This window comes from Melanerpes formicivorus, unplaced genomic scaffold (assembly GCF_026170545.1).
Source record: "Melanerpes formicivorus ecotype bairdi unplaced genomic scaffold, bMelFor1.0.p_v2 SCAF_18, whole genome shotgun sequence".
In the NCBI taxonomy this organism is placed as follows: domain Eukaryota; kingdom Metazoa; phylum Chordata; class Aves; order Piciformes; family Picidae; genus Melanerpes; species Melanerpes formicivorus.
The window spans coordinates 8298998-8576410 of NW_027142370.1; the positions used below are offsets into that span (position 1 = coordinate 8298998).

General features: G+C 41.7%; 3 protein-coding genes and 3 long non-coding RNA genes across 14 annotated transcripts; 4 read left to right on the plus strand and 2 right to left on the minus strand.

Annotated features, from left to right (window-relative positions):
* Positions 1-1378: 1378 nt before the first annotated feature.
* On the minus strand, positions 1379-164025 carry PPP2R2C (protein phosphatase 2 regulatory subunit Bgamma). 7 transcript variants are annotated; one of them, XM_068149521.1, is made up of 10 exons: positions 163995-164025; positions 163714-163794; positions 50074-50171; positions 49301-49466; positions 45975-46087; positions 44142-44319; positions 28073-28237; positions 15996-16165; positions 11368-11459; positions 1379-4239 (listed from the first exon to the last, which is right to left on the minus strand). In XM_068149521.1, exons 1-10 carry the CDS (start codon positions 164008-164010, stop codon positions 3948-3950), a joined length of 1371 nt encoding a protein of 456 aa, XP_068005622.1. In that variant the 5' UTR covers positions 164011-164025; the 3' UTR covers positions 1379-3947. The 7 variants fall into 7 exon arrangements, with proteins under 7 accessions (XP_068005622.1, XP_068005628.1, XP_068005624.1 ...); XM_068149527.1 differs by lacking the exons at positions 163714-163794; positions 163995-164025 and adding exons at positions 99786-99872; positions 115714-116277; XM_068149523.1 differs by lacking the exons at positions 163714-163794; positions 163995-164025 and adding exons at positions 99786-99877; positions 115714-116276.
* On the plus strand, positions 116016-132361 carry LOC137446669 (uncharacterized). 2 transcript variants are annotated; one of them, XR_010988690.1, is made up of 3 exons: positions 116016-116395; positions 117349-117570; positions 131993-132361. It is a non-coding gene; the product is annotated as an uncharacterized lncRNA (long non-coding RNA). The 2 variants fall into 2 exon arrangements; XR_010988691.1 differs by lacking the exon at positions 131993-132361 and adding an exon at positions 127734-127968.
* A 4220-nt stretch (positions 164026-168245) lies between the features above and the next one.
* On the plus strand, positions 168246-195579 carry MAN2B2 (mannosidase alpha class 2B member 2). 2 transcript variants are annotated; one of them, XM_068149528.1, is made up of 19 exons: positions 168246-168414; positions 170700-170846; positions 174344-174449; positions 178520-178692; positions 179941-180056; positions 180387-180564; positions 182709-182907; positions 185899-186089; positions 187299-187485; positions 188896-189029; positions 189629-189885; positions 190302-190493; positions 191440-191692; positions 191792-191902; positions 192010-192202; positions 192839-192991; positions 193358-193470; positions 194256-194373; positions 195246-195579. In XM_068149528.1, exons 1-19 carry the CDS (start codon positions 168283-168285, stop codon positions 195329-195331), a joined length of 3039 nt encoding a protein of 1012 aa, XP_068005629.1. In that variant the 5' UTR covers positions 168246-168282; the 3' UTR covers positions 195332-195579. The 2 variants fall into 2 exon arrangements, with proteins under 2 accessions (XP_068005629.1, XP_068005631.1); XM_068149530.1 differs by lacking the exons at positions 168246-168414; positions 170700-170846 and adding an exon at positions 171705-171905.
* Positions 195580-207651: 12072 nt separating this feature from the next.
* Positions 207652-214243, plus strand: LOC137446761 (uncharacterized). The gene is made up of 3 exons (XR_010988709.1): positions 207652-207905; positions 211223-211536; positions 214185-214243. It is a non-coding gene; the product is annotated as an uncharacterized lncRNA (long non-coding RNA).
* Positions 214244-215840: 1597 nt separating this feature from the next.
* On the plus strand, positions 215841-220866 carry S100P (S100 calcium binding protein P). The gene is made up of 2 exons (XM_068149717.1): positions 215841-216056; positions 220578-220866. The coding sequence occupies exons 1-2, from the start codon at positions 215919-215921 to the stop codon at positions 220725-220727; spliced, it is 288 nt and encodes a 95-aa protein (XP_068005818.1). The 5' UTR covers positions 215841-215918; the 3' UTR covers positions 220728-220866.
* Positions 220867-245804: 24938 nt separating this feature from the next.
* On the minus strand, positions 245805-249497 carry LOC137446762 (uncharacterized). The gene is made up of 3 exons (XR_010988710.1): positions 249421-249497; positions 247600-247756; positions 245805-245888 (listed from the first exon to the last, which is right to left on the minus strand). It is a non-coding gene; the product is annotated as an uncharacterized lncRNA (long non-coding RNA).
* Positions 249498-277413: the final 27916 nt, after the last annotated feature.

Sequence of the window (277413 nt, forward strand, 5' to 3'; positions counted from 1 at the left end):
TAGACTTAATGCAATTTGCTGGGAGGACTGCAAATGGAAAAGGATTACTGTTGGGAGTGGGAGGAAATTGATGGTAATAATGTTACTGAAAATTGGACATAGAAGGCAAATAAGCCTTATACTTGTTCTCTTATCAGGGATTAATAACCACAACCTTGGAAGGCTCCAAAGGACTTAACTCTGCCTGAAAGTGAGATGACACGCTGCCTGCAGACAGAAGTAGGTGGCTCATGCCAAGAGCCTCCCCCTCCCAACCGTCAAGGGTTAAATTGCTGTATGCAGCTACTAAGTATGCATGTGAAAATTTCAAAAGCATTGAATGTTTGCCATCTGGCTCCTGCTCCTATTGGGATGGCAAGGGAAACTGGAAAGGTAAATAGTGTATTGCTTGATGTGTTGATTTTCAGCTGAGCTCTCTCTCTCTTCAGTGCCTAGTCCTATTTGTCCATCTAAGTGAGTGGGATTGACTGTGTTGTCCCAAAAAAAAAGGGGAGGAAAAAAATAGCCTGTAAGCTCTGGGAGAGCTGTGCAAAGAAACACACTGCCTAATCTAACAGCTGAGGCAAATCTATTCTGGTCTGCATCCAGAAAAAGGACTTAGCCTTTCAGTCTCCAACGCGTGCGCTGAGGGCCAGGCGGCTTCCCACAGCCTGGGGCTCATGCAGAGCAGGCAGGCAGGGTTAGCTGCCTTGCACTGAGATGCAGACACAGACCCAGGATCTGGGGCGAGCATCCCGATGATCAAGGAGGGTCAGGATGGGAAGTGAATGCTTTCCTGGCTTCAAATGTGTATCCTACTCAGGTTTGGTCTTAAAAATTATCTTTAATATTCTCTTGGTGTAGAGACTGAAAGAGAACAGTGAAGGAAAGAGGGATTCCCCCTCTTGTGTGTCACCTGGGCCAATGCCTGTCTCATTTGGGAAGCCAGGCCTGGACACATCCCAGACGTGCCCTCACGGTCTGCTGCACTGGAAGTCCTCCAACCTGGCTGTGATGATACTAATGCCTTTTTTCTTACCCTGTGTGTGTGTGTCCCTTCACATTGTGCATGCCTCTTATTCCATCTGTAGGAGACTGAAACTCAACTCTCCTACAGATGCAAAACCCAGTTCCAGCTCTGCTGTAAGCATCTGTGCACACTCTTCATCACACTCAGCCCCCAGGTCAGTCCCTCTCACAGCACTGTGTTTACTTCTCCGCCTGCTGCAACACTTCAGGGTCATGTAGTAGCTTGTCCTGTGACTCCCAGACCCTGTGACTCTTTCTGCCTTCTAAAAGGAGATAAACAACACTTTCATGTCTAGCACAAAAATAAGCTGTGCCTTGAAGTCATCTCTTCATGCCTTTTTGGTTGTAGTTTTATTGAAAAAAGCTGGTATTAACATATTTATAGTTTTATTCAACAACAGTTAGCTAGTTTGTGCAACACAAGGAATGCAGCCATGAACAACAGCTTTCAAAACAATCAGATTTACCAACTTTACCATCACTTACTCTACACCACTGAAAGCTCAAACTAAAAAATAAAAGGGGGGTGGGGGGGAAGGAAAAGAAAGTTGGAAACGTTCACAATGATGATGCTAACTTTCCATACATTCATGAAACCAGGAAACCTCTCTGTAGTAGTGATGTCAAAGACAGGATGGGGTATTGGTCTTTGAAAGCTTTCTATCTCTTTCCTCTAGAACCACTTCATGGTGTTTTGGTTGGGTATTTACTTAGGTTTTTATCAAGCTCCAAAGATGTATTTCTTTCTTTCATTTCAACATGTTCTTTTCTTTTTGGTACCCAAAGCTGTAACAGAGTAAGGTACTTCAGATGGAAAAAAAACCAAACCAAAAAGAAATGGTTGCATTAAGGTCTGCTTTTATAATAAGTTATCTATAGAATCTTACTTGAGAATGGTAAAAGCTAAATCTATGTTGTACAGTACTCCTAGGTGTAGTTGCCAATATGAGCTGATAGCCTTCTTTTTGCTTCACTCTTGAGCTGCAAAAGGTTAATGGAGGAGGCCAAAAGTCAAAGAAATTGTCTGACACCCTTGAAGCAGTAGTTTGGCATTGACAAGTGTTCTATACAATTTACCACATTCTTAAACCTTTTTACAAGGAACAAAAGAGAAAAGGGAGGGGGGGAAAAAAGGAGGGAAGAAGAAAACCAGTTTAGTTAAATGTCCCTAGAATAAATATGTACAGGTACTGTCCATGCCTGCTGCAGCACACTGGTTTATAAACAGACATTCCTCCTTGCCTTGAAAATGAACCTACATGTTTCATACCCTGTGTGTTTGGTGTGGCTGGAACCTGATGCACATGCGTTTGTGCTTCTACACACAAAATACACAGCATTGAGCTAGAAAACCTCGAGAGATTTCAGGTGTTGTGTTGTCATAGAAAAGCTGTAGACTTGGGGCTTTTTTTTAGTTCTTGTAAGAAGGTTTTCACCGACTCTTTCCCCCAAACTGAAATACAAAAGCATGCAGATCCCTTCGTTGGTACATTCTCCACTTACCGAAGATCAGTGCATAGAGGCTTAGAGAGGTTGGGTTTGTTTCTAAGGAGTTTTAATATGGGCAGATTAACAGGTCATCAGGGTTGTGCTCTTTTACTCAGTGGTTTGAGGAGAGGTCCTTTGGGACATTGTTTTTTTGCCAGACCTTTAGGGATGCAGCAGAGCTTTCTTCTCCTGGATTAAGAGGTCTCCCTGCCCACTGCATCATTCCTCAGTGCATGTGCTTCCCCTTTCCACTAACATCTCTCATGATTTTTCTAACAGTATCTGTGTGGAAGGTGATTTTGGGTGGAGTTTTTGATTCATTTTTTTTCCCCTGGTTCTCCAGGAACAGTTTTGTCTGCCAGCAGTGGGCTCACTTAAAAGCATTACAATTCACTGAGCAGTGCTGCACCTCAAGGCGCATCTCTCCTCTCATAGTCAGACAGCCCATGGCACTGCCTGTGTCCCCCAGAGGCCAGGATTCAAATAACCATGCTGCGACCAACAAACCAGGCACATTCTGCAGTGTCTATAGTGATGTAACTTTGTTCCCACTGAAGTCAGCCACTGCCTTCAAGGACAGCACTTCTAGCCAAGGTTTCCATAACTCTAGCCCCCAAGGACAGATTTGTGTGTTAACTGCCAGGCTGTGTCTGACCAGCCAGTCCCTTTGGAGGAGCAGTAACAAGTGTTCTTTTATAGCCTGCCACTGGATGAAGGTGCTAGGTAATGTTTTAAGCAGGGCAAAGAGGTCTGTGGAGACTAAACTTCTCAAAAGAGGCTGTCTGAGCAACTACACCAGTCTGCCACTTACTCACTTGGGAAGCTGAACACAACCTAAGGGAATAAAGAAAGGACAAGAGGGTGTTGGAAAGAAGGGAATGGGATGGGTGAGACAGAGCTGTTTTTCATCAGCAGGGATTCTGCTTCCAGTGACAATTATCATGAGGCCCCTCCAGTGTGCCAAGTGCTTGACCAGGATGTGGCTGTTCATTCACTCAGGCCTGGCTTAGCTGAAAGACCTGAAAAAAAATACTGAAAAAACCCAATCAAGAGATTGAGGCAAAAGGCTCTAACAATGTGGTAAATGATGTGGACTGCAAAAGCAGGCAGGGCACCAGAACAGCATGGTCCTGTCAACCACTGAGACCCTCCAAAGGACTGAGGGGAGAATCCTCAGCCCTCCCTCAGGAGTGCTCCCCAGGTGAATAAATACCCCTCTGTGTTTAAAGGAACCGATACAGACCACAGTGCTGGATTTGCAGTCGTGCCTTTTACTCATACAGTTGCAGTGATGGAAAATAGTTGGCTTGCCACCAGTAATGATACAGGCTGAGGGATGAAAGGATGCAACCTACAAATCCCACCACAGAAGCCCACAATTTTTGTGAAGATCACATCCTTCTACAACTCTCAAGAGGCTGGTCTGGAAAGAGAGAGGGCTATTGATAACTCTAGTGCATTTCTGAGTTCACTTTATCCTGAAATATGTACAGATTGTTTGTCGCTGCTATAGCAATGATGTTCTCGGTCGGGTGCCACGCTGTGTGCAAGATCTTCTTAGTAAAGTCCAAACTGTCAACACTGATGTCATCTTTCCTCCGCTTGCCCCCGACGCAGACTCTCCGGGGCTTAAGAATAGCTCGCGGCTTGCTGCTCTCCCGCGAGGCCTCCAAGGTCACGTCCCGCTTGGTGTTCCGATCAAACATCCGGAAGAAGTTGTTGTATGCACCTGTCATTATCACACTGCGGAGAGAAAGGAAGACAGAGGGAACAAAGGCAGTCAAACAGCAGCTTGGGGGGGGGTCTACTGACAGCACTGGGGACAGCTTCTGGTTTCAGCGTGGAAAGAATGTAAAGCAAGATTGTTCCCAGTACTCCCTGGAGTGAAGCGATCTTCTATCCAGGTCTACCCCTTCCCTAGCCTATGAAAATTACAATTACCCTACAACTCACATCCTGAGGTATGTTGCCCAGGGAGGCTGTGGATGCCTCCTTCCTGGGAGTGTTCAAAGCCAGGTTGAATCAGGCCTTGAGCAACCAAGCCTAGCTGAGAGGCATCCCTGCCCATGGCAGACAGGTTGGAAGAGATCATATCTAAGGTCCCTTCCAACCTAAACTGTTACTAGAATAAACCTTTATTAGAATAAACCAAACCAGGTAGGAAGAGACCTTCAGGATCATCGTGTCCAACCCATCAACCAATCCAACCCACTCTATGTATAAATGTCAGGATCCTGACATGCATAAGGAGATCAACTTCACTTGATAAAAGTAATATATTTTAATAAGCTATTTTTAATTGCCCTCCACTTTTTTCCCCTGAGTATTTGAGGTTCATATATTTCAGCATGTTTTTCTTTATCCAGAGCTTCACCTTTCTGATAGCTGAGATTTACCATGACTGCAGAAGCAGTCTTTAAGGGTAAGATTCAGTATATAGTTAGGTGCCATGGTTTAGTTGATTAGATAGTGTTAGATGATAAGTTGGACTCGATGATCTCAAAGGTCTTTTCCAACCTGGCTAATTCTAGTCTAGTCTCTATATTTTAATGAAGAAAGGTGTTTTGAAGGGTTCTGAAAAATCACACTGACTTAGTACAAGCAAAATCTTTCCAGAAGAAACCCTTTCCCTTCTGAAGCCATAAACCTTTCCAGTCTAGACACCAATAAAAAGCAAAACATATCTACAATGCTTAAAAAAACCCAACACTGGTGAACTGTGTTCTGTCATCCCTTGTATGGAGTTTGAACGAAGCTGCATGTCAGGATGCATTTCTGGGCCTGGGAGAAAGGGACAGAAACCATACCTCAATCTGTAATAAAAATTACCCCATTAATCAGCTTGTAGTTTGAAATAATGGATTGCCAGTTGCTTCATTCCACCAGTCCCTAGGGGAGGATATTTTGTCACTAACTTTAATGAATTCAGGATTTCATCCATGGCCCTCGGGTTATTGGATTAGCATAATCATGGGTTTCAGAGCCTCATGTGAAAGCTCATCCCCTGTGAACTTTTTCCATGTGTGCAGCTGCTCTGCTCTCAGGTCTGTCCCAAATGGGGTGTTTGCTCTGAAATCCCACTCTGGAAAGGAATGCACCTGCACTGTCAGGTGTCCACAGGAAAAGCTGTACAGTTTTGTAACTCCAGCATTCAGGAACTGTTTGCCTTTCTAGTACAGTCCAACAGAGAGTGTTTCACATGCTTTGAATTTAAGAAACCAACCTCCATCTCCAGTGCCAGCTGCTGTGGCACTTTGCTGCTGTTTCCCACCTGGGAGGACTCTGCAAGGAGCAACGTACTGGCCAGGAGAGCACAGCATACACAGCCCTGGGAGAATTCAAAGGCACAAACTACACTCTCCACCCTACAGATGCTCACTAGCTGATTAGATTAGATGCTTCTGGATTCAGGAGCTGTCTCACACTATGAGCACAGCCTCCAGCCAGTGCTGCCTTGATCTCATTTGGGGCTACTGCAACACAAATGAGTAATCTATTGAAAACCACACAGACAGGAGCTGTGCAGTGAACTGCTTTTGCACTGCAGCTACTGCCTGGCAGCAGCTCCACTCACTTCAGAGCCACTGCAGGGTCACAAGAGTAGGTGAGCTGGATTGGTGTGCTGTGAATCACTGGCAGGACTGCCAGCTCCACCCTGCTGCTATGTTTGCTGATGGCATACTGGAGTCTGATAACAGCTGATTCCACAAAGAGCTTTTTGTAGCTCCTGAAGTGCTAAAGGAAACTGCTGCAAATCAGACAGGGGTGGCATAGAGACACAGCATGCACTGCTCTCAGCAACAGCTCACCTACAGCTTGTCGAGGTGACAGCACAGGCACTCGTCCACACATAGTTGCGGCCAGCCCTGGCAGGGAGCTGCCTCGCTGCTCTGCAGCCTCAGTATCTGGGTTGCCTGCAGTGAGGTTTCTCCTACCATCCCCACCCACAAAGGCCTGGCACTGTCCTGCTTAGCAAGGCAGCAGCTAACAAGCTCACAAGCTAAAGAAACAAAAGACTCAGTGTGACAGCTTGATAAAACACATCCCAGAAGCTGCAGAAAGCCTATTGATCAAGATTAGTGCCCATTTCAGAAATTGAATCAACAGCAGTAAATCTAACATTTCATTCCTTCCAAATCACCACGTCTTGTCATTACAGCTCCTGCTGTAATGGTTATTCACAACATGAGCAAGTGGAGGTTATTTCATATCCCAGCACTAACATGCTCAATTGGTGATGCAAACAAGCCAGCACAATACTGTGGGATTCTTCCCCTCAGGCAAGATTTTGAAACTGGTTCATAATGCAGGGGGCAGCCTGTGCCATGGGCTGCAGAGCTGGGGTTCCCAGGGGGATGAGGAGCATCCCTTCTGATGAAGGCAGGAGCTGCCAGGGGAGCAATTTCCATGCAGGCCGAGCTACCAGCGCACAGGGAGGTGTTAGTCAAGGATGCTATTTTAGGAGGTCTTGCTTGCAGTAAACCTGCCTTCACAGTCCATTTGCTTTTTAATTCCTTGAAGCCTGGCTTGTTTTTTCAAAGTCTGCTTTCTTCAGTTGGATTTACTGCAGTTATTTTATTTTTTGTTAACATATGTAGATGCCTACTTTTTATGCTGACCCTGTTTTTCTGCAGTTTAATGGCTCAGTAAAAAAATAGCATTATGTAAATGAGAAAGTGCCCATTCTTGTTCAAGGTCACATACACAGATGGATTATAACCTTACCTGCTGCTTAAAATAACAATAAAAGAGAGTGAGGACTGGATGTAACCTGCAATTTATCCCAGCTCAGGAAAATACAATGTACAGTAATGAAATGCATGTGAGAAGGGGAAATTTTCTATATCAATTAGAATAAAAATTGCAGCTGAGCACAGGAAGAGGCTGTTCTGTCTTGTCAGGCATATTGGGGAATTTTCCAGCTGTGAAGCATCTGACTTCCCATCACAAGAACTTCTTTAAACCTCTTAGGGAGTATGCTGATGGAAAAAACCTTGAGATACTGGGTGCTGGCTGGGACAAGACTGGTGATGAGAACAGGATCACAGTATGTTAGGAGTTGGAAGGGACCTCTTGGGATCCCCAAGTCTTTCCAAGATAGTATTTGACATGCCAAGCCTTGAGAACAAAATGACATCTTGTAGCTCCCCAGCATGGAGTGTGCTGCCAGACAGGAACAGACTACTGAGATCTCATCCACCAGGACCTGCCACTTCTGCCCAGTTGGAGCGAAGGCTGGCGGATACTCAGTGGGATGAATGACAGTTGGGTAGGAAAGGCTTGACTGAACATCTGTTTGTGACTTCACTCATCTTTATCACTTATCAAGAAGTCTCCCTGGAAGAGCTCCCATACACCCATTCATCTGAAATCTTAAAACCCCCTGAACATTAAGATATTCACTTACCACCATCTAGAATTGTTAGGTTATTATTTATCCTGCACTACCTCTTTAACTCACACACAGTCGCAGAAACGCTCGTTTTGGAGGTGAAACAGAAATAACAAAATGATTTTGGTTGACAGGGGGAAGAAAATGGTATCTGATGGGTCATTATTTCAGGACCTGACTTCAGAAGCAAATGGAAGAACTAAATTAAATCGCCGTATAAATAGAGCTCACATAGTCTACAGAGCCACGTAATGATGTATATACAATAAAGATGGCATGATTTTAATGTAATATACTCAACTACAGATAATGCCTGCTCATCTGGTTGAATTAGTGCAAGACCCCTGCTTGACTCCCTCACCTGACCACTGCAGTTGCCAAAGTACACAGTGATTAATGTGTCCTTCAGCAAATGAGATCGGCTCTGTCTGATTGTATTAGTTCCTGTTCATTGGAGTAACTGAGCATCAATCACGTTCTAATCAGAGCTCACATACATTGATTTATTATTTTTTTTGTAAACAGCCTTGCCATCAGCTTCTCTCACAGTCTAGATTAACTCCCTGGTAATTACAAAAATGAATAAAATTTTCACCTACGTGTTGTTTCACTTCCCTTTTTGACTGACCCATCCTGTCGCTTTAAATTGGCGTCATAGCTTTAAAGTCTGTGAAACATGAATAGGGACAAGGGGGAATGGTTTGAAGCTGAGGGAGAGCAGGTTTAGACTAGATCTTGGGAAGAAGTTCTTCAGTACAAGGGTGGTGAGACTCTGGAAGAGGCTGCCCAGGGAGGTTGTGAATGCTCCCTCCCTGGGGGTGTTGAAGGCCAGGTTGGATGAGGCCTTGAGCAGCAAAGTCTAGTGGAGAGATGTCCCTGCCCATGGTACTGCAGTTAAAATGCCTGTCTACAACCACCTGAAGGGAGGCTGTAAGCCAGGCGGGGGCTGGTCTCTTCTCCCAGGCAACCAGCACAAGAACAAGAGGACACAGTCTCAAGCTGTGCCAGGGGAGGTTTAGACTGGATGTTAGAAAGAAATTCTTCATAGAAAGAGTGATTTGCTATTGGAATGGGCTGCCTGGGGAGGTGGTGGAGTCACCATCACTGGAGGTGTTTAGGAGGAGACTTGATGGGGTGCTTGGTGCCATGGTTTAGTAGATTAGATGGTGTTGGGTGATGAGTTGGACACGATCATCTCAAAGGTGTTTTCCAACCTGGTCTGGTCTAGTCTATCCTATCCTATCCTATCCTATTCTATTCTATTCTATTCTATTCTATTCTATTCTATTCTATTCTATTCTATTCTATTCTATTGTTATGCATAGATATGAATTATATATATACTGTGTTGGTACTGCAGCATCTCTTAAGACAACCACTGTTCACAGGCCTTGCTTACCTTTAGCAGTCCTTTCTAAGAAAACACATACCAGCAGGAGCAAAATAAGCGACATTAGTGTTTAAATGAATGGCTCTTTAAGAGTTGTTGGCATCCAAACATAAATTGTGATCCACAAAACAACCAACACCACCAAAATTCACAAATCTTGTGTAGCAAAACAATACTTGTCATACACATACTTGTCAAGAAGCTCAGAAGGGTGAACGTTCATCAAGAGATGAACATCAGTGCTGATAGGTTTGAGTCTTAAAAAGAAACAACTAAATTAAAGAGCACCCTCCTCTTTCATCAAACATTCCCAGCTACTCTACCCAACAGTTTCTTAGCATCAACAGCAGTGTATTGTGTTTAGTGACAGATCTGGTAATTGGGCACGACTAACAACTCCTCAGTGTCTAGGCAGTACAATAAATGAAGCCCTCATAATCTAATGTTCCCACTTAATAATTACTCACTGCATTGATCTTTCTGATCCGTCAAGTAGGGAGGAAAATATTCCACTCGGTTTAAATTCTGGTATTGCAGGATATTTCAGTTATTACCAGGCAACTATCCAGAGAGTGGTCTCACCCTGCTAATGAGGACAGCAGCACTTCATTTAAATACAGGAGTACAACTCTGGGCCTGGGAACAAGGGTCTGTCCATTCTGTATACCTCCTTGAGATACTTATTAGAAGCAAGTGTAATAGCTTCTCTTTTGCTAAGCTGATCAAAACCTAACTCCTGCCATCCCCTCTCTTTCGAGCAGCTGTCCATTTGCCTAATGACTTCATCCACCTTGGATATGAAGGACAAGAAATGTGTAGTAAGACCCTAACATTATCTCACCACTCCTCCTTTCTCTGTTGGATATCCCAGTCATGCCCTTTCAGGATTTATATCTGTCTATTTCACAGCTGTCCCACACTCTGTTTCATAGTCCTTGCCTAGACCATGGGGCACACCTGCTCCAAATACAGTGAGAGGGACTGCTCTTCTCTTTCCCAAATGAGAGGCTAAGTGAGTTGAAGGCACAGTTCCAGGCTCTCAGCGAGTGCCAAACTTCTGCCTGTTGGCTTCTAGCTCTGCAGAGCCAGCAGTCACTGCATGCCATTCAAATCTGGTTCCTGTGATCTCTTTCATGTGCATTTTGCAGACTGCTAATCCTTCCTACAGTCACCTAGATTATGACTGTCCCTGTCAGTTGTTTCCAACTGATGAAACAAAGGTTTGTGTTTTAAGTAGAATCCTCACCTTGCACTATACTCTTGGATTCCAGCCATCTTTACTGTCCCAGACCTCTCTGCTGCTCAGCTCTTCCTGCACAATATTCCTTCTTTCCAACATGCTGCCATCATTTGCTAACATCATGGCACTAGCACACTGCATCCTCCATCCCTGGAGGTGTTCAAGAGGGGATTGGACATGGCACTTGGTGCCATGGTTTAGTCATGAGGTCTGTGGTGACAGGTTGGACTTGATGATCTTTGAGGTCTCTTCCAACCTTGGTGAGTCTGCGATTCTGTGATTCTGCATCTGCACTCTCTGATTTCTGTCAATATCTCCCATTAAAATATTCAGCAAAATACTGCATCCAAAATAACAACAAGGAGCCCTCCTTCAATTCACACGGAAAGGGACTGCACTGACAGAGGCAGGTATCAAAGAAAACTCATTTGGCAGCAGTTTGCAGAGAATCAGTGAGTGGCTGTGACTGAGTTCCCCCACTCCTCATTTCCAGCAAAGGAACTGAATATCTGAGGCAGCTCATGTGCAAATACAGGATCACACAAGCTTCTTTACTGTGTTGGTGGGGCTGTGAGAGTTAAAATTATTCTTTTTAACTTCTTATAATGCACAGAATTTGAAGGCTTTTCTCCTGCTAGGCATGAGCCAAGATTAACAGTTACACCACATCTAAGGAGGTCAGAGACACAACTGTGCCAACACCCAAACACCTTTTATCCACCTGAACACTGGAGAGATGTAAACTGGGTGGAAAACAACCATGTGCATCATTTCACTTTCTGATGGTTCCCCACAAAATGGGAGCCCTTTTGCTAAATGAAGACAGTGATGGACACAAGGATGGATTACCTGTCTGATCCATTCCATGCACATTCAAACTTGTCAAAGATGCAGTCATTTTCATAGAGGGAACACAACTTGCTCCTAAGGTAATCATGGACCTGTTTCAAAAGAAAGTAACTGCTGTTATTCTTGAAATAAAGCAAAGTATAAAACTGAACAACCACCCCCCCACACACAGACTGTCTGCTTTATCTCCCCAGTTCCCTTTCAAGCTGTTCTGCATAGACTGGGAGCTTTGCAGAAGATACTGTGCTTAAACCCTAAAGATGCTCTCTGTACTTTTCCATAGCCCAATTAAGCAGGCACTACAGAATTATTGCTGCAGGAAGGCATGAAGCATACCTCCCTCAGCAGGCTGCAGACCACCCCTCTTCAACATATTTGTTTCCTGCTTGGATGATTTTCTCAGTGCTAGGCTAATTCCCAAAGACATTTCACCAGCTGATACCCTAGATGTGCTAATTAATGTGCAAGAAATCTAATTTAAATAGTAACAAAAATGTCATATTCCAAGATAAGTGGACTCTCACTTGTAGCAGGAAGAGCTTGGCTCTATTAGAAGAGCCTGTAGTGTATGGTATTACATATATTTGGGTAAGGTATTTTGGAAAGCAAATACAGTACAAGGTTGCACAGGCTGAAAATTAGAACAATCATTTAGCTTGGGGATATCTCCTACTTAGCTGAGACAAACACAGCACTGCAAATTCTGTTACATACTTGAAAAAAAAGTGGGACTAACCAGCAGAAGACTTCTCTCTGCTGCATAAAGGTTATCATAAAGTGACAGATCTCATGCAAACTGTTCCAGACCTTTGCTGGTTTTGATTACTCTTCCTTCTGGATGATTGGTTTCATCCCACAAGGACACCATAACCTAGAAAATCCCTGCCTAGCTGAATTTACCAGAGCACTTTCACTCCTGATCTTTTCTTCAAGCTGTTGTAGAAACTGTAACACAAAGATATGGAGATGGCCTCTTGGAGCAGACATACCAACCTAATAGCCAAGGGGCATCATTTAGCTCTGCCATAGAGAGGCAGTGGTTCTTGTGAGATAAGAGAGTCTGTTCCTGTTCATGGATGCTCAGCATCCTCCCTGGCCTGAGAGCACAAACATTTCTTCTAGTAAGAACTTCTATCAAGACCAAATGAGGCACAATGACCTTTCACTTATTTTATTTTAATACTTTTACTTTGCAGTATCCAATTTGAGAGTATCCTAAGAATATTTGTAAAATAGGATTACTGATGATCATAAATTTTAGTCATGAATCAATTTTCATTGACAAGTGAACACTGGGTTATATATCAACAGATAATGTTTTGTACAGCAAAGAGTAGGCGAATGGTAGCTGCAGATAAAATGGTTCATAATAAAATGCATTTATCCTCAAGGTATTAGGTCAGGACACTTTCAGTATTGATGCAGTTACTTGCACTCTCTGTAATTTAAACTTTTCATTTTCCCTTTACTTAAAACCTTTTCATGTTAGCAGTGAAACTTGTTGCAGAACTGGAGTTCTCTCCTTTATCATCTTTGGGAGCTCCCAATACTTGGAAGAAATAAAAAGGTTGAGTAAGGCAGGAGAAAGAAGGAGATTCTATTTCCTTATTGACTGTCATTTCTAGGTCTTCCTCTTGCAACCATCTCCAGCAGCCATCTGTCATGACCACTGTCATGTATGCACCCTTTGTAGAGTGTGTCCATCTGCACAGCTTGGAGCTCTGCCTTTCTATCAGCTCTGTCAAAAAGCAATTTGCAGTTCCCTTCTCAGATTTCATACAGAGCTCTTCAGGGTCTCAGCTCCTTTTTCTTTACTGACTCTGTCTGCAGACTTGCACTACAGCCTTGGACAGTCACCTTGCTCTGCACATGGTTCTTTTGATTAACCTATTTGACTACATCCAGACCCTCACTACCTGAAAGAAACACTTAAGCAGAATCACTTAATTTTTACCTTGTTTGCATGTTCATCTGCCACTACCAATTGAGGGTAAAATCAGGTTTGTCTTGTCAGTTACATATTGTTCTTAACATGTATGAATAGTACTTGAATCCAAATCAAATTCATTCCTAATTAATTTCAAAAGGCATTCTCCTCTTTTTTCACTGCACTGCTTTAGGTCAGACCTTCATGGAATTATCTCATAATTCCATACTGCAGACTAACACAGCAACACAGCTACACAGGGAGCTATTTCATTGGGATTGAATAGTCACAATCAGGAATTGCACTGGTAAGAGACACATTAGCCCAAATCCCTCTGCATCAGAGCCTGCCCTCAGTGGATCAAGCTATTATCAACTATGAACATGTTCACTGGTTGGCAGCTGGTATGGCTCTGCTGGGGTAATTCAGCTGGCAGCATCAGGATTGTATCATGTCAGGCAGGGCTGCTTTGCAGTGTTCAAGCACTGCCATTTCACTGCTCCACACTCTGCCTTTTTCTTCTTTGGTGAAGCATGAACAGGAGAAGATCATGTTGAACCAATGTCAGCAGGCACTGTGCTTCAGCAAGGCTGCTCTGTGCAGTAACATTTTTTTGGCCACAGCACTGGTAAGAAAAACAACTTGCATAAGGATCTGATTCTTTTGGTGATACTAAAATTGTAACCTGATAATGAAGCAGTACAGTTATAGACTGCTATAATTAGTGGTTATAGACTGCTATATATTGTTAGTTATAATCTCCTGTTGTGACCTTCTCCATCAATCTCACAGCCAGACAATATCTAAGTGGCTACCATGCAGTGGGTGAAATGAGAAATTCAATCTATTAATGAATATCTTTTAAGCTTTTAATGACATGCATGTCAATTATAATAATGTGGATACATAACTGCAAATGTTAGGTTTATTTGTAGCCTCTGGGTGATCCACCAGAAAAATCTTTCTGAGAGACATCCAAGTTTATACATGAGATGTATGTGTGTGAGAAAGGCACCTTTAAGACAAGTTATTTAGAAGTGCAATTCAAACCTCTGAGCTCTGGATTCTCCTTTAGTCTGCTGCAGCACTCAGCAATGCATCTGTGTACTCTTTACAAGGCACTGGATTAACATGGGGAAATGACAGGCAATCCATAGGTTAAAGTCCAGTGGCAAGAACACTATTAAATTTGCAGGAGTTCTGTTAATTTTGCAGGAGCTCTGTTGTTGCAGGTCTTTCATTTTTCTTTCTATAAGCTTCTGATTGCAATAATCAAGTAGTGAAAATTTTATGTTACACTAATTTTTTCCAACCTGAGCATGGAGAAATAGAACTTTTTAATTGGCCCCACTGTGGGGTCTCAGACTGAGTTAAAGGCAACCAGCTTCTTTCACAGCTACCTACATGAGGAAATAAAAGCAGATGTCCAAGTCAAGACAAAGGTTGAGTGGACCAGCTATTCCTCTCCAGGGGCAAGGTTACCTATTCCACTGGCATGAGTATAAAACAGTGTATTACTCAAGATCCCCAAGTCTGGGAGATGATTCTGTTATATAAAACACAGTCTCACCCTTAACTCCCACTCCATTTTGACACCATATCAACATTTCTAACATATTTAGCAATGCTGCCATTTTCAGAGCTAAACCAATTCTGTAGCTTTAAAGGTATAAAAGGCTCAGACTTTCCACACTGAAGAGTATGCACCAAAATGTAAGGGATGTATTGGAAAACACTGGGGCCCACTTAATCTACTGAACACTAACAAATAACCTCTGACATTACTGATGTAAAATTTCAGTTGTTTTGACAAGACATGCTCCCAAGCTCTCACTGCATGACATTTTAAAACCAATCTTAATTATAGTTATATGAATTACTGTGCCCTTCCATACAGACACAGAGAACAAGAGGTCCAGCACAGTCCTAGTTAAGCAGCACAAGCCAGCTGAATGACATTTTTCCTCCTTTGCACGCTCTTCTGTAGGTAGCTCAAGAGCTTTTTCTCATTGCATTTTCATAACAAGCAGTTTCTGTGTCACAGATATATTTTCCTTCTTCAAGGCAGAGCTAAAAATGTAAGCTCAGCCCTCCATTGCCAAGCAGAACAGATGTCAGAGCACAAACTCAGCGCTGGCTGGAGCCACTGGCGTTTTGTCTGGATAATATCACAATGAATTCAGGCAACCAGATGCGTCTGTCTGGCATTCACAAACTGCTGTGTCAGTGGTGATGTCAGGGTTGAACACTGATTGCTTCTAGAACTAGGCACAAGGGAGAAGCAGAGAGATGAAGTTCTCCTTTTATAAAAAAAAGCAAAAGAAAGTTCTGCAACAACAAAGGTGTCAACTCTCAGCAGCCCCAGCGGGAGCAGTATGCTAAGCAACACACAAAATCCTCTTCTCGGTTACTTTTAAATGTTAATAGTGAAATATATCATCTGAAAACAGGTGCCAAATGAAGAGATGATTTCCCTTGTTGGAAACATTGTTTCCTTCAAAAGATCAGGTGGCTGTTACCCCGGGTCCCCAGGTCTTACACTTCCTCACTAATGCTGAAATTGCCCTTTTCCAGCTGCAAAGATTTGAAGCAGCTCTCGTAGCTACCTGCTTCTCAGACTGAGAAATGAGATGGTTAGGAAAACATTCAGGTTTTGAACAGCTTTTATACCACTGCATTGCGAGACACAGGAGATACATACCTGGTATGTTTCTACAGGCTTAGTTTCCATGTTCAGATCCCAAACCTTGACAGTGAGGTAATCCCTTGTGAGCATGTACCTGCCGCTGTGACTGAATTTGACATCTGACACTGAAGAGATAATTTCTGAAAAAAATGATCTGTTACTGGGGTCTTCTGGCTCTTCATAAACTGTTCAAAGGAAAAGAAGCAAGAGAAACATTAGAATTCTAGTTTAAAATGCTGTTGCACAATCTGAACTGCGCGTTTCTTGTGAAACATGTAATTCATCATGCCAAAGAACGTGACAAAGGATTAATTGTATGCCCAGCACTTCATTTATTCTTTTATCTTTATATAAAAATGCAAACTACAAGCTTTAAGTATTACAACAAGTGACTTCATAGCTACGCATTGCATTACTGGGGGAAATGATGTAAATACAGCAGCAAAGTTATTAAACTTATGGTCATCCTTTCTGGGATCCATGTGTCCTGTTTGCTGACACCATCCAAATTCAGGTGTCCCTGCCACCCTGTTAGGTGTACCTATGGTCTCACAAGAGTCTTGGCATCCCTGGGAAGGTTGGTTACTTAAAGCTTGCCATGGTTGCCAGAACCAGCTGGCCAGTCTGCAGGCTATGGTCAAGTCTGAAGGCACCTGAGAGCAAGCACGACAACTTTGAAAAGCGATTGCAAACTGCAATCAGCTCTTCCTGAGACATCAGCAGACCACAGCCAGTGAGCTACCTTGTGGTTACATGAAACACTCAGGCGATGTGCACCTCCTGACAGCTCTGTGCTAGACTGTATGTGCTGGTTAGCTGTTCTGTGTGCTGCACAATCCAATGAGGCAGGGGATCATGAAATATCGTGGACAGTACCTCCATGCAGGGAAATACAGCTCTTGTAGCTAGGAGATCAGTCATCCTTGTTCAGTTCTACATAACAATGATACTGGATGACTCACAGTGAATTGCAGGAACTTGAAACAACTGGTATTAGTGGGCATCTATTGCAAGACCACTCACCAAGTTCTCTTCATCCCTTCCCCAAAGCGCGTGCTAACCCCAGCCCTGCTACCAGGTGCCCAGAGCAACTCTCTGCAGGTATCTGTGTCCCTGTGATCTAAATGACCTCCTATGGTAAGCTTTAGAAGTCTTTGAGTTCTCAGCAAAATCAGTTTGGCTTTGGCACCTATGTCTACAATATTCTTTGAAAACTGGCAATTTAGTGAGTGTCATTTTCAAGTTTCAAAAGCAGGAGAAGAAAAGCTGTGTGATGAGACATGAAAACTTGCTGAAAGCAGAACAACTTTTGACTGTCAGGCAAAACAGGTTTTTTTGTGTAGTCCACTGGAACATTCTCAACTAATTTATCTATGACTATGACTCAGACTGTTGAAAGCAACACGGTTACAGTTTCCATCAGGTGAAATATGGTTCTGCTGGAAGTGAAGGGTGAGTATGTGGGTGAAGCATGTGGGGTAATGCAAAAAATGATGGGCAATTTTCTTTGGGGGTGGGCAGTGGAATGTAGCCAGGCGTGCACATGAGAATAAGGTCTATATTTGAACATGTACCACGCACCTAAATGGTAATGAACCACTTCAGAAAGGGGGGGTGGGGGGGGTGGGGGGGGGGAACTTTTCTTTTCAGACAGACTGTAAACGAACAACTTTAAATAGCTCTTTAAAAATTTGCCTAGACATTCTGCAAAGCAGGTATTTTGTAATTATCCTGTCAGATTTTCAATGGAAGCCTGACGAGCATAAAGCAATTATCATTTCTCATACCTCTTCCCTTTAATCTGTCCAAACTATGTACTCAGTTGGCAGGAATTTCATCCTGCTAATTATGATGTGAAGTTGCTATTAAAACCAGGAAAGAAAGAAAGGAAAAAAACCCAACAACACCCCACCACCACCACATCACACTAACTGAACTACACCTTCATTTATAGCTGAGATGTATTTTCTTGGCTCTGTGTCTCTCATCCAACTGGATACTTTGGACTTTGTTAACTAATGAGATTAAACCATTTCATCCTTTATCTGCACTGTTTATTGCTTTTCTATCCTTACCACAGTAAGTGTTAGAAAGACTTAGATTAGTTAAGGACAGAAACTAATGCAGGCATGACAGCTTTGTACCACTGCAGACAGAGAGAGGTAGAAATTTTAGTAGCAGTAATTCTTTGCAGATAGCATAACCACACCTGGAAAACTGCTGAAGGAAATGAAAAAGCAGCTCCCAGTATCACAGAGAAAGCTTAGCCTGAGATACCAGAACATGATATTGGCCTCAGGAAATGAAGGTGAGTTACAGTGTGTTTGAACCTTAGCTATTTCTGGCTTATCATCAGCATAAGTTTATGCATACACTGCAAAACCTATAGCCTTCAGCTTGGCTAAAACTAGTCAACTGGAGACAACATCAGTGATAGCTTGGACTTCAGCCTCAGCCTCTTCAAGCTGGTAGGAGAAAGCATGCTCCTAGCCCACCATTTGCAACAGCAAGTTTGCCAGCCTGCACTGGAAACACGTTTTCTGTTTGTTTCAGTTCAGGCTCATCTTTTGGAGGCTGTTCTTACACCAGAGGTCAATCAGCACTCAAAACATGAGACTCCACATCTGGCTTACTCTTCTACATCTAAATAAATCTTGTTAGATTGAGATTTGAAATCAGAACTTCCACAGGATCATAGAATGCATTGGGTTGGAAGGGACCTCTAAAGGTCATGTAGTCCTACCTGTGGACTCATTTTTCACTGAGCCTTGGAAAGCATAAACCCCCATGTTCTCATGAAAGGTTTTTCTCCCTGCCTCATTTCTAAAGATGCCCATTTTTTGATGGAGTCACTGCTATTCTTCAGACTCCAGCACCACTGACAGTTATTACTTTGTTTGCTGGGCAGAGCTTTAATCATTGCAGGATGCAAATTCTGGCATATGTCAACTTTAGAAAAATAATATTAATGCTAAAAATGGTTCCTATGGTGGGTGCAGAGTCACAATCCAGTACAGCATACAAAATCCTCTATTCCTCCCCAAATCATGGCAACTAGGAGTCTGCATGATTCTCTATGGCATCTTGGCTGAATTTCCAGTGTTCCTTCCACTTCTCCTTTTCCTCTACCCTTCACTCACAGCACTGTTGCAAGGCAGATGGTTCCAGAATACCAATATGAATAATGTTTTTAAAAACACAAAGAAGAATGATCTATTTAGAAGGAAAACAACAACAGTATCTGAAATGATACAGAGCAGGTGTTAGAGAAGCTCTTTCTCTAAAAAGAAAGTTTATCTGGAGCTACTTTTGATTTTTAATCTGAATTTGAAATTGTATAATGGATTGATGGGATAAAAGAAATGGCAACTGTATTCAGTTAAACAAATCTTTTATTGCTCTTGAAAGAGAGAAACACAGAGTTTAAGCTTTGGCAAAATTCTGTTATGTGCCTGAGCACTTGATGATAACCGCAAGGGTTTTCTGTGAAATATCAGTAGACAAACCAAAGAGAAGCAGAGAGCTACCAAGGGAAAGACTCTTGATGATAACACTGTGTACTCCTTAAGGCATAAAGATATGAAACTTGAACATTTCTTTTACTGCCAACCAAAAGCACAACTACAGATAAAACCAACTTTTTCCTATTACAAAGCCAAATGTATTTAACAGAAAAGCAAGATTAATCATGCTTTCATATGCTGCAGAACATGGGATTATCTGGGGGGGAGGGGGGGAACAAAAACAAAACCAGGGAAAACTTCAAGATGAAAGCTTACCAGCTCCACATATTCCCTAAGAAATGCCATCATTCATAGGATACAATTATAACAAGCCTTAAAAAGTCATTCCCTGTAGCAGAAAAACAAAGCTGCTTCTGAAACAAAGTTCTTTCTACTTACAAATAACAATTGAGGAAAGATTTTCTTTTTCCTAGAGAATACTGTTTACAGCTTGTATGCTGTCCTGGACACTTGTGCTTTCATAGTATTTAAGTGTTATTACTTGGAATGTCTGCACCATGAAATAACTCTTTCTCTCTCCTTCCTTAAACAGCTAATGGGTGAAGAAAACTGTCCAGCTCTTGTTTAAGCGTCATAACTGCAAATGGATAAAGACGGTTTTGGCAAGACTGGAAAAAGAGGCAATGGGGTTAATGAGCAGGGAGAGGACCATAAAGTCCAGAGCCAGCAAAGATGCTGTAACAAGAGAAGGAGCATAATTTCTTTTTTAATTATTATTATCCAACCATGCAAATAGTCTGCAGTTAGGGTGAATTAAGGATTTATTAAAGATAACCTGGGGGTTACACAGGTACACAAACAAGAGCTGCATTTCAACTGGACCTGGAAACACTGGTGATGGATCATACAATAGGACAGGACAGGATAGGATAGGATGGGATAGGATAGGATAGGATAGGACAGGACAGGACAGGACAGGATAGAATAGAATAGAATAGAATAGAATAGAATAGAATAGAATAGAATAGAATAGAATAGAATAGAATAGAATAGAATAGAATAGAATAGAATAGAATAGAATAGAATAGAATAGAATTAACCAGGTTGGAAAAGACCTTGGAGATCATCAAGTCCAATCCATTACCCAACACCACCTAATTAACTAAACCATGGCACTAAGTGCCCCATCCAGTCTCTTCCTGAACACCTCCAGTGATGGTGACTCAACTGCATCACTGGGCAGGTCATTCCAATGGCAAATCACTCTTTCTGTGGGCTTTAAGTTTCATCAACACAGAAAACAGATGCAGTCCCAGGTCAATCAATTTATCTCTAAATTAAAGCTCTCGTTCATTTCTGGTACCAAAGGAAAATGGCTTCAATGCCTGATTAAAATGCAGTGGAAAATGGTACCTTAAAGTGTATGGAATTTCACCCAACTTGACAGAGGAACAAGAACCAACATGCTCTCTTTATAGCTAATAAACACTTTTAAACATTGCCACCATTCCCCAGGAGTGCCCTGATCTGTTCCACCACATCTATTTAATAAAGTGTAATACATAAAGCTACACTATTTCACTGGATTTACACAAAAATGCTAATTATATCCAATTTTTAGGCCATGACACTAGTTACTGTCTTTCAACACAGAAAGCTTTTCTTACATTTCCCCCCACCCCCTGGAATGTCATTTAATTCAAGATGTGCTCAAGTCTTGAGCTATGTGTGCTTCTGGTCTTTTGGTATGGTACAGGTTTGTCTCAAGGAGACACAAAAATGGGCAGTTACAGTAACCAGAAATATCAAATTACTTCCATGCAGGAAATGACCAAATAGACTGGAACTCCTCAGCCTCAGAGAGACTGAGGGGCTTGTACTAAAGAGTGTCATGGAAAGAATGAGTAGAGAATGACAGTTCACTGTCTACTGTCTTTTCCAATCGACAAGTAGGGGTCACCAAGTGAGCCCAGGAAAGGGTAAATACAGAGCAGTTGGTTCTTCATACTATGCCTAATTAAACTACTAAAGGCTTTACTGAAAGACATTGTGAATGGGAAAAACATAGGTTCAAAAGTAGATGAACAAATTCAAGGAATAAACCCCCTCAAACATCCCAGTACTGTTACATGCAATAAATACTTCACTCTCATGAAAGACCCTGAACCCCCAATTTAGTCTGTTTGTATATTTTCTCTTGATGTTGCTACTGCTCACTATCAGAGCCTGAATATTGAGCTAGAAGGACCTCCAATCTGTCCAGATATGCTCATTGTTATGCACTGTTTTAAAGTCTGCTTTAGGATTTCATACAAAAGAGTTCCTCAGTTCATTCTGAGTGAACCACAACAACCTGCAAAGCTTTCTTTTTGATTTGTGGTCTCTTCATGCCTTTTGGCTTCATTGTTATGATAACAGTTTGATTTGCCATTGTTATTTACCCTATCTTCAACTATCTCTGCATATTTCATTGTTTTGTAGTAAGCAAATCCACTCACATGCATTCACCTCCTTCAGAAACTCTCTCACAAGATCAGGATATTCTGCTAATGTGACAATCTTGCCTTCATGTTCTGAACTGATCAATAAGGTTATACACATGTATTTTTGAGTCTACTTCATAAGAAACACAACATACACTTGCTTTCTCAACAACTAACCATGATTATTTAACATTTTGTATTGCCACAGCTTGCAGTTGCTCAAATTGAAAATCAATATCTTATTCTATTTCTATTTTCAAATTGTTTGCATACAATTCAGAGAGCACTCCTCATGCCCTGCTCACTTACACATCATTTTCCTTCTCAGAGTAAAAGCAAATTTCTGAAGCTACCACCACACCACAAGAGTGAAATTCCACCTACCATAAAGCATTCCTTTATCCAATGGCCCAATATTAAAACTAGGCATCTCATCAATACCTCTGGGGAGCATGGCTTTTAAAAGGGGAGCCTCAAATCAATACTTAAGAATCTGTTTTACCATCTGCAGTGAGTTGCTGCAGCTTGTCGCAAGCCACAAGGGACAGTGCATTAGTGCTGAAAGGCAAAGCCAGATCAATAGCTAAAGACCAGTGGGTGGGGAGCTTCACTACAGAGTTGCTTATATTAATGTGACTTGGACAGTGAGTTTGTTAATAAAGAGAAATGATGCTAAAGAGAGCAAGGAAGTGAGCTAAGATCAAGCCCCTTTAAACCTCAGTCTCACGAAGAATTATGTGCATGCTTAATGCCATGTGTTATGAGCAATCCCATGGAGTTAATGGGACATAAAACTACTACTCCTCTACAGCCAAATTCATGCATAAGTCTTTGCAATCTTGATATAGAAGGTTAGGGATAAGGGATGGTTTTTCCCTCAGTGAAACAGGACCTTGAAAGAATAATGGTGGCTTCAAGAGATTCTGAAAAGTAGGAGTTGTTGCTGTTAAAAAATAAAGCAAACAAGAGAGGAATTTTAATAGCCTGAATAATTAAAGCAATCTTACAGCAATTATTTGCTTTATCTGTGTGTGGTTGGGGAAGAGGGGTTAATGAAACACCTCTTCAATCATAAATCATTTAACCATTGCTTCAGGCTTTTTCCTCTTACTATTTGATAGCTAGAAGTATATAAATCAGGGTGGGTTTTTTTCCCCCTCTGATTTAATTTTAACATATCTTGCACAACTTGAGGAAATGCTGTATTGACATAATTGCATTGCTGCAGAAACAGGTTTGAATTTTCATTAGCCATCTTTCAAATGTCTTTACTATGCATTCATCCAAACTGGATGGAATGGAAGCCATGCTAAAAGCAAGCCTTCACCAAATTTCAATGGGACTCCTGCACGAGAAAGGATCCCTTCCAGGATCTAGCTCAGCATGCATGAAATTGTTGTAACAGATCTTTAGTGACAGCCATAATTACAGAATTACCAGGATAGAGGCATATTTTTTTCATTGGGGATATAAAAATCAGCAATGAATGCATGCTTTTGTAGTGCATGCTTACAAAATAAATCCATAATTAGGCTAAGGAGAACAAGCCTTCTTTAAAGCACAGGGTCAGGTCATCATGGAGGTTCAGATAAGTTTCGCTCCTGTCACATGAAACCGTACAGATTTGGCCTGAAGTGGACTTCACTTCCACAGCGGCCTCTCAGTGCACAAAGGAAGACTGGTGGCTGTCTCCCTCTCAGATGATAACCTGACGTGAGACCAGATGCAGAAATGAAAAGCGTGCTTTAGACATAGAGCTGACATAAAAGAAAAACAAGTTGTCTCCTTCCCAGTCATACAATAAGCATCATTCATTTGGAAAGGTCAATATTAATTAGCAAATCCAGCAGGGATGGTCTGTCACAGGCTTTTTTCTTTCCTTCTTTTTTTGGTGCATCTGGTTCTTCTCTGTTGCAAATGAAAGAGAATCCATATTCAGAGCTAGAGGTCTGAAAGCTCTCTCTGAAATTCCAACCTCCTTTAAACAAGGAGTAAATACAATTCATTTAAATAAAAATTTAACATGTTCCAGTAGATTATCCTTGATTTTTGCTTTGGCTGCTTCCACAGGTCTGAATTCTTAGGTTTAAAATCAAAGGTAATTTCAAAAAGACTTGCAGATAATGCAATTGAGTTACATGCCAGATGACAGGAAGAGTGGCACTGACCCTTGGGGAAGGGCTGGCATTTCTTTCATGCCTGGATTTCAAGTGAAAATATGGGAAAGGACTCTCAAAGGAAAAAGAATCCACTCTGATCTTGGGGTAGTGACTTTGGGTCAAAAAACCAACCTCCAAATTCACTCTGCATTGCTCCAAAGACCATTTTACACTTTGAAGATATTGATTATTCATCCCACGGAGCTGGGAAAGCACCAGCTGACATGCTTTGCCCTTTTCAGGGAGGGTCCAGAGAAGATGGCTGTTAGGATTGCCTGTCATCTACAAATGCTTCTTTGGTCAAAGGGAGGTGGGCTCAAAAAGGCTCCTGCTATAGATCCAGGTGTCAGAAGCTTGTGAAGTCCACAAGGAGGATGGGAAGCATGAACATCAGTGACAGAGGCTAACTGCACTATGTAACCTCAAAGTCTGCATTTCAAAGAGCACCACAGCACACAGAGCAATGAACTTAAAACTGCAGCTTCTGTTTCCTTGAAGTATGTTGTTGCGGATTTTGCACATGGGTAATGGATAATTAGAAACAGGGGTTTAGTCTACTAATACAAATTAACACTAAAGAATCCCTTGAAGCAACGCACACTATTTAATTAGATGACAGCTTCTGAAGTATGCAATGACTTTAAGATGTCAAGGCTCTTACACAGAGTATCAATGAGAGTTAAACTCAAGTTTCCATTTTGCCAAACTACAGTTTCCATAGCTTCCATATTATTCAGTTAGTTTCTAAATAGTTTCCATAGCTTCCATATTATTCAGATTAATTCCCTATTTCTTGCAGCTTGAGTCTGACTTTCAGCTCTGTTTTAAATCTTCACCTATAGCCCCACCATGGACTGCAACAACACCTTCCTTATTCCCATCCCTCTAATATTCTAAATAAGCAGGGACATTCATCTCTCTTTTTCACCTCCTCTCCAGAATATTTTGATGGAATTCTCTTCCACTACTTGTGAAGTCTGATAACATGGAGTAGTATTATTTATGTATCTCCCCTATGGTTACAGATTGGTCTTTCCTGGATATCTATTTGTAACAGCCATCTGTTTTACTTCTGATTGCTCACCCAGCACTACATGATCCATTAAAGAGAAGCAGTTTCAGGTAGTCTATTAGAAAAACCAACAATTTTTTGTCACACCTTATCAGTATCTCAATGACCATTTAAAACCCAGCTAGTGACCTGATATTCTTTCAGTGCCTCATGGGTAGACTTGGAGGTCTGAGATCATTTTTCTAAGGGACAAAGGTCTCCATTACAACTCATCCCACAAATTGGCAGCTTGGTAATAAATCTCAGCATAGGCACCAAGAATGAGTAGATGGAAGAAATCTCTTGTCTCTTCCACATCAGAGCCATGAAAGATTTATAAGGGGAAAACTTGCGGTGCTGCTGTCACTAATGCTGAACGGAGAGATTTTGCCACTTAGTTCAGCAAGCCAGAAATCTTCAAGAGCACTGTCATTTATTAACATCCTGTGTTAGTGACTTACATTACAGATATTAGTATGTAATTTATTTACACAGTATGGCGCAGTAACTCTTAGTGACGTTTGTACAAGTGGAAGGGCCCCTCCTCCGAAAGCTGCAACTGACTTTAGCCCAGCTGTAGGGATCTGGGTAATGTGGGGTCGGAAAAAGGAGCAAACTCAAAAGTTACCAGCATACACTCAGCATCCAGATATTTGTAATGAGTTTTACACTGGATCTTTTATCCCAGAAAATACAGAAATCCATTGCAATCTAAAACCAGCACCTGAAATACTGCCCAAATTAAGAAAGTAAGGCTGCATGGCAGAACATGAGGATTTACAGTGACTAGTAAAGTCACTGTAGCTGGGTTGGTTGAGACATGAAGTCAGTTTGGGGGAAAGGTGGAGAGCTGAGCTAGGAGAATAGGGTACTGATCTTGAGTATGCACCATGTGTAGAACAGCTCTAATCAGGAGTCAGATGCATAGTCAAAGAACCAGAGAGACAGCCATGCAAATATCTGTTTTCCCAGACCTGTATTTGTGATATATTCTTCTACATTGCTATGGGTTTTGCAACTTAGAATAGAATCATAGAATGCATCGGGTTGGAAGGGACTCCTGAAGGTCATCTTGTCCAGCCTCCCAGCCCTGCAGTCAGCAGACACATCTTTAACTAGATCAGGTTGCTCAGCAAGTTTGATCTCAAATGCCTCCAGGGATGAGGCCTCCACCACCTCTCTGGACAACCTGTTCTAGTGTTTCACTACTCTCATTGTAAAGAACTTCCTCCTGACGTCCAACCTAAATCTACCCTGCTCTAGTTTAAAACCATTGTCCCTATTTAATTAATTTTGCTTGCTACTGAGAGCTCTGCTCATACCACTTCAACCAGCAGCATGTGGGCCAATTCCTTTTAATGCTTTGGAAGTTCTGCCATTGCTGTACTCATTTTGTATTGTACATGCGTATGGAGGCACACTCAGCTTCTCATTGAGTTTGATTTGAGTTCAGGGCAGCAATGCTACATTAAATGGCTATTTTCTAACTCACAGATCTGGAAAATGGGGTTTAATCAATGACCATTAGACCTTGCTCTCCCTTCTGGCATAAAATGCCTTCTTTCATCCAGAGTTACTGTATCCTTGTTTTAATAAGCCATGATTGGCATTTGGCACTGACTTACACAGAGGCCTTATTAGGAGGAAGAAATGAAAGTATTATGGAACAAGACAATTAAGTGGGACAGGATAACTCACAGCAATGTACCAGACTGTGTCATGCTCACATTTCACTTCATGGTATTGAATTCCCCCTACAAGTACAAGGGTAAAACACTTCTCTGCCTAGGAAATTGTCCTGAAAGGGTATTTTCTGTAATTGGAGACCACATCCTAAGAGCTTCAGAGTGCATGCATTTCTCCTTGCAGCCCAAAGGCCTAGCCATAGGCTCTTCAAGAGTTACTTTAGTTTTAAAAATAGCTTCTGTGCTAAATCTGTGCACCACTTAAGTCTCAAACTTTTGAATATTTTCTTTTCCCCTTCCCACCCCTACTAATAAGATCCACCTACCTTAAAATGTTCAACTAGGAACTGACAAAAAAACTCTTACATGCCCCTGGCATTAAAAGAATTTCTCCTGAATTTCCTTCCCAATGTTTCAATGCTGCAAAAGAAACTGAAGACCCAATGCTGTGAGATGGGAGTGCCCTGGAAGCTCCAGTCCTGAAGGTGGCTAAAGAATAGCCCCCGCAGTTTATTCATTAGGTTCTCAGCTCCTCAAAGGTCACAGACACATGATATAAAGCCTTTGTCTGTGGTTTTCAGTCTCAGAAGGTCAGGAATAAACAGTCTGTTTGCACAAGTGCCCAGCATTGCCAGACTACTGTTTTCTCTAGACTATAAAGAGTTGATAGTAAAACATTATGAACGTGCATTTGCCTTCATCCTTTACTTTGAGAACAAAGACAACCCCATATTTAACATTTTATTTCCTTGTTCTTACATAGGTTTCAGACATGAACTGTCATGAATTGGTGGCTCCAACTCAAAGTCTCACAGGCTACATAAAATCCACTCTAGTACAGATGACACCTTCTACACCAACAATTTTTTCCCCAGTATTACTTACTGTCTATCCAGACATATTATTGCAAAAGTGCATGTGAGCAATGCTGGGCTAAATTTTTGGGAAGAACCTCAATATTTTTTAATCCAGAAATGGATTAAAAACTTTGAAGGCAGTTGAAATGACAAAATTTACTTAAATACTTCCTCCCCACCCCGATATTTCCTTTAGCTGGAGAGCTGTCAGTTCCTTGATCGCTGCAATAAGAACCCACAAGGGTGACCACCACTCACAGACATGACTGCTATGGAGCTCCTATCTAATACTTGTATAAATGAGAAAATCCTCCTCCTTCTGCTGTTCTGTTTTCAGTTATGCCTGTAGGTGAGAAGGCAACACACACAAGGTTCGACAAAACAAGGACTTACGCTTGGAATGTTTGTCACAGAGAGCTGATGCCCTCATGTCGCAGAGTCTCAGGGATCCTTTGCTGCTGCTGTAGACAAAGAGATTGCAGTGGTGGGGATGAAACTCAGAGGCTGTAATCACTTCTGTCAGGTCCTCCATATTGGCTGGCTTTATATCTACAATATCTGAATGGAAGCTTCGTTAAGGAAAATGCTGTGACTCTTACTGCCTTCAGGAAGGAAGGAGGATTATCTAAATGTCCATGCATTGAATGCTTTTAGACAAACACAAACTCATTCATCTTGCAGTAGGAGGATGTCTGGAAATTTCCACACCTGCCCCATCTACACCAAACTCAAAAAGCTGCTAGTCAACAATGGGTTTACAGCAGATATTATTAGTAGGCCAATATTTGTCCATGCTGTGCAGACATCAGTGGAACAGTATTCCAGGGGATTTAGCATTCTCACCTTCAATAAAACTACCAGGGAGCAGGTAACTGTATGTCCTGTAGTGGCTGTTGGAATAACTGCTCTATTCCAGATAATAGTGACTGACAGGGAACAATGTGCAGCTCAGATCTGCTCACTGGCTTTTATGATCATGCAATTTAAGCTCAAAAAGAAATAAATGCAGCTTAAGTTAAAAGCCTCAATCAATAAATGTACTTTTTTTTTCGGCAAAGGCAAAAGTGTCAAACAAGCATTTCCACAAACAGTTTTGTGTGAATATATACTAATACAATATCTTTCTTTCTAAAATTGTGCAGAGTACTGGTTTTGCTATCTGAATACTTGCAGAAGGAGTATCTGGAATGGCATTCTTGGGGTTTTAGGCAAACGATGTTCACTGCTGAAATCCACTCTCAGAACTGTACCCCTGAATCATTTAAGCAGACATACCTGGAACAAAAAATACATCAAAGATCTAGTGTCCCAAGCATAAACCTGTCAGCTGGATCACCAGAGATTATCCACATGAAGTACAGCTCACATTGTGCTTCTCCAGCACATGTATATCCACTCATAAATATTACCTGCCTTGGTGGGCTTAATAACCAGGACCCAATTAGCCTTTACTTGGAGGAGACAGCCAGCCTGTGGAAGATTGCTTATAAAGGAAAGAATGAAAAGGAGGAGTCCCATGAGGGGACTGTAAGAAAGCAGGAGGTGTAGAAGCATAAAATGAAAGAAGGATATATATGTAAAGCAGTACATTTAAATAAGATTGCACATTTTCATATGGCCCTCAGCCATCCACTGTAGATAAGCCATCCAAATGTTAACAAATCCTCTGAACAAGAGGAGGAACAGTTCCCCATTCTGCTGATGAGGCTGTGCGAGAGGCAATAAAGGATTTGCATAAGATCACATGGGAAATGCATGACAGAACAAACCCAGATTCTACTGAGTCCCACTTCAGTGCCCTAAACACAAATCACCTCACTGCCTGGATTCCCCAAACATAAAAATTGAATCAGCTGATGTTCAAAAGTTAAACATCTCAGAGGATAAGATAAATGAGAAAATCTGTTTTACTGATGGCAAGAGAAATCACATATCATGATACTAAGCCTGTTTCTGTTCCCACTGCGCCCACCTCTCAAATGGAACACCTTTAATTGATTTCTTTGGGAATGGGGGTACAGCCTATCACTACCTTTACACTCCCTACTTTGATCTTTCCCCCCCCCCCCCAAAAAAAAGCAGATCTGGGTCACCACATTGAAATTTAACATAACACAAAAGATTCAGAGATAATTATCCTAACGACTTTGTAGAGACAAACACACCACACTGATTTATCCATTTCTTTGTTGAAACAAGTGGTTTAAAATGGAAAGCATCAGCAAAACTAGTAATATCTTCTGACATTTAGTAACAACTGGGCATGAACTAATGTTGCATTTAAGCTGCATTCCCACTTACTTGCACTATCACATTGGCATCTATCTCTAAGAATACCTTGTGACTGATATCAGTGCAATGACTGTTAAGATGTAGCAACATTGATTCAGCCCTTTTAGAAGGCATCCTGGGAAATGAACAAGAAAGGCAAAAATATCCTTTATTTGTAAATAACCTTTATTTGTTATTGGTATTCGGTGAGTCTGTCTCAAGACATATCCTTAAGCAAAAGCAATTGCTTTCAGTGATTGAATTGCTTTGTGGAGTTCAGAGAAATTACAGTAACTCAATACAAGAACTTCAGCTCTCAGCAGAGGGGTGAATAATTGCTGAGTGATGAGAAAGATATAAAATATAAATAGAGTATGTGAAACAGTCATGGGAAGTATCATTTTTCTGGATGCTGAAGACAACACTGATGAATTTCCCCTCATTGCCTGAAATGAATAACCCCATTCTGAATAATGAAATTAAATATTCCATTCTCCTGCCAGAAAAGCAGAAAATACTTGAAACAGACTGCATTTCCAGATGTGATCTAAATCTCCACTGAGAAAGAACCTCATTACCTACTGAGGATCATAGGGAAAAATGCACCATTGAAAATTCATCATTTTGTTAGATTTAGGGAAAAAAAACCCCAGCAACATCACAATAACACTTGTATTGAAGTGAACAATCAAGGGAATAGATGTGGAGGAGAGATTTACCCCAACTGTATTTGTAATAATAGATGGGAAAACAGCCTTTGCTTTGACAACTACAGAACCCAATGTATCAAAAGAAGATGTCACACAAAAGAACAGTTTCCTCCTCTTATGATTTTCCTCCTCTATTTGAAAACAATCAAGTACAGCTTGACATGTGATGTGTGGGAACTGTATGTAAACTAGCACAACATGGTAAGGGCAAGCATCTCCCTTGGGATATTTCTCATTTCTATTTTCCCTTTTCCCCCTTTGTGTCTTACTCTTCCTTTTAAGCTCAACATCACATGGCAGAAAAACATTTTCTAACATTGGACCAGACAATGTGCTTCAGAAACAGGCCCTTTGGTGAACTTGAAGAGCTCAAAGATGGAATCTGGCACAAACTGACTGAATGACAATTCCATTCCTAAAGGGGACAGTATTCTAATGGCACAGATCTGTAGAGTTTCCTGCTATGCTAACGGCTTCCTTTGCAACTGTATCATCTGGAGGGGTGTCTTGAATGGGGCATGGTCCCTCTCCCCCAGTTCACTCACATCTGAAATACCAGTCACATCTGACTCCTGTTGTACCACATGCAATATGGGGCATTTTCAGAGTGTGGACAAAACAGAATAAAAGCCATCTTGGAAAGAAACACCACAGTGTTCACTGGTGGTAGGGCACTAGGATACAGTTCTGATATACTAGAAAAGCTGGTGTTCCTCTGCCTGAAGAGGGTAGGAATTTCCCCTAAGAAAATTAAAAGGACCTTCACACTGCTTTGACTCCCAAGCATGCCTGCCAAGAACGAGGCATTTAGAAAGTTCCTAGATCCTGGTGTTGAGGGAAGACTGAACTGACACCTTGCCAGAGATGAGCTGGAATGCATTGGTGAAAATGCCTTCTTGCTTGCAAAAAATAGAACAGGTCTGTCTCTCTTCACCCAGCTGTTTGCCATTTTATATAACAGGCATCCCCTCCATTGCTTGGCACAGTGAAATGTGATAAGGCTATGAAGAGGCCATCGGATTTTTCTAGATGCTTTCCACAGCAAAAAGGAAATGGAAAGTTTAGTATGCTTGGAGACCATGATGGTGAGAGGTGGTATAACCAGGAGTTAATGTAGGGAAAGGCAACAAAGACACTTGAAGTCAATGTAACCTTTGACTAAGAGTGTCTATGTTGCTTTCCGCAGATTACTAAAGAACAGAGGTTAACACGGGAGTAAGCAGGCAGATGGACCTGATAGGGAGGAGAAAGAAGGCTTTAGGGAATGATCTGAAGGAGGGAAGTAAAACAGTGGGAGAGAAAAGAACATAAGCAAAGGCATGATTATCAACCTGCAGTGATACAGTGTGAGGGATGTGATCTGAGATTCAGTTATATGGCATATTTGGTTCTAATCTGGCATGTTGTGCTGCTGTTGCAAAGCTGATATTAAAACGAGGATGACAGGAGGATGATTTGTTCCTCTGTTTCTGGGCCACTGATCTAACAGAAATATCCTCCTCTGGGAGAAGTCACTTCATAAAGTCCCTTTTAGCACAGGTTACAAAGATGACCCTCACCTTGATCCAAAATTCACATTAAATCAGCTCTTCTCCACTTGATCAACTAGAATACGAATGAACATGCCTGCTTTATGCTCATGCCAAAACACATATAAGGAGAGTGTGGAAAATAAATGGAGTTTGTGATGAGCCAAAAAGGTTCCAGAATGAAATTCCATGTATGATAATAGAAACATAGCAGTCTCCTCAAAACAGATTAAATTCTCTTTGAAGTGAACAGTATGCATAAAAAACCAGCTGCTTTGTCTTCCTGAAACCATCAAGGAATTCTCTAAGAGACTGAATTTCATAGACAACAAACTTGTAACTCAGAAGCTATAGTATATAGAGGACTGAATCTTGTATCATTATTTTGGAATAATTTTTCATATGATTTGAGGGCTCACTGCAAGAAGGAAATAATTGGTACAGTCAGATGAAAGCTACAGAGTGGGGGGGAAATTAACTTAGCTCCCCTTTATGCAACTACAATGGAGGATGGAGGCTTTCTAAAGAAAGCCAGACAGAATTTTCCATACTAACTCCATAAGAAACCTAAAATTCTCATCTTTCTTATTTCAATATGTCCTGATGTGATACTTCCATTTTTACCACTGTGTGGGACTTGGGTATAGCAATTTTTAAGCACTATCACAAAAAACCACCCTTCAGCATATCTCCCCAAATCTGGCTGTTCCCTGTTTTCCACACAGGTTTCTTCCAGCTCCTAATTTTGTCTGCATCTCACACCCACATTCTAACATAGTCCTAGAAAGATTCCCTGACTAGTAGCTGAAATCAATAGCAATTCATAGAAGCTGCCAGGGCTTCAGTTTAGGGTAATTGATTACTGTGGTCCTGCTGAGGCTCTACACTTTTAATATCAGAATTTCTCTGAGTGGTTTCCTCTGTTAGTCATTTAGTGCAGGCTATTTTCATTACAAGGAGGGAACTGTGCTGCTTACAAATCAAGCTCTACCAGTTTTACACTTCCTACGTGGTGGTTTTATCATTCCTATACCATGTGCCAGCTGAGGGAATTAATTCCAAATGGCTGTAGTTTTCTTCCATGTTGCATAGATCAGGAGAGCAGGAACAGAATCTGGCCTTAGTATGTTTGATATCATCATGATGTGATTATGTCAGTCTTAATTATAAAGAAAGAAGCAAGCCCTAACTTTTAAATAATCATCCACTTTATCCTTTCTTCTTCTTTCTTAAAGTGGAAACCCTATGTTTTCACTGCTAAATGACAATTCTACAGCAGGCATGTCAAGGCAGTAAGGACACCATTGAGTAGGGTCCAACTTCTGAATCTCTGGCTTTCAGACTTGTTGTCAGTTTCTGGAATGGATTGTCAATAGGTTAATGGATTTGGCCTTTTCTTCAAATTCCAGTGTTTTACCTTAGGCAGAGAGATGACCCAGTATTTATATTCTAAGTACCTCTAATAGCCATGGTGTCAATGCTTTTTATCACACAGCATTCACCCACTGCTCCACTAAAAGCCTGTGCTGTGTGGGTTATGTTAAAAGCCCAGAGAGTCACAATTATATTGTCTGTACCATTTCAATCCTCTGAACCACAAACCAGAAACTGCTGCACAAGTGTGTGCTCCTTCAAGCTGTTCTGGACTTAATATCTGTTAATGCAAGGTATTGATCCACACTTGAAAATTACTTAGTGGTGCAATTTCAGCTCAATTCCATTTTTAATTTCACAGTCTTTATAACAGTGATGTTTTAGACATCATACTGGAGTTGGGACCTCTGGCAACAGCTTCACACTGGTGGCAATTTGCCCAAAGTACAAATTTAAATGACTTGATTTTGATTGGCACTAAAACAGTTCCACAGAAGGTGTTTAGATGATGCCACTATGATACAAAGGCTTCTGACAGGTTGTTGATGTTTTGGGTTGCTGGGTTGGTTATTTTTTTTGGGGGGGAGGGGGTAGGCAATTGGTATTTTTCGTAAATCTGGAGTATGAAATACAGTAAAGAGTAAAAAGTGCTATGGGCTCTGAACACTATGTGGAAAGCCAAGTTGCAGACAACCGTGTTAGGTGCTGTGCAACCACAAAATAAAGGGATTGCTAATAACATAAGGAATACATACAAAATAGCTTTTGTTGCCTTACATTCAGTAAACATCACAGACTTTGCTGTAGGTGAGTCAAAGAAAGAAAAATCTCCTTGTGTTGTCGCAGCAACATTTGAATAAGTGTTGAAAACACAGAACTGTAAACCTGCACTGCCAGGAAAGAGAGTATTTAAAATGGTGCAAGTCACGTCCAAACTTTCTCATACATAGGTTTGTTCATGCATTGCAACCATTAATTTACTGGGAGAAAAATGAATTTAGATACTGGAATGTTTTAATTTATTTAAGAACCGAACTTTCAGCTTGTTGGTGTCTTTTTAAAGGGAACACCTGCCATTTTCATCTGTAGGCACTAGTCACATACCTGCTTCAGTCACAACCACATGCACATTCAAATTTTCAAAAGCAAAGAAATCATTATCTGCATATACACAGCTGAGAGCAAAATTAAAGTGGATGAGTCAACAGAGGAGGACCTGCCTTCATAAATGCACATCTGCATTTTTCTGTGCACAGTACTCAATCACTAACAGCCTGCAAAGTCATATTTAGTTGATGTATTTGCATATTCACTGAGAAGAATCTACTTGGTTTGCAGAATCCAGTCCCCAGTAGCATAGAGAAATGCAATAAATGTAACTTCCTAAACTCTATCCTTAAGAGTATCCAGGGGTTGTTTCCCACATAACTTGCAGGAAAGGGCAGCATTTTTTTCAATTATTATTTTTTAAAGGAATAACTAACATGCAGTATCATCAAGAAACACCTTCGTGGTAACTATTAAAATCCCATGCAGCTGAGGAAGACCTGCCTATTAAAAGGCAGGCACAGAACTTCCACCTGAAGGGTACAGATTCCTTAGAGAAATTTTCTTTCCCTATATGCAATTCATTCTCCCATACATCTTTCAGAAAACTCCAATGCAGCCATACTTGTACCCCTGTAGAGCAGAATACTTCCATACTTTAATTGAAGTTACAATTTAAGTCACAAAGGACTCATTTTTCTGCAAAATGTAGCTAGTTAGAAGTGTCCTCTAGAGCACAAGGCTCTCCCCTTCCCTGCATGCTTGTTATGGAAGCAGTCAAATAAAACTATCTTCAAAACCTCCCTGTTCTGAAAACCAGGCACTGAAAAATACTAACCCAAACTTACATTCAGAATTCACACTGATATTTCTGACTGCAAATAACTTTGCTCTGCCAAGAAATCCCTGAACATGAGCAACATCGAACTGAAAGCGAGGAATAGACTCAGCTCTCAGGAGAAACTCCACAGGGAAAGTTTGCCATATCATCTAGTTTAAATTATGTAAGACACCCAATTAAAAACCTTTTGGGCAGGACTATTACTAAAGTGCAGTCCTTGCCAGTGGGTATTATAACAAAGAAGAGAGAACTATCTACATTAATGAGAAGGACCCTGACTAGTTCAACAGGAAGAAAAACTTCCATGGTCTCAGGCTTTAACGACTGAAGCAGAACAGAGATGTGGCCTGCAAGATTCACGACAGCTGAGATGACCACAACAGCATCTTCATGGCATCTCTGTCCTTCTGTGTAACACTCTTCAAACTAAAAAATGTTAGCCAATGAGCAAAGCAAATTGTATTTTCTTCTTGTTTTAAAGACCTCTGCAAGAGATTGTGCTTTGCAAGGTTAATTTCAAGTCCAAACTCACTTGGGAATGAGAATAATTAGACTCATTTAAGAGAATTCTCCCCTCTGGCAGAGCCCATTAAATTATTTATACATTATCTTTTTGGATAATTGTACCTAGAACTGTGTAGATGGGGGGTTTTGTCTCACTCCCAATAAATTCATAATATGTGTTTTTCAAGTTGGAAACACCACCTGCACCTGTGACAATAGAGAAAGGCTCAGTTTGAAAACGCTTCAGTGAGAAATTAATCCAGAGGGAAATGGAAGCATGCAATTTAAAAGCCAGCTCAATGACACTATCCTGATTAAAACTCATCAACTGAAGAAATAAAATTAGTAAGACAATAAATCTTGGACTGGATCCTGTTACCCATTTCCACAGGAATAACTTCATTGACTGCAGCCACATTACACTGAAACACAAGTGCTGCTTAGCTGAGTATCAGCTCTGGGATGTGAATCTTTATCTGCAATTTTAGATACTTTGCTAAGGAGTTCAGATTCTGGATAAAACCTGAAAATTCTGATGGAATAAACCAAGTTGAAAAAGGAAAGGAATGTTAGTGCTGACACTAACATTCATTTTAGCAATAAACTTCAGAAGGCTTGAGGTAATATTTTAAAGAGCATTCCTGGTACAAAATAGTAACCTGTTTGCTTCGATTCCAATTAAACTGGGAAGCAATTGGCTCTGTGGAGATCTCTGAAAAAGATAACTGCATCTGTTGTAACATTCTAAGTATCTTCTGCAGTTGTGCTGCCTAGATCACTCTGCAAACACATGAATACAGGGAAATCCCAGTTGTGTTCTTTAAGGTACTACTAGACACTTGTGAGATGGCTTTTAAGGGCTGAGGATTTCATTTTCCTTGCTTTATCATTTGCTGCAACTCTAGCCCATTTCCTTGTTCCCTTTCCTGCAATCACTGTGCAGTTTGAAAAACCAAGAGTATTTTAATGTCTTTGGCTATGTTTTTCCTTACCTCTGAAGCAATGATACAATAGCCATGGGTCTCTACTTGGAGGCAACTGCATTAGAGAAGACAGAGGGGCAGATAAAGAAATCCATTAAAAGGATAACATAATCACATACTTATTCATTCAAGTTGCGTATGGACAGGAGTGATAAGTGAGAAAATTATGTATTCTGATTAACAAATTAATATTTTTATTAAACAATAAATCTGCACTGTAGTAATTATCCCAAGGCTATAGCTAGGCTCAAATCACCTTAAATTAACTTCTTTAAGAACAATTCCAGAAAAAGGAAGAGCCTGGTCTTTGCCAAGAATGCAGAGGCCTCAGCTATAATTAGTTTTTCACAGCCAGGCTCAACTCTTCCAATTTATTTGTCTTTGGAGGATGGCTAGAAGGGAGTATTTCCATAGCTCTATCCCATGCCCTGAAGACACTGGTGTCTGACACTCCAGCCATGTATTTTTTTGCCTTTGCTGCAATGTACATTTCAGCTGTATGGCAGGAAGGTCTCAGACAGTGGTTCAGTGCTAGAATACTGTTTAACTTGCTCTGATATCACTCTTTTGACTCTTCGATGTGGTCTGTCATCCAGTTCTCTCTGACTTGTTCATAGTCAGATTCCTGAGACAGGAGTCAATTTAAGGTGAAGAGAATAGTTAAAATGCAGTTGTTTCTGACAAGAATGATAAAGTATCTCTGGCAAGAAAATACAAAACAAACAAAAAGGCAAAACAAAACAAAAAAGAGGCTGAAACACTTTTGCTATTTTACTCATAGTGTTCAAAGCTTCCTAAATCTAGACTTAAAGTCTCCTAAAAGATGCTGAGACTCTGTATTTCTTGCAAAGAGACCATCCTTGAGGTCACTACAGTACCTACTCCCACAGCCTTGCTGATATAATTATCTATGCTTTGCATTGCAGCAGTTGGTTATAAAGACTGCAGTGCATAGGATAGAATAGAATAGAATAGAATAAACCAGAGACCTTCAAGATCATCGAGTCCAACCTACCATCCAACCCACCTAATCAACTAAACCATGCAACCAAGCACCCTATCAAGTCTCCTCCTGAACACCTCCAATGATGGAAACTCCACCACCTCCCCAGGCAGCCCATTCCAATGGGCAATCACTCTCTCTGTATAGAACTTCTTCCTAATATCCAGCCTAAACCTCCCCTGGAGCAGCTTGAGAATGTGTCCTCTTGTTCTGGTGCTGGCTGCCTGGGAGAAGAGAGGATAACATAAACACTGGTCCTGCTCTGAAAAGGGTAAAAATGATGCTCAATTAAGACATTCAACAACAGATGACCACCACATCTGAAATCATATTGCATCCAAACTGGACGTAGTTTTACCTCAAGAGAAGCAGAACCAATTCAATGCCTGCTGTAGAAGCTGTGTCTATCTGTCTACAAGACAAAGTCATTTAGGTGATCCCAGAAATGCAGCTCTCTCTTGGCACTTTGCACTAGGGACACACAAAGTATTTCTTACAAATGAGTCTGCTGAGAGTTCATTAAAGGCTCCATTTACTATCAGGAGTCTACACAGTTCAGAGAAGATGACAACTCATGTTTAGACATACTTGCCTTTTTCCTAATTTTACTCCTCAACTGACACTAAAAACATTTCTTGTGTGATTTTAATAAGAGAATCCCTACTGTATTCTTCCTAACAGGCAGCAGAAACACACATTAAGGAAGCAGAAAAACACATCAAAGACTCTCCTAGCTACCACATTTCTAAAATCCTTATTCTGCTGCTCACCTGAGGTATTTTGCTTAAAGCTTCAAGTTCTTTACACTACGTTTCACTGGAGTGGTTAGAGGGAACAGGTGCTTGATGCATTGTTTAATCACACACCCACAGAGCCAGCATGGTCCCCAGACTAGCAGTTTGAGAACTCTTTTTTCCTTTCATAGTCTTCTTAATTATTATTTATCTAGCATTACATACCCAATTAGGGGGGACCCCTGCAGAATCTGAAGCAGTTTAAAGAAAAAGCAAGTTTTATTTATCACTGATATCCTGTAACAGTCCTTAACAGCACCATTAAAATGATGGTTGCCTTTTATTCTGGTAAGAGCTGTCCTTCTTTCTCCAGTTTAACATATCTTGAAATATTTTTTACAGTGCATACACAATTCTGACACTGAAACTCTGCCTAGCTTTTCTTGCACACATAGATAAGATGTGGTATGTAGTTAATACTTTAACATAAATAAAGTGGTTACTGTACTTTGTTTGAACCATCACAGTTGGAGGCTTCATGATATAAACATCATATAAATGCAAATAGATGCATTAAAGAGATATTAAAATGGCCAAAAGACATTTCACTCTACATTTCCTTTTGTTTTCAAAAATATTGATTACATTTACTTTAAGTCTTACTTTGATTAACAGAGATTCAGACCTCTTTCTAGCTCTTGGATCTCCTAGGGTGGTGGATAAACTTATCTGGAAATTCAAGCTATTTTAAACCCACCTGACTATAAATCTGTGCTTTGATTTCCCCAGTGGGTTGTATTTTAGATACCATGATTTCTGAGTACAATGAGGAAGTCCTCCCAACAGCCAAAGAAAACACAAAGTGGTTTGTTTTGTTTATTTGTTTGGGGGGGTTTGTTTGGTTTGTGGCTTTTTTTTTCACTTCCATGCAACCAAGGACTTATTCCTGAACAAGAGGGAAATGAAAGGAGAATATCAGAATTCAGGTGGGTCAGCACTTTAGACCTTTATTTAGAATAAACCTTTAGAATAAACCTTTATTTAGAATAAACCAAACCAGGTTGGAAGAGACCTTCAAGATCATCGCGTCCAACCCATTAACCAATCCAACCCACCCAAACAGCTAACCCATGGCACCAAGCACCCCATCAAGTCTCCTCCTGAGAGATGATAAGTAAGCTATATGTACCTCACCTTGATAGTACTAAAGCATTCTTTCTTCTTCAGTAACCACTGCAATCAGATCAAATACTATAATCATACTTGCTTTTCCAACTCAATACTAACTAAAATAGTCCAAAAAGTACTGTATGGAAGAGCCCAGCTCAGGCCACCATTTGCAAACTTTATGTATTTGTTAAGCTTTAAGTCAGAAAGGAAAAAGCATAAGAAGTCTAGTCAAATCTTATACAATTTTCAAAATGCATTGAGAGCCTCCAGTTGACAGCACTCCCGTGTGATCTAAGTGTCAAACTCTTTCTACAGTCAATTCTACTTTTGCTAGAAGGCCAGTCAGTATTCCCTTGTTGGAAAGAACTGGAGAGTACAGAGTGCATTACATCAATCTAGAATCTAATCAGATTGTTGAAAATTGCCTTTTTTTTTCCCCCCCTTCAGTTGTTTACATAGGAGTGTTTTAATTAGAAAAGCAAAGCAATCAATTCTCAATAGGTACACTTTAGAAGAGCTCATCAAACCATGAAAACAGAGTACGCAGTACCACTGCAATCCTCTGCTTCTGACTTGCAGACCTGATTTCAGCTCTGCAGGCATCTTCATTTTCCTTTAAAGGGGAGAGAAAGACAGAGACAACAGGGCACATGGGAGAAGGAGAGATTCTGAGAAGCAAAGATTAAAAGAACACCACAAATTAGAGGAAAAACTACCCAAATGTTGCTAGGAGCAGCTCGGCTAGAATGTGACTCCATGACAAAATACATATCTTTTAAATACATGATGCAGATTGGCAGAATAGCTCTTGATAAAATGGGACATGCTAAAATGTATTAGACAGGGCTCTCAAAATAAAAGGAATAATGTCTGCCGTCTCCCCAAACAGAAAGTGAATGCTTGAGGAAAACAGTGGTGGTGGTGGGGGTGGTGGCAGGTCCTCACACAGAGCACAGAAAACACAGAAAATGCATCCTGGTGCACACAGCTTCTGCACAGTCACCCTGCCTGAGGAATTTTTATAGAAGCAACCTTATTCACTCAAGGGCATAAATTTGCCAGCTTACAGCTCCACAAATGCCAGGAGAATACTGCAGATATACTTTCAGCTTAGTGTTCAAATGCATAGCACTGAGGCAGTGAACAGGAATTTTGTAAGGCTAGCCCTCTTTCCTGGTCTGGGGGCTGCTCCCAGAGCTCTATATATGTCCTGTACATACCACAGAGTGTTGCCACAGATTTGGTCTCCATCACTGTACCACACTATTTTGGTTTTCCTATTGCTTCTCTTTTTGTTGTTTTTGTTTACTTCTTAAGGAAACTAATTTCCCCAAGATATGGTGCCTAACGATCTGACTATCCATGATGCTTCAAATACTGGAATATATTAGACTGTAAGAAGGCCCTATGGTAATTTGCTAATTAGCTTAACCCTTTTGGGAGGGAGAAGAAGGAATTTTTTATTAAAACAGGATAACCCTGGACTATATTGATCTGACTGAGAAATGAGTATTTTAGTCAAGATGAGTCTCAAGATGAGTAAATGCTGGAAATGGTGATGTTGTTTCCATAGCAATGCCATGACAGCCTCTAGAGTGAAATAGTGTGCTACCAGGAAATGAAGGGAGTTCAAGTGCTATGAGCTACATAGTTGTGTGAGCAATCCAAATATATTCTCATAAAGAATATTTAGTACAGCTAGATAGTCCAAAGATTGCTGCTGATGTGAAGTAAGCCTTATCAGTATGCCTCCAGCAGTCCTGTTTTCTCATTCACTACACCCAAGATGACTTATCTAAAGGCTTAAGCTATGAGCAATATTGCTAAGCCATTTCAGACCAAACAATAATAAATACAGCAGAGTTTACTTTGCCTTTTTTTTTTTTCCCAGTGAAGAGTATCTTCCTTAATTAAGGACAGACTTTCGTTCTCCATAACACAACCAAACACATCAAACCTTTTGGTGAAGAAAAGCCTCAGATATGCAATTATTTATCAGCTTACCTTCCCCCTTCCTTTTCTCTCACCTCCTCCTCCTCCTTGCCTCCTCCTGCCCAAATGATACTGAGCAAACCTGCTGGCAAGTAGGAAGCAACGCACAGAAGTCTTGCATATTCTTCATGAAAATGTACACGGTCATAGCATAAAGCTCACTTGTGCTCTTTTTACCCCAGTTAATGTTTATGCTAATACCAAAGCAAACCAGAAAACCACTAATTATATTGTATTTGCCTAAGGCTTTACCTAAGGCAAACACTCTGGTCAAATTCTGCAAAGCTGATTTAGAATGTTTTCCAAAAGGAGACCGGAGGGGAATTAACTCAAGATCTGCATTGCTTTGTCTTTCCATTTTCAGAGAAAATGAGCAATTCCTGGTGATTTTTCAGACTGCTAAAATGGTTGTAACCCAACTGTTCTCAAATCAAATTCTACAAGACAAAGTACCTAACTTGAAAAACAGTCTAGCAGACTACTGCTAATCCATTCCTTCTCCAGAGTTTTCCATGCAATTTGTAAAGATGTTCAAACAGGAGCTGAATGTCCAGCAACTCCAGCACTGTATTTGTTGCCTATGTCATTGTCACATCCAGCCTCTTGGGTAAACAGATTGTAGTTCATTATATGTAGCAGTGCTGCCTCTGAGGGATAGTCAGACAAATACACATCACTGCCAGATCCCTTATTAACAAATGCCACTTCAAACCAAAATGTTTTCTATTTATTGTTTGAAACATGTATTTCAAGGAATCAAGCCTTGCATGTAAAACAGCAAGGTACTTCATTTCCATTTTGCAGCTAGTAAAAAAGATGTGAAGCAAGCATTTTTAAAACAGCCTGAGCCTCCTCCTGCCTGTCCCCCTAAGCGTGCTACAGAAGGCATAAAGCCCTGCAATGCTAATTTATAATTTAAACTGTATCTAGTTGTAATTGCAACCAGCACATACACCAGTTTTACCAGAAGCTCATCTGCTTCCAGGAGACTTTTCCAGAACTGTGTTTTCTGTAAGACAAAAATGCAGTTTCTTTATGGATCAGATGCTGAAATACAGTGCCCCTGCAATTCTACAAGAACTTACACGGCTCTGTGTGGACAGAAAGCAAGCTGTGGGAAGACTGATGAGACAATATGACTTTGGAAACAAATTATGGAGATAATCCCTACAGTCCCCAGGGGAAAAGCACCTGTCACTTGACCATGCAAAAGCAGTTTAAGGACATTAAGAGTTGTTTGATTTAATATAAACGTTTCCTGTGACATTAACAAAGCATGGGTTAAGCTCCACAGATTATCTGACCTCTGAAGGAAGAAATACAAACAATCACCAATGACAGGGAGAACACCTCCTCATGATGGTACTGCCATTTAGGAATTTGTCCCCAGTAGGATAACTTCACTGTGATGTCTAACAGTCCTTCATATAAATCCACATGTTCTGAAATATCATTTGTTTTAATTAAATCACCAAAGGAACACCAAATTGTGAGATGGCCTCATAACCTATTTACCTTCTCACTGATTCCTTTGTATTCTAGAAAACACAGAGGACCACGTTTCTTGGCTACATCTCTTTTTGCTCCTCTCCCAAGTCATCCTGTTACAGTACAAGGGCTCACAAATGACTGGAGTAACCCCACAATACACCTTTCAAGATGATGCTCAATACAGCAATGACTGCATTAATCCCAGACTAAACAACTCACACAAACAGCTCAGCCTTACTCCCAAACTGTGCACATCTCAGGCATTATGGTTCTGGGAAGCACATTGATGGAGAACAGAGGGGATGGTCAGGCTAAGGACTGACTTTCACCAAAACCAAAGTGGAATAGTTAGGGTAAGGACTGACCTCTCAGCAAAACCAAGGTGGAGTAGCCCAGCATAAGACATCTCCAGGAACAGTACAGAGTATCCTAGTTGGGTGGATAGTTATCATTCTGCTACTATCAGTTTCTTATTTTCTTGCCATTGGCTAACTTCAAGATTACACAGGATCACAGGATCACAGGATGTCAGTGGTTGGAAGGGACCCAAAGAGATCATCAGGTCCAACCCCCCTGCCAGAGCTCAGGTCACAGAGGAACACATCCAAATCGTTATTCTTCATATAAAATTCCCTGATTTTTGCAACCTCTTAGCTCTCTCCTATTATATCTGACTATTTTCAGTTACAAATACCTCAGGGATTCTGGTAAGTAAAGGTATATTTTAAAATCTGCTGAAAAATATTTGCAAACAGCTCTCTCAAGCTCCATGCATACCATCAACTCCGAGCAAGGAACCACAATAAAGGATACTGAAGCTCCTATCTGTGATTGCTAAATGCCAGAGGTTAATCCTGAGATCATCTGCTGACATGTATGTCTCACAGTCACTGTTGACAGATATTGAGTTGACATGATAGGTATGACCATTAGCAAAGATTCTCCGGGGAGTGACTTCTACCATCAAATCCATAGGCTTCAGTACAGGCACCTGCCACAAAAAAAAACCAAAACAAAACACAACACAAAATGGAACAAGGATAAGCTTTCAAATAATGTTTTGCTAGGATGATGGGAGTTTCAGTGGGAGGCAGGCATTCAAAGACTGTGATCTTACAAAACTGCTCAACAGTGTGCTCAAGCTGAATCTCCCCACGGATGAATTACTGGAGAAGGCCATCCCTGCCAAGGAGGAAAGGAGAGACAGGAGAGCCATGCAAAGAGGCAGAGCAATGGAATGCCTGGATTGTGGGAAGGGAAGCACTGGCAGTTGCCTCAGAAGAGTCCAGTCCCACAAGAGGAGACACTGTCCCACCTATACAGGAGGCTCTGGCTCCTACAAGCAGTGAAGTCCTAGTATTTTGCTTTTGCTAAGGAGTTCACTGTTAGCTATAAATCACTCATGGTATTTCTTTTGCTACTTTATTTCTCTCAAAAAAAAAATAAAGTTGTGAAAAGGCTGTATTCTCAGTAAAATATAGTAAGCAAAGTCTTGGCAAACAAACTTAACGTGCACATGGACACATGGTGCAGGCACACGTACTCCTGAAAAGCTAATACCACAGACTATCACTCATCTCTGTGCCCTCATTATTTCCCTATGTGTCACTTCAATGTCACACTTCAACAACCAGACACTGTCAATTTGTTCCCAATTGGTAAATCACTAAACACTGCAAGGCTGCAGTCCATGATTGGGACTATTAGGTGTTGTTGAACATGCATCAGAAACAAGCTATCATGCATCAATCCACAAGGCAGCTTAAAAGAGAACACAGAGAAGTTAAACCTTTGAGTTTAGCTTGCCACTACAGGAACAAAACAATGATTCAACTCAGTCTTTGAATTCTCAGACTGTAAGCAATCTGGAATGGTTTTGTTTGTGCAATGATACAGAACAGACACATATTCCATTAATGGGATCATCTCTGTGCTTTGCAGGCTTTGGTAACAATGGACAGTACTGGCTTGTTCTGGAGATAGGGATGGGTTGTTCATTTTTAATAATGAAGAAATACTTCTTTGTGCTGTTAATGCAACAAAGCCTTCCAGTTCTAACCTTGAACCGCTTTTGCCAAAACACCTGGAGTGAATTCAGCCATTAAAGTCTGACAGCAAATATCTATTACATTATCATACATGCTTATATGAATTCCATGACTGCATCTGTTCAGCAATGCAGAACTTCATGGGCACTGGAGCACAGACTATTGCAATCCCACTCTTCAGACAGGAGATAATTCATTCATACTACTGTAATAAAGACAAGACTGAAATTTGGTATAGTGTCTTTAACTCAGTTCCTTTGAAGGCAATAACACTGTTTAGTATTAATTACAAGTAGAATGCTTCCAGCACACCAGACTAAAGAATCTAGTGTGAAAGCACGTTAAGTCACACTGAGGGAATTTTATGAGGAAGAACAAAACTGACATCAGCTCTCTAAACAGGTTTGTGTTGGTCACTCTATCATAAAGCAGTTGTGACTTGAAAATGTATGACAGATTCAAGGCCACTATCAGTCAGCTAAAAGTTAAATGAGAATAATCTTATATGTGCTTAGCATTAGGTACCTAACTGAGTTCGTACCCGTGACTACCACCTGTGTACAGAAACAATTGGATTCTGTCAAAGGCAACAGCTTACCTGCAGTGATGTTACTGTAGAAAGATCTTTAAGTTTCCCTTCTTCATCTTTTAAGTTGTACCCCTCTGGTCTCTTATCTCTTTCAGTAATTTTCCATAACTTGATTGTTTTATCTTTAGGAGAAAAGACAAAACAACTGTCAGCACAGGAATTCTGCCTGGGGTTGCACACCTTTCACAATACATTCCTTAAAGAAGTTTCTACACTTTGATTAACCAAACAGTCTGGATTATTTAACTCTGAACATCCAGAAAATGAGAAAAAATAAAATCTGAAAGAATTGTGCTGCAAGGGTAGGAATAGAATTAAATGCATGGAATGGAATTAAACCTAAACTCTCACTTTTCCATGATGGGTGAAGCATATGATGATAGAATAAGGATGCCTCTCATCAGCAAAGAGCCTCTGAAGCCAACGACTTGAAGTTTTAAACATTTCAGGGGGAGTTTGGTTTAGTAGTAGCTGAAGCTGCAGATTTCCTTGACATTGATGGTCCTCTCCCACACTGCTTGTGCACCCAACCTGCCAACGCTACCATTCCCTGAGCTGAAAAATTAATGCCAACCCTTCTGTGAAAAATCCATCCATGATGGTTGTTGCACTCATCTGTTCATGGAGCAGTCAAAGCCTTTCCAAAGCTTCTGCACTTCAGCTGCCACCACAGCTTTCATTAACCTTTCCTTCTGATTTCATCCCACTTTCCTCCTTTATCCCTCCTTCTCCAAGCACACAGCAGAGCATAATTCCTCCCCCAGTGTGGCTGATCCAAACATTTCTTTCAAAAGCTAGTAAAAAACATTTCAAGGGCAGGATATATGAATGCATGAATTCCTTTGAATATCTACAGCACCTTTGACTTAGACCTCTTTTGTGCTTCAAAATCAGTCCCTCCACCTCTCTGAGCAGCTTTACTTTCATGCCTTGCCTAATGATATTGATGTGCTAATTTTCAAGCAACAAAAATATTACAAGTGAACAATCTACAGAACAAGATATCAGTACAATCTGCAACTAAACATCTCCATTTAAATATTCTATACCTTTTATCTGTATCAGTCATTAATTCCTAACAATTCATATAGGGTATGTCACACTTGAGGTTTTATTCCATGCAAGTAGTGCATTCCTCCTTTACTTAAAATGTATAAAACCAGCAATTAGAAAATCTATTACAAGGAAAAGGACAAATAATTCTCCATTGCTGAACTTGACTGCTATTAATAAAACTATCCCTTTCCTGAGTAGAAAATATTTGATTTGCAGTTAAGGGCATCACATGTGTTGGTTTTCTTCTCCTTAATCTGCCTCTGGACTTTAAAACCTCCCTAGAAATTCTGAGCATGCTTATATTTCACAAAATATAGAAACATCTCCATGAGGTTCAGTATTCACTCAGTCTCAAGGGTGTTGTGCAGTCTAAATTAATTAATGTCTAGTAAGCAGTCTGAAATCCTCAGATGAAAGGATTTGTATGGGCCCAATTCTCATCTACTCAATGTAGCTCACATTGGAAGAGGCCCCAATATATTCTGGTACAAGAGATACCAATGAATCCTAATAATGTATTATTCTACTACAAAATCACTTCAGTTTACAGTGCCAACTTCAAGCAATGCAAATCCACAGTGGGATTCAAAGGTCTTCGTGATTTCCTTCTGCATCCGCTAATTAAGATGCTGCAATCAGATGCTGCTGGTGACTTGTTGGTAATGTGTGAACTGGAAAGGAGCCAAGATCCCCTCAGAGAGGTGACCTGTGCAGAGACAGCCTCAGACTAAAGTCCTCCTTAGAAGAATGGAAACAGATTCCGGCAGATGCAGACCAGTCAAGTCTCATATTGAGAGTAAGATTTAGATGGACTCTCCCCTCATGTCCCTGTACAGAGGGATGCCCCTTCCAGCAAATGCAATGGGTACTGTACACCTGTGCCTGTGGGAAGAATGGCTGATGTTCCACAGTTCTCACTTATCTGACCATACTGTGCTTTAGACCCTAAACTACCAGACAGCAAAACACTAACTATTATTTATTGCTACAAATATTAACTAGAAGTAATCACTCCATCCTAAACTGCCAATTCCCAAAAGCGAGATCACACTATTCTTCACACTATTCAGCAATTCCCATTTATTCATAGATGCATAGAATGGGTTGGGTTGGAATGGACCTCAAAGATCATCTAGTTCCAACCCCTCTGTCATGGGCAGGGCCACCTTCCACCAGCCTATGTTGCTCAAGGCCTTGAACACCTCCAGGGAGAGGGCATCCACAGTCTCCCTGGAAAACTTGTTCCAGTGTCTCACCACCCTCACTGTAAAGAATTTCTTCCTAAATCCTGTCTAAATCTACCCTCCTCAAGCTTCAATCCATTCCCTCTCACCCTATCACTACAAGTCTTTGTAAACAGTGCCTACTTGACTTTCTTGTAGCCCCCTTCAGGTATGGGAAGGCTGCCCAGAAGTCTCCCTGAAGCTTCCTGTTCTCCAGGCCAAACAGCCCCAATTCTCACAGCCTGTCCCCACAAGGAAGGCGCTCTAGCCCTCAGATCATCTTTGTGGCCGCCTCTGGACCCACTCAAATTTCTACTCAGTTCATGCTTAAATTTCTAACAGAAAAATTCTTTTCTGATTACAATGTGATCTAAGTTTTACATTCAGGTACCAAGAGCAGTAATAATGGTTGTGGGCGTCCAAATGCTTCCTAAATGACACCTATGCATGTTAGACTCCATTCAGTTTCTTCCCACTATGCCACATCTCCATATCCCCTCTGAGCAATAATGCTGTATTTTTTTTTAATCAATAGGCCTTAGGCATGTTAGAAAGATGAGTCAGTATCAATTTCTTATTAGCATTCTACTGCCTTCCAAAGATTTGTGTAGCTCTTTAGAACTTAAATAAACCATTCTGATGATAATGAATGAAAAGAGAAAAAGAAATTCATCTCTCTCACCTACATGCATTTACATATCTACAAAGAATGAAGATTCTGACAAATATAGCAGACAAAATTGTACATCCCCAGTGAAATGCAGCTGCTGAGTAAGGTGATACCTTTGGCTTAAAAGTCATTTCAGAGTAGCACTGCATGTTAATATCAAAAATGGATAGCTCTCTAAATGTCTATGGACAGTCAATAGGAAAAACCCTGTGACTGTGAATAAAATACATAAATAACAGCGATGAGAGCCAGTTTGACAGTCCTGGTAAACCATGGAAAAGGAAATTATGAAAAGACTAGATTAAAATGAACAAATGTATACAGTCAGCAGTAAAACTCACACGAGCAAAATGCTGATACGTCCTATAAATGCTCATCCATCTTACCATTTGTTGATAAAAGTGAGTGAGCTGCATTTTGCTGTGGTAACCACTTGATCTTGTTTATTTTTTCTTCAATCTCCAAGCTCTTCAAATAATCAAATTCAGGTTCATGGCTCTGGAAAGTGCTGTAAACATTGTACTCCCCCTGATTGTAAGGCTCATTTTTACTCTGTGGAGAATAAGACCAACAAAAGTGTTGTTTATGACGGCAATGTATTTCCATCTCTTAGGAAAGGTGTTTAAGTAGCCTTATAAATATAAAAATATTGAAAGTATAATTTAATTTCTCATTTAAAACATGAGATTGATAGATTTGCTTCTACAGGAATTCAATTTCCTGTAAGTATGTTGGAGCAACATTTAATAAAAGGCAAAAATTTCTTGAAGGGTCAGTTATCCAGGAAGACTTTGTACAAAATAGATGGACTGGGTTTAAAAGTGAAACACAGAGGTAAGACAGCAAAGGCATTGTTTTAAACTGAATGGTTCTAATGAACAGGCAAAAGCTATTAAAATAAGAAGTAAAACAAACAAACAAACAAATGTATCTTTTATTATCCTGAAATTTTGGAGCTTTGAAGCATTTTTGTTTGGGACAGCAAAATTCCAAGTAAAAGATGCTTACCCTCTTTCACTTTCCCTCCAAAGAGGTCACATTCTCTTTTACTGAATCTTGAGACTATAAACAAGTCCTTTTTAGTTAGATCCAATCAAAGTATTAAAATTAAAGCCAAGTTTTAGCAAGCTATTAAGGACTATATTGGTAACTCACATACCTCAGGTTCCCTTTGGAATATAACAACCCGACCTCCCTTGTCACCAGTAGCCAGCAGTTCTCCAGTGTGGTTGAACTCAACTGTAGAAATAATATCAGCTGGAGGAAGAAAAAGACAAAAAGGCAAATGTTAGACTGCTACTAGAACACAAAGCCATCAGAAGTATCAAGCACTCCACAAAAAAACGCAACAAATGAGGGGTTTGAAGGAATACAGATGAATTCAACAGCAAGTCACTAACGCAAACAGGCTGCATGCCATTACCATCCGAGGTTGCTACACAATGAAACAAGTGCAAACATAACAAGGCAAATTTGTGTTTCCAGCACAGCTGCAGTTTTGGAGTGGAGCAGATCTCTGGAGAGGTTGTGCTTCAAGAAGAGCAATTTCAGGCTGCTACAGAGCTTTTTTTTTTAGTACTGGAGATAGCAACAGCACTGGCCTCCTGCTATTTCCCCTAGCAAGGACCAATGTAGTATCTCAGCCCTGCTGCATGTATCATTTACTCTTCACCCTTTACGAAGGTTTTCACATAAACCTCTAGCACTACTTTTCTCAAATATGTGTTTGAGACAAGAGAGCACTAGCAAAGTACATGTAGCCTGTCCTGCCCCTGAGGAATGAAGGCAAAACCAGAACTGCACGCTGTGCAATGCCGGCAAGAGCACATTCAATCCTTGTTTTGGATAAACCATTTCAGTACCATAGAAATGTGTCACCAAAAGATAAAAAGATTCCAGCCCCTTCTTTTTCTAATTTTCAGCAACTCATCTTCTCTAAGCAATTGCATCAGCTTAAACAAGAAACCTCAGCAAAACCTGAGGCCAGACTTCTGTACAAATTGCTCTACATCAGAATGGGAAGGGAGCAAAGAAACTAGTTCTTCTGTTTTTGTGGCAGTAAATGCTAGAATCATAATCCATGGTTAATCCTATGCTATTAGCATAATTTAAATCAAAATGCCTAGTGCAAATTAAGAAGCCATCATATACACAATCACAGACAAATGCAGGGTATTACTCAGAGATTGCCCATATGAATCCTCTATAATGATCAGTATTCACTCATCAGAAACATGGGCCAGATTTTCAGAAGCATCAGTAGATAGCAGCTCCCCTTCAGGCACAAAAAGCTGTGGTTTTCAAACACGTTCATCATCCATCAGTTTACACTGAGAACAATGAGGCGACAGTGGGCTAAGCTCTTTTGAAAACCTAGCCCCAAATGAATTCACTAAAATTCAAAGGAACAGAAATAACAAGTGGATGTACCACTTACTTGATACATTTTATGAACTGAAAACATCTGTTCCTATTATTCTTTTAATAAACTAGCGGCTTCTATTGCCAGTTGCTCTCATCAGCAACACAGCCATCCAAAGCTAGATTCTTACTGGAATGCTATAAACAATTCACCAACTGAAAAAAAATAAGGGAAAAAAACTTTACCCTAATTTTTTAAATAAAATGTTCACCATCAAACAGTTCTGTGGAAAAAAAAACCCAACCCAAACCCAAACAACCAACAACAAAACCAATCAACCAAACTCTCCTCTTTTGTCCTCCACACACTACATATGTAAAGAAAGTTAAGAGGAATCATAAAGAGGGGATGCAGTTTTCTTTTGTACTGACTAAAATGTATGAATGTCTGAGAAAAAATGGGACATGACAACTTAGAGTAGTTTGGGTCTGAAACCCAAATCTTCTCCAAGTTAATGGTATTTGATTTTTATCTGGGCTTCCACATAAAGCATGTCAATTTTATAGGTCAGCACTCCAAAAGCTCTAATCTTCTTAGAATACAGGAAGAGTAGAGGAACTTTGTTTATGGCTGGCATGGGGCTTGGAATGGGTTGAAGCTTGATCTAAAACATGGGGTGGGGAGGTTGTTTGTTTGTTTTTAATCTAATCAGCTTTCCTGGCATGTAAAGTTCATTTCTAGTGCTTCCAGTGGAAGAACATTTCTTGACTATTTTATTCTTATCATGCAATATTCATGCTGATAGTAGGTGTGAGCTCCTGCTTATAAAATGGTAACTGACTGATTTTGCTTATTTAAAGCTGTATCTCACCACAAAGGCAGAACTCCAGAAGACTCAGTGACAGTCCTTTTAGAATGGAGACTCAAGGGAGCATGTGATATGCATTAAAATACAGGTGTGTTTGTGTGTATGTGTGCATATGTGTAACACATGGTTTTCTCAACAGGTCACAAAAGAACCAGATAAAATAACTATTCAAAAGCAATAAATGGTATCCACACATGCAAATTCAAATGCACTTGCTGTTGGCCTGGAATACTTCCACAATGGCATGAAATTCTCCTCTCTACATTCACAATGGACACAAAAATATTACATGGCACTTGGCAGAGCAGTAAAGCCCATGGTAACTGAATCAGGGTTATAATAAACCAGCTCTGCATTCTGTTATTACATTGCACTTGTCATTAAAATATTGCATGCAGTTAAGTGATTATTGCTTAAAGAAAAGCAGCTAAGACATTCAGGATCTGTAGGGAGTGTGCAATGATGTTGTTCTGAGGCAAAACGCTCTCCCCCACAAAGCGTTTCTTCCAGATACATCCCTCCTTTCTATTAGAAAAACTAATTCTGAACTGCAGCCTACCTATCATTTTAAAAATAACTTGCTCTGAAAAAGAGCAGATCCAATATTCCAACCTTAGAGGCTATGCAGCTTGTTGGTAAAAAAAAAAATTAGCCTTGAATTGGAAAATCACTTTTATTGATCCCGTAAATAGCAGTTGAAAGCAACAGCCAGGGAAAAAAAAAATCTTATCCAGCCTATCTGTTCAGCAGGAGAATATTAGTCATGCTGTTTTCATAAAAAAAAATAGATTAGCCAGGCTGGCTCTCCCTAAGACAGAGGAGGAAGGAACAGAATCAATCAACAAAGCTCTTCATACCCTTCTGCAGAACATTCTCCAACGTATTTATTAATGCTGTAGCAACATCAGGCACTACGGTCCCGTCCTGCAGATTCTTCCACTGGAGAATGGCCCCCTGAGCATACAGAACAATTAACTACCAGATTTCACCCTCTCCAGGATATAGAAATGCTCCACAATGGAAGAGTTGATGAATTGGTATGTAGAGTACGCCCCTGGTAAGGGATGGCGGAGATGAAAGACTCCTTCCAGCTCTTCTGCACTACACCTCTCATATCTCTGCTGTCAATGCCAAGCTTTGCACTAACAATGAGGATTATGAGAGGCAGAGATAATTTACCTTTTAAGAACAATTATGGATAACCTCGGTGCCAATGGGCAAATATTTCCACTCAGATTACAAACCCCAATTTTTATCCAGTATTAATCTCCCTACTTCATTTTTAAATCACCCATTTTGTCAGTGCAGAAATGTATACAAACTTCAATTTAAAAGTTACACTGCTCCACATTTTACAGTTTCTGACTGAGAAAAGCTAACCCAAACCCACCAAAAGATGAAAATACTCCAGGGGGTATAGAACTGGTCCTCTGTTCCACATCTGGCCATGACAAATTGTTCCAGGACATACAGCACATTACAGACCTCATTCCCCAGAGTAATTTTGCATATTCACAGAAGGACATCACATTACTCCTCAAGCTTAAACTGACAGCAAGTTTTCCCTGATCCAGGCTGAACTATTTCATTCCCTGACTCCTAGTCACCTCTGCCCTTTTGTGCCACATGAACTAATTCCTCTGCAGCTTCACAGTTTACAGTTTTCAAATGTGCTTAATGGCTATGCTGAACCCAACAGCTGCTGCTTAGCTAGATATTCAGCTTTTCTCATAGATCTAAGTCTATCATTGTACATCTGTGCACATCAAGAGATGTCTAGCTGATTGTACTGCTCTTCCCTCAACTCCATGAGTACTGCTCCAGCACAGAGGCAGGCAAATAAACCTTCCAGCAGTTCTCCCCCCAGGCTCGCTGTGGGATGGGATGAAACAAAGGTCAGTACACAGAGCCTGGGCTTTATTTCACACCACCACATACTTTTGGGTGTTCACTTTCTAGCCTCTTAACAGTTTTTTTTCAAAGGTTTTGTATAGCTTATTCCTATATGACACAAGGAGATCCAAATATCTTTACAATAATTTGAAAAGCCTTATCCATATAATAATTTTGTTGCACTATTTTGGGGCACTTTAGCACAATTGTAGCCATTTTGCACCTAGTCTGCACTCACTAAAGCAAAGTCTGATTGTACTTACTCATTCTGACTTTTTGGTCAGAAACCTCAAACAACTCTAAGGAAAGCTCAACTATAAATCACTATATGTTACTTTTACTAGCAATTCATACCTTTCTGGGGCCTTTCCTGTGAAGGTCCTGGTATATTTTATTTTGCTCTAGAAGATTCTCCCCCTCTACTCTGCCCTTTGAGACCCACCTGGAGTACTCCATCCAGCACCCCCAGCGTAAGAAGGACATCAAGCTGCTGGAGTGGGTCCAAAAGAGGCCAGGAAGATGATCAAAGTGCTGGAGCACATCCCTTAAGGGGACAGGCAGAGTTGGGGCCATTCAGCCTGGAGAAGAGAAGGCTCCAGGGAGATCTTAGAGCAGACTTCCAGTACATGAAGAGGGCCTGTGAGAAAGCTGGGAAGAGGCTATTTACAAGGGCTTGTAGTGATAGAATGAGAAGGAATGGATAAAAACTTCAAGAAGGGAGATTCAGACTGGATATTAGGAAGAAATTCTTTACAGTGAAGGTGGTGAGACTCTGGAACAGGTTTCCCAGGGAGGTGGTGGATGCCCTCTCCCTGGAGGTGCTCAAGGCCAGGCTGAATGAGGCCTTGAGCACAGTATCACAGTATCACAGTATAACTTAGGTTGGAAAGGACCTCGAGGATCATCGAGTCCAACCTATCAACACAGACCCCATGACTAGACCATGGCACCAAGTGCCACGTCCAATCCCCTCTTGAACACCTCCAGGGACGGTGACTCAACCACCTCCCTGGGCAGCCCATTCCAATGACGAACGACTCGCTCAGTGAAGAATTTCCTCCTCACCTGAGTCTAAACCTCCCCTGGCACAGCTTGAGACTGTGTCCCCTTGTTCTGGTGCTGGTTGCCTGGGAGAAGAGGCCAACCCCTTCCTGGCTACAACCACCTTTCAGGTAGTTGTAGAGGGCAATGAGGTCACCCCTGAGCCTCCTCTTCTCCAGGCTAAACAATCCCAAATCCCTCAGCCTCTCCTCATAGGGCTTGTGTTCAAGGCCTCTCACCAGCCTTGTTGCCTTTCTCTGGACACGTTCAAGTGTTTCGATGTCCAAACTGGTCTAGTGTTAAGGTGCCCTTGCCCGTGGCGGGGGGGTTGGAACTAAATGATCTTGAAGGTTTCTTGCAACCTAAACCATCCTATGAATCAGGAAAGCAAAGAAAATTACAAAACTATTTCACCCAAGACAGAAATGCAGGGTTTGGGACAGCAGTAGCAATTCTGAGGGCAAAAAACATCACGCAATGGTACAAGGAAAAGAAGATCAGAGAATATAATATTCTACTGAATTGCAGTGTAATCCTGATGGAGAATTAAAGGATTTGGAAAGAGCCAGAACACTGGAATTAAGATCAGTATTTTTTTTTTTGCTGGGGAAAAAGCCCAACCCAACAACAACAAAAAAGTCCCCACAACCCAGTATGAAATCCCACCAGCCAGAACAGGTCAGAACTTCTTTATATCACATCCACCACAATAAGCATGGCAACACAGGCAGTCTGAGCTGACTGAATCAGCCTCTAGGTCGGGTTTTTGTTGTGTGTGTGTTCCCAGTGGCCAGCAGGCAATCTTGTAGTCTACGTTATTTCAACCAAGTTCTGACCTGGCCTAACCTTGGTTTGTGAAATCCAATAAGATCACAGCACAATCTGGCATGGCTGCAAGCAATGTTCAGTCATACTGATACGAAAAGTCCCTGAGGAACATAATCTGGAAGTAACAACAAAGAAGCTTGCAACAAAGAGAGCCATAAAACAAAAGGATAAATGGTAGATAAAAGAGGGGCAGTATTACAGTGTCTTGTGTGAAGGGAGGGCCATTACAGCGAGCTCTGTTGTCAGAATTTAGTTGAGACTTGGACAACAAAAAAAGGAGGTGAGAAAACATAATGGGTGGAAAGAAAAAGCCTGCTACTTTTAAAGCAGAAGTTTCAAAGGTTCCCACAAGCAGCTGAGAAACAGGGTACACAAAACTTCAAAGATACGAGGGTCAGAGGAATCCTTTTCTGAAACAGCTGGCAGAGAGATCCTTCACAATGGAAAAATCCCTACTTGAAGCAGCAGACTCTGCAACATGCATTCATTTTGGGGTTGTATGACACTAGAAACTACCCCTCAAAAATCAGGTAAGCACAGAGCAAAGCTCACACTGCCCACTTTGGCTGTGTGAGAAATCTAACGCTAAAAGCCAATGCACCAGAAAGCCAACTCAGCATCAGCCCTGGCTGATAATGAGACTATCATAATACTGCTGACTTTCACAGGTCCATGCATTCCTATATCCTCAGGGACCAAGGAAAGCACCTTCCCATTCAGAATATCTGAATTAAGTTCAGTTTCACTCTAAAAGAGAAACTAAAATCCAAATCCAAATGGGTACCCCCTCTGTGAGCACCTATGACTGCTCTGATTTGCTGTTTCTAGCCTTGAGCTTTAATAGAGCTGGCTTTTTTCTCCAATATATTTATGTGCATTTAAGAGCTTAGAAAACATTTTCAACAGCTTTTTAATCACATGCTGATTTCTAGCTGTATTCCTCAAATTAGAAGATCAGAAAATTACCCAACTCTTGGAGCACACTCTGAAACAAAAATTTTTTGCCTGCAGGACAAATACATAAAATAGATTCTCTGGGTTCTGTGCTTCATGCTAAAAATACCCCCCTTCATATTGAATACAAGTCATTGAAATTCACTGTCTCATAAAGTGGCACTCCCCACCCCCAATTTGATTCCTAATTTGAAAGCTCAAAGCCTGCATTTCAGAGGTTTTAGGCACCCATATCCCTCCTGTAGAGTACAAAGCCTGCAGGAAAAGAGGCCAAAGAAACCTGACCCTCTGCCCACTGAGGTAAATGGAAAGTTTCCCACTGTTGCAGTAGTAAATAAGGTCAGGGAACATGTCAGATGTGGTGTCGCTGGAAATTAGGACACACTTCTGAAAACTTTGGCTAGAGTTTACATGTACTTCAGTTTCTTCATGTTCAAGGTGACCTGCTTAGATCTGTGAGACTTTGCCAAGCTTCAGTTGTTAGTTCTGCAGAATGCCTAATTAATGTTAGTATTACACTTGCCGAAGTGACTAAGTGCACTGCTTTGTGCCTTCATAACATGAAATACTCAGTGGACTGATGAGAAGCTTGCTGCAATTCCTTTTATATCTATTTAGGGGCTCCCAAACAGTGGTATTCCCCCACCTGCAGTAGCCCAGCAGCTTCTGAGTGCTGTGAGACTGGCACTGTATACCCACAAGTGATGCAAGGAATGATTCCAGCCCTGCTTCCACTGCCACTGGAGATTTCCAAAGAGGGTAAACCTGGGAAGCACTGATCCCTCCATCCTGCTCACTCTGAACAAACTGGAAAACTCACTAGAAAACCTTTCACCTTTGGCACATCAAAGCCATTTGGTAACACTGCTTGTAGCTATTCTTACAAGCAACACTTTAAGAAAACACTGCAAATCAATCTGTATTTTAGCATAAAAATATGCAGAGAAAGCTTCTAAACTTTGCATCTCCTAAAAGCTTCTTGACAGCTTACACTGTGTAGCACATGCTAGTAATCTACTCTTCTGAGATTTCTTGGAAAAAATGAAAAATGAGGGGGAAAACATAAAGGCAGCTGGACATTTCTTTTTTTTTCTGGGTTTACTGTCAGGTGAGACAGTCATCTAAGCTAAGGGCTCAACAACAGGCTTGAAACACTCCTCTTTATAAACATCAGCACAATTAGGAGATCACAGGACCACAACAACTGTAAAAGACCCTTAAGATCACCAAATCCAACCATTGATGTTGCCAGTCCACTCCTCTTACCAGCCAACAAAATAAAAATCACCATGGCCATCACCCTATGCATTTACAGTTTCCAGGATGGAGCTTAAACTGGTACTCACAGAAGGTAGCCTGCCTGAGCTGGGAGCTTCTGCTCAGCTCCATGTTACTTCCCACAGAGGAGCTGCACAGCCTGGCTGCCAGCAAAAGACAGCTTAGAAATGGTGCTGCCAAGTGCTAAAAATGCTAGGCAACAGCATTTTATGGAGAGCATAGAAAGACCTTGAACCTCTTCCTTCACTTTGGAGTAAATACATGCCAAAAATGGAAAGTGTAAAATCTTATCACAATGCACTAATTGTACAGAATTAATCAGGAGCGATATTAGGCTTGTGTATAATAATTGCAATGACCCACAATAAGAAGACATCAAGTGTTGCCAAAAGGCTGTTTTAAAACAAGGACATTACAAAAAATCCCACCCATATTTAGAATCTTAAAAGGAAAAGCACTAATTTAAAATATAGCAGAGAGTAATGAAAAGTCATCAAAATCCAAACTACAATCCTAAATAACTAGTTTCAATGTGAACATTATTTTCTCCCTATTACATGCAAACTTCAACAGAATTTCCCTGCCAGCTGATTCTGAACTGCTTTGGGGTTTTTTTTCCCTCCCCTTAACAGAGCAATTAAATTCCAGAAGCACAGCTCTCAGTAATTCTGTCACAGCAGTTCTCATGTTCAAAGTGCTTTCTGGGCATTAAACCCCCAGTAACCCAAGGAAGTCAGTAAGGAAATGTTACCATCCCCATTTCACACAAAGGGAAAAATGAAACAGATGCTCCAGAGTTTTTATCCAAGATCAGAGAAACAGTTCTGATTATACACATACTTAGGGACAGATAATCCAAGCAGTGGCTCAGCAAAACATTTCTATTTAATAAAGCTCTTAATCACTTGTCTAGAGACTTGAATGCTCCTGTATTCAGTTCAAGTGAGTATACACATTGCTAAATGAACATATTGATGGAGCCTTAACAAACACAACCTTGCAACAGCACGTACCAAGGAAGAAAAAGCCCCAGCAAGGAGGCTTTTGGGTGAAGCAGGGGGGATATAATCTTTAAAATCATGAAAGGTTGGAGCTAGGAGCTGGACTACAGCCAGAGTCTTCATGTGCAGAGTGTTGAAAAGGAAAGCAGAGACACAACAGCCATATCTGCACTGGTAAACGAAGGAGAGCTCCAGGATGTTCTTGAGCTTTGTAGTGCTATGATTCATACTCTTAAATTGCTAAGAACAAACCACCTTGACAGAATTTTGGATGGGATAAATTGCTTTCCTCCAAATCCCACTGGCATGGCTCAGGGGTTGTCACTAGCCAGGGACATTTCTCAAGAGATAGTGCACACACAGACATGATTTTTTGGAAACAGTGCAATGTCACCCTCCAAGGGACTGGGCCCCACCAAGCCAGCTGGTCACAGTGCTCCCAAACAATCAGTGTGATCAGGCAGATGCACTCAGTGACTGCAACTCATAGGATTAGAGTGGCACACAGACCATCAACGCTCATACTCTGCTATGTCAATTTATGGTAATCTGCCATACTTGGCAGAGATGGGGGCTCCTCAGAGCAGAAGGGGTCCAGAGGCTGTAGAACTCGCACAGAGAAAACAAACTGCATTTGCTTTTCTCAGACTTAATGCACAAGGGTAGATGGCAGGGTTTAAATCTACTTGGATGACAGGATCCAAATAAGCTACATCACTGGACATCTCCTCTGTGACTCCCAGCAGTGGACCAGCAAGCTAAGGTCACACACAGGGCTTGCTGGCTGTCACAGGAGTTCCACGCCAAGTGGTGTAGATGCTCATCTAGCATTAGCATCTGTTTGCTTGGCAGGCTCCAAAGGCAGTTCCGCTGACAACTCCAAATTTGCCTCTGGGTCTGTCACAAGGTCATATAACTGTGGGACTTCTGGGAGTGCCTAATAGTTCTTTGATGAAGATCACACACATCAGAATATATTAGATCCATTCTAAGCTGCTTTGAAATCACTGTTTGTGACCTTTCAGAACTGTCCGGATAGTGTGGCTGGCCTAAGTCTGTAAATTGAAGCCAAGCTCAAAGACCACGAGATTAGTTGTTCTTGCTTGCAACAAGATCTCTTCTGCAAGTTTATGGCCCAAGACCAGAAAAATACAGATTTGCTGGTGTTGACATGGGTTGCTACTATTGAAAGAACACCCAAGACAGCTTCTAAGCTGCTCAAAAAATGAAGAGGAAAATTGTATCAGCTTCATTATCAACCCTACTGCTTTAAGATTTCAGATGAGTGTAGAAACGATATAAAATTATAGCAGTGGCTTACATAATTTTACATTGTTCTGAAAGCTCATAAGATTCAGTTCATGAAAGGCCAAGAGTATTTATATATAACTCCAACTAAGTCAATGGGAAGAAAGATGGGATTACTCATGTACTTTAAATGAAAAGCATGTTAAATCACTCTATTATCTCAGGAACTAGAGGAACTCTTGGTGCTTAAAGACTGAATTCTAGATACCTGGAATGTGCAAAGCCCAGTGTTTGCTCTCAACTGTAAATGCATTGTATTTCAATAATTACTCATTAAAAAAATACTTGACGAACAGAAGGCATTAAAAATCAATGCATCTTTCCCTACTCTGTGTCTGATAAAGGAACTTCAAACACAGTTAACAGCCTCAAGAAATAAACACTCCCTTTGGGCTATTCCCAAATGACATCAATTACATAACAGGACTAGATCAGCATCTATTACAAATGCTATGGACAGTGTTTAAAACAGCAGCTGTTTGCTGCTTAGGCAATTTCATTTCCCCCCTTACACACACTGAGGAATGTAGCAGCACACAGGTAACCCAGCAATTGCATAAAACAAACTTGAAAGCTCTTTCCAATCTGATCAAACAACATTGCAATGGGAACTCAGACTGTTCCCACTGCATCCACAACTAGAGAACATGGACTTCAAAGCTCCAAGCCTCTCATGTTTAAACACCAAGCACAATCATTCCTTCTTCAAAAAGAGGTTAAATGCAAATTATAGCTTCTGACAGCCTACTGCTAAAGCTGAAAAGTTAACACCAAAATAGTCTGGAAAACCAAACATCATTAGGTCAGATTTCTGCCTCCTCTACACAGACAGACCCAGAGGAATTTATTAGGAGCCTGCCTGGATCAGGAGGGCTTCAAAGCATATGGTTATGTCTCAAAAATCTGCAGGCACCTTCCTCAAGGCCATGCTTCCTGCAGACATATAGTTTGAGAGCTGCTAATTTGCAGCCCACACAGATAACATTTAGAGATCTAATCCCTTGAAAATGTGCAAGGCTTCCAGCTCCCTCCCAATATCCTTGAGGCTGTGCCTTACAATCATCACTGGTTGTTAAAATAGAGTCCCCAGTAATTATTGCTGTGCTCTCAAAGCAGAGCAGCCTTTGCTGCAATGCAACAGTTCTGAGGCATGTGGCCAACTGAAGCCTCAAGTCTATTTTAATTCCACTATAATTATAAATGATAGCTATGGAGTTAAGATGCTTCTGAATTTGTGTTTGCATGAGGGTGTATTTATGCACTGCAGAAGAGCACTGCAGAGGAATATCTGGGCTAGTGCTGACTGAATTGGCATCAGAGCCAACATAACAACGTTAGCACAACGCTGCCTGAGACATCACTGCTGTCAGGACACACCACCACGTTCAGAGCTACAAAACATACCTTTTCATCATCCTCCATTAAGCAATGTTGACATATCCATTAAATACAGAATGAAGAGAAAAGGTGTTGACAGGTTTCTCCCAGGCAAAGCATCACAGAAGCACACTGGTTAGTTGTTCAAAGCACTGTGATAAGTGGAAAGTTTTAGCCAGGTCTGAACTGCAGATTAGAGGCTGGAAATTTTGCCAAAGGCTGGTTGAGAGGAGAGAGACATCGTGTTCTCCAGGCCTGGCACCAGCTTGCTGTTGCCACTAGACCTCACACTGCAGTGAAGGGGACAGATGCAAACTAGGACACCATTTCTTAACCCTAAAAGACACTGTCTCACTACAACATTTCTATTTCGTGTTGTTATCCCCCAATAATGCAATACTTACCAGCAATGTAGCAAATAACCTCTTTTTACTTCAGAAGGCAACATCTCACTGCACTTAGCTACAAGCATCAACTCAGATCTAACACAAACCAGTTTCAGCATTGCCTAAACTTACACAATTAGCAGCTAATTCATGTGAGAAAGAGGTTTACTTCTACACATGCTTTGCATTGGAGTATCCAGTATGAAGCAACGTTATATATACTGTTAGCACTAGCACTAAGTATACTTTCCACTGAAACCAGTAAGGAGGAGTTCTGTAATTATTTATACTTCAGACTTCTGCATTATTGGAATGTCACTCATCTGGAGTAAAGAAGAAATTGTGTAAGCAACACATCACAACAGATTTTGAATGTGCTGTCTGAATATTCAGAGGAGGCATTCTCCACATGTAAGAGAGAAATACAAATGGCATCTTAAAAAAAAATCATTTCAGGAAACCTGCCTCAGAGTCTTGTCACTAAAAGAGCTAGCTCTTATTTCAGCCAGGGCCTGCAAAGTCTTTACCACTGCCTGGCTTTTAAAGTCCTATAACCTTCCAGACCATTTAAGGCAAAAGGAACAAGACATGAGGAAATACAGGAACACTGCTCTAGGCTAAATTTGCTTACCAGAGGGAGGCACACCCCAATCCTCAATAAGGATCTTGGGATTTGCCCTGGATCTGAGTACACACAGAGAATCTGAAACAGGCAGAAAAGCTTCTTTTCCCAACGATTTTACACAGATTTTTGAGCTCCATTCAACAGAAGAAACTAATTATCTGCCCTCTTCCATCCCACTGTTGATTGTCCCAGTATACCCTGGGAAACTGTCTGCCATAAGCATCCAACCATCAAGCTGTCACAAAAAAAGGTTCCCCTTTACAGAAAAACAGACAAATGAGGATCATTATGATAAAGGCCCTTTTATGAGGGGAGAAATTTATTGTTGCACTAATGTTTCTCCTGATGATGGGAGATCAAGAGTCTTTCAAAAGATGTCACAGTAGAACCTGGCCAGCTGGAGCTAAAAGCATACTGACAGCTTCAGAAAGCCAGCATCAACCCATACAAAAATTGGTAGTTTTGGTAAAAGAAAAACAAGACACTATGAAACACCCAGAAAAATCTCATGCTTTTCATCTGATACTTGGGCAAATGACAAGATTTAAGAGCCAACTGGTAAAATAATGAAGGCAAGAGGCCAGTGAAACTATATAAAGCTAAGAGAAACTGCCTCATACTAATTAGAAACAACGTGCAGTCTGATGACACTTTATAGACTTCAATTACTATACACGGCAGGAAGGAGGTTTCAAACATCTGTATGATGATTATTCTCCACTGGGATGTCATTTACAGTGCAAAGTATTAAAAACAGGGCCAAAAAATCAATTATAATCTTTGTAAACGAGCATATTCTTGATCTAAGGGATTTTAACTTGTGTGTAGATACAGGCTTTAAAAGAAGAGAGCAACTGAACTGACAATGAAAAAGAGGCAGCAACCTCCCCCTGCCACCTGACTTGCACAAAATGAAACCTAAGGATCATTAAAATGGTATTCTGGATATGAAGTGTATGAACAAAAAGCATTATTATAAGTCAAGCCTAACAAAGCAGTGACTAACCACAAGCAAGGTTCAAGGAGAGGCTTGCTTTATTTAAGGGTTTAGGTGAATACCCAGAAATACTGCCCATTGCCTGGGATTACTTGGATGAGTAAAGGTATGTACACACTAGGTAGAAATATGAAATCAGATCTTTTATTGCTCTGAACAATTATTTTTCATATTTACATAGAAACCCACAAATATGCAAAAGTATCAGGGAGAGTAGGAAGCAACAATGGTTGCCAACAACAATGTCATTTCAGCTGGTCCTCTTTTACTCATTGAATGTTTGGGTTGGAAGGGACCTCCAAAGGTCACCTAGTCCAACACCACTGTGGTAAGCAGGGATCCTTCACTAGACCAGGCTGCTCAGAGCCTTGCTGAGTTTGACCTTGAATATCTCCAGGGATGGGGCCTCCACATCCCTGGGCAACCTGTTCCACCACTCTCAGGGTAAAGAATTTGTTCCTAACACCCAACCTAAATCTCCTCTTCTGTGATTTCAAACTATTGCCCCTCGTCCTATCACTACAGGCCCGTGTAAATGTCCCTCTCCAGCCTCGTTGAAGGCCCCCCTTCAGGTACTGGAAGGCTGCTATTAGATCTCCCCAGAGCCTTTTCCAGACTGAGCAACCCAAGTTGAGAGGTGTTCCATAAGTGCAGAGAACTAAGGATTTTACCCAACGGGAACCTAAAGAATGCAGTTTTCTCTGGTAATTTATGTAAAGCCATATAAATATAAAATTCACCACTGTAAAATTAAGAAACCCACAAACCAACCAACAAAAGAAGGTTGTTTGAATGGATTAAAGGTTTTCTTTCCTCATTTACTGGTTTTCAGGCATGTCTGCTGTCTCTGAAGTGAAAGCCATGCTGAGTTTGTTCAAAAGCAAATGGGAACAGCAAAGGTCAGCTGCAGAAAATGGCTAGAAAATGTGTCAGTCATTGCATCAGAACCTTAAATCATAGTGCAGAATCTGGCAGAGTTAACCTGAGCTTGCAGATCACCTGTATGACCAAGCACCATGAGTATTTTGTGCAGACTGTAAGATGATTGTACGTTTTTCTCCTGGAGACAAAATTTATTTGCCTTTGTCGAGGTAGATTAATGACCTACCAATATACTGCTGTACTTCAAGAATATTTTAAAGGATGGACGAGTGTAGAGTGCAGACCCTTGCTGAGTAACACCAAAAGCATGCTATTTCTGTGCTCTGAAGGTTGTCTCCTAGTAATTAAGGAGGCATTAACCTGAAGTGTTGGGTTTGACCTTTACAGACCTAAGCTATCTGGAAATCTAGCCAAGAGAACAGGTTTTCTGAGCACTTCCCCCCCACCCCTCCTTTTGCTTTTAGAGTGACGATTAGAGAGAAGCTGTCAGTGCCCCTCTGACATTCTGTCATTTGGTCAGACAGGACCTGGACCTATTAAACTCTCATTCAAACTTCACAGCTCATTTCTTCTGGCAGGTACCTGAGGAGAACCTGAAAGGATATCCTGGAAGAGTTGTTTCATGAAACTACCACTGTTTCTTAATAGGCTACTAGACAGATGAGCAATTTTGGCATGATAGTGGGGTTTTTACAGTTAAGACAGACCAGAACATAGGATGAGATCCCAACCAGCTGTGTACAGTCAAAAATGGAGGAAGCTTTCACAATCCCTTGGCCTCTTGATCACCATGGAGCACTGTAGCTGTCACAGGTGCTTTGGAAGAAGGAATTGCAAAGCATGTTTAAGAGCATGTTCTCCACAGCATTAAAATGAAGTCTGAATTTCACATGACAATCCAAGACAACTAGGCTAATGCAGGGTGTCTGCAGCAGAATTTCAGCAGCACAGCAGCCTCCCAATCTATTTTGAGCAGTAGCAACTACTTACTTAAGTGGAATCAGCAAGCGGCCACATTCCGTATTGTTGGCAATAACAAAGCTGGAACACCTCTAACAGGCTACCTAGGGATTACTTTCGCTTTTGTTATCAGAAAAGAAAAGGTTTTTTTTTCAGCCTGACAGCACCATAGAAACTCTTGTTCACAGTGAATGACACATGAACAGAGACCGGTGTTTATAATTTTCTGCCGGTTAAAGACTCATTCCCGCTCCTATTGAACTAAATGAGCCAGAGCTGCCATTGATTTCAATCAGCTTGTCAGTAGACCTTAAAGATACTAACCATCAGCACTTATTAATATGGAATTATCAGCGGCAAACATATTGACTAGTCCATCTAAATACTTTATCTTCATTCATCAAAACACTTACTCCAAATGAACAAAGACAGAAAACTGAACCCAGACCAAAGGTCATGCTGAACTGAAATTGCAGAGACTGCTGATACATATTACCAGCAGTGGCATCATGTGTATTGCACCCAGTCAAACCCATAGACACAAGTATTAAACGGGAAACACACAGCACCACCACCACCCCCTTCCCCCATCTCTCTCAGTTTACCACCAGTTCAAATTCTGCCTCGGTCAGAAACATCCTCCACCTTTTTACATAAAACATGGAAAATCCATAAAAATCATTTCATACAACTGGCTGCTTATTTGCTGAAGGCCTTTAAAAACAAAAGGCAGTGAGTGTAAATGCTATTACTCTTGTAAAAAGCTCTTAAACTCCATTAGCACCGTTCTTTAACTTCAGAGAAATAGTTAATGCCCTATAAAGGAAAAAAAAGAGCGGTAAAAATTCTGAATTTAATTATATGAATGGTATTCTATATACACTTAATTGCCTAGCAGTAACACAACTGCTTTCATTACTCTTTATAGCTTCAGATGCCCATTAGCACAATCCCCAAGGTTCCTTATGAATAATTAGATTAGGAAAGGGGGACTCTCTGATGAAACGCAATAGGATGTGATGCTTATGAAACAGCACATCTTGAATCCAGATGCTGACATGACAACATCATGAAGAGCTAATTTGCACATCCAAATTAATACCATCATGATGATCACATAAAAGAAAGATATGCACATAGAACGAGCTACAGAAAAGAATGTCAAAAAGGATTGGGGTACTTATATTGCAAAAATACATCTTTTTGACATTTTAACCCAGTTGGAGAGGTGCAAATAGACCAAATGTCACATTCATGAACACCTAGCTACTTAAGCAGACTTACTAAGATTTAATCCAGTGTTTGGCAACACATGGGCAAGCTGTTTAATAACTAGTTATACCCATCAAATGTGTGCAGCACTCTCATCAGCAGGCGAATAAATTTCATTACATTTTATGAAAGATCTGTTTTCATTTGATACATGGAGTATTTCTGCATTGTTTGGTGCTTCTTAGGTATAACACCAATAAAATAGGCAGTGATACATTTTTGAAGGATCTCTCTGTGGGGCAAAGCAGACACAAACAAATGGGGTTTAAAATCCAACATCAGAGAGAGTCAGGTATTTCTGCAGCTCTCATGAATTGTCTGTCTGCATATCTATACATCTGAACAGTTAAGAAATATCTCCCTCAAATCCATTTAACAGAAAATAATGGGATCTCCATATAAAGGGAAATCATTTTCTTTTACTTCTGTGGTTCTCCCACATGTAAAGCTTAAAACACAAATAAATGTGCTACAAGGCAGGCTCTACCATTTGTTACTCGGACACAAATGGCAGGGAAGTCTGCTTCTCTCTTCACATTTTGCAGCATGTAACATACATGGATCCTGTTTGTCCTATGCATTTGAGACTGCTGTGTTGAGACAGAGCACATTAGACTAAGGAATTTACAACTTCTAAAAAGAAAATTTAAAAAAGTCTAAACACACACCAAGCTGATCCCTTTAGAATAAAGACAATTTATACACAAACTCAGAAGAAACTATGCTGCTGAAAAGGATATGAAAAAGAAGGGTAAACGTGAGTAGATGAGACACAAGCGAGAGGTATAATACTGTTTAGAAGGGCTTGTAATGGCAGGACAAGGGGTGATGGTTTGAAACTGGAGCAGGGTAGATTTAGGTTGGACATCAGGAAGAAGTTCTTTACAACAAGAGTGGTAAAATAGAGGAACAGGTTGCCCAGGGATGTGGTTGAGGCCCCATCCCTGGAGACACTCAAGATCAGACTTGACATGGCCCTGGGCAGCTTGATCTAGTTGGAGGTGTCCCTGCTCACTGCATGGGGGTTGGACAAGATGACCTTTAAGGGTCCCTTCCAACCCAATGCAATCTGGAGGCGTAATATTCAAAACATGATAAAACAACAGTTAGTGTAAACATAATCATTCAAAATTTGCTTGTGATAGAAGGGTAGGGAAAACCTCTTTAAAAAAAAAAGAGTTCTTAAAGCTAACAACCACAATGTTCTACAGTAAGTGTTTAGAAACCTACTAGAAAATACCATTGAAACAAGAGCCATAGGATTCAAGTGAGATGTATGCAGTTAGGGACTAGGCCATAGCTAGCCCCAACTATGACAAAAGTTTCCTACCTGGAACAGAAAGATATATCTAGAAAACAAAACAGTAAAAAAAACCTCAGCTCCAAACCAATTCTATATTCTCACAGCAATCATCACTACATTGTGGAAAATAAAAGGTGAACAATACACACTTAGAGGGAGGTGGGATGCTAACAGAGGAAGAACTGCAAACCTTCCCACTCTGGGTGGTTATGATGAAGGACATGTTCTTTGTGCACATAATATTACATCTGCTACATGAACACCAGGAATTACAGGGTGCTTCATTATTCAATCTAACAAAACACTCCTTTTAAGAGAAGTTTAAAGTGCCAGCTTCTTCATTACCACATCCCAACAGTCTCTGCATACTGAGATTGATCCAGCACTGGTTAAATCACTAGGAGTTCCTTCCAGGGACTTCAAGGGAAATAGTATCAGAACCAAAGCCTACACACAGAATACGTTAACAACACCAAAAATCAAATAACCAGCAAGACACACAGGCAACATGCAGTGAGGCAACATATGTGGGATATAAGTGAAAGCTTTTATTGGTGTATGAAAGCAATTTCATGAGCTTTTGCCACTGTAATTTTCATGCTTCCCATACTTATCTGCCTTTTTTTTTTTTTCTTCCCTGTCACCTCTTGCTGTGCACTAAGTTAGAAGATTCTGGTGGCATGTTCATTTTAATCACCTATAAGGCATCATGCACCCCTGTGGCACCGAAGTGAATAAATAACACAAGGCCTTTTATTTTGAAGTGACAGAACTAACTACTCTTAGTCATGATGGATGCAGTACTGACCTGAATAAAAGCCTCAATTTGAGACAATTCTTCATTTCAAAGCTCAAATGCTGAAATAATATACATATTTTAAAAATCTCCTATGCATCATCCTATGCATAAATTCACTAACCATCGTGCCTAAAACCAGAGCTGTCATGCTAGTTTTGACTCCTCACCGTCTGCCTGTCACAGAGTCTCTGCTTTGTAGCAGCACTGAGACCCATTTCTGGACTTGCATAGTGCAAATGGATGACATTTCAGTTCCCTTATTCCCTCATCTGCTTTCCTATAATTCTTCATTATGTGCACAAAGGTTGGAAGTCCTGCCCTAAAACATGCTACACTGTCAGATGATTTAGGGTGGTCTTGGCAGACAATGGTTTCTGAAGTCAAATCAGCTTAGGACCATGCAATAATTTATATACTGGTAAGATCTAACTTGAAGTCCACATATAAATTCATCCATGTTTTATTGCTAACTTTTCCTGTGGAATGGTCTCACATGAAATGAGTAATACTAGAACTCACTAAAATCAGGAGATACACGCAATCTATCAAAACCCTAAGGAACACAGATTCTGATTAAGGAAGTCATTTCAAACCAAAACACTGTGATTCCTGGCACGAGGCAGTTTCTGTGGAATATTTTAATATTATTTTATTAGACCCCCCAAAAACACAACAGGTAACAAAGGGCACAACAGTTCCTGAGCAGGTCCTAAGCTTTTCAGTATTTTCAGACTATAGCCAGAAGGTCACTACCACTCCGGCTCCTGCCCTTGTTTGACAGAGCTGGAATGCCATCCATAACATGGATGTAACATACATTTTCTTAATATAGTAGCTCTAAAAATAAACATTTTAAAGCCATTTAAAAGATATTAATAGGACAAGGGGTTGGTTTTACTGCTACATCCCAGCTGTATTCTCTTTTTACACCAGTCTAGTAACTTCTCACAAGGGCAGAGGGGTTTTTCTTCATATAAAGAAATCATATTGGGATAAGATTTGTAATAAAGCTCATCATTCATTCCTCCTCACTAGTCTCTTTATTACCCTCATTAATACTGCTTCTCCATCTACAGACCTGTGCCTTCAAGTGCTTCCTCATCTTTAATTTCTCTCACCTGACTAGGCTCGTGGGAGTTATCACAAGGGAAGTATGTTCATACGGCTTCCAGGATTTTTATGTATGTATCTAGTCTCCGAATCGCAGAGATCGTAACTGGAGGTTTAACAGTCCTTCTCTGGGAACCACTTATATGCATACCAGAAGAGGTGTAAAATTGCCTGGACTGGTGATAACATTTCACTCTATTTAAGCACATTCACAGTTCTCAGTAACAGAAGTTGTTATTAAAGGAAAGCCCTGGGAATCTATGAAGTTAAATTTGCACGGAACCCCTCGTATCTCCACAGCCACCTAGATTTTACAGTTGTCTAGAAACACCACACACATTAAAGAGAGATAAGTCTTAAAGCCTACATCTTTAGGTTGTGATAATAACCTGCCCTGAAATAAAAATTAATGAACTTTAAGTTTAAAACAAACAAAAAAAAGGAATTAAAAAAGAACCCAAATAAAAATTAACTACAAGCACTGGGGGATAGATAATTATTATTTCCCATCTGTTTAAAGGGAAAAAAAATGTGCACAAAAGTCATTTCACATGCCTTCAGCTAGATCTGGAATTGGGGGGGGGGGAGGGGGAAGGAAAAAAAAAAGAAGTGTCAGTTGATGAATTACAAACTTAATTACATCTGGGATAAAACAGTTTAGAACCCAAAGGAAAAACGATTTGCTGAATGTCAGTATGCTCAGATGCCCACCAGCGAGCAGTCCCTCCTCTATGCCAGGGTTTCAGTGAAGACAACATACATGTCAACCACAGTAGAAGAAACACAAACTAATGAAACTGTGTGTAAGCTGTAATTACACTGTCTCAGTGAATGGCACTTGGGGTATTGTGAACAGATTGTACATGTTACTTCACACAGGGCTTAATGAAGCATTCCCTGTTCTACAAACTTCACCTCTTGATTTAATTAACCTTCATACCTACACATGCCCTACCTACCAATCATAAATGTTGGAAAACCTTTAAATAAGTTACAGTGCATTTGAGCTGCATTAGAAAAGTGCCAGAGGTTGAGTTTATGTTCAATTTGGCAGCTCAAAAGTGAACTGCAAGCAAATTATAAAGGTTCTTACATGATAAGAACTCACATGGCAAATTTGGTCTCACACCAGCTCTCCCAAACATAAGATCTGATCCTTTAAAACAAAACTGTAACAAAGAAGAATCAAATAAACATCAAAATCACCTAGGAGGCTCGACCTTATGGAAGATTTCTAGATATTGAAGTAACTTCTCTTTTGCAGAATGAAATAGGTGGCTGACTCACATCCTAGGTTTACAGGCACAGCCTTGCACGACACAAATACATAAATACAAAAAAACTGTGTCATCGTCACCAGCTCTTAAAAACAGGAAGGACACTCATTGCTAATGTCTCAAATGTAAAAATCATCATCCCTGACACCACAGCACTTAATATTTTACAAGTTTAGGGCTGAGCAGGCTGTTTACACACAGCCTGCAGACTCCCATCAGCCTGTATCCTCACGATTTCCAGTATCATGAGGGCTGCACATTACAGTTGCAGTTTGGATCAGCTTTAGAGTCTGAATTCCCTGAATTCTCTGCTCTAGCCAATTACAGCAACACACTGGGGAACTGCAAATCAATGGTGTTTTCCTGCTGACTCTAAAGAGTGAAACATGCACCAAACACAACCATTCATTTCATAATTTTTCCCCCTCATCAGTGTGAATTCCTGCTCAGACTGCCACTCAAGGACAGATACTTAGAAGTGCAAAGAGAGGCTCTGTTTACTTTCATCTTCTGGTGGGAACAAACTGAAGATGCAGAGAAACAGCAATTTCACATTTTTCTGCTAATGAAGGGCAGAAGACACTTCTGCCCCTGTACTTCAAAGGAAAAAAAAGACAAACAATTTAATTCTCAGAAAGGCACAGCACCTCGATGGCACAGGAGCTACCAGGGCTTCTCCTGGCAAGCAGGGCTCAGCTGAATTTACTCCACAACAAATTAGTAGTTGTGTAAAAAAAAAAATCAAGTTGAAATTATGTGATGCCCAAACTAGAAAAAGACTTGGTACTGATTGAGAGAATACAGGCTGCACTGGAGAAATTAGTAAATTCTTCATAACCAAACCACAAAGAGCAAGTGAAAGTGGCAAGGATAATTTATGTGAATCTCCAAAGTCATTTTAATAGTATCTCTCATAAAAAATTAATCTGCAGAAGTTAGCAAGCATGACACAGAGGAGGAGAACCAGTGGACTGGAGAAAAGTTGGCTGAGGTATAAAGAGGAAAGTTTGCCAGCCACAGCAAATGAGGACTCTGTTTGCATTTTGAAATTGAATCATCTGGGTTTTCATCCAGTGCTAAAGACTTAGATTAAAAGTGAAAAAAACCAAGTTGAAAGACCTCTCTACAAGTCAATGAAGCAACATGAATCATTGCTTTAAAAAGAAGAAACCCAACCCCACATACAATGAAAACAGAAATATAGCAACAAAAAGCAACAACATTTATGGTTGCATTCTGTCACATCAGAAAAGAGATTTCAGGGAGGGGGCAGAAACCTGTGTAATAGAGGCCATAAAGCAGGATTTTAAATTAACTGAGGATCCAGCCAACCTTAACAACTTAAACAGAAGGTACCAAATCTGTCCTTTTCCTTCACTGGAGCTATTCACACTTTGCATGAACATCTTGACCAAAGTCAGTGTCATTTTGGCATAAAAGCCAATAATAATTGTATTTATGATATATCCCTCCAAGGCTGCACACCAGACCACTCAAGCAACTTAAAATACACCATAATACAGGAAAATATTTTATTTGAAACCTGTTCTTACTGCTTTGCATTCCAGTAGAAAATTTGCAGCTATTGTAAAGAAACAGTGTTTTGCCATTTTATTGATGCAACCAAATGAACAAGTGTGTTGTTTATGAATGTAAGGAGAGGAACAGCTAAGCAGATTTGCTTTCCTCCCCACACTGCTACTAGGAACCAGTCTTCACCTTTGTTATTCTCCCTCTGACCCTCAGCTCTTGGGTCCCAGCTGCCTGGTAAGAATTTTAAGCTCAAGATACAGAAAGTATTGTGGTGCCACAAAGTGCCAAACTCCAGTGAGACCAGGGACATAGAGAAGGACAAAAAGCAGTGAAACTGGTGTTGAATGGCTGGGGGAGCATTTGGTATGAGATACATTTAGAGTCTGCTGCGATGGTATCAACAGATTATCCATCACTACCCAGGGCACTGGCTCAGCTGACACCAAAGGTCCCAATCCATCTTTCCCTCTCATCTTGTAGAAAGCAGAATTGGAACCAGTGCCTTCAGATTCACCTGGGGTAAGTCTAAACCCAAATTTTCTCAGTTCCCAAGTTGCCTCAACACAACAGGTAGTGATAGGACTAGGGGGAATGGAATGAAGCTGGAGGTGGGGAGATTCAGGCTGGATGTGAGGAGGAGGTTCTTCACCATGAGAGTGGTGAAACCCTGGAATGGGTTGTCCAGGGAGGTGGTCAAGGCCCCGTCCCTGGGGGAGTTTAAGAGCAGGCTGGATGAGGCTCTGGCCAGCCTGATCTAGTGTAGGGTGTCCCTGCCCATGGCAGGGGGGTTGGAACTAGATGATCCTTGTGGTCCCTTCCAGCCCTGAATGAAACTATGAAACTATGAAACAGTAACAGTGCACTTAACTCCTTTTGCCATTTTCTCCTCTTCTATAGCATTACTGAACAAGGTGGGGCACTCACAAGACAGTTTTCCCAACCTTACTGGTAGTATTATAGACATTACTCAATAATTAAACCTACATTCCCCCTTCTTGCTTTCTTGCAGTTGCTGGCAACAATCACAGGTGGATAGAAACAAGAAGTATTTTGTTTTTCCTAAGACTCTGAAAATGTAGTGGTCACTGAACCAAGGAGTTCTCCATTTGCTTGTGTGCTGTAAAACTAAACCTTGGTCTGCAAAAGCCAAATCTGTATCATAGATGTTGCTTCAGAGTGCAACTGATTGGGGATATTCTTACTCTGGTCTGCAGTTTGACAATACAGTGCAGAGCAGAATAAAGCAATAGACTTGCAAAAGCTATTTATAGCGCCTGTGCCCCAAGGAGATACAGCTAATAACTAATTCATTTCTCATCACACATTTAAATGCAATATGAAAACTTCCTAGTTTCTTATCAGCACAGGAGAAAAGACTCCACTGTGGCTTTCTTTAAAATAATTAAGGATTCTTTACCAAAACATTTTAATCAAACCTAGTCTCTACAGCTGTCTTTTCTTTCCTTGCTTTATATCTGTTTCCTTAAGAGGTCCATGCCTATTAAAGCTTTGATGAAAGCATTTCACAGCATAGCAGCTTCCCAAGCTATTAAAAACGGCTCTCATTTTCCTAGATAACACATTTGTTTCTCAAATGGTTTTCTACAAGCTGGATTAAAATCCAATACATTATTGGTCATATTAAGAGGGAACTAATGGAACAATCTGCTAAAAAATTCAGTGAGTAATGCAACTGCAGTTTCTGCACATAAGGAGTTTTGGGGGTTGCTTAGGTTTCTGTTGTAGGGAAACTAGATAAGCTAAGCATTATTCTGAATATTTTACTAGGAGTTATTAAGAATTAAACAACAGGTAAGAAAGAAAGGTAAGGATTTCTAGTACTTAAGAAACATCAGTAACCACATTGAGCTTTCCTTCTGCTGCAACTGTGGCAAAAACAAAGCAGCAAGCAGGCACGACGCTCAGGCAGTCTTCTAATTTCTCCACACCCACAATTTCTGCTTTCTTTTTCTCTTCTTCCACATGCTGACACCAGGTGTTATAACAGCTTGACTTCAATGAGGATGTCCTAAGAACAGTGTGGTTTCAGCCAGCACTAGTGCCAAAGCTGTACCGTCCATAAGCCGACAGGGGATGCTGCGAGGGGCCCCAGCTGGCGCTCTGCAGGAGCTGCTATTGCCATGGGACTCAAGAAAGAATACGGGCCCTTGAGAACAAAACACCTAAAGAACCCCCACCACCACAGACTATCCTATGGCTCAAAGACTTAAAAATAATGACACACTATTTAACCTGGGCCTTCTGTTACTTTTTAATTAAAAGGCAAGTTTTTATTAACAGGTTTTAGGCTTAAATTGTAATTAATTGCCATATGAAACAATGTGAATTAACTCCACCAATCTGTAATCCAGGGCCCCTGGGGGCCCTGGTTTTACTGAGTAGCATGATACCATCCTAATTTTACTTCTACCACTGCAGAAGCAGCATGAGAATTATTCAAAACACACATTAAAGATAAACCATAACTATATATTGTGAGCTTACACACTCAATTATGTTGTAGGTTCAGTGAAAATGTGAGGAAACAAGAGGGACAGATATACAGACACACATCCTAATGACTTAAACATAACTGTCCTTCAATTAAGCAATCTGGTATCAAAAGTAGTATCTTGTACTCAGAATGTTTGTTTTCGGATTTATCAGTCATAAAGTTTAATGAGCAAAACCTGGGTAAACACATTCTACATCCCTAATTAGATCTAACAGAAGGAATGCAGATCTCCTTCAATAACCCTTAGGGCCTTTTAGGGTTTGCTTGGGGTTTTTTCCATTAGCAGAATATTCTGACACCATTAAAAGCAGTGTTCAGTGGTTGCCAGAACCAGATCTTGTCCAGACTGTAAAAGGATACACTACTTTGTGTGCATGCATTCATTTTACTTAAGAAAGGGAGAGAATTCCATCTGAAGTTTTCTCACTTTCAGGTTGTTCTGTGCTCCTTTTTCTTCTATTTTCACTTTTGCTGTTTGTTCATTTTATTATATTTACTCTATTGAACATTTATGGACTCTGTGCTTTAGTCTGAATCATTGTATTAATCAGAAAGGAAATATGCCCTCATTACAACAATATATTAACTGCTGAGATTATCAAAGCAAGATATCTAAGTGATACTGGCAAAAAGCACATAACAAGTGTAGCTGTAAGAGGGCTTAAAAATAACTGCTAAATAAAACAGCATCAGCTGCTTACTTGTTCAGATTTTAGCCTGAGCTAGAATATGTCCAGCCTACATACTACACAGGAACATGCAGACTCTGCACAGCTTCTGAGGACAAATCAGCTGAGCTGTTTGGATTTCTCAATATACTAAAAGAAGGCTACACCATCAGCTATTGAAAGTGATTGCCACTTTCTAATTTGTACTCACACAGTATTTAAAACTTTGAACAGCAGATCTGCTGCCTAATCATCATATTAACTCTTTAACCATGACCTCTCAACTAAGCAGCAAGACACCATTTTTTTTTTAAGCTAATATTGAAACTAATCTTCATTAATTGCTTCCCCACTGTAAACTTGCTAATGGCTTCATCACACCAATAAGTGAGTAAAACCCAAACAGAAAAGAAGAAAATACTAAAATGACATAACTAACACTATATTGGATACATGTGTAACACTATATTGGGTATAGCACTGGATAATCAAAGATGTGTGACAGCAGACCAGATTTTCAGAATCTTTGATTATGCAGAGTGAGACTGCTCAAGTCTGCACCCTCTCCATAATAAAGAAATGTGAAAATATCTTCTGGAAGAGCAAGAGAAGGTTAAGAGGTGATCTCCTCCTGAAGTGTATTTATAACCACTGCCCTGTGAAGGAGCACAGTTACCCATCATCCTGTCTCCTTATGATGTACCAATAGAGGATTCTGATGTGCCAGTACATCAACTTGTCAGGAGTGGCTGGAGCAGCATTAAACAGCCACAGAGCAGGCAAGTGCTCAGTGATGTTACAGTGCTGAGCATACACAGAAGTTCACTTAGGTGTGCTGGCTGCTGAAGGACCACTTGAGCTGCTAACCACATTGGTTGTGTTCTCAGATGAGAATGCAGTGAGACAAAATGAACCACTACAAAACATACACTACTCAACACTATTGTATACACTCCTCATGGAGAACAGGGCAGAATAACAGTAGCTCTGTCACCTGCTCATTGGTGTGAGGAACTGAAGCCTCATTTGGACACCCTCTCTTGTGCCAAATTCATGCTCTTGCCATGAATTTCACTGGGTTTTGAAAACCTTCCTGGTTTTCTGCCTTGCCTGCCACCGTGTTTCCCGCTGTACCATTTCAACAGTGAAGCAAATCCATTAGAACCCCTGGCTGCAGAGACCTGTGACTATATGGACTAGTCCATCTAAAGGGATCAGGTTTAGCTTCTCTATTAATGTAGTCATGGATTTAATAACTGCTTTACCTCCACTGAATCTATTTTAATAGCTGAAAATCCACATTAATTTTTCTTTCCTTATGCTGTAAGGTGTGTCTCAGTGTGTGATTATTACATTAGCACAACCAGTTCTCTCCAAAACCAATTGAGACTTCTTCCACTAAATGCTTCAAATCTGCATCCTCTCCTATTTGCTTCTGATGACACTTGCCCTCAGCCCTTTGTGCCAAAGAGCTGGAGCTAATAAGATGATCCACATATCATCATGATCTAATGCAAGCTGAAGCATTTTGGGGTTTATTAAAAATGTTTAGTTATATATGATGACCTTGGGGTCAAGCTCTCAAAAACAATGAGAGAAGGAACTCATTTGCCATCACTATTTTTCAAGATACCTTTCTATATGTTTAATCAATCCACTGACTGGCTACTAAGCTAAAGTAAAATCAGCTTATGGTTATACAGCTGAATACAAAAACAGCTGACAAAAAAAGAAACAAGTAAATTTCTAATTTTTCCTGACCTTTGGGTACTTGACTTCATTAAATGTGGTTTTTATTTAACATTAAAAGTGTCCCTGGGTCTCCAGTATTTCTGACTTCTACAATTAGTGACTATTAAATCCTTTTCATTTATTAACTGGATTTTAGCATTATATCAGTAGTAAAATGCTAAAGATAGGGGTTTCTTCCTAACAGAAATCTGTCATTCCACAACAGCCCCAGTATTGCTGCATGGTGTGGTTAAGGAGAGCCTGAAGCCTCCTCTCTTCACTCCTGTATCAGGAGCTGGAGGACAGCCTGCCCACACCCAGCACATTCACAGTTGGCATTAAACTCCAGGGCCTTGTAATGTTTAACTTTAATCTTCTTTGCCAGCTCCCCTATATTTCCAATGTGTCTTGTAGAGGAATCTCTCTCAAGACCTTTTCTGTTCAGAAATTATCTTTCTAGCAGCAAGAGTTTTGTTAAAAGTTGTAAAGAGAGGAGCACAATCCTTCATAAGCTAAGCCTGCCATTAAATAATACCAGAATTTCCTTGAACAAAGAAAATTTATCTACCTCACCCAAATCCTTTGACCTGCCAAATGCTGATTAGATACAAAGACTTAGCACAAAACAGTGGTGGTGGACAAGAACGGGAAGCTCCCAGACCACTACAGACCAGTTGAATGTCACCATAAACAGTATCACAACCCAGCAGAGATGTGCTTCTCTTCCTGCTTGACTAATGATACACACACAGAAAATTACCCATTATCTGTGTGCCAAAGATGTGACCTGTTGCTATCAATTGTAAAGACAGATGTATTCTTCAATTATTTATTGTAATGTACTAATTAAAGAGGAGAATTATAGGAACCTTTCATTAACCCCTCAGCAAGTACATATATTTTAAAAGAATTATATGGAAAAGAAGAACCATCTGTAGACCAGCTCTGCAAGGCTGAACAGCAGTAACATTCATTCTTTAAATCTAATATTCTTTTGCCAGTCCACAGAAAACAGATGTTATGTAGTAACTTCAAAGCCACAAGCCACTCTCAAATTGCACATGAACCACACACTTTATTATGGTCACCCAATGATTTAGGCGATGGGTGGTACAGGATCTCCCTTAGCAAGATCTGGCCATTCACAGGGGTACAAATGTGCCTGCCAATCTGAGCTTGCAGCCATGTATTTCATATCCCAGATGCTTCCCCAAGCACTTTGTACATTAGGGAAAAGCCTCTGGAAGGTTTTGTATCTGGGCCCAGCACCAAAATAAGGAAAAGGATAAAGCTCAGCATGAAGGAACAGAGAAGACACACGCAGGTAGCACTCTCCCAATCTTCAGCCAAGATAGCTTTAAAGTGTTCAAATTCAATATCTAAACCATGTAAAAAAATCAGAACTTTAATATCCCCTGTGCAATGGAATTAATATCTAACTATTGTCATGATCAAACAAGACAACTTCAGAAAATGCTTAAGCAGACTTAATGCTTACGTGTCACGGACAATCCAAGCAGAGCAATATACTCTACTGGTTACCAAAGTGTTTTCAAAATGTGACCCAACATCACTACCAAAATCATTTTGAAACTGGTAACCTTCTGTGCTATCAAAATTATCTCTCCTATACTTCAGACAAGACACAGGTAGGAGACAGATTTTCCCATCTAAAACAAAAGCAAAGAGAATTTCTGACCTCAGAAAGCAGGCCAGTTGGCACTGAGATTGCTTGCTCATTCCAACAGCCAGCTGAGATACCAAAGCACACACAAATAAACCTAACTATTAACTATCATTTAGAGTAGTGCTTTATTGATCTATTTTTCCTTTGGATAATACAGCTGGGATTTTTATAGGCAAAATCTATACTTTCTTAGAACATAATCTGCTTTCATCTTACGATTGCTGAGCACACAGAGTAAAATGAAAATATATAACAAGGAGGTGAAGTTTTGGTTTAGGTTTTCACTTTTTCCTTTTCCATGGGCTTTTTACTAAACCCAAATATAGTTGTGCTGCCAACAGTCCCAGTGTCTACCTGTCTCTGAAGGCAAGTTTGTAGTTCTCAGGAGAGGGGAAGTTTCCCACCAAGCTGCAGACTGAAGAGCTGGCAATATCTAATGCTAGAGTCAGTCTCTTTCAATTAATTTTTTTGAGGGTACTGATGAAAAGATAGTCCACAACAATGGGGACAAACCATGCTGTCACAACTACCCAAACAGCAACAGAATCAAGAGTCAAATGAGATCAAAAACGGTTAGCATACATGACTGTACCTTGGTCTATCATTTGGAAGATATAATTTATCAGTGCAAGCAGTGCAGCTTGTCTACTATATATAGGGCTAAACCCAGATGGATTCAGTCAAGGAAATCTGAGGATTCTAGATGCCACCAGAGCCGCCTTGCGCACAAGCTTCCTTATAGCCTTCCCTAAAAAACAAAGAAATTTGAGACAAAAAAAAATACAGTGAAAACTTTCCTCATCTAAGGATAATTTCTCAAGCAGGAACAAATCTGTTGACCCTGTAAGCAAGCAAGCAAGTACCTTGTTCTCCCAATCACTTTCAGTAACAGAAAAATACTTCCTCAGTGGACATTCCCAGACTCACGAGAGTCTAAGTCACAAACTGCAGCACAGATCTTTCTAGTTCCTATAATGACTTCCATTAGTGCAATTAGCTGAAACTCAGGAGAGTTTTCTCTCATACTCCTAATCCCAAAGAAATAGGTGCTATTTTTAGAATTGCCAAGGAGGTGCTGAAATAAGTCATTGAAGTTATTAAGTACCTTTCAAACTCCTTTGTGTGAAATCCATGGTACAGCTGTTGAAGGGATTCAATTCAGGTGAAGCAGTTTACCCTAAACCAACAGAGTTCAACAGAATGCTTGTTGGAGCAGAGTTTTAAGAAGCATTAATTGCTTCAGTCAGTCAAATTTAAAAGGAGCACAGAAAAGCAGTCTCCAGGATCTAGAGAACAGGTGCTCTTTCCCTTTTAAAGGTAGAATCGTCCTAATGAAAAAGTGGTTAGGAAAAAAAAAGTATAATTCACACAAGCATACAAATCCAATGCTCTGTTTCAGAGTAATAAACTTCATTCCTGTCCTGAGAACATAAGGAGAGGAAGTTAAGGAACCCATTTGATACTAGTATTGGTATTCAAAGCTGAGCAGCCCAAGTTAACAGCCCCTCATCCCAGGTCTGTACTGCAAAGAGAAAAACCTCATGGATCCGTGTAGAAATAGATTCTGCATTTTGATTTGTACCTAGACGATACTTTGGAAAGCAAATACACGCAAGTACTGAGTAGAGTAACAATACAAAAACAATCAATCTGTTCTTTCAATGCTTATTTACACATGCTTAGATGTAAATCTGCAGAGCTTTGAAATTCAGAAAGATAAAGTGTTGTATGAAAGCAATCCTTTCTATGAAGGCATTTGTCCAGACAGCAGCAATCCATTCAGGTTAGTTACTCAGGTGTATGTATCTCCATGCCTTGTACTCATGAAAGAGAGTTTTATTGCTACTTATATCCGTGCTATTAAAAGCTGTACTTTTAATAAATGGTGAATCTGAGCAAGCCCACTATTCTTTTGATAGAAATAGGGCAAGTCCTCTAGGTATGTAGACCATCATATCTGTATTGCAATTTCCCAAAGCACTAGACCCCCAGTACTTAGGCCAGCAGGGGACTGGTGTATACTATTACTTACAAAGACTGACTATAAGCAGTGAAGAACCATCATGTATTAAATGTGGCCATCCAAAAACATGAACTCTAACAACATCTCTTGATCCATCCAGACTTTTCACTGAAAATAAGTTCAATAAGAGCAAGTGCAGGGTCCTGCATCTGGGTCGAGGCAATCCCAGGCACAAATCCAGGCTGGACAGTGACTGGCTGGAAAGTAGCCCTGAGGAGAGAGACTTGGGGGTGTTGGTGGACAAGAAGCTCAACATGAGCTCTCAATGTGCACTTGCAGCCCGCAAAGCCAATCAGATCCTGGGCTGCATCAGGAGAAGTGTGGCCAGCAGGTCGAGGGAGGTGATCCTCCCCCTCTACTCAGCCCTGGTGAGACCCCACCTGGAGTACTGCCTCCGGTTCTGGAGCCCCTATTACAAGAGGGACGTGGAGGTGCTGGAAGGTGTCCAGAGAAGGGCCACAAGGGTGATCAGAGGGCTGGAGCACCTCTCCTATGAGGACAGACTGAAGGAGTTGGGGCTGTTCAGTCTGCAGAAGAGAAGGCTCCGAGGTGACCTAATTGTGGCCTTCCAGTATCTGAAGGGGGCCTACAGGAAGGCTGGGGAAGGACTTCTCAGGATCTCAGGTAGTGATAGGACTAGGGGGAATGGAATGAAGCTAGAGGTGGGGAGATTCAGGCTAGATGTGAGGAGGAGGTTCTTCACCATGAGAGTGGTGAGACCCTAGAATGGGTTGTCCAGGGAGGTGGTCGAGGCCCCATCCCTGGGGGTGTTTAAGCCCAGGCTGGATGAGGCTCTGGCCAGCCTGATCTAGTGTAGGGTGTCCCTGCCCACGGCAGGGGGGTTGGAACTAGATGATCCTTGTGGTCCCTTCCAACCCTGAATGAAACTATGAAACTATGAAAAACATGGGAGATTGTCCCATGAGTGTGTGTTTAAAGCAGTATCCTCCGCTTGTCCTGCTGATAGTGTTGCAGACAGGGTTGGTAGGAGAACAACCTTGCCTTCAAGCAGTCAAAAGCTTGTTAAAACCTACAAAGACCTGCAGAAATCTGAAGCCACTTTTTTTGGATAGTTCACCTGTCACAACACACCTCACCCTACCTACATTGTCTTTCTTCTATTCTTGGAGCATTGCAGCACTGTTAGGATTTTCAAAAACCTTCTACATTGGCTAATCAGAAGACTATGGAACACCGCTTAGATAAACTGAAACATCAACATTGAGAAGACAAGCAGCAGAGTGCAAATAATATCCTGTCAGAAACATACCACCATTTACTAGTAAAAAACACCAAAAAAAAAAGAAAAGAAAAACCAATCTAACATGGCCACAGAATAAAAATACCTGGTAATTTCTAGCTGGAAATTACTGATGCCTTTGGGATGAAAACAAAACACAGAGAAATCAGTCCAGTGATTCAATTTCTATCACGCTCCTGAAAAAGGACTGCTGCTGTTACCACCATTACCAGCATTGAGTTACACATTAGAATATATACCATAAACACAGGCTGTGATAAACGTTTTCTTGAGACTCAGATTCTGCTGTTTCCCCAACCCCTATAGATTTTCAAGCCAACAATAGCTGCTCTTTTGATTACAGCTCTAGCCTGTGTGACCGATTTCTTATTCTGGGCTGAATCACTACAAAAGCAAGTCGATTGGTTAAAGGAGGGGGGAAAAAAAGAAGGTTAAAAAAAAAAAAAAGCTGAATACCATAGCAACTGGCTCACAGCCTTGCTAACATGCAGGAAGGATTTTTGACTTGAACAAGATCTACAAGTGAAAGCATCAAGTCAAAAGCAGAGCTGGCATAGTATCAACAAAGCAACAGAACCACAAAAGTTGCTTAACCCCTTCCCAGTCTCTTCCCTGTGATATATTTTTGTGTAGCAGTAAATCTTCAGGTTCTTATTAAAATACAGGAGAGGGAACGAGGGAAAATGTGTGTTCTAGTACTGATTCTGTGTATAGATGTAGGCATTGCAGACACTTTGTCAAAACAAACAGGATTCCATTTTGAAGCAAATCAAGTCATGGAAGCAGAACAATAATAGAGTTTGACCTCCAATTTCAATTAATAATTGTATCACTCAATAATGAGAAAGATTAGAATTTTCTAAATAAACATCTCCAAATATACTGAAGCCTGCATTGTCCAAGTTAGTGACTGCTTATAGGAGCACTGCAAGGCAGCCAAGATATTGATAATAAAGACAATTACTGAATGACAATACCCAATACCCTCTACAAATTGCATCACATCTGTAGGGAATGCATTTGAAGCAGCATATTGCCTCAGTCTGTGCTGGGTTTATGTGGCATGGTTAAGGGTTGGGGGAGGCTGCAGGGGTGGCCTCTGTGACACAGACAGTATTATCAGGAATTTTAAAACTTCAACTATCAGGCTAATTTTGTCTCTCTCTCTCTCTCTCTCTCTCTCTCTATATATATATATATATATATATATGAAACTGGTTAAGCATACACATCTGCCTGTTAGCCCAACTGAGTGTCTGAAAGCAACTCCTTATTGAGAAAAGAACTCAGTGGTAAGGCAGTAGAAACTGTTTCTCCTAGTACACAGTGCTGCTAATACAGCTAGGATGCAAGAGAAGTGTTACAGAAGTATCAAACACAAAAGAGAGACTCTTAGCCCAAGCACAACACACTCAGACAAAAAACAATCTGCCTGCTTACAAATCCAATCAGAAGAAAACATCTTAACCATCAGACAGACAAGTAGCACACCAAGTCCTGTGTTATTACACCATTCTAATGTAGAACCTCATTCCTTCCCATAACATTTTGACTTCTGAGTTCTAACATGAGTTCTGCAACCTAAAATAAAGGTGTTTGATTAATTAATCTCAGAAGAAGCTGTGCATAACCAGGAATTTGAAACAGATGGATCTATCCAAAAACTGTCACAGGTCCCTTGCATAATAAGCAAACATCAGCAGCCCTGTAGAGCATGTAATGCTACCTCCTCCCAGAAGCTGTTCACCCCATTAAGAAAATGATCAACAACAGCAATGACATTGGCTAATTTGCCATAGGACAACTGTAGAATCAGTAGCTAAGAACAAGAAGTCTTTATTTGATGTGAGTGAAAAGTCTCCATTTACACATAGGTCACTAGCATAGAAGACAGAGCCATCACCATTTCATGCCATTTTCTGCAGTTCAGCTTAAAATATGCAAACAAACCAGTCTGTGCAATGCTTATTTACCACATGAGACAGGAAAAGGAGAAACAAACAGAGAAAGGGCTCACATGCCTTTACTTTTATTGTAAGTACTTAAGCTTTGTATAATCCATGGGACATCTCAGACTCCCAGTGACAACATTTAGAGCGTGCAGTGTCTCGGTGCGCCACCTCCTCCAGGACACAGTGGGTTTCAAAAACTTTTATTCACTGTTTGCAAAGTGACATAATACAATCAATTAATTGGAAACATCTTTATCACATTTGGGTTTTGTGGCTTCCAAGGTCCATTGACATAAGGGGTTCTCTGTAACCAGCCACCTGGGATGAAAACAAAAATAAGTTATAGGCACCCTTACCTCCTAGTCCATCTCCAGAATCAACCTCATAGATGCTCTCCCCTTCCATGTTGCTTTTGGGATGCAGCAGAAAGCAAGATCTTCCTCAAGTGACAAGCTCAGGCTCCAGAAGGAAGCTGAATCCACCCCCTCTGCAGCCAGCAGATGATATCTTTCAAACAAAAACATAAAAACAAAGGCATTGATCCAATCCTGCTATACAACAGAGAAGTCATTTGATTTCTTTCTTATGCTCCCAATTGTTTTAAGATGTGTCCGCTGGTTCTACATCCAATATCTCAGATCCTTGTATCAATACAGTGTTTTCAGTGGGTATCCTTAGTACTTGTAAATTCAACTGCCATTCACAGTACAAAATGCACCACCTCATATAAAGAGGCTGCATCAGTCCAAGCTGCAGAACTGTATTGAGGGGGAAAGCTTCAGCACTCATTCGTATGGCCTGACAGGCCCAGGACTGGGCAATATGGAGCAATCTATTACCCATCTGCAGGATTAGTCTTCTCTGGCATGCTGTGAGTACTGTGGAGCCAAATTAGTCAGGTTGCAAACATCAATACAGACTGAAAGCACACAGATCATGGGGGGTCACTTTCTTAAGACTACACTTTGGGTCACTAAGTTTAGGCAGAAAGAGCAGTTCAGCAAGATACTTTTCCCTAAACTGAGCCTGAATAGCTAGCTGGTTTTCTATCACTCTGCTCCAGTGTGACTAGCTTTTACAACCTCTTTTTGAATAGAACAGAAACAATTCTCAATTCATTTTAAAACCCACTACTACTGAGTCAGGAAACATCCACATATCAGTACCTTAAGTGGCAAGAAAAGCTACCAAAAGCAATTGAACAGCATGGAGTAGCTTTGCAGTAAGTGAATAACTGTCACAAATCAGATGTCCATGATGAGCAAGAATGAGCAAGGATGAGGTCCACCACTCATCCTCCCATGTAAGAATTGCAGTCTTATTATTTTTAAAACAAACCAAAAGCTATCTGAAAAGAGCACAGAGGCATCCCTCTGCCATAAATGAACTTTGACAGGCCAGGAACATAAAACATGATGAGAAAATGATGATAACATTCATGAATGATGGAATATAGAAAACACAGTCCAGGAACCAGTAGTAACTTAAGGCTAGCCATGGAACAATGCATTGTCTGTCTCCTTCCCAGTTGCAAACAAGGAAACAATAATTATTTATTTATTTGTAAACCTGCAGCCTTCTCTTCTGCTTTTCCATGTCATCAGGACTGCATTGGAATTGTCCCATGTCACTGAGGCTAACTGAGAGGGTGGAAAAGGGACAAAAGCTCTGTATTAACATGAACTGCCCTGTATCTTTCATTCAAGCCCCTTCTTCAACTTCCTATCATCAAGAAAGCAATAAATATTATAAACAAATCTGTATTCAGACATCAAGCAAAAGAAAGTCAACAGTTCAAGTACTATGCCATTTTGTTGATAAAAATAAGGGCATACCTAGAAGTTTCACACCAGATGACCTCTACTTCTTCAACATCTTCAAGCATCTCCCAGCATCTGCATGTTTGTGTCGCTTTTCTGCTGGACGTGCCAGTGCAGGCGTACACCATGTAACAGAGCATGCATGGCACTGCAAAACACTGAGCAGGCTTCCCACGGAGTGAAAATTGTAGTAGAGCCATCTCACACTGCTGATGCCTTTTCTTAAGCTCACACCACTGACTCAAGGTGTTCTTCTAAATCAGCATTCATGTTTTTCAGAAGGTATGCTACCGCAATTTGCAAAGGACTGAAGACCAAGACAGGATCCATAATGCTGGTTTTTAGTGATGAAGTATCCTTTGTGGAAATTTTTGTTTGGTGTAAAGAATCCATACATTTTAAAAACACAACAATACTTACCAAATAAATAACTGGAAGACAGAGTGGTTATAGCATCAGCTCTGGCTGCATAGTCACACCTGAAAAATGTATGGTCCAAATGCTGATTTAGGAAGCTCACAAGAACGTTAACAACCGTAGTTCTTGTTTATAAAAGCAAATGCCATAAAGCAATGAATATTGGATTCCCACAATCAAAAAGGCTCTACCGTCACAGGATTTGCTACTATTTTCACTGGACAAATGGGTCAGGTGAGGAAATAGCCATACTTTGAGAAAGTCAACCACAGCCTTTCAAATGAAAGAACTTTTCTTGCAAGTTTCACTTTGGAAAGATCTTCTCATTCTGCTCAGATCTTCATGCCAGCCCTGGCTTTTATGATGAATGCAGAAACTGTGTTTGTATAAAGTAGCTGCTGACCAAAGGACATTGCACAATGTCTATAAACTAAACAATGCATTTTCATCTGGGCTTTATGCCTACATATCTGGAGGGGGGGGAGGGGGTGCAAATCACATGCCCAGCATAAATATCTACTTGTACATCTACTTAAACATGTTGCACAATGTGTTCACCCAGCTGTAAACAAAAATGTGTTATGGAAAAATCCATAAAGTGTCTCATTTTGCCAGAGAGTAATAAACTAAATGAAGTCTGTGTGCCTTTATCAAAACCTGTAAGTGCAGAAGGTAATAAATTCCAAGACAGTCAATGCATAAGGATATCAGTATTGTGAAATACCAGCATTTCAGTGCAAAGCTACTGAGACATTAAGTGGAACCAAAGTCTTTGTTGCCTAGTTTGAAAGCCACTATTATTATGGAAAACTGAGGTTAAAAGAAGAGAAACAGATGAAGTATTTTTTTAATAGTTTATTAGTCTACATATATTCCGTCTGAAACCACTTAATTGTTCTTGCTTACATGCTTGATGTCTCTTCCAACTTGGTATCTGTATGAATGTCACTTCTAATAGCATTTCACTCAGAGCTGCACCTTTGTGTGTGTATGAGGGGGCTGTTGGTGGGCACGAGACCTTCTATTGTTCTGTTCCCTGGCTGTGAAAACTTTTTAATCACAAAGTAAAGCAAATGATGCAGCAGCACCGAAATGGAACCACAGCACTGGGGGTAACCAGTGGTGGAATACTTAATACATATTTAAGTGTTTCTCAAAAAAGAAATCTACACTTGGGAAATAGGTGGAAATCTTGTATTCAGTCAGGCATAACCATGCTTGAGTTAGTTCTGCAGTAATACCCCAACAAGAAGCCTTCCTGACTACCAGACTTGATAATCAGAAAACCTTCCTAACAAGGCTTTCAGAGAGACTGTTTCATTATTCAGAGAAAGTCTGAGTTTAATAGATTCACCTCATTTCACCACAAAGCTGCATTTATTTGGGGTATTTCCACATGGTAATCTGAACGAAGTCAAAAGGCAGTTGGCTACAGACATGGGCTTTTTAAACGTCAACAAAATCCTCTGTTTTCAATACCTCAGAATAAGCTCCAACTCAGGATTTTGCAAAATCAAAGTGCTAGCAAATGATTTGATGTGTGCAGCCTTGAAAGGAGACCCATGTATTTTCGAGACCTAGAAGCAGCTTCCTGCATCTGAAGGGAGCCTACAAGAAGGATGGAGAGGGACTGTTTACAAAAGCCTGTAGGGATAGGGCGAGGGGCAATGGTTTGAATTTAGAGAAGAGCAGATTTAGACTGGATGTTAGGAACAAGTTTCTTTACCCAGAGAGTGTTGGAACACTGCAACAGGTTGCCCATGGAAGCAGTTGAGGCCCCATCCCTGATGATATTCAATGTCAGGCTTGACAAGGCTCTAAGCAACCTGATCTAGTGGAGGATGTCCCTGGAGGACTAGATGACCTTGGGAGATCCTTTCCAACTCAAACCATTCTATGATTCTAATCCTGCAAAATACAGTTCAGGGAGAGGATACAAATAAGAAGAACCAGGTGAATTTCACAACTTCTTTCCTCCAAAACATCCATCTGAATTGGAAAGAGTGATTTCTATGTCTGAGTTACTTCTTTTCTACACGTTTTTCATCTTAAGGAAGCTTTTATTTTCAAATAACTCCCTACCTGTTTTACCTGCCAAACTGTTTTACTGTTCTCATCACACACAGTACTTTGCCTTCCAATTGTTTCTCTTTGCACAGAAATTCTTACCACTGTGAAGAAAGTTATTTCATGCACTACTGAGCAACAGGGTTGGCAATTCAGTCTCTATTTTTACTATAACACTCCCACAAAACATTTGACACAAGGATCTTTTCCTTGTGGGCCAGTGCTATAAAGTACAGTGTGAACTATGCATGGCACACCAAGAATTCCCAAGCAAGCACAATGCTGTCATCCTAGTAAAAACTAATAATTTTGCAGTCTGGTTCCTCTGCTAATGACATGTGCAAGAAGAGTAGAGGCCAAGCTAATGTTTGTAAAGCCACCAGATGATGTTGATTACGACCTGAAAAAATATACTGTGTACTTTAATTTCTGCTCTAGGTATGGTAATTCAGAAAGAGAGAGGGCTGGGGCCAGAAACATTTTCTTTAAAGATGTGTCCAAGAAGTCAATTTCTGTAACTTAAAATTTATGATACAGTTGCCAGGAATTTGTGTACTGAGCAAAGATTCATCAGAGTTTTACATCCTTGACATTTACACAAATTGATTGCTGCACACAGTGTAGCTTTGCTATCATTACCAATACAAAGCACACCTTAAAAAAGACCCACCAAATGCCACAACCCACAAAGAGCACCTCTAAAACACTCCCAAAGTGTACCTCCTTAACTTTAGTGAATTTCCAGTTTACGATCAAAATCTTCTTGCAGTTCAGCAATGTGTTGGGTTTCACATTAGAGACAAAGCAAAGTAGCAGGATGCTTCTATTCCTAGTAGGACTATTCCCAAAGAGTAATTATATTCCATTTTGACACCCACATTCTTGCTATAATTAGCAATAGCTCTAGCAGTATATAGCAAAACCAAAGAACTCATCGCCATGTTGATCTAAATATGGTTTGCCAAAAACTGTACAGAAATAGAAAGAAAATAAGGGAGATACAAAGTAATAACAAAAAAAAAAAAGGAAGATAAATAAGAAGAAGTAGTGAAATAAAACAAACCCTCCAGCACTATCATGGTTTGACACAGAAGCCTGCAGCGTAAAACCAATTTGCCTTCCTGAGGTTTTAGCTGAAGGCCTAAATGAAGCATGCAATACATACTCCAGAGTAGCTTCTCATTTGCTTTAACCTTAATTTTCAAGACAATGCTGAAGAGCTGAATTTATGCCCAGCTGTAGTTTTTATAACCAACCAAGAGAAATTTAGTTTGTATGCTAGAGCAACTGTGGAAATCAATTCTTAATCTATGACCTTGCTTACCACAGCTCGAAGCCTTGCAATAAATAAATGCCTTGAGCCACAAATAAGAAACATTTGGTGAATCAAAAAGACAAATAACACAAATCTATGTGTGTATATATAGCATTAGAAAGGTCACATAAAATACAATATTGGCTCTTTTGTTGCTCTAACATAACAACATATGAAAGGCAGGCCGTGGTAATTGGCTGCATTAATGCCCAGGTGGTGAGCAGTCATGAGTTACCTATTTTCTTTTCAAATGACAATCTTCATCCTTTTAGAGGACTTGTTGGAGCCTGCCTGATTTTTTAGTATGGACAATGCTACAGTGCTTTAAACTGCAGAATTTCTGAAAATACTGATTTTCCTTTGTCATGGCATGTGTTAACCCGCACCTGAAGGTCTATTCCAACCTGGTTTGGTTTATTCTAATAAAGGTTTATTCTAAGTCACAGTATCACCAAGGTTGGAAGAGACCTCAAAGATCATCAAGTCCAACCTGTCACCACAGACCTCATGACTAGACCATGGCACCAAGTGCCACATCCAATCCCCTCTTGAACACCTCCAGGGATGGTGACTCCACCACCTCCCCGGGCAGCACATTCCAATGATGAATGACTCTGTGAAGAACTTTCTCCCCACCTTGAGCCTTAACTTTCCCTGGTGCAGCTTGAGACTGTGTCCCCTTGTCCTGGTGCTGGTTGCTAGAAAGAAGAGACCAACCCCTTCCTGGCTACAACCACCTTTCAGGTAGTTGTAGAGAGCAATGAGGTCACCCCTGAGCCTTCTCTTCTCCAGGCTAAACAATCCCAGCTCCCTCAGCCTCTCCACATAGGGCTTGTGCTCAAGGCCTCTCACCAGTCACAACTGCTCTTCTTTCTAAACCAAATCTCCCATATCCTCACCCTGTACATTATGACTTATTCTTCATGGGAGTATTAACTAAAAGAAAAAAAGCATCTGTAGTAACACCTCATCATTAATATTTCACAATCACACTTCACAGAGCATTCCAGTAAACAACCCTGTGCCTCTCCAAAAACACTCCTGCTATTCTTGACATATTTGATTGATTGTAGATATTAAAATTGAGTAGTACAAAATACACTAGTTGAGCTCATTTCCCTCTCTTAATTGTCCCCTTCTTGTTACTCTGGAATTGCAATGTGGCACTCCTTTTTAGATTAGCCTGGCATTACTACTGTGCACAGCAGGGGACCAAAGTAATTCGTGGGAAGAGTTTTCCCTTATTTGAGCCCGAAATAAAGGATATCATCTAATATGAAATGAAAGAACTTGGAGAGTCACAATTAGCCTTGAATTGGAATTTTACATAGAAATCAAATCATAAAAAGACTTGATTTTTAGAAATATAATGAAGTGCCAGTCAAAACAGATCATTAGGTCCTTTCTAATGCTCCATTTTCACAAGATCCTGTAATACATTGTGGTCAGTTCTCAATCAGAGTTTCATCATTAACAGAGTAGAAAAGGCTGAGAACCAAACTGAAATGTCTTTTTCTGTTCTTAATTAAAAATAAAAATTCTGTTCAGTTCTACCTCCATGCACAGGCATCCAAAAAAACATCTCAGGAGACTTCTGAAATTCCTTTCTCCAAGGAAACATTGGCTTTTGTCCTCAGTGTATGGCTTTATTCTAGACTGAAAGTGACTTCTGTGGAAACAATGTCAAGCACTTACCAGTAAGAACTGATTTGACATTCCAGATGCACAAAATGTTCTCAAAATGCAAAAGAAGCTGTGCTTGAACCCGCTCCAGAACAGACTCACCTTAACAACAGCTAAACAAAGCAGGAGGATATCTGATTTCACACATGCTTTTCCATAGCTTGAGAGCAAGAATTTGAGTTTGGCAACGACCTGTCTTTTACACCTAGCTGGAGAGAAGGGCTCACATTCCAGGCTGAAGCCCCTTGGGTAACAGCAGTATTTTACAGGTGTTCAAGCAGATGCAGTTCCCAAAGATTTTGCGGATAGCATTAACCAGACCTCTCCATAGCTGTGTGGGAACTGGCAGGTATTGGCAGGGCAGGTGCAGAGTGAGGAAACCCTCTCAGGAAGCCTTGATGAGAGGCAGGCATCTGCACAGCCTGGAAGAGCCCTCACTAAACTCAAGCACCTCTCCTGATCGCTAAGCATCAGTTAATATCAACTCCTTACTCAACTCCCCCTGCTATGTCCTACCTGGCATTTACAACTAGTTTCCATATCAGAGTCATAAAGGCAGTTTGTTCTAACTGCAGGAGGGTTGCCTTCTGTATTAATTTGGGTTAGAGGAAACAACTTCCTCACCAACAAAGCAAGAGATATGCACTATAGTATGCACCTGATTGTAAGCAGTGACCCTTACAAAACAAGCTGAGATTCAATATTTGTGAAACAAAGCTATGTATTCACTGATGGCTTTGTATCAACGTAAATGACTAGTTACTTTAATCAGGAAGCTCAAAAGAACTTGATTTATTATAAATACAGGGGCTTGTCCTCTTACAAAAATTACTTACTCTGCAGTGCAGAACACATATTGATTTATGGCACTAATTGTAATTCTCTTAATTTTTATTTTAACATTTGATAATGGGGGAAAAATGAATTGAAAGTCAACCAGAGCAAACCACGTTCATAATTGTATCCCATTCCATAGCAATATTCATACATATTTCATTAATGGGAAAGGTGCAAAACTATTTTGAGATTCATGCAGTGAGGAAAAGATTAATTTGAGCAAGATTACAGAAAGAGGGAATATTTTTGCCTTTCTCATACATGGCTGTTAATTATTTAGTGATAGCTGACATTTGTTGCTGACACCAGCTTAAGACAATTCAAACTCAGTTTAGACAGGAATACCAGAAAAGCATTGAAAAAATAATAATAGAAAACTCTCTGAAGATAGATCATGAATCACTCACGGCATAGGGTCCGGAGAGAGAAAGAGAGACACAATCTGCCTGGAGTCTGGTAGTGGCAAGCATCTTAACATCTTTGCTGCAAAGCCACTTTGGAAAGCGCTTTGCTCTCTCCAGACTCCTGCACCACCAGTCCTTTATCTCACCTGAAAGCTGTTTATGGACAGACTTAATGCCAGGCAGAGCATGTCAGGTTCCCATGGCAAGACTTATCAATGTACTGTGCTACACTCAAGCTACACAATACAGTTACACATTTTTACAGTATATATCTTTTAAATAAACACAGGAAAAATCCAGGTCTAATCTCCTTGCACTGAGATTAAATTGTTTAGGACTCTCTCATCCACCTGAAGTCCTCTAACTTTGTCCAGAGAAACACACCATGGACTCCCTCTTTCTGGCAACCATCAAAGTTCTCTAGCTCATCTTAGGTATCACTGGAGCCCCAGGGTGTCCAAGGAAACTGTCACACAAGTGTGTCAGTATGAGCTTCATTGCTCCATCAGTTCTTACAGTGGTAACAATGAATGTTCACAGGATCACAGGATGTTAGAGGTTGGAAGGGACCTCTGAAGGTCATCAAGTCCAACCCCCATGACACATCAGGACCATAGAATCTAGCACAGGTTGCACAGATGGGTCTTGAAAGTCTCCAGAGGAGGAGACTCCACAACCTCTCTGGGGAGCCTGTTCCAGTACTAATGCTGCATCAGTATGTGCAGAGAACAGTGACCAAGGGCAATGTAAGAATATTTTCAATGTGAAGAATGTTTTCACTGTCAGGAAGATCTGCTTGATCTAACTTCAACTCTGAGCTCAGCTAAACCAAACTGTACTCCTCAGGGCACTGCCACAAACAGATTGCCAGCAAATAAAGACACTTTGCAGCCAGGTTCATATCACAGCTGCTTCTTTTTGTGCTGACCAGCACAAGAACCGTGACCTCATGTTCCCTGTTTTAATATACTCTCACATTTTCTCTTTTCTCATATTTAACACCAACATTCCTCCAAGCAGAAACCTCTTCCTTCTTGTGTGTTTACAGAGCCAGCTGTGCCTAGTGAATCTTGTTGCATAAATAACAAGAAAGATATAAATCTGTATGTAAATCTTTCTTGTTATAGTATAAAAATATATCAACGTAACTATATAAAAATAGAAATGATTTATGGGAGAGTTGAACAACATAGTTAAACCTCAGCATTGTCAAGGTCATAGGAAATTATTGTTCTTGAAGCTAAGGTTTTTCCTATTGTATCATCATGGTTGGCATCTTCTGGGTACAACTCTTATTCCACATAATTTTTTTCTGTTTCAGTCCCCCATCAGTTCTGATACCTTGCAGTGATTACTGTAAAACGGGAATAAGGGAAGTATTTTCACCAGCACTTCTGTCAAATAATCGCTTGCTATCGAGCATTTCTTCCAAGCCCAGTGGAACAAAGAAAGTCTCAGAATTCAGGTTACTGCAGTTTGGAAGATATCCACCACAGGATTACTAAGAGACATCTGCTTTGGTCCATGAGAGGCACACATGGGACCAAACTCTGCTATACTCTGTAACCACTCACTGATCACCAGACACCAAATGCCAGTTTCGTGTAGCTGCAGAAAACCAGCCTGCTGCTACAGTAATTAGAAACCAGAAAGGGTGGGGTACCTACCAACATAATACAGCCTTCTAAGACATTTAATCAAACTTAGATAGTTTGGATAACTCTCTGATAACCTGTGAGAAATCAGAGAGATCTTTAGAAGCCTTTGAGATCCAATGTCATGCTAGCACTCACGGATGTTTAAAACTGCATGCATAATTTTACAGGCCTGGTGATTAAGATGCTTTATTTCCTTTGTTGGATTTTTAACTTACATGAGTGATTTCATACTTCAATCCCTTTCAAACAAAGGTGTCCTCATTTCATGAAGTGAACCATCTGGACTTCTGCTTTTTTGGGTTTGTTTTTTTATAATCCACAGTATTAGAGGTCAGGTAGAGGCAAGTGTTCAGGGGAGGATTTGGAACAAACTGAAAAAGACTGAGACCTATAAATTCAAACACAACCTGACATAACTCTCAACAAAATGAATACCAGCTCTTTTAAACAAAAAGAATCCATGAAGTATCAAGCAGATATTTGTTGGTTTAATCTGGGTTATATATAAAAATATTCTAGTGAGAGTGGTGCTACCGAGCAGCATTTAGTGGAATCAGGAAGATTCTTCCAACCTGCAAAATTCTTTTATTGAGTTGGTTTCAGTAGAAATATTTGGGTTGAACACAAATTTTATGTTAAAGCTTAAATTTGGAGCAGTGCCTCTGCTTTTTCAAAGAAACATTAGGACAGGAAGCTCACTATTGCAGGCATTTTGTAACAAGCATTTAATTTCATATTTTGTCATGTTTGACAACTCTCCTGGGGCGCTAAACACTCTCCTCCTACAGCTATTGTGGTTACTGAGAGAAAAATATGAAATAACTTTGAAAATGATAGATCAGCTTCACAGGTGGCCTGGTTCTGCTGAGCTCAGCAAGGAGGAATGGCTACCCAATATCTTTACTGGTGCAGGCACTCCTGGAGGCTATTCTGTCTTGCACTTGCTGGCAAATGTCCCCAAAGGACCATCTGCCAGCAAGAACAGCGGGGGGGGAAATCATTCATGTGCACACTCAGATACTGCCAAGTCCTTCCCAATTCTCAAAAACTTCAAACAGTAGAAGCTACCACAAGCAAGATTTAAGACTTTAGCATGCCAACTTTACCTGCTGTGGAGTCCACAAGACAGAAGCACTTCGTCAGAAGAGACAAAGAGTCTCCACAAAAAGAAGAGGAGGAGAAAACTGAACAAATAGAAGAACTTATCTTTTCTCTTCAGAAAGTCACAGAACCATGACCAATGTTACCAAGCACTGTAGGTTAACTATGCTGAAACCATTCATCTACAAAAGGCTTATTGGAAAGGCAGGGTGTGGGGGAGGAAGTGCCAAATATACCCAATGAATGTGTGCACACTATGCTCATACCTTTCAAACTGCTGCTACAGATCTATTTATTTATCACTTATGAAACCCAGAACAATCATAAAGCATTCAATATCGGAGATGTGTGGCAGAGCAGCCTATGCTTCAGTAACAGAATATGCTGTTTCCCTCAATCAGGTTTGGAAGAGGAAGATCAAAAGATAAAATATTTAAAATTAAATGCAAGATCTTATTCTGATTTAAGGAATGAAAAGCAAAAAATACATCCTGCAAATACATACATATACAGCTTTTACATATATATGGATACTGCAAAGTTAGAGCTTCATTGCTTAACCTGTCCTGTTCTGTGTACCCATTCCTACCCTCACAATTTTGTTTTTCTGTAAAATGCACCCTTGAAGGCATCAGCTTGGACAGAAGGGCAACAGCTGTTCTGTTCTGGGTCAGAGCAGATACAGTACATATCACCAGAATTGTCTGGGTATGATGTTTTCTCAAGAATGCTTGTAAGTGTTGGGGGTTTTGAACCTTCTTCCTTTGCTCTTCCTACTGAAAGCATGGCTGTGCCTGCTTCTGGTACAGTCAGGATTTTCTGCCTCTGTGGTACTGGCCAAGGAGTAAGGTGATCCTAAGTTCACTACAGTGTTACTATCACAGTCTCATCTTCCTTCCTCTTCCCACTGTTCATGTCTGTCTCCATCCTGCTACATTTTAAAGTAACATCTAACATTCAGATTATATTCCACTTTAGCCACAAGCCCATGAATCCTCCCTCAAAATTAGTGTTGGTGTTAAACACTAGTAATAAAAATATCTTGGCATTTAAACAAACCAACAAACAAAAAACCCTGTGTTACTCAGAATCAATGTTTTCATTCTGAATTTATCTCCACTGCTCCCATCCTGCTGAACACACAGGACCTTTTATTTTCCCAGCCTAGTCACAAACTCTCAGAATACACTGAATCATTTTCTCTATTTCAAACAGCTTTGGTATTTTAGCCTCCCCCTTTTACTTTACTCCCTTACATTTGCCAGAGACAAAGTTTTGGTTAGAAGGAATTTCCTTCTGCTGCATCCCAGTCATTTATTTTTAGAAGTTTGATGCTGACACATGAAATATTTTTAAGCACATCAAATAAATGCTTCCTTTTGAACAGTCTAGCATTACTCAGTTCCTACCAGATCATCATAGGTGGCCTCACATTCTCCACCCTAGCTCCAAACCTGCTAGAGAAACACTTTTCCAGAGATACCTCTGGAAGATTGGGAATGAGCAAGGTCCCTTCTGGATTACCTACATACAGATACAGATTTACATTACCTTCAGACAGAAAAGCAAAAAAAGAATCAAATAACTTTTTAGCATGGGGGTCTCCCAATTATGACCATGAAAGATCCACACGTAGTTCAATGTGGACCTAGAGTTGTTTATTCTTTGTCTGCAACCTTTGCCTCTGACATTTAACCCAAAGTTCTACATATGTTCCCTAAACTTTGCTGTTTGGTTGTAGTGGTTGATGAGAAAGAGAAGTTTGTGAATTGAGCCTGAAGCCTTGTAAACAACTCACTGTAATTCAGGAAAGATATTTTTATACCCTCTCCAAGGACTGGTTTATCTTTCCTCTACTCCCAGTCCTTGGGCACAACCAACAGGGCTACATAAGCACTAGGATATAACTGGAGGTAAAGAATAGGTGATTAAACTGAAGCTCTTAAGATAGGGATCTGTTACTGTGAGGAAAATTGTCTTTTGACCATCCTTTTGTGTTTGCACTAACAATGATTTACCTGTAGTTTTGTACTTGAATTTAACATAAAGTCTATTATGAGCAAGGCTTAATTGTAATCAGTTATACAGTTATCTTCAAAGGTTTATATGGCATAGAGGTAGGTTTGTGCTGAAATTCTGGACTCAGCTCACACAGGTGTGTGGAGGCCAGCTCTGGACCTCTCTACAGTGTTGTCAGCAACAGTAAAGCACTGCACTGCAGTGAGAAGAGCTGAAACATCAAATCCACATGACTCATTGGCACCATCCAAATATTAAGTAAGGTGTCTTACCAGCAAATATGCCTAAAATTATGCTACCTAAGGCCATGTATTGTGATGACTTAAAATGAAGATCAGTCCCAAATTACTTCCCAAAAGGATTCTACCACTCAAACTATGAACCAGATCCTGTATCCCTCACCACTCTGACACAGAAGTTGGGAACTCTTCTAACTGTATATGGAATGACTGAAATTCTGATTCATATCCTTCCAAGTAAACAGGAGAAGAAAACCCTTTAGGGGGTCCCTTTTGGTTAAGAAAACAAACTCTTTTGATTCTAGATCTTGTAGAAACAGGAACAGTGCTAAAATTATATAATTACTGAATTATGATACAGTCTCCTGTTGCTGTTCCTGTTTACAAAGAACCACAGTAGCAGAGTTACAACAGACTGATGGGCCTCAGCTACAAATGCCAATCAAATCAGTGCAAATCCTTCACGCAGCACCTGAAGCTACAAAACTAATTCACCGTGACCTAGCAGCATTGCTAAGCCTTTGATTCCATTTCCTCAATTGTATTTCTATATTTAAGAGATGTAAATTTGGCTGGAAAAAGAATACTCCTCACCATATTTGAAGTGTGTAGTACTTCAGTAAATCCAGGGGTGTATATAAGAATTCATTTGCCAAACTTGTGAGCATTTGTTATTTTCCTTCTGAAAATTTGCATCCACCATCTTAATGCCTCTCATAATCTATCACATATCTTCTGGGTTAGATGAAAACTATTGTAACCACAGCACACACCCATGACTTCCATACAGTGCAGAATGTTACATGTCTAACTTTAGATAGGCAGATTTAATTAATTGTACAATAATCTAAACCAGTACATTAGTTTACCAGCTTAATTGGTGTTAATATCTAAATTACACAGTCATTAGGAAGAGAGAAATGTTAAGATAGGGCTTTACAACAGAAACCTAATAGTTCATTTAGATACTGAAAACCAACATTCACTTTCTTATCAATGTTCAGTGCATTTCAAAGCATGCCTCCTGGTCTAGTGCTCTAAAGCTCCTCTGGCATGTACGGCTGCCAACGGTAACTGCTTTTCTGTATCACATTTACAACCAGACCACATTCATTTGCATGCTACTTCGTAGACGTGTACATAAAAGCATTGACAGTCTGAAAACAGAAGAGTGCAAAAAGAAAAAAATGCAAAGGTGCCATCCAACCACAAAGAAATACCAAAATGTGACAGCAGTCAAGCAGAAGAATGCAACCTCAAGACCCCAGCCCCGCGGCGTTACAATACATGGAGTGATTATCTCTTAACAACCGGTGGTTCATTCAAGACAAGGGGTCAGTCTCCATCCAACAGCCTGTCCCACAAGAACCACTGCCTGGCAGCAGGAACTGCATGGACAGAGACTCTTCCACCCACTCACCTCCAGAAGAGACCTCTTCAGAACTGGGTTGAGGAACATTGGCAGGACAATGTGGGGAAGCTTGCATTGCTGCCGCCCTTGCTATACCTGTCCTGTGGAGAAATAGAGGACTTAATTTCCCAGGCTGTCAGTCAGCACCTTCCACATTACAAGTGAAGGAAAAAAGAAAGGAATTCGACAGTGCTTGCTCCGAGCAAGTGCATTTTGGGGCATGGTGAAGAATCCACATTCTCTTCTTAGGTATCTGGGTAACTTTCACATCTTCTGTAGAGCTCCTTTTGTCTGCCCAGCCAGCAAGCTGGATTCTTGTTTTCATGAGATGATGATGCTCTTGCCAATTACCTGCATAGTAAGCTGGGATATGGCCATTGAGAATCAACTTAACTGGACAGCCAGAATAAAATAAATAAGAAAATCATGTTTAAATCAATCTCTCAACTCTGATGTGAATAAGTTCTAGTTACTGGGTAACTCTTTCCCTTTGATCTCCCTTTCTAAATGGCAAGTTTCTTGGTCTGCTCTTTACTCATTTCCTTTACAGAAACCATTACCATCCAAATGACCTAGCAGAGAAGCAATTCATTTGCTTCTCCTGCCCCACCCATTCCACAGAGGCACTTTATTTTACTTCCACATTATTCTGAATAGGGTTACCACAAGAATCAACCCTAACAAATACAATTTTCAAGGGGAAAAAAGGAAAAGTTTCCATTAGCCTCGTGGTTTCCAGCTAGGGCAACAGTTTTCAGCCAGCAGTTTTCAGTGTGACACATCCAAATGATTTGTATATGTCAAAGTGCAGTCCATTAGAGAGGGAACAACAAAAAACCTCCATCAGAAATACATGAATAAATCATTCTTCTGAGTGTGGTGATGAATGCAATGGTCTACAATTTCAAAACCAATTCTCTAAAGCCTTACTAAACCAAACATGTTTGCTTCCAAAATAGGATCTCGCTGTCTTTCATGAGTACCGTGATGGGGTTTGTTGAAGGAAATGTCAAGTTAAGACAGAGGGGACTGCAAGCTAATGATCAACCATTGTATTCTGGTACAAATGTGCACTGAATACTGATGTTCACAAGCAGGAACAATTCCCAATAATTGGAAATACATCAGCCTTCACTGCATTTGCTTAACAGCGGTCAACAGCAACCTTAATCTTGCAAGTGAACTGAGAGACAAGACAAAGCCTATGCATGCAAAGTTTATGTATAATTGAGAACTGCTGAAAATCATGGAAAGCAAACCCAGAAAAATATGGCAGAGGAACTCTGTTAGGAAAAAAAACAACAAAACACAAACAACAATCAAAACCCAAACAATTTTTATTGCCTCTATCAGGATCAATCATTAAGCCAGAGTCAATCATCTGTGCTAAAGAGCAAATGTAAACTGAATTGTTCACTTCTTGTGTGAGCAGAATGGACTTATGCATCACTCACTTCCTAAACAAAGATGCCAGTCAAAGTATGTTCTTAAATTTTGTGTTGTTGTTTTCAACTGTATGCCACATTTCTCTTCACAGTTCCCAGTTTCCACTACACTAACCACTTCAAAGCAACAAAACCATTTGTCTCTACTACCTTGGACTACAATTATGGCTGTCCATGGGCTATGGTTACAAACAGACTTTAGCCAAGATATTTGGAGATATCTCCAAGAGAAATAATAACAACTGGTCACATATATAACACCATGCTTAATAAATCCAGTATTTAAATATGACACAACAGGCTGGCTCAAAGAAACAGGATAATGATTCATTCTGTCATGAGTACTACAGATACATGTTCTGTTCACTTTCAAAGACGGTGATTATTCTAAGCACTAACAAGAATTTTAGTGGATCTGCCCCTTTTCTTTATGTGACAAATGCTAGGAGTATCAGAAAGAACCAAAATCATCATGGAGCTCTGATGAGCTTAGTTTTTACACACTGCCTAAACCCCTCTCTGAGTCATGAAAAAGCTTCCCCTGAAAGACCATATTACAGTAACTGTGCAGATATCTCTGAGACATTTGTCTTGAGACAGAAAAGAACTCAAACACTTTGAAATGTTTAGGGATGGTTCCAAATGATACTTGGAAGGACTGGCATTAGTGGGAGCAGGTTTGACCCAAAACCACAACTGCTAATGCCTATACACGCCCTTAACTGCAAACTGATAAAAGCTAAACCTGGGGTGGGAAAAACAGCTGCTACTGAAAGCAGGAGTTGGAACAGTCACAGTGTGGATCTAGGGTTGTTTGCTTTAGTAATCTACAAAAACATCAAATGCCAAACATTTCACACTTTGAGGGTAACCTACATTTGCTTCAAAAACAAGCCTTAGGCATTCAAACCCAAACATCAAGCACTTGATGCACTAAATGCTTCAAAGAGGATTTCCTTTGCTTACATCTTCCTGATTTTCTCCCCACAAGTTAACTGTTGTTCTTAAACATCCCCTACAGTCTATGATGGTCTATGTATCCCAAGCACTTTAAGAGCCTTAATAACCATGCCAGATATTTCTAAAAGGTAGGATCACTTTCACTATCTAAGAAAGTAGATTGTGGAATGAAAACCAAACACCAATTTTCCCACAGGAGAATGATGTATGTTCCAGAGATTAGTCCAATTCAAACAGAAAGCTCTTCCATGACAGAAAGCATGTGCTATTTTTAGAATGAACTCAGATCCTGTCACCTTATCCAAGCTAGAACATGCCTTCTTCCTTGTTTAAATATTGAGTAGAATCTATTGTGTACCCGAGGATTGTGATATAGCTCTTGGACTTTGTTCTCAGCTTCACCAGAAATGTTCCTGTGAGTCCCACGGAAATCACTGGGCTTTCTGCGAGTTTATTTTCCTTTTGAGAAATGAAGAAAACCAACCTTTCAGTCTCCATGTCTAGAAAAAGAAATGGTGAGATGTCCATTGTGTGGACCTTTAGATGAATGAATCCATGCATCTATAGCTGCAGCAGTAGATTCCTCACCTAGTGACCACATTCAGGTGGTGCTTGGACATAACCTGTCCAATTTCCTATGCGTGTTAGAAGACAGTACCACTGTGGACTGCAGTCCCAACTGCCTCTCCCTAATCAACATAGAGCTGGTGAATAAAAATAAGCGTGACAATTTGTACCTATAGCTGAAATCATGTTAGTCATCACCGTGAGGGAGCCCATACTTACAGTCCAGCACCCAGAAATTATGTTGCTAGCTCCTGAACTTTACTGGATTGTCTCCACAGAGAAAAGGAATAATGGCAGTGTCAGTATACTGTATGCTCTGGCTTTGCTAAGAACCTAGGCTTTTATACAAGCTAAACAGAATATCGATTTCTTTCAAAGTCCACTGCACACTAAATACTATTCCCACTGTTGCTATTTGAGGCATTATATAAAAATGGTATCTTTCTGACTAAGAAAAGAATTGACGAGTCTTTCATGAAGCAGAACTGTCTAATGCTCTTTGGTGTATTTCAAACAATCTTGTCAGCTTGAGGCAGCCAAAAACTTAAATCGATTCTTGAAGTATATACAAAATTCACTTTGGTGCCAACCAAGCTTAGTGTATATTCACTGTGTACTGTGGTCTGCAAGACACTGTCAGTCTAAAAACATCCATGGTGATGTACAACTAACAATAAAATCTCAGTATCCACCTCCATACTACAACCAGCAGAAGACAAAAAAATTACTGTGAAGCAAAAAAAAAAGACCCAAACAAAACCAAACAAAACCCAACCACACCTGCAGGAATGGATGGACCCTGAAGAACTTCTGAAGTTCTTCAGAAGAAGTAGCGTGAGAGGAGTGTGAGATTCTGCACTTGAGGGAGAAGAGCTCCGCACATCTGGCTGAAAAGCAACTGAGAACACAGCAGTCCAGCTGGAAAGGACCCATGGTCATTCTGAATGCTAGGCTGAATATGAGTCAGCAGTCAATATGAGTCAACAGTGGGCTCACATCAGCAAACCACAGGCTGAGCTACACTAGGAAGAATGTGGCCAGTATAAAGAGAGAAATCACTCTCTGCTCATCACTGATGAGGTTACACTATGTCCAGCTTCTAAACCCTGTTCCAAAGGGCTGGATCACTGTGCCCTATTCTTTGTCATTAACAAATAAAACAAAGCACAGAGACATAACATTTGCACCAAGAAGCATGCTCCAGGGACCAAGAGCGAGAAAAGGCAACTCATCTCTTTGCTACAGCTTCCTGGATTTGACCACAAGAGGCTGACACATTCCCACAACCAGGTTAGGATAAAGTTAACCACAATAGTTAGGACTGATTGATTGACATGACTAAATCTGCATACAGCATACAATTTTTCTCAACCAAAATGCAAATGTGCTAATTCTTTAGCTGTGGTCTATTCATTGATAGTGGGTTAAACTTTGATGTACTGCCTCAACCAAAGAACTCTGAAATGCTCTTAATGGTAATCTACTAAACTACAGGAGACTTTTCAGCAGCTTAAGATGATGTTTTAACCTAAATCTTCTGCCCATAGCTCAAAAACCCCAGTGTCATGATTATACTACCACAATATGAATCTTTTGGAAGCTAAAAACCTAATTTAGGGGGTCAACTTGAACCTGACAAATAAAAACAAACCCAGGAGTATCCAAAATGGACAGATCAAGGGGATGAATGACTGTTTTGTTAAAACATGTACAGTTTTTTAAGTGCTGGTGGAGATAAACCTGAAAAATATCTGCAACACAGAAATTTATTTAAGGGCTGAGGGTATGACATTCATTACATATCCTGCATTTTTTTCCCACAGATTTAATTATACCTTTTGTGGTACTCATGCACTGAAAGATCTTCTGGTTTGCATTCATTTGAATTCTACTGCAACATAAATTAATACAACTTAGACACATTTATCAGCCCTTTAAATAACAAACTGATAATGTGTCCAGGCAGTATACTCTTGAAAAGAAGGAAAAGACATACAATTAAAACCTGAACTATAATTACTTTGGATTTCAGAAAGTTAAGAAGTAGCCTGAGGCAACATTACCTCAAAGAGAATATATCTGGACTGTAACTTTGCTTCAGGCAAAGACACAAAGAGTACTGAAAAGAAAACAATATACAGAAAAGGGTAAATCATATCAAATGAGTAGGCAAAAGTGTCAAAGAAATGGGTTTGTATCCAGGTTATTATCAATCTGAATGCTTTAAACTCCTAAGGAAACTTGCAAAGACAGTATTAAGGTCACAGCATTTAACAGGCTAACTTTGACAGTACCCTGAATTTAATGAACTATATTATGCATGAGAATTCCCAAGTAGATTTCCTAACCTGTAATGAAAAATAACAACATTATAATTCTAAAGAGTTACAGCAACCATGTAAAATCTGTTCTATTGATTAAAGAATCATTATTTGATAGGCTAAACATACCAGTTGCTAAATCATACACAAAGGGATGCAGTAAACCCTGAGAAAATTAACTACCACCCTTAACAAATCCACATCAGTTCAGCTCCTAGGATTTTTTGTTTTCCTTATGCAGAATGTACTTACATTTCCTGACAGTATGTACAAAAAGCTAGGCTTTGTAGAATCTAAGCTTTCTAAACAGTGTGAGGTCAGACCAAATTTCCACCTTCACCTACTTTTGTCCTACAAAACAAAACCAGGAACGATTCTGAATCTCTGAAGATTCAGCATACTGAGGTTTCCAGAAAGGTTTTTGGTAAGCAATTGATTTATCTCTCCTTGCCCTGAGTCAGACAAACTCTTTAACAAGACTCTCTTCCAGTATCAGTTGTTATATATAGAATTACATAGAAAAATATACAACATCTCCACACTGTACAAAATGTAGTACTGAAGACAAAATTAACAGAGGTTACTGTACAAATCAGGAAAAAAAGAAGACAGATAGAATAAAGTCAGGACTCTCAAAGCACAAACAAAATATGGTGTTTGTATACACATAGCTTTTTATGGGTTTACAATATGCACATAGAGTACAGCTCTGCAATGCCATGCTCCCTGATCCAACTCCACTGGAGCCAGCGGCACGTTCTTAATAGACTTCAATGGGTACTAAACCACAGTTACATAAAGGCTGCAAAAATCTGCCAGGATTTTGAATAAAAAATTCTGGCTCTTTGGTGAAAACTCAGATCTTAGTGTCCTAACAAACATAAGTAGTGCATGATCTAGTCCAATCTCCCTTCCAGAGCAGGATCACTTAGAGTAGGTCACACAGTGTGGTGGTACTGAGTGGCAGTTCCAAGCCTTGCACTTTTAAGATTCAATGGATGTAAGTACAGGGAGCAGAAAGAACCTGGCAGAGAGCGCCAAGTGTGGTACAGGTTTGTCTGGATTTCTGGGGCTTGAGGAGCACCAAGTACTACAGATAAAAGCCAGGTATCTCTACAATCAAGTCAAACAGCAAATGGAAAGACAACAGTTCTAGGCAAGGAAGGAATGAGTATGTGTCTGTCTCCTTATTGCTCTCCTCAGCACTACTTGCGTCTACACATTCTTGACTTCTCCAAAGTCTGAGCAGCTAGTATTACTTCCAGAGGGAGACATGCTGAGAATTTAAACCTTTGGGCCCTGCTTAAACAGAGATGGAACAGTTACCTTCTGGCAGGAATTAAAGCTGGTATGGAAATTTCACCAAAAAAAGAAACAAAAGATGGTCTGGAAAGTGGCCAAAAAGAGATCAAAGGAACTTCAGCCTCATGAAGACACATACCAGAAGCACAGGAAAGGGGACTTCAAGGCAGACTATCAGATTTAAGAAATTATCTGTTGCCTGGGTAGAAGGCTGTGCGAACCAGGGGAAAATGTAAATTACTCCAGTGAAATATTTAGTCTCAAAATAATCATACTCTCTTGTATAATTACCAGTCTTGACCGCATCAGACTTCTAGAAGAACAAATGTATTTTAGATTCAGCTCACTGTTTATACTATGAGAAGTGATCAGCATATCCTTCTGCTTTTTCAAGTGCTACTGGATCTGGGTAGCCCCAGAGTTGAAAAGAGGAGCTCTGGAATTCTGAATTGGATGTAAGCTTCAGGGAACTGCTTGGTTATCGCTCTTAAAATTTGAAGTGTTTGGAGCTATTTGATGCATTACTGTCTTGGATGACACAGATCCATGAACCTATATGCCCACATGTACAAACAAATTTATGAAAGAAGATTTCTGGTCATCCAAGAAGGACAAGCAAGAGGAGTGTGACCGTTTGAGTCTCAACCCGCTACAAGGGGCATCAAGAGTTTAGAAATATTTGCAATGATTCAGGGAAGACAACTATGCTAAACCAGGTATTCCTTACAGAAAGCTGCAAATCCAATTGCTAACAATAATATGCCAAGCACAACAATCATGTTTGGTCATTAAAAAGTAAAATAAAGGTGCAAACCTCAGTATACCTCCAACTCTCAAGTCTCATCTGTAATAACCAGGTTGATGTTTGCTCTGCAGAGTTCAAATTGCTAATTCCTCCCATTTACACCACCTGCTTGGCTTTCAGGAACAAAAATAATTTCCTATCTAAATATACTTACATTTAACAATCAGAAATGAATCCCTCTGCAAACAGTTCTCCACATTGGCAATCTTCTCTGTTAGCAATTATTTATAGTGCAGAAGCACCAAAGCTTTCTGCTTTCAGCTTTAACATTACTTCTACTACTACCATTTCCCGAGTACCTCCAGGACAACTGTCAAACATTTTCCCAATATATTTGTAATTTGTATTTCTCCCTTGTCCATAAACATTAGAAAAGCCTTATAAAGATATGGATTTGAAGAAGGCCTACAGTTAGCAGCACTGCTATGTAAGTCTTTAACACTGGTGCACATTAAACAGTTTGTCCGAAGCAGTAATGGAAGCCTGATGACCAACGACAGCTTTGGTAGCTGTGGAAGCCAGCACTGCTCCCAGCAGCCTGTGCTCTCAGGAGCTGCCAGGTGTGGTGTTTCCTTCTCTGCTAGCAAGGGACAATGTTTTAAATGGGCCAAGTTTGCTGACATTTTCTCTAAAAGCTGGACTCTTAGTGGTCGAATAACCAGTGCTGATACTCCCCCTGGGACGGGACAGGTTCTAACAGCAGCAAAGCAAGAAGGGTGGGCAGCCCACTCTACAGCTGCCTCTGGAGAATGGACTGTTTGCTGCTAATAACCACATCAGCAAGAGGTTTTGAACCAAACCCCAGATTTAAAATAGCTTGAAATTAATTTAAAGGTATGAAAAGGCCAAAGAAACATTAGTATTTCAACCTAACCAGAAAACTGGGAAAGATCAATGCAACATCTGTCCTGCATGTGATTTCTGCAGGACAGAGAGTTTCAGCAACTAAAAACCTTCACTTGGACATAGTGTAAATTCTTGCAGCTAATCTATCTTTTAGCTTTAATATAATTGGTTAATTTGCAATATCATTAGTCCTAGCAGATGCAGCTTACCTTTTTTAATTTGGCACCTTTGTAACATTTACACAGTGCCACAAAAGGCCTCTATATGACCCATTTTCTTGAAATGCAAGAGCAAGCACAGAAATGTTGAATCTAGCAACTGAAAACATACCTAACACTGGAAAATAAAACTCACATCCAAGTAATCCACTTTTCAGAAAAGAGCAGCTCATCTCCACCACACTGCAAACCCAGAAATGCAAGGGCACTGCTTTTCACACCACAATAACAAGGTTTTATTCCAGTCACAAACCAGCACACACTGGCATACATAGACCAAAATAATTTGTGAATCATATGGGACCTGAAAGACATACAGTGCCCTACATACAAGCTCTTACTGTCCCACCTCCCAGTGCTGAAACTTCTATATAGCCACCAAAAGTTCTAAATTCACACTTTAAGCATAGCAACTGGAAGGAATACAGACACATGGACTAGGACTATCCACGAGACTTCCATGAGTGTAACACACACAAAAGTACAAGTGCACACAACATGTACAAAATCAAATTCATACTGCACCCAAGCAAGGAGAAACACCATCACCCATATGGCCATCACTTGACTCTTAACATCAGGTGTTCCAGGAATTTGGGCAAGACATAATATTTCACAGCTACCTTTGTCAGAGAGACTGCAGATGTGAATTCTGCTTTGAGCTTCACTGCTGTCTACAGAGCAAACACCTGACCTGCATCTTCCATTCAAAAAGAAGACAAGAGAACACACATCTGACTCCATCTTGTACTGTTTGCTCCCATATCACAGATTCTGCATGCAGGAATTAGTGGCATCAAATCAAGCAAAGTGTCAAAATCAACATGTAGCGTGACAAGTCCTGTGTGTTACCTCGGCAGCTAATTTTGCCCTGGGCTTACCAGTCCACTGTGCCTACTCATTGAATTTTACAAATTAGCTTTTATTACTGTATTTATACATTTAATTTTTCTTTTCCTCATATCACAATATAGAAATAAAGACATTCTAATAGAAATTATGTATGAAATAATGACAGACAGTGCCTGATTTACAACTATACATTTGAAAACCTTGGAAAGATTTATTAATGACCTTGTGCTAACTTGTACCATTTATTGAAACCTCCCAAAGTTAATAGAAAGTGAGGCTGCAGTGACTGGATGAAAGTTTAGAACTAACTTACTGAAAAGTGGTGACCAGATCAGGGTTTGAAAACTACTTTTGTTCCATTTCAAAATACTCATTTAACATCTTACATGAAGGAGAAATAATATGGACCCATTAAAAACAGCGAGAAGGAAATAAGCTCTCATCAATTTTTAACAGAGCTCTGATCATCTCTTTTTTTGTTTGTACTAGAAACTGGCCCAATAGGCAGAGTATGCCATGGCTGCTATTAATGCAATCAGTCCTATCACAGGGCAACATTAAACTCAGAATGCATGCAAATGCTGTTGTTCTCCACAGTCATCAACTACTTGCAAGGCCTGAGTCACATGAACAACAAAAGCACTACAAACAGGAAGAGTTAAGGTGACAATTAGTTGTTGTATGTAGACTTGAGTTGCACTGGAGGATAATAAACCAACTCTCAGCCCCTTAGTTTCTTCTGTACTCTGTTCCTAAGTAAACCACACATGAATCTGCACATAGATGTCTCCATCTTTTATTTTCTTTTGTAAACAGATGAATCAGTAAGTATTAAAGAAAGAGCACTGCTATATTTAACAGTACAGCTCCCAGCTCTCTGTCATATTAATAATTCACCAAAACTGCACAAGATGTTGCAGTGAAAGATTTTTTTTTAGGAAGCTAATGTGTGTTGCTATTACTTGTATTTGCACTAGCAAAACACAGTCTGCTCTCATATGCATTTAAGCAGAAAAAAATAGCAAGTACAATAGTTCTTTAGCTAGGAAACACTCCTGAGAAAAGGAACTCTCTTACCCCATAAAAGGCTGCTTTGCTTTGCTAGGTAGGCATTTTGCTCTTGGTAAAGAATTAGGAACCTTTCACCAGGAACCAGTGATCTAGCTCACATTCATTAGTAAAGGCAAGCTTAGTCTTAATCTAAGAATTACAGAAATAGTTGATCAAGAAAGTGCCTCAGTGTGCCTCAGTATGCCTCTCTATGTCCTAATCCTAGTCTTGATTTGAGTCTTTGATTTGCTTTGAGAAAGCAAATTTTACAAGTAAAATGGAGATGATGATATTACCAGTGTCTAACAGATGGAGCATGAAAAATCATACCTGTGGTGTACTTTGAATGCTGCAAACATTGCTGACAATGTAATTCACTTTGACTAAATCTATACTGCTTTTTCCAGGCTGGGCTGAACTAATTACTGCCCCATGTTGCCCATACTGGACACTGCCTTAAATGTCTGTGCTATGCAGATCCAAGCTCTGGGAAGCAGCAATGTCTGTTTTTCCTGCCTGCTGAATCACACATTCAACCACAGCTTTGAGCAGGCAAGCAAACAGTTCAGGATTCAGAGGAAGGCAGTGTGACAGCTGTGCTCTCGCCCTGCCTCTGTGGCTTCTCCCAACTAAGCTGCATGGATAAAGATTACAAAGTCAGCAACATCACTTGGATGGAATAAACCCTTATTAATCCAAATCTTCAAGGCTACCCACAACATCCATCTGAATAGCAATGTGCATGAAGAAAGAACCAAATCTGAGCACAAAAAGACATATCAATATCCTGTTTAACAAGGGGAAAAGTTGTGCTTTAACAAGGTTTGCCTCTTTCCATACTTGACTTGAGGAAAAGAAAACAACACAAGTGACTTTAATAAGAATGCATGATCATTTCCAGGGTCACTCTAAAACTATTCCTGAATGAGTTTTAGAAGAATGAAAAATCATCAATATTCACAACTGCTGGAGCTTAAGAGAGGAAGAGTTACCTCTTACACCTTTCTCAATAAGCTTGTAACCAGCCATCCTCAGAAACAAGTGAACAGACTACACCAATAGTGAGCCTGAGCCAGAAGAGCAGTAACCTGGGCACTTCATTCTCAGGTACAACACCCTCAGGTAGTCAGCTCCTATTCAAATACTCTTGGCAGATAAAAATAGATAGTCTCCCTTAACTTTGATTAATGAAGAAGAGAGATACCATTTTCTTTACTCCAGAAGAAAGCAAGCCCCAAATTTTGTTTTCATTCTCTGCAGAGGATTTTCCTTTAAAATCATTAGGGGGGGAAGTCTATTTTCATGCTCTATAATAAATGTTTCACATGGTTATGATTCAATGTGTTTTACACTACATTGGTAATTCTCATTATTCTTCAAATATCACATTTGAGGAGGTTAATACACCATTAACATGATTAACTTTTTAATAGAAGTTAAGCCATATGGAACCAATCTGCACGATTCAGCCATAGAAATGACTAGATAGTGAAGGTCAGCTTCTGCCCCTATGAAACTTCACTGGTTTCACTTGAATTTGCAGGTCCAGACCAAAGGGGAACCTGTCCCCATCTCAAAACCATGAGTATGAGCAACTTTTTATTTCTTCACAAAGCAGGAATAATCCATTAAAAGGATGGGATGAATCAGAATGCTAGAGTTGTCTGCATACAATCTGCAGAATGTCTTCACCACCGGAAGAGCATTTCTCCAGATAAACTTGGGATCATGGAGGTGAATCACATCTTGGACAGTTTGGTAAGAACAGTGATGTTTGTTCATTATTTCTGTCTCAATCATCAAATCTGTAAGACACAGTGTGAGTGAATTAACAGTGCAGCTGATCAGAGATGCAGCACTGCTGTTTCTCACAACTTTTTTACTCCTGCCTGGAACACAGCAACCATACCATGCAACTCAGCATCCTGTGAGGCTGATCTCAAGGTCCCAAGATAGCAAAGCACATCAGCAGTCCTGTCAGTTTTACTGTTAATCTTAAGCACAGGTAATGTCAAGGGAACTCTCAGACTGAAGGACATTCTCTGCCCTCAGAAGCACACAAACCTTTCCTTCCTGCATCCCTTCCCCCAACTCACTGTCCACAATTTTCTTGCTGTCTCCTCTGACAGGCTTTGCCAGTAAATAATGAAGATCATGTTTCCCCCACCCAGACCATCTTTTTTCCCCCCATGCCTCTCCTCTCTTCAGTTCTTCTAAAGGTGTTGTGGAAATAATACATTTTACTGACCCAACACCTCCTGGGCAGCTGGTTCCCATAGCTGGGGTGCAAAAGGTAATAAAGATAAAACACAGCTCAGCAATGAATCACAGGCCTGAACACATCTCAGAGGTCATCTAGCCCACCCCTCTGCCCCATGGGAGGCTCAGCTACCTCCAAGTCATTTCAGACATCTATGTCATCTGCTTTTAAAAGTTTCAGTGATAGAAACCGCACAATCTCCCCAGGCAATATCCCAGTGTTTCATCACCTTTGCATAAAAAAAGCTCAATCTTCCTCACAGGTCACATTTTCTAAGTCTCAGGTCTTTCTCCTCCTCCTTCACAAGTCTCAGGTCTTTTCTGTTTTCCCCACACAAACACCTCCAATTAAAGCAGTCAAATAACGCTTTGAAAGTGGTGACTGAAAACCTTCACTTTATATTGCTGCTAGTTAAATTGCCTTTTTCCATTGTGCAATTGTAACATACTTTTAAGACTTGCATTGACAACACTATTGAAGTCCTGCCAGTTCTAACTCCATTTTATTGCAGCCATGCATATGTAACACAAAAAACAAGTGCAAGTAGTCACTGTTGTCATATACGTGTCTATAATGCCTATAACCAGATACAGTATAACATCATCTATCAAATCCAGGAACTTTTGAGACTTAAAAACTAGTTCAACTTCCCATAGTTAAGGCAGAGTTGTGCTTGATACAAGTAACTCCAGTGTTACAAAGAGATGAAATTTGACTTTGTTCAAGCAAGCAGTTTCCTTAGGAACACACTCTGTCCACCAGCCAGAGCAGAGCAAATCAGATTTGGCTCATAGTTTTCCTATGCCCTTTGAATTCCTGTGTCACCTGATTTAGCTGCCTTCTTTTTTCTTATCTTTTCTTTCTCTTTTTCTTTTAAACATTACTGAAGAATTAAAAGAGGAGAAGAACTGGACAATAAAGTTAACCCACATCTTGATTATTGTTAGCTTTGCTTTCCTCGTGGGAAAGAGAGGAAGAAAGTGCTTATAAAGGTCAGAAACATTTCCTTGGATGCAGTTAGCTGCATGGAGCAGCAAGGGCAGAGGACACCTCTTACCAACATCTTAAACCTCTGAGGACAAGATAAAATTGTAGTTATCCACAGAATCAATAACTCCTCTAATATGCTGGACATAACACAAAGTATACCTTTGTTTTAAAAAGTGGATTGGGTTTGGCCCAGTTGAAATTATGTTCCTGTCTAATTGTCTGCGCTTGCATTTCTGTGTGCATAGTACTATCATACATGCAGCACTAAATAATCATAGGACCAAATGCAAGCACTATGAAAGGACTTCAGGCCTTTATAGATTTGTGATGGGCCTCTTTGAGCTGAAGGTGTTCCTGGAAATATTTCACAGTGAAATCCATTTCCACGTGATTTTCATGACCTTTTAAAAGGTGTGGCAGTGTCAGATACAGCAGATGTGAAGAATTTCCTTACAGCTGACCAACTGAGCATTCCCAAGAAACACTACCATAGTCAAAGCTGAAGAACTAACACTGTGCCCCTGAAGGTTTCCCATACTTCTTCTATCTCCAAATCAGAGGCCAGCTATTTGATGATGACTTCTGATTACGAGGAAAATATAACACAGGCCAACGTTGATATTCAAGGTGTATCTTGACCCATTTTTTCTAAGTTACTTCATGTGCAACCACAGAACACCACCCAGTCCTTATTAGCCAAATATCAAGTGAAGATGAAATAGGAGAAAATCGAACATTTGCCTCAGCATCCTCCCCAAAAAATTACTGAAGACCTCCATTGAATTTTTAAAGCACCCATAACATAAAAGAGAGGAGAATATTGACTTGCAAAATCCACAAGGGATTATTTTCCTCAGATTACAAAATCAACAGACTTGAAAGTCCAAATTTCAACATAGCAGCACATGCCCATTAAATATATATCTGAATCACACCATGGAGCAAGTACACTGCAGTAATTACACTGTGCATTTCGCAATCTTAAGCCACCAATTTACACACTTAAGACGAAGTTGTTTTCAAATGTTATTACAGGTGACTACGTCCCAAAAACATAAATCAACATTCAGACAAAAAGCGTCCACCAAAAAGTCAAAACACATTTAAAAATGCCCCAAAACACAACCCAGAATGCAAAGAATGCCCTAGAGGCAAGATTAGCAAACAATTACACCAGCCAGTGGTAACAGTTACGGCGCACAGGTTTTATTTTTCCCTTCTGAAAAACCTGCTTTGTGTTCCCAGTCTGGTGAAATCATCCTGCTGTTTTCTACATTTGAAAAAAAAAAGACATGCAAATCATCAATAACCAAGAGAGCATCAGCTGATCACATTTCAGGATGCAGCATGGGAGTATTAAGTGACTGAGCATTGATCAAATGACGACAGAATCTGGAGACCGAGTCTCAAGTAGTATTGGTTGACCCTGATGTTAAGTACGTTCATATTATATAAGCCCAGACTGAAGTACTGTTTCTGCTGCTGGAAAGTGCTGTTAAAACTCTGCACACACGTATTTGCAAAGCCAAACACCTACAAATAGACTTCCCCTCCTCAATCAATCTTAAAATGGCCTGCTCTAAAACCAACTTTCTGGCATTGAAATACAGATCTGTGCTTGACACAACCATTTCACTGGTCTCAAGGTAAATTCTCCAAGCATTTAATGTGTGTCACCTGCAGGAAAATTCTTTTTCATGTAATAAGATAGCAGCCACTGGATGATTTAAAATGAAAGCACCTTTTCTTTTCTTATGTGCCTTGCATGTACACTGAGGATGGAGAGAAGGCAGCAGTATCTCTGAAGATTATACTTACATACCCTTTCTAAATGTCTAAGGTTCTCTAGGGAACAATCAGCTCTGCAATGTCTGTGATGTTCAGGATATAATTACCAAAATGAGATGCATAACCTTTATTACACTAGCAAACAGTTAACTTTCCAGATTATTTCTCTTACTTTAGTCCTCTCACATCTTTCATCTTTTTCTAAGTAATCAGCTGCTTCAAACCTTCCACACTGCAGCCACTGTGCATTCAATGCCAGGTGCTGCACACCTCAGAGCAGAAACTCAGCACAATGCAAGACCTTCTTCAGCCCATATAGTTTCATATACTACCGTAGCATGGCAGAATGCTTGGGGGATTTAGCAAATTCCAACAGATTCTGTTACTACATCACACAGAAAAACACCCTGAAAGTCTCCCTGTTTTTAAAGGGGAAAAGGAAAAAGGCACAGCCTACATCTCCAAACATGACAGTGCATTCCTGGCGCAGAATACGCAATGCAAGGAGAGAATAAGGACAGTATTTAGGTTACCTTCAGTCACATAGTTGTGGTCTCGAAGAAAGCTGTGGTTAATTTTTCGTGTGTCCGTGTCCTCGCCCATTTACAGCAGGATTACTCAGCATGCCTATCCGCAGTGGACTGATAGCATCAGCAGAGGTCGTCACAAGAGCACCATCCATGCTGCCACTGCCTAGCAGAGGCGGAGAACGCACTGGGCTACTGAGCACAGCATAATGAGAGCTAGTGATGCAGCACAGATTTGGGGGGGGTGAAGAACAACCGGGAAAAAAAAAAATGAGAAAAAAAAAAAAAAAAGAGGGGTTGGGGGGGGAGAGAAGAAGAAGTAAACAGGAGAAAGCCGGAGGGAGAAACGGCTCCGATAAATTATGAATGCAGAAAGCCAGTAGGGAGCTGGCGTGCAGGGAATACAGGCACTTCTCCCGCAGTTAAAGAATAACCCAATTGTTTAGTCAGGTACTCCTTAAACAAGTGCCCACGCAGAGTCTCCTCCAAGTGCCTGCTGCTGGGGACCTTGCTGGATGCTGTAAAGTGGCAATCAGCGTACTGCAGCAAAACCCGCCCGGAGAAGGCTCTGGTTGCTGTTGCTGCTGTCATATGCCTGTGCTGCATCAGAGCAGGCCCCTCCCAGCCAGCCGCCCGCTGCCCAACCGCACAGCATCTGCATCTAGGAAAGTGAAAAATGAGACTGCAGGTAATTATTTTAGCTCTTCTGCTGGTAAGCTGGGCAATGAAAAAATTAAGGGAGGGTATGAGGGAGGGAAAAAAAAAAGAAAAGAAACTTGGAGCTGCTTAAGCGGGTTTGCATTGACATGTACCGCACACCGACGTGTGGGCACAATTTTGTGCTAGTCAATACTGTCAGATGCAGCAAAAGCAACGGTCCTTCAATGTCAGCCTGTATAAATATTAATCAAATTGCCAAATATCTGCCTATGCAAATGGAATCATTACAGGCAAGGCAACCATTCAAGAAAAGTAAAATAAAGTAACTGTGGTTATTAATCTTCCCCCCCCCCGCCCAGTAGTTCTGTAAATAAAAGACAAATTAGGAAGTACTTTTAAAAATGAGTGTCAGAAAACAATCCCTGTGGCTTCCCTGAACAGGAAAGCAAAGCTGGACAAAGGGAATGTTTGCAGGTCATGGGGTTTTCTCATACCTGCTACTTTCATTTACTGCATCATCCCTTCACTTTGGAAAGACAATGTTGTATTGAAATCTCTATACTCAGAAAACAAGGAGAAGAGGAAAATTACTCACTTACATTATAAAATAAAGCTTGTTCTTTAGTCCAAGTGTTTAATGACTTACATTCCAACAAAAAATTTTTAACTGAGCAGACCAGCAGCTACCTTAAGCTTTCAGTATCTGCTGATTAAACTATGCACTGTTTGCTGCAGCAGGTATAAGCACCACTGAAGTTCAGAAATGTGAATAATAAACAAATGGCTGTGTCCCAAAACCACCACTACAGAATGAAAAAGGGGCTATGCACAAAGCCAGTGCAGAGGAGAGGAGCACAGTGCTGTGGTTTAGGCCCTGGATTGAACATGAAAAATGCAATTCAGTTGTCAGCATTATTGCAGCACTCTGTGTAATCCTGTATGAATCTTGTACAGTGTTTTGGTTTTGTTTCTTTTTAACAGAGCTAGAATATACATTTCTTGAAGGCAAATTCCAGTACCCTGCTGTTACTATAAAACAGGCATGTGACTTTGGAAAAGCAGAGAACTCTGCAAAAACCTGCCCAAGGATAAACTCCTCACTTCAGGCTGAAGTAAAGCTGGGAGAGGAAGAACAGCTTCTTTGCTTTCTCGCTTTCTGATCAATAAAGCAAAACCAAAACAGAACCATATTCAACTTGACAAGTATTATAAAACCTTCACATTTGACCAGGTGGGAAAGTTAAAAAAACACATAAAAAGTTATTCAATACTTGCACCTGCATAGAACACATCTTATGTACAGGCAGCTCTTAGAGGTGACAATACTAGAAATGGTATTTCTGCTTTGCGAGCGTCAGTACTGTGGTGGTACTGGCAGCTCTCCAGTGCCTGCCCTATCCTCTCCAGTTTTTTGCTGTTGTCTCTGCCCTTGCTTGTTCCTATACCAAATCCTTCAGGATACCCTGCCAGCTTACACACTGGCAGCACCCACTTTACAAGACTGTGCACAAAACCTACTCGCTTTCTCAGTTCGGAGGCTAAGCATGCCAGTGGCAACATCAAACAAATCAGGACCTGCTGCTGCACAATCAGCAACACCTTCCTTATGGATATGCATGGCCTGATCCATAGCTGAAGCCTCAGGTACAAAGTGGGATCCCAACACAAGGATCCAGTCCTGCCAATAGTTTTAGGTGGACCAACCTAGAGTTTTTTCCTCTAAAATGTCTACCTTTTAGTTGGAAGGAAGTAGAGCGTAAATACTTGCTGACAACACAAAGTAACTGTAAGACCCCAAAAATAAAATGAAAAAGAAAATATGCCTAGAATTGATTGAAGTAGGAAGGAGGCCTTGCAAATACTGTTATTTATTTCATACAAAACAACCCTAATCTATGTGATGGAGCTGTTTTGTCTTGTCCTTTCTTAACAATGCCTGAGAGAACAATTTTGCCCTTACACATAAGCTGACTAGTCACTGCCCTTTATTTGTCCTCAATCAGGTGAAATTATGATTTCTATGGTCTATTAATTTCTGCCTCCTTCTCTTATTTGTAAGATGTAATTTAAGCAGGTAGAGGTGTTTTCATTTTTCTAGGAGCCAAGTGGACTCCTATCCAGAGACAATTTTCCCCTCTTACCATTTGAATTAGAGAGGTTCACAAACAGCTTCGTTAGGCATCACATCTGGGTCAGATCATGCTTACTTTGTTCTTCCAACTTTCAAGTTCCAAAAAAAAAATCTCATAAGGAGGAATGGAATGAGGAGGGAGCCTTTAACAAAAACACTACACAATATTCCCTGTGTGTATGCAAATGCCTTCTCCAAGATTATGAGCCAAATCCTTACTGTGTGGCAAATATTAGTAGTCCACTGACTTAAGTAGGTCAGTTCACATGAGAAAGATTAGCAAAAATCTGCTCTGGATTTGTAGCATGATGCAAATTTTTGAGACAAGGCTTGTGGATAACTAGCTATGCCATTTTAAAATGCTGCTTATTATCAATCCCACTGATAACTCACATAATTTGATCTGGTCGAGTACCCAGGGAGAGGATGGGGGCAAGGGAACCTTTGATCAAAACCATACCAGTTATTTGTACTTCCACAGTAGTTCACAGTCCCACTCATAAAGCAATGCACTAATTGAACTGAATACAGTACAAGCACAGAAATAAAAGTGTCCCATCCGAAGGAATTTACAAGCAAACTGTAAAACGGAAGCGCTACAAACAGCTCAGCAGAGCCATTTAAGGAAATAGTGAGTCTGTAATGAGGATGGAGTCCTGGTTCTGAGCAGCCTTCAAAAGAAGGTCATTAGAGACTTTGTGGAGAGCAGCAACAAACAAAAACTGAAATCAAGAGCTTGAAAAAACCACTGTGCAACAAGAATAGAGGAAACTTAGAGGTAAAAGAGAAAAAGACTGGGTAGCAGGTCAAGATTCCTATTTTTTTCTCCTCCACAAAGACAGAGGAGGCTAAGTATATTAACATGCAGGCTAAGGAGTAAGATGTTCAGTGAAAGTGTCAGTAGACAGTGAGAGGTAGATGAAAGTAAAAGACAAGTGCAGGGATGACACAGATGCCAGTACAGACTGCAAATGTCATGTAAGAGAAGAGTTAAAAGGAGCATAGCAACCGAAAACTGGATTTGTGCCAGGAAGATAAATATCCTACAGGTTAGGGAGACAAATAGAGGTTTCTTCCTCTCCTCAAATTATTTTCACTTTGTCACAGTTTTAAGGAGAAAGATTAAAAAAAAAAAAAAAAAAAGAAGGGGAAAGTAGAGACAGGAAAAGTAAGAAGCCTGAAGATATTGAAGTACATCTCATTATATGATGCCTACTTGCAAAGCAATTAATCTCTTTGTGATAGTAATGAGCGCATCATAAATTACTGTGATAAGAGTTTCCCTTAGAAAGAAAAATCCCAAGTTTCTCAAATTGAAACAGAAATAGAAAAGTGTTCCAAATAAGAAACATCACACTGGGTTTTCTATCATGGCATTACACGCTGGAGAAAGCATACTCCTCATTTTGCACATCCAGTTTAATTTCATAGATACTTTAGACAGTTAATTAACACAAATATGTACAGCATCACTTGCATGCTGGCTCATACCAAGTGTATGAGGCAGCAGGTAACTTGTCAGCACTGTCTGGTCTGTAAGGGACATTTTCTCTCCAAAGTGACACCCACGATAGCATCCTCTTTCTGAATTACCCTGCAATGCCAGCAACTCACTATTCAAACTAACAGTGTTATTACATCCTTCTATGCACACAAAACCCAGGAAATCTATCCACACTGTTAAAAAATTATGAACCTGCAAAGCAGCCATAGGTCCTAAGAAGAATAGCTCAAACCCTGCTGGAAAGGGCTAGAAATCACAAAGGGAAGATGTTGCAGTGGCTGATCATGATGAACAGATCACAGGCAGCAGAGCACACAGCGCCAGAGGTTGCTGATGGGCACTGTCACAACAGTGGAGCCTCAGGAGCTGAACTGCCTTCTGCCTCCCCAGCCTTTCACCCAGCACACTGTCAGAAGTGGTTTCCAGACAAGGCCTATCATTCCACAGCCAGGCAAGGCAGCAATTACAAAACTAGCTTCATACCCTAAGACAAGATGACCCACATCCCAAATAACTTTGTAGATGTCAGGAACTAGAGTGGGATGTGAAGCCTGCTCAGGCAGGAAAGCCTGAAAAGAGACTAACAGAGATCTGCAAATATGATGTGAAATAATTACAAAATCACAACCCAAAGAAGTTATGATGTAAGCATAGATCAGAAAGGGGCCTGAAAAAGGAATTCACAGTAGGGATACAGGCACTAATAGAGCTGCCTTAGACTTTGAAGACATTTCTGTGCATGCATGTGCAAGAAAGGAATTGGGAAGAGAGGGAAAGAATCAAGTGAGAAAAGTATTTAAACTGAGAGCCTCATACACCCTTCCTGAATCACAACAGACCAAAACACACATTTAAGCAGAATCCTGACACTGTACTTGTGTGGTGAGGCTACTGCAAAGTCAAAACACTAAGAAAGGAAAGCTTCTACAACAGCTTCCAAAAATCAGCATTCTGAAAAGATTAAGAAGGCAAGACATGGAAGTCCTGGAGAGGTGGAGTTTGAACAATTTCCACAGAGAAAGAAAAAGAGAGAGAAAAGACATAAAGATCAAACTTTGTGCACAAGTTCTAGAGAGGAAACAGAGCAGATTATGATAAACACTATGAACTGTTATAAAACACCAGAAGCTGCCTGAGCATTTTTAACACCTCTAAAACATTTTTTGAGGCTTAAGCAAATAATTACAAATCAAATCAGCAGACTGTATTTGCTTTCACATTAAAAGGCAAATCACAGCTACCCTTCCTAACATTTCAGAACCCCCCAGTATTTCAGGAAATAATAATTCAGGACCAATTCCTGCACGTGGCAAGTCTATTAAACAAAATCAACACACAGGATCATTTATTACTGCCTTTGCATTCTACACACAGTCATACAAAGATGACAGCTTTGAAGGGAACTTAGCACAAAACACCGTGCTCTTCACAAGACTGCAGAGAAATGACATAGCACATGACAGGACATTCATCCAACTCCTTCCTTCCACCAAAGTGTTTAATTAATGCAGACAGGCAGTGTGCAAACAGCTCTTTCTCCAGCATTACCTTACACCACAAGCATAGTTGCATGCTTCTCTGCTCTACAGTAACCAAGCAGACATGAACGCAGGGATTCAGGAGCACCTGCTGCCCCTGAGCCATCCTGGGCCAGTGAGACAAAACTGCTGGAAAACATGAAAGCTGTTCCAGAATTTTTCCTTCTACATAAAATTTACTGCAATACTGTTGCTCCAGCTCCAAGAGAGAGAAAAATCTCTCAAAAAAAAACCCCTAATTGCATAAACATAAACAATGATTTTGCTGTTAGCCTTTCCTCTAGATCATCCAAATATTTAAATTACTGTAGCATCTGAGTTACAGCAAGAAAAAAATCTTGCACCTGCTGTAAGAGCTGCAGCCTCTGAAATAATACTTGGTAAAACAAAAGCTAAAAATACATTCAAGCTATTAAAGAAAAAAAAAAATGCCACCTAGCAGAAAACAAACACATAAACATTCTAATGGTGTGAGGCAAACAAACAAACAAACAGTAATTTGTAAGCAGAAATGTAGAAGGAAATCCTGGTACTGAATGGAAATACAAGTTTGCAAGGTATGCTAAACCCCCAATTTTGAGAACGTGGAAGCCCATACTACATTGCAGCAAAGAGTACATGTCTTTGAATGCTGTGTTCCACTTCTGGCCATGCTCAGATCAACAGCAGGAATCAAAATGGAGAAAAAAAGTAACAACTCACAGAGGTAAACAGTGACTGAGAAGACTCCTGAAGGAATAAGCTGAAGGGAATGGAAGCACAAGCATCAGAAGACATCATTTTTACTGTGGCTGAAGACAAAGGCAAATTCAGTAACAGGAAAACATATTGCTTATTCTGAACTATACTTACAAAGAGAGTGTAAGTGAAAAACTATTAATTGATTTTGCAACCTAATAAAGGACTAAGCACCTCCAAATGAAGTGCTGCAATGGAAACAGCAGAGTTGCCTGGCCTCAAGGAGAATCTGGAAAAGCAGAGTGAAGTGCTCAGCTTGGCCAGTGCAGAAACTGCCAGCTCTGGGGGTAGCTGCCTAGAATCATCACCCTGAGACACTAAAGACAAAGGCACAAACGTTCCTTACTAGAGTTCTCAGATAAGATCACCAGGGAGACATGCTTGCTGATGTAAGATCTGAATGTGGGTATAGACCTAACAGCTGATACACCTGAATATTCCCTGAGAAAATTGGGAGACAGCCATAGCCAATTATAGAAGGTGAGAACCACTATGGGAAATCCAGTAGCACTTCCTTTTTGTTCAAGAGAAAAAAAAATATTAGTATGGACATTCACCATACCTCCTCCTATTTGTAGAACCAGAAGTTATTGCAACTCAAGGAACACAAATTTTTGTCTTTGTGACCAAGATGCTCATCACACCAAGGAAGTTTAGGGCTTTTTGAGCTGAACTTGAGGTCACTGCAACTATTTTATGCACCTAAGAGAAAGCCATTCAAATAAGATCTGAACCCACAGCTACAGGCAACTTCATGTAAGAGGAAATCCAGCTTGCCAAAGGAGGGAGGACAAACCCTCACCCGACACAGGTCAAAAGTCCCCAGTGTAAGTTGCTGTTGGAAAAGGAAGGTCTGCTAAGCAAAACCAAGCCCTGGCATGTCACTAACCACTTCAACAACAAAAAAAAGAAGGGGAGGGATGGCCACTTAACAGTACAATTTTTGCTAAACTCTGCAAAGCTATATTTAACCTGACTGAGAGCTAGACAGGGACTAGTGCAGCTGCTGAGCAAGCATAAATGCTAAGCCTTAAAATATCCATAGTCTGTAACTGAATGAACTAATTTCAACTAATGAACTGCTGAGCCAGCACCGTGAAAAGACCAGAGCATGGGAAAAGTAATGCAATAATGGTATGCCTAAGACAATTATAAATCAAAGAGAAGAGAACCATGTCTCTAAGCCTCAAGGAACAACTCCCTGGGGCAGGGTGAGGAAGAGCATCTACGAAACACCATGCCCAAGGGCACAATGACCAGCAATCAGAGGACTGGAATGAAAGCAGTAAAACAAGTGAGCAGCCTGGGAAATCAAGGAAGTAAACTCAGTCATGACAGTTTTGAGGATATAAAGAAAATTCAAGTCAACAAGGTGGGTGCAGTAGAAGAGGATAAACACTCCAGAGACCAGCAGAAGAAACTGACAGTTATGGAGTCCAATGCTTCTCTGAACAACCTTGATGTACCTGGAGGCATGTCCTTTGATCCCCCATGCCACGGGCATGGGCTGTAAGGGCCAGGAGAGGAATCTGGCATACCTTAAGAGTTGGGAGAGCTGAAGCATCTGTGGGAAAAAAGTCTCTACCATAGCCATTAAATTACACATGTTAATGACTGAAGGCTGTCCCTCATATCCACTGTCATTTATGTAATCTCTTTTGTTATAGAATTCCTCTGTCAACGTACCCACTGCCATTCTTATCTCATCATTACCTATCTCACAGCCCGATTGTTGAGACTGCCTGCAATCCTTACTTGTTCTGATTATCCCATAGCTAAGTACCACTGATGCTTAGCTGTCATTGCCCTGCTTTGTCCCTAAATATTGCTAACCTGTATAAGCTGCTAAAAATCCTGTCTGCCTCCTTGTACAAACAGTCTTCTTCCTTGCCAGACAGCTGTTGCACATCCCCTCCACAGAAAAGCTAACCCATATTAACTCGGTGTCAAAAGCATAACAGAAAATAAATACAGTTGCATTTTCTGTTGAGCTAAATGTATGCATACAAGATGTACTCTAAGCCTGGCTTGCACTTCCAGGATAATTCCCTACTTAGTTTCAGAAGATTTGTGGAGCAATGGGAACAACCTTGTAAGTTTAACCATTTCCACAGCTTGGATGTATACCTATATTTGCATTTATCATATTTGGATTTAAGCAGATACCTAAGCTCTGCTTAGAATCTAACCATAATCCTTGTCCTTGCATCAGTTAAGCACTTTTAAATAGATCCAATTAGATTAGAGATGATTCTTTCAAGTAAGGTGTAGCAGAATCCTCTGGCAGTATGCATCCTGCATTGCTCTATTGAAAGGAATTTAATCTAAAGACTTACTTGGCAACACACTTAGAAGTGTCATTTCTATGACTCCTTGGACAGTGATTAAGAGCAGCTTATTTGTTATTCAATTTATGTATAACAAACTGGGAAGATTTTTCTTTCATTTGCACCTGTGAGATGTGAGCATTTCAAGTTCAGCAGAAAACACATGATAAACCAGTAATTTACAGATTACAGAATATTACAGAATACAGAATTAACCAGGTTGGAAAATACCTTTGAGATCATCGAGTCCAACCTCTCTAATCAACTAAACCATGGCACTAAGTGCCTCATCCAGTTTCTTTTTAAACACCTCCAGTGATGGTGACTCCACCACCTCCCTGGGCAGCACATTCCAATGGCAAATCACTCTTTCTGTGAAGAATTTCTTCCTAACATCTAGCCTAAACCCCTGGTGCAGCTTGAGACTGTGTCCTCTTGTTCTGTTGGTGATTGCCTGGGACAAGAGACCATTTAATACAATACCATTTCAGAGAAAGCACAGTAAACTATCTATCTGTCTGTATAGGTAAGTAAATAGAAAACACAAAAGCCTTTCAATCTGAAAGCATAAACTGACATTCTTTAATAACACTCTGGCTAACCAAATCCCTTTCCAAAACAGCCTGTGACTCACTAGCCACTTGCACACAGCACTGGAGAGGCCAAGAACACAGGGGTTTGGTCTCTACTTCATATTTATAAAATAACACTTAAGAACTTCAATCTGATTCGTCTCTTTTAGCTAGCCTGAAGTGGGGCCAGAGCTTGAAAGCTACAGGGAGCAGCCTTGCAAACCCAAGGAGGCAGAGCCTCTCACTTCTTAGCAACAGCTCCAGCCTCCAGAACTGCAGGTCTGAAAGCCCACACACCAGATTTTTGCTCATCTACCCCTCATATTTTGCTCAGCAGCCATATTCAGCTTCTATATTTCACTAAAACAACTATTTTTAACTGTAGAGATTTGGGGTAATAAAAACCTTTCCTGGTCAAGGCTTCCCCAGAAAGCTAGTTTTTTCCATCATGCAACACTACACTAAAATAAGTTGATAAAAGGTCTAGTATCCACAAATCCAAAATCTGCAATTTCTATTTGCTGAGCTCAACTCCTTCACCCTCACTCCACAGCATGACCCTTGACCACAAGGCATGCACTATAATAGGGATTTCACTTTACTACAAGTGATTTCCTGTAACTAGGTCTCCTAAATATCAAACTTCTGAAAGACTATGTTAGGGGTTTTTTTTTGCCAGGAACAGCCTGTCACCAAGTTGTACATGAGCCAGCAATGTGTCCTTCCATCAAAGAAGGGTACTGATATCTTGGGCTGCATTAGACAGAGCCTTGCCAGCAGGTGGAGGGAAGCAATCCTTCCACTCAGCACTGGTGAGGCATAAGGCCGCAGTATTTGAATTAGTAACAAAGAAATAAAAAGAGAACAAAAGAACCAAAATTCTACCCCACATTTAACAACCCAATTTCCCCTCAGTCCCTTCAGCAGCACACACAATTTATGAAGACAGTGAATTGTGCCATCCTCTACTCTGCAGCTGAGCTGTCCGTCATCTTGGCTATGCGGGTACGCAGTTGTGTCCTGTAAGATATCCACAGCCATTGTAGGTGGCACAGCCAGTCAAGGCTTTCAGACCACCCAACCCCCTCCCACCTCCCACCCCAGCACTGAGGACACCTGGGGATGTCACAAATGCTACAAGAGGATGAACAGTTGCTTTCCTCCCTTCTCTTGCCCAGATTCAGGTGTCCCTGAAGTGTAACATTCGTTTAGCTTTCTTTTCCTTGGTCCTCTCTTATAATGCCATTAGAGCTCTGAAAACTCTTACAGTCACATACCATGAGAAATATTGGTCATGACAGTGGTTCTTCTAAAATCTGTTGCTCCCACCAGCATCAGACTTCCTGCCATTTAGAAGAGCCTCACTCACTCTTCATTTTAGGGTAAAGAGCTGATACTATTGCATTGCCTATGCCCTGTTTGAACAAAAATTAAATCCAATTAGAATGGATTCATGACAATCTAGACTTTGACCCTGAGTTTTGACTTGGGCTGCCTTTTCCTGTTTGTGAAGCACTGTAATTGTTTGCATACAATATCAATTGAATCTGTGGCAGGCAAAATCGGGACTCTGCAGACTCTGTAGGTAACCTAGGGTTATAGGTTAAAAAACATTGACATCATGACAAATTGCTGTAATTTGAGGAATAATCTGAAATCCTGCTGGGACACAATTGACTCTATGAGCCTAGTTGTTAATGATAATAAAAGCTGACACAGTAAAAATGATAAAATTAAGAGAACACCCAGTAATGTAAGTACCTTCAACGCATGACTTTGACAATCCAGTTAAGGAGGCTGCTTAAAATCTCCCTGGCAAGTAACTTATTGCTCCATTTCCAGTTACAGAAGTCTCCACTCCTTCGTGGAAATTAAGCCACTAAGTGCCTTTGTCTTCCCTTACATCCTGTTTGTCATAATTTTAGAAACACACGGTTTTCATAATGTCTTTGGTAATGCAAGGTCATAATTCCACTTTCTGATTAGTTGGTATCTAAGTACCACCAGATACAAACTGTATTTTTAATGTAGTACACCCATGATACCTTTTGCTGGGCCTTTGACATATCATAAACCAGCTGGCAACATAAAATATAAATTGGCTAACTGTAAGAACAGATGATTCATTAATTACTTACTCTGTACCAAAACAAGAGAGACACATTTCACAGTACTGCACAGCACGTGCAGCTGCCAGTGCCATGCCATCTCTCTTTTCCCGCTCTGGCCCTGAGGGAGAGCTGCCAGCCTCTGCCCCTGCTGTGCCCCGTGCCTACCCTCGCCCTTTGCATTTTGCCTTCAGTCTCCCACCAGTTCGGGGCAGCTGGGGTTCCTAGTGCCATCAGTGCTATTCCTGGTGCCCATTCCCAGTGGCATGTGGGCAGCCCAGAAGCATGCAAGGGGCCTGGACCAGCAGGTACACATCAAGTAAGGGCTGACGAGGTGACTGACAGCCAAAGAGTTGTGGGCCCAGGTGACTGGAAAACCTCTGGAGAAGCTGTTTCAAAATAGCTTTGTAATTAAATGCTTTGTCCATGTCAGATGACTTCTCAGCAGCTTGCTTTGTAGGACTTCAACTACAGCGTCACAGAATCACCGAATCACAGAATCACCAAATCACAGAATCACCAAGACTGGAAGAGACCTCAAAGATCATCAAGTCCAACCTGTCACCACAGATCTCATGACTAAACCATGGCACCAAGTGTCATATCCAATCCCCTCTTGAACATCTCCACGGATGGTGATGCCACCACCTCCCTGGGCAGCACATTCCAGTGGCTAACGACTCTCTCAGTGAACTCAGAGGAGTGAACTTTCTCCTCACCTCAAGCCTAAACTTCCACTATCACAGCTTGAGATTGTGTCCTCTTGTTCTGGCGCTGGTTGCCTGGGAGAAGAGACCAACCCCCTCCTGGCTACAACCACCCTTCAGGTAGTTGTAGACAGCAATAAGGTCTCCCCTGAGCCTCCTCTTCTCCGCAGCCACAGTCCCTCTTGCGTTTAATCTGTTGTGTTTACTGTGGGGTTTATCTTCTTACTATGTAGTCTAACTTTGAGGCTGGACTAGATCTGTAACTAGGTTGGTTAGAGGTAATTTTGTATAATGCACAGTAATAAAGCTGCTTCAAAGCCACTGAGTTATTACTTTGCCTACAGCAGCCAGGTAGGAGATGGTTTGGTGAACACTCCATGTCTTTCACAGAAGGCGCTTAACAGCTTTAGTGCTGTTGGAGGGACATGTTTGAAGGCTGGACTTGATGAGCTTAGAAGCCTTTTCCAACTGAAACAATTCTATGATTGTGGATTAGTGCATATCACTATAAGCATCACAAGATTTTTATTCACTCTTCCAACTGAATTGTATCTTTCAGAGGCCTCACACTTCAGATCATTATTCTCAGTTTTGCAGGATCAGGGGATAATGTCTTCTCACAGATGTAATTTGCAAGACAAGTAAACCATATGCTGCTATTGTTCAAAATCACATAAATCCCGAAACTAATGCTAACAGGATTCTGACATCTCTTCTTTCTGATAGTACAGTCAAGGGGGCACATAATAAAAGGAATACAACAAGGGAATGGGTAAGTTGGCAAAACCTAAGAAACCACTTAGATTTGCCTTAGATTTCCAGAAAGACATTGGACTGGATCTTGTGATAAAGTCTAAAACAGTAACATCACTGACACCTGGCTTGCTTCCAAAGCCTTTTCAGCTTAATCCCTAAAATAAGCACTCAAAATTTAAGATTGCAAGGTTAAAAAATGCTATGGCTTTATTCCTAATTAGCAGCCAATTGCTACTGCTACCCTTTCGTGTCATATAGCAAATGAATGCAACTGATCTGCCTTTGAGTGGCACATTGCTTTTTGCAATTATTTCCAGGTTTTTTTTTACATGCAGTGGATTCTGAAGGTAATGACTGTTACACAGAATATTCAATATCTTTTGGCACACTTCTATGTTGCACAACATGTACATGTCTGAAGGTTTATAATATGACCTACCAAGGATGTTCCAAAAACTTCTACTAGTGTGTTTTCATAAGGTGCTTATTCCCATATTATTTCAAATGAGATCTTGTCTTCCCTCTACTTCTCTCTATAACCAGCAGCTTCTCACTGACACCTGCTAAAGAAAGCATCAGGACCAGGCCAAGCAATTTTCTTCTTAGGAGGATTTTGTTTTGTTGAGGCAGGAGCCTTATCAAAAGAAACTGCTTTCAAGAGCCTGTCCACAGAACAAAAAGGGGAAATACTGCCCAAGCAAAAATTTGTGCAAACTAGGTTTTCATTCAGGGCACACAATTTAATCACATCGCAGCTGATAAGGAAAAGCAGCATGAATCCCTTCACTGGTGTGAAGCGTGTCGAAGAAAACAGTTGTAAGACAATTTCATCAAAAGCCATGAGTTGCAAGGATAAATTGATTGGCTTGGTCATTTCTTCACCCACAGTGCTGTCACTGATCTCTGTGTTTCCCAATAGGCTTCTGTTGAGTTCTGCAGACTCCTCATAAAGCTACTGAAGGTTTCCAGATCAAACAGTTTAGAAGTTCCAAGTTCAAAGTTCGAAGTAACTTTCCAAGAGGAAAATTTTCTAACAAGAATGTCAGGAAAATTTCTACAGTCAAATGTTGTGAACTGTAACTAAACACAGAATTAATTACAATGAAACTGACCTTGCTCTTAAAGCTGGTATATGGGAATCAGCCCTAACTATTTGCTTTGTCAAAAAGAAAAAGTCAATCAATTTACTCAATTTTATTTCCCAGAGAGAATAAAATACTCTAAATTCAACATTCTCACAGTTTTTGTCTGTGTACTCTGCTAGTACCTTTTCTCCTGCTTTTTGTTTGTTTGTTTTCCCTTTGTGTAGAACAGAACAGAACTAGACCAGGCTGGAAGAGACCTTTGAGATCATTGAGTCCAACCTATCATCCAACACTATCTAATCAACTAAACCATGGCAACAAGTGCCCTATCCAGTCTCTTCCTAAACACCTCCAGGGATGGTGACTCCACCACCTCCCTGGGCAGCACATTCCAATGTCTAACAACTCTCTCTGTGAAGAACTTTCTCCTCTGAGATCCCTGCAACAGGCTAGTAAATTGCCCTTACCTCAACTGACATTTTGGCTTTCATGGTTCCTTTCCTCCTTGCTCACTTAGGGGGAAGGGTCAGGGGAAGGAGAAAAACCCTCTGTTGGAACTGGACTGTTGGGACTCAGCTGCCAGCTTAGTTAAAACCCAGACACTCTCATGACTTAGAAATTACTTTCATGCAATTTGTGAACTGACAATGGAGTTATCAGTCAATTTCTGCCTCTCATATCACTGAAGCTTTCATCTCTCATTTGCAAAAATATGCTGAACTTCAAGTAAACTTTAGTCAGGATTTCAGCACATGACCCATTTTGAAGCTGCACCTTACTTTGCACTGAAGATGCATATTATCTAACACAATACAAACAGGTCAGTGCTTCTGTTCTAGTTCTTTTTGTTATAGCTAAAATCAGTACAGACTAAAATTAATACACACAGCAGATAAAGAAAATAGAGGTTATTACCATAGCAATACTCAAGAGATACAATTAGGTCACACCAAAAAAAAGGGGGAAAAAAGCAGAAACCACTTCAGCAATAGGTGCTATGAAAAGATGAGTTTAGCAACTGCAAAAACAACTGTGCCTAAAGCAAATAACCACTATACAATGAGCAAAAAAAGGTGTTCAGCAATGTTAAAAAATACAAAACCATCACCATATTGTGACTGAAACATAAAGTATTACACCAGCAAGCCTCTGACTTTTAAGGAGAAATCATTCAAACAGAGTATCAGTAACATATAAAACTTCAGCAACAGAAAGGGAAGGAGCTGCCAGAATCCATTTAAATCTATAAGCCAAAGTAGTTCATGCTTAAGCTCACAAATTTAACTTTAATGCCAATTTCTTCTACATTTACAATGTGCTCCATAAGGCATGAAGAATTGTTTTTATTCATATATATGATGCTGTTAAAGAACAAAATTTGGCCACGGTTCTCAATTTTCTTGTAGTCACAACTGGTGGTGAAATAAAATCCAAAAATATTGTGAAACGGATTATCAATTTTAACTTCAAACCAAAATGAGTCTTCCTATTATTGGTATCACATAGAAAGCTAGCATGTAGATGGTGACAGCCATGGGACATTCTTTCTGAGGGAGCTGGGGTTGCTTAGCCTGGAGAAGAGGAGGCTCAGGGCAGACCTTATTGCTCTCTACCTGAAGGGAGGTTGTAGACAGACAGGGGTTGGTCTCTTCTCCTGGGCAACCAGCACCAAAACAAGAGGACACAGTCTCAAGCTGTGCCAGGGGAAGTTAAGGCTGGAGGTTAGGAAGAAATTCTTCATAGAGGGAGTGACTGCCCATTGGAATGGGCTGCCTGGGGAGGTGGTGGAGTCGCCATCATTGGGGGTGTTTAGGAGACTTGATGGGGTGCTTGGTGCCATGGTTTAGTTGATTGGATGGTGTTGGATGATGGGTTGGAGACAATGATCTTGAAAGTGTCTTCCAACTGGGTCTATCCTATCCTATCCTATCCTATCCTATCCTATCCTATCCTATCCTATCCTAACCTATCCTATCCTATCCTATCCTATCTTATCCTATCCCATCCCATCCCATCCCATCCCATCCCATTCCATCCCATCCCATCCTATCCCATCCTATCCTATCCTATCCTATTGTGTTCTATTCTGTTCTTGACAGAAAAGGAGGATTCCTCTGACTTGTTGTTCTGGCCTCTTCCCCCTTTCACTTCCTTCCTAGATTACTGGACACATCCTCATTGTGGTACTGATCTCTTGAACAGGAAGAGCTGTGGGAATTTGCAAGAGGAAGGAGAAGAGAAATTGAAGAAATAGACTCACGGAGAAGAAACATGATGGGAATGTAAAGGGCCTGAATTAAACTATTAATAAATAAATAAGAGAAATCATAAAAGCTCACACAGATAATGAACAAGTAACCTAGATTTGACCCAAATCTATCACTGCAGCTTGGTTCTACAAGTATGAAAATGTGACAACTGGAATGAAATAAATTTCTTCTTGATTCCACTCCAGGAGGCTGAAGCTGCAGCAAGTTTACTTAAAAATTAGTAATGACAATGGTAATAAATGGATTTTAGATCTAAAAATGTTCCTTCAGAAAAGCCTCTATTTCCTCCACTGCTCCCTGTCCATGCTCTCTGCAAAGAACAAGAACATGCCAAATGCACACACCTCCTGTCTCAGTTTGTCTGCAGGTGCTGGTGAAGGAAATAAAGAGTAAGAAATTGTTTGAGTTCTCTTCAGGCTTGATTCACCACGAGACACTGATGTTGCAGTGCACAGGCTGCATGATCAACATTTATTTGCAATCAGGATTCTCAGCACCACAGGCTTGTCTTTCACAATTTCACTATTTACCTCCTCTCCCAGTAGCGCTGCTCGCTATGGCTGATAGCATAATTTGCTATGCTAATGCTTACTGTAAAAGCAGTAAACATGGCTTCTCTCCAAAATAGCAAGATGGAAGATTATAAAGTCATAATTCCTGATCTTCTCATAAAATAACTGTCCAGGCATTCTGTTCTCCATCTGCTCTGTGGTTATCAATCTGTGATACACCACCTCATAGCAGGGACTCAAGCTGTGAGGGAGGTGCCCTGTCAGATTAAAACAGAAAGACAGCCTTCCTACCCATGAAGGGTACTAAGACTGGAACAGTGCTGCTAATGCTTTTTTAAACTTCTTCAAACAGGGACATTTTAAGTAAGAGGGTGAAAATTAATATGCTATTTCAGTTACCTAAAATAACTTCAGAATATTTAAGCAGGAGTTGTATTCCTTGCAAAATTAACCTGAATTACATCAGACTGTCACATTTTTCTGATTAAATCTCCACTCAACACTACAGCTGAAGCCAGATCTTATCATACTAGCTTCCAAGCATGGTGCAGACCAACAGTTTTGTTTTAGAAAGACTTTTGTGACTCAGTACTCTCTCATGTTGCCTCGGTTAAATTCTTCATGCTTCTGTTTCAGCTGGCACAGTAAAGGCTGCTGCTCGTTCCATTATACAAGGCTGAAGCCCCCCCAGTCTGGGCTTTTGTTCTGTAATCACCAAGGCAGGAGAATGAGAGGACAGTTTTCATTATAAATATTAAGAAAATATTTTTAATTCATGCTTTTAAAGCTAAATAGGCCATAAAAAGATAAAGACCCCGGTTAGTCCCCATTTCCTGTCCAGAACCTTCTAATTAATTTTCCGTTATAAATGGAAGGTTAAAGATAGGGTAATTGGCAAAAACTTTACTGCTGAAGGACAGAGTGGTCTGTTATGCCCCCAGAAATCACACCTTGCATGACCTCTTTTCAAGCACAAGAGATCTATGAACAACTCCTGGCAATTCCATTTTAAGTGAAGCTCTCTATGCAATACTGCCCTGCTCATGTAACTTCTGTGTTTGTAAGCTTCTGAAATCACCAAGCTTTTTCATATCATAGTATCATAGTATCATAGTATCACAGTATCATAGTATCATAGTATCAGTCAGGGTTGGAAGGGACCACAAGGATCATCTAGTTCCAACCCCCCTGCCATGGGCAGGGACACCCCATACTAGATCAGTCTGGCCAGAGTCTCATCCAGCCTGGTCTTAAACACCTCCAGGGATGGAGCCTCAACCACCTCCCTGGACAACCCATTCCAGGGCTTCACCACTCTCATGGTGAAGAACTTCCTCCTCATGTCCAGCCTGAATCTCCCCGCCTCCAGCTTCATTCCATTCCCCTAGTCCTATCACTACCTGAGATCCTGAGAAGTCCTTCCCCAGCCTTCCTGTAGGCACCCTTCAGACACTGGAGGGCCACAATGAGGTCAGCTCGGAGCCTTCTCTTCTCCAGACTGAACAGCCCCAACTCCTTCAGTCTGTCCTCATAGGAGAGGTGCTCCAGCCCCCTAATCATCCTTGTGGCCCTTCTCTGGACACCTCCATTACAGCAGCCAGTCAGCGTTCCTCTGGGCTCTGAATTCAATGTTTTCAGGCAGCCACTGCAGCTTATTCACAGCAATGCTCATGACTTTTCCAGAGATTCAATTCTAACCTCTCAGGAGCAAAAGAAAAGGTAAATCTAATTACAGCTTTATATGTCTTGGACAATAAGATTCTGGAAACTTGCTGCAACAGACATATCTAATACCTCTAACTGGTATACACACGTGGAAGGCATCCATCTCAGGAGCCTCCAAAAAGGCCACAAGACACTGGAAATTGTGGCTAATCTCAGAACCCTTCAGTGTTGTTTCTAATTAACACAGTTATTATTTTGAATCTATAAAGATCAATGGAGGAAAGGTAGAGCGATGAGTTTCAGCAGTTCTGAGATTCATAAGCAAGACCTGGTGACTTGGCCTGACCTCCTGAACGCGATTTCTAGCTGAGTAAACAGGCTTTAGCAGCAGGCTAAAGCATCCCCCCTCAGCCTCCCAGTGTCTCTACATTGTCTGGGTAAATATGTCTCTTACATTTATTCTTGCTAACAAGTTGATTTTGCATCAGCCAGAAGAGAAACCACTTCCAATTTATGAAATCTTTTGTCATTGTTGTTGTTTTGCCATTAAAACTGTCAGAGATTTAGCTATATTTTGACCCATTTCTATCATCTGTGTCAGCTTAGTCACCCAGTTCTACTGGAGCTCCTTGGTAGTTATGCCCTCATTTTTCTTGTTTCATGCCCTATGAACACTTTTAGCTCCATTTCCCAAAAAGTAAAAGTCTTCCTCAGCAACATTAATTTAAAGATCTTTTCTTTTTTATTGCCTTTTTCAGGCAGTGTGCCCTGCTCTATCACATTTAGTCATGCTATTTCTTGAAGTTAAACCTAGGCTAAAATACATCCTCACATTCTTAATTAACTCACATTCTTAATTAAGAAGGACATCGAAACACTTGAACGTGTCCAGAGAAGGGCAACAAGGCTGGGGAGAGGCCTTGAGCACAGCCCTATGAGGAGAGGCTGAGGGAGCTGGGATTGTTTAGCCTGGAGAAGAGGAGGCTCAGGGGTGACCTCATTGCCCTCTACAACTACCTGAAGGGTGGTTGTAGCCAGGAAGGGGTTGGCCTCTTCTCCCATGCAACCAGCACCAGAACAAGGGGACACAGTCTCAAGCTGCGCCAGGGGAGGTTTAGACTCGAGGTGAGGAGGAAGTTCTTCACCAAGCGAGTCATTCGTCATTGGAACGGGTTGCCCAGGGAGGTGGTTGAGTCATCGACCCTGGAGGCGTTCAAGGGGAGATTGGACGTGGCACTTGGTGCCATGGTCTAGTCATGGGGTCTGTGTTGATAGGTTGGACTCAATGATCCTCGAGGTCCTTTCCAACCTAAGTGATACTGTGATACTGTGAAGTCCCTATGCCAACTTCTACCATCCAGGAATTGTGCAAACCGCTTTACTTTCCCATGAATAAAAAAATAAATCACGTATTGGAAACCACTCTTTTTTCATATCTTCATTCCCAAGTCCTGGCAGTAGGCCCACTTGGCTTAGGAAGAAGGGTTTGATGAAATAGAATTAGAAAAAGAAAGAAAAAAAAGAGGGGACATGAAAAGGACAGGCACTAACGTGAGGGTTTAACCCACCTTCATTAACAAAAAACTCAAGGGTAAAAATAAGGAGGCCAGAGCTCACCTGACAGCAGACCTAAGGAGGGACATTGTGGGGAACAAGCAGAGAAGCCATGGGCGTGCCAGCTGTAAAAGGAAGTTCAGAAAATATGTGGGTGACAGATGGGGGAGAGAACCTAGTGACAGACGACAAGAGAAAGACTCAATGTCTTTTTCATCCTGATCTTTACAGGAAAAGCTTCTGTATCTACAAGTGTGTGGGAGGCTGGGCTGTGTAATGTGAATATCCCTTCAAACCACCACCCTTGTGATTAAGCCAGAAAGCCAAATAACCAGAGATACTGCAGAACTGGACTACAATAAAGAATTTATCTTACAATCGTCATGCACTCCTAGTCTTTCTCATACCAACTCTCCTAACTTGAAGCTAGATACATCCTTTAAAGAAATACTCTTGAGGGATTTATTAGAATAACCTTTATTAGAATAAACCAAACCAGGTTGGAAGAGACCTTCAAGATCATCGTGTCCAACCCATCAACCAATCCAACCCACCCAAACAGCTAACCCATGGCACCAAGCACCCCATCAAGTCTCCTTCTGAACACCTTCAATGACGGCGACTCCACCACCTCCCCGTCAACCCATTCCATAGCGCAATCACTCTTTCTGTATAGATTTGAAACATGTAATTTACTTGCTCCAATTATAGTTGTGTATCAGTATGAGCAAGGCACTTTGAAACACAATTTTGTCATTCTCTGCACATTACAAGCAGAGATCTCATCAATCAAGGCAAGACTGAAGAAATATGTTGCTAGTAGACTTTAACTGCTCATAAGCACTGATAATTTTATGCTGTTAAATTGCTCTGTAGCGCTGCTGCTGTAAAGGAGAAGCAAGCAAACCAGAGCCACGCTCAGAAACAACTGGGGAAAACAAAAGGGAAAGCACTGTTGCTTTAATGTTGCTCTAATATACAAAGGTCTTCTATCCTCACCACCAAAGCACCTGAAACACCTCCATGCGCTATGTTTCTAGATCCTGGGTCACGACAGGGGAAGTTTGCTCTGTTGCACTCTCCCCTGGGAATGCAATGTTTCAGGAGAAAGTGGGTTTTTTGCACTTATGAATTTCTCTGACTGGAAAACCTAAGCATTCTTTATGAGAGGAAAGACAAGCAAAAAAACATTTTAAGAGAAGGTGCTTTTACCACGTTTAAAGGAAAACTTTTTGCTTTGAGAGTTTGGATGGTGGGGGGGAGGGTTTGAGAAATCATAAAACGTGTTCATTCTACAGAAAATACAGACCATGAGATTACCTAAAATGTTCTTTTTAACTTCCCAGAGTTGCCAGAACTAACATTATTGAAATTGCTGCTTTTAAGATAATATAACTCAAAAATACCACATATATAGCAACTTAGCTACAATATGCTGACTTGTGTCTGTTCTCACCTAACCTGAACCCCAGGAGTGGCCTCATCCCTTCCCCCTGAACAGTCCTGCAACAGTTGTTTCACACCAGCTCAAAGAGAATGGCAAGCAGCACAGCTGACAATACTGTTCCTTTAGCTTGACAGTGACTTTCTAAAATTAACCTTTCATATTTAGTTACTTAATCTTCCTACAGTTCAATTATGAAGGCATTTCTCTTTGAGCACTGTATTAACTTATAAATATTAATGAAATCATAAGCCTTGTCTCCTCAACACAGTATTGACCCGGTGTTCTGATCTATTATTGTAGTCTATATAAAGAAAATTAAACTTCTCAATTAAACAGACAAAATCCTGTGAAAAAAAGAAATCTTATATTTCTTTTATAAATTGGAAAACATAGAGCATGGAAATAAGTAACACTGGGTTATATTAGGGGAAAAAAAAATCTTCACTGAAAGGGTTGTCAGGCACTGGAACAGCCTGCTCAGGGACACAGCTGAGACACTATGCCAGGAAGTATTTAAAAGATGTGTCGATGTGGTGCTGGAGGATGTGGTTTAGTAGTGGACTTGGCAGCATTAGGTTTACAGCTGGACATGATCAACCTAAATGATTCTATCATATCCCTTTATTACCTTTCGAGTACTGTGTCCAGTTCTGGGCCCCTCAGTTTAGGAAGGAGGTTGACTTGCTGGAACGAGTCCAGAGAAGGGCAACGAAGTTAGTGAGGGGCTTGGAACACAAGCCCTATGAGGAGAGACTGAGGGAGCTGGGGCTGCTTAGCCTGGAGAAGAGGAGACTCAGGGGTGACCTTATTGCTCTCTACAACTACCTGAAGGGGGATTGTAAACAGGCAGAGGTTGGTCTTTTCTCCGAGGCAGCCAGCACCAGAACAAGAGGACACAGTCTCAGGCTGCACCAGGGGAAGTTCAGGCTGGAGGTCAGGAGGAAGTTTTACACAGAGAGAGTGATTGCCCATTGGAATGGGCTGCCCAGGGAGGTTGTGGAGTCACCATCACTGGAGGTGTTCAGGAGGAGACTTGACAGGGTGCTTGGTTACATGGGTTAGTTGATTAGGTGGTGTTGAGTGATAGGTGGGACGCGATGATCTTGAAGGTCTCTTCCAACCTGGTCTGGTCTATTCTATTCTATTCTATTCTATTCTATTCTATTCTATTCTTTCTAGCCATCTGCTGCAGCTCAGAATCAAATTTTATAAAGAAGGAACTACCCTGCAGATGAAACATTTTCCATCTGGATTTAGAGTTTGATTTGGTATTTCCCATTCAGCAACTGCTTTATATTTTTCTAAGTTACTAAGCTGGCTAAAGTTTTTAACACTGTAAGAGCTATTGCTACATCTTCCATTTCTTAAAGAAATATTTCTGTTTTAAGTGTCACATTGGATTAAAAGGATAAAAACAAACAAATCATTATTTCTGTGAGGAAATGAAGCAAACAGACAACAGCAAAAACATCTGCTTCCAAATAGTCAAAATAACACAGTACTGTCTCTATCAATATTATGTAAACTCTGAGGCAGCTGTCAGTAGCACTCCCATGAAAACCTACAGCCAAATCTTGTTTAAAATGGACTTCTTCCCCACTCAGAGCAATACATGAAGAAATCAATCCTCTAGAGTCAGTGATCCATAAGCCAAGTCTTCACTGGAAAACTTCATGCTGGTGAAGCTCTATGAACCTCAGAATTCATCAGGCAGACAGACCCTGGGATGTTCCTTGGGATGGTTTAGTACTACAGGATATCATTTTTAAGGGCTTCTTAATTCTTTTAAAAAACCATTGGTGCCAAAAAGACTGAGCTTGGTCTTTCAGGGGCTTAATAAATAAACAAAATGTTTAAAATCTCATTACCCTTTAATCCTCCATAATTCTTTTTTTATTCTGCAGCAAAATGCAACTCTTCTCAAAACATATATACAGCACAAGCCCTACGAGGAGAGGCTGAGGGAGCTGGGATGGTTTAGCCTGGAGAAGAGGAGGCTCAGGGGAGACCTTGATCTCTTCTCCCAGGCAACCAGCACCAGAACAAGAGGACACAGTCTCAAGCTGCACCAGGGGAAGTTTAGACTGGAGGTGAGGAGAAAGTTCTTCACAGATAGAGGTGTTAGCTGTTGGAATGTGCTGCCCAGGGAGGTGGTGGAGTCACCATCCCTGGAGGTGTTCAAGAGGGGACTGGACATGGCACTTGGTGCCATGGTTTAGTAGTCATGAGGTGTTGGATGACAGGTTGGACTTGATGATCTTTGAGGTCTTTTCCAACCTTATTGAGTCTATGATTCTGTGATAAATCAGAGCTAGAATGAGAATATGAGAATCTCTTTCTCTCAGGCGCCATCCTACTCCAGCTCCCTACTATAGTGCCACAGCTTTAAAGTACCTGAAAGCTACAGTGTCTGACAGCAGCAAAAGCTGATACAGAAACCTAATGCAGTACCTCAGTTTAGAGGAAGGCCTCATAATGCCAAAGACCTGATCAAGACACAGTTCAGACCTAGGGAGAAACAACTGCAGCATATTTTCAACAAGCTTAATTTTTCTCATCAATTGAATCATCTTTCACACATATTGATGCTTAAAAGCCATAAGGGCTTTTCAGTGCAGTGAAACAGAAGAGTCAGTGAAACAGAAGGGTCAGTCAAACAAAGTGGCCACCTAAGAAGCAGCCAAGGGCTCCATGGTCACTGAAGGGCATGGAAACAGTCACCACTCCAAAGAACTGCAGTACAGTGACACAAAGCTATTCAGAATAATGGGATCTTTTCCCTTGGCTAATTAGAAAACAGCTTAGCTATTCCAGCAACCTGCATTTGTGTGCTTAATAAATACTCACAAAGGGCCAGGGTACGAAGGGACATTGTTCTGTGCACAGACTGAGACAGAAAAGCACAGGGAAGATCACAGTTAGATCATCCCTCTCACTGACACTATAGCTGATGATGCCAGCTTGCCCCAGTGAAACACCAGGAACAAAGCCAGCAAAGCTGATTTTATGGTGTTATTCTGCAAGAGAGTTCCAGACAATTTATCAGCAGTTCTTCCTGGGGTTACCAACTCGCAGCCCCAGCATAAAAATATCTTCTAAAGGTATTCAGAGTACCGTAACAATGCTCTGAAATCAGTGACAGTTCCTCCCCCTCCACTGATGTAGTGATACACAGTCATTGCCTAATTGGGCATAAAGCATACTTACATAGGACATCACTCATCAACAAATTGCCTCTGCTACCTGTTTGATTACTAGAAGCCACAGGAAATGTTAGGGCCTTCTCCTTCCTTCCTGGCTCTAAAACCTCATCTTTGAAAAGCAATCATGACAATCTCCCATTTTGATTACATAAAGAGTTCCTATAGACTGAAAAATGACTGATTACACTTAAATGGCATGCACAGTTGAAGAGTCAAGTACCAAATAACCAAATTAAAGAGGAATATTTGTACTTCAGCAGCATGTTTGCTAGCAAATTACATCTTATGTACAGCTCCCAGTCTTTCTTTAACTATTAACAGAATCATAACCCTAATGCCACCAGCCACCAAACTAAGACAGCGATTTCTCTAGTGTCTCAATATGCCAGGCCACAACATTGCATCTTTGGGATAATGAATTAATTGTTTCTTTCCTTTGATTTAATAATAATTTACAGATAGTTTGTCATAACTATTTTTCAGCCTGTTCTTGTTTGTTTATATACCAGAAGTATTTTATGTCTACCACAAAGAGTTACTGATAGGTCCTCTAAAAGCTTGATTGTACTGCCAAAAATGCCATATTTGCAAGAGAGGAGGACACAGCTACCAAGTGAGTGTTCCTGTGCAATTTGCAACAAATTTAACTTGAGACAAATTAAATGATAAACAGAAAATTAACAGTATTTTATACATAAATCACCTGAATTAACCACTAACTACTGTATGTGGTACATATAGAGCATCTCTTTTTCCTTCATAAATGGCTTTTAGGGAAATCAATTGGTAGGGTCACCACCTAATTCCTAAAACAAACAACAACAACAACAAAACCCTAGCCAAAATACCAAAATCTTTACTCTTTATGTGAAAGAAATGACCAACACCACCATTTCCTAATGCAAAACAGCAAGTGTTCTACCTAGCCAAACTTATTTATGACACAGCAGAGAATAACCTCAGACTTCCCTTAGTATCTAAGAGGTAAATTACAGATTCAAATCAGTGAACAAAGGTCTTGAGAATTCAGTGAAGGCATGCCCTTGGACTGGAGATCTGCATGCAAGCCAGAAATGAGCACTTTTATTGAATACATACTCTGAGAGAGGAACTCACAGCTCCAACTTGACAATTGAATAGGCATTGCAGAGACATTCGAGGGCATAAGCCTTGTCCAAAGGGATGGTGGTACCAGTTCGTTTTAAACTAGTTTAAAAGCTAGTTTTCAGATATAAAATTAGAGCCTCAGAAAAAGCAAAGAGCCTTGATGTATTGTATCAATACACTTACCCCAAGTCTAAATCCTGCACGATATTTAAATGGCATTTGAATACTTAGCTAAATGGAAAGCACTCAAATTATGAGCTACAGCTGTAAAAATAACAGCTGCTCCACTTCTTCTTCCTTGAGGATCTCATTAGATTAACACATATGTAACACTTATGATTTATTCATTGCTTTCTGAATAGAAACATAAAGTAGCTAGACTGAACTATAAAAAACAGGTTAGTATAATTTCTCCTTTTAACACACTTGAGAAATAGCAATATGAACCCTCTCAGCTTGTACAGGCTTTTCTCATTTTAGAACAGCTAATTTATGCACATGACTCAGTTATCACCACACTGATAGATTAGGCCAGGAAAATGCAGCCAGCACCACTCGAGGAGCATCTTGATTCTCAGCTTCTAAAAATCAAATACAGAACTGTAAGCTCTAAGCTCTAAATACAACAAACAGTTATACAAACAGAGAAGGAAGCTTTGGCTTTCTCTTAAGCACACACCCTTTGAGCTGTTGATTAAAAACTAACTAAATCATTTAGGAGACTGATGATTAACACCTAATGCACTGAAGTGGCCACTGTGAGGAAAAGAGCACAGGACTCCCTTAATGCCCTGTTGGCCTCATATGGGCAATCATGTGGCTTTCATAGCAGCCGGACTAGCAAGACTTTGATAAATGCTGACAGATGTTGCATTCACGTGGCATTGTTCAAATTTTTATAGTAGTGCATAGAATTGGAACCAGAGGTGACAGGCTTCTGTAGAGATGAGACTGGAACAGGCATTTTCCGGGTAACAGGAATCCCTTCGTACCTCAGTAAATGGCTCTACGGCAAGCACAAAGGGCTTCAGTACACAGAAACTAAATTTCTCCTTCAATTTCTGAAGTTCATTTGGTAAGGCAAAACTTATTTCATTTATGGAACCATTCTGTTGGCAGGCTGTGGGCCAAAGGTTGACAAAAGGAAGTTTTACAACCTTCTTGGCAAAGGCACAACGATTTCAGCTGATAATCAGAGATAGCTGGCAGAGGCCCCAAAGTTATCTGGGCTTTTCTTGGAAGAGGATGAGAATATTCCATGTTCTATTGCTTCAGACCAGAGAAAATTTCCATACAAGCATGTACTATCTTATTTTACAAATTGGCCTCAAAGATATTCCAGTAGCACCTGAAATTTTCCCACAGTCCTCAACATGCAGCTCTGCAGTACATATATTCCACAGTTCAAAACATTCCCTATGGAAGTAAATATTTTTATTAGGTTTTACTAGAACAACATTTCAAACAAATGTTGTGGTTGCAACAGACTTGTTTGAGTTACAACTGTAACTCTTCAAGCACATAATGGAAGAGCAGTGGGGTGAAGAGTAGGTAATCATAATGCAAGTTGGGATGCCTCCACAAAAATGTGCTGTACAATATTGGCCTTGAGTGACCCAATCAAGTGCAAGGTATCCCAGCCCACAGCAGGGGGGTTGGAACTAGACTTCTCAGGATCTCAGGTAGTGATAGGACTAGGGGGAATGGAATGAAGCTGAAGGCAGGGAGATTCAGGCTGGATGTGAGGAGGAGGTTCTTCACCATGAGAGTGGTGAAGCACTAGAATGGGTTGTCCAGGGAGGTGGTTGAGGCCCCATCCCTGGAGGTGTTTAAGACCAGGCTGGATGAGGCTCTGGCCAGCCTGATGTAGTGTGGGGTGTCCCTGCCCATGCCAGGGGGGTTAGAATTAGATGATCCTTGTGGTCCCTTCCAACCCTGACTGATACTATGATACTATCATACTATGATCTTTAAGGTCCCTTCCAACCTAAACCATTCTATGAATCTATGAATACCATAGTCACATGTGAGGACTGTCCATCACCAGCTACACCCTCTACCAGTTGGCATTACAGCAGAAGATTTAAGAATGGATTTTAAATCACTGTGGTATCCTTAGTTGACAAGGACTCTCTTTATGGATGGAAACTGTTAATTTAAGTCAAAGACCACCCAATGTGAGCAACAGTTTTTGAACCAGGCTCGATTAAGCATCCAGGATGTACAACTACACTGAACAGATGTACAGATAATAAAAAGGATAAAAGCAGAGGGAGATATCATAAAGCAACTTTATACACTAAAGATTATGTCTTTACACTTAGGCATTTGCAAGTAAATGAGCCAAAGCCTTTCTATTTTCACTTATGCAAATTCCCAATAAATCCAACACCAGTTTGCTTGTTAAGGTCCTTCATTATGAAACTTACAACCTACAGGAGGACTGCTGTTGCCCACACAAGCCTCCTCATAAAATCAAGCTTTTTCTTTCTTACTGAAAGTAGGATGATTAAAGTACTTTGGGGCCTAAAAGTTGCCTTCATAGAACAATAATTATTCTCTAGCTCTGTCAGAAATTATCCATTCAATGCTGCAGTCACTGGGTAGAAATCCAGTTCATGTTAGGGAACAGGATACATTGTTAAAGCCACCTCCCTTTTCTGATCATCAGCGCCACTCTGAATGCTTGGTGCTGTGACATCAGAGCAACAAGCAACAATTTCCACCACCAGCAGCTTTCATAAACAAAATTATGAAACAAAAATGCAGAATAAATGTTTCAAATATTAACTATTTTTAAGTTATTTTAGTGGTGTCTTACCATACATAGTAGCAGTATCTTACCGTTCAGTATGAGGGTGGTGGGAGTCTGGAATAGGCTGCCCAGGGAGGTTGTGGATGCCCCCTCCCAGGGGTGCTCAAGCCCAGGCTGGATGAAGCCTTGAGCAGCCAAGTCTAGTGGAGAGGTGTCTCTGCCCACAGCAGGAGGATTGAAGTAGATGATCTCCGAAGGTTCCTTCCAACCTAAGCCATGCTAGGATATTTGAGATCAGATTGATCAAATGTATAGCAACTGTCATCAAAATGTCCACCTACAGCCTCTAATTTATCAGAGGTCACTCACTGTAGGGATGGAGTCATTGTTTCTGTTGGCTGCTTGGTTGTAGATGAGCTATGAGGACAAGTGCCTTTGTTCTCAAGAGAAGATAATTGTTTAATTTCTTTGTCCAGCACAGGTGTTCATCCCAGTATAGGAAAGATTAGGTTGTACTGAGGTAGAAGCAAATGCTATAGCAAGAACACCTGTGTGGTTTAAAGGCACTGGACTGGAAAGCTGGCTAAAGTGCATGCTTTCCTGGGTTGTGAGGATCTGCTAACCTTGGTTTATTCACTGCAGGTACCCTAACAATGTCAGCAACACATTAGAGAGAACCACCAGAGGAACCACTATTTCCTTTCTGTAGCACACAAAATGGCAACAACAGAGTGTGTGGGGGTTAAAATCTCTTCCAGAAGGTACCTAACCCCTCCCTTAAGTAGTGAGCTAGTATCACTTACATGATGCCTTTTTAAACTTGTCTACTAAAACCATTAACTTTCAAGTAGCAACAATTTGCAATTAGCCTGAGCACATTTCCAGCACTTGAATTTTACCTGCATCTCCCCTAGGCAGCATAACAATCTTTTCCCATTTTGTATACAGGAAATCTAAATGTCCCAAAGCCAAAACTGCAAAGCTGTGTTCTGCTCACACTCTGCATCTCATCTACAACTGTATTCTTCTAAATTTTACCCATAAATATCCCCCTGGAAAAGCTGCAATCAATGCAGAAAAATACTACATGTCTAGTCAAGCAACAAATAGATCTAAGAGGAAAAGAAAAGCAAGCAAACAAGCAAACAAAAGAAAACCAGGGAGTACAATTAAATATATATCCTGTGGCCTGTTTATGCACAGATTACTGTATTATATAAAAAGACTGGGGGGGGGGGGGGGGGGGGAAGGGCAACAAAAAAGCATTTTATAAATTAATGTAAGCCTTCAGTAATGCCTACAGATAGAAGTATTACTAAAAAGATTGGTAGCCTTCAGTGGAGTGATTTTGTTCTCTATATGAAAACCAATTTATAGATCCACACAGGGTTGGGCTTTTTGTTGGCATCTTCCCCGGGGTGATCTCCAATATCAGATTCTGTCAGGCATTTTAGTACCAAGGCAAGGCATTGTGAGCACACCAAATAAGCAGGCCTAAAGGATTCCTCAAGTTAGACATGGCTTGAGTTTCCCCTGAAGAATGAAGTGTTCACATTCTTCCTCCTACCAGCATAAATAGTAAGCAGCTTTTTTATTTCTGTGGGAAGCCAATAAAAACTGAAGGCACACACCATTTCTTCAAACACAAACAGAGGTGCTGAGGTACATGGTACACATAGGGGGGAAAAAGCTGCAAAATGAGGGTTGTGTTATTTCTTTTAAACAGTCACCCAAAAAAGTCTATCAGGGGTTGTCCCTCATATTTAAAACACCATGGCAGTGAAAGCAGACAATTGGCCTTGAAATCCAGTGTACTCAGAAATGTTTGGAGACTTAAGCCCTGAGTCTTTGCATAAAATCTAGTATGTATATTTACACAGTACCATGCTGAGAGGGAAGTTTTAAATAATGTCAGAGTAGGTGCTCATTAAAGTTATAATTAGACTAGATTTCTCTGCACGTGATGCCATCAGGAATCTAAATCACACTGAGCAGCTGGGTGGTGATGGGGTTTGCATAGCTGCTTTTCACCTCTGGAGGTCTGCATGCACAAAGCCCATCTCAACAGGGCACAGCTATCACTGTCTGACAAGAATTAAACTGCATCTCTAAATGAATCCAAAGACTGATAGGATTTCATAGAGCTGGGTGAAGTTTTTATGGGTGCTAACTGCATTCACTATATATGAGCTTAATCAGCCTATCTGCCTGCAGAGAAATCATGTCTTCAAGGAATTTGAACTATTTGTATAGTCTGTTAAAATGTAGTAGTAATTGCAGCCTTAGGTCAGCAGTTTCCATTCTCTGTACATATCAGCAGAGCTGTGATAGCTCACAGCATTGGAACTATACTTCCACAGGGGGGAGAATAAAGAAAAGAAACCACATTGACTGTGGAGTGGAAGTGTTACTGTCATAGACTCAAGGAAAGACCTCCTCTACATACCAACAAGGACAAAAGAAATCGCTACAGGCACAGTTCTAACCACAGTAACTAAAGAATGAAAAAGACTGAAGAATAAGGGGAAAAAATGGAGCATAATATTCTGAACTAATATTTCTGTAATTCTGAAAAAAACATGCCCTATGGGACAGAAATATTGAACAATATGTAAGAACAAAACTCAAATGAAATATCAGAAGTGATCTGTGGAAAATCAAACTCTTTCCTAGTCAAGACACTGCAAAAATGACATTTCAATTATCTGTGCCTATCTCCAGTGTAACAACCAGTTTAAATCCTGCACATCTGTTGCTGTATTTTCGCAGTATTTGAAGGACACCGAGCTCAAACCTTACCACACAGTCATCTCCTACCTGTTAGATTAGCATACTGTTATTTTGCTAAAACTCAATCACTGCACCTGACCTGGAAAAATCAAAGAGAGAAAATCTTACAGTAGCTGATCCATCAGAGCTGCCTGGCAAAGGGACCCAGTGGGCCAGCAAAATCGCACAGCCTGGTAAGAGCAAGCAGGTCCCACACAGTAGAACTGGCCACGCTATTTGGTTGTGCTCTATTACACTGCTGTCACCCCAGCTCTTCTTCTATCAGCACATCCAATAATTAAATACATGACATGCCTGTCACATTATAAGTCATCTGCACTGTAGCAATCAGAACTCCCGTTCAAAGAAACGTAAATCATCATAGTGCAACCTAAGCCCCCTCTCCACAAGCAGTCGCACAAGCAGCCATTCCACAGCGCTCAGATGTTGACCTCTGAGGCTCCAGGCAGAGCTGACTGTCCACTGACAAGTCTGAAAATATGATATGACAGACTCAACCATAAAAATACAACAAATAACCCTTCTGATTTTATTACCTGTCATCTGCTGCATGGATTAGAAAGGGGGAAAAAAGGATCCTAAGCAAATCTCCTCTGGGAGGATTTGCAAAGCTGTGATTTAACAGACATTTCAGCATTCTCAGAAAGGAGAGGTATCTGTGTTCTGTATTCCCACATGCCATCCCAAAGAGAAGAACAAAGGCAGAAGGGACTATTTCATGGTTTCAAGCCATACTTTACAACTGTTCCTACAGAGAAACAGCGATTACCTCATCAGTAAGAGCAGGTATGAAATGTCAGATTTCTGCTCCTACTGCAGTCCACAAAAGTCCTGCTGTACCACTCAGTGAGTTCTAAATTGAGTCCCATTAGGATAGAGTTCGTTTCTGAAAGATTTTTCTCCCTTTTTTGTGATTAAAAAAGAAATAATCAAAGTAACCATGCATTTTTAAAATACTATTACCAGCCACAGATAATTACACCAGAACCTTGTGACTTTGCAGCAATGACAGATACTCAAGGAGAGCCACCAAATTTTGCAAATTAGCAATGAAGTGGAAGAAAAAAAACCCACAACAGGAAAGTAACACTAATTTAGCTTCAATTGTTTATGCCACTCCATAATGTATTAGTCAATGTGCTGTGCTCTAGCTTAGTTTTCAGATCCCTCACTTACATCCCTATAGGCATTAAGTATTCACCGCTGCAGAACGGAGACTGTTGTAGAGGAAGGTATATCCCTGACACTCGCTTTTGGCTTTTATAGTAATCTGTATTTATTCAAATATCTCCATTTATATTTTCTGCATTCACAAATTGGGTTTTTGTATTTGAATTAACCTTCCAGGTAGCTAAGGGCAATTAAAAAAAAGGGGGGGGGGGGGGGGGGGGGAAGTTAAGATGATAAACCAATCTATTTTTAACTATCAAGAGACCACACAGAAGATAATGTCACTATTTCAACTTATTGCTTTATACTCTTTTTCATGCTAAATGTCTCTGTAAAGCAAAAGATCTTCAGTAAAAAATGGGGGTTTATTTATTAAAGCATGTGAAGTAGCTCTCTCCCTTATGAATGGAATGGAATGGAATGGAATGGAATGGAATGGAATGGAATGGAATGGAGAATAGAATAGAATAGAATAGAATAGAATAGAATAGAATAGAATAGAATAGAATAGAATAGAATAGAATAGAATAGAATAGAATAGAATTAACCAGGTTGGAAAAGACCTCAGAGATCATTGAGTCCAACCTATCACCCAACACCATCTAATCAACTAAACCATGGCACCAATCACCCAATCCATAAGAAGTCATTTGCCAGCAGTGCAAATGCAAACAAGAAGAAAAGAAGAAATACCAGTGTCCAAAACTCTGTAACTGGTACATGCTGGGATCATTGTAAGCATTTCACCTTATTTTATTCAACATACAATGGATCTAGCTCCATTAATGGCATACCTACACTTGTCTTGTCTCTTCCACACTACTCTGCATGTGGCCTAATCCCTTACGTATCATCCCATTTATATTGTTTATAGCCTTCCATACAGACTGCTACTGACTTGAGCTGTGCTACTCAGCAACTGAGCATTTCATATCTAACAAGTAAAAATCCATGATTAGAAACAACACATTTTGAAACGTGCTGCTTCTCACCTTACACAGAAACCTGGGGACAGGGACAATGACAGATTCCATCTCTCAAAACTGCTGACAACATGTCTTCCAATTTTTGCAATACATCAGACAGGGCTTCTACAGAACACCTTCATTTCACTGCTCTGATTCATCTGTTCAACAGGGTGAAAATTAAAACAGCACTCATCATATAATTATTATACTACAATGCATATACATAGAGCATTTAAATTAGGCTGCAGAGGCAATTGCACGCTTGATATGGCAGTTCTGAAGTGTTCTTTTAAAGGTATTCAAAAGTATAACATTTCCAAAGTTCTTACAAAAGCAAACACATGGCAGGAGCCTTAATAACTTCACAGATCACCTGCAACTTTGAAATCACAAGGTCTACTGGAAAATCTCCTGTCTCTTGAACCAAGGAGGCCATTGTAAGCTAGAGAAACTTCCTTGTCTGTGCTTTTGATGAAGAGCTGCTCCACAAGCACCTTTACTGAAGTAGGTACTTGAGTACTGCTTCACTTCTGATGCTAGCAATGATGCCACACAGACTTCTGGCACCAGAAGTGAAGCAGTACTCAAGTAAACTGTGTTGCACTCTAGGATCTGCAGGAGACTGATCTGAGTCTCTCCTTCCATTCTAGTAACATCCTTCCTGTGCTTCCATCACACTCCCAGTTTCTGTTTAGGCAGCTTCAGCACGTAACTACAACTACCAGGTACTACAGGTCTCCTCCACACACTCAAGAGATTTGATTTCCTTTTCACCTAAGCTCCCCAGTGTCAATCCATTCCTTTTTCCAGGTACCCTTTTCTAAGGTACTCTTGACATCCAGATCCCACTGTGTGTCAAAACAGACAGAGGTCCTTGCTTTACTCTGCCTCCCTCCAGCAGACAGAAAGCTCCAATGCCATTAAAAAAAAGAGAGAGAGAGAGAGAACAGAAAGGACCAAAAAATCTCTGATCCAAATCAGACCAGAATTGCTAGGGAAAGGTCAATTCAGTTCTGAACTGCGGAATATTCACTGTATGCATAACTGGGGAGGGAGGGAGGGAGGGAGGGAGGGAGGGAGGGAGGGAGGGAGGGAGGGAGGGAGGGAGGGAGGGAGGGAGGAAGGAAGGAAGGAAGGAAGGAAGGAAGGAAGGAAGGAAGGAAGGAAGGAAGGAAGGAAGGAAGGAAGGAAGGAAGGAAGGAAGGAAGGAAGGAAGGAAGGAAGGAAGGAAGGAAGGAAGGAAGGAAGGAAGGAAGGAAGGAAGGAAGGAAGGAAGGAAGGAAGGAAGGAAGGAAGGAAGGAAGGAAGGAAGGAAGGAAGGAAGGAAGGAAGGAAGGAAGGAAGGAAGGAAGGAAGGAAGGAAGGAAGGAAGGAAGGAAGATCTATCTACCTCTAGCAACACTTAAATGAGATTATTTGAACTGTCATTTTTCAGAGGTTTATGAATTGGTCAAAGCAGAGCTGGTTTTCATAGGGGCAGTGAAAGGCACTCCTGAATATGGTCAAATTGACTATATGCACCTTGTCAAATTGAAGTTCCTGCCTCAAAGCATGCAGGTACTAGAGCTATTCAAAAGCAAGTTTGACAGAATTCATTCTTGTTTTAATGGGCAAAAGGATACCAGCCATTTTCTTGCTAAAAGCAAAGTGCATAGTTTTGACTTGAATCTTCTGTGATTTACCTTAGGCAAACACAGAGGGGAAAAATTTATTACCATTATCAGCCATAATGGTTAGGAATTGGTCACAGTTGGAAACTGGCAACACAGTTCTGCAAAAGGAAGTTTACTACCAGCCTCAGCAGCAGAGCACTAACAACTCCTCCACATCAGAGCTACCAAACATGATTCAAACATCTCCCTGGTAATTTTGACTGGGTGACACGACAAATGACTTCAAAGAGATGTTAAAACACTCTAAATTCTGGAAAAAAATAACCAAACTGAAAAAACTTTTCACTAATTCTTTCCATCTCATTACAACCAACAAAATTTAATACTTTCAGATGAAGAGAAATTACCAAAAATCCCTAACAGATGGGAGAGTGTATTCTACAGACTAACCCTTCATCTACTCATGGCAACTAACAAAGTCAAATCGTATCTCACACCTAACAGCCCATGACGCAAGCAGATGGTTTTAATCCCACTGAGGAAGATTTTCCTCTCCACTGAGAACTGTGAGGTGACATGGCCATCCACTTTCATCAAAGTCCTGTGTTCCATTAGGAAATCCACGTCTCTGGGGCCACACGTGTGCACAGGAAGATCCACATTTGAGGGAAAATCTAAGTATTAGTAGAGTGGCACCAACCTCCTCCTACAATGTTAGCAACTGCTGAAACTATTACCCTGGCCACAATACCAGGAACTTCTGCCACTGCATTAGGAATAGTGTGGCCAGCAGGAGCAGGGAGGTCATAGTGCCCCTGTACTCTGCTTTGGTTAGGCTGCACCTTGAGTACTGTGTCCAGTTCTGGGCCCCTCAGTTTAAGAAGGACATCGAAACACTTGAACGTGTCCAGAGAAGGGCAACAAGGCTGGGGAGAGGCCTTGAACACAAGCCCTATGAGGAGAGGCTGAGGGAACTGGGATTGTTTAGCCTGGAGAAGAGGAGGCTCAGGGGTGACCTCATTGCCCTCTACAACTACCTGAAAGGTGGTTGTAGCCAGGAAGGGGTTGGCCTCTTCTCCCAGGCAACCAGCACCAGAACAAGGGGACACAGTCTCAAGGTGCTCCAGGGGAGGTTTAGACTCGAGGTGAGGAGGAAGTTCTTCACCGAGCGAGTCATTCATCATTGGAACGGGCTGCCCAGGGAGGTGGTTGAGTCACCGACCCTGAAGGCATTCAAGGGGAGATTGGAAGTGGCACTTGGTGCCATGGTCTAGTCATGGGGTCTGTGTTGATAGGTTGGACTCGATGATCCTCGAGGTCCTTTCCAACCTAAGCGATACTGTGATACTGTGATACTGTGAAAGCAGTTCCCCTGCTCAGCCGCTCTGTCCCACAGGAGCCCCATCACCTCAAAACAAAATGAGGTCACCAAGATCACCAGCAAACCATGACAGTATCGACTGCGCGTTGCACCTCCCCGGGGCCCAAAAGCAGAGCGATTAATTATATAAAATAACAGCATAGGAGTGCACTAAATCACCCTGCAACACTGTTATTGATCAACTTGCACTGAAAAGTGAATGCAAACTTCAGTGCTCTCTGGACCCTGGGCCTGTTTATGCATTACTATCACTAGCAATAGCTTAATTTCCTCTGGACTTGGCTCTCCAACACAAGCCAGTTTTTGTTAAAGAACCAGAGGCAGTTTATGCTTTCAGGAACTAGATATGGACTTGTATCCTGCATAAAGCCTCCCACAGCAGACCTTACTTCTTGTCAGTAACCAGCACCACTCTTCTTAAGATTGGATGATTAGATGGATGCAGGTGAATTCATCAGCTCTCAAGATCGTAGATACAGTCACATTTGTGGAACTACACATCAGCCTAGGATGAACAAGTTAAAGTAACCACCTGAAGCTGTAAAGGGGTCATATTTCTTGGTTCTGTAATATATCAGACCTTGGTTTTGGCTGTGTTTTGGTTCTGGTTTCATTAGGCTCAAGGTGAGGAGAAAGCTCTTCACAGAGAGAGTTGTTAGCCGTTGGAATGTGCTGCCCAGGGAGGTGGTGGAGTCACCATCCCTGGAGGTGTTCAAGAGGGGATTGGATATGGCACTTGGTGCCATGGTTTAGTAGTCATATGAGGTCTTGGGTGACAGGTTGGACTTGATGATCTTTGAGGTCTCTTCCAACCTTATTGATTCTATTCTATTCTAAATGGAATCTTTAGCTGTTTTCCAAACCATCCCAATGCAGTTCTTGAAGTTTGCCCTTTATTTATTTCAGTTCAAATACTAACACCACAAGATAAGAAGGTAAAAGGAAGAACATTAAAGCACACTTGCAAGTATTTACACTTTTGGAAAGCCTCAAAATATTAGCTAGATACACTGGAGCAAGAAATGCCATTGCAAACTTAGGACTACAACACAGTTCTTATACCAAATCTATACCCTAGATATTCACTTTATTGAGGGGGTCAGGTTATGGGCCTTATGAATCAATTTTTAACCCAGGATTTCACTCAAATTCCAGCACTCTGCCTGCCCCTTGAAGAATTCCCACGATTCACAATTCCCAGTCCCCTTACTCATTTCATAGCACTCAGAAACAGCAAAATCCCCGTGGAAAGACTAAACCAACTCTTGATTAGATGGCAGCCAGAAATTAACTAATCTTTCTGCATTTATCTATTAACAAATTGTGGAGCCATTGGGGATGTTTTAATTTGCAGATGGAGCTCAAACTTCAGTTTATAAACCCTTACACAAGGAAATCTGCATTTCATATAAACTAACAACTTGAAACACGTACACTAGTGTGTGTGTGCAGTTCATAACTAGCTTCTGAACCAAAAAGAACAGAAGAATGAAAGCTCTGGGAAAGCAGAGGGCTAACCCTGGCTTTGAGGTAGGCTGCAGTGGTCCCTCCAGGACTCTGCCTGGCAGAGATAACAGGCACTGTCAAAACAGGTTTCCTGGAGCAGATTGCCTATCTATCCAGGAAGGGCAGAACCCAAAGATTTTCCAAGGAGAACATTTTCACAGCCAATCAGTCTTTCAGCTCTGCCCAGACTAGCCATGAAAGGGTTCATATTGCAAGCCATGATCTGATGGAGGGCTGAGAAAAATCAGTCTAGTAGAAACTAGATGAAGTTCAAATTAAATTTTTTGTAGTTTACTGGAGAGAAATTCTCATCATTAACCTTCCCTGTCCTGTGTCACTTCCTTTTTCCTTTTTTTTAATGAGTGCTGAGATAGAGCTGTGCTATACTTTTTGTTGTTGCTCAAATAAATGATGAGGTACTAGCACATGCCTCAGTCAAAGGGAATTTTTCTACAAATAATCATGACTCCTACAGCTCTAATAATTACTCACGGGAATGGGACTTAATACACAGAGTCTCATTCTCCACTGACCAGATCTCAAAGGTTATGAAATACATCACATAGATATTTCAGCCAACCAGCTTCGGGAAATTCTGTATAAAGTATTATTTATAAGCCCTCCTCTGCGCCAAGGAAGTATCACAATCGAAATATTTACACATTTCTGATTTCAAACCAAGGACACTTCCACCTCTTACAGGCTGGGGTCAGAGTGGCTGGAGAGCGGCCAGGCAGAGAGGGACCTGGGGGTACTGGTCGATGGTAGGCTGAACATGAGCCTGCAGTGTGCCCAGGCAGCCAAGAGGGCCAATGGCATCCTGGCCTGTATCAGGAACAGTGTGGCCAGCAGGAGCAGGGAGGTCATTCTGCCCCTGTACACTGCACTGGTTAGGCTACACCTTGAGTCCTGTGTCCAGTTCTGGTCCCCTCAGTTTAGGAAGGAGGTTGACTTGCTGGAATATGTCCAGAGAAGGGCAACAAAGCTGTGGAGGGGTTTGGAACACAAGCCCTATGAGGAGAGGCTGAGGGAGCTGGGGTTGCTTAGCCTGGAGAGAAGGAGGCTCAGGGGAGACCTTATTGCTCTCTACAACTACCTGAAGGGAGGTTGTAGCCAGGTGGGGGTTGGTCTCTTCTCCCAGGCAATCAGAACCAGAACAAGAGGACAGAGTCTCAAGCTGTGCCAGGGGAGCTTTAGGCTGGAGGTTAGGAAGAAATTCTACACAAGAGAGAGTGATTGCCCATTGGAATGGGCTGCCCAGGGAGGTGGTGGAGTCACCATCATTGGAGGTGTCCAGGAGACTTGACAGGGTGCTTGGTTGCATGGTTTAGTTGATAGGGTGGTGTTGGATGATAGGTTGGACATCATGATCCTGAAGGTCTCTTCCAACCTGGTTTGTTCTATAATTTTCTCTTCACTGTGATAGCAACGAAACATGTCTAACATGACCAAACCAAGGAACTGGCAGACTTAACTGCTAGACAAAGAAACCAAAAGACCTCTAACAGACATTAAAAATAAACATACTCCACATGCTCTATTTTCTAATGGAACCTTAAGCTCTGGCTGTGGTTGAATAACAAGCTGTATGACTACATGCAGATAAATGTTTGAGGGGTTTGTGCTTGGTAGGCAAACGAATAATCTCATTAGCTTTAATTCAGGAATAGGCTAACAAAGAGAAAAAAATAGAATCAGATAAGGGAGAAGGCCAGATTCTGTTTCATATTCAATATTACTCAGAAATAGAGGAAAACTTGACAGAAAGGCAGAGATAGCAAGATAATATATTGTTTGTGTGCTACAAGACAGCAAAAGAGTCACTAACCCAACTGGCCTCTTCTCCTCAGTTCTTCATTACTCTTTTTCAATAAAATACAAGTAATAGATAAAAAATGTGATTCTAAATAGGTCTGGAAAATAAGATTTATGGCTCTCCTAGCAACTGTATCTCACACACTTGCATATATGCAGTATTCCGCATGGTATTCGGTGTGGGCTTTTTGTGCTTTCACAGCAATGAGGTTGAGTTATGGTTGCTGTGGGAACTATACCTTTTAATTTCTTGACTCGTGCTATCATCTGAACTCAAATGTTACATTAACATAGGTAAGCATTTGCTGTGTTTTTCCAAGAAGAGGAAAAAAAGAACCTCCATGGATGGTTACAAAGTTAGCTATTACCAAAAGAAACAACTGGCAGCTCCAAGTCTGGAGAAGTACAAAGCTCCAATTATTCTCATACTGCATGTACAAGGAGAAAAACAGAGCCACATAAAACCTGTGAGTCAAATGTGGCAGGGTACCTATAGAAACAGCTGTATGTGATGATGTCATTAGAAGTTTGGGGGTTTGTAATGTTCCTTTATTTGATCACTTTCAAACCACAGAGTTTGAGTACATGCCCTCTTTCAGGCATTTGGTGAGAGCATAGATAGATACAGATATTATACACACACACACACACTTGTCAGATGCTTTGCAGCTTCTTTGTCAGTGAGCGTGCCTTGCAAGTGTGACAGGACTGTCAAAGTCAGCATTACCTAGCCCCAGCCAGCACAGGCACTGCTCTGGGTGTTTTATGAACACACAGTAAATGGAAGTGATTTCTGCCATAAGATTATTGAAGATTGACATTTAACACGTAATGCAGGTCACAAACTGCTACAGAAGCTCACCTCAGCCCAGCAGAGAGAGACAGCCTTTTAGTGCTGCTAGAAACGTTCTTTAGCAGAACTGATTGTCTCATAGTGGAATAAAGAAGCTCAAACTTTGAGGTCAATTTCCTCAACTCAAAAGATTTTTCTTCCTGTTTCCCCACTAGTACATTTTATGTTTTGACATGAGCTGGAAAAAAAGGAGTCAAAGTCCTTCAACACACCTTTGTTGTTGGAATTATGCCTCAAAAAAATAATCATATTAGAAAGTGGAAATACCAAGTTAATACTGCAGCATTTTCAAACTGAAATAAATTGCATTGCACAGTTGCTACTTCCAGAAAAGTCAATGTGAGTATTACATTTTAAGTCAGATTTTTAATCACTGTAAAGGAACATACTAAGAAGGACAAACCAAAAAGCAACATAAAATTACAAAGTTCTTGAGGCTTGGTAGCACCTTTCTGAAGGAACATCAGTACACAGCTACACTCTCAATGCACCTGGCAGACCCACAAGGTCTCCTTAGCTTCCACTTCTAAAAGACAGGCGTTCTGCTAGGGCAAAAGCCAGCCACCACGATACAGAGAACATCTATGAACCTCCATGGCATGCTAGTCTAAAACATCAATGTTTAAAAAGATCCAACAAAGTAAACAAAAGGGACTGCAATCAAATCAACTAAAGGTTTCAGGGCATTACACAAACCCAATGTTTACAGATAAACACTGAACTGGTACTGAAAACTGAAGGAAGCTAAATAATTAAGTTAAGGATGTCCTCAAAACCAAGCAAGCTATGAACTAAGTGACAGAAAAGGCATCACACAAAACCTGCAGCTCAAGTCTTCCAGAAAAAAACCACCATCAACAGCAACAAAATGTTTTAAAATAAATAAATAAATCCATGAGGGGTTTTGGAGAAGACTTTGTTAAGTTCCAAACTGCTGGAAATTTATGAGGTAGCTCCCTCTTCTGGATCACCAAACAACGGCAATTCAACTTCAATGGCAAGATGCAGAACCTGGCTAGTAGCACCTTTCCCGAATCGGGGCTTTGGTCATATACCATTAGGTGATCACATAGAGACTTGCAAGATGAGAGCTACTGACAATAGAGTTTGAATAAGGAGCTTGTACCTGAGTAGCATACTAGGAGAGAAAGGCTGTTGAAACCTCTGAATAGTTTGCTGTCATTTGGGAATTTTTTCATCAGACAGCACAGATATGAAAAGACCAGACACTGACTGAGTGCTTTAAATCTCTCTGCATATTACTGCACTTCACAGAAAAGAACTGATAAATAAGAATATTAACAGCAGGTCAGTTTCCCACCCATATGGCTTGCAATATGACTCCTGAACTCTTACCTGTGGAAGTTAAGCCTCTGGGTTGCAACTCTTGACACAGAATCTTATCCTCTTGGAATTCTTTCTGAGCCTTGACAGGCAAAAATGGCATAGTAGGAAAAACCCTCTCTGCACATCAGCTATTCATTCTCCAAGACAGATAGGGCAATTTTTGCACACATTCATAAACTGGAATTGGAAAGGTCAGAAAATGAGTACTCCATATCCCTATATAAAATTCAGCTCCTTAAAGAAACCTTGGCTTTCTCACTTGACCTATAATGGAAGAGGAGGCTTTGTGAAGACCTGGTGATTTTTCTGCATCTCAGCTGGAACCACAGGCAATTCTGTACACTTTAAATTGTCCATCACTATTCAAGCTGAATGACAATGCTTGACTTAAATACAAAAATTAGTCTGAAGGTCAAATTTGTGGCCCCAATGAAATCACTGTTTACTTCACCAGTGTTATTACTGATAACAAATTCACAACATATATTGAATATTTAATGAGAAAGAGGGAGCATAAAAAATGTCCCTGTTAAAATCTGGACTAGGTAACTTGGAAGCGTGATCCTCGACTTGCTAATACCTGCATAATCAGGCACACAGCAGTGTGATTTCATCTCTCATGATATGTATACCAAGTGCATCTCAAAGGATGCACCCAACTGAAACACCCAAGGAAATTCTGATCATTCAAGCATGGATAAAACCAAAATTGCCAGGAGTTATTTGGATGGGACTGAAAGGATCATATAAAATGGTAAGCCTCGTAGACCTGGAAACAGTGAGAGACAGAGGGAAAAGAGCTAAAATTTGCTGTGCAGGCACCTGCTGCAAATGGCAGGCTTCCAATGACACAGAGGGGACACCCCTTTGCCATACTCTGGAACAGTCAGTGGGCTAAGACCCCCCCACAATCCCCTTAGCAGAGAGAAGAGTTACAGAGGACAATGGGAAAGTGAAACCAAAGCCAAGGAAACCAAGAAAAATGAAAAAACCCTGTAGAATATGTAAGTAAAGACATTAAAAGGGGCAAGCTGGAAGGAAAGAAAAAGGATCAATGGGAGATTAGAGAGTAAAAAGGCAATTGGCTGAAGAACACATCCTGGAAACGAAGATGATGAAGGCTGCAAGTCCTGGCATCAGAGTGCCAGGGAACCAGCTAAGCAAGTGCACCATATTAGAGGGAGTGAGTGGAGTCCTTGAAAAGGACATGAAAACGTGAACAATCAGGTTAAAAAAAGCTTACTCAGTTGGTTATTTTCAAATTTCACCTAAGCAGCAACACCACTTTTCAGGTTACAGAAAAAGAGCTAACATCTCCAGCCAGATATTTACAAAGGTGAAAACACTCTCTCTAGCAGCGATACTAAGTTTCAACAACAACTCTGTGAAAATCAAGGATTTCATAAATCATTGCAATTAAATCATCTGAATGTACTTACTTCAGTTATTCCATAAAAAACCAAAGCAACTCTTAAGCAAAACACACAAACTAGGAAGCAACAAAGGAGAAACATCAATAAGCCACTCAACTTTTCCTTTTCACAACAAGTACATATATTTTCCAGTATTTTATTGTCATTCAACAAGTCTTTATTTATAGTAACCTTACAAAACTCTTGCCAGGTCTAAATAAAGACTCCAGGAACAATAGATAAAAACATCACCAAATGGACTATTATTGTAGATAAGTACCACCAGAAGCAAATCTATCATATGAATAAATACAATTTCAATCAACCTTAATCCTTCCTTTTTGACTACCATGCTGAACTTTTCATGCTGAAACAACATCAGATTGTGCAGCCACAAATAGAAGCATAATCAAATACCCACATGTTCTTGTAAAGAGCCATTTACTGGATTTGGTCTTACACAGCTACCTATAATGTCATAATGGGAACAAAGTATGATAACATTTTTCAGCCAGGAGCCCTTTCCTGCATTGCAGAAGTTCCCAGACATCACTGAGAGTTTACCAACCAAACAGCAACACAAGTGCCTGTAATATAAAGAAGGATTAAACAGAGGGAGTTAGTGAATGTATAAACAAAGTTGTATGAAGCAAAACTGGAATAACAGTATCACCCACATACGTGGATCAGAGGGTATATTACAGTGCACACAAGGCCTATGAGACACCTTGCAGTGCTGCATGCAAGCTGGTAGGATCCTAGAAGTATGCTGGGGAGAGACAAGAGGTACACCAGTCCCTTCCAAGCACCTCAGCTTCCTTTGAAGAAACTTAGAATTGCAGGGTGCAAAAGCAGCACAGTTCACCATGCTACATCTCTGGATAAAGTGGAAGCCCAGAACTGCAAAGAACACCCATCCAACTAAGGCCTCAGGGAAATACAACATCCACTCATGATCATACCCCAAAAGAAATGGCAAATCATGAAGTGTTAAGAAAGGCACTGCTACCAGCCTTTAGTCTAAGAAATCAAGGAAAAATCAATTGCTTGGTTTAGTCAAAAAACAACTGAGATGAGAAAGCATCTACAGATGGAGCCTTCCTGTTTAATTAGACCTCACTAATGATGGCATGACTCACAAGGACATTACTTCAACTATAAGCTTGTGCAATCACATTGCTTTCCATGGAATTTCTGTAATAATGGGAAAGACAGTACCAAACCAAATCCAGATTTATTGCCTTTGGTTGAAAACTACAGCAAACAAACAGCTATTGCAGATAAACCTGACTGATTAAATTTGCATTCACCAGCTCTCACATTTTCTGGTTCCTTCACATTGTGCATTATTCAAATGCACCTCTACATGAAACAATATCTGATCCATTTTATCTACTCAATGAATCTCTTCGAATCACTCAGAAACAAAAGATAGTATCAGAGCAGCATAAGGGAAGCAACAGGAAAGTTCACATCACAATTCACAAGGCAGCAACGTTTACAGGGCTTTCAGCCATGCTTAGGGATAAAGTTACAAAATGGATGAAGAGAAAATTCACGTAGTAAACTACTTCCAAGTCTCTGGTGAGCTAACTTTAAGAGGGAACACTAAAAGTATGACTTTTTTTTACTCACTTTTACATTCAGTAATGATTATATGAGAAGATTGCCTGGAACAACATAATGCCCGCTTACAATTTACAGCATAAAATACTTCAAACATGCTTCAGCTCATGGAAAGTTTGCAAGAAGCTACTGTGATTTGGAACTTAAAACAGAGTCCAGAATAAACAGTCCTGTTAACAGTCCCCTACATAGTCTTGACAAACAGTACAAGATTTGACTTTTCAGATGTTTCTATAGAAATCACATCCTTGACTTTTATATTTCCTTTTGCTAGCCTGTAAATTGGATACTTTAATACAATTCTCCATACTGCTTTCCTGAGGCTGCACTTAATGTGAGTAAAGCACTTTCAGATCTTTAGCATGAATAAAATATATTTGGCATTGGACATTAATTATAGAAGGAGCAATATTTGAAACAGAGTTTTGTTTCAAGGCAACAAGACTAAATCAAACATGATTATCTTGGCTTTGATTGAGATGTTTTACTTACTATGCTCTATTTTTCCTTGCATTTCAAATGTGCAGCTTTGCTTTTCTGTTATGTAAATGAATGTTTTTCATCTAACACATCTAATTTTAGAAAAAGCATCATTTTCTTTCTTAGCCCAAGAAAGAAATGTTGCAGAACACAATTCTGAAGTCTAACAAGAGCACCATGGGGCAGTGGCATGCATTCAACAGCAAAAGCAGCGAGAGGGGCCCAGAGGACTCAGAGAACTTCAAACATTAATATGTAAATGTTTATCTACACAGATACACATCTGGATAAACACACAGTAATATTTAATATAGATTAATTCATCCTGTCCATGGTCAGGTAGTCCTAAACAATGCAGCTGCAATCACAACAGCTGTGACCTTTTTGAAAAGTAGAAAGAACTGGGATGGAAAAGAAGTAACTAAGTATTGGAAGTCAAGGAGCCTGTTCAGCTTCGTGTAACTGACTCTGTTTTAGAAGCAAACTTCAACAAAGGGAAATGTTTAGACTTTAATCAAAACACTGGCATGCAAAAGAGGCCAAGCCACCTGCCACAGTGGTCCTGTCTTTAAAAGGTTCTTCTTCACTTGTGTGAAGCGTGAGGATGATCTTGCAGTACATCTTCCTAAACATCAGTGGTATTTAATCCACAACATGTAAAATGCATGTCATATTTATATATAAACCTACTAATATAAACAGGGCTTTTAACCTGAAGATGACTTTGGTTCTATAGCTTGTGTGACCAAATGACACTGCTTCAGCCTGCTTCCTACCCTCTGAATTTCACATATTCCCATGCAGAGTAAAGATAACACCTAAGTTTTCCACTTGTCGTGGTGTAAAACTGGGCATCCCATAAATTGCAGTGTAAAAAGAAGGGAAATCAAGGTTAGGAAAGTAATTTTTAACACTGTGTCATGTGAAGAAAAAAAAATGATCCCATAAATCAAAGGAATAAAACATCTGTCAAGAAGACAATATTAGTCATAAAGCAGTGCTGAAAGACTGTTATTTACCCAGACAAAGTTAAGCATATTCTGCTCATTCAAATATTTAAATGAAAGTAAATGCCAACCTAAAGCTTGTTTTCAACATTCTCTGATGCCTACAAAATGCTGTCACTCACTCGTTACACTCCCTCACACGGATGTAATTTCCACCCCCACCTATCGTCATCACATCTGGTTTGATATGCAGTTTCACCAAAAAAAAACCCCACCATGTAGGCACAAAATCACAACATACTTTGAGAAACGCTTTAGTATGCAAGTGTGTGTAATTACACACAGCATTAAGTATGCCCTGAAATATACCCACCATGGAATAACTGGAGGAGGGGGCAAATAAACTGTAGCTGTAGCTTAATACACTGGGGTTTAAATCGCTTCTATAAACAGCAAAACACAAGACATAGCACAAAACTTCACATCCCACAGAATCACAAATAATAGCATTAAAAGAGACCAAAACAGGTAGTCTATCTACCTGCCCCAAAGCAAGATCTGTAGCTTTGCAACTTTAAGCCATGTTTGTGAAACAAACCTTAAATACCTGGAGAGAGTGAGATTTCATTGTCTACCTACCCTGTACATTCTAGTGCTTCACTACTGAAAAGCTTTCCCTAATGTGTAACCTGAAGCAAGTCTATCACAGTGCCTCACTTCCCTCAGTACTGGAAAGTTTTTCAGTCCAGCCAAACTTGTGAAGCATTTTTAAGCCCTTGCAAACAGTACATGCACTTCTCTCAGATATGCATTAACACCAACAGACCAAAATATTGAGATGAAGTCCTAGCTCCACCTAACTCACTGAAAACAGACACTGCAACATGTTCAAGGGCATTGCACATTCCACATCTGGCATATTGGAAAAATACAGGTCGGCACCTAAGTCTAAATGTTCTGCATTTTCAAAATCATGTACGATTCAGAGAGAGAGGGGAGGCTTTCTTGTCTGGGCACCTAAAGGCTGTTTCTTTCCTGATCACAGAATACTTACAAATAAAACCTTCTAGGTCACCTCTCTCTTCAAAGTTTGAGAGAGGAGGCCAGAGAACTTTTCAGCAGGTACTCTGCAGCCTCCCTCACACCTTACACTAAGGCCAGAGAGGGCTGGTGCAGAAGCCACTAGGCTGCTAGCTGCAAAACCCAACTTTTTCGAGAAAAAATACCAAAACAAAACCAGCCAAGACACTAACACAAGGACCAGCACATGCAAACCATTGGTGGCACCCCCTGCCACCCCTGCTGTCCTGGGCCCACTGCATCATCTTCACTGCCCCAGCTGCCCCGGACAGCTGCCAGGTTCTGCCACTCTCCCGCCTGCGAGCCACGTTTCTCTGCACGTTGTCAGCTTAGGCAGTGGTCGAGGGGATGCACCCCACCTCAGCATCCCCGTACTCACCTTCAGAGACCTCAAACTCAGCTGCTCCATTGAGCTGGTAGAGGCACCAGTCAACCGCGCTCTCGCCGGGAGGGCCGCCAACTGGGCAGGGAGGAAAGGCAGAGTTAGTCGGGGGCACACAGGGCCAGCGGGAGAGGGCTGAAGAAGGGAGATGGGGGAGAGGGCTGCGGAGGGGAGAAGCAGAGCCGGAGTGGGAAGGAGAGATGCAGAGGGCAGAGGAGGGAACGGAGAGATGAGCGGGGACCAGGGAGAACCAGGGGAAGGAGAGCGTTTCCAGATACCCTGCTTGTGGGACATGGGTGTTGCCCTCCGAAAGGCGCCCAGTGCTCTGAACTGTTATTTGCTTTGCTCCCAGCGCCGGTGGCTCGGGGCGCCTCCTCCTTCTCCCAGCGGAGCAAGCGGCGCAGGCAGCCGGCACTGCCTCGGGGCGCTCAGGGAGCCGGGGGAGGGAGGACGGGAAGGAGGGAAGGCTCCGCCCGGAGCTCCCGGCGGAGGCGGCGCTGCCTCGCCAGAACCCGCCGCGCCCGGCACCACCGGCCGTGCCGCAGCCTTAGCAGGTATGAGCTGGCACAGGGTTGCCCGCTGGGGCTCAGTGCCTTGGGCAGGCGGCGGTGCGGACGCTTTGCCCGAGGAGGGCCCCAGCCACGGCGACGGGATGCGAGGCCATAGCTTGGCCTTTATCCTAGCTTCCCTTTGCAGCCCAACACAGAGGCTTCGTCCTGTTCCAGGTTCAACTTCAGTCGTGACCTGCCCATTAGGTGCTCCGGCTCTGCCCTGTCCCTCCACAGTAGTTAAGCCACACGTGGCTGTGCTGTAGCCAGCCCGGCAGCCACCGGTGCGTATCCCCGGCTGCACCAGGAGCCTGGCCATGGCACCTTGGAGAGCACCCCACATCAGAGCTTCTCCAGTGCCGCTCATGCTGAGGTCCTTATCGCCCCTTCCAGCCAACCACCCCAAGCACCGACATCTCTGTTTTCTGCTCTCCTCCCATCCCTTGGCCATTAAGGCTGTCATGTAGATAAAACCTGCATATACCATCTAAACTGACAGCGTTTATGTGTCTCACTGCAAGGCTGGAGAGTGGTTTTCATCTGGTCTATGGACCCCTGTAAATCTACAAACTGTCTTGATAGCATCCAGGAGAGGAAAGTAAGAAAGCAAGCCTGTATTGGAGTAAGCTCAAGTGCTCTGTAGTGACCTTTTTCTCTACCAGAAAACCTTTAGGGGAACAGTGAATTTTAAAACACTGCCACAGTCAACTAGAGAGAACTTACGTTAATAAATGCCTTCATTCTTACAGACATCCACCCAAAAAACACAACAAGGAGGAAATGCAAAGATACATTAATTGTTCCATTCACCAGGTGGCTTTCTTGATACTTAGTTTACCACAACTGTGACTGTTTAGTGTACAGCTGGCAGCATCCTGCCTACGTCTTCTGTCTCTTTGAAGTGACAGTGTCAGAGGCCCACATATAGCACAGCTTGTGTCAAAGAGAGCAAACACACTTTGTACAGGCAAATGAGGAAAGCTTAAGAAATAGTACAGGAAGACTACAATCAAGCCATACTAAAAGATTAGGCGCCAACAAGAGGATAAAATATCGATGTAGGCAGCTGTCATGGCAGAATTAGGTTGGCTTCTCCATCTAGCTGTTTCAGAAACTGTGGGGAGCACTATTTTCAGCATAAATTCTACTTGATATACCTCCATTCTTCCCTTTTTGCAGCAAGTGAAGATGCTCTCGATACCTTTAGGCGTAAATGTGAGCAGTTTGATTCAGTTTTTCCTCATAAAAGTATTCTGTTCAAATATTTATATTCTTCTCCACTGCATCCAAGACAGTACCACGCTGTGGTCTTTGTGAAAGAATAGGGAGGTCAATTTAACTTTCTGAAAGAAACAGGTTTAACATGGAAGCAACATTCTGCAAACATTCTCAGCTGCTTTTATAAACAAAGCAAAATGCCAACACTTAAGCTTTCCTGGGAGCTGCATCTAAATCACAAAGACCATAATGCCTTCTGAGGTAAAAAAAACACCAGCTCATGTAGACAGTATGTGTATATATATCCCCAAGCCATATGTTTGCTGGATGTGCACTAGCTTTCTTGGAACTGGGAAGGTTTAAGCTGATGATTTGAGGGAAAAAGTGACACAGAGCTGTATTAAAGTAAAGCTTCATCCAGCTGATTGCAGTGATACTTGCTCCTCCTACAAATTACCTACAGACCTTGACTGCTCTTCATAAGAATGTATTATCATATATTAAATTAACCTTAGCATTCCAGTGTTAGTTTGGCAGGCAATGCAGCACACCTTTTTTTTTTCTCCTTTCTTTCCAAAATGAAGAGGCAGGTGCAATCATATTTACAGTGTGATCTGTTTCTACAGGTATCATGACCTTAAACACCTCCCTGGAGGTGTTTAAGACCAGGGTGGATGAGGCTCTGGCCAGCCTGATCTAGTGTGGGGTGTCCCTGCCCATGGCAGGGAGGTTGGGACTAGATGATCCTTGTGGTCCCTTCCAACCCTGACTGATACTATGATACTATGATACTATGAATATTGAGGTGAGCTAATTTGCACCCAAGTGCCAGCTAGTCCAGTATGAATTTGTCTTTTACTTTTATCAGTGTAAGTCTGTAGATTGACACTCTTAAGCTATTTGTGATTGTTTCCTTCAGAGAGATGACTAGCTTAACTGTGTTTGGAAACTAGTAATGCAGAATCACAGAATGTTAGGGGTTGGAAGGGTCCTCAAAAGATCATGTAGTCCAACCCCCCTGCCAGAGCAGGATCACCTAGAATAGGTCACACAGGAATGCATTGATCATCTCCAGAGAAGGACACTCCACAGACTCTCTGGGCAGACTGTTTCAGGGTTCTGTCACCCTCACAATGAAAAAGTGTTTCCTATGTTTAGGCAGAACCTCCTATGCTCCAGCTTGCACGTATTGCTCCTAGTCCTATAAATGGACATCACTGAGCAGAACCTGGCTCCATCCTCCTGACACTCACCCTTCACATCTTTATAAATGTGAATGAGGTCACCCCACCCCTCAGCACCACCTTCATCCATTACTTCTGCACTGTTGGAAATGAGCTCAGAGTTTGGTACAGTTGTGGGGGGGGGTTGTCATTTCAGGATTGCAAGGTTGTTTAAAGCATGTGAGTTACTTGAACTAAGGAAGGTAATCAAGCTACGCTGACATGAATTTTAAAGACTCAAAGTTTTAAACCGTAGCTTAATCTGGTTTGGCCTTTAATAGCACAGTGATATGCTGGGCAGAAAGTGGTGCAACTGCAGACAAAATTTCTGAGGAGACTGGGCTCCATTACCCTGTAGCATTTGTAATTATGGGTTGGATTTCTTTCTTCTTCTCAGTGATTTCATGCAGACACAAGAGTCTACCTTTTTGGTTTTCAGCACAGGGTCCACCCCTTGCTAGCAGTGATAAAACAAGTAACAAAACCGATTTAAATGGGATCAGAAGATCAATCACATGAAATTTAACCTTCCTACAACTTCAATACTTCAAAGATGCAGACGATAGCCTGTAACGAACTATTACACCCTGAAATAAAGAACTCACATTCCATTCAAAAGAATTTCCTCAGGGAAAAAAAAAAAACAAACCCAAACCACACCATAAGGATTTGCAGTTGTCAAAGATGCAGAACTTGCCATCTCTCTGAGCAATCTAGTGTTATAACTAAGGCAGCCCCAGAGTTATCACCAGAGCCACCAGGACCACCGGGGGGCTGTGGGTTTAACTGGCTCTTGCACCCTGCTGGAGTCATCTCAAGTCCCTGCCTGGAACACTCTGTTCAGTTTTGGGGGCCCCAAAATAAGAAAGTTGCAGACCTACTTGAGCAGGTCCAGAGAAGGGCCATGAAGATGATCAGAGGACTGGATCTCCTCTCCCATACGGACAGCCTGAGAGAGTTGGGGTTGTTCAGCCTGGAGAAGGCTCCAGGAACAACTCATAGCAGCTTTCCAGCACTTAAAGGGGAAGCTGGGTAGGCATTCTTCTTTACTGGGGAGTGTAATGATGAGGGGTATCAGTTTTAAACCGAAAGAGGGTAGATGTAGGTCAGATACATGGAAGAAATAGTTCCCTGTGAGAGTGATGAGACACTGGAACAGGTGGCCCAGAAAATTTGTGGATGGCCTATCCCTGGGAGTGTTCAATGACACGTTGGAAGATGCTTTGAGCAAGCTGGTCTAGTAGGAGGTGTCTCTGCCCATGGCAGGGGGGTGGCATTAGTGGATCATTAAGGTCTCTTCCAACCTAAGCCATTCCAAGAGTCTGTGAATACCTGCGGAGCAGCTCAGAGGCACAGAATCGTGCCTCAAAACCGCTCATTTAAAGGCAAAGTGATGGAGCTTGTGTTATTTTAAACAATGCTGCTCCCGCTAACGAGCGAGCCGGACAGCTCCGTGCAGTGCCGCTGCTGCGGCGGCGCGACAGCCGCTGCTCCCCGCCCCGGGCTGGGCTGCCGTGCCGAGAGGCGGTGCCGGGGCGGCGAGACGCGGAAGTGCGGCGGGAGAGCCCGGAGCCGCCATGGGGCCGCGGCTCTTGCTGCTCCTGCTCTGCAGTCTCCCCCTTCTCCCGCGGGCCGGCGGCCGGGAGGAGCTGCGGGCCTGGGTAGTCGCCCACAGCCACATGGACGTCGGCTGGGTTTACACGGTGCAGGTGGGGCCCTGCGGAGCCAGGCCGGCCGCGGGGGTTGACGGCGCGGACGCCGGGGGAGGGGTGGGCTGGCGGGGCTGAGCCCCTCCGCTGCCCGGCCGCAGCTCAGCTCCCTGGGTGCTTTCAAATCGGCAAAGCAACGCGGGGTCGTGTCACGCTGGCGGTGGGGTCCAGCCTGCATCTGTCCCGACACTTCCCCGCCTGCAGAGAAGGACATAAAGCCTTGCGAGGTGCATCTCCTGCCCCAGGTCTGACCTGGATTGTGCTCCAGCAGCTGGTATCTTGGGAGCCTGATGCTCCTTTAGAGGCGGCATGGTTGGATTAGGAGCTGGGTCCATTAATTTGGGGTTTGTGTGCGCCTGTGTTCAAATCTGGGCACCACAGTATAGCAAAAGCATTGAGCATGTCCAGAGAGGAGCCACGAGGCTTTTGAGGGGTTTGGAGGACGTGGCATACGAGGAGCAACTGAGGCAGCTGGGGTGGTTTGGTCTGGAGAAGAGAAGACTAAGGGGAGGTCTTACTACTCTCTACAAATACCTGGAAGGAGGTTGTAAGTGAAGCTGGTGTTGGTCTCTTCTCCCAAGCAACCAGTGACAGGACAAGAGGAAAGGGAGTTAAGTTGTGCCAGGGGAGGTTTAGATTGGACATTGGGAAAAACTTCTTTACTGAGAGAATGGTGAGGTATTGGAACAGCTGCTCGGAAAGCTGATGGAGTTGCTGTCCCTGGAGGTGTTCAAGAGGTGTGTAGACATGGCACTTCAGGATATAGTTTACTGGTCATAGTAGTTGGGTTGTGGTTGGACTTGATAATCTTAAAGGTTCTTTTCCTGCCTTTATGATTCTATGGAATTATTTTTTTTTTTAATAGGGAAAAACTTCGTTTGCTTGATGGTGTGTTTTTGTTATGTGGCAGATATTTGGGGTCTTTTTGTTTATCTCAGTACTAAATCAAAAGCCTGGGAAACCTGTCTTGGAAGAGGAGAGCAGAATCCCAGTGCTCAGTGCGAGGGGTTGGGTTGGAGCCGTGGAAGTTCAGAAGCAAAGTAATTTTTGCTGAGTATATAAGATGCAGAGCAAAATAAACCAGGTGAAGCATTACTACCTTTTATATTTGTTCATCAAAATCCTGACTTGTTCTTCATCTTTATGGATTTCATTGATGTGAAGGATGTTGTGTCTACTTCACTAACTTGAGTGAAGTGCTATCAGATGTTTAAGAGTAACTAATAAAAATGAGCTAATGGCTCACCAAGGAATCTCTGCTGTCCTTGTATTTTGTCTTCCCTTTTAGGAAACATTGGTGAATTTCTCCTGTAATGCTTCAAACTCTTACACAGAAACTTCATAAGAGAACCCAAACCTGATTTTTATTTTTGGTCAGTTAGTGGTCAGCGATCTTGTCTGAGAAATGAAACACACAATTCTTTTGTGGGTGCTCTGTTGGCTTTTGTTTGGTTGGGGTTTTTTTGAGAAGATGCAATTTGTGAGCACAATTCTTTTTCAATTCCCACCCAGACAACTGGGGTTTATAAGCTTTGTAAGATTGGGTAACATTATGCTGCTTAGTTCCAGCATAGTTTTAGTTGGAATAAAGTCTGGCTTGCCTTAATCTCCAAAATACCTTAAGGCCTCATTCTGGAATATGAGTTGCTTTAGGAACTACATGCACAGATTCTGGATGATTCTACATAAAGATTCAAACTGGTTCCAGAAGTCCTTTGCCAGTTTGATTTTACTGTATCCTAAGACATCAAGCAGAATGGGGTTGTTTTTCATGATTGAAACTTCTTGGGCCACAGTAGCTTAATTTAGGTTGTATGTATCACTCTCCTATACCAGCAGCACACACCTACAGCACAATTATGCTCACACTGAGGAAACAATTCTGATAATTCAGGCCATCAGAAGAAGAGCAGAAAAGGAATAGTTAAGTGTTCAGGTGGGTTTTTAAACTATATTGGTGCAAAGTCTTATTGTTTATGGCATTGTAACTTAAGGTAAATGAGGGACAGGATGAGCTGTTCCCCAGTACAAGAGAAGCTTGTATTGCTGTCTGCAGATCTTAGAGGAAAGTGCACCACTACCTAGTGAGGGGCCCAGTCAGAGATTCTATTTTTGTCACAGAAGGGCTCACAGACTGTACATAGAACTCGGTCTGAGTGTTCAGAGGAATTGTGCAACAAATGTGAGGGGTTTGTTCTTTCTTTTAAAGCCCAGTGTGTGCTCAAAACAGACTGCTTTGATATTGACAAAAGTTTATTTGCTACTTTTGTTTGTTTGTTTTTCAGGAAAGTATGCATGCTTATGCAGCAAACGTCTATACATCTGTTGTGGAAGAGCTAATGAAAGGAAAGCAGCGCAAATTTATTGCTGTGGAGCAGGAATTCTTTAGGCTCTGGTGGGATGGAGTAGCCACAGATAAGCACAAACAGCAGGTAAACTGTGCTAGGGACATACTTCCTGCTAACAAAGAATCCACACTCTTCTCAGGGAGCAAGGAGGGGCAAAGTGTTTCACCATTTGCTTTTTACCCAGCTCTTGTGTAAGCTGTCTCTGGATCTCGTGGTACTTATGAAAGGACCTTAACTCTAAAGGCAGTTGCAAGAGGTTAAAACCCCAGATATAGATTAGAGCAGTAGGAGGGAGTAACCTTTGCTCTGAAGACTCTACGCTTTATAGTTCTTGTTTCATCAGTGACTTCCTTATTTGGGGGCATGCTAGTATAAGATGTAGGTGATTCTGAAAGAGGCTGCATCGATATCTATTAAACATGTGAAGCTCATAAACTGCTGCCTAACCCTGCTCACAAGAAGGACCTTTTTTTCTTTCTAGTGAAGTACTAGACGCTCGCCATGTGTAAACAGCAACAACGCAGCAAAGAGGTGACGCAGATTCAACAGCAATAACTGTCTGGGGTTTGTTTATTTGTAAGCTGTGATCACTTTCAGTCTATAGAACTTTAAGGATTGTTGTGTGGGGTGTTTTTTTTTTTTCATTTTGAAGTTCTGTTTGTCATTTCTTTTTTACTCTGGCATGAAACAAACATGCTGAGATCAGAGACTGTGCTGATAGCTTAACAAAACCAAAGGATATACAGATGCAGCTTCCCGTGAGGACTCACTCAGAGTGCCAGGGTCTTGTTTTGTTACCAGGATCCAGGCAAAAGCAGTGCATTACTTGCAGTACTTTACATTGTTTGGGTTTTTTGTTTTGTGGGGTTTTTTTTAAACCTAGTCCTTCACCAAATTCTGAATTTACAGAATAAACTTAAACTTAGAACCTGTGTGCAGATGACATTCGCCTGGGAGGTTTTGCTGTGTATAAGCAATTCACTGATTTTGGGGGGGCACTGTGCCCCATACTTGCCTGTTGCAAGTCAGTTTCTGGCCTGTTTTTAATTGGAAAACTGCTGTTAGTCTGAGGTGGGGGAATAAAAAATAAATAGCATAGGAACTACTTTCTGCAGGTATAGAAGAGTACTCTGACTTTCTAAGGTAAGTTGACTTTATTTCAAGCTGCTGTAACTCAAATATAAAGGCCTGTGCTTCTGATATCCATTCTGGTTATACTGTGGAATACAGAAGACTGTGCATCACACTTGGCCTCAGTCTATATGATTCAGTCTTTAATTTCCTAGCCTAATTACTGTTAATTGTTACTTCTACACATTTGTAGTCAGTCCTCTAGTTACTTCTCTGGCAATTAAAATTATTAAAAGCAAATTCCTCTTCAAGCTGTGTGTCAAGCATTTTAATTTCTAAGACTGTTTAAGAGCTATGGTGGTTGCTGCTGTATGGCATGTTTTTAACAAGTTGCAATATTGGACCTTGAAATTAGGTCACTCTGGTTACTGTCCTGCTTTTTCCACTTGAACACTAGCATCAATGATTTTTCTCTTGCATAGAATCTCTGGTTTTAATTTTGCCTTTTATTTGGAATACAGGATTTAATTTTAGTTTCTTTTGGTGTGCCTGCTTTGGATTAGAGCAGTAGCATTAAAACCAAGTAAAAGTTACACCCTGGATACTGAAGCTGATTTTTCCAATTCAGATGAGAATATATAGGAGTGACATGTATTGCAACAGTGTTCAACCAGATATAAACCTCTTAGTCCCCAGTTCATGTTCTTTCCACAGTATTTTCTTCTTAGCTTATGCTGGCTTGATGTCTGGGTGTTTTAACTAGGAGGAAAAAAAGATGGCTAGCTACTTTTGTCTGGTTTGTAGGGGTGAGTTGATGTAAGCATAGCAATAGTTGTCCCAAGGACCACGGATATATCCCACTACTGTAGCAGCCAGCTGCTTGTAGTGCTGCTGTGTGTCTTGATTTCTCCTTCCTTTTGCCCAGTTCTGGTCAGCAAAAGTGCTTGTCATTAGAGACGCTGTTTGGGGTTTTTTTTCCCAGGGGATATTATTTAAATGACTTGGATTTTCTTGTGTTTTCAGCCTGTCAGTGATTCCACAAAACTTACATTAAAAAAACATTTCCATGTCCCAAAGAGGTATCTTTTTTAGACATCCATCCAAATAGGGAATAATAGCCGCAGATGCTTTTCATGTAGGTCAGGACCAGTTCTGTGCTGACACCAGATATCAGTTATCTGGTCTCCCAGCATGCTAATCAGTCACCACAGTCGGCTGGAACTAATTTATGAATGCTGAGCCCTGAAGCATTTTCACAACATTGTGAACGAGAGAAATGATTATAATCAAAATTGACAATCTGGCATCCTATCTGAGCAGACACAGGGGCATTCACTGAAGGTTCCTGGGGAAATAAACATAATAGCCCTGGAATTGGCATCCTACATGACAATCTCTCTCTCTCTCTCGTTCTTTTTTAAAGGGGTGGAGATTAAACTGCACATTTATATAAACTTTCTTCTGCAGAACTTTGAGGCATCTTTGAAGTTCCAGATAGTGAAGGGACTATAATAAAACCAGAAGACTCCCTAACACTTAAAGGGATGCAGACTGTTACTCCCTCCTTCCAAACAGCACCCCCCCACCCTCTATCCAGCACATTTGCTGGAGGTTGTACTTGTCAGCAGACTTCTTGTTTCTGGTGGCTGAGATTTAAAAAAGAAAACCAGAGGAAACCTTTGATAGTTGAACAAATCATCATATATTGACAGCTTTTAAACTAGGAGAAAGAGACCAGAAATTCAGGCTAGCAGTAGGTTAATTATTAGGCTGACAAACCTGCTGTAAGCTGAATAACTCTTTCTTAATAAAGCATTCTGTCTCCAACAAGTTGAGCAACCTATTAGGGCTCTGAAGTCAAGGTAGATGCATACAAAGCAGAAGGAATGTGTTTGTGGCCATGCTGTGATGGTACATTGTCTTCCTCCCGGGTCACACAGATACATCTCCTAACTATAACAGAGGTAGTAGACTAAAGGCAACCCTGGGAGCCTGGCCACTGCTGCTTGCATGAGGTTCCTTATTGCTCTCCCATCCAGCTACCCAGTGCCTTCCCTAAGCCAAGACAGATGCAGCAGGAGGAAGACTTTGTGAGAAACACTGTTGCCTTCTGTTTTAATTCTCCAGCTCTAGCTGCCTTGGGGCAGGATCCTGGGTTGTTGCCAGTGCAGTGTATGGGGACAAGTCTGGTGTTTAGGTAGTGTAAAGGCGCTATAACAGCCCTGCTGAGAAACACCAGGCCAGGCTTTACCTGGCAGTCACCCTTTCTGCCTGCTACCCAGTTTTAGTGTAAACTGGGTAAATCAGTGTGGTGTGCAGCACATTAACATGCTTTTTATCCCCTTCTCCTTTTTGATAGCGCTCAGTACAGACAGCTTTTTATCCCACTTCTGTTCTGGATGCCTTCTTGACACGTGTTATGTCAATGTGCTGTGATCTGAAATTAATTTGCAGCCTTTTTGGATAAGACTGAAATGTTTATGTTCTGTGTCTTCATTTCAATATCATAGGTCCATCAGTTGCTTCAGGAGGGACGCCTGGAATTTGTCATTGGAGGGCAAGTGATGCATGATGAAGCTGTGACGCTAATTGATGATCAGATTTTACAGTTGACGGGTACGCATACTTGCATTTTACTTTTTCATGGCTCTGACTGTGGGGATTTTGTTTGGGTTTCATTCCTTCACCTCAAAATTGCTATTATTTTCTTAGTCCTTAAAGAACTGACTAAAGAATCTCTTAATTTTTACTTGCTGGTGGGTTATCTGTATAAAAATCTTAGCTTTCAGTACTGCAGAGAGCAGAAGGGTTACAGAAAGCTGACTTGCAGTTATAAACTCCTTTGGAGAAGAGACCTTTTTCATGTGTGTGTGTTTGAGAGGTTAAGCTCCTGGGAAGATAGCTGTGGTGAAATTGAAGGTTGAAATGCTGTGGAAGAAAATTCCTGGTAGCAATTTGGAGTGTGGTAAGTGGGTGAAGTCTTCTGCAGTACATGAGCCTTAGAATGTCACTGAGGTCATCTGAACTTAGTTGAAAGACTTGTTTGGTGAAGAAATCTCCATCTGTAATCGTGCTCAGCAGCCTCTGCTAGAAATAGGTGCATGTTTCTAAGAGATACATCATTTCCACTTTCAGTTTTCTGGCTTCTGCTTCCAGCTATTTGTATGTTACACCTCTCTCTCTGATGGGTTGAAGAGTCTTTCAGTATTTAGATTTGTCTCCATCTGGTTAATGAAAAAAGAGATAGGATAAATCATGCCACCATTGTGTTATAGATGCCTGCAATATGCCATGAGGGAGCAGCATGCTTTTTAGGGGTTGGGGGGGTATGTATTAGCACCAGCTATCTGTAAGGACTGATAAAAACCCTACCCATTTCATGGGCTACACTCTGAGCAGCTCTCTACATGGGAGAGTAAAGGGTCAGGAAATACTTCTATCATCTGACTGTGCAGCACCACTGGCTGCCTTCTTTGTATGTTAGCATTTATCAGAAACACAGGGACAGCAGCTCCTTCTGCATCTTAGTGAGTCACCACATCACACTCTGCCTGAGAGGAGGAGAGGGGATGAACATTGTTTTTCTTCTTCATCTGACTCTTGTGTTTAAAGGTTGTTGTCCTATGGACTTAGGACAGTCAACCCAGGATTCCTCCAAAGAAAATGCTGATACTGACTGAAAGAGTCCTTTATTCAATGCAAATAGATTCATAGAGTCATGGATATGGCCTTTTCTTTCATTCAAGTGAGATGCAAAGAAAAGATTATTTCTCATTTAATATTTTGTGCTGTGTACAAACTTACTTAAAAAAAAAGATAAAGTTTGGTCATTTAATCAGCAGGAACAAAAATGTTAAAAGAACACTCAGCTTAGTTTGAGTACTTGCAAACAAAACCTTGTGTTGTGTGTGGAGTTCATCTTGGGAGGGCTACATTTTATGCCTTCTCCTGTCTGTCCACCCAGCTGTATTTTGGAAGAGCCTAGAAAACTGCTTCAGTGTGCTTTAGTTGGAAGAGTTAAAACAGAAACCTTGTTTGTTAATCATTTCACTAGAGAAGATGCTGACCTTGGGAAAGATGAAGTCAAAAGAGAATTCACTGCAAACTCAGTTACTCAAACATAGTACTAAAATTTGGAATGGAGTTAGTCCAAAATGAGGAAGATATGGCTATTTTTTCAAATAGTTCTAAGTCTTGACAGGCTGGGGCTGGTCTCTTCTCCTAGGCAACCAGCACCAGAACAAGAGGACACAGTCTCAAGCTGCGCCAGGGGAGGTTTAGGCTGGAGGTTAGGAAGAAATTCTTCATAGAGAGAGTGATTGCCCATTGGAATGGGCTGCCCGGGGAGGTGGTGGAGTTGCCATCACTGGAGGTGTTTAGGAGGAGACTTGATGGGGTGCTTGGTGCCATGGGTTAGTTGATTGGGTGGTGTTGGATGATGGCTTGGAGACAATCTTGACAGTCTCTTCCAATCTGTTCTGTTCTGTGCTATTCTGTTCTATTCTGTTCTATTCTGTTCATCCAGAACTATGAAATAAAGATCTGCAAATACTACCTTTTTTTTCCTAATGATCATGAGAATCCTAGTGCCATATACTGGAGTTCTGAATAAAATGTACACCTTAGCTGGTTGGTTTACTGTCATTTAAGTGCTTTTTTTTTTTTCTGAGTTTACTCCATTGTTTGATATTTCTGGTTTGAGGGTTTCTATTTTTTGAAACTCATTTCAATACAAAATGAATAACCTTGGTTGTGAATAACATCTTGTATGGAGGTTGCCATTAACCTTTTGGCTTTTCTAATTTATTTACAATTGAGGATTGTATTCATACTGGTGTTGTTCACTGGATGGTTTCCTTGTCCCTTTGTCATTGATATGAGGCTGAAGTCCAGAGAAGAGCAACAAAGTTGGTGAGGGGTTTGAAATACAAGCCCTATGAGGAAAGACTGAGGGAGCTGGGGTTGCTCAGCCTGAAGAAGAGAAGACTCAGGGGTGACCTTATCACTCTCTACAACTACCTGAAGGGAGGTTGTAGACAGGCGGATGATGGTCTCTTCTCCCAGGCAGCCAGTACCAGAACAAGAGGACACAGTCTCAGGCTGTGCCAGGGGAGGTTCAGGTTGGATATTAGGAAGAAGTTCTATACAGAAAGAGTGATTGCCCATTGGAATGGGCTGCCCGGGGAGGTGGTGGAGTTGCCGTCACTGGAGGTGTTTAGGAGGAGACTTGATGGGGTGATTGGTGCCATGGGTTAGTTGATTAGGTGGTGTTGGATGATGGGTTGGAGACAATCTTGACAGTCTCTTCCAACCTAGTCTGGTCTATTCTATTCTATTCTATTCATCCAGAACTATGAAATAAAGATCTGCAAATACTAACTTCTTTTTTCTAATGATCATGAGAATCCTAGTGCCATATACTGGAGTTCTGAATAAAATGTACACCTTAGCTGGTTGGTTTACTGTCATTTAAGTGCTTTTTTTTTTTTCTCAGTTTATTCCATTGTTTGATATTTCTGGTTTGAGGGTTTCTATTTTTTGAAACTCATTTCAATACAAAATGAATAACCTTGGTTGTGAATAACATCTTGTATGGAGGTTGCTATTAACCTTTTGGCTTTTCTAATTTATTTACAATTGAGGGTTGTATTCATGCTGGTGTTGTTCACTGCATGGTTTCCTTGTCCCTTTGTCATTGATATGAGACTGAAGTTTTCTGAAAATGAGTGGCATGATTTGAGCAAACCCAAACTAGAATAAACCAAACCAGGTTGGAAGAGACCTTCAAGATCATCACGTCCAACCCATCAACCAATCCAACCCACCCAAACAGCTAACCCATGGCACCAAGCACCCCATCAAGTCTCCTCCTGACCACCTCCAATGACGGCGACTCCACCACCTCCCCGGGCAGCCCATTCCAATGGGCAATCACTCTCTCTGTATAGAACTTCTTCCTAACATCCAACCTGAACCTCCCCTGGTGCAGCCTGAGACTGTGTCCTCTTGTTCTGGTACTGGCTGCCTGGGAGAAGAGACCATCATCCACCTGTCTACAACCTCCCTTCAGGTAGTTGTAGAGAGTGATAAGGTCACCCCTGAGTCTCCTCTTCTCCAGGCTGAGCAACCCCAGCTCCCTCAGTCTTTCCTCATAGGACTTGTGTTCCAAACCCCTCCACAGCTTTGTTGCCCTTCTCTGGACTCGTTCCAGCAAGTCAACCTCCTTCCTAAACTGAGGGGCCCAGAACTGGACACAGTACTCAAGGTGTAGCCTAACCAGTGCAGTATACAGGGGCAGAATGACCTCCCTGCTCCTGCTGGCCGCACTGTTCCTGATGCAGGCCAGGATAACTAAACCCCAGCTTGTTGTTTTTGTGCAGACTCCAACCTGGCTACTAGCTTTAACCTCACCTGTGTCTAAGTACTTTTTCCTGGGCCTGTCTCTAATCATAATTCCTTTTGGCTATTTATCTTTTATGATGTTAATAAGTTCTACTTGGCATAGCAAAACAAACACTGTCAGTGTGAAACTTTCTGCTGTGAATCATTAAATTCCTGAAACTTTAAATGCTTTTGAAAACAGCAACTATCCTTCAGGCTGTTCTTTAAGCACTTACCTATGCCTATTAAACTTATAAAATGAAGTCATAAAAGTGTTCCTGACTTAAACACATTTTGCTTTGCAGAAGGCCATGGATTTTTGTATGAAACTTTTGGGATCAGGCCTCAGTTTTCTTGGCATGTTGATCCTTTTGGAGCTTCATCTGCTACACCAACTCTTTTTGCTCTGGCTGGTTTTAATGCTCACCTTATTTCTCGAATTGATTATGATCTGAAGACTGACATGCAGAAAAACAAGGTAAAAATATGCTTAGGAATGGACCTCATTGCCAGCCTCTCAGCTTACAGGAATCTAAACCATGACATCAAGATAAGCATCTCTCTGATCTATGTGAAAAGACACAGGTGTTTCTTCTCTAAAAGTGACATGCTGATGACATGTAGTAATGTTGAAACATAGTGAGTCTGTCTAATTTGGTCAAGGAATGTCTTCTTGACTTCTGATCAAGGAGAAAGTGTAACCAAGCCTGAAGAAGACAAAATATGCAGGCAATTGGGCAAGGTCTAAGCTAACATTGAATTAGGGGTGTTGGAACTTGAGGCATCCAGACTGGGTTTCAGCTTTCCCTTAGAAAATCGTAGATATGCTGGGGTTTATGTCGACTGTTTTAAAGTGTGAGATGGGTGCTTGGGCATGGTGACTGTCATGCTTGGGGGGTTTATTTGTGCCTGTAGAAGGGACAATACTAGGCCAGTTAGAGTGGCAGCTGTGTTGTGTTCTGCCCTTTCTTCCCCAGTGTCCCATACACAGTAAACGTTTCTTTTCATATCACAATGTTGGATCCTGATCTGTTGTCAGTTTTGCACACTAGATTGTGTAAAAACAAGAGGCTTTCGCTGGTGTGAGCTGGGCATAAGGCAGCTTTTATGAATCTGGGTGAAACTCAAGTGTCTCTGAAGAAGACAACAGAACTCCTGTTGAATTTGGGGAAGTGAGGACCTACCACTTGTGTTTTCAGTGGATTGTGATACCTCCTTTCTGCTAAAACCTTTTAGGAAGTTTTGACAATCTTTTCCCATCTGTTTTTTTTTCCTGACACTTAAGTGTCTGCAGGCATCTAAAACAGTAAAAACTCTGTTTCAGTTTATTAAACATGGATTCCTACTCACCCTAGTGCAACCTAGAGTAGAACTGGGGCTTCCCTAGCTTAGAGGTGTTCACCTTGCACTGAAACAAGTGAGGTGTAATGCCTGTGATAAGCTAGGCTTACAAGTAGATTTAGCAGTATGCTGGCAGCATGCTGCCATCAATTCATCAATTGGAACAGAAAGAGGCAACGCTATAGCTTCCTATATATAGTATGTGACCTTGCTTAGGTGCTTTTACGTAAGACCAGCCAATGGGCACCCCAAAGTATTACAAGTGATGGAAAGTCAGATGAGTGCTCTGAACTTGTTACTGAAGGCATTTCTGTGATTGTCATTAAGGGTAACAGCTTCTTACCACTTTTTTCCTTTCCCCCCCCCCCCCCTTATTGTTTTCCAGAAGCTTCAGTTTGTATGGCGAGGCTCTCCTTCCTTAGCTGAAAGACAGGAGATCTTCACCCACGTTATGGATCAGTACAGCTACTGCACCCCACCACAAATACCTTTTTCAAACAGGTCTGAGGAGTTGCCAAATAGGCAGAAATACTGATCACTTCTGAGAGTTTGTTATTGCAGTTTAAGTGTTTTCTTTGACTGTTTCCTTCTGCTTTCCCCTGACCTGTGGTTGATCTGTAGATCTAAGTAAGGTTTATTAAGCACCTCCAGCTGCTCACCATAGCACATGAAGTTTACTCAGTACCTAACAACTGAATGCTGAAAAGTGACACTTACTACTGACAGGCACTAAAAAATACTTCAAAATATTGTCAGACTGTACTTTTTTGATGTATTTGTCCTAGTTGAATAAATCCTGTTTATAGCCTATTGCTTTCTCCTTCTACATAGATCAGGATTTTATTGGAATGGAATTGCAGCTTTCCCAGATCCACCAAAGGATGGTGTCTATCCAAACATGAGTGTTCCTGTCACAGATGCTAACATCCATTTGTATGCACAAACCATGGTGGCTAACATTAAGGAGAGAGCAGCCTGGTTCCGAACAAGTGATGTTTTGTGGCCGTGGGTAAGTGAATGATCAGCATTTGCTTTAGAAGTTGCAGGTGCATAGATAGATGGTGCTTTGATACACCAGCTACTGCAAAAATGCAGGCACAAACCACATGTTGGTAAATTTTATGGGGTCCAGATGTCTGATTAGTAATGATTATAAGGAACTAGAACTTCTTGTTCCCTGACAGGGTTCTTGAATGCTGTAACAGGCTGCCCAGGCAGGTGGCTGAATCCCCGTCCCTGGAGGTGTTTAAAAGACAAAGAAATGTGGTGCTGAGTGTCATGGTTTAGCAGCAGACTTGATAGAGTTAGAGATTGGTTGAACTCAGTGATCTTAAAGGTATTTTCCAACCAAAATGATTCTTTGATTCTACTGGCTCATTTACCCTACTTAGTAGAAAGAAATGTGACAAAATGGTAAATATAGCCTCTTGTGAAACTGTGTAGTGCAATGTTGCTTCCTTTTTTCTCTCCTTTTGTCCATTTAAGCAATCTTTTTACATAACTGCTTGGAACAACATAACTCTGTTGACAAAAGAAATAGCAGTACAAGAGCGTGTTGTGTAGTAGGTAGCCAAAATGTTTTCTATCTGCTGTGTAATTGCTTTCTTATTCAGTCTGTATTTTAGTTAGAAACATGAGCATTTCCCAGCTTGGTCATCCAAACACTTTTTTGAGCAACAAGCTGTATTAATTATGTCCTACAAGTACGCATAGCTCTGATAGGCTCTTGCTATTTTTAAGTCCTTAGGAAACAATAGCTTTCCTTAAACAGAATGTCCAGGCTGTATCTGAAGTTTGATGGATGCATCAGTTAAAGGCTGGCTTGGAAGATGGGATTGCAAAGTAAACAGAGCCTCCTTGGCCATTTTCTCCAACATTTACTAAACATTGAAGGCAAATTTCTGAGAGCATCCTCCTTTTGAAAGCGAGATCAGGGCTGACTTGGGCAATGTTTTGTTGTAATGACAATATTAAGGATGATGCATGTTCTTAAGGTGACTGGTTCACCACAATACCTGTTGTTGCAAGGAGAACAAATGTTTACTGACTGAGGCAGCTTTGAGTCATTGATTTGTTTTTCTCCTGTGTTTATCACGCTGTTGCTTGTGTTGATTTTTTGGGGGATTTTTGTGGAGCTTAAGTGGAGAAATAGAATGTAATGGTTTATGGTAGTGCTGTAGTGCTGGAATGGGAAGGAGGAAGGGTTTAGCACAAATAAATTCTGTATTTCCAGATCCGTACCTGCAGTTTTGCAGTAATGTAAGGAAATCTCAGCCTCTGATTTCCTGATTTGGTTGCTTGTGATGTTTTCTTCCTCAAGCACAGAGGCATGGGGCTGAGGCTGCATTAAGCTGGTGTTGGAAGGCTTCAGTTAGGGCATTTTATGTGGAGAAGGTTTCCTAGCATGTTATTATGCTTCAGATCGATGCCTAAACTGTGATACTGACACTGTAAGAATGGATGCGGTGCCATGGCTGACTGACTCATTTTCCTGTTCAGCTATTGCAGTTGAACAGAGGCATGATTAGTTACATCTTTTTCTTTCCTTTTTTAATGTTTGTACATGCAGATAGCCTGTATTGACATACCTTCAACAGAAAACAGAAGTCATGTAAGCATGCTCAAACAAAAAAAAGAGGCTTTAATCCACAGTGTATCACGTCTCTTAACTGTTTGGATGAGCATCAGAAATATTACAGTCTCCTGTCATGAAGGAGCACCAGCAACACATTGTGTGATGTTTGTCCTACAGCAATCTCTGTCCAGATTGTTTTGTTTCACATCATGTCCTCAACATTTCCTAACGCTGTAAAAATTCTTAAGAGCAGAAAATATGAACTTTATTTTTTGCTAAGTGGGAGAAATGCAGTGTGAAAAGTTGTCTTTGCAGGCATGGGTGGATGCATTTTCTGTTTGCTACCACGACATTTCATGCTCTTGTACAGGATGGTGTCTCCCTGTCTGTAATGCTGGTTGGTTAGCAGCTGATCTGTGGAAGTAACCCTACTCATTCTTGACATATGCTAACAACTAGCTTTTAGATGGGCAGTCAAGATCAGGAGAGATACCACTTCACTATAGATTAGCGTTAAAAAAGATCCTTCTACACTTCTGACCCAAAGTCATTGAACTGTTCTGTTTCTGGAATTTCAGGGCTGTGACAAACAGTTCTTCAATGCATCTGTTCAGTACTCCAACATGGACCTGTTGTTGGATTATATTAATAAACATTCCGATGAGTTTGGAGTGACTGTCCAGTATGCCACCGTTGGTGATTACTTCCAAGCACTTTATAGCAGAAATCTTACCTGGGAAATTCGGGACTCTCAAGACTTTCTTCCATATTCAACAGGTAACTGAATTGGCAGCTGTGTAGTGGCTGCCTCAGGTGTACCTATGTAACATGTTAGTGTAGGGAAATTGAGAAAAAGAGAAATAAAGTAAGAGGAACACCACCATCTGTTTATAACAGTTACCAACACTACCAGGTGCCATCAAAGAGACAAGCTGATCCCAACTTCTTGACATAAGAAGGATGGTAGGGCAGTGGTTGGAGTATTTCTGTGGAACCATTGGAGGAAGAGACCCTGAAAGAAAGAGTATAGAAACAGGCAAACTTGGCAAGAGATTTTTGTAGACTGAATACCCATTCATTCCTGTTACATACCATCAGGAATCCAGTTTGTGAGCTCCTAACCAAATCGTTTATGTAAAGCAAAGCATGCTAGGTAAGGACAACTAGTAAATGCACTTCAAAAGCGTGTTTCTGGTCCAAATGCTAATGTAGTCTCTTGTAGCTTTAGGAGAAAGTCTTACCTTTTTTTGTTCAATCAAATAGTTCTAAGTTCTAGAGAGGGGGAATTGTGTTACAAATGAAGTCTCAAACAGTAAAAATACTGCCTGTATTTCTGAGTTCATAGCATGATGTGACAGCTGCTCGTTAATAGCTTGCTTCTTACTTGCTGCACTATTGCAGCTTTTCCAGCAGAGCTAAAAAGTTTAGGGAGCATTTGAAAGAAAGCATACCATACCCAGCATCCTCTTAATCCTTTTCCCCACTAAATTTGGCCTCTTAGGCCACATATTAAATCATGCAGAGAGAAGTCATAGCTAAATTTTCTGGCTTTAAACTCCTTGCTTTGTTTCATTGCTTGGGACATCATTAGAATATCATCAATATCGTTAAAATACCTCTCTATATAATTGTAGCTACCACTACTTCATCACTTCATTTTGCATCATAGATGTATAGCTCAGATTTTCATAACCAAATTTAACTTATGTGTCCAATATTCTACAACACATCTGTTAACTTTTAAATTAATAACTACTGCTTCCTGTGAGTCAATGCATGGACTGATCCCTTACTCACCTCCCTCTAGGGATCACGTCTAACAGCTGATAAATGCACTGTTTTAAGTGCTATATCCTTTTACATCTGGGCTCTCACCTGTATCTTTTGGCATAATTTACAGGCAGGCAGTAGTCGACTGCCATTAGCTTGCATAATAGCAGCACCTTCAGTGTTCCAGGTAGGTGCCCACACGTAGGTGCAATTTCTTCCCCAAGCGACTTACTGTGCCTGGCAATTGTAGGATAGCTTTGAGTGCACTTTCTCCCACATAGTATTTTGCTACTTGATGATTAATCCTCTCTCATTCTTTCTATGCCATTTTATTATGAGTCACTTACTGGGCTCAGTGTCACTTCTGACATATGCCTTGGAAACTCAAGTTTTAATTCCCAGATAAGTGTTTCCTTTTTCTGTTCTACATTCATTGTTCTGTGCTAGGAGGCATAGGTGACTCTTTTGCTTGTAACCTCAAAAACCGAGATGGACTTCATCCTGTTCAAACTTCTACTATTTTTCAGGCCAAAAAGAATTTGCCCTTGGAGTTTTTGAGCGAAAAAATCACATTTCCCAACCGTTGCCTTTGATGATAGGCTGGTAATAGACTGTTACAGTTGCTTATTTTTCACTTGATAAAGCACTTTCTGCAACTTCTTTCTGGAAAAAAATGTTTATCAGTGGTATATCACTGGAGGTGTTTAGGAAGAGACTTGATGGGGTGCTTTGTGCCATGGTTTAGTTGATTAGATAGAGTTGGATGATAGGTTGGACTCGATGATCTCAAAGGTCTCTTCCAACCTGGTTTATTCTATTGTATTCTATTCTATTTAAACCCTTTCCCCCCCCAAAAAAAAAGCCAGACAAACAAACAAACCAAACACAACCCCCCCAAAGCACTAATTAAGAGATTTGGAGGTTTTAAAACCAAGTATTTGGTTTCCTAATTACGTGTCCAGAGAAGGGCCACAAGGATGATCAGAGGGCTGGAGCACCTCTCCTATGAGGACAGACTGAAGGAGTTGGGGCTGTTCAGTCTGCAGAAGAGAAGGCTCCAAGGTGACCTAATTGTGGCCTTCCAGTATCTGAAGGGGGCCTACAGGAAGGCTGGGGAAGGACTTCTCAGGATCTCAGGTAGTGATAGGACTAGGGGGAATGGAATGAAGCTGGAAGTGGGGAGATTCAGGCTGGAGGTGAGGAGGAGGTTCTTCCCCATGAGAGTGGTGAAACCCTGGAATGTGTTGTCCAGGGAGGTGGTTGAGGCCCCATCCCTGGGGGTGTTTAAGAGCAGGCTGGATGAGGCTCTGTCCAGCCTGATCTAGTGTGGGGTGTCCCTGCCCATGGCAGGGGGGTTGGAACTAGATGATCCTTGTGGTCCCTTCCAACCCTGAATGAAATTATGAAACTATGAAACTAATTTACTCAATGGGATACTGCAACATGCTAGCACAAATTAACTGTTGAAGTACTTTCCACTGACCACTTGAGGGCATCTTTTGATGTAGTTTGAAAGTGCTGCAATGGTTTGGAGTCATCACATCACTGTTTCTGCTCCATTTTGAAGAGGTGAAATTTAGGATAAAACCCTTTGACTAAAAGGGGAGAATCTAGAGAGCTTGTATTAAGCAGGAACCAAGGATTATATTCCACATTCTTTATTAATGGGTAACCAAATACTTCAGTGAAACTTCTGAAGTTGTTTGGTGCAGATCCACAAAGGAGGAATTTCTGTAAACACAAACAAATTTAGATGCTAACAGCTCTGTGTGAATATTCATGTTACTGGGCCTGGAGGAATGATTGTAGTTTTCCAAAGTGGCACTTACATGCCTGTGTTTCTTTGGAGGGCTCAGGACAATTCTGTCTGATGGCTGATGTGTAAACCAACAGCAAGTTTCATGTCGAAAGGTGTACAGCAGTGGTCTAATAAATAACAAATAAGTGATTTCTGAAGTGGTGTTCTGAGATGTCCTGGATCTGTTCAACTCTTAACAGAGCCATTTCAGGCATGGACTGGGTTTTACACTTCTCGAAGCACGTTAAAAGGAGTTGCAAGGAGAGCTAGTTCGCTGCTTTATGCTGGAGAGTCCTTTTTTACACAGTATGTCCAGAAACACCCAGCAAGTTCCATTTGCAAGTGTGAAGCCTTAAAGCAACTTCAGAGCCTTAGATGGGCAGTTTCTGAGGTAAGGATTGATTTATTTTTTAATTTGAATGAAAATGTGTATTGCTGGAGGGCAGAGCTCTGCTTATGCATTTCAGCTGGGATATTTTGGCTTTTTATGCTTTTAGAAATCATTGTTCCCTTCAGCAAGCCACAAGTGAAAATAAAGCAATTTTTTAGAAGGCTGTCTCAAAACAGCCCTTTAGCCATGCATTCAAGACCTGGTTACCAGTGAATGTTTTATTCAGCCAGTAAAAGAGTGTGCAGGTTCAAACTTTGCACATGCAATCCCTTTCCTTAGTGTTAGTTTTATTATCTACAAAAATATCTCCAAAAATGAAACAAAAACTGAAGTAACTGAAAGCTACTGATAGTCTCTACCTCTGCAAGTTAGAAGACAAAGGACAGATTTGCTTTTTCTTCGAAGTTCAGCAGCTATATAGTCAGCCTTATCCCATTCACCGCTTAGAGGCTTCAGTGCTTTTGCTGATAATAATTATTTTGTCAGCTATGTTGCTGGCCAGATCTTGGCAGGAGATTAGAAACCTGGCTTGTTTATGGTATTTTTGCTGCATTCTTCTTTTTAGTAACTTGTTTGTTAGTAGTTGAAAAATAGAAATCCTGAGCAGTGACCATGCTGAGCTCTTCACACAAGTTTTTCTTTCTTGGTGATTCTCTTCAATGTTCTCCAGTGGGCTCCCCAGTTCAAGATAGGCAGGGAACTACTGGAGAGAGTCCAGTGGAAGTTACAAAGATGCTGATGGGCCTAGAGCATCTCTGAGGAGGAAAGGCTGAGAGCCCTGGGGCTGTTGAGCTTACAGGTTGGACTTGATGATCTTTGAGGTCTCTTCCAGCCTCGGTGATTCTGTGATTCTGTTTGGTTTGGGTTTTTTTCCCTGTAAGTATGTAACTTCAGTAATTTATTAATACTACAAGAGGAATACATTGTAGTCACGAGGTGTTGGGTGACAGGTTGGACTTGATGACCTTTGAGGTCTTTTCCAACCTTATTGATTCTATGATACAGAGGGAAGTCTGTGTGCATCTCATCTTTGACCCATTTAATTCTGTACATAGTAATTTGGAATAGGCAAAATGTGAATCTGTGGACATAGCTGTAATTCCTTAGTATTTCAAGTTATGTGTTTAAAGGTTAGTGGCCCATGTTAAAACAAATGCAAACCTGTCATCCTGTTGCATTGTGACCTTTCAAACTACTCTTAAATCCCAGGTCCAGCACCATGATGGTATAACAGGCACGGAGTCTCCCAAGGTGAAGGACATGTACATGAATAACTTGATGTATGGAATGTTCAACGTAAAGAAGCTAATGGCTTCCATAATCTTTGACATGAACAAGGCAAAGAAGAATGGAGAGGTCTATGCTTCTGTTTACAGCAAAGACTCAGGAATGCCAGGTACTTTTTAAGAGAGCTTTTCAAATCTCAGGCTAACTTACAAAAGCTATCATATTTTCCTCCAAAACAAGCAAGATGCTATGTACCAGAGGTGAGCTCCTGGGGCTGCCCCCCTGCAGCTTTCAGCCCCTCCAGCGCTCCCTGGGACCATGCACAGTTGCTCTGGGCAGAAGGCAGCAGCCTCTGGCCTCATGCCCAAGACCTAATAACCCCCTGAAACTTCATGGGGAGACCCTCAAGCTCCAGCTAAAACTCCCAGGAGCAGAAATTGGCTGCTCTAGGGTGAGAGAATGGAATGGAATGGAATGGAATGGAATGGAATGGAATGGAACAAGAGGACACAGTCTCAGGCTGCACCAGGGGAGGTTCAGGTTGGATATTAGGAAGAAGTTCTATACAGAAAGAGTGATTGCCCATTGGAATGGGCTGCCCGGGGAGGTGGTGGAGTCGCCGTCATTGAAGGTGTTCAGAAGGAGACTTGATGGGGTGCTTGGTGCCATGGGTTAGCTGTTTGGGTGGGTTGGATTGGTTGATGGGTTGGACACGATGATCTTGAAGGTCTCTTCCAACCTGGTTTGGTTTATTCTAATACAGGTTTATTCTAATAAAGGAATGGAATGGAATGGAATGGAATGGGGTTCTGAGCTGGAAAATTCTCTTTGCCTTATGACCCCTGCTAGATGTGGGTGAACTCAGATGAATTTATAATCTCAGGAGGCTGAAATCAGGATCTTTAAACTGATGATAGGCAGAACCCTGCCCCAGTGCATATGGCTCTTAGATTCATACCTCAGCTACATAATGGAGGGGTGGTAGAGGTGCTGATCAGGGTAATTACTAAGCTAACCTTACTACTGTGCAGCATAAGATTACATGGTAAGAAGCACAGCCACAGTTAAGAAAAATGTTTTTGCTGTAGTGCACTGCCAGCTTGTGTGAAAAATGTAAAGGAATTTTTAAGGAGTCTGTTCTAAAGGCTGTACCTTGCCTTTTATCTTTACTTTGGAAATTTTTTGAACTGTCATGGGCTGCACAACAGAGTGATTAGGGTTTTTACAGGGTTGCGTTCAGGTTAAGCTTCTCATTTGATCTTCTGTATGACTCTGATAAAGTTAATGCTGCATGACAATGAGTTGTGGTAAGCTGCTTATTTTCACCAAATGCATTTACATTCCACTCAGGTGTCATTTTCTGAATACAGTCTTTTTATTGGGTGAAGAATAAAGCAGCAAAATGAAGCAGAAACGGCTTTTATGAAGCCATTTTCGAGCATGAAGTTTTACTGCAGGATTTTATGTTGAACTTCTGCGAGGTGGTTGTACCTGGGCAGACCTCCACAATACTGCTTTTAAATATCCCATTTTAAAAATACATCATTTTAGTGACTGATAGCTTTGTGTGTGCCCACAGGTGCTGCAGATGTTGATCAGTATGTTGTTGTCTATAATCCTCTGGCATGGAACATCACTACCTTTGTCACAGTTTCTGTCGGCGACATGGCAATGAGTGTGTATGATGAACTGGGACGTCCTGTACCAGCACAGGTACTTCAGTTTGCTTGCTTTTTCTGTTCCTTTTCTTGTCAGTTTTCACTGGCTTGATCCTGCCTCTTGTCAATGTGTGGTAATATATAGTATTACAGTGAAAACAGTATTAGTTGAAGTTGGGATTTTCCTGGTGCTCCTTCTCTCAACTATTTTTTGGGGGGTTTGGTGGTGTTTGTTTTGTTGGTTTTGTCTTGATGTCCAAAAAGGCTTCCTGGTCTTATTGTGTGTTTGGTTTGCTCTTTGCATGCCTGCTGGATGTGACCTGACACTTCTTGCCTTTCTTTTTTATCTCTAAAACCCACTGTTCCAAATAAAGGGGTTTTTGATTGGAGCCCTGCCCTGCAATTGACAGTCCTGTCTGTACAACTGGCAGATTGGAGGACAAGTGATGTAAGGAGGTCTTATTTACAATCTCAGAAGAAACTGGAGACAGTCAGCTGCCATATGACATATTCTGTCATAGCCAGGGTCCAACACAAAGGACAGCTGTTTTGTGGGAGAGAATAAAGTGACTTAGGGCTTACCATACATGTTTGATTATTCCCTTGTTGATTAGTTCCCTCTAATGTGGCATTGTTGTGTGTGTTCACATACAGGTTCAAAGCCCTGTAGAGTCCACTTCTACCTATGATCTCTATATTCTTGTTGAAATAAGTGGTCTGAGCTACAGAAAATACCATGTTAAGGCCTTGACTGGTGAGCAGTCTGCTTTTATTGGGAGATCAGTCAAGTACAAACGAAAAGACCTCACGCGTGCAGATCGACGACGTCGGCAGTTGCTTCCTGTGGTTAACAACTGCTACCAGGTCTTGTTTGACCAGAGCACAAATCTAATGCACAGCATTACAGAGAGGTGAGGTTGCCTGCTTGTTTTTAATCATGTTTCAGACCCTGTAAAACCCTTTGTAAAAATAAATCCAAGGACTGTATCATGTGCCTTGATTCTGAGATTTAACTAACAAAATGTTCTTTACAGTTACTCTTTTTTACCTCCAGTTCCCATGTCCTCCTTTCTACAGGGAGCATTGACACTAGCCTGAGTGTTATTCCATACTGTTTCTGTTGCCCCAACCATGCAATCAGTCTAAGAGGGCATACCACAGTGTTAACTAGTAGATCAGGCAAATCTCATTGTACTTTAGAACTAGAGACAGTTATGAATGTTAGTATTGAAAACAGTAAACCTACTATTGCAGTTCAGCTTTGCATCTGTTATGTACAACATGTGTTTGTAAGTAATGTAATTTTGCCTTTTATATGGATTCCCAGGCAGACTAACCAGACTGTCCAGCTGACCCAGGAGTTCCTTGAGTACCATGTGAATGGAGATGTGACAAAGGGACCCATTTCAGATAACTACTTATTTGCCCCAAATGCTTCAGCTGTTCCAGTAGCCAAAGCAGTGGGATTGGAAGTGGTTTTTGGCAACTTGATGACAGAGATCCGTCAGTATTTCTACAGGTACAGAATTCAGCTTCACTTCACTGGAGTATTTAAGTCTCTCTAGATACATATGAGATTAATTCTGAATAGTTACTCCTAAACTGTGAGCTCTGTGTACTGCTTAGGAGTTAGACAAAAGAACTAGCATGCATCTGCTAAATGCAATGCTGAGGGAGCACTTCCTTTAAATAGCACATCTTGCTGCAGGGAGGGAGGTGAAGATGGTTCAGATTTATCTTCTCTGGTTTGCTCTGTAGTGCATCTTCTGTTGGGATCTGCTTCAATGAAAATTACAGCTAACTTCTTCTTGTGTGGGTGGAACTGGGTCTTCATGGTTCGTTTTTATAACTGTGAATATCTTCCTCACAAGCAAATTAAGGAGAGGAAAATGAATCCCACACAAGGACACTCTGCTCCCCACGTGAACTTGCAACTTTTCTGGGTTAAAACTATATTCCTCTATAACCCCTTCCTCCTCTTTTAAGTCTGGTGATTTAATTGAAGGCATTTATTTTGCATTGTGCAAGGACTGTAGTTGAGAAGGACCTTGGGAAAATGGTGGAATTTTTGCATCACAATTCATGTTGTCCAGATTGAAAAAATGCCTATGTTCTGTGGAAGGTAAATATGTTGCTTAGGGAGTCATAAGTAATCTAAGTTGGTTTTTATTAATTCTGAGAAAACCAGAACATATCTAATCAAATGAGGAGTTCTCTTTATACTTACAACACTAAGGGAAATTGTAGGTGATCATTCACTCCAGCTGGATATCTGTACATTTGAACACTGAATTGAAATTAACAATAATGGTACACAAAAGAGAGAACCAAGCAAGAAAGGTGTGTCTGTGTCTCTCTGTGTGTGTATGTGTAGTTGGACTTTGTGAAGGATTTGTGAGTCTTGACGTAACCTATTCAGTGCTGCACTTTACAAGCTCTGCATGTCTTCCCTCTCATTTTTACAGCAACATTACAGCTCAGGACTACACCTATGCAGTGTATACCAGGATGTATACAGTACCAGAAGGCTACGATGGGAGGTTGCTTTGCCATAGGATAGAGCAGGAGTACAGCGTTGGGCCTTTGGACTTCAATCGTGAAGCAGTTCTAAGAACCAGCACCAATTTGAACACCAGGCAGCTACTCTACACTGACAGCAATGGATACCAGATTCAGAAAAGGCCATTCAAGGCATATGTGAATAACACAGTGGCTCGGGTAGGCACAAAGGTGTTTTCCAGAGTCAGTTGTATCCTATTTCATTCTCCATTACTCTTTTCTAATGTTATCACTGCATAATTTACTGTGTGTTCTCAGAACTATTATCCTATGGTCCAGACTGCCTACATTGAAGATGATACCACAAGGCTGATGCTCCTTGCAGAAAGAGCTCATGGTGTCTCGAGTCAAGGAAATGGACAAGTGGAGGTAACAATTTTGGGTTTACTTTGTAGGAGAGCATAATTTCCTGGCTGCTGCTGATGTAACTAAAGCATGATAGCTGATTACCGCTGGCATTTACCTCTCCAATACAGGTGATGCTTCACAGGAGACTGTGGAACAACCTTCAGTGGGACCTGAATTGCAATCTCACTTTGAATGATTCCTCTGTAGTTCGCCCTGTGATTTGGCTTATTTTAGGATCCAAGGCTGTCACCAATATTTTGTATCGGACAAGTGGACTGGTGCTAGAACATAGGCCAGTAGTAATGTTTGGAGCATTACCAGGTAACTCATTCCATCCCCTGTGCTATCTTTAGCATCTGAATGGCTTGTTTATTTTGCTCTGACTTAGGCTGATAAAATTTGTAAATGCAGGCTTGGATACTCCTGTGTGGCCAAGTTAGTATACAGTGAGGTAGGAGGCAGATTTAGAGGCTGATAATTACTTTACATTCATTTCAAACATGGAGGTTGTCCAAGTGTATGCAATGTTTCTCTTGTTATTGTCTTTGCTTTCAGGGGAGAATAAATTCTAAAGCTTCTAATTAGGACACAATGCCCACAGAGGGAATTAGTGCAAAGCAGCTAGTGCACCATGTGTCAGTTTCTTGGATGTTCTTAATGACCATTTTTGAGTCATTCCTTTAAAAAATATTTGTTTGACTTATTAACTAAAACTCAGGCCTGGTAGGGGAATAGCAGCTTAAGCTGCAGTGAAATTTGCTGTATGGAAAGCTCCAATGCACTTCTCCAGCAGTTAAAATCATGCTGCTTTCTGTCTCAGGAGGAGAAAGCACAACATCTGCTTTTCATCTGCCCTGGTAGAAAAAGCAACAATCTCTTTTCTCTTCCACAGTACCCTAGCCAGGTTTGTGTGTGAGATGGATGTTTGATGTCTGCTTTGCTTCACTTTTCACGCAGGAGATAAACCACAGCTACCCAGACAACTTCACCAGAATTCAGTCCACAGTTCAGATGTAACTCTCCCACCTAACCTTCACCTTCAGACCCTAAGCATTCCAGGATGGAGATACAGCTCTAATCATTCTGAGCAGGTCCGCAACATCCACGTGGGTAGGTGCCTTCAGAAGGGTGACTGCATCTTACACTTCAAGAGGCTGACTTTCTTTTCTTTCTACCTTCTGTGGCTGGTACTTTTATTTATTGAAAGTGTTACATTCCTCTGTCAAGGAAGTTAATCAGTCTACATGATTTCTTCCCTCAAACAGTAAACTCTTTCTCCTGTGTGAGTCCATCATGCCTGTTAGTGTATTCTTGTCAACAGCTGGAGCTGGATGTTTCTCAGTGGTAGTCCCCTTGCTCATTTTAAAAAATGGGGATTAAGTTCAAATTATTAGAGTGTAAAGCTTAAAAGGAACCTTTAAGAGTTGGTTATATTTTAAAAGTAAGAAAATGTCTGCATTTTGTTTTCCCTCCAAGGTAAACAGAAGCAAGGTGATGCAGACTTCAGTCGTGTCCTGCTAAGAATTAGGCACTTGTATGAAGCTGGAGAGGATCCTGTGCTGTCTCAACCTGTGATGGTAAATCTCAAGGTAAATCTAATCCTTTGAGACGTAATACCACTCGTTCCAGAGAGAACTGGTCCTGGAATGAAACACCCTGTGTGCCAGAGGCTCCACAAAATATAGATACAAAAATACTGGTATAACTTTTACCTCACAGGGAAGCAGATCTTATTTTTACTCAGGCAACACAGAAGCTGTTGCTTCAGATCAAGTTGCCATAAGCACAGGGTGAGGATCTGCATAAATATTGGTAGGTCTGGTGACGTGGAGTGCTTGGTGGCGTAACACTTCCAGCAATGCCTTAGCAGGGAGTGGGATTCTGTTTAGCTATGGTTAATGTAATGTGGGCAGGATTAAAGGGAACAAACATTTAATTTTCCTCTGTAGTTGATGTCTGTGAGTTGCTGGAACTTTGGTCACTTCTATCATGTACTGTGTGTTTTCAGTTTCTTTTGTATTTGAGGTTTCATATAGAGGTAGGTTGCCTTATATGGAAGGAGGTTGTTGATTGTGATGAGAGAAACATGGAGAGCAAGGTGTAGGATTTTCTGTTCTGTTCAAAACAATGTAGTAGCAGTTTCAGTTTTTGAGTGGAGAAGGTTCATTTTAACTTTGCTACAAGACAATGGAAGCTCTCAGCACCTCAGTTTCTAGTTTGAAGCCTGGAGAATCTGCAGTTGCCCTTTTTTAATATGACCTAGCAGATTTTTAAACTTCCTATTGCTCTGCTTAACAGATCAGTGATAGAGCTTGGAGTTCTAGTCTGGTCTAACTGTGATGCTATCTCAATAAACTGTGCTCTCTTTACTCAGTCTTTGCTAAAGGGATTAGGATCAGTGATGGCAGTGGAAGAGCGATCGCTCACGGGCACCTGGGATGTAAACACTTTGAAGAGGTGGAAATGGAAGACTGCACAATATCCAAGCAAAGGTAGGTGGAATAAGAAGTTTGGTGTCCTTGCTGTAGTTGACTGTTGAGGCTTAACAGATAGTCACATCAAAACCACAACAAGACTTGCAAGACTGAAAATATGGTGGTGGTCTATATGACAGAACAGTGGCATTTAGCAGAGATTCCCTGCAAGTACTGTCTTTCTCTGATGGCTTCCTTTGACTTGCAGTGTTTAAAGACTTGAAGTCTTTCTGGAGTTGTCTTTGTCCAGATAGAAGTGGCTACTTTTTGAATTCACACTTGTGACACAGATTGATTGTGTTAAATGCTGATGAGTTGTGTTAATCTAAGCTTAAACCAGCACTGCAGTAAAACAGCCAGCTGCAGTTAAAAATCCCCCACTGTAATCAGCTTGAAAGACTGTGTGGATGTGATTAAAGTTAGGGCCTACACTCAAGTCAGATGCTGGGGGTGACCTGATTTCATTTCTCATTCCAGTTAGATCCTTGGACATTGTCCTTGCTGTCACTTGCATACATGTATGTACCTTCCAAAAAGCTCACAGAGGTGGACTCACCTAGCTGGACTAGGTGAGAGTTTAGGGCTCTGCTTGACCTGTTGCTAGGAACTTGCTTGCTGTTTACTCAGGATGAAGAAAAGATGCCTGACAGGGGAATTGTTTCATGTTTTCTGTGTGAGTCAGCATGTGAAAAGTGGATAAATTGTTGCATATTTTAATATTATGAATGGGTGTGTCTTGGGCTTCTTACTCCTTACAGCTTTAAGGAGGAGAATCTGCTCAAGCACCAGATTCCCCAGGAAGGCATGAGTTAAAACTGTTGAGATAGTATAACATGTACATTTGATTAAAGGTTCTTTAATGAATTACCAATGTTTATGTGTTTTTTCAGGACTCATGGACACCACAGAGAACTGCACAGTAACTGTTCACCCTAAGGAAATAAGGACTTTCTTTGTGTATTTTCAAGGTCAATAAAGTTCCACAGTGTTTTCAGGAGTGAGCATGTGAAAGCTTCTGATTTTCATTTCAAGATAGGAGTGATGGTCTCGAAAAACATTCTACTGCTAGGAATAAACCCTACATTTAATTAAACTATTGGCCTGAGTTGTGGGTATTTTTTATTGGGTAATTATTCACAGCTCCTTTTTCCTATTAAATGTGTCCAATTCAAATGTGACCTTGGTGTTGCTGTACAAGCTTAATAAAGTTTTTCCTGCTTGCTGTGGGTGGTTCTAAAGTGATTGCTTCCATGATGCACTGTGGAGCACTGATAAAGTCATGTTAGTCCTATGGTCTTGAATTGTCTTCCTAATTAGTAGTGATCTCAGGAGTCACCTCTTGAGGTTTTTATTGTTAGAGAAGATGGCTTCCAAATCACAAAGTAGTGGTTTGCCAAATGATGTTCTCTTTCTACGAGCAGCAAGGAAGAATGACTGTCATATGTTCCACCTTTGCCTTTTGGGCAACAACTGCAAAGTTCTGCTTTGGTGTAAGTGAAATTGAATGCACTAGTTGCATTCCTTTGCATTAAGTTCATTTAAATTGTCTCTTAAGGATCAGGATTGGTTGGCTTTGCTTCACAATATCCTGACCCTGAGTGTTGAAGTGCTAGGTGCTACACTTTGGTCACAACCACCCCATGCAGTGCTACAGCCTGGGGTCTGAATGGCTGGAGAGCAGCCAGACAGAAAGGGACCTGGGGGTACGGATTGGACAGCCAGCTGAACATGAGCCAGCAGTGTGCCCAGGTGGCCAAGAAGACCAGTGGCATCCTGGCCTGCATCAGGAATAGTGTGGCCAGCAGGAAGAGGGAAGTCATTGTGCCCCTGTACTCAGCACTGATTATGCCACACCTTGAGTATTGTGTCCAGTTCTGGGCCCTTCAATTTAAGAAGGATTTTGAGACACTTGAACGTGTCCAGAGAAGGGCAACGAGGCTGGGGAGAGGCCTTGAACACAAGCTCTACAAGGAGAGGCTGAGGGAGCTGGGGTTGTTTAGCCTGGAGAAGAGGTGGCTCAGGGGGAACCTTATTGCTGTCTACAACTACCTGAAGGGTGGTTGTAGCCAGGAGCGGGTTGGTCTCTTCTCCCAGGTAATCAGTACCAGAACAAGAGGACACAGTCTCAAGCTGTGCCAGGAGAAGTTTAGGCTGGAGGTGAGGAGAAAGTTCTTCACGGAGAGAGTTGTTAGCTGTTGGAATGTGCTGCCCAGGGAGGTGGTGGAGTCCCCATCCCTGGAGGTGTTCAAGAGGGGATTGGATGTGGCCCTTGGTGCCATGGTTTAGTAGTCATGAGGTGTTGGGTGACAGGTTGGACTTTGTGATCTTTGAGGGTTTTTCCAACCTTATTGATTCTATGAATGTTCTGGGTAAACTGGAGCTAGTCTGTTGACAGAAGGTGTATTGCCACATGGCCAACAACCAACTCATCATACAACCTGGAGCAGGAATGCTGTTCTTAGGACACTGTGAACTTTCATAAGTCACTTCACTGTGGTGGTAAGGATGAGTTACACTTGGTGCAATGCTGTACAAAATTGTGTTTTGAACAACGAAACCTGAAAATCTGCAAGATTAAATCTAGAGGCTTAGAAGAGGAAAATAGGTGTCTTTTCAGTTAGTTCATCATCCCAGATCAAGACTCATGCAAAAGTGACATTTTACTGTGCTAGTTGTTCTAATTTACTTTGGCTGTTCGGCAATCATTTCCTCCATGTGGAGATGCTTTCAAGAAAAAAGGATAGGGGAGTGAAAAAGGCTTTCCCAGAACAGCTATTGTGACATTTCTGCTGGAAGAGCTGTGCTGGTGGTCAGTTGTTCTGCCTAGGCAGCTCTTGTGCACTAGTTGGTTGCATCTCATTGAAATCACTGCAAAAACTGTCATTCTCAGTTGCTGGATGAAGAAAGGTTGTTGGCTGTTTTCCATTGGTTATTTTTCATACTAAGCTGTAAATACTCAGTGATGTGCCAGTCTAACCTGCCCTGCTGCAGTGAAAGCCATTTTCCTGCAACATTAAGCCCAAAGAGGAAACACAAAGCACTGTAACTAAGATGCACCAAAGCATGATGGCAGCTATTTTCCATTTGCTTTTGTGTATGTGTTTGGGAAATGAAATCTCTTCAGCTAAGTCATTTTCCTTGCTTGTACATCTCTCATTTCCTGCTTGGTTATGCACTGTAGTATAATGGGAATCCTGTGTGGGTTACACAATGATGTGATTACAGTTCTTATTTTTATGGCTGAAGTGGCATTCACTCATACAATGTGCTGGTGACAGCAAGTTATGCTGGTGGATTATAAAAATTGAGCTGTATCTTCAGTGGGCAATTGCATGGCTGATCCTGGCCAAGTGGTAAACGATTCTACAGCTGCTAACTCTGGGCACTGCTTTCCCAGATGTTTCTAGTGGTCTGTGTTAGAAGAAATCCCCCCCAATATCTCTTCTTTGCAGGATGCTGTAAAGAGGAATACCTTGTTACAGGCTAATCTTTATGTTGGGTGATTCTCTGCTTCAATTTATGGAGACTTTCTGATTTAAAAAGAATATTTTATCTGGAATTATTTCAGTGCAATTAGCCACCAGGGAATAATCTGCCAGAGTCAAATCTTGCTGTGCACTGGAGGCATCTAAGACCCTGGTCTGTAAAGAGCATGGCATTCCTGCTCTAAGATGCCTTGGCATAGTTTACATGTTCTTTTTACTGAGAAATATCAGCCCAAGCTAATGGAAGCCTGTAGGCACTCAAATCTCTGTAGGGGAACCTGTTTAGTAATCATCTTTTCCTTTCTTCACATGTGTCAATATAGTGAGGAGAAATGTCACAGTGCTACATGGTGACTTCCTCAAAATCCAGCCCCTCTGTACTTAAATACTGCTTCAAACCATACATCAAATGAGTCACACCAAAAACCAAAAGGGTGAATGCAATGTTAGAAGCAGAGGAAAAAGACATGCATGTGGCATATCTGTGCTATGGTAAATAAGCTTTAGGTTTGGTCCTGATTGTAATCTAGGAAGTAGCAGTTATAAGTGTAGAAGCTAGGGTGGAGGCAGCAGAGCACTTGGGTATTGGGGAACAAGAGGATATGGCAAGCAGTCAGAGTGAAACCAGTATGAGAAGTCTGACCTGCAGAGTCCTCTGATAACAGCTTGTCTGGTCCACATCCTCAAGATGCTTCATTTCTGCATCTTGATGGATAACAGTCATTGGTGTCTTGAAAGCTGAATTATCTTTGTTCCATCATCCTGTATGATTTTGAGCAGTGGAAGCATGAATGTCCTTGAGAGCTGGTGGAGTCCTGTTTGTGTCCAGGGAAACACCCTGTTTTTCCAGTGCCTGAGGCTGGCTTTTCATGTTTTCTGTGCTGGCTCTAGTGTTGCTCAGCATCTGGTGTAGCTTGGACAGCAAAACCACAAGTCTCAGTGACCAAGTAGAAAGGAAACTACTTCTAACTACTGAAGATGCCAAGTTTGCCCCTGCTTGGCAAACACATGGTTGGGTTTGTTATATTCAGCTTGCTTTCCCATTACTCTGTTCTATCTCAGGTACCTCAATTGACATTGCTGAAACATACAGGTTAGTTACTTGGGCTCACAAGAGAAGTAAGTTTTGTTTGTTAGGGTGGTTTGGTTTGGTGGTGGTTGGTTGGTTTGGTGTGGGTTTTTTTTTTTTTGTTTGGTTTGCTTTGTGTTTTTTTTCTTTCTAGGAAAAGTTAAAACTTCTGTACTTTAAGCAAGGTGCAAACCTAAATGAAAGCTAAAGAAAAACAGTTCCTCTTGTATGCTTGCATTTCTCTTAAGACAGTCCTGCTGATGGATATATTGATGCCACTACTCTGACCATATTGTTCCAGTGTGGAAGAATTACCTAGCTGCTCTTTAGAAATGAGATTTTTGCAGGTGGTTTCTTTAGTCACTTGATCAGGTAAAAGAATCACTTGCACTCTTAAATGAAACCAACTTGAGAAGGAATTGTGATATGCACAACTGGTAGCTTTATTTTGTCAGTCCAGCTGTGCTGTGGACCTGTTTTACCTACTGAGACAATTTAATATTCACAGCCTGAAAATCCATTATGGATGTTTTTTCTATGCTAATAAATATGTGTGCCAAGAAGACTCCTAGAGTCAATATCAAGTTAAGGTTCTGGTGGTTTGGTTTAAGTTATAGGTGGACAAAATTAATACTGTGGAGATATATGTTGCACAGAACACATGGAACACTGGCATGAGAAGTTGTGAGGCCTGTTAGATTGAAGTTAGGTACTGGATAAAAACCCCAAGTGATATCATGCTTTCCATCTTGTGTTTGAGTCAGCAGAGGGGGAGGATTGATGAGTTAAGCAAATTCTCATGAGTTAGGCACATAAAAAGTCAAATTTTCATTTTCACCAGAACTTTCTTCTGGCGCATCTGCAGCTGTCTGAAGTGTGTAGTGTGATCTGAAGAAGATCTTGAAAAGTCAAATGTGAATTAGAACCTTTTTTTTTGTTGTTAAAGGAGAATCTGATAACATGTCTTTGATTTAGTACTTCAAAATTTTGTTTCAAGTATGGAAATTTCAGGTGGGATTTTCTCAACAAACAAATGTAAACAGTTTTTGCTCTGTCTTCTCATTCTAGTGCAGTAGAATTACAAACTCATTTGACTTCCTCAGGTTTCACACTCTACTCAGTGCTGCTGTAGACTAATAAACTTTCCCAGCTGAAGGTAACAGCTCAGAAATGCTGCTGTCTCCTTCTACTTGTGTACAAACAAGTTTGATACATGGGTGGGGAGGAGGGAGTGAGTTAGTTTCACTTTATTTAGAAGTTTTAAATTGGTTTTTCAGTATGCTCCAGCAGTGCTCTTTGAACACCACCAAGAAAAGGCTTGGGAAGATGGATTCACACAAAGCATCCATAAGAGACTGGTCATAACTCTTATTGCCTCTCCAGGAAGAGAGAATGTCTGCAGAGCAGCTGCCCTGGAATCATCTGCAGCACACAGGTCAGCAAAGTTACACATTTACAGAATCCAGATTCACTGATGCGGGGTCCAGGGTTAATTAATATTCAGTTCATATCATAGTGTCATAGTATCTGCCAGGGTTGGAAGGGACCACAAGGATCATCTAGTTCCAACCCTCCTGCCATGGGCAGGAACACCTTTCATTAGACCAGGTTGCTCAGGGCCCTGTCCAACCTGACCTTGAACATTTCCAAGGAGAGGGCACCCACAACCTCCCTGGGCAACCTGTTCCAGTGTCTCACCACCCTCACTGCAAAGAATTTTTCCAGTCTAAATCTCCTCTCTTCCAGGCTAAAGCCAGTGCCCCTCACTGTATCACTACAAGCCATTGCAATGAGTCCCTTGTGAAAGCTGCAGACAGAAAACTTAAAAGGATCCTTCTGTTGTAGAAGCTTTCCTGACCCACATAGTTGATATGGGTAATGCACTTATCCTGGCAGCAAAGCTGGCTTAAGATATTCTGACACCATATTTTTCCACCCACTCAGTAGTGCTGTGATGAGTGTTTATCAAGTTGTGTGGTAAAACGGTACAATGAAGTCACCAGAGCTAAAAATAAACCTTTTTTTTCCAGCCCCTTTTTCTGCTTGCTCGCTCAATTCATCTCTGACAGCAGATACTTTGGATTAGAACCAAAGCATCTTTCAGCATAAATATAAGCTGCTATCAGCACTATTGGAAAAGCTTCACCTAGTTTCTAGACGAAATACTCTACGTGCTGTGACTGCCAGCTGCACAACCCCACCGTAAATGCACAAATGCAGATACCTGAATAGAAGAGAAGCTTGACTTTGCATGTGCATGCTTCAATGTCAATGCTAAAAGTATGGTTTAAAATCATTAAATCATATCCTTAAGTACAAATTATTTGCTTTAATATATCCTTTCATGAACTTGCATTTAAAGGTATTTGTTAGGTCCTCACTGGCTCCACCCAGGGAATGAAACTGGGCAAGCTGAGAACACAGGAGCAACTTTTTTTCCACTTTCCTCGCCAGGCAATGTTGGAGCCAAAAATCAGTACTGGAGCACATTAAAGAGCACACAGTTACCTATTTGTAGAAACATTTTTAGTAATTGAAGGCAAATTAGTTTCAATGTGGCCCTTAGCTGGATCATGTAGCTGTAGATTATTTTGTTTACCCCATGCTTCTTATTATAATCTTGCTGAAACAAGCCTTAGTTAATACATATGGCACTGGTGTTTCATTAATGTAGCTACAGCCATGGAGGTAGCAGTGGGATGTGTTGTGTACACAGTTCTGGGTTGTTTCCCAGTGCACTGTTCTGGGTTGTTTCCCAGTGATGCTGGGGCCACTGTAAGTGCAATCTTCAAACCCAGCCTGGCTCCATTGCTCCTGCCAACACAGCTATCATGCTGCTATGGAAAAAGCACTTTTCACAGGAGGGAAGAACTTAGGCAAGGTTCCAGCAAGATGACAATGAAATCTCTGGTGAGGAAACACAGGAGTAATACTTGCCATCAATGTAACCTGTGTTACAATTGTCACTTTGGACAAGACTCATTGGACTGGCTGGAAGAGGCTGCTGAGAAGTATGTACACAGTAGCTAAAGTACTCTCCTCTTCATAAAGTGCCTTTAAATGAAGGATTGCAGAAATCTAGTGGCGAATCTTCACATGAAAGCACTGTGAGTGTGGCAAAGCAGTTCTGTATGTCCTGCCAGAGGAGAGGCTAATTAATGTTGAACACTAGCACAAATTAAAACTCATAGAAGAAAGGTTCTGATTTCAGACAGGATGGCTGGAGTCCAAAGCAGACACATCTGTGATGGCAGTTTCAGAGTGTAGTGAAAATGTGGGTTGCATTTGGACTTCTGTCATGTGATGAGGACGATAGAAGAGGAAGTTAAGATGTGAATCTAACATGCTTTCATTTGTTGCTTTGCTGATCTTCAACAAAGACACCCTGATGCAAGTGCTAATAATCCTGCATGATGATCATAATTCCACTGATATTTCTATTAACTACGCATTTTGCCTGCTTAGGTAAGTGTGGTTTATTTTCTTTGGGTGTTTACTTTTATGATTATTCACCTGTAATTCTTGAGCTGGATTTAAAAATCCTTCTCACAGTATATCCAGCTGAAACAGACTTGCACTTGAGACAAGGAGAGCCTTAACTGCATTTGCATAATGCTGAAGTCAAAATTAAAATGCATGGGGAATTAAAAAGCATTTTTCACAGAGATATTGTCTGTGAAAAAGTGTAGGGGAATGAATTGTACACTTTGACACCCCAAATGATGTTAGGTTAAACCAAGCCTCATCATGGGATAGGATGGGATAGGATAGGATAGGATAGGATTAACCAGGTTGGAGGAGACCTTTGAGAGCATCGAGTCCAACCTATCTTCCAACTCTATCTTCTTTAGACCTTCAGACCTGAATATTTATCGTGACAGACACTGAATGTAGAATTTTGAAGTGTTAAGGAGGTTTTGTTCTAGATCACATAGGTAGAGAAATGCAAAGCAGGCAAGGTTTCATGTGTCTTGTTCAGTACAAATTGCACTGGATAACACCAAAGGTGTTCAGTATAAATTGAAACACTGGAACGAAAGAGAGGGAGAGATTAAGATTAAGCATGGGCAAAAGGAATTTTTCAGTGATATTTTTCAGAAAGATAGTAAAGTTACAAGACAGTAACTTGGCACAGGCTATAGCACAACTGTACTTTAAATGGGGGGAAAAAAAAGGCAAAACAACTGAAGCTAGGGATCAGTTCTTCGACATTTGAACAGCTTCTGAGTTTTATTTGCACACTGCATCAATTCTTTCCCCTTATTTTTTTTCTGCTGTTCATATTATCCCCATACTGTCCATATGGTTGTTGAGTGCTGTGTTGTAGAAAAGCCAAACTCCTTTAGGGATGAGGAATGTGTGGCTTTTTCTAAGGAGCCAGGCAACAATTTTATTTGTGTAATTCTGATGAACTTGCCAGATGGAATGTGTCCAGAGAAGGGCCACAAGAATGATCAGAGGGCAGGAGCACCTCTCCTATGAGGACAGACTGAAGGAGTTGGGGCTGTTCAGTCTGCAGAAGAGAAGGCTCCAAGGTGACCTAATTGTGGCCTTCCAGTATCTGAAGGGGGCCTACAGGAAGGCTGGGGAAGGACTTCTCAGGATCTCAGGTAGTGATAGGACTAGGGGGAATGGAATGAGGCTGGAGGTGGGGAGATTCAGGCTAGATGTGAGGAGGAAGTTCTTCACCATGAGAGTGGTGAAACCCTGGAATGGGTTGTCCAGGGAGGTGGTCGAGGCCCCGTCCCTGGGGGTGTTTAAGACCAGGCTGGATGAGGCTCTGGCCAGCCTGATCTAGTGTGGGGTGTCCCTGCCCATGGCAGGGGGGTTGGAACTAGATGATCCTTGTGGTCCCTTCCAACCCTGAATGATACTATGATACTATGCCATTTTAGGATCAGGTAGGGCCAAACCCATCCCATTACTTACTTGTTGGTGTGAAATTTGACCTAGTTACAAACAGGATAAAATTTGGAAGAAAATCATACAGTTTCCTCTCTCTTGAGTAGTTCTTTGCTTTAATAATATAAGTGCAAGGGAGAGGGAAATGAGAATTCTTCACACAGCATATGAAATTAATGCTCTCATTAGTCATGGGGATAGATTTTGTTGGATTATACTTTGGGGATGAGCACTGGTGGCATTAGAATCGAGAAAGTTATCTGTTATCCACACAGTTGCACTTCAGAAGAAACTATTCTGTACAGTATAGCACAGCATCTCATGTAGATAATTTTGCATGTGGACAGTGAGTGGTAAATGAGATTCAAAGCAGGAAAGAGTGAAAAAAAAAAAGTGTGATTTCTTCTCATAATGTCCAAGTCAGCCTTAGCTAAAAGCCAGACAACAGACTTGATGAGGCAGCTGTGGTCTGCACGGCATATTGTGTACTTAACTGAGGGAGCTAATTTGATGCTATAAAGTACTTGTCAACAAAAACTTCATGAAAGAAGTTTACAGATTAAAAACAAAAAAAATGCTGTACATTTATCACTAATTAGAAGCAGTGCAGGACAAGAACTCCTACATGGTGACAAAAAAAAAATGTAGTGGATTTTTCTTTCATCTTGATGAGTCTTTCACTGTTCACTGATGAATCATTCTGAATTACTTCTCTTGGTCTTCCTTTTTTTTCCCCCCCTATCTGGCAGACAAAGTGTTTAATAAGCTTCAGACTCAACCTCTGTTCTGAAAGCTTTTTGTTGAAATTAAAAAATAAACACATCAGCGAGCACACAGGGGGGAAAAAAACTCCTCATTTATTGCTCACAAACAATGAGGGAAGGCTTTAACACACCAGATTAAAGGTTTCCTTCAGCCAGAAACCAGTTGCCATTGTTCAAGGGAGAAGTGGGTAATAACTAAGCTTAAAAACTCACCTCATGACTTTCTAGCATTAACATGATTTTAGATGCTGTGATTGTAGACGTTACAGCCGTAATGTCATCGCTTTGCTGTTGTAACTTACAAATCTTTATGTACTTCTCCACTAGCCACAGGTCCAAGTAATTTAACAGTCATGCAAAAACCACCAGAAGTACATCTGTCAGTTGGAGACAGCACTGAAATTGCCTGTATTTGGGAAATATCTGTTGAGAGGTATAGATTAAGTGGTATCTGGTAAAAGAGAACATCACCAAAAGCATATTACCCACTATTGCCTGCGTGTCCAACCTTACCCGTGAAAACAAGGATGTGCTAGAGATAAAATCTGCCGGTGTGAATGATGCTGGAATTTACTACTGTGAGATAATTATTGAAATACCTTTCTACAAGAAAGTCCATGGAAATGGGACTGCAGTGACTGTTGAGGAGCAAGGTGAGCTAGCAAGAGCATATGGAGGCCATTTAGCTTGTCACAAAAATTCTTCAATTTGAGCCGTTTTATTTATTTCCTCCCTCTCCCACGTCCCTCCCTCAATGATGAGGATCTCAGAATGAATAAGACATACACAGAGGGAACCTGAGTGGATCTTAATGATAATTGGCTTAAGTTCTTCACCCTAACAGACCCAAGTGTAGTCTTTGTTTTCTTCTATAAGGGTTTGCTAAGGGGAATTATCAGTTAAGGTTTACAAAAACACTGGGCATCAGCTGTGTCTTTCACAAAAGACCCAAACACAATTCTGTCTCAGAAGGCACTAGGTAGGCTAGATGTGGGACAGCAAATTAATTTGCCTTGTGCTAAGGAGTGGCAGGAACAATCACATTGTTCAGAAACATGTACCCTTTGTGAACCATTTTATTACAAATTCTTAACAAAAATTAGGATAGAAATCAAGATGGAAGAGAGAGCAGCGTGGGCTCTCTGTTTTCAAGGATCTGTGTCTGCAAAGCTGTTACAACAAAATACTTCATGTAGGCCCTGTCTCATTTTATTATAGTCATATAGTAACCTTTACAGAGGAGAAAATTAATATACTAGTTGTGAATTTAGCACTGAAAAAGCATTAATGCATTTGGTATTCAAACACAATTAGCTTTTTAAGCAGTGCAAGTGTGATTTGTGTTACACCACTGCCTCAGGATCCTTTGTATTCTGGAAGATGCTGATCTGTGCCTTCGCTTTCTACCTCTCAGAGAAGATGAGGGGACTAGCTCTGCCTATCATTATCAATTACTCATGTATCAAGTGATCAAGTCATGGGATGTAACCTTCCCATTCATCCAGCACAGTCCAGTTTTGGATGCTATTTTACACTGTTAGCCACTGGGCAGTCCAAAGGGAGGCACAAAAATGATGGAAGAACTAAGAGAACATCAGTGGCAACAAACAAATGAAAGTAGTGTTCAAAATGCTGGGAAGTAAATGTAAAAGTTAGAGTTAAAATAATCTGAGCTCCTAAAATGAGTTAAGTGGTCTGATCTCTTACTTGGTCAAGTATTAACATCCTCAAAGTACAGGCAGAAAAGACTCAGATTAGGCACTGGGTTGGGGAGAGAAAACTGTCAAGCTGCAGGAGCTATATAAGGGATTGCTGTTACTGTTCTTCAGGCATATGTCCCTCAGGAATGGTGATGTATAGATGACCTTGCACTTGAGTGGGGGAAAGACTGATTCACTCCTGAAGTCACTTTTAGATTTTTCTCTTGTACCTTTGAATACTACATAACTGTATTTAAAATGTTTTGTTGCAGCATCTCACTCACTGAAGAAGGGATGTGTGGCAGTATGGGCCATCATTCCTTTCTTAGTGGCAGTGGGAAGCTTGTATCTTTGCTACAGAAAGAAACAGCACCCAAAACCTTCTGGTGAGTGACAATATTTCAGTTAACTCACACTTTCTAATGCTTTGAGATGGCTGGACAGGTGCACTTAAGCAGCATCACTAAGAAGGATTTCAATATATAACTTTTACTCACCTGGTCTTGAATGGCTGGGGGCAACTTGCGCTGAGAGGAGGGTTTGGAAGGTGCTGTTTCTAGTTACAATGAGCATTCTTGCCTCCATTATTTATCTTTCCAGAAGAAGTAGTCACTAAAACTGACCTCTCTAGCACATTGAAGAAATAGCAGTTCTGATAATTTCTTAGCAGACTGAAAAAGTGAGGAACCAGAACTTCACCCTGCAAAATGATCTTACTCTAGGCAATGACACCTGGAAGTGACATCTGTAAGACCCAAATTTGGGGACTTTGTTCTAAGCTATGTTTTTAAGACGTGATTAAAAACAAAACCAAACAAACCAAAACACCCCAAACTAATTATTGTTTTTTCTTTGTTGTAAAATCCTCAAGGGAAGGATGGAATAAGTCACAAGAAAAAACAGTGAATGACAAAGGTACTTGACAAATATAAATGTAGGGCACCTGCAGGTGCTGAGTATGGATCAGTGACATAACACCTAAGGCAGCCTCTTAAGTAGCTGTAGTGTGAGTATTATAGTTGCAATGTGAGGCTTACTCAGCTTGTGAGCTGTCAGGGATATAGGTGGGATATCTGTGACTTGAGGTGCAATTCAATGTGCAGATTAAAAAAAAGCAAGGGGAGAGGACTTAAGCAAGTGAAAGCAGTTATTTCATTCACCAGGGCTGACACAGGCATGGATCTTGAGGCCTAGGTATGAACTGACCCATTGTAGGTGTCTACTTAAGAGTGAGCTGATCAGTTCTCTTGATCAGATCTCCCTCCCATGGCACAAGCTCTACTGACCAGAACTCCATCACCTAAGGGGTGTTCAGAAACCTGAAGGTAGCTATTTCCATCTGGAAGCTGAATGCCACTCCAGCACCTGTCATCAGGACTAGCTGTACAAGAGCTCTGCACCCTTTGTTTCAGGGCTTTATAGACCTCTGATAGAGTACAGAGTGTGGCTCTGGAAATGGACAGTAAAGAAGTAGTAACTGTGACTTGGCTTTTGCTAAGTTTCTGCACAACTTCCTGTGCCAGCAGGAAGGCATCAGGAGCAGATGCTCGAAGCTGCAGAACCTCATGGGAGAAATGAATCCACCAAAGCAGCAGCTGAGGAAAACTCATCCTCGAGTTCTGCCGAATGGGTAAGTGCTTTACAAAAAGACTCTTGCTGTGAGAGTCCTTCTGGCTTTCAAGATGAGGCTCTGGGGAGTGCGTTGAGCAAAACAAGCTGCTGCTTCTAGGATGGTAGCTTACTACACATGAAAAATGGTTAAAGCAAACATAAAGAATAATTTAAAAGATGTTTTCTTGCAAGAGAGAATCCTCAGAAATGTTTTATATATATATATATATATTAATTTATGTAGTAGGGAAATACTGGATTCTGTTGTTATATTTAATCACCATCTAGAACTGCCTGGAGAAGAGGGCAGCAAAAGTGATATTCTTGATACCAGGACTGAGACTGAATGAAAGAAGTGTAGAAGTGGAAAACAGCAATAAAGTCTTATAACATACAATTTTATACCAGGCTCAAGGGGCTTGGAAGAGCATCAGCTCATGTGGCCACTGAAGCTGGCAGCACTTGCTGAGAGCAGTTAGCAGATTTCAAGCAAGCTCCCTTTCCCAAGCAGTTATTCATCTTTTAATTACTTTAAAGCATAAAGTGGGCAAGGGAGAGAAGCCCTAGTTTAACTCTTGCATAGGCAGGGGCAATTTCTATTGCAATCAACTGGACAGGCTTAGACAAACCACACAGAGGTGATGTGAAATGCTAAACGCCCTGATCGTGACTGATGTACAATGCTAAAGCCCTTGGTCTCAGTATCTTAAAGACCTTTTCCAGCCTTAGTGATTCAATGATTCTTCATGACTAGTCACAACTGCAGATATTAAATTTATAAACTCCTGATTTCTCCTGTTAGAGAATCTCCCTCTAATCTTGACTTGGTCAAATTAGTACTGAGCTCATGGTGAAGAGAGAATGTCAGGCTGCAGGTAGTAAAACAATAATGATTGTTCTTCTTGAGCAACAGTCATTATTCTGAAAAAAAAAGAAATTGCATAGGTGGGAAAAATTCATTCCCTCTAGTGTTTGTAGATTCCTACTGAAGCTAAGAGATTTGCTTTTAGAAGTGATATCAGAGTAGAAAAATGTAAAAATACAAGAGATAGTCTGGTCATAGAAATAAATCTAATGACTCTTCTACTTCTTACCATTTCATGGAGAGATAAGAAATCAAGGTTGATAATGAGAAAGCGAGTGTCAGAGGTGGTGCCCAGTGTCCCTCAGTAACCTCTAACAGGTCAGGGTTTTCATGGACGACAAGACTCATCCAGAGGATGTGTGAATGCAATTATGAAAGACCTTTTGTTGTTGCTTTAGAATTCAGCAGCTGTTAGCCGCAGGGACATGCTGTGATGTAGATTCAGGGCTTTCTTTCCTGTAGCAAACATACTCTTTTTTTCCATACTTTAATAAAACACAAAGAGTGGTTTGATGGGGGTAGCATTTTAAATGTTCAGGCATAATTAGGTCTTATAAATCACTGGAGAGATCCAGTAGATTAGTCAAGCCAGTACATGCAGCATGCATGGACACCATATCTCAAGTACATGAAGCCAATGTAGCTGCGCTCATTGCCTTTCAATTGTGCTGCAGAAGATGGTCAGTGTAATGCATTTTCTTTTTCTGTCTGTGCAAAAGTAAGTCTCTAAACATTTCACATAAGCATTTAACAATGCTTACACTGTTTGTTTGTTTGTTTAACCTTGGAAATTTGCTGTAGATTCTGGGTAGGTTTGGGCACCATTTCTAGAACAGCAAACATGAAGGTTCTGTAACACCTCTGCAAGGCTATTTACAGTCTCCAATTTATGTCATGGGGTTTTTTTCCTCAGTTTTTGGGGTTTCACAGGCAGTCTTGTGTCACAGAACCTGCATCAAGGGATGGATTTTACTCTATCAGAACAATAAGATAGCTCCAACAATCTATCTAGGATTGTTCCTAGATCATCCTCTGATCTAGGATGATCAGAGGGCTGGAGCACCTCTCCTATGGGGACAGACTGAAGGAGTTGGGGCTGTTCAGTCTGCAGAAGAGAAGGCTCCGAGGTGACCTCATTGTGGCCTTCCAGTATCTGAAGGGGGCCTACAGGAAGGCTGGGGAGGGACTTCTCAGGATCTCAGGTAGTGATAGGACTAGGGGGAATGGAATGAAGCTGGAAGTGGGGAGATTCAGGCTGGAGGTGAGGAGGAGGTTCTTCCCCATGAGAGTGGTGAGACCCTGGAATGGGTTGTCCAGGGAGGTGGTCGAGGCCCCGTCCCTGGAGGTGTTTAAGCCCAGGCTGGATGAGGCTCTGGCCAGCCTGATCTAGTGTGGGGTGTCCCTGCCCATGGCAGGGGGGTTGGAACTGGATGATCCTTGTGGTCCCTTCCAACCCTGAATGATACTGTGATACTATCTGGAGGTTCATCCCATATGTTATGAGTCGAGATGCTCAGGGAGTGTTTACCAAACAGTTCTGCACCCTGTAGGGAAATTTAGCCTTTGAAGGAATTCTTGGAACACTTGATTGGTTTTCATTGCTAAATTCTCCAGGTTCCAGCCCAAATTTCAGTACTGCTGTATCACTAATGCAGACATTTTGCTTATGGAACCACACAGAAGGCTTACTCCTGAAGGATTCTGTTTGTGCAAAAATGCATAGAAGCACCTTCCAGAACAGCTGGCCATACCTGCCATGCCTCCTGTTCATACATCTCCCTGTTTTGAGGATCATTCATTAAAACAAAAAGAGTAAAGCCCCCACAGTAAAGTACAAGTGTAAAGACAAAACCCTTCCACTTTGTGACTTCCACCTTTCTCTTGTTTTATGCCACATCAGCTTGAGAATTTCATTTGATATGTCTGTGAGCACATATCTTCATGCACTTCAGGGGGATCTTTCTCTGGTTTTGCTAAAAGACTTACTTGAAGAACCTAGCTCCTGCATGTGCTGAAGAAAGGAAATCAGCCTGATTTTTGCACAGTCCAGAATAACATTGCAATACCACAGCAGTCGGCTGGTTTACTGCCTCAAAAGAGCATCCATCCAGGAGGAACAGTGTGATAAAGCTTTTTGGAAACGCTGGAGTTAAGTGATAAAAGGGATAAACAGGCTTTGCCAGTTCAGATTTCAAAGAACATGGCTTGCACTGCAACTTGACATCTTTGTAATCCTAAAGAAGTACTTTGTGCCTGGTGCCTAATTAACTAAGAGAACTGAATCCAAACGCAGTCAGACCTTGCCCTTCAGTGTCAGTATGGAGACACTCTTTCCCTCTGATGTTATATCTCTGTGGCCTGCGTTGCTCTGTGTTCCCTTGGGCTGTTCTAGACGCTGTGTCTCTGGTAAGAGTTCGTTTTTAAATCAACTTTGGAGGTTATTTTGACTGGTGTTTCCTTTGCTCTTTAAGGCTGTGTCTACACTTTATGAATCACTCGATTCTTTTTTGCAATGAATCAAGAGGAAAAGATGACAAATCCACCGCAGCTATTGTATCCAATACAGCAAATCCCACAAACCAGGGCAGCTGAAAAGTTTAGACCGAGACGAGCATCTGCCGTCTACTTTGACATTCAGAACTAAAAGGACAACGTCACAAACATACATATGGCTAAATAACTCTGAAACTGAAAACAGTTTGATAATTTGCTGCTGAAGGACGGATTCTGTGAGTTTCCTGCCAGGAGAACATCAGAGGGATGGCGTACAAGGGGGAAAGAAAAGGTTGGTTCCAATCAGTCTCTGAATGCTTTGTCACTAAGGAGTTTGAGCTTGAAGGGTGCATCATTTTAGAAGACTGTCTTCAACTCTTCCCTCCATGTCCTGAAATAATAAAGGGTGTGTTACCATGCTTTGAAAAACATTCTGGATGGAACATAATTCTCCAACAAAAGCATTCCTTCGGACAGCCCATGCTTAAATAGCAAGAGCTAGAAAAAGAACACACGTGGTGGTAATCATTTGAACAAATAGTGCTACACAGGGGACAGAGTCTGGTCTCTGAAAGTATCATCAACGCTGAGCACATCAGGGCCAGAGTTGGTGTGGCAGAAAGGATTACATTCCTGTTAGTGGTAATTCATTCACACACTAGGAAAAGTCTTTCAGAGGAGGTAGTCTCCTACGCACAACAAAATAAAAGGTTTAAATGAAGCTATATATATTATTATTATTATGTATAATTGCTATCTAACTGGTGGAGGAGGGATGCTTGGAGGAGGTGGGAGTCTTAACACTGGTTCTGCTTTTGCCAGCTCTAAAACTGAAGGGGAGGGGGGGAAGAAGATGAAAACCATCACTGCTTTCAGCAGTGTCTTTTAAATCTGTTTGTGTTTTGCAAAACAATGTAGTAATTACATCACTACTAAATATACCGTGCATTGAGGGAATGAAATGACCTTTCAGAACTGTCAGCCAGGCTTAGAGCAAGGTTTCAGAAGCAGTGCAAAGGAAAACCTTGCTCTTTAGCAAATGAAATGTGTTGACACTCTTAAGTTCAACAAACAATCAATGGAGAAAATGTGAGGCTTTTGGTAATTCTGCAATTCTCTTACACTGTTCAGAGGTTACCCTCTTGCAGAGGGGAAAATCACACAATCACCAAGGTTGGAAGAGACCTCAAAGATCATTAAGTCCAACCTGTCACCACAGACCTCATGACTATACCATGGCACCAAGTGCCACATCCAATCCTCTCTTGAACACCTCCAGGGAAGGTGACTCCACCACCTCCCGGGCAGCACATTCTAATGGCTGTGAAGAACTTTCTCCTCACCTCCAGCCTAAACCTCCCCTGGCGCAGCTTGAGACTGTGTGCTCTTGTTCTGGTGGTGGTTGCCTGGGAGAAGCGACCAACCCCCACCTGGCTACAACCACCCCTCAGGTAGTTGTAGATAGCAATAAGGTCTCCCCTGAGCCTCCTCTTCTCCAGGCTAAACAATCCCAGCTCCTTTGCATCCTGCTGCCAAGATACAACTTAAGAAAAGCATCAAATTCCTTGTTGCAGGTTGTGTTTTCTTCCTCCTGTGCACCTTGCATTCAGATATTTACCAGATCTTTGGAAATTGACACAAAGTCCTTCTCATGTAAATTCCTGCACCTTTTGCAATAAACTTAATGGATGATAAGCTCTGACGAAAGTTTCACATTTCAGCTACCCCAATTTCAGCTGTTCAGCTGGCTGTGGCACAAATGGCTTTTAGAGTAGAGCTGAGAAATGTATTTATTCAGACTTTTGAAAGAGAAAATCAGCACAAATCTCCTGTAAGCCTGAACATCTGGACACAAAAAAAATGAGTATATCTGAATGGGGTTTGGAAAGTTTGTGTGTAACAGTCCATATTTGTGTCACATTCATAATTTAAACTTCTGGCCCAAGACCTCATTCTGCATAAACCCTCAAGAATAGAATAGAATAGAATAGAATAGAATAGAATAGAATAGAATAGAATAGACCAGACCAGGTTGGAAGAGACCTTCAAGATCATTGTGTCCAACCCACCTAATCAACTAAACCATGCAACCAAGCACCCCATCAAGTCTCCTCCTGAACACCTCCAATGATGGTGACTCCACCACCTCCCTGGGCAGCCCATTCCAATTGGCAATCACTCTCTCTGTGTAGAACTTCTTCCTGACCTCCAGCCTAAACCTCCCCTGGCACAGCTTGAGACTGTGTCCTCTTGTCCTGGTGCTGGTTGCCTGGGAGAAGAGACCAACCTCCACCTGTCTACAGCCTCCTTTCAGATAGTTGTAGAGAGCAATGAGGTCTCCCCTGAGCCTCCTCTTCTCCAGGCTAAGCAACCCCAGCTCCCTCAGTCTCTCCTCATAGGGTGTGTGTTTCAAACCCCTCACCAACTTTGTTGCCCTTCTCTGGACTTTCTCCTCCAAGTTGTTGCCTGCACCATTCTCTGAAGGCAGAAACCTGAAAGAAGAAAATTCTATCATTTACACGAAAATAATAACATAAAATTGAAACAAGCCCGCAGAAGAATGTGTCATCTCCCTGGGGAACTGGACAGATGGGTTGGCATCACAGCACTGCTTGCTCTCCTGTGTGTTCCTCCTATTTGTGCTCTGCAAACAGTTGTAATAGTCTGTGGCTTGTGCACAGAGCTGCTATTTTAAATGAAAAAAACAATTTGTAAGCAAATATTTAAGCAATACAGAAAGTGTGAACTGCAAAGCCTGTGCAGTACTGGTGGGGGTGTGTGCAAATCCATGAATACAAATACAATGGGAAAGGAAAAAAAGCCAACCAGGCAGTGCTGCCATGGTGACCATTCAGTGAGGAGAAACCCCAGCCCTGTGCTTTGTGGTTTAACACTTTTGGAGCTGCCTTCTCAAAAATTGTGTCTCACCTGTGTCTGCAGAAGAAAATGGGTCAAGAATGAGGACATCTTTTCTGCCAGGTCATGTGGTGAAGGTGTGGACACACTGACATACCCTGCTGACTGAAGCTGATGATCTCCCCCTCTGCCTTTGCACAGCAGTTGGTTTTTTTTTCCTTTCTTCTTTGTAACTAACACCAGTGTTAATGATTCAAAGGCATGAGAATTTGTGGAGTAGATGGTTTTACTTTGCCAGGTTTCCTTCAGAGAGAGGACTTGATTTTAGTTTGGCAGCCATATTCAATATTCACATCACAGAAAAGAACAAAGGTAAGTTCTTTGCACTGCTGTTATGTGCATATGAAAACATCAGATTGTTTTCATAGTTAACTAGAGCCAATTGTTTGTTCTCTTCTTGTTCCATCTTCTGAAGGAAGCTCACAGTTTTCAACATGCCTTCTAATGTAGAACTTTAGACCAACCCCCTGCTGGCTACAACCAGCCTTCAGGTAGTTGTAGACATCAATAAGGTCTCCCCTGAGCCTCTCAAATAATTTGCTCATTGTGTGCATTCTTCAGACTCTAGTGTAGAGGTAACTCACCTTAAATAAGTTCCTCCAGGTCTAGCACAGCCACCTGGAGTTTGACAGAGCCCAGTCACCCTGCTGCTTGGCCAGAAACTTTAGCTTGCTCAAAATTCCATGTGGCTGTAGCTGATCAGCTTCCATCACCTAAGGTAACACGGTCCATGTAGTGCTCAGCTCCTAGCACAGACCCTCTAACAGTTCTGTTGTGTGTAGGTGTGGGCACAGTGTATTTGGTGTTTCCATGGTGGGAGAAAAATATTTTTCAAACCGATCACAAAGTTTATTAGCAGCCACAGAGGAGGACCACAGGACCTCAAAGAGACTTTTTGTTTCCAGTACAGTCCATTTTATTGCAAGGTTTGGCACTGCCTAAGGTAAATAACAAGTTATTTCACTGCAGATCAAGATGAATTTTGATACTGGCTGTTTGCTCAAGTATCAGATTTTTCCCTCCAGATAGCCCAAACTGAGCAAGTTTTTCAGTGGAGCAGCTCTGCAAGGCTCACTTGACTGGCCCTGGAGAGATGTTGCTTCATCAGACTTTTCAGACATCCACTCTGGCCTGAGCACAGGCTCAGGGGAACTAAATTAGCTATCTCAGTCCTCCCTGCTTTGTTCCAGTGAATGTCAGCCCCAGTGGGTACTAGTGAGCCATCTGGTCTGCAGCAAGGTCCATGGCATGGCAGTGTGTAGCCTGTGTCTGCTCTTGGCTTGGCACAAGGCAGCACCTTGCAGGGTCCTAACTGTGGTAGTGAAGATGTGAGATGTTCCTCTTCCTCCTGAGCAGTCTAGGAGGAAGCTGGGCTATCAATTCCTCTGCTCAGCTGGGGATATCTAAAGGAACAAATCTGATTCTTGAGCAAACAGCCAGGAACACAATCTGATTTTCGTTTGTTAGTCACACTGTGTGTCTTGAAGGAGAGGCTGGTTTCTACTGGTGAGCAACTGGTTGTACTGGTCACACCATGGTGATAAAACTTGGGGGTTGAATAGCTGTCAGCACAGAGGCATGTGTTCCAAACAATGCTCAGATAAGGATGTTTGCCAAGGCTTAACTCTCCCCTTGGTGTGTGACCACTGATTGGATGGGACAGGTGCATAAAGAACCTCAGGGTGAGACCAGTCTCCATCTTCTGACAGAGCCCTGAGGCTGTTCCTGGTCAGAAGAAAGCCCGACTCTAGCAGCAACATGTCTCAGCTGGAAACTGCGATGGGAATGACTATTGCTGTCTTTGACCAGTATGCAAAGGGTGATGGCAACAGGCAAACCCTCTCCAAAGCAGAACTAAAGACCCTTCTGGAAAAAGAGCTCCCAAACTTTCTCTCGGTAAGCGAAGAGCGCGGCATCATTTCTGTGTAGCTGGTGCAAGGGCTGCCTTCAGACAGAGCCTTTAGTACATTATAGGGAAAACTAGAACTGGAAATGTGCAGTGGTTTGTAGAAAAATTGTCAGTAAAAAAACCCAACAACACCTTTACACATACTGCCTAAAACTGACTCTAATATTCAAGGCTGTTCTCTGTATAGTGAATTCATTATCAGGACAATGGCTTTGAAACAGATTGAATTTCATCTTCAGAACACACCTATTCCTAGGACTACCTGGAATTGTCAGCCCACATCCTCTTGCAGCTGCTGTGAAAGTTAGCTGTGTTGTTGGCAATGGAGGATCTAGATTGAAGATGGGGAATCTCAAATGTTGATACACTTCAGGTATTTGTACTGCTTGCTCACTCTGCTCATCAAAACGATGCACAAAGAAGAAAACAGATGAACCCAGAGCAAACTGGTTGTCTTTAGCAGTAAAAGAAAGACCTGAACGAGTGTTTTCCAATGTGGAATCATCAGGTGCATTTAAGTAGGAGATATATATAGATAGATGTGTACAAAATTCATCTTAGCAGGTTTTCAAAACTCTTACTATATTCTAGCAAAAAGCTTCTCTCCCTGGGAGACAAAATGGTTTTCAATTTGAAATGTTTCTTTTATTTGCTCCCCTTCACTGAAACTCTAGAGCAAACACTTTAAAATATGTTGTTCTTTTCACACAGGAGTAATGGTGGCCAGCAGGAGCTGGGAGGAGCAGGGAGGGCATTCTGCCCCTGTACTCAGCACTGGTTAGGCCACACCTTGAGTACTGTGCCAAGTTCTGGGCTCCTCAATTTAGGAAAGATGTTGAGTTGCTGGAATGTGTCCAGAGAAGGGCAACAAAGCTGGGGAGATGTTTGAAGCACAGCCCTGTGAGGAGAGGCTGAGGGAGCTGGGGTTGCTTAGCCTGGAGAAGAGGAGGCTCAGGGGAGACCTTATTGCTCTCTACAACTACCTGAAGGGAGGTTGTAGCCAGGTGGGGGTTGGTCTCTTCTCCCAGGCAATCAGAACCAGAACAAGAGGACACAATCTCAAGCTGCACCAGGGGAGGTTTAGGTTGGATGTTAGGAAGAAGTTCTTCATAGAAAGGGAGATTGGCCATTGGAATGGGCTGCCTGGGGAGGTGGTGGAGTCACCATCACTGGAGGTGTTTAGAAAGAGACTCGGTGCCATGCTTTAGTTGATTAGATGGTGTTGGATGATAGGTTGGACTCAATGATCTCAAAGATCTCTTCCAACCTGGTTAATTCTATTCTATTCTAATGTGTGTGTAGCTATCTGTATAGTTAATATCTGTGTCTGCAAAAGCCTAGAACAAAATGTTTCTCATGACCACTTTTTGTATCTGGCATTGTTTGTGACTGTTTCAGCCAGGGCACTTCACACAATTCAGTACCTTTCCATGAGAGCTCTATGAATTCACCACATGAAATCCATGCCTGCTGGATTCATGACTTGCAAATACACCACAGGTGCACTATCCAGAATGAGAACGCAGGTGGCTTTAGGGAACCAGATAAAGACATCTCCAGGAAAACTCTCTATAAAATCTGCTGGGTGGCTGTGACCCAGCAGGGACATAGGAAGCATCCTGTTCCTGACCGTGGAGCTGTATGGTACCTACAGCACTTCCACATAAGGAAAACCAAACCCAGCAACAACCTCACATGGGTGGAAATCCCCCAGAAACTTCACATTTGCTCTAAATGAAATTGGGGAGCTGCTGCAGAAAGGGGATGATGCTCGAAGGCTGTTCCTGACCACATTCACTGGCCAGGCACCACCTTCTTCCCATTCTTCGCACCTGCTCTTACTGACTCTACTTATTTCCTGCAAGTGCTGGAAAAACTGGAATCTTCCAGGAGGATAATTAGCTGAATGTTCTCTTCTGCTATAATTCCATCTGGAAAGGTCTTGAATCAATCAGAGACAGATATAAATCCACGCCACCGGATCAAAGGTCTGGCCTCACTTACAAAAGAGTCTCCAAGAACTAATTCCCACATCTGCACTTCAGAAGTAATTCAGAGGCTAAAACTAGCTCATATATTTCACTAAGCAGTTAAAAATATTATCTTCTGAAATGAAAACTGATGGTAATTTGTGAAGTGTAAAGGAATAAAGCTTTCCAGTCGCATTCTTCAGTCAGATCTAGGGAAGTGGTTCAGGTTTTTTGTGATTTCAAAGGTGCACCTAACGTGAAACGGGAAATTGCAGAATGAGAAATGCAGCTAATTAGACCATGATCAAGAAATGCCCTCAGATTACAAGGGAGGTGGTTGTTGTTTTAAATTCCTGGACATTTTCCCAAGGTTTGTATCACTTCTTTCTAGTAAAACACCAGATTTATTTTTCTGTCTAGCTTCAACAAACCCCACAGGGTTGTTCCCTATCTTAGATAGGTCTCTACTGCCATCCCCTGTTTATTTCAGGACTGTGTTGTCAAAAAATCACTGGAGACAATTGGTGCAAGGACAACAAAGCCCTCCTGGAAACTACTTTAGAAAAGACTCTTCCTTTTTTTATATATATATATGTTGGTAAAATTTGAAAATATATATTCACTGTTTACTTGGCTGATGCCTTGCTCAACAGCAAGCCTAGCAGAAAGCCTCAGTATCAGCCTCCAGGCATACTGGTTCAGTCAGTCATAGAATCACAGAACAGCTTAGGTTGGAAGAGACCTCCAAGGTCATCGACCCAAACCCTCCTGCCATGGGCAGGAACACCTCCCAGCTAGACTTGGTTTCATAGTTTCATAGTTTCATTCAGGGTTGGAAGGGACCACAAGGATCATCTAGTTCCAACCACCCTGCCACGGGCAGGGACACCCCACACTAGATCAGGCTGGACAGAGCCTCATCCAGCCTGGGCTTAAACACCCCCAGGGACAGGGCCCCAACCACCTCCCTGGACAACCCATTACAGAGTTTCACCACTCTCATGGTGAAGAACCTCCTCCTCACGTCCAGACTGAATCTCCCCACCTCCAGCTTCATTCCATTCCCCCTAGTCCTATCACTACCTGAGATCTTGAGAAGTCCTTCCCCAGCCTTCCTGTAGGCCCCCTTCAGATACTGGAAGGCCACAATTAGGTCACCTTAGAGCCTTCTCTTCTGCAGACTGAACAGTCCCAACTCCTTCAGTCTGTCCTCATAGGAGAGGTGCTCCAGCCCTCTGATCATCCTTGTGGCCCAAGGCCTTATTCATTCTGGCCTTAAACATCTCCAGTCCATCAGAATTATGACAATTTAGAAAGAAAAAGCTTTTTCTGTTACTTTTCCACTTCCATAACTCAAGCTCAGCACCACGTTTGCTTCAGGAGGTGCCTCCCCAGACACCAGCTCCTGGGAGCAGCTCGTGTTGGGCACCAAGGGCAGAAGAACCGCTCAAAGCACTCCTGAGGCCATCCACACCTCTGCTGGGGCAACAGTGTTTTCTGGGGCTTAAATTTGGCATTTGGCCCAGGGAAGCATTGTTTTGCAGAGCTGCAAAGTGCTGTAGCTCCAGCCAAGCCTTTCCAAGGGAGAGGATGGGAATGTGCAGCATTTAGTTTAGCTGGGCAATGTCCTCAGGGCTTTGCATGTCACAGCTTTAAACATGACAAATGTTGGTTTAAATGTAGAAAACAGGGCAGTGCCAGTGCCTGACCACAGCTCTGAGCTGTAATAAACCCAGGAGCACAAGCCCTTGGGGAGGGGAGGTGATGGGCAAGGTTGGAAGGTACGGGTCTGCATCCATGCCATGAGGATGCTGGAACACAATCTTGGTTCTGCTGTTACCCAGAGCCACCAAACCTGGGCCTGAGGCCAGTGGTGGCTTGAGCTCCCATGAGAGAGATGTGCTTTTCAGGCAGCCAGAGGTGGAAACGTGCAGCTCCCACTGAGACAGGCAGGTGGAGGTAGAACAGCCCCACACTGTCTCATGTCCCGTGCTGGACCTGAGCCAAACACAGTGAAGGAACTTCGTGGCTCTACACCCAGAGATGTAATGCACAAAACAAGCAAAGAGAAGCAAAACAAATAAAGGTCTCACTAGCAGAAAGAGGATAACCTGACATTCAGGGCAGGCCTATGGCAGGGCTGCATGCAAGAGCAGTTACACCTCCATCACACTCCCACCTCACAGGTGACTCAGTCACAGTCCTTCAGAGAAAAGCAGAATATAGGCAAGCTGCTGTCAGCTTCATGCTCCCCAGGTGCCCTCCACATGCCTCAGTGAGAGCCCAGAGTTCCTCCAAGGCTCTTTTTCAGGGGCTGAGTTGCAATGCCGTTGTGTTGGGGGTTGTGCCAGTTCTCACAGAATCATAAAGCAGAATCATTAAGGTTGGAAAAGATCTCTAAGATCATCAAGTCCAACCACCAACCCACTAAACTATGTCCTGAAGCACCACGTCTACTTCTTTTTCAAACATCTCCAGGGATGGTGACTCCACCATTTCCTTCCCTTCTCACCTCAGTCTGCTCTTTTTCTTTTGCAGTCAGGGAAGGACAAGGATGCTATTGAGAGAGTCTTCAAGAACTTGGATGAAAATGGTGACTCCCAAGTGGACTTCAAAGAATTTGTCATCTTTGTGGCAGCTCTGACTTGCTGCTGTCACCAATATTTTGAGCAGAAAGCTGCCAGATAATTGTCAAGCTGCTCACAGAAAGAAGCCTCTGCTCCATATGCTAGTGATATGGATCCCTTCACTTCTTCCATGTACCACCATGCAGTTTACAAGCATACTGGGCTGTAAAAATAAACCCTTCTCTGCTAACTTCCCCGTCTGGAATGTTAATTTCTGCTCCTTTGTGGAAAAGCCTGGGTTTAACAGCTCCCACTAACTCCTATTGAGTAGTTTCTCTCTTTCTCTGCTGTTTAAAATTCTATTCTTAGCCAAAATGCTCAATATTCATCCCAATGCAGAGACTATGCAAGGGAAAATGCTCCTGGAGCCATGAATCAGCTGGAGGCTCCTTTCATACAGCAACATCTCGTGGATGCAGCCTGCCAAGCTCCAGCTGACAGGGGCTGCAGCCTAACCCCACGTGTGTGCCACCACAGCTCCACAGGGCTGGTCTCACCAGGGTTGCCTTTGAACCCCTTGGGTACCCTCAGCTGTGTGATTGTGTCAGGGCTGCCATTTAGGCTCCTTCTTGCCTAAAAAATTGCAATAAACTCACTCTCCACCCCCCACCCCTCCTTCCCAGCATGGATTCTGTGCAGTTATGTACTGGTGAACCATTTTGCCCAGCTCCTAAGGATTTAATTCCTATAACACCATGAGGCTTTTGTACAATACAATGAGATCACTCCACCATTAGCAGTTGTCAAGGGTTAGGGCTGAGTTGGCCACTAGAGCAGTGACAGAAGTCCTCTATTAACCCCACTCCCTTCTGAAGAGGAATAGAAAGGGAATAAGTGAGGCAGACTTACGGATTGGAAAGGAAAACTAAAGAACCTTTAATGAAAATAATAAAATTACATAGGCACAAATATGTACATCAATACTGAACCCAAGCCTTTAATGGCACCTACCTCACTGACATCATTGGTGCTGGGGAAGTCACAGACTGGACTCAGGGGCAATTGGAACCAGATTCAGGAGTTGGATTCTGGGGCTGGATTCAGGAACACACTATTTGGGATCAAAGGTAGAACAGAGTCTTCCTCAGAGTCTTCTTCCTTCACAAGCCCTATGAGGAGAGGCTGAGGGAGCTGGGATTGTTTAGCCTGGAGAAGAGGAGGCTCAGGGGTGACCTCATTGCCCTCTACAACTACCTGAAAGGTGGTTGTAGCCAGGAAGGGGTTGGCCTCTTCTCCCAGGCAACCAGCACCAGAACAAGGGGACACAGTCTCAAGCTGCACCAGGGGAGGTTTAGACTCGAGGTGAGGAGGAAGTTCTTCACCGAGCGAGTCATTCGTCATAGGAACGGGTTGCCCAGGGAGGTGGTTGAGTCATCGACCCTGGAGGCGTTCAAGAGGAGATTGGACGTGGCACTTGGTGCCATGGTCTAGTCATGGGGTCCATGTTGATAGGTTACAGTATCACAGTATCACAGTATCGCTTAGGTTGGAAAGGACCTCAAGGATCATCGAGTCCAACCTATCAACACAGGTTGGACTCGATGATCCTCGAGGTCCTTTCCAACCTAAGTGATACTGTTTATAACTGTTTTAGATGCTGGGCATTACAGAGAGCTTAACCCTGGTGATCCCTCAGGTTTATACTGAATATGGCAGAGATGGCATGGAATGTCTCTTTGGTCAGTTTAGGTGATACCTTGTCACCAACTGATTGTTGAATATGTTTTTCCTTTTCCAGCTTCAACATCTAAAATGTTTTCCTCTGTGCTCTTTCCCAATATCCATGCTCACTGAAATGCTTTCTGTTTTTGCCACTGTGTGGCACTAAGAGCAGCCTTTTTACTACCCACTGAGCCCCAAACTCCATGCTTCATTATTGAGACAGAATGCAAAGGGTTTGTGTTAAGCTTTTTAAAAATTCATAAAGGTTCTTCACATCACAGTGATTTTATTTCTAAATACTGTAAGTCCCACTGAGTGCATTCCACTGACTGCAGTGGAAGCAGCAGGAGCCCAGAGCCATGCCGAGGCTTCATCTTTTGGGCTTTCAGTAGGGTTTTGCTGCACCATCTCAGTCTCACCCTTGTGAAAGAGTTTCTCTTTCTCAAATCATTGCCCCTTATCCTATCTCTTCAGGCCTTTGGAAACAATCCCTATCCTTGTAACCCCCTTCAAGCACTGGAAGGCCTCTATGAAGACTCCCCAGAGCCTTCTCTTCTCCAAGCAGAACACCCCCAGCTCCCTCAGCCTGTCCTCGCAGTGGAGGTGCTCCAGACCCCGGATCATCTTTGTGGTCCTCCTCCTGACCCACTCCATCAGGTCCTCGTCCTTCCTGTGTTGAGCGCTCCAGAGCTGGACGCAGTACTCCAGGTGAGGTTTTTGCTTTGCTTATCTGCAGTTCTGCTCACAACAGCCCAAAGCTCCCTAGTAACTGTTCCACCACCCAAATGGGTCCCAACCAGCTGTGCTCAGCTCAAGCCCCCTTGCTTACATGGAGTACCTGAGCTATCCTCTCACCAACAGCTCACCTGTGCCATGAAATGAGCAGGATGTTATTTTTCTCATTGCTGCTACACATCTTAACTTGCAGACTCTTACACTTGTGTTGAACTCTCATTAGGTCCCCTGGTCCCAGGGGTACCTGTGGGGAGACCTCAGAGACCATGTCCAGGAGCACGGGGATGCCATCTGCTGCTCCCCTAACCAGAGGGTGCTGTGCACATTTAGAGCTACAGACACAAGGGGCTGCAAGGGGGGTTGGCTTTTTCCTTTTTCCCTGCAGATCTTTCAAAAGCTGTACCTGGGTGATGAATATTCATTTCCATGTAGTACTGAAAATTCAGCAGATGACATCTCAGAGAGAAAATTATCCAGGAATAAAAGAAATTAACATATAGCTCCCACCTTGCCATAGAACAAAAGTGACTTTCCAGAATATATTATTTAACCTAAAAGCATTTGAGCAGAGCCACTTTAATATCTTTCCATCCATTAATTCTCTTTCCCAGTATTATTCATTTCCACTATCAACTCACAGAATATACTGTGTATTCCCTTCCCTGGGTAAACTTTTGTCATTCAAGGTTCAGGCTGCAGAGATGCTAGACCTGGTTTTAGACCTAGCATTAAATTTCAGCTGTTAGGTGTAAAGTGTATTATGGAGGATGAGGTAGTTTAAGAAACACTACAGGCAGCTGTAAGAGAAAAGGAAAAGAACAATATAAAGAGCAACTCAGCAAACATGAGCTACCAGTTGTGGGCAGCACATATCTGACTTCTAGATCTGACTGGGAAAAAGTATAAAGAAAATAAAAGGCATGGGGAAAGGGATTACCAGTAAATTCTGATAAGGAAAAACATCCTGTGATGAGTTTCCAAACAGGCAAGGCAGAGGTCAGAAAGGCAGCTAAGAAGCAAGCCAGCCAATAGATATTTTTGTTGTACAGGGGGTGGAAATAAATTAGTATTAACAGTAGATTCAGGCTGGATGTGAGGAGGAAGTTCTTCACCATGAGAGTGGTGAAGCACTGGAATGGGTTGTCCAGAGGGTGGTTGAGGCGCCGTCCCTGGAGGTATCATAGTATCATAGTATCATAGTATCATTCAGGGTTGGAAGGCACCACAAGGATCATCTAGTTCCAACCCCCCTGCCATGGGCAGGGACACCCCATACTAGATCAGCCTGGCCAGAGCCTCATCCAGCCTGGTCTTAAACAACTCCAGGGACGGGGCCTCGACCACCTCCCTGGACAACCCATTCCAGGGCTTCACCACTCTCATGGGGAAGAACCTCCTCCTCACATCTAGCCTGAATCTCCCCACCTCCAGCTTCATTCCATTCCCCCTAGTCCTATCACTACCTGACTACCTGTCCAATCACCACCTGTTTAAGAACAGGCTGGAGGAGGCTCTGGCCAGCCTGATCTAGTGTGAGGTGTCCCTGCCCATGGCAGGGGGGTTGGAATTAGATGATCCTTGTGGTCCCTTCCAACCCTGACTGATACTATGATAATATGATACTATGATACTAGATACCTTCTCTAGGTTAAGATGCTCCAGTGTCTACACTTGCCATTTTGAAATTTGGAGGAGTACTGTCAAGGCCTTTCAGTTTTTAAAACAACATCATGAAATCTATTTTCCAAGCACAGATAGAGGAGAAAGCAGGCACAGTGTTACCTAACCCTGAAGTCACCTGTGGTTGCTTACATTCTGGTTTTACCCAGGAAAGTTCTTTGTTATTTTACCTTCAAGCTCATTTGGGCTCATTGTGAAAAAAATAATTTACCCAATCAAGCATAGAGTAATCCCAGTTTGGGGCTGAATCTGGACATTTCTCTCCCCAAGCCCTCTGAGCATCCCACGCTAACAATGTGCACCTTCAACACTTGACCTGCAGTGCCAAGACCCTGGCCACGTTTTAGCTGCTGGTTTCCTTACAAAAGGTGGGTGGAGGAGAAGGAGGAGATGTTACCTACCTTTTATGCAACAGCCTCACTGTGAAATGCTTCTGTAGGAGCTGGGAAATTGTGTTCAAACCTTTCCTTAGCTGAAACCCACACACACCAGCTGAGTGCACTAAATAGCAGGAGTCAAGGTGCCACTTGCTCCCTCCAGCATGTCAGAGAGCAGTGAGGCTGAGGAGGCCCAAAAAGGGCGCATGAAAAGTGGCAGATGGAGCACAGAGCCAGCAGTGGAGGTGTCTGTGTTCCAGATACACTATAAATGCGGATTTTTGTATTTTAGTCAATAACTATTTAATACAAAACACACAGCTGGAAAGATACTCATTGCCAGGTGAGTTCCCAAGCCATGGAACTTGGCTGTGGTCACTGATCTAGTCCTCTCACTTGGACCATGTTCTCTACAACAAGCTGAAAAGATTTCAGCAGAGAGGGAGCATCTCCTCCTCCTGACCCTCATTCTCTTCCCTGAGGGTGCATCCCCTCCTCCTCCTGCCCTGTAAAAGAGTGTAAAAGGGCAGGTGATGCTCAGCCCACCACCAGTAGAGTGAAAGTACTTCTGGCATATCTTCCCCACTCAGCTGAGCTCAGCAAAGCTCTGAATTAAAATAAAGCTGGCTCCTGCTCCAATACATGGAAGGAGGGATTTAGATCTCTGTTTTGCTAAAGAGGGTTGCAGCCCAGGTGATGTTCAGAGTTTGCCCAGTGTCCTCTGGACTATTCCCTGCTTTTTCTGTGCATGGAGCTCAGATGGATTTGTACTCTTAGGACCCTTCCTGAGATACCTGCTGGGAGCAGAGCCTTGGGGCTTAACACAGGTTTCTGCAGCCTGCTCAGATCCACCCACCTGGAAATTAGTCATTCCAGCAGCTAACTGACTCTGCTTTTGTATAGCTTTTCCAGGCCATTTCCTTCCTCAGACTCATTCCTTTCTCTTTCCTTCCTAATCAATATTTGTGTGTTTTTTTAACTCCAGCACCAACCTGAAAACCTCTGGGTCACAGCTGCATCCTGGAAGCTTCAGACAGTAGTCTGAAGGGAGAGAAAACTCCATTTTTAAGGGCAAAGCTCAGCTGCTTTCCAGCAGGTGATCAATAGGTGCATACACCACATTATGCTGCAGGACTGAGCACCAGAATATGCTACAAAAAGTTTTGATTTTTGCCTAGTAAACTTTTCTACTATATCCAAATTAACATATTGGGTTTTTTTTGCCTTGTGATTTTATACCTTTCTATTTAGATGCAACTGCCAATAACATTTTCTTTTGTTTTATGAAGGGCAGAAGTAGGTCTCTAAAGTATTAGGTAGCTATTGAGTGTTGCATTCAAAAAGAACAAAAGGTTCCTGAAAAGAAATGGGTAAGAAAAGGGAGCAGAGACAGGTTGCAAGAGCCAGGAATTTCCTCTCCAGGATGTAAGTACAAGCACAGAGAGACTGAAGCCACCTGCAGGTCCCTGTCAGAGTTTTAGCCTTGCTAAAAGGTTTCATCAGATTTAGACCTACAAAGGTCTAAATCCGATGAAACCTTGAGATCCCAGGACTGTGGGTTTGCTTTGGAAACATTTTAATGGTCAAATATTTCTTTTCCTTTAGCACTGCAAAATCCTTGTTACAGTGATCGTGGCTCCCTTCACTCTCTGCAAATCCAAATCTCCAATTTAAGTCCATGATGCTCTGACCAAGTAGCTTCAGATTAAGATGCTCTGGAAGCCACAAATGCATCACAAAAGTCAATTTTGTCTTTCTGAATTAACTTCTTCACCTGTGCTGACCTCAGCTAGTTCAGCCTCCCCATATTCTCTGGGAGATTTCCTAACTGTCAGTGTCAAGTTAATAGGTTTAAAAGGCTGAGCAGTAAAACCTGCAGAACAGGTAAAAGGTCAGAGATCCTCTGCTGCTCCTTCTGCAGGAGCTAAGAGGGCTCTCTGAATAAATATTTAATCTCAGAACTTCTTCCTCCCCATCACTAACTTCCCAAATGAGAGAGATGAGAAAGAGGAGGCCCTGAGCTGCAGATGTAAGAGAGTTGAAAAGGATCTAAAGTAAATAATAAATCCTGATGAAATCAGAGATGTTTGTCTCTGAAAGTTCTGTAGTTAGAGAGAAAGGCATGTGCCTTGCCTGGAGCTCAGTCTGGGCTGGGAGAAAGGGAAAGCCCAGAGCTGCAGTTTCAGGGTGCTGAAAAGCATGTTCCAGAGCTAACCTGGGATTGCTGCTTGGTTTTGCTGCTGCAGAGCATGCAATCTGACCGTGGAGCTGGGTGCCCCACCATATATTGCCTTACACTCCAGATTCACAAGGATGGTGGAAACTACGTGCTGCTTAGGCTGATGCTGTCCCCAGCCACCACCTCAGAGGCAGGAAGACCTTAGGCTGGTTTTGGCAGGGATAAGTGCAATGCCTGTGAAACCAGCTACTGTTCTACTGGTCTGTCACAGAGAAGACTGTCAGCTTTCTCACGTCAGGAGGCAGCAGCAGATCCTTGCTCGTGGCCTGCCCTTGCTAACAGTCTCTGCAGACTCTCATCTCTACAAGCTGGAGAGGCAGGGAAGGTATCAAAGGGCAGGATAAATCTAAACCAGCAAAGTGGGAGGAGGTAGAGCTGCAGGAAAGGACACTCTCCCACTGCAAAATTTGAGCTGTATTCCCTGCTTTCCATGTTTTCCTCCTTCTTTTCCTTCTTGTTTTCTCACTGCCCCAATATGAAGAAGCCTTTCAGTGGAAAGCTGCTCCTGTGGCTTATTTTGTAAATAACAAACTGAAGCATTTTTCTACTGCTTAGTCCCCCAAAAATCAATCAAAAGAATCATCCTCTTCTTGACTGGGGAAGCTGCTGTTCTGGCTCACAGTTCAGCCAGCACAACGTGGTCCTTTCTAGCAAGTCCCACTGCTGCACAGAGCTCAGCCTTTCAGCCCTCAGAGAATGAGCACATTAGGAGCTGAATATAAGCAACGCTTGCTTCCAATTTGCTCAGGCTATGCCTAATTACTTTATTAATGGACTCATTTGCAGCAGGGTTCGGATAAAACTAAGCTGTGCTTTAGGTTTGGGTTTGCAGTCCTCTCAGTTTTAGAGCAATAAAAACGAAGCAATGTTAACTTTCTTTCTGTGGGATATTGTCTACAGAAGCATGAGTTAAAGATCTCTCTATGGGCAGCCTGTCCTCTGCAGAGCTCAGTGCTAATGGGGGCAGAAGGACAGATGATTTTATTTTCCTGATACTTGTGATGGGATGGCTCTTCAAGAGGCAGTTCAGCCACTTTAAATATCTGTTTAATAATTCTTTGGAGATAATAAGTGTGGTGCTTCCCTACACCAAACAAGCCCAGGGTCTATTTGGGTCTCCTCCTCCAATCCCACGTTTGGATTAAGTTCTCCTCCACAGGAGGAAGGGGGGTGATTTTTAGAGAGATCCAGTGGATCTCTAGACCAGCTCTCTGGGGCGTGGAGAATGCAGCTGCTGACAGCACTGTGCAGGTAATGACAGCTGTGCCTTCAGAAAATGCTGAAAGGGAAGAGGGGAGAGTATCAGCCCCACCACATACCTCACATATGAGGGCTTGATAACCTGCACAAGAAAATAGGAAGAGGAGGTAGCTCTACACAGGGATCTACTATTGTAAAGCGTATTTTTTGCCAACCTAATACCTTGCCTCTCACACATGAAAGCATCCAACATGTGCTTGGGAATGGTTTCTGTGGAAGGAGTCAGAGCAGGCACAGCCACCTCACACAGAGAAGCAGAAGACAGGCTGGAAGGTTGCCATCTTGCAAGATGATGTCCAGAGCCTGCTACGATCTGGCCCTGTGCCTGGACCGAGACTCAGGAGTGCTGCATGCTGTCCCATCCACAACCTCCTCTGTAACTTGAGGAGGTCATCTTTAAACCAAAGGATTCAGCAGTGGCTGCTGGCTGCTGAGCTCTGTAACTGGTGGTGTGACCTCTGTCTATTTTTAAATCTGTCTGTTCTTTGAAAGAACAATCTTCAACTAAACAGAAATCATTATTAGTATATTTACTGTCCTGGAGAGCCTATTGCTGTATTTCTTTCACTATTTTTAAAAAGGCTTGGGCTTCACATAGCTTTGCAAAAATAAACCAGAAAATTGGGTTTTCCTCTGCCTGGGGAGAGCCAATAGGTCTGGTTGGTTTGCAATAAGTACCCACCTCCCCTTGATACTTATTTTTTCCTTACCTTTGAAAAGGACACAGCACTGAACCACAGCTAGGAAAGAATAGAATAGAATAGAATAGAATAGAATAGAATAGAATAGAATAGAATAGAATAGAATAGAATAGAATAGAATAGAATAGAATAGAATAGAATAGAATAGAATAGACCAGGTTGGAAGAGACCCTCAAGATCATCACGTCCAACCTATCACCCAACACCACCCAATCAACTAACCCATGTAACCAAGCACCCTGTCAAGTCTCCTCCTGAACACCTCCAGTGACGGCGACTCCACCACCTCCCCAGGCAGTCCATTCCAATGGGCAATCACTCTCTCTGTGTAAAACTTCCTCCTGACCTCCAGCCTGAACTTCCCCTGGCGCAGCCTGAGACTGTGTCCTCTTGTTCTGGTGCTGGCTGCCTGGGAGAAGAGACCAACCTCTGCCTGTTTACAACCCCCCTTCAGGTAGTTGTAGAGAGCAATAAGGTCACCCCTGAGTCTCCTCCTCTCCAGGCTAAGCAGCCCCAGCTCCCTCAGCCTCTCCTCATAGGGCTTGTGTTCCAAGCCCCTCACTAACTTTGTTGCCCTTCTCTGGACTTGTTCCAGCAAGTCAACCTCCTTCCTAAACTGAAGGGCCCAGAACTGGACACAGTACTCGAGGTGTGGCCTAACCAGTGCAGTGTACAGGGGCAGAATGACCTCCCTGCTCTGGCTGGCCACACTGTTCTTAATGCATCATGAGAAAAGGAGAACCTCTAGACCTGGTTAAGTGTCACACTTTATAACCACACAGCCTTTTCAAACAGCATCAAATAGCAGCTATACCTGGGCACCAGAAGAGGTAGCCCTCGTCCTGCTGGGTTTCAGGAATGCTGATGGATGGCCACCAAACAAGACGTGGACCTTGGCAGAAAGATGTGGGAACTAAGATTCTTGCCTGCAAAAGCCATCAAAGCAATTTGGAAAAAGTGCTGGGTCCCCAGTTTCAGTTGATAGCAAAGAGTCCTAAGACTCACAACTGGTCAGCAATATGGGGTGATAGAAGACAATTCGTGATAATGCACAAAAGAGACTTAGATGCTTTGTTATAGGATATCATTTGTTTTCTATTTACATAGTGCCTTTGTTTCAAAGTACAAGTGAAGGATGACTGCAGTGAAACAGAAAGCAATACTTGACAATGAAAGCAAACAAGTCATCAGCTCAGAATCTCAAGTGAGAACAATAGATTGGGTTTACAGCGGAAATGAAAAGATGAAGACAGTGGGAGCAGCAGCAGAAAAGAAAGAAAATGGATTCCTATGGCTATGTAGAGCTGAGTTAGTGAACAATAAGAATCATAGAATCAATAAGGTTGGAAGAGACCTCAAAGATCACAAAGTCCAACCTGTCACCCTACACCTCATGACTACTAAACCATGGCACCAAGTGCCACGTCCAATCCCCTCTTGAACACCTCCAGGGACGATGACTCCACCACCTCCCTGGGCAGCACATTCCAACAGCTAACAACTTTCTCTGTGAAGAACTTTCTCCTCACCTCCAGCCTAAACTTCCCCTGGTGCAGCTTGAGACTGTGTCCTCTTGTTCTGGTGCTGGTTGCCTGGGAGAAGAGACCAACCCCCTCCTGGCTACAACCTCCCTTCAGGTAGTTGTAGGAAGTACTTTGTTGCTGCATCACCTCAAGGTAAGATGTAATGGCCATGGCTACTTTTCTTTCAGATCCTCTCTTGTGTCTTCCTTTGCTGATGATGGCACCTCAGCCTGTGATACTCCATTGCAATGGATGCTGCAAGTTTTTAATCATCTGCAGAGTATATCCACCTTGGACTGATCTGCCTGCCATTCTGGGAAGCACTCTAGTACCCTACAAAATCCTTTTAGCTTTATTTTTGTCCCTCAGATACCTAAAATGCATGTGCCTTTTGTCCTTCTCCTTCCCCAAAGAGATTTTGCCTCACCCTTGTCATTATCTACCTTCTGCCAGGAGAACTGGTACCCTTTTCTCCCCTCCATGCTCTTCTGTGTGCCTTCTAGGGCTTATTTGCCTCTGCCCCAGAAACAGTCTGCTCTACAACTGGGCTAGGAATCACTGCAGCACCCAGGGAGACAGCAGAAGGTGAGGTGAAGAAAAAATAAATTACTCTTCTAGAGAGTTTGAGCATGAGATTGGTTATGGGGAGGATCACCTTTCAGGGCATTAAAACAAGACAGCAGTTACACTTTATGTGGGAAAGTTCAGACTCCTTCACTGTTGTCCACATAATCCCAAATGAATTGATTTCCACAGTCCATAAGAGAAGTTCTATGCACAACCAGCAACTGAAGGACTGAGGGTGGTGGCCTTGTCGTCCTGCCATCAGTTCTAGCCTGATGTGCCAGACAGGAGTGGACTCTGCCTGGAAAATCCTGAAAGCAAACACTTCAGGACAAATGGAGCAAGAGAGAGCCTTGAGGTAAGTGAGATCCTGCAAAGGGCAGCAATGTCAGCAGCATCTCTGGCTTTGGTTTTCTAAAAGCCCAGGAACTGCAATTATAATTAATAGCTGTGCCAACAAGCTTTGTCTCCACTTAACAGGACCCCTCCATCAAAGTCTTGAGCCTTCCTTGAGCCATCCAGACTGTCTTCTGCAAGATCAAGGAGTATTTGCTCCAAGAGGTTGGCCACTGACCTAGATAGAGCAGCAAAGCTCAGAGCAATAAAGGCCAAAGCTGAACTTCCTTTTTAAAAATAATCTAACTTTAGAAACAATTTAGATGCTGCTGTAGCCCTGTGACTCCAGAAGCTGCAGAGCCTAAAGCCAGTGGTTTAATCTGTACCTGGCACTTGGCAGACTCTGTGCTGCTGCTGGTTTTGCATCTAAAAAAAAGTCTCTCTTTAAGGTGTTGCTAGTTCTGAATGGCAGAGGCATAGAGGGAGGCACAAAGAAACCATCTTTCTCAACATGTAATAGTTTCCAACACAGGATTTGTATCAATTTAATGAGGTCTGCTCTAATTTATGCATACTGCCCAGCTCAAAGGAAGCTCAAATTCCTGACCTAGGCCTCCAGGCAGTATGGCTTGGCAAGTAAAAAAATTAATACTATCTCTCATTCTATGTCTCTAGTTGCTTACCTGTCTTTTAAGAGTTTTCAGGGCTGGGGTATTCCAAAGTGCTCAGCGTTGGTCTAGCTCTGACCTTATTGCTTCCACTGATTGAGGCATTCATTCAACACAGATGCCAGTAAGAATATATAATTCAGGACACAGAAGTAGTATTTTTTTCTCCCCTTATGGGGTAATATTTGACTTGCTAAATCACATTAACTCAGTCTTCTTCCAGCCCTGAAATAATTTATCCCGGTAGATCTTGTATTTAGTTTGCTGTTATTCAGAGTAGTTGGTGTTTGATGACCCAAGCATGTAGTCAATCTTACCATTTCTTTATCTGTATCAGGAGATTTTGAAAGTGCAACTTCTGTCATATCTAAGCAAAAAAAAAACCCTTACATGTGAGAATTTACTGGCCCTCCACTTCCTGATCGAACGCGTACAGGAAGATTAGTGATCATCTGTGGCTCAGCTGTTATTTTTACTGGGTTATCAAAGCCCTGGGGAGGATTTTGTAAAGCTATTTAGCCTGAGGGAAGGGATTAAAGAGGTTTCTCCCCATGAAACATCTGTTGCAAATGTACTTTCTAATATTCAGAGCAAAACGTTAAAATTAATCAGAAAGGCGAAGAGTCTCTTCCCTCTTCAGCTGCCATGCTCCCTGCTCAGCCACCCCGTGGGTCAAGCCACTCTTTCCTCCCCAGCCCAAACCAGAAGCTGCCCACACCGCTACAGAACAGAGGGCTTTGAATGCTGTGTCCCTCAACACCTTGATGGGAGACTTCAACTTTTCTCCTCAAGCTTTTTTTTTTGTCAGTTAATGAGAAACTAGGACTTGAAGTGACTGTTACAGCCAGAAAGTCCAGCTGCCAATTATCTCCTTCTCTTCTCGCCCTAGTTCCCAAACTCTGCACTCATGCTTTTGTGGTATATGCACTTGCACACCTTTTTTTGGGGTTTTTGCTTGTTTGTTTGTTTATTCTCTCTTTTCTCTCTCTTTTTTTTTCCTCTCTTTTTCATCTCTTTTTTCCCCCTCTTTTTTCCCTCCCCCCCCCCCCCCCCTTTTTTTTTCCCCTCTTTTTCCTCTTTTTTCTCTCTTTTTTCTTTTTTTTCCAAACAGGTACCTGCCATAACAGTGCACAGTTGTACCTACTTTGAGCAACAGCTGATTCTTTTCCCAAATGAAGCCACTATCTGCAATCCCCATAACTGTGTAACTTGTAAATAAATTAATAAATCTCTGCTCAGGAGGGAAAAAAAAAAACATTAAAGAAACTTGGGTACTAGCATTTCTGATATTGGTATGACCCAAGAGGTGTTTTCTGTACCTTTCTTCTCTTCTCCCAGGGCTCTTTCAAGCCTGTTTATCCCAGCCTCAGGATAAAGCTCATGCACTAGGGGCAAGGATAACTTTTTCTCTCCAGCAGCAGACAGGACTAGGCTGTGCTATGCTTTTACTTCTTATAGTATTGCTTTCTCTAATATGTGGGAGGAAAGGAGATATTCAGTAATAAGCAAGTGCATTCACTACACATACTGTGCAAACTTAAGTGCTAGAAGTCAGATTTAAACAGACTCCCAGTTTCTTCTCCTGGGTTATGGACAGGAGATTTTCATAGCAACTGAGAAGAGACTTCATGCTCCTTATTCTTTGTGCTTTTTTTGTTACTGAGTTTAAGAAAACAGCCTGATTTAATTAGTCTTTTTTCAAAGCAAAAATGATAATTTAATTCTTCTGTATAAGAGGGGGAAGAATTATATACTCATGCTCATAGATGCTGGGTTTAGTAAACTGAAGCTTGCTGGTAGCATCACAGTAGTATCCTAACCAAAGCCATAAATGACCCTGATCACATTGCATTTCTGCCTTCAGTTCATCCAGAGTGAGACCCCTTAGAAACACAAGGAAAGGAGTAGCATGACTATGGTGGCTGCTAAATGCAGGACATAGCTCTCCTTGTCACTCTCTGCTCCCAGCTCAGAGGACAGGGACTGAAGTGTCTCATTCCCCTGGGCCAAGTTCACCTGCTCCAAGTGACCTGCTGCCAGCAGACAGTGCAGGAGGAGTGCTAAGGCAATGCTGCACCTACTGTGCTAAGAACAAAGCAGGGATGCTAAGGTGAGAAAACTGAAGCTGGATAACTGGGGAGTTCCCAGGAGGGCCCAGGACTTACATCCTAAAGCCATTCAGGGATGAAAGATGTTTCTCCTTGCAGGGCCAGGCTGTAATAACAAAGCAGAACAGAAAAATTTAAAAGGGTGTTTCAGGCTGCTGCATAGAAGAGTTAGAGATGGAATTTCTAGTGCTGAGGACAAGGTCATAAATAAGAAGAGAGATAGTAAAACGTCAGTAAATGCCTGCTCCTAATGCTATAAATTTCAGCTCAAAGATTAACTGGTGTAGGTAAACCAGCCAAGTTTGTCTACTGAAGTATGACCTTTAAAAAGTCTTTAAGCACCAGAAATCCTGGTGAATACATCCTGAAATCTGAAAGTGGATACAGTGAAAAAAAAAAACAAGGCAGGATTTCTTTCCAAGGCAATGAGGAAGGGACAACCAGACTTCTCCCATCACTGGTACGCACAGGCTATGCCATGGTAATTTGGGAGTCCACCTTCAGGGCCTTTTCATAGTTTCATTCAGGGTTGGAAGGGACCACAAGGATCATCTAGTTCCAACCCCCCTGCCATGGGCAGGGACACCCCACACTAGATCAGCCTGGCCAGAGCCTCATCCAGCCTGCTCTTAAACACCTCCAGGGACGGGGCCTCGACCACCTCCCTGGACAACCCATTCCAGGGTTTCACCACTTTCATGGTGAAGAACCTCCTCCTCACCTCCAGCCTGAATCTCCCCACCTCCAGCTTCATTCCATTCCCCCTAGTCCTATCACTACCTGAGATCCTGAGAAGTCCCTCCCCATCCTTCCTGTAGGCCCCCTTCAGATACTGGAAGGCCACAATTAGGTCACCTCGGAGCCTTCTCTTCTGCAGACTGAACAGCCCCAACTCCTTCAGTCTGTCCTCATAGGAGAGGTGCTCCAGCCCTCTGCTCATCCTTGTGGCTGAGAATAAACAAAAAGGCAAAACATGTGAACTCTTTTCTACCAAAAACTGGAGTAAATCCAGGATAATGTCACAGGGGTCATAAAACAGCCTGTAAGTCACTGCTGAGAACCTGGGCTATATTAAAATTGGTGACATGTGATTAAAAAACCCTATCCTTCCCCCCAGCGTCTGTTCCCACATCCAGGTGACATGCTGTCCCCTCCATGGGGATGGCTGGCACACAGCAATTGATTTGGCCACTGCTGCTGTAATGCAATATTTTCCCTCCAGATCACAAAGTATTACAAATGCACTGATAAAATGCACCCTGCGTTTTTCTCATGTAATGAATCTGTTCCTATATTTAAAGATCATACTTCTCCTGGCAGGACACAGCTGTAGAAGACACTATACCAACCCAACATCTGGGCAATGCAGAAGTGCAAAAGAGGAGCTTTGTGTAGGTTGCTGCTGGTGGAGGCAGAGGAGATGTGCAAGGGACACACATCTGGGCTTTGCTGAAGATACTGCAAGGAGCAAGCCATTACATAGCTTGCAGACTCAACTGGCTAATGCAGGACAGAGGTCTGCCAGAGCCCTCTTTACTCTGGGAGAAGGAATGTCACTTGGTCACCTCAAAAACGTCTTTTATTCCCCAGAGAGGATGGGCTCCCACTCCAGCACACTTCTGTGCACAGCCCACAGCAGGTGGGAGCATTTACTCACACTGTAAGACCCCTGGAGATTCTGTATTGGCTGTTGTGACCTGTTTTTGAAGCCACTTTGACTCAAGCTACTCAGATAAGGTTTTCTGTTGAGGGGTGGGTGTATGAGACAGAAGCTAAAGCGATTTGCAGGTACACCCTGCCTTTGGGGGCTGCCATCTAGATTTAAAGGATGTAAAGCTGTTCCCTGAAAGGAGTAACCAGAAATAACTGCAGCCTTACACAACATCTGCAGCCAGGTCTCAGACACAGAGGACGAATATCTTGCCTTGAATATAATCTTGACTGTTCTATTTAATAAAGGTATCTATTAACTAATTATCAGCCAGTGGTTTTACAGTGCTCCCAAGGACAGCAGAATCAGGATTCGTGGTGTGAATGGTAGCTGCCTCTTTTCCCTAGACTTTTCTTGCAAAATAACTCTGAGGAGGCATGCAGAGCAGCAAAGCCTCTGAAACACATTTAATTAGATAAGCTGAATCTGCAATGTAGAATTTGGAAGCTGTCCAGGCTCAGGGTGGATAACTCAGTAATCTGGCTGGGTGATAGCGGGCTCTGCTGATTTATGTGTGAATCAACTCCTGTTCTTCTGGGTTTCCCTTTCCTCTCCAGCCCAGTAATTAATCTGACCACCTCTTGTCCCATCTAAAGCTCCTGGGGTATTTCACATTGCCATCCCTCTGGCCCAAAACACACACATACACTTGCCTTTTCAGGACTGGTTTTGCAGGGGCAAAGAAATGAAGGTGCTCATTCAACAGGACCATTGCACTTGAGGGGTGACGGGGCCATGGAGGAGATGTCTTAGGACCCCACTCCTGTGGAATTTCTGCTACATCTTCTTCTTAACCAAGAAGCTTTCTCCTCAAGGGAGGAAAAAAGGCTCTCCTGCTGTGGCCCTCACTGAAATTTATTTCCCTGGAAGTAGACTATAGAAACAAAGAAATCAAAGGAACAAAACTACAACTTGCACAAGGGCTGAGAAGCTTCTTAAAGCAGCTCCAGGACTAATCACAGTCATTGAGATATTCTGAATTAACAGCAGTGTGTGTACGTCAGAGGGTATCCTGATGAAGAAACACAGATTATCCTTTGTATTGGCAAAGTAATGTCTGGGGCAAACTTGTACTAGAACTCAAGGTGTCAATACTCCTTGCCCAGGTAACTGCACTCAAACAGGTTCATAGGGTCATAGAATTGTTTTGGTTGGAGAAGATCTTGGAGATCATCAAGGCCTACCGTCCACCTAACACCACCATGACCGTTAAACCATGTCCCAAAGTGCCATGTCTACATGCTGTTGGAACACTTCCAAGGAGGGTGACTGCACCACCTCCCTGGGCAGCCTGTTCCAGTGCCTGATCATTCTTTCAGTAAAGAAATTTTTCCTAATATCCAACCTAAACCTCCCCTGGTGCAATTTGAGGTCATCTGCTCTCATTCATTCTATCATTCGATACCAGGCAGAAGAGACCAACCAAGCCCCACCCCACTGCAACCTTCTTTCAGGGAGTTGTAGAGAGCAATGAGGTCTCCCCTCAGCCTCCTCTTCTCCAGGCTAAATAACCCCAGTTCCCTCAGCCACTCCTCATAAGGCTTGTGGAGTTTGAGGTTAATTCACTAGAATCTCAGTCAGCATCTTCCAATACTGTCTGAAAAGTGCTAGAAGTGTGTCACATCCCCTGCATGTTCATGTCTGAGGACCAGAGGAAGAGCTCAAGTTCTGTAGGGCTGAGGGCAGAAAGGAAGGGGCAGAGCTCTCAATGAACACAGGAATGGCTGCTGCTGTTGAGAAGAGAGATCAGAAGCTGAGGGGGGAGTGTCTACAGTGGAGGACAGAAAGCTCTTCAATTCTTGAAGCTGCACAGGAGATTAAAAAGAGAAGTCACTGCCTGGCAATTTCTCTCAGCAGCAAACTGCTGGCCAGCTGCCATGGAAGGAAATCCATCAGTTTGCTTACAGTGTCTGTCACCTGGAGCTCTACTGTAATTTTTCTGTACCTAGAAAATATTTGGGCTTCACTAACACTGGTAGTGCTGCAACTCCAGGGAAAAACATGGTGAGGGGCGGGGAGACTGGGCTGGCAATGCAGCAGACCATGCTGTGTTTGCACAACAGGCTGCTGGTCCCTGGGCAGCCTGGCATCACTCTTGTCTGCCCTGCAGAGCAGGTGCTCCATGTGTGCCTGCAGAATGCAGCTGTGTAGCACATCTGTGCTGCAGAATACACTTCAGATTCCTCATCCTGTAAGCAAGAAATCAAGGCACGTCTCACAAAGAAATAATTTTTGAATGACAGAACATGTGAAGGCTGATTTCAGAAGGCTTTGGTGCTGGGGTGGATGATGATATGTGTCATAAGGTACAGGCAGGGGCTGAAGCATTTCCTACAGCTCTCTCCTCCCTCATGTGAGTTCCCTGCTACTAAATCACTCACACACTCGCCCATTTGCTTTCACAGTGCAATTTGGCTTTCTGTGAGGAGCGCTCATTTTCCTCTGTCCTCCTGCCTAAGCCTCATAAAGCTGTGAAAGCAGACTGAGACATCTAACACTCAACTCCTTCAACTCCTGGTTGAAAAGTTTGGGTTTCCATTTTGGGAAAATGGTTGCAGTTTAGCACCATTGCAGGAGGACATTTTAAAAGCCTGATGTTTGATGTCTCTTCAATTAATCATACTTGCCCCCTAAAAAAGTTCATTTAATATGTCAGAGCCAAGTGAAAGTGCAATTATGTCATGCACATGCAATATAAATTACCCATCCAATTTCAAAATCATTCAAGCCTCACAAAATTCCTTTGGTGGCACCCAGACCTATTAGCTGAGAAAGATCTGCCTAATTCTAGTCTCTCCAAATCAAAATTGAATCCATTACCTTTTTTTCTCTCTGTGTGTGACAGAGCAGGGAAAGAAGTCTGTGCTCTATTATTTTTAATAACAGAACAAGAAGTAAAAGAATTTTCTTTTTCTGAGATTCTCCAGTGAGGATTTTTCACTGGAGAATATTCTCTTCTGCTTTCAAGGTAAATAAATTGCTCTCTCACTAGCTGCAATATGAAGCCAGGGGTCTATATTAATCTCATCGTTTTAAGCTGAAAAAACCCCACCTGTACTCAAAGAAGCTAACGAGAACAGATAGCTGATGAGCATCAAGGCTCCACTGTGGCTTGGCTCATGCTGTGTGCCTGCTCTCCAGACAATTCTTTGCATACAAAGACCACCATGAAATCATTGCTTTTATACTGTTATCCTGTGCTTCAGCTCAGTTGAGTTTAGCCAGAGACACATACTGACTTCATTTCTTCTAACAAACATCTCACTCTTTGTCTGACCAACACATACAGGTATCTTTTACACTAATGCCTATCAGTAACTTCTCTGCAGAACAGCCACCACCATGTCTCCTTCTGTGTGCAATGTACATGTGCATGCAAAGGACTTCTCAGGATCTCAGGTAGTGATAGGACTAGGGGGAATGGAATGAAGCTGGAGGTGGGGAGATTCAGGCTAGATGTGAGGAGGAGGAGGTTCTTCACCATGAGAGTGGTGAAACCCTGGAATGGGTTGTCCAGGGAGGTGGTCGAGGCCCTGTCCCTGGAGGTGTTTAAGACCAGGCTGGATGAGGCTCTGGCCAGCCTGATCTAGTGTGGGGTGTCCCTGCCCATGGCAGGGGGGTTGGAACTAGATGATCCTTGTGGTCCCTTCCAACCCTGAATGATACTATGATACTATGATATTATGATAGAAACATCCCAAAGCCAGGAACAGATGAAGTAGTGCACGAAACCAAATGGATAAAACCAGGCCCTGTAGGAATATGGTGAGATTGCAATTTACCATTAACAACCCAATTTTTCCATGAGAGCAAGAAGCTATGTTGGAACCTAACAACTTTTATTCTAGCAAGTCTGTTGTCACCTGAATTGCACATCAGAGACTCATCCTGGTCATGGATGCAACCTAGATTTATAGATCTGCCTACAAGAGATCAAACCACTATCCACAGTGGAATTCAAGAGAGATACGGACTTCAGAGGAGTGGAAAACTTTGTCAGTATCAAAAAAAATAACAGAAATTCTATCCTGATACCATGAATGAGTTAAAAAGTTCTCTATTAATAAGTACAAGGTTGGCTTAGTCTAAGGACTCCCAAATTAATATGTGCTAATAGTAGCTGGATGGTTACTGTATGCATCCACAACAGGATAAAATTAAGTTGAAAAGTTTCCAGCACTGTTTACTGATGCATTAGGATTTGGTTTAGGCAGAGCTGCAAGGCAAGGTGCCAATCAGCCCCCAGCTGTGTGACTCTTTCATTGGGTGCCCTGCCAAGATAACCTTAAGATCACAACCTTTCCTTCCAGCCTAAAGATGGACTAATGGACTCTCAGATTAGTCCTACCCCTGAGCAGAATTGCCTTTCCCTTTTATCACCCAACTTTCACTGCCTTCTGCCTTTCTCCTGATTAGATGAATTATCAAAGCATAGTGCTGTGCTTCTGAAAACCCCATCCCAGTGCAGCATGGATGGATTGTCAAAAGGAACTCACCTTGATTTTGATGAACAGAGAAGACAAAGCTTGCTAGTCCCTGAAATGAGCCCACCAGACACTCCTGGAGGTTAACCAACAGGCAAGTGTTCACTGCTACAAAAAAACTTCAACATTTTGCTTTTAAAACCCAGGCTCCATCCCTGTCACCTCTCTGTCTTCACTCCCTCCTCTGCACTTTCCTGCTCTCTCCTCAATCCAAACCTCTCCCTGATGTCTGCCACCACAGCCTTGCCCCACATCTCTTCTTCTCCTGTCTGGATCTCCTGCAGTCAGGGCTGGAGCCAAGCCAAGCAGCTTTGGTGGAGTTTATCAGCTCAAGATCTGCCAGCAACAGGTCTTGGCCCTCACCAGGGCTGATGTAGCTTGCCACCAAGGCATGCCTCTGCTGTTGGAGGCAATGTGGACATTGAAGAACCACAATATCAATGTCCCAAAACCAACAGGGACATGCAGTGCCATTTCTTCCAGCCATGCCATGCCATGCCATGTCTCATTAGGAGCCTCTGCACAAATTACTATGTCTATGTATTAGTGATCTGTCTGTCATAAATAGCAGCCTTGTTCTTGAAGTGGTGATGAGGATGATGGTACACCCAAATTAATGGGCACGCTCACTCTCGGCAGGGCCAGCTAGCCAGGGTAGGCAGGTGTGTTAATTCAGTTCCAGAGCTGGTTTATTTTCTAGTTGTGACCTTGTTTACCTCTAATTTGGGCATCTTTGCATGCTGCCACATTATGCCTTGAGACCTGCCAGCATCTATGGCACTTCCGAGGTGCTGCTTAGTCACTGAGTTCATATAAACCTTGTCACACTCATGAGACCTATACATAAATATGTTCTAAATATCTAGGCACCAGCATACTTCTCAGGTGGTTTCAGGAATCCAGCCCACACAGATGTTTAATGCCAACCTGAGAGCAGCTGATTGCAGCTTCATGCAAAACTTGGGCTGATGTATTGTTTGATAAAGAGCTATCTGAAAAGTTAATCAAATTGAAACATAAAATGCAAGAACCCAACTGGAATACTAGTGTCCACCATTTACTAGCTCATGTGAGGAGAGGACAGCTAGAATGGGTACCTAGAAGACTGAAACTCCACCAGAAAATAGAAGCTCAGTGACAAGCCCTAAGAACTGCCTACTTCTATTTGATGAATGAAATCCTGTTTGTCTCCCTCGTCTGCTCTTGAGGGAGGAAAACTAACACTTAAAAGATGTACATAAAGTCTTCAATAAGACAGTTTAAATGAGGTGACTGCCCTCAGATTTGCTTTCAAGATAAATTCCCTTACACTGGGCTTGTGGTTACCAGGCTCAAGGTAGCAAAGAATTTAGCAGGCATTTCCTGTAAAGATGCAACCTTAGCCAAAAAAAAAAGAGAGTCAATTTGTTTTTAAATGAAGAGAGAATTGCTCATTATAGCTGCAATAATATGAATTATGGTGCCATAGCCCTATTTTAGTATTATCTACTCTTCAGGGTTGAAATATCTTGTTATGGACATAATTCTCTGAGCAGCAGTAGTATTACAAAAGGCACTATGGGGGGAAAAAAGTTGGAACTTTCTTAGAATAAACTTAGAATAAACCAAACCAGGTTGGAAGAGACCTTCAAGATCCTCGCGTCCAACCCATCAACCAATCCAACCCACCCAAACAGCTAACCCATGGCACCAAGCACCCCATCAAGTCTCCTCCTGAACACCTCCAATGATGGCGACTCCACCACCTCCCTGGGCAGCCCATTCCAATGGGCAATCACTCTTTCTGTATAGAACTTCTTCCTAACATCCAACCTGAACCTCCCCTGGCGCAGCCTGAGACTGTGTCCTCTTGTTCTGGTACTGGGTGCCTGGGAGAAGAGACCATCATCCACCTGTCTACAACCTCCCTTCAGGTAGTTGTAGAGAGTGATAAGGTCACCCCTGAGTCTCCTCTTCTCCAGGCTGAGCAACCCCAGCTCCCTCAGCCTCTCCTCATAGGGCTTGTGTTTCAAGCCCCTCACCAACTTTGTTGCCCTTCTCTGGACTTGTTCCAGCAAGTCAACATCTTTCCTAAACTGAGGGGCCCAGAACTGGACACAGGACTCGAGGTGTGGCCTAACCAGTGCAGTGTACAGGGGCAGAATGACCTCCCTGCTCCTGCTGGCCACACTGTTCCTGATGCAGGCCAGGATGCCATTGGCCCTCTTGGCTGCCTGGGCACACTGCAGGCTCATGTTCCTGATTACCAGGAATAATGTAGCAGGACCAAAAAGAATAAAAAAGAAAGAGAAAAAAAAAGAAAAAGAGAAAGAAAAAGAAGTTTTATTCAGTGTCTTTAAGGGAGAGACAGAACCAAATGTCTGAAAAATTCTCTCTTTCATCTCTTAGAAAATTGAGCCTGTAATTATATCCTGGATCATGGTAGAGACTTAGTATTGAGATCATTGTTATGCACTTCCTCTTTATATGTATGTTAATGTGCCAATTTTTTTTAGATTTTTGTAATTTTTATGTACAGATGATTCATTTTTCAGCACCAGGAAAGGAATCTTGCACATTTTCATCTCTTTTCCCTCTCCTTTTCTGCAACTCCAGACGCAGCTTTGCATAGACCTGACTTTGTCGCCCGATATTTTCAGTCCAGGTATTTAAAAGAACAGTTCTGACTTGATGCAGAAGGACCACGGGAAGCTGCAACAAAACGCAGCTCAAAACGCAGGGAGATACTGAGAAGGAGCTGCTGTGAAGAACGACTCGGTTAAACAGTAAATAAAGATGTCAGAGCTGTGCAGGGCGGGTTTCGGAGGAGGCTTTCGGAAGGTGGGGGGGGGAAGGCAGGCAGGGTGGGGAGGTGCGATTAGCGGGGGCCCCAGCGGGGACGAGGTTATCGCCAGCGGGGACTCCTGCCAGGTCACGGGGCTGTATTTCTCTGAAGCGGACAATCTGCAGGAGTTTAGCCATAATAAAGCAGGATAAAGTGTGTTTTTGTAAACAGGGAAAGAGACACGGGCTCACGCTGCAAAAAACAGCTGTGAAACCTGTTCCTGTTTCACAGCCTGAGTTTCTCAGCTTCGACTCTCAAGATATTGAATTCCTCGCAGAATATTTAAGCAGGAAGAGAGTAGAAATTTAAGGTCTGACTAGGAGTAAAAAAAAAAATAAAGCATTTTCAAGGGAATACAGTGTTTGGGGTTTTGCTTTTTCCAAGATCTGGTAAAAACAGAGGGGACTGAGTGAAAGAAAAGGACGTAATTTTTCTTTTTATTGGCCATATTTTCCCACAGAATCATCAGTAAAGCAGAGACACTTGTTTCAACAAGTGAAAATCTCCAGTTTAGGGAAGTATGTGAGTATCACAGAGGGAGTTTCAAAATTAAGTATATCCGGATCTCTCAGGCCCAGATCCTGCACAGAGAAACCAAAAGGAAAATCCTCTGGCACTGCTGATACTTCCAAAACTGCTTTGACAACTGCATTGCTTCACTCACTGTAGGGAGCCTGGTTTTGGCTGCAGCTGGAACCCTGCACTGCACTGGTAACTCGGTATGAAAGCATGTGGGGAGGGGTTCACAATGCAGTTTCATCTCCGCTTGGGCTGGTGTTTCAGCCTGAGCCCCACCAGCTGCCTTGTCAGGTACCAGTGTGGCACATTCACTCTCAAAGATCTGTTTCATACTATGCTGATGTTGTCTTTTTTGCTTATAAAAGGATTTCAATCTTTAATGCCTCAATTCCTGCTCAAATTTCAGAGATTTGTCAACAGATGGGGAAAAAAAATACACATGGGCACTTAAACGCATAATCCAGTTCCATGTTACTACTAGATGACTTAGACATTACTCACAGACCTTTGTAGAGATCAGAAATCTTGGTCTGGCAGATCCCTTGCAGGACTAGGACCCTACTTCATGAGTTAAGAACAGCTCTCTATGCTCAGCCATGTTTGGCTTTGGCATGTTGCATATGACAAGGCCAGCTGTACTAGCAGGGCTCTGAACATCTAATCAACCAGAAAGAGTGAGCAGCTATCTCTGGCGTCCTCCCCCATCTCCCAGCAGAACACATTTTTCCGGAGCCACTGATATTCTTGCAGCACAGACCTGATTGATGAGTCGTGCCTTCAGGAGCTACTGCAATGCACACACTACATTTGAGAGTAATAGTTCCAGTAGCACAAACTGATAACAGCTACAGAGGATCTCTCTGTAAATTGCTTGTATTTACAGAAATAAATGACATTAGCATTTCCTCAGACATTCAAATCTCTGAATACGAATGCTCCTGCGTTTGTATAGAAGTGTCCTCAGGACGCTCACACTAAAACACTACTGAAACATGCACAAATATATGGAGAGCTATATGGGAGAAACAGAGTATGAGAAGTAAAGAAAAGAAAGACACTAACTACACTCTATCAGAGAAACACATTAAATAAATGCCTGGTTTTAAATTGCCCACTCAGCCCGCGTAACAGCTGAATGATTATGCTGCTTAGGTGGATGGTCCCCTCAGCTACTTTCAAGTGAAGCACACAACGCTGAACTATGCAATTAGATAAAAAAGTTGAGCTACTTTCTCGTTTCCACAAGTTCACGTCCATTAAGCAATTAGCAGAAACACTTTGTGGAACAGCTTTTGCAAGCTCTGCTGGAGAGGCCTCCTGTCCTTAGCCTTGCTGGAACAGCATGCTGATGAGCTCATACACAGGTTAAACCTGCACAGCCCCCTGCCATTTGCTGCAAAACACTTTGCATGTGCTAATGGGGTCTCTTCTATTAACTCCAAATGTTTTTAACATCTAGAAGTTATTTGGTTGATAGAGGGCAATAACGAAAGGTGAAAAGGGCTGTCCCTTTGACCCACAGCGTTGTGCTCTGCAGCAGCACACAGTAGCCTCGGGTGGTTTTTATGGCTAGGATTAACTGGGATTGGGAATGATGCAGAAGCAGCATGCTGAATCAAGGGTAGGAAATCGCTTTGCAGAGCAATTTCTTCAGTAAGATTCAAACCCACTGATGATTTCCAAGCACAAACAAACACCCTAATGCCCTACATTCAAGAATTGTTTATTTAATCACAATTTGTGTACAGTAAATAGTGTGGCTCAGAGCTTGTTTGGGTGAGCTGACAACACTGCGTTTCATGGCACAGAGGTTCGGCTGCAAGTGACAGATCTATCAAAAAAAAATTTGGGAGAAGTGAATGCAAAGAAGTTTGTTAAAATTTGACAGCAAATGAGAGAGAAAAGAGAACTTATTTGCAACCAGAGACATTGCCTCATGCCCTTTTTCCCTTATTAGGGAGGGCAATGAAGCATTTCTGTTAATGCTGGACTTACTCCTGGTAGTTGTGGGTACATTTTGTTTCAAATAAACGCTCTTTAAAAAAAAATTATCTCCCAACTACACATTGAACTTTGATAAAATTAAAAAGAAATAAAAATACACATTCTCTCAGATGCATTCTCAGTCAGTGGATTTCTACTTCTGGGGTTTACTTTTGGGGTTTACTTCTTTCCTCATGTTTATTTTGGACTTGTGAACAATTCTGTACTAAGGACAGTGAAACATTTCTCTTGCTGCACAGCCCTCTCCTTGTAAAAGCAGCATGCCTCTTTTCTTTGATCTCATCCTTGGTTCTCTGTCCCTTTGGTACGTTTCTTCTTTGCAGTTTTTAAGCACCATAAAAGGCCGATTCTCTTTTCCTCAGGTTTCTGTCTGGTTTCTACATTCTCTCTCCTATTCTCTTTCAGAAAATTGCCAACACTCTACGAACTACATAATGAATAATAATGAAGTATTTTATTACACTTAGCTGTAAGCACAATTACAAATTACCTAAGTTTGATTGTGAATGAAGATTTATACTTAACCTCGCCTCAAAACATGCATCAAGAGTATCATCAGTATCTGTGACAGACAGAAATGTCTCCAAATTTTCTGTAACAAGGGAGAAAATCCTGTCTTGATTTGCTCTTCAGCAGTCTCAAGAATATGTCTGTGCAATGAAAGTATTCTTTTCCCTTAGCTGAAGGACAGAGCTGCATAGCTCATCACGCCAAGAGAATGTATTTATGGCCCGAAGAGCTCTCCTCACCCCCAGACTTGAGGCTTATAGTGGAATCCAAGGTATGTACTGATGATATGAACATGATATACTTTACTGTAACCTATTCTTCAAGCAGCTGTTAATGCCAGTCCAGCTTTCTGTAGTCTGCAGCCAAAGGAAAGTTGTCTGCAGCATATGTATAGCTTCCGTCTGCAGCATACTTGCTGTGAAGTCAATGGCATGCTGAAGTGGATGCCACAGAACCAAAGAGCCATTTGTTAAAATTCAAGTCTCAGATGTTAACATATATTTGGGATCACTTCTCTGCTTGAGAAAGAAATCAATTTCCTCCCTGCTCAATTACTGTTGCAGTAGCATCCAAAGTCTTGCACAAAGGTCCAGAAACACATTGTGCTGCGCTTTATGAAGCCACTGCGAAAGATGGTCTGGCTCCAAAGAGATAAAAGTCAAAGGTAGCAAAAAGGTCAAAATACATGAAGGAGAAACCAAGAACTGCAGTGGGAGGAGAAACAGAGAGATACACTGACACAACTGCTGAGCAGATCAAGAGCAAAAGGATTTGAACTTTTCCTATTGGTTCCTAGTCTCCTCATCTATTGTGTGCTGCTGTTTCTGACAGCCATAGCCAGGAGAGAGGTGCCTTACTATTTTAATGTTGCCCCAAATAATTTCCTTTTAAATTGCTCTTATTACACAGGTGCTTAAATTTTAAGCCTCAATTTATGCAATTGGTACGCTGCTTTGTGAACTGGGAGATCATTGTCCTTTTCACAGACTGCAAATGCTCAGGGCAATAATATTCTACTCCATGCTTACTTATGAACATGCAACACCTATGCACAGGGTTTAGATCCAAACACATGCACAATGAGCTCCTCTGAAGCATCTCAATTAGTGGTTCTGGGTCCTGAACCGTCAGGGAAGGGAATCAATCAGTCTTACTGCTTTTCCTTGAACTCTTGCTCTCATTGATCTGAAAAAAAGACAGAAGAAAAAAAAAGAACATGAGTAAATCTTAAGTTTAGACCTTCAAAAAGCTAAGTAGTGTGGAAGGACTGCTTGGTTTTATTTGTGTGCAACCCTCCTCCTAAGACATCCTTACAGGATATTTATTTTGTGCAGCAGTATGATGTTGTTGACTCCTATGTGCTTTTATTTTTCCTTCTATAATCTTCAAATATTTTTCTACTGAACTGCTGCTAGTAAGCAGTTACTGGTTTTAATTATTCATTTATTAACATTAAATTACGTTTATCAGTACCTAAGTGTACCTCAGCTATGAAAATACCAAGTGAGGCATTATCAAAGGCTTCATTAACCTCATCACATGTACTTAGAGCTTCTCTCTATACTCTTATTTATGTGCATACATTAGTGAAAGCAATGGCAACAAGTATTGATTGTACTGTGGATTAGATTTTAATTATTACAGTTCACAGAACAAAGACACCATTAAGTTCATGTGATATACAATTGCTGTAGGATAACTACACCTCCTCTGCAATGTTTTCTAGAAAACCAGTGCTCTGTGAAGTGACTGTTTTTAATCACACTGCCAAAATATAAACTCTGCCTGATTCAGGTGCTGTACACCAAGTACAGCTTTGGTGTGGAGGCCTCAAGAGCTTTTTGGAGTACAAGGGCATCACCCGTGCTTGCAAAAAAAGTGGAGTTCGAGTGTGGACACAGCTATCACCTACACCTGAATTTCTCATCCACAAAGTCAGCTATCAGATGCCAGATTCACTTCACAAATTCCTGGTCACTGACAGGCTTTGTGGACAAGTGAAGATAAGAAGTAGGTGCAAAATTTGCAACGTGAACAACACAGACATTCTATTTATCTTCCCAGAGGTCCTTGGAAAGGGCTCAAGACACCTTCAAGGGCATTTCCTCTTAGAGAAAGTGAACACCTTGATGGCTGAACTCCTTAGTGACCTATAAAGGATTAAGCATTAGGGGGAAACAAGAAGAGCCAAATTTCTGTTATTGATTTTTGGCAGAGAGGAACACTCAAAAACCCCCACAGGTTGGGTAGTAGAAGGCAAAAGCAGTGCCGGGTCTAGTGCCACACAGCAGTACGAAAAGGGCGTAGACAGGAAAAGATGACAGCAAACCCACAAGGCAAAACCAGAGAGTAAGAGCTGACTGCATGTTAGGAGGACAGGGAAAAGAAGGCCAACAAAAATTATATTAATGTCAATTTTCTTTTTTAAAAAAGTCCCTACTTTCTTCTCAATTTTTCCCCCAAGTTACCTTAGCCTTTGATGTCAGTAAACAGTGTCTCTTCATTCTAGCAATAAATCTAACCACAGTTTCTAGATCCCACTATTTAATGAGATTTTGGAACTTTGTCATCTGATTATTTGCACATTGCAATCTGATTGTTTGCACATTTCTACTGAAGTCTTTGTGTGACATTCTGACCACTCCATCCATCACAAACCACACCTTGGGGTAACAGTGGGTGCTGCTTGCCAGAGCTGTCCTTTAATGCTGAAATGCAATTCCAAAAGAGGAGTTACCCGGCATACGTAGAATCATGAGGCAACTTTAGCATCCTGCAAACACATTTGGAGAGAGCAAAATGAAACATTTAAGCATGCTGATTAAGGCATTGATTCTGCAAATACTTACTACCAGGCTTAATCCCTTTGAAATCAGAGGGGATATTCCCGGTCAGAAAAGCTGCGAGTAAACATTTGCCTCTCTCAGCCCTTGAAAGCGATTGCTGGCAATATTTTTCTCCTAGATGGACAGAGCTCTCTCGTCAACAGTCCACAACTATGAAATGACATATATGATAATTGTGAAAATTATATAGCCCTGCCCCTAATAACAGCCTGGAGTCAGTAATTGGCTCGGTGGTGAGAGGAGAAGCGCTTAGTCATTCCGTGACAGGCAGGCAGGAAATGCCAAGATGAACTGTCGCAGCTAGACACATATTATTAGTCTTTATTGAAACACAACTAGTTACACTGGTTGTGCATATTCTGTAGGCAGACCTTTTCAAAAGCTGAGTACTCCAGCCTTAGCCCTGCAATACAGGCCTTGTTTACAATAGAAAGTTGTGCTGACCTAACTATGTTGCTACAGACAGATCTGTACAGCTCCGGTTTATTTCTCCACAGCAGGAGAACCAGTGGCAGTGCAAAACACCTTTGTACCACTATAAGCATGTATCATTTTAAATCGTACAATTAAATGAGTTATAAAAATTCATGCAGCTCAGATAACATCGTTAAAGTGTTCTATGATGTATGAAGAGACCAGAGACTCTTCATTTCACAAATAAATGTGAATTAATGAATCTCAGCCCTCTTGCATGCAAGGGGAGGAGAAGAGAGGAGTGAAAATGCCCCGTGTTCAGGATACAGCCTCTTATGCCTGAACATCTTGTGACCCAAGCAGCATTTGCAGCTCAATGAAATGCAATGTATTCACTCCTGGCTGCCTATAGAAGTACTTGAATCAGTCTGAAATGACTCTTTGAACAGGAACTAAGAGAGAATCACTATGGCTGGAGGCAGAGAAGCTGCTCATTTAAGAAAACAGTAAAAGGTCACAAAGGGATAAATGTTTCTGCCAGCATTAATTTTACTGTAATATTCCAGTTTCTCATCTTGAAAATTGAAGGGATTTTCCCTTGTTCTTACAGTCAGAGAAGGCAATGCATATATATAAGTAAGAAATGCACTGTATTATGGTGGAAACTGGTGAATACTCTCTGAAGATTCTTGTTTTCCAGGGATCACTGATGAGCATCATGACACTGGTGGATGGACAGCAGGACCAGGTGCCAGAGGCTGGGCTTCTGCTTAGGACTTTGCCTCTGGCCTGCTGTAAAACCTTTGGTAAATCACCTTCTCTCTCTGTGCCTCAGTTTCTTAATTTACAAAATGAGAGAAGGTCAATTTGCAAAGCACTTTGACAAACAACAATGACAAACGAGTGCCATATGTTAGTTGAATGCAATTGTTATTAGCTTCTACAACTTGTTTTCCTGTGCAATGTCCACCACTAGAGACAGAAATTTCAGCTTTGATTGCTTATTAGATACTTTACTAATTTTGGGTCCAAATTTGAATTCAGATTTCAAAATAATGTCAAAGCTTCAAACTATTAAATGTGATTTTTTTTTTTCAGTTTAGTATTATAGCAAATGCAAATTTTCATATGAACTACTTCAATAAAACATTTTGTTCCTATTAATTGAGTGTCCAAATGGACACAATCAATCTGCTCAGCAATGTTACCTCTTTTTGAAAATTCCCCTCATTAAGTATTTATAGAGATATTGCTATAAGTAATTCCATTACCAATTGCTATCAGTGATTCCATTAGGCTGAATCACCAAGTAAGCTTGATTCTGACACTGTAACCAGATGCATCCCATAAGGCAGTGAGGTGAATGCACCATGCCCTGGGTGGCTTCTGAAAGGGATTTACTGAAAGTTAGGGAAAGAAAGAACAGCACACAGACAAGGGGATCTAACAAAGCCCAGCCAGGATTCAGAGCTTGTTGTCCCTTGCTATATCTTACTAGCAAAGCTACTGCAAATAAACTGCAAACAAAAATTAAAAATGAAGTAAAAATGTTCATTTGCTTAATTACCTGGCATCTGGAACATCTTTTATATAACGTCTTGGATAAAGAAATAAAACTCTTCACATGTCAATATTTTCAGGATCAGAACATGTATCATAGAATCAGTTTGGGTTGGAAGGGACTTTTAAAGGTTGTCTAGTCTATTCCCCCTTCAGTGAGATCTTCAACTAGCTCAGGTTGCTCAAAGCCCTGTCCAAACTGATCCTCAGTATTTCCAGGGATGGGTCTTTTACCACCTCTCTGGGCAACCTGAGTCAGTGTTTCACTGCCCTTACTGTAAATAATGTCAGTACTCCAGGTGAGGTCTCAGCAGAGCAGAGTAGAGCAGAATCCTCTCCCTTGACATACTGGCTATGCTGCTTTTGATGCAGCCCAGGATACAGCTGGCTTTCTGGGCTGTGAGTGCACTTTGCCAGCTCATGTCCATCTTTTTATCTACCAGCACTCCCAAGTCCTTCTGTGCAGGGCTTCTCTCAATTTCTGCATCCCCCAGCCTGTATGGATACTAGGACCCCCAACCCAGCTGCAAGGCCTTGCACTTTGTCTTATGAGGTTCACCTCCCAGGTTTGTCCAGGTCCTTGTGTGTGTCATCCCATACCCCATGGAAATTATGAGCATTTTTAAAAGCTCTAATTTTGCCCAGATTTGTATGAAAACAATACTGTAAGCGTAAGAATGATGAGAGCAGCCTAGGATCTTAACAAGTTGTGTTCTTCCTGTTCATTTAGCTGTAAATTGCCTATCTTTCTGGCCCTAACTTATGAAACTACTTTAACCTGTAATTAAACCCCAATAAAGTCAAGATCTCAGCACACATTTAAGACTTAGCCTACACTTCAGTGTTTAAAGGAGCAACTTAACAACATGCATTCCTGAAGGAATAGTTATCATGGCAAACCAGTATTTCCATGTGACTAGGACACAGTCTCCAGACAATCCACCAGAAGAGATCTAAGAGATCATGAGACACTGGCAAATTTACTAAATAACACTGAGGCAACTGAAATATTTGATTTTTGGGAGGTCTGATGTAGTAAGTTTGGTAGCTCCACCCTTTCCATACCCTGCAGGTGACTCTTGGCATTATCTCGGGACTCCACAACTCACATTCCCTTATCATTGACCTTCAAGAATTCAGTCAGTCTCTTGAAACATGCATGGAAATGATGTGTGCTTATACTGAGAAATGCAGAGATGTCCCATTCCCCACTCCTATCTGAAAAGTATCATTTACAGACATGAATATATATTAGCACATCCATGTACATTTGTGGATTTCTGCTTTTACTTTTATGAAGCTGAGCAACAAACTTTGCAACACCATCATTTCCTTCCTCCCAAGGAAATGAGGGATTTGTGTATATTAAATCAGGTAAACATAGATTCAGCTCCCTATAGTGGCTTGCCTGACATTGTGTTGAAGAGAAAAATTAGCTGCATCATTGTTATTCTGTGATGTCTAGAAGACCACAACTAAACTGTCGGCATGCTGGAGGTGGGAAGCTATTAGAATCTTACATATTGGCTATAACCTGTTCAGGCACTGGGGCTTACAGGGTATGTTCCCTTCTGGAAACTGAATGTACCCCATATTGTTTAATCAATGCTTTGTCTTCAGAATTAGGTTCTCCAATGCAATCTAAATACATAGAGAAACAGTAATAGAAAAATAGAAATAGAAATAATAGCAATAGAAATATTTGGATGTGGCTTCTTGGGGACTCCCCTATATTGTAGCATACAAATGGCTTTGATTACCTGCTGTCAGATGGAAAAGGGACCAAAACTGAAAGAAACAAGCCCTGTGAAAGACTAAAGGAGTAATCATAGTTTTATCTCGTAAAACTTTCCCAAAGACACAATAAGAAAAATTGTGAAGCTTAATGGGTTTTTTTTTGGCACTAAGTTATTTAGCCACTGCAAACAATAACTGATATTGTCTGCAAATATGATACACTGGTGTGGGTGTTGTGCAAGCCAAATACAGCCTACCAGACAGTTCCTCTCATATCATCAATACAATCTTACACAATCTTGAAGTGGAGATTAAAGGAAATGACTAATTCAGAAGGTGCATGAATCTCAGCAGATGCTGCTGCTGCCACCTGAAGTGATTTGCCATTCCTTGGCAATGAGAGACTGGTGTATCTGTACAACAGCAGCTCCAGGGTTAAAAGAGTGGAGAATGCAGCTGCATGAATCTCTGACAAACCAGCAACTTCTGGGAATGGGTTGATACCGCAATAGTTCTGCTGCTGTTGTGTGTGTGTGTGTGTGTGTGTGCAGAAACACGTTGGTAGAATCTCTCTCTTCAGGCCTGGAAGGCTGAGAGCTTGGTGAGACCAGTGGTAAGACTGAGCTTCTACTCAACAGAGCAGCACCATACTGTCCACTATGCCTATGATGATGTACTCTTGACAGGGATAAGTCATGTCAACCTCCCTAGCTGCCATAATGTTTCCATTGTAATTATATCTATGTATCCATTTATTGTGATGTTTTATCCTGCAGGTTTTAAATGTGCTGAGTTAAAACACGGTACAGCGCAATCCAAATGCAATGAGGCAAGTAACTGTAAAAGCCAAAATTAGGGTACAGAGAACAATATATTTCAAATTAAGTGGGAACAAGATTACTTGTTAGCTGAAAATAATGAGCACCTTCAGTGCTTTATGTGCATGCAAATGATAGGTGTGCCAAAGGAATATAATATCAGCTGACATTACAAAACCTACCACCATGAAAAATAAGAGAAGTGCACAGGAGAACCTAATTATTACAGAATTAAAAGAAACCCCCTTGAAAATCAACATCACAAGCGAAGAAGTATGCTGATTTAATGTGCCACTGTATAAGTTCAAAAACCTGGCTGCTCCCAATGCCTTGGGTGAAGCCCTGAAATGGGATGGCGAGCCAGAAGGCGGTATGCAGTTAAAATGCTCTCTGTGTCTATGGGTAAAAAAATTAACAACTCGTGGAAGCTTGATATTATCTCATGTAACTACAGAAAGCAGAACAGTTCAGGCAAACAACCACACAGAGAAAAGTGCAAGCATTTATCGCTGACTTTGGATGAGACTACAAACAGCAGTGAGACCAGGCAGTTATTCAATTTCATCTGAGCTACAGCGAGGGTTTTATTTGCAAAACAAATGGAGCAGTATTTTTCTACCACTAGCTCATGGACCTGTTTTCAAAACCCCCCTGTCACAAATAATGACAAGCAGTGACTGTAGAAAAGTCAGTTAATGAGTTCACTGAGAGGAAACTGCAGCTCAGTGCTTCACTTTCACTGCATGATACATCACCACAGGGTGGTAAATCTATGAAGCAAGGAACATGAAGCTTCATGTCATATATATATGGTTAGCCTCATTCACAGAAGAAATACTACACAGACACACAGAAAATGTTTTAAGGAGATGAATCCAAACTATGGGAATTTTTGCCCTCTTTCAGAAGTTGGGTGATGGGAAGCTGGGAAGCTGCCACCTTTACTTTTCCCAGTGTGCATGTCCTGAAGATGAGAGAGCAAATAATACATTTCAGTTCTAAGAGCCTATCTCTGCTCATTGGTCTTTCTAATAGCTCTGGTCTGCATGGTGCCTAAAATTCAAGAGAGCTATTTAGGTCACCTATTATCCATGGAAGAGCTTAAAATTTCCTTGAGTTTCCATGTCAAACTGCAAAATTTTCTACAAAGACCCACACATACTTAAAACTACCCCAAACTGAACTCTTAAAGTTGTAATTGAGAAAGAATTGCCTAAATTCATGCCCAGAGAGCCCATTCCCACACCTAGCATCCATGAATCGCACCAAATTTAGCTCAAAATCCATTTAGTACTCCCAGCTGACATTAACACTCTTATCCTGCCTGTGGAGCAAGCTCTTCCAGAAGACTGCTCAAAACAGTAGTGTAGAGAACAGCTGAGGATAAGGTCCATATCCTCCCTCCTCTCAACTCTCAGTAACTTGCTCATGAGACAGAGATAGTATTTACATTTTGCATTACAGAGTTGGGTAAACTGCATATGTATAAATGGAAATAAGAGTTTGAATTCCAAGACTTTTAGACTTTTAATTTCAAAGGACTATCTTCAGCAGTTTGGGTCTGGTTTTATATTCTTCTTGGTTCTGCCCTTCCTTTCTGATGAATAAACTAGTTGAAACAGAGGGGTGGAGAGTGGCCTGTGGGCATTCTACCATTTACTCATTCCTTTCAAAAACCAGAATCAGTGGGTTCAGCTTCAAGACTGAAAACTCCTAGAAGAAACATTTCTGTCTTTCAAGACAGAAAATCAGCAGATTACTGTGCACTAGATGCCACAGATACACCCTCCAATGGTACCTACTTGCTCTGAAGACATAGAGCAGTGTTTTGAACTCTGAAGTTATGTTTACAGTGGCATATAAACCAAGACAAATATATTCTTGAACTCAGGACTACATAGTACATGGCTGTTAGCATAGCTGGCCAGTAACAACCACATCATGTGGAGACAACACGTACTAAGAACTATCCCTGACAGGAAACCTGGACGCAGCCACACTGGTTTTGAGGAGTGAGAAGAGAAGAAAGTGCAGTCATATGGATGTGAGGTGGGGGCCCCTGACAGCCACTAATTATTTGCAAAAGTGTCTTGGTGTCCAGAGTTATTCCTGGCAAAGCCAAAACTTCTGACTCTTTGGCTGACTTTCAACAGTGTTTTCCAGTTCTCTATTTCAGTGTAGGGGAGTCCTGGGTCAGCTGGCAGCCCTAGGCAGATGAGGCAGAGAAGCTGGTGCCTCACACAGGTGCTCTGAATCCCTTTTTACAGAAGCTTAAAGTATTTCATTGACTGTGGAAGAAGTATTGCTATAATATTTTTGGTACAGCAATGCTTCAATTTCAGATATGGAAATCACTTTTATGCACAACAGTGAAGCATGGAATTTTCAGCTCATTTCTTAAGGATATAATTTCCTACCCAAAAAAAACCTTTGCAGTGAAGCACTGTTCAATGTACAACAGCATATGCATCTGTGAAAGCAGGCTCCTAGGAATAAAAATCTGCAAAACCAAAACATTGCAACAAGCCAGGAAGCAATACCCTTGGCTGCCAATTCTTATTCACCACTGTGAATATAGAAATATTTTTAAATGATACATTTTGCCCCTTTAACAAATACAGTACAAGCTATCCCTCTCATAGGATTATACTCCCATTTATGATCTGTAGTAGTGGCCCAAACTCAGCATCTGATATTCTCATTTGTTACACCACTGCTGGACTATCTTGGTCTCTAGTGCCTCCTTGTTGCATCTGATCACAGTAGGTTTATAATTTATCTCTATCTGGGCCTACAACCAGCCTCAGTGATGGAGTCACCATCACTGGAGGTGTTCAGGGGGAGACTTGATAGGGTGCTTGGTTGCATGGTTTAGTTGATTAGGTGGTGTTGGATGATAGGTTGGACGCGATGATCTTGAAGGTCTCTTCCAACCTGGTCTGGTCTATCCTATCCTATCCTATCCTATCCTATCCTATCCTATCCTATCCTATCCTATCCTATCCTATCCTATCCTATCCTATCCTATCCTATCCTCAGAGAAAAAAACCAAAACAAAACCTCAAACAACACCTATGTTGCTTTCTTAGGAGAAATTACCTCCATCTTCCCTACACCTGGAAAAGCTGGCTAAACCTTCTTTCATGACCTCTTCAACTGTCAGAATGTGTGATGGATTTTAACATCAAGACAGCAGTTTTAACTCAGACAGTTAAAGCTATGCCTGGTCTTGTGGCAGTTGACACTGAAATAATATTAAACTCAAAAGACACATCTATTTCAACACAAAATCCTAATGATACCAGAAAACAAGTAGTTTTCATCCCAACAAAGATAACTTTCTTGAGAGATAATGCTTTTACAACACAAATACATAAATTTGCCTTGGAAAGAGATAGTTCCTTTCCCTTTAACAAGTTCCAGTGAGGAACTCTTCAAATGAGCATCTAAATATCATTCAGTGAGATTTACAAGCCAAAACATCACGAAAGGTAATTTAGAGAGTGCATCAGTTTAGCTGCAAAGCATTGAAATATTAGCTACTTGATAGAAAAAATCCTTTCCTTCCCTGGAGCTGAGGAGTGCTTTCTGTTCCAGGCCAGCAGCTCTGCAGTCGATCACACCAGCTAGAAATCTCTCCTTAGTCCAGTTACAAGTGTGGAGATGCAGGTAGTAGATCTCAGTGTGTATTTCCAAACATTTTTTTTTCCTAAGATCCAAATAGGACTATTTTTGGTTGGGATTCAAGACACTTTTTTAAATGCTGCTTTTGTCAAACTTTACTTTTTTCTCTATTCCATAGGACCCCTTTGTAACAGCTGCTGGTATTAATCAGCCATTCTTAGTGGTTCTTTGTTATCTATGGAATTAGTAATTTTTTTATGGTAGCACTTCCCGGCTTATAAGTTCTATCAGAAGGCAGCAGTGGCCATTTTTCCTCCTGCTCCCACATGGATAAAACAGTTAATTGACACAAACAAAAGCACACAGAATAAACATTAAGTTTATTACAACCTTCAAGTCAGGCATACAGATTCTCTTACCTGCCACAACATTCAAAACATTCACTATTAATTTTTAAGCATCTGAAGACATGCACTCTTTGTGTTTTGGAGTTCTTTAACCACGGGATCGGATATAAAAGCTTTTTTAATCAGTCATAACATCAAACTGCCAGGACAATAAGCCATTAATGTACAAAGGATCTTTTCTTTCAGTAAGGTCTGCAACAGAATATCACATTAAAAAAAATGCTGATGCATTGGATGAAAAGAATAATACCTTTGATGCAATTACTTTAAGAACTTGATACATGTTCCTGTGTTTTGTTCAATTCTTGTTTCATGTAGATAATTAATAAAGACAGAATGACTCCTTTAGTAGATTCATTACAAAACCTGCATCTAGAGTGTAGGTGAGTCTAATGTGATCAACTCTGTTTTCAGCATTTTCACTGACTGAGAATATGGCCAATATCTGGGGAAAAAAAAATGTTTGGTGGAATTAGTCTGGAACAATAATTGCATTTCTGACAAGTAAGGCAAGGACTCGATGCTGATGCTGCAGGCTACTCAAGGATGGTTAATTGTATTCATGAACTATTTGTAAGACAGCAAGCTGCCAAACCCTCAGACATTTCCAACATGGTAATTCTGGAATGTTGTAGTAAATGGGAAAAAACAGATGTCATAATGTGTTTCATCTAGTTTAAAACTTAACATGTAATTAACTTAATGGCTTGACAATAGCTGACGTAGCAACAAATATAATACAATTAAATTAGTACCTCATTATGACTTCAAATTCTTCTACATGTGTACTACAAAAAAAAACCCAACCAACCAAACAAACTCCAAAAGATCGGATTTTAAGACATTGGTATAGTTTATGGTGACCAACTGTCCTTAAAATGTAATCACATATAATACTTGCTTTGTATTTACTCACTTGTGAAAATGATTTAATTTTTATAACACTACTCTCTGCAGTCTTTTCAATCCACCGCTACTGAAAGCTTGTCCTTGGTTGTTGTTTCAAATGCTATATTCATGTAGTTGGGACTTTTACATTCATTATATAGCACAAAGCTTTCATTTTCTTTATCTTTTGTACCACTTGGCTGTTTTGTCCAAAGTGCTGTAGGCAATTCTTGTGGTTATTTTCACATGTTCTCTGAGTATTTCTCAGGGTAGGCTTCAGGTGGTCTGGTTTATGCACACAGCAGCATATTGCAACAGAGTCCTGCTTGTGTATTACTTTGGACTTCCCAAAGGTTTCTCAAGGTATTATTAGGGTTTCCCAATTGTTAGTGCTGCAGGATGAAAAAGGCTAAGAGCACACTGAAATAGAATAGCCTTAAAAAACCACACAGAGTTCCAAAGAACCACCAGCACCAAGCCCATGCACTCCTGTTACAGAACAGCGCTACCTGACCTTCAAATTCAGTGATGGTCTCCTATGTGCAGTTTGTGTTCAAAGACAGTAGAAATATATTTTGAGGTTACAGTGGTAGAGTTGCATTAAACAGAAACAATTTTATTCTGAAGTATATAATTTTTTATGTGACTGAGGCTTTCCAAACTCACCACACTAGTGCATTCCCATTAAAAATACTGAAACCTGTGAGAGAGAAATCTGAAAGGAAAATGATCCAGCTGTGGCCTAATGAAGATCTTACTAACATTTAATGTCACTTTCCATCCACTGTGGTAAATGAGGTCCGCAATGCTGACAATGAAGTGGCCCTCTGACGCTGTAGGTATCTTCAGCTCACTTTTTCACTGGGCAGGATATTATTAGGAAGGAGGGATCAGTAAAAAGGAATCTGAAACCTGATGTAGTGCAGAGGAATGCCTTTTGAACATGTCATTTGAACAGAGTTATTACTTCTGGGAGGTGTGAACATTTTGCATGAGTCTTTGCTCAAAACATGAAATGGACCATGAAAAGTAGTATAAAAAGTTATGCAAGCCTTCACACCAGCTTTTCCAAAGAGATAATTACAAACTTCTGAAGCTGTATATCGAGATACCAAATATAACACATCATGTGCCTGTTGGATGTTCCTTGTTTCCCCTTACAATAATGTCCACCCATTTTCTGGGTTTAATTTATGTACATATTTAGATAAGAATATTTGTGTATATATTTACCTATCTATTTAGATCCTGTACACTAAGACACCTTGTTTCTTCAACTGCATTTATTCCCTTTCAAATTTGTTCTATCTCCATTCCTAAACTGCTGAATGAGCAGATTGTTTCTATCAAGTGTTTCATATGAGCAGTTTATGAAGTGTGGACAATAGAGGAGTGTCTAATGATTGGTTATCATGACTTGCAAAGGTAACTGAGACAGAACCCCTATTCAGGGAAAATCAGGGGTTTTTTATTGCACCTAGCAGGAAATTTTAGGGAATATTATAAACTGACCGATTTTAAGGCAGTAAGATGGATGGCCGACAGTAAAATGCTTATGAGCTGTGGCTCTGTAACACTGAACTGCAGAGCAATTCCTCCTTCAGCGTGTTCCTTAATAGGCAAAACTATTATATGGTGAAATTGGCACATTTGGGGAAATTTATTGGAGACCTGCTGGAGATTTTCCAGTAGGCATCAGAATGAAAAAGGGAAACAGTGATACTTGCTGAGGCTGACAGCTAAAAGCACAAGTCCATCAGTCATTCAGATGTGGTTCAGTGTTCTTTTCGACACAGATAATTTAGCCTTGATTTTCCAAACCAGCACTGTCACCTACAGTGCACACCCACCTAGTTGTTCTTGCTGTGTGTAGGTTGTTATTACACAGGGACAACAAACAGGGTTCCCATAGAGAACTTCCATCTTTGATAGCAGTTCAGAAAGGAAAGGCCACTGATTGGAGCTTTAGCATGCTTTATCCCTATGGCTTTTTGGAGGAAAAGTTCATTAGCTGCTTCACATGCCAGGGGACCAGCTGTCCTTCAGCACATGGAGCTGCTCTGATTGACCAGGAGGACAAGTGGGAAATAAGCTCACAGCAGTGCCAGCACGGCATATGGTCATGTACCAGCTGTTTCTGAAATGCTTGCCAAATGGAGATCAGAATCAGGTTGGCTGTTAGGAAAATAAAAGCCAATAAAAACCAACAAGCAAACAAAAAAGTCCACTGTCGAGATTCCTGAGATCTGACCACAAAACCAGAACTGTCGATTTGAAATGTTACACAACAACTACGTGAATATTCAGAATAATCTGCCACTGGCTTGCATGCTTTCACTTGCTCCATTAGAAGACTGATGTTCTGAGCATCTGTCCCTTCTGCAGAGCTTTCAGGGAGGAAAAAAAATCTACAAAATGTGTGAAATAAGGTAAGTGGCTTCGTATTAGTGATATACATTACTGATACACTGAGGCTGAATGGAGATTGATTTAAATTGTTATTACAGACAAATCCCAGCTGTCCCACATTTTGCTGTATTTTATTTCTACCTTGAAAAGGGGAATTCAGATTCTGAGCTCATGAACAAAAGGAGATTTGATTGCGATTGGCATGAGTTGTGTTACAGTGCTGGTGAAATGCTTCTGATAAACCAGTGGAATGACTCAGCACAAAACAGTCAGCAGGATTTTTTTTTTCCCCAAAGCTTTTCGGTTTCACCTTTTCATAACAAGAAAATAACTTGAACTTGAATTAAATGGTTCAGAGAGCCATGCTGTCCTTCTGTCACAGAAGCTTTCCCATAATATTCCTTCAAGGTTTGGAGAAAGCCAAACTGATTAACTGCACGTTCATATGACATCAATTACTGCCTGGCAGCATTTAAGAGAACGTTGGTAGCTCATGGAGTTACACAATCCTGCATATTTAACTTTTGGCGAAATCGACTTTATGACTAAATTAGGTGCTAAGGACGTTCAAAAAAGGCAAACCCAAGCTAAAACAAAAATAGGAATAGTGCTGCTCCTGCATCAGGAAATGAGTAGAGAGGCTGAGAGGCAGTGGTTACTATCTTAGCTTGCATTCATGTTTCTTATGAGATGTATTTTTGTATACAGCCGTAATTTGTCAAACGGCCTAAACATCCGGGATGTGTGTGTGTGGATCGTCTTTTCAAAGACGAGTTTGGTGACTGAAAGTGCTGTTTGCACAAAAGAAACAGTGTCAAGCTATGTTGATGACATACTGCCTTTCAGAACACGAGGTGCCACACATTCAGCAGTGAATAAAGGCAAGAAACCCCTTGGGATTAGGCGCAGACAGATGACTTACTTTAAGATCTTACATAATATTGACTTTCCTTAGACCTGCATGTGTTCGTGTATTTGAGAAATGTAAGGTGCTACTGTACACCTGAAAAGGGCATTGTTGTTTTCCCAATTAAGACACTTAATTAGTACTTTGGTGTGTCTTCTCTGGCATATTTTCAGTCTTACAGTGGCCCATTTTCACTCATCTACTATGCTAAAAATGTTGCTCTTTCATTACTCCACGGTTGTGTAAACAGTTCTGATTAAGGTGGCATTTAACAAATTGGAGTAAAATTTCCCCGGCTCCTGAGGAGCTCACCTACTAAACCCGACTTTCTGTAGCACCGATCTTCTAAAGGACAGCTTTCCTTCCAGACGCGCTTTCAATTAGCAGTAAAATAAACTTTATTCGCTAACCTTGCCCTGACAGTCGTTCAGGATTTCCAAAGGACCTCACATTACAAACACCGCCACACCGCATCATTATCCCCCGTTTCCGCCTTCGCATTCCTGCCCCGGCCTTGGGTGTTTCCCTCTCCCTCGTTAACACGCAGCCAGCCAGCCCGAGGGAGGCGAGGGGCCGCCGCCCGTCTCCTCGGCCGGGTGCCGGCTACCCCAAGGCGGGAGGGCCGGTGCTGCTGCCCTCGCACGCCACTGAAGCGGCCCCCGAAGGCTGCCTTCCCGCCAGCCGGCCGGTGACTTTCAAACGCCTCTCTCCCGCCCCTTTTCTCTTCAGGAGCCCGGCGGACAGTGCGGCCTCTCCCAGCAGGCGGAGCCGGGCCGAGGCTGTACAACCAGGGCAAAGGGACACTTCCCCTCCTCCTCCTCCCCCCTTCCATCCTTCCTGCGCGGTCGCCCGCCCGCCATGAAGCCGGCTTGCTGGCGCCCGAGCACTACTGGACGGGGACGGAAGGGCCCGTCTTTCCACCGGGGCGGCAAAGAGCCAGGCGCGCTCCTCGCCACCCCACTAGCCGGACGCCCCGGCGCGGCGACACAAGTCCTGCCTGGGCGGCGGAATGCGGACCGCCCTCTGGGCGGAAGGATACGGGGAGGAGCCTGCGGCGCGGTCCGCCGGGGCGCTGAGTCCTGTTGCCGGGTGACGGAGCGGCCGGCCCCCCTCCCTCCCCGTGGCGCTGGGAGCCGCCGCCGCTGCTGCCGCCGGTTTACGTAACGCCTCCCAGGGCAGGTCCCGGCTCCGTCCCGCCCGCCTCACTCGGGGACGGCAGCAGCGGGACGGAGTCCGCCGCCTCCTCCGGCTGCCAGAGGCCCCAGGGCCCCGCTCTGCGCTGCCACGGCAGGTAAATGCCCGCCGCGGGCCCGGGGAGCAGAGGGAGGAGCAGGACTGGGGAGAGGGCGGCAGCCACCCTCCCTGTGGCACGGCGAGGACGGAGCCAGGAGGCGACGGTCGATCCGCCTCCCCGTGTTCCTTCCCGCCGCGCTGAGACGAGGGGGGGCTCGACCCCCGGGGAACGCCGGGCCGGCGGCTCAGGGCCCGGCCGAGGAGGCCCGCGCTGGCCCGCTCTCCCCTCCTCTCTCTGCTAACAGCCCGGGAAGAGGAGGAGTTGTGGGGCCGGGCCTGGCCGGCGCTGGGAGGACGGTTTGCCGGGACGGCGCGTCCCGCTTCTCGGCTGCGCCTGCCGCAGCGCGGCGGGAGCGTACTGGGGAGGCCGGGGGGCAGTTTCAGGGGGAGAGGGCAGGAAGTGCGGCGACCGGAGGAGAGGGGCCGGGGAGGGGGGTGACAGGGAGCGCCAGGGGCCGGGCTGGGGGGGGTGCGGGGGGGGGGGTGCTGGCTGCAGGCCGGCGGCGAAGCATAGCTCGGGGGCGGGGCTGGGGGCCCGGCCGGGGTGCCCCGGTCCCAGCGCCTGCCTGGGAGCTGAGCCCTCCCTGTCGTGTGTGTCGTCGTCGTCCCCCCCGCCGCACTTCTCCATCCCGGCTTGGTCCCTGGGGTTCCAGCGTCAGGTGAAGGGCTTGCGCCGGGGGGCGGGAGAGAGACGATGGCCTGAAGCGCTAGCCGCGGCTCCGTGCCTTCGGGCCAGGTCACGCCCGGGAGGAGAGGAGGGAGAACAAGGCGGCACCCAGCACCCACCAGCTGTGGGTGCCGGGCTCCGCCGATGTGACCCAGCGCCAGTGGACGGGAAACCGGAGGATGCGGCGCGTCGGGTCAGGGTAGCGAGAAACTGAGCAGAGCAGCCCCTTCCATTCCCAGCCTGACCGTGAGGTTGAAGTGACAGGGCTCTGCGCACGTCCCCCGGGCGGCTGGCAGGCGTGCGGGTATGGCTCACGCCGTGACCTTTCATCCTGTGCGTAATTCTACAAAGCGCAGGCAGCGGCCGCTGACCGGCGAGAGGGAGTTGGCAGCCGGCTGTAAATGCCTCGGACTGGGGCAGGTGGAAACCACCAGTGCTTTAGCGAGGCGTTACAGGATTGCTCGGGGGGCCGATCTAGTGGGACTCCTTCCCCTCCTCTTTTTCTTTCTTTTTTTTTTTTTTTTTCCATCCCTTCCAGCAGCATTGTCCTTTAGGGGCCTATTGAAGGCAAAAGGCGGATAGAAGGGCTAGGGCTGCTGCTGTTCCAGGAGGAGGAGCTGGGCTGATCGCAGAGTGACGGGAGCCGCATCCTATGGCCGCTCGGAGCTGCCAGCCACCTGGGCGGGCCCCGCAGGGCCGCAGCCTGTCGTAGGCAATGGGCGGGGTGGGGTGGGGGGACGACAAGGTTTGGCGAAGGTTACAGCTGAATGCAGAAGTGACACAAACTGACACTTCGTTCCAGCAAACTCATTTCCCTCTTTTCCTCGTCGCGTCCCGATTAAAAGTATACCTTTATTAAAGCATGTTATGAAACTTTGAGAAAAGCAAAAGTGCGGTGCTGCTTTTCTGCTTTGCCTTTGTTTTAATTGCTCATTGCAGTACCTGATACTGATCTGAAGGGTGAAAACCGTAAGATTTGCTTGTCCTTCCAGTTCAAAGGCACTCTTGTATTCCGATGTTTCTGTGTATAATACAGGTTGTAGTATATAGGACTGGAATCAGAGGACACCGTGGTACCAGTAATTGATTTTCCTCATGCAAACCCTTTATGTGTTTAGGTTTTCACCCTTATGCTGCACTCCCTGTTCCTGGGAATTGAAGATCAGATTTGGTTTCTTAGCTGTCAAAAGTGAGTTCGTGATGATTCAGTAGATAATTGGGTAAAACAAACTACTTCACTGCGGTGCTTAATACCCAAGTATTGCAGGCTTCTCACAATCCATGGGAGTCTGAAATTGACATTTTTCTTTATTACTTAAGACAGAAATATGCCTTATAAAAGTAAATGACATGGAACTTGATTGCTACTTGACATGTAACTGTACAGATTTTATTTTGTACTAATTCCCCATCTGCTGTTTCTTGTCAGTACGGTTATGCTAAAATGGTAGTGTACAACCCCTTTCTTCCAATCAATAAAGCGTGTTGTATAGGTATCAATCTTTTCTTTTGGCCACTGAGATATAAGAAAGGATGTAGATAACTTGAATAAAATTAGTAGTACTCTACGTATTTGTGGCGTTCTTGATTTTGAAAGGCTAGGAATTTTGGTGTAAATCCTGTTTTGTGCACTCTGTTGAACGCATCATCACTTTATATCCCTACCATATTCCACTTAGCAGTTATTCCCACAAATACAGTCATAGAACTTCATCAGTTCATTTGTTTTGTGCATCGTGGGGGTGGTGATTCTTAGAGACCACAGATTCTGGAAATTTGGAGGGGACACATGACACCATAGCTTTTTCTGCTTATCAGTGGGGGAATTAGAAGGAAAAGAAGGGACAAAGACAGTTGTATGTGACCCAAGAAGAAAAACTGGAGGCCTTGAGCTCTTGTTATCTTAATATGCCAATTTCATAGTCTACATTCCCCACTGCTTTTGTTGTTGCTATTTGTTATTCTTCCAAGTAAGAGAAATTCCATAGGGGTAAAATGACATCAGCATTTTCCTTGTTTGCTGTGCATTATAGCAGGAATAGGGACAGAAGAAGACACTGCTCGTTACTTCAGTACCTGTACTTCTTGAGCATCTTGTTTCTAGGTGGATAGAGGGAACGAAAGAAGCCAAGAACTGAATTTTCTGTGGAGTTGTATTGGGGTTTAGGCATAGTGCTGTAGAGTCAGAATAGACTTCCTTTGCTGGAACCCTAACCAGATCATCTATCAGCTTGCTTCTTTAAGCTTTGGGAGAAACAGCAAACAAAATTTGTAATGATGGATGTTGGAAGTAGTATGTGTTCCATACTTCCTTTAAAGACATCTAAATGTTAGTCTTCAAAATAAGAAATTGTAGATTTTAGAGGTTTTTTGTTTTAATCTGTTGTGTTCATCTGTAGATGAACTGGCTTAGTTATGGAAGAATTCTGAAGGGAGTTGTAGTTGCATTGCAGACCAGATTTTGCATATATAGACTGTGGAAGAAAGTACAGAGATAAGAGGGTGGAAGATGAGAGGTAGTTGAAGGCCAGGAAAAAAAAAAAAGGGCAACATTTGGTGAGATTGTGATTTTAACATCAGAACAGCAGAGCCGAGTTGCAAGATACACACACTCTGCAAGGTTATTCCAGGTAATGTTAGCTTGGACAGGACTTAGATGGGGATAACAATATGCAACAGTAGAGTGAGAAAGCATGCTAAAACACACACAGAGTGATTAAGGAAATTATTTTGGTCACTTATCATGTCTCATATATGCTTTTAAAGAAAAGAAACTGTCTTATCAGCCTAAAGAAAAAAGGCTGCTTGAAGAAGCAGTAATAAAGAAATCAGTAATGTGCATTGCTGCTATTGGATGAGTAATTAATTCTCACTAAATCCTTCTGACACTCTAATCTGTTATTACAAACTTGAAACAAATTTGAAGACTGTGGCAGAGTGGGAGTGCAATGCTAAAACAAGTATTGAATTTAGGACATGACTATCTTGAAAGAGGCAGAGTCAGCTTCCAGTGCTTTGTCTGATTGATAATTTTAGTTAGGAAACTTCAGGAAGAACTTCTGCCATTTCATGATATTTTAATTCTGCTGGCTGAAGATTCCGAGTTAATGACTATAACTAATTAGGTAAATGTTACTGCTGAGAGGATTCCTCTTCTCTTGGTTCTTTCTTTTTTTTTTTCCTGGGGTACAAGTTCACTCTGCTGCTTATTTGCCTATTGCACTTAACAGTGAAAATTACCTGTAGTGGGTTTTGTTTTGTGGAGGTTTTTATAGGTCAAAATTGTGTGGGATGACACAGGAGTTCTGAAATGTTTCTCTCAGTCCAGATATTAATTTTTCATGTTTATACGGATAATTTTTTCACCACCTCCTCTGACTTTTATCAGCTACTGAGAAACCTCAGAGTTCCAGTTCTTAGTAACTTTGTTCTTGACTTGTGAAAGAATTGCCTTGGTTAATAGTGCAGTAACTTCCTTAAAGAGAAGCAATGTAATGCTGACCTGCTGTTTCTGTAAGAGTTTGTTCTGCTGGTGACAGTAAAATATTTTTCCTTTTAGTAAAATAAGATTTTGAGCTGCCATTGGAAGTAACAAAAAGCTTCTTCAACTTGTAACCTTCTTTAAAGTGACAGTAGTAGTTTTAAGCAACATGCTTAATGGTGAAAGTGAAAATATGATATAGCAACAAATATCACTACTGCTTTTGTGGAAAACTTTGTTTTCTTGGTGGTCTTACAACATAAACTGATAGAAATACACTCAAATGCTGAGATAGATTCTTTCATGTGAATTGTTACTCTGTTCAAAATTGCAGTCGCCTGCCTCTGATCTCAATTTCATAAATTAAGAGAATTACATCTGCAAACATTTTTGACTAAAAATTAGAGGTGATGGAAGTGCAGGGGAAAGGCATCCAAAACGGTTTCCTTTGCAGGTCTGCCATGATTTCTCTGCTGCAAAGTTGGTATCTTCTCTGCTGTTCTATGTCCTGGAGCTTGCAAATTCAGCTTGCCCAAACTCTGCGGTTACTGAGCCTCTGGGGCTGACACTGTACATTTTTACACAGTTCTTAATGAAACTTTTGTGACTTTCAAATGAATTTATGATAACCTTTTTTTGTTTTGTGAAAAGAAGTGCTGAAGAGACTGTGCAATTAGGCAATATATTTGGGTTTAAACCCTTCATGAGGCTATTTTCAGCTCTTCAAAAAAGGTAGTAATTAACTTGAATCGCAGACCAAGTACAGCAGTAAGACTGTTTCAGCAGTAAGACTGTTTCAGCAGTAAGACTGTTTCAGCAGTAAGACTGTTTCAGCAGTAAGACTGTTTCAGCAGTAAGCGTTCAGAGAAGACCTTCATACAAATTAAGAAGTTAATAAAGCAAAGTGCGATGTATAGTGCAGTCATTAGCTAGTTAGATATTTATACACAGCTGCATTATTAACTTTGGAAGTGTAAATAGCTGAAGAAGTATAAATAGCCTTTAAATGAGTGGTGCCTATTGGGTCTTTGGAATCCATAGTTCATGCTTCTTTTCCCTCCCTGCCTGAAAGCTGCAATGTATGCCTAGGAATCAATTGTTTATTCAGTGAAATAAATCCTGTATGATTGTACTGAAAGAGCGGCCACTAAGCTGCTGCTGCAGTAGCTTTCCAGCTGATATGGAGAGCACTGAATATTTTATCAGGGTGGTCCTACTGGGGGATGGTTCCCTCTGATGACTGCCTGTGTCTCAGAGGAGGCTGGCAGCACTGTTGGTGCATGCCGGTGTCTGTGTCTATTCGTAGAGGTGTTGAGAACCTGGAGGCAAGTCTGCTTTCATGGACGCAGATGTAACTTCTAAGGCTCAGGCCTCCAAGCCATTACAATCCCACTTGGGAAGGGAGTTCAAGCACAGGCAAATATTTGTTAGTAGCAGGTAGTTTGAACTGCTCTGAAAGTTGAGTAAATAGAAGGAAGGCATCAGGAGGGCAGGAAGGAAAGTGATCAAAATAATTGAGACATCTGATCTTGCCTTTACTTGACTGCATCCTCTGCTGTGGTGTTAAGCCCCACATATGGTCTAGATGTTGAAAAGGTCAGTTGATGGTGATACACAGGTAGAAAGCTTGCAGATTTTACATGCTGAAAGTCCTGAAGGTAAATGTTTCAGTGAGATTGTGATCTCAGTTATACTTGGGTTTGGTTTTTATTAACTCTGCTTACGTTCCTTAAATCTGAGAAAGAGTTACTGAAGTATGGTGGTTGCTTGTGTACATAGTAAAAGGTAGAGCTCTGGTAGTATCTCCAGGAAGATTCCAGGACCTTTCAAGCCCTGCAGCAGTCCATCCAAGCAATCCCTGTGTGTAACAGACTTGAGGTAAATGGGACTGAGATGTCTATCATTGGCTGTGGTTTAGTACAACGTTAAGATCTGCAATTTTTAATTAAAAAAAAAAAAAGGTAAAAAGAAATGTAACAGAACAGCTGGAAGCCTGCTGTTGGTGATACTGAGATTATACTGGGTTTTGGGGTCCATATTTTTCAGGTGTGCACATGCTGCCTTCTGCAGCAGTGCTGATGCTTCCCTTGGGTTCCCCATGCTTTGGGGATCCATAATGTTCTAGGCCAGTGACAGTGCAACACTTGCCTCTCTTGTACCCAACTTGAAGCAACTGGTGATATCTTAGTCATCTCCAGGCTGCTGTTGAGGTGGGATTCTGCTTGTTCTGAGGCTGAATCTGCTGTATGGTACCAATGGGGGACACAGCTGGGTGAATCAGTAGGGAATCTCTGTGTAAATATTGGAAGTACCTATCAGGTCTGTTGAAGTGCTTGTATCGACTGCCACACTTTATGTTCCAAAGAATAAAGGTCTGAAAGATTTGCATCTGCCTTAGCTAAAATGCAGGTTCTGAACTCTGTCTTCCTAAGGTTCTATTGTTATACTTAAGTGGGTGTAACAGTGGGCTGTTACTGAAAGGGCAACCCCACTGCCTTGGCTTATGCAGGTGTACAAATTTTGTGGCAACAGAGTTAATAGTTTATTTGTATTTTGTGGAGACTGGGCCACCAAAATTTATTCTAAATAGAAAAAAAAAAAAGCCCTGATCAATTTGTCCCAGGAACCACACAGGGGATGGGTAAAGTAAAAGGACAAAAGGATGTGAACACCAGGAAGGAACATGGGAGAAATACCAGAGCATCCTCTCTTGGTGGCAGTGTGCAGTTGTGGTGCAATTTGTGTTATACTAAATAACTTTTGAGTCAGCACACAGTTTCCTCTGTCAATATGCTTCTGGTGATGTTAGCTACTACTGGTGTAAACCTCTTCACTGCTGGGTTTTACAAGCTAGTATTTGTGCTGGCAACAGTAATAATTACTTAACATTTTGTCAGTTAATGCAGCATTGCTCTAAGTAAATTTTTAATGTGGGAAAAAGTACTTAGATGTTTACTTAAATCCTTTATCATCAGCTGCCGATTTGTGTGAAAATAACTCGGGTTACTGAGAATTTGGGATCCTGGCAATGTAGCTGAGCCCCCAGCGCATGTGCCTCATCTGCCAATTCTGCAATCCATTAACAATTGCTTCCCATAGCTGTTCCTGCTCTCTGACAGGGTTGATGTTTTGACATCTTGTAACAAAGTTCATATATGTTAATAATTTGTAGTCCTGCGAGTGGATCAGCTAATTGAACTCCTCCAGCTACTGTTTTTTGAAGTGTTGTTCTTGTATTATGGTGAACATGAATGTTTTATAGGAACAGCTGTACTGGTTGAGACAAAGGCTTTGTCAAATCTGTACTTGTCTGCAACAGCATCTGTAAGTGAGCTGTTATGGACAAAAAAGAACAGGGGGAGTATATGTGATACCTCTCCTGAATACTCCCTCAGCCTCACACTGTTTTCAGTCTAGGGGATTTCCTGAGCCTAATGTGGTTTGTCTAATTGGAAACTCTCATGGGATCTCTTGTTCAATTTCCTTTGAAGCCCATCTCATTTTTTTGTTTTAATATTTTTGGTTTTTTTTACAATGAGTTCTCAGTATCTTTTGGCAAGGAATTTCTAGTAGCTGTTGTGTGAAGTTTAGTACATTGCTCTTAGTAACTGCTCAGTGCTTTCTAGTAAAAAAAGACATTGAACAGTCAGTCTCTGTTGATGAAGAGGCATGTGTCTCTGATCCAGGATCGTGGTTGCTTTTTATTTTGTGTTCACTATCCCTGGTAGTTTGTCATTTGGTAGCTTCATAACTTGGTCACCTATCTCATTTTGTAGGTCACTTAGGAATTTATTAAGCAGTGCTGCTTCCAGTGCAGAATCCTGCAGAACTCTGCTGGTGACTGGCCTGGTGTTGCCTTGGTTCTCTCTCTATTCTTTTTATTTGGTAACTTGAGTAAATGAGGCTTACATGGTAGCTCTTGAATCCTTTGAGTATTTTCATTAAACTTTTATACAGGATTATCAGCTTCAGATTTTTATTTGGTAAGTGTTATGAAAATAAGCTTGCAGATTTACAAGAAAGAAAAATCCTTCACTAACACCCACATGCTGGATCTGCCTCCTCTGGGTTCTCTGGCTTGACTTACACTAGAACCATAGCATAAGCCCAGGCCTCTTAGACATCAGTCAACTGTAGAACATATATTCACTAGAAATGAGATTGTGCCACTCTTGCCCCTCGGGATGATACTTCTTAAAAAAGGAAATTCTGTGTACATCTACAAGTTAAGTCACAGAGCTGCTTTTTTGCTTCTGACCACTTACAGAGAGTTCCTTGCTTTGATTCCAGCCAGGTGTTTCAATCTTTGTTTCTCTTGGCACGGCAATGCTTCTGAAGCTCTTGTCTGAACTGAGGTGGAGGGAGAAGCTTCCTTATATTGTAGCATAGACCTTAACAAGTTTTTTGTTGTACGGTAGTGTTTCAGTGCCTTGGTCACGAATTGAGTCCCTGCTCTTGGTTTTTATTGTACAATACCATCAAACATCACTAACTCCAAAGAAAGCTGTCCTTGCTCTGAAGGCTCTGTAGGCAAATTTCTTAGATTATCGAGGAATGTGATTTGAAAAGAACAACTTCTTTTGCTTCTGAATTCACATGTCTTTTAAACACCATGTGAAATTTATTAAGGACACAGATTCCATTGTTTGCTGGATTTTTAAATAGGCTTTGTTTCTGGGCTTAGACAGTGCTGTGCCCAGTGTGTGGCTGCTTGGTTTGGATGTTAAAGACTTGTTTAGGTTTCTCCCTGAAAAAAAACCCAAAACACAAACAGGGTGTGTGGGGGGTGGTAACAAAAGAAATGATGGCAAAATTGCTGACTCCTCCACAATATATAAGAATTTTGGGCTTCTGTTGCCATCACATGATGTGACTGTGCTTTTGATTTATCAGTCTTCTAGAGGGGACTGAAATGTATTGAAGTGAATAAAAAAGTTTAACTTTGATTTATACTAATTCAGATTTGCATAATTTTTTGCTATAGGAACTTGTCAGGGAGAGGAAGAATTTGCTTTTAATACAGCCGTTCTGGGGGAAAAATGCTGCAGCTAAAAAACTTTGTTCTGTTTAAAAATGTGGACACTTACATTCACATTATGGGGAAAAAAAATTATAATCCTTTTTTTTCCCCCCCCTCCATGCATTGAGAAATTATCCTGTCAAAGGCCATAGTGGGAGAAAAATCCTTTGAAAATGAGAGCTGTTAATTGTAAACTGTGTAATATGCTAGCATATTTCAAAGCATAATAGAGGAAACTTTGTATAAAACGGCAGTTAGGGCTTAACTATTGTGTGAGCATGTGTTTGGTCTAATTGTTAACATCTAGCAGTAGGCAGAGCGAAGCACTGGAAACACAAATGTTACGTGTTTTGGGAATGGAAGGAAACAAAAAGGTAGCATTTGAGGCTTTATCCTGGAGATTGATTTCTCTGCAGTAGATGTATCAAAATGTGTAAAGAGTAACTTTGAGGCTTGAGAGGCTTTATTTGCAGACTGTACAAATAAATAATATATTATGTTTTCAACTTCCTTCAATGTGTAAGCCCTCTTGGTTTATTTTCAGCTCAGAGCATAGACCCCAGTGTGAATGTACCCCTCACACAATTTGCTCCCTTTTAAAGTTACCCTTCTATGAGCTCCAAGAAACTGTAAGGACAGTAGTAAGAGATAGGGGTTTTACTCTCCTATTCCAATGTTATGCTGTTCCTTTCAGAGTTGAGGGAAGGTGTATCTTTAAGAAAGCCTGAAAGCTTGTTAAAGCATTAACTCTGCGTATTTTTTTCATTTACAAAAATGTTTGTTCAGAACCATGCTGTGTGGATACATAATTTTCAGAGGCCTCGATGCTGATAAAATACAGATGAGGTTACTTTAGATTAATTCAGTGGATTTTGTGGTTTGGCTTTGGTCACTGTTTTCCAAGATTAGAAACAGTTGGGGGAAAAACCCTCTACTTTTCAGCTCCTTGAAAGAACTTTTTTTGTATGAAAGGGAATTATGGAGGAAAAAAAGCTGTTGAAGATGTGGAAATGTCTTGCTTGGCAAGAGCTTTTTAGCCCATCTCCTCTCCCTGTTGATAGTCTGATAAGAACTGTTACATCTGCTAGAGCTTGGTGGGCTTGTATCAAGCCTCATTGTGATTTAATTACCCCTTTGTTTAGCTGCACTCGCTGGTAATCTTCGTGTAATTTTACACTGTCACGCTGTGTTCTGGTAGACAGTCTTCACAAGGTGTGTGGCTCTCATGCCTGTACTACCAAGACAGTTAAGGGGGGGAAAAAAATAAATTAATGTATTTCTTGCGACAACAGCTGTGTTCTGTTTCACTTATGGGGAAGAGTGGGATTGCTTAGTCTTCAAGAAAGGCTAATTACCGTGCAAGAGCAATTCAGTTGTAGGGAATGGACCTGCAGTGTTCTAGTTTCAGTTTCTGCACCATTGATCCTTTTCCCTGTTTCTAGCTATAGATTATTTTAAGTTGTTGCTTTTCCATAACTGATCTCAGGAGACTAAAACAAAGTTGTTTTCTGCTGTCTGTTGTAGGTTAAAAGACTGCTCAGTGATTATCACACTGAGCAGAATTTTGAGAGCATGTATTTATTCTAAGATAGCCTCAGCTGTAAAGTCTGAGCATTTCCACAATATTATTTTTTTCTCATTCCTCTTCAAGATGCTTCATAAATTGGCTCTTGTGCCTTTAGTTGTTAAGCTGTTGACAGCTTATCTACCGGTGACCCCGTTAAGGTCATTGATTAGTATTACAAAACCTGAAGGTTACTTAAAAGGAAAAATTCAACTGGAAAGTGGATAAATAGAAATAGTTTTGAAAAATAAATGTATATATTTGACTTCAGGATTTGTAAGTCATCAGTAGTTTTCATAACCATTGATAGCAATGTGTAGATTTTCATTTGGTAAGTCTTATTATAAAGCATGACCCTTCATCGTATTTTATAGCTGCAAATGAAGAACTCTCTATGCCTTGATACTTAAAACAATTATTCTTACAGCCTTACTGTTGTAGTCTCCCTGTTCATGTTAGCCATGGTCATTGTGGGGATGGAGAAAGTGCTTTTTGTTATTTATTATTTTTTTTAAGCAACACACAATTAAAAAGGGCTGATAACTTGTCAAGAAATATTCTTCCTAAAATCGGTCATCATATCTGCTAGCAAAAGTGTTTGCACTTTGAGTGACTTGTGTTAATTTGATATGGAAAGCCTCTCTGTAGTACTGGGGTGGTGTGGTGGTTTGGAAATTTCCCACTACATTAGCTGCCACAGCTGGGAAAACACTCAGTTTGCATGAAATTTTGTCGAACATATTTCCATTATCTTTTATCTTTTAATTAAGACATTTTTCTGTAAAGCACAGTACTTGAGATGGTTGTAAAATAAGAACTCTCAAATATGATTTTGGAATCTTGTTTAGCTTTCCATTTTTTTTTTTTTTTCATGTCTATATTTTAAAATTTAAAATGATATCAAAATTGGTAGTGGAATGTGATGTCCAAAATAGCTGGGCTGTGATACTTAAACATCGTAAAAATTGTGTTGTCTCATTTCTTAATTCCTGTGAGTTTTGTTCCCCTCTTGCTGTCTCTCCCCTCTACATCTAAAACGAGCAAGTCATGCTTTAACTGGTCGACCAAAGTCGGATTCTGTCCGTATAGTAGATCTCAAGAGCTGGATTTCCCACATGCAGCATGAAAATAAGTGTTAAAATAGAAAAGAGAGGCTCCATTATCACCTCATTCAGGGAGAAGCTGAAACATAAACTCAGCCCTATTAGGTGCTGAGGATCTAAACTATGTGTCTAAGTGAGTTTTGATTGAAGTGAATCAGTATCCAGAAGCTCTTTGATTTGCTGCATAGAATTTGGAGTGGCTGGATTGGAAGGAACACCCAAAGATCATATAGTCCAACCCCTGCTACTGTGGGAACATCTTTCACTAGATTAAGTTCCTCAAAGGCCTGTCCAGCCTGACCTTGAATACCTCCAATAGGTCGTTCACAACTTCTCTGGATAAACTGTTCCAGCTTTTCACCACCCCCATTGTAAAAATGCCTTCCTTATGTCCCATCTTAATCTACTTTCTTTCATCTTAAAGCAATCAATCATCCCATGTCCAGTCACTGCAAGCCCTTATAAAAAGCCTGCAGGAAGATCCCACTGGACCTTTCTCTTCTCCCGGCTGAACAGGCCCAACTCACAGCCTTTCTTCGCAGGAGAGGTGCTCCAGCCCTTATTTTTGTGGCCTTCCCCTGGATCCACTTTAACAGGTGCATATTTTTTATTGTACTGGGGACCCCAGAGCTGGATGCAGTACTCCAGGTAGGATCTCATGAGAGGGGAGTAGAGGGGGAGAATCTGCTGGGCGTTCTTCTTTTTATGTAGGTATTTTCCCAGATCCTTGAAACGTGGGGTTTAAGGCTGACTGGCATTGATTTAGGAGAATGTTTGTTGTGTGTTGTGCTGTTGGGTACCACAGGAGAAGGATGAAATAAATATTTGAGTGGAATTAACAATTATGAGAATGTGAACCACTTAAGAGTTTGGACTTGTGGATCCTCGAGTATCTTGCTCACAATATCAGGCTTTTCTAATGCTTTCTGTTATCAAATTAGCTGTTGAAGCAGTAACTGCTGGGCCTGTTTCAGGAGGTTTCTCCTTACTGTTATTTGTGCTTAATTCTGAGATTCTGACTAATGCAAGCATGTTCCTGACAACGATTGAATGCCCTGGTGTTAGTACTTTCTCAAAATGAATGAGAGGTAATGCAGCTTTAGCTTAGCTTAGGGTTTTGTCAGCTCTAGCAACTGATTCTAATGCCCTTTTTGCAGTTGTCTCAGTAAAGATCTGGTATACACAGTTGTGCCTGGGTGGCGATGCAAAGAAAACTCCTAAAAACTAGAGTCTTTTGTTGTGTGGACATAGGGATCAGCTGTAAGGTCACCTTTCAATTTCGTTTGGCCGCAAACCACATGCTGCCCACAGTGTATAGTTCAAATAGATACATCAGGTAATGTCTGTTCTGAAAGTGTTGGGCATCCTGCAGTGGGGTGGAAACAAAACAGTAGATTTTGCTTAGATCTTTTAGACTTTGTTTCCATTCTGTGAAGGGGTATTTCCTGCTAGGATTGAAGCTTTGCTTTCTCTTGCTGAGAGAGAGCTGGAGAGAGAAAGCCAGATTGGCTTGTGGCTGATTGACAGACCTGTCCAAAAATGCCTTTTTATTGGACTAGTTTCCTCTGGATTAGAGGGCAGAATGCCAGCTTGTGTGGTGCTTGCACCTTCTGCCCCTTCCTCACCAAGACTGATTTGGAACTGTGGGTATAAATCGTTGGATGGTTTATCTATTTTAGGATATGAGGTGTTGGGTGACAGGTTGGAATTGATGGTCTCTGAAGTCTTTTCCAACCTTAGTGATTCTGTGATATGGTTTAAAATGTAAGCGTTCAGGTAAGACTGGTATGTGCTTTCTGCAAAGAGGGTTAGATGTTAATTCTGGCTCTGGTAAACTGTATTCTCCTGACATTTTAAAAGTTATTTCAGAGGTTTTTGGATGATAAAATGTTTTGCTGTATTGAAACAGACACACAAAAACCAACCCCCCCCCCAAAACTGAGGCCTGAAGATAGAAACTGTTTAGTAGTTGGGATTTATTAAACTCCAGGCCAGATGAATTTAATAAATTTGGTGTTTTATAAACAAGATACTTTTTCCTATTCCAGAAAGGGACATAATTGCAAACCACTGTTGTCTTCCACTGAATACAAAATATACATCT

Coding starts and splice junctions, on each gene's coding strand:
- PPP2R2C (XM_068149527.1), bottom strand. CDS start 115,783: ATGGGCGAGGACACGGACACACGAAAAATTAACCACAGCTTTCTTCGA. Junction 50,172..99,785: donor TGAAGAGGTCTCTTCTGGAG/GTGAGTGGGTGG, acceptor TTCTTCCTCCAG/CTGATATTATTTCTACAGTT. Junction 46,088..49,300: donor CTCACTTTTATCAACAAATG/GTAAGATGGATG, acceptor TTTCTCCTAAAG/ATAAAACAATCAAGTTATGG.
- MAN2B2 (XM_068149528.1), top strand. CDS start 168,283: ATGGGGCCGCGGCTCTTGCTGCTCCTGCTCTGCAGTCTCCCCCTTCTC. Junction 168,415..170,699: donor GCTGGGTTTACACGGTGCAG/GTGGGGCCCTGC, acceptor TTTGTTTTTCAG/GAAAGTATGCATGCTTATGC. Junction 194,374..195,245: donor TGCACAATATCCAAGCAAAG/GTAGGTGGAATA, acceptor GTGTTTTTTCAG/GACTCATGGACACCACAGAG.
- S100P (XM_068149717.1), top strand. CDS start 215,919: ATGTCTCAGCTGGAAACTGCGATGGGAATGACTATTGCTGTCTTTGAC. Junction 216,057..220,577: donor AGCTCCCAAACTTTCTCTCG/GTAAGCGAAGAG, acceptor TTTCTTTTGCAG/TCAGGGAAGGACAAGGATGC.